The 288,358-nt window shown below is 31.9% G+C and overlaps 7 protein-coding genes across 10 annotated transcripts; 1 reads left to right on the top strand and 6 right to left on the bottom strand.

The window, feature by feature from the left end:
* Positions 1-2,558: 2,558 nt before the first annotated feature.
* On the bottom strand, positions 2,559-13,825 carry LOC140441461 (serine protease snk-like). Of its 2 annotated transcripts, none has more exons than XM_072532197.1 (6): positions 13,623-13,825; positions 9,381-9,629; positions 6,703-6,848; positions 6,238-6,347; positions 4,665-5,073; positions 2,559-2,845 (listed from the first exon to the last, which is right to left on the bottom strand). In XM_072532197.1, the coding sequence occupies exons 2-6, from the start codon at positions 9,532-9,534 to the stop codon at positions 2,654-2,656; spliced, it is 1,011 nt and encodes a 336-aa protein (XP_072388298.1). In that variant the 5' UTR covers positions 9,535-9,629; positions 13,623-13,825; the 3' UTR covers positions 2,559-2,653. The 2 variants fall into 2 exon arrangements, with proteins under 2 accessions (XP_072388298.1, XP_072388297.1); XM_072532196.1 differs by lacking the exon at positions 13,623-13,825 and adding an exon at positions 11,286-11,482.
* Positions 13,826-17,133: 3,308 nt separating this feature from the next.
* LOC140441459 (serine protease snk-like) lies at positions 17,134-33,066 on the bottom strand. The gene is made up of 6 exons (XM_072532194.1): positions 32,900-33,066; positions 26,318-26,563; positions 24,059-24,195; positions 20,089-20,198; positions 19,521-19,920; positions 17,134-17,382 (listed from the first exon to the last, which is right to left on the bottom strand). Exons 1-6 carry the CDS (start codon positions 32,970-32,972, stop codon positions 17,203-17,205), a joined length of 1,146 nt encoding a protein of 381 aa, XP_072388295.1. The 5' UTR covers positions 32,973-33,066; the 3' UTR covers positions 17,134-17,202.
* Positions 33,067-42,823: 9,757 nt separating this feature from the next.
* Positions 42,824-54,029, bottom strand: LOC140440688 (serine protease snk-like). The gene is made up of 6 exons (XM_072531047.1): positions 53,832-54,029; positions 51,104-51,349; positions 47,622-47,767; positions 44,068-44,177; positions 43,522-43,936; positions 42,824-43,074 (listed from the first exon to the last, which is right to left on the bottom strand). Exons 1-6 carry the CDS (start codon positions 53,905-53,907, stop codon positions 42,895-42,897), a joined length of 1,173 nt encoding a protein of 390 aa, XP_072387148.1. The 5' UTR covers positions 53,908-54,029; the 3' UTR covers positions 42,824-42,894.
* A 7,393-nt stretch (positions 54,030-61,422) lies between these two features.
* LOC140441458 (trypsin-1-like) lies at positions 61,423-117,405 on the bottom strand. Its single transcript, XM_072532193.1, has 6 exons — positions 117,076-117,405; positions 90,887-91,156; positions 90,156-90,310; positions 68,794-68,897; positions 63,998-64,421; positions 61,423-61,740 (listed from the first exon to the last, which is right to left on the bottom strand). Exons 1-6 carry the CDS (start codon positions 117,152-117,154, stop codon positions 61,561-61,563), a joined length of 1,212 nt encoding a protein of 403 aa, XP_072388294.1. The 5' UTR covers positions 117,155-117,405; the 3' UTR covers positions 61,423-61,560.
* Positions 117,406-136,650: 19,245 nt separating this feature from the next.
* LOC140440686 (trypsin-1-like) lies at positions 136,651-194,707 on the bottom strand. 2 transcript variants are annotated; one of them, XM_072531045.1, is made up of 7 exons: positions 194,457-194,664; positions 175,680-175,709; positions 175,508-175,620; positions 170,990-171,099; positions 157,438-157,676; positions 149,452-149,633; positions 136,651-136,974 (listed from the first exon to the last, which is right to left on the bottom strand). In XM_072531045.1, the coding sequence occupies exons 1-7, from the start codon at positions 194,524-194,526 to the stop codon at positions 136,783-136,785; spliced, it is 936 nt and encodes a 311-aa protein (XP_072387146.1). In that variant the 5' UTR covers positions 194,527-194,664; the 3' UTR covers positions 136,651-136,782. The 2 variants fall into 2 exon arrangements, with proteins under 2 accessions (XP_072387146.1, XP_072387147.1); XM_072531046.1 differs by lacking the exon at positions 136,651-136,974 and adding an exon at positions 137,046-137,277 and having other exon boundaries at positions 194,457-194,707.
* A 4,901-nt stretch (positions 194,708-199,608) lies between these two features.
* LOC140440685 (serine protease snk-like) lies at positions 199,609-266,040 on the bottom strand. Of its 2 annotated transcripts, none has more exons than XM_072531044.1 (7): positions 265,895-266,040; positions 259,689-259,718; positions 259,518-259,630; positions 243,609-243,718; positions 217,036-217,265; positions 201,327-201,511; positions 199,609-200,004 (listed from the first exon to the last, which is right to left on the bottom strand). In XM_072531044.1, the coding sequence occupies exons 1-7, from the start codon at positions 265,962-265,964 to the stop codon at positions 199,825-199,827; spliced, it is 918 nt and encodes a 305-aa protein (XP_072387145.1). In that variant the 5' UTR covers positions 265,965-266,040; the 3' UTR covers positions 199,609-199,824. The 2 variants fall into 2 exon arrangements, with proteins under 2 accessions (XP_072387145.1, XP_072387144.1); XM_072531043.1 differs by having other exon boundaries at positions 199,609-200,007; positions 265,895-266,034.
* An 8,486-nt stretch (positions 266,041-274,526) lies between these two features.
* Positions 274,527-276,593, top strand: LOC140442364 (uncharacterized). The gene is made up of 3 exons (XM_072533439.1): positions 274,527-274,637; positions 274,692-274,878; positions 275,899-276,593. The coding sequence occupies exons 1-3, from the start codon at positions 274,527-274,529 to the stop codon at positions 276,591-276,593; spliced, it is 993 nt and encodes a 330-aa protein (XP_072389540.1).
* The last annotated feature ends 11,765 nt before the right edge of the window (positions 276,594-288,358 follow it).

Below are 288,358 nucleotides of genomic sequence, written 5' to 3'. Positions count from 1 at the left end.
ATCAGAATTATATGAAAGCCTAGCCCAACTTTTCCAAAGTTACATTATCGGTGCAAAAATCCAAAGTATGGGCGTATAAAGGAAAATTAGGTTAGAAAAGTATTTAAAAAAATTATAAGAAAATTATCAAATGCGAATAACAAGAAAAAATTCAACAATAAAATGGATTTCTGAAAAAAAATTATAGTTTACAAAATATATAAACGAGATACATAAAAAAAGTCTACCTCCTTTAAATATTTTGATTTGAAACTTAACATGACGAGTAGGATTGCCAACATACAAAAAACTTTGTAGCTAGTTGGAAGTAGAAGGAAGCTAGCGTACGGGATATTAATATGGGTGGTATGCACAGAATAAATGGGAATAAACTCGAAATAACCAAAAATTTTAATTAAAGAATAATGATTAAACAGAATATTTTGTGAATAGAAAACTTTAGCGCAAACTGTTTTTAGAAGAAAAATAATAAAAAACAAACAAAACAAAAAATTAATAAATAAATAAAATCAAAAGAAATTGGAATAAAACATATATTGAAACAAAAATAACAAAAAAATTATGTCGTTTATAAAGTTAAAAAGTATTTTTTGGGTGCTAAAGTTGTATCTGCACCACATCTTAAATATGTTTCACCCATACTTTAACCAAAGTTTACTAAATCAATTTTGTTGTTACCTGCAATCTAATATTCCTATTTTTTCCATAATATTTACTTAAAAACGTTGATTTTTTCGATCAACAGTGAGTCTTTGATTAGCTAATAAATGTAAGAGATATTTTTGATTAGACTGTAAAGAACAATATTATAAATGTATATTTTTCATACTTGTATTGGGTAGAGTAATGTAGAAAATAATGTAAAGGGAGGTCTAACTGGAATAGAATATAATTTATTTATAAATAGTCTAATGAAATAAAAACGATTTATTACTAATTGCTTTTGATTTGGAGTGATGTATAACAAAGACAACCAAATACCATATAATATCCTGATATAAACATAAATCACTAAGATTTTATTCAATAACTGTGGTACTGAAATACGGAAATAAAAAAGGTATAAGAAAAATCAGGTAGAAGAAACAAGAGAACATATTCTTAATATTCGTCAAAATATCGAAAAATCCCGAAACGTATTTATGCTTTGTTAAATATTCCAAGGCCCTCGATACCGTAAAATGGGATAAAATGTGGCATATACTTAAAGAAATGGGTACGCCAGAACACCTTATCTATTTATTACAAAAAGTATATGTAAATAATACTGCTAATGTAAGAGTTAGCGTAACGTTATGCTAATGAAACTGTTATATTGGCATCATTACCAGAAGAACTGGAACAAATTATGAATACTCGAGGCACGGTCAGTACGGAATATGGTTTGAAAATAAATATGCAGAAAACCAAAGTGATGGTCATCGATATAATCAAAAACAACCAAGCAGATATATGAAACATGGCAGGTTACGAAGTGGTCAGGCATTTTAATTACTTAGGCTCCTTTATAACTAACAGTGGAGAATGCGAAGACGAGATCAGTCGACGCATCACAATGGCCAGATCGGCAACAGCCAAACTCACAAAAATTTGAAAGAAAAGTGACATCACAAAATACACAAAATTACGCCTTGTTCGGGCATTGATATTTTCTATTAGCACCTATGCTTCAGAAACTTGGACAATAAAAAAAGCCGATTCAAAGTGTATAGTGGCATTTGAAATGTAAGTCTACCGTAGAATGTTGCGTATACCTTTGCACATCGCACAAATAACTCAATTCTAGCAGAAGTTAACGTAAAAACTAAACTCATCACAGCTATCAACCAAAATATACTGATATTTTGGACATATAACTAGAAGAAGAAAAGGCATAGAGCGAATGATAGTTGAAGGTAACGTAGCGGGTGAAAAATCCAGAGGAAGATATCCAGTACTATGGTGGGACCAAATAAAGGACATGGCTGATTACTCATTCTCCGAAGCAAAACAACATGCAGAGGAGAGAGATAATTTAACAGCAATAGTCAAACAAATTACATGACGCTACTACATCCCTACGAAGGAGAAAAGATAGAGGAGGATAAGAAAACCAACTATAAATCTGGTTACTCTAGAGAGCCACCAGTAAAAAAGGAGACATTTTAACATTCTTTGACTTTTGACCTCGACTATTAACAGATGACCGTTATCTTGTGTCAGAGATGTTTCACTAACCACACTCTGTCAAATATTTGTCTTTATAGTTGATAATAGTTATATTATTTTTACTTAGTAAAGTGTAAGATTTATAAAATGGATCATCAGAAGAATATGTCACGTTAGTGATATGGTTTCGATAAATTTGAAGTTGGAGTAAAGCAACAGCCAATTATTAAAAATATTATTCTCTATACTAAAACCACCAAAACGAGGCAGATTTTCAACAAACATGTGAAGTTCTTAACTAAATAAAAAAAATCCAGAATACGAAGGAAATTTTGAAATATCTTATGTGAAAATAAAATAATCTAGAAGATTTTTATATAATACCTTTCACATAGTTTTTTTATTCTGTATACTCTATACAGAGTTTTTAAACTAAAGGAACATATTCAAAAAATATTGATAAAAGTAGTTCACAAATAATTTCCGCAAATTCTTAAGTACTGATTTATATGGTAACATTTTGCCATGCAGTATCCTCAATCCACTTGATATAATTATACACTTTGGCATATATGTTTATGCCACTTTCACCATTTTTACATTCTGTATCGTCCAATTTGACTCCTACGATGTCGTGCATGCATTTAACGTCTGTGTAAATTGGATGAAACTGCAGAAGAGGTCCACCGACATCCACCTAAAACGTAATTATGTTATAAAATGCTTTAGTTAAAAATGGGTAATATTAATTAAAAAAATAGTATTTAATAAAAAACAGCAACAGAATACTCGAAGATTGTCCACGTTTGTAACACTAACAAAGTCAGTACATGCGACAGCATGCTCCCAGTACAGAACAATTTTCTTAATAGGTCACACACTTAGATATTTCTCAAAATAGTACATGAAAGAATATACAAAAAAAAAATAAAACAATATATAGATGACACCCAATTTGGATTCAGAGGAGGACTAGGAACGAGAGAGACTCTGTCCGCTTTTAACGTTCTTGTGCAAAGACGACTAGATATAAACCATAATCTCTATGTCTGCTTTATAGATTATCAAAAAGATTTTAATAGAGTACGACATCAGAAACTCGTAAAACTGTTAAGAGAAAAGAATGTCTAGTTTATTGGTTACGTCCTATCGTGCCTTGGCATCCCTTTGCATCGCGATGCGCAGCTACCGTTCTACTGCCTGCTACGATTAATACACCAACATTTCAAAGGTAAGTGTTTTTTCTTTGCACAGATAAAAGTAATGAGTTAAACTAGCTAATTTTTGTAATATTCAAATTAATTGCTAATTTATTCACAATCAAAATATTGCATTTTTTTTTGTTATTATTCTAAATCATTTAACCAGCGACCTCTAAGTTTTAAACAAAACAGTGTGAAAGTAGCAGAACTCTTTGGTTTTCCATAAAAGTTAGCTTCTATGGAAGTCTTCTTCTTCTTCGGATTGTCTTATTATGAGTTCACCGTTTTATCCTCCACAGCACTGTATTTATCCTGTCTTCTTCTCTAAGATCTTTATCGATCGTTGCATTTTCTATGTATGTTTTTCATCTTGCAGCAGATCTTCCTCTGTGTCTTCGTTCCGGCGGGTCCCAGTGCAACATTCTTTGTAAATGCCCGTACAACTGCAGAGGTCTGTTTTGTAACTTTTTTGTAATTAAACATTAGTAAGTATCTACACCAGAAGTACAAAGAGATAATATGTGGACGGTGCAATCTGAATTTCGTCTAAAACCTGCTTGTTCGATTAAAATGGCTTTGATAATTATACTCTTAAAAATTAGTCTTTTAAGTACATAGTTCGTACGTTTTACACAACAGAGCAATCGGTCAATAGTTTTTAGGTGGTTAGCTGGATCGGCCGGTTTTAGTAGTGCTATAACTTTTCAGTGTTTAATTCCCATGGGATTCTACCGATCTGCATACCAAGAAAAGACAATATAGAGAGACAAAAGAAATAAAAGCAAAATTCGGTATCACAAATATGCATCAAAGCTAAGAGCAATCCCCGCAATGAGTAAAAAATGTTAAATACGTAAATGATGAACACAGTAATAGTAACATATTATTTATCCAACAATAAGATTGAAGGAGTACTTTAGAAAACTGTTTTAAGGTGGAAGAAATCGTATGCAGGAGATACAAGTACAAAAGACTAAAAAGAGACAGTAGACCAGTAAACATTGTAAAGAAACGAAAACTAAACTACCTGTACAACGTGAGGAGGAGGCCAAAATTTGAAGCACGGAGACTTATATTACAGAAAAAAGAGTAACAGGTTTACATTATAGTTCCCAATGAAAACCTCTTGTTAGTTATCATATTACCGAAGGGCGTCAGGAATCCAGAATCAGCTGGATTAACGTGCAGAATACATCGAATAGAAAACACTAAAAAATACATTTAAGTCAATTTATTGTTACCCATTATTCGATACTAGGAGACATGTACATTTGCATAGTTTAATAATAACCAATATAATAAAAAACTACTTACAGTGCAAATATTTCCATAATGACCATTAGTATCTGCTTTAGTACAGATCGAATTATTTTCTTTAATACCAGCAATATCGTTATCGCTGCATTTATCTTCCGGTAGAGGTTGCACGTATACCCTATTTAACTGTTGATTTTCTTTCTCACCATATTCTGTAAGCTTCCAACCTGCCGTTATGAGTTTACCCTGAGAAATGTCATTGTTAGTGTAGAGACAAGCTGGTCGTATATAACCATTTAACTTAAAATTTGTTTTGACTTTTAACAATACTAAACTTTGATTTTCGGAAAAATACAAATTGGAGGGGAATATTGTTTCAGCGATTTCCCTAATTTGCAAATAAAAACCATTTTGTTCTGTCTGCTCCACACGAAAATCACCTGCTCTCACGAATTTTGCATCTCCGCTAAAAATGATGAAATTTTAAAATGAATTATTCATCAAATAACTACTTAACGTGTTACAAAACCAATATGATACAGTTTATTAATTTTATTTTTACTATACAAATTTTGTAAAACACACAGTAGATTAATTTATCGCCCTCTTAAATATTTCTTATGCTATTATTCTATGAGCACTTGGCAAAGTTTTTTTGAAAATAAAAAAAAAAACGTTAAACAAATATTATGGACGGCCTATCATAATCCCTTTTAACCCTTTAAGGCGCAAAACTTTTTTTACGTCGTTCAAAGCTTATGTTCAGTAAAAAAATGCAAAACAGCTATAAATAGTCTAATAGACTAGTAGTATAGTAGACTTGTTAATAGAAACTGTTCTCAAAATCCTCACAGACACTTCATCTAAGGACTAGGAACTTACTTTAAACGTCATAGTTTTTAAATATCAAAGATGTAACTCAAAGTTATTCAAATTACATTTAAAGGGTTTTTACCCATATATTGAGTGGCTTCAAAAATCCAGATAGCACTAATGATGGAATAGTTATTCCGAAAACTTTCTTTGATGTAGCCTGATAGGGTTGCTATTATTATACCTTTTATAAAGGAAATTTTTTAAATAAAATTTTTAAATAAAATATGTATTAATTAACAAGGTTAACATCATTTACAGTTTTTTTACCCACATATTTATTGGCTTTACTCATGTATACCTGGTAATTGTACAGATGATAGAGTTATTAGTCCGAAAACGTTTTGTAATGTTATCCCGAAAGGGCATTTATCAAAAATGTTAATTCCCCAAGACTCAAAAATCAATTGTTCCTGAGGTATAGAGCTTCCAAGTGTCGGTTTTTAGTCCATTTTTTAAATTCATGAATTTGAAAACGTGGCATTTCATACATTTAATATACGGCATCTGAATCTTAAAATACCCAAATAAGGGATTTGAATGACTATTTTTGACATAGAAATATTAAGACATGTCATTTAGATATTATATTAGTGTAGTGGTCAAAATCGCTCGTCCTAGGATTAATTAAATAGATTTTCTAAAATTAATTTCTACAACCATCGTTGAGATGGACTCACATGTTCAAACCATTCCTTATTTGTTAATCTATTACTTACTTTAAAACGATTAATTTATATTATTCTAAAATACTTACTGTAATGGATTTCTTATGCATTTTGTTGCAGTCAGAATATAATTTTCACTGATAAGAGAACCGGCACACCCCCATTTTATATTAGAAGATAAGCCATATCCAATTTGTACCTTAAAATTTTTAAAACAATAATATGTGATGGGTAGCTTTATACGACACCAGAGTTCAAAGCAAATTCAATTTAAAAAAAACTGGTACAGTACGCGGAACAGATTTATTTGTAAAATGTAAATAATATTTTTCAAGTTGAATAAAATAATTTTAATATTATTATTTTTATAGATTTTAATAAAATTTAAAAAGTTTACATGTTGTATAATATACAATTATTGTAAAAATTCGACATTATATTTATATGAAATTATTTTAAAACGAGAATACAAAATGATAGTAATAAAATATTCACATAAGCACTAAACAACTTTTCCAAACAGTAATTATAAACAAATCTTTAATGATACTTACCATATGAGGAAATTCTTTTAGCTTTGAAAACTGTGGAGTAACAATAAGTTCATTATTGTATATTTCACAATCGAGATACTGATGAGATTCTCCAAAAGCAGTCATTAACGTTTCTTCGTAAGCATACCTACTGTATACCTTGCACACTAAAAGCAGTTAAATATAAAAATAAGATAATTTATACGTACGTTTAAATACTGGTAAAGAAAATATTTAGAAAACATGAAGAATATGTAAAAGATTTTCTGGAACAGTTGAAAACTTTTTGGAAAAGTTGTTTTTATCAATGAATAGGTGGTCAATGGGTGGTTTATTTCAGTATACTTTTATCTCTTATTATATATTCTTTGCTATTTTGCTATTGTGAATTTTTCATCTCCTATACATATTTTTATCGTTGTTATTTCTTGATCTGTTTATCAGTATAATATTATCAGAAAGAGACAAACTAAAACCAAAGCAATATGATACGAAATAACTTTCTGGAGATTAATGTAGTCACAAAACACAATGACAATTCTATCTATTATAAAAAGCATATGTGCCAAAATATATCGAAGTCCAAATGAATCTTGAAAATTTTATAATTTATAACAAGAACTGACCATTAAAATTTGATAATGTGAGATTTTACCGACAAACTCGGAAAGAAAAAGTAGTGGTAATCGGAGTTTTTGAAATCAGACTAAGAAACAAAGGAGGTGAAATTCTGACTAACTTTCCCTTGTGGCATGCAATGCACACCTTTTTTAAGAAAAAAACGGAATATAAAATCTAAATGACGAACTAAAAGTGACTAATAACAGACAAAAAACTAATAATTTAATATGTAATTGTATGCAATAAACTATCAGGAAGAAACGATCACAAACCATTCAGAGTTAGAGTAACGACCACAGTTCAGTAAAAGCTATAGCAGACAAAGCAAAGATAATAAATAGTTGCAGGCGCATAGTTTGGAATCCACCAAACCAACCATAAGCATACATAAAAAATGAATGCTTCTGGCTGGTAACGAAAATCTACAGTGTAATAATTCCAAAGATCAACGATCACAATAAACTAGTAACAGACTTGGTTAAAAAGCACAAGTCAAATTTGGCAGGAGAAGTACAAAAGCTCTAATAAAAATACAACAAAACCTAACCAATGAGGAAAAGAGAAACAAAGAAGAATATAGAAAACTAAATAACAGACCTTTAGCAGAAATTAAAAAAGATCTAAAAAAAATCGGTTGCCTGTAAAGTCGGTTTTATGGGCGAAGATTTTACGTGACAACGTCTTTTTCTCGGTAGAATATTTATTGATATGAATATTATTAAATTGCACAATAGGAACAAGGAATTGAATGAAAATAAGAATTGCACAAATTTTAACTATAGAAATATATTTTGTTTACTAAAACATTGTATATGTAAACTTAAACTTAACTAATTTCTATTTGAGTGATTTTGTTGAGGATAGGACGATGATAGGAGAAATATGAAATGAAAGGAAGTGTTTCTGCTGTAATGTGTCTTGAACGCCAAGAACGCTCGAGAAAGACAGAGACACAAGCACGGAAGCACGCACCGATTCAACGCGCCTAATTCTCTAGTGCTGCGCGCGCAGCGGACCGATCATGTTTGAGTGGGAGAGAGACGCAAGGCATTCGCCGGTCCGGCGGGCCTCTCTCTCGTTCGGTGACTCACTGTAACAGACGTGAGCGGGCGTTACACTTTTTCATGAATGACTCCGAGCCACAACCTAATTTAAGACGTTGTCACGTCAAAAAACAGAGGTTTAAAGATAATGAGAAGAGAACTCACACAAAGTAAAAAATCAAGATAATCACCAACTAGATGGACCCACGACGTAAAAAGAATAGCGGGAAACTGGATTCAAGCGGCCCAGTGTAGAGAACGTTAGAAACGTGAAATGGCACTGCATTATCTCGTACAAAGGACCGAGTACGTTCTGTAAAACAAAAAACTGACACTAGGTGCATTTTTGGATATAGTAGACCAGGGAAATAAGAATTTTTTCGTGACACTGATCCGGCCAGACAAATGACAGTTGTTTTTACTAGTGTGTACCTCTGTAATAAAAACCTATAATATGTTTCCTGCAGTCGATTTTTTGGACTAATTAGTTATTAACAAATTAATGTCAAAAAATGGTAAATTTTTAATTTTTTCGAATATTATCCAAAAGTAAAGCATTTGGAACAAATTTGAGAGTAAATGTTCCTCTAACTGTTCTTCTTTTGTGGAATTTGGTCATCAATAGGAAGATATGTGTGCGGATGGCATGATATCTTAACCCACGGCAAATTAAATAGCACAGTCAAAGATAAAATGCAACAAACTCCGACTATAATTAATTTAGAATGAGCTTTAAATGAAGTGCTTAATACAAGCCCCTAGAAGTCCAAAATCATGAAATTTACTATAAGATGGTTAATCTGGTGAGTAAAGTTATATATCCAAAATGTTTTTGGATATATATTTTTATTAGAAATAATATCTATATTATATATATATACCTAATAATATATATTAGAAATAATAAATCTGTGACTGTCCAAGTAGATGATTACTAAAGTTTATGTGGTTATAACGTTTTGTTAATTGTTAATTGACTATAGGCTTTAATTATAAAACATTTATCAAGTAAACTTTAATAGTTATTTTACCTACTTTTATTGGCTATGTCCCCAGGACGTGGTCCAATTCTTTTGTTTATGTTGTCCTTTTCTAATGGTGCAGAAATTACTTGTGGAAGGTATATAGGATCATCTAAACAACACACAATTTGTTCGAAATTTTTAGTTTGGTTACATATGTCTTCCATATCGATACCTTTAAGAATATTTTCTATTGCAAATTTACATTGATGTGAAGTAATACAAATGCCTTCATGGTCAGTTTTTGTGATACACTTCTCATCTGAAAATATTATCATTTAATATAGATTTTTGCAAAGGTTTTTATAGAGGAATTTAGAGTATTTTAAGAAAGAGAAAGTAAATGATGGACCTTTACCACCGTTTTAACACGTACATCAGTGACAAAGAAGAGATAATTAAGTGTGATTTTTAATTGCAAATATCTTATTTAAAATAACTTTTTATTTATTCTAAGGGACTTTCGTTAATAGTGTAATTTTGCATTCTGCGTTTACATTTTTCAAAAATATTTGTTACTTTCGGATACAAAAATCGGATGAAAGAATGTTTGGACAAAAACGGTCCTATTGGGTAATATACTGATGTTCCAAATCAGGGTAGATATCGGAACAACTTTTCTTGAAATGGCTGAAATATTTTCAGTGGCATATTAATGCTTCTAAAGACCATCCACTTTTTTTTGTGCTAGATAACCACACAACGCATTCAAGTCTGGCTTCCTACAATTTTCGTCCCGACACCGGAATAAATTTCCTTTCGCTGCCACCGCACACCTCCCACCGTCTCCAGCCTCTAGATATCACGTTTTTTTCGGCATTTAAAACAGCTTACTACCAAGAATGTGATATAAAACAAGTATATAAAACAAAAAAATATGAGAAAATCAATACAATAGACATTGCGAGACTTGTTAAAAATGCCTTTAATAGGGTTGCTTCTGTTGAGAAGGCTGTAAATGATTTTCGAACCACCGGGATCCTTTTCTTCAATCCCGATGTTTTGTGTGAAGAAAAATTAATATCTATACCAGTAGTTGAACAATATCAAGATAATGTGTCTTCTCTGCCCGATACCCACTAAACACCATCTTTAACAGCAGTTCCCCTAGATGAACTACCCGGGCCCAGTGGAGTCCAAAATAAAAACACTGAGACCAAAAACAGCACCTTTCAGACATTGATCTGAGCGACGTTAAGGATAAATCTGTACAGCTAAAAAATGAGAGCTTATCTCATTTATCTTTCAGTGAACTACGCCCTCTACCGGCACTACCAGTCAGTAGTTATACAAAAACTAGAAGCATACGAACTCAACACTCGACCATTTTAACATCAACACCATTAAAAGAACGATTAGAAAATAAGGAACAAAAAAGCAAAAAAAGAATAAGGTTGAGAAAGTGAAACGAACAATTGGAGCTACTAAGATAAAAACATAAAAATTAGTCAAGAAGAAGACTTATGGCGTGAAAGCACACCAAACACGGGAAAGCAAACTATGTGCAATATGTTCTGAGTTTGCATCAAAGGAATTATGGTAGAGATCTCTGTGGTCTCTGGGCTCGTGCAGACTGCACGGAAGCGGATACTGCTACTCTTTATATTTGCTCAAACTGTAAATGTAGGTAACTAAAGAAATATGTATTTTATACTTAAACTTAAGTAAACTTAACCATTGAACTTGTCTATCTGTGATCGATATTACCCATCTCCATTGTCGATATTACCCGATTGAACGATATTAACCGAATTTTTTTAAATATATACTAATATAATTTTTAACTATAAACTTTCTCAGCACAACGGAATGTTTAGGCCAAAGCTTTCATCCCTAATACAATAAAGTCGCAAATTCATAAAATGTACTATTATATATAAAGTTACAAGAAAGCTAACAAACATGTAAAAATACCTACATTCTTCTTGCCCCATTACACCAATACAGCATATCAGAACACCAACCAAAATAAAGATTCTCAGGTGAAACATTTTAGTCATAAAAGTATGTTCAGAAAACAATTATTACAAAATAGTTTAAAATAAATGTTAGTGATGCATTTTATATACTTATATGTGCTTTTTCTCTTGTTGGGAATTCTATACATTCAGCGGTTAGTCAATTTACATATTATTATTTAAAATAAGATCAAAACAAGATTATGTTATTGGAAAAACCCGTTAGATGTAAACTATACAAAAAATAATAAAACTTAGACAGGGACGGCTTGGTAAATGTCGATGAATAATAGGTTCGTTACAATAGAAACATTATTAACTGTTTAAAAATCTTATACAGTGTGTCAACTTTAAAACTTACAATGGGTTATATTTCACGAAATATTTCTAGGATAGTAAGGGGGAACTAAAATGACATAAAAGAGAACTCACCCCCATCCCCTAGGCCCCACCCATCACAATCAAAAAAGTTTAAATTGCAAACACCTACTTGTAATAAAAAATGCTATCCAGTGGTATAAATAATAATTATACAGGTTGAAATAATAATTGTAAAACTTTAGCTTAAATGGAAAACTTAATGAGGTTTTTGTTTATTCTGTAAATGACTATGTATAATTATTGTTTAATAATTATACAGGGTGTTAATATCAGCCGACTTGCTATGACTTCTGTATTTGTAATGCCCAAACTATTATTTTTAATGATAAGTGCCCGTTGGAATTTTTTTTTGTTAAATAAAAACTTAATTTGCCGTTTTTGCAAAACAAGTAGAAAACATCTGTTTTTTGGGTTCTGTCAGATTCAATAATCTTTGGTTTATTTAAGAATTTTATTAATGTCATTAGTTTTCATTATTTGTATGATCGGTATTGTCATTCATCTCCCAGAACCAATGTTATTTACGAACAGATAAAATATTTTATGAAAGGCATCCAAGCAAAAATGTAAGTCACGTGTACATTTGCGATTTAGAAAAGTTTAGAGAAACGGGATCAGTGCAAAATAAAAAAGGGATACTTCAAGATTACTGAATGAAGCATTCCAATATTGAGGTCCTTGGAAATTTTACAATAGATTCTACTGCATTAATACGTCAAATATCTGCAATGACGGTTTTCACATGATTTGGTTAGAAAGGTGTTGAAATTACATAAGCTTCACCAGTACAAAACACAACTTCTTCAAGAACTAGGCGATGATGATCAAGACCGATGAATTGAGTTTTGTAAACTCATAACTAAAAAATTCGCGTTGAGCCGAGAATGTTAAAAAAATATGTTTCACTGATGAATAGTGTTGCCCAAATGCAAGAACAAGACGAGACTTAGACAGTCCTGGTCTTGGTCTTGCGCCAATGCACCTGGTCTTGGTCTTGGTCTTGGTATTGCACTCCCGGTCTTGGTCTTGGTCTTGGTCTTGCAGCAAGAGTCTTGCAAGTCTTGCAGTTACCCATTAGCCTATTGCTATTTATTAAACGTTACTTTAGATCTTAGAACAACGTAACAGAGTAACTACATTTGAAGCTTGAATTAACATAGCCATAATAAAGACTAACCAAATTCATAAATGTCTTAAGCAACTGACACCGGGTGGGGTTTGAAGGCACGATCTAAGCTATCCGTGCCTATGCTCTAACTAACTCAGCTATCTACCAGGCCCCACGGAAGTCAATCTGTTTCTTAATAAATGTTTGCATTTACTAGGCTTACATGTGCTAAAACATGGTTAAAATACAAATAAAGTAAATTAATGACATAAACATGCCTGTATTTTAAAGAACATTATCTGCCTAGAAAAGGATTGATGGACATGATGGCCAAAAAATCCACATACATGTATTAAGGGCACAGATTTTTTAGGTGATAAGATAACAAAACTATAATCCACTTATTAAAGCAAAATAAATGTTTTTACCAATCTTATCTCTACTTTTATATAAAAAACTAACGTGAAAAAATAAAGAATAGTTAAAAAAACAGTGGTAATCAAAATAAGTTATTTTAAATTAAAGAGATCCTACTTAACACGTTCAGCTCCGTCGCTTTTTTGAAGAGAAATCAGTGGGCCACTAAGATGTATTCGTGTAAACTAATTATTTTAAAGTAACCCTTTAAAAAGTTATTTATAATAAATATTCGTACAACAAAAATTAATTTGGTCACAAGGGCAGAAAATGTGTTGGTTGAATTTAAAAAAAATAATAATCTGATTGAGAAAAAATATAATTATGAACCTAGATAACTAACATAAGTAATTATTAAATAGCAACAACATCAAGAAAACAAACTAATTACCTAATTTTCAATTTATTCATGAAAACGTCTAAAACAATTTTCTAAGCTCAATCCTGGATGTTCAGGTCACTCCGCACAATAAAACAATGAGTCCTTTCTTTCTTTTTTAGTTTGCCAGCAATATTTTCCCCGTCGTTACATTATCTGTTATTAATTTGTCTCGTTACTTTTAAATATTAGCCGTAGTCGCGTTCTTTCTGCAAATTTTGTTTAACCGAATGATCTCATCGCACACTCAGCGGAAACAATTTATAGTCCTAGGCCGATAAGATTTGTTTATTTAGATTCCTCCAGACTAAATTATAATGATAAAAAAAATTGAATTATTATCGATACGATATTACTGTCGGCGTCGCAATGCAAGATTATTTTTATGATTAGAGGGCGGCTATTCTCAAAATATGGACAATTAATTTCAGAGCGAAGAAGTCGTCTGTTGGAAAAGAATGTACAAAATATTTTATTTTTACATTGTAATTATGATCTCTGAGTTATGTATGTTTATGGTATTGTTTGTATGCGCATAAGTCCAGTTTTTCAAATTTTTATTACATATTTTTTTGCGTCTTATAGAGTCTTTAAGCATATACCCGAACTACTATACTCGCTAAAACCACACTCAGTACTAACTGCAAGACGCAAGAGTCTCGCAGGCTCAGTCTTGTTCTTGCTTAAATCTTGCACGGTCAGTCTTGGTCTTGGTCTTGCTAAAATTCGGCGGTCTTGGTCTTGGTCTTGGTCTTGCAAAAACGCAAGAACAAGACCAAGACTGCAAGACCAAGACCGATTTTGACCAACACTACTGATGAATGTACTTTTCCGCTGAATGGTAATGTTAATACACAAAACTGTCGGTACTGGAGTGATGCGAACCCGCATCGATTCAGGGAAGGTCACACTCAATGCCCTTAAAAACTGAATATTTGGACAGGAATATTAGGCGATGCTATAATTGGCCCCTTGTTCATACCAGTCAATTTAAGTGGCGACATTTATCTCGATAGGCTGGAGAACACCATCGAACCTTTAATTGTGCATGGATTAGAAAATCAAAGGGACGATCAAGGCAATCTAGCTATAGACGAAGATTTGCTGCACTTCCAACAAGATGGAGCACCTCCTCTTACCTCCACCTGATTTTTTTCTATGGGGTTACGCCAAGTCAGTTGTTTATAAAACTCAACCTGCGTCACTTGGGAAACTGAGAGAAAGAATTACGCAAGCATTTCACGCTATTAAATTATTATTATTAATACGCTTATTATTATTATACGCTTATTAAAAATAGGCTCTATTATTGTTTACAAAATAACAGAATCCACTTTGAACATTTACTTAATTGACATTTTTAACAAATTTGTAGTTCAACAAAAATCTCACTAGATTTTCCATTTAAGCCAAAGTTTCACAATTATAGCTTCACACTGTATAATTATTATGAATAATACGATTATATAGCATTATTTATAGTCTTTTTAATGAGGTATCACAAGTAGAGGTTTGCAATATCAACTTTTTGGTTATGATGGGTGAGGCCTAGGGGGTTGATGAAGATGAGTTCTATTTCAAGTCATTTTAGTTCCTTCTTACTATCCTAGAAACGGTAGTATTTTTCGATATCAGCTTTTGTTGGTGAGATATAGCCCATTGTAAGTTTTAAAATTGACACACTGTACGATAGCTGCTGTCAACAACATGCATATGTGTACTGTACAGTTTTGTGAACCAATATGACCACAGTTTTAAAAATTATTTGTTTCCTGGGAGAATATTATCCTCGAATATCATTCCAAGGGAATAGTGGGTGTGAGTTTATATTTCATTGGTTATATTAATTTGTTATATAATTTAAAAATTTTAGTTTTAATCGGACTAGGTTCATAGACATATAATACAAATAGACTGAGCGGTGCAGTACAGTGCCGTTCCCCCAGTGCGACAAAGAGATCTGACGTAAAGAAAACCCTGTAGTTTTTTCTAAATTGGTTTATCGACCTCCTGACCTAAACGACTAGTGAAAAGGTCACATGGTCGATAAACCCGGCCCATTAGAAAGAAATGCAGCTAGTGCTTTGCTTCAGTTTTCTCTGTCGCACTGGGGGAAGTAACTGTATTGCAGCAGTCAGTCTATTTGTTATTATATCTCTATGACTAGGTCAGATTAGATTAGAATAGATTAGGTTAGGTTACATTACGTTTTATTTTGTTATTAAATAGTTATAATGAGTCTTACGAAAATACTAAATGCTTTCTTGTGTCCGTGGAAACAACATTGAAGGACAACAAAAAACAATTGAAGAGCTCGAGGCAATAAAAAGGCTAAGCCACAATTTTTTCAATTTAAAGAATTTGAAGATTTAATAAAACTGGCTCTGTAAGAATGATCCTAAGCTACCAGACAAGTTTTACGGCTATTGGGCAATATATGTCGCCGCCAGGTTATAACGACCCTGTTACCGAGTTGCAAAATAAAAAAAAAAAATTTAAACAAGAACCTTATAAGCCACAATAAAATCTACATCGATACTTGATCGAAGAGTATTGAAAAAAAAAACAGGCATTTTATAAGGGAAAAAACAATAACAGAACAAAAACAGAGTATTTGGAATGTTCATTTTAATATGGAGTTACATACTACAAATAAAATAATATCTTTGAATGGTGAAATAATTGCAAAAAGTAATAGAATTGGTATTAAAGAGGAATGGTGAAATAAATGAAGATGCATACATGAAGTGGAATTAGAGCTGTAAAGATAAAATAAAAAAAATCGAGTGGTGTGCTTTGTGAGAGAAAAGTTCCAATGAGGCTGTAAGTAAAATTCTATAAAACAACCATAAGACCAATTACGATATATGAAACTGAATGTTGGATATTAAAAAGAAACAGGAATTACGATTGCATGTAGTAGAAATGAAAATGCTTAGATGGATGAGTAGAGTGACAAAAACGGATAAAATTAAGAATAAACATATTAGGGGAATTCTTGGGGTGGCACCAATTTTTGCTAAAATGAGACTGCATACGTTAAGATGGATTGGTCATGTTTAACGTCGAGACGTAAATCACCTTACACGAAGAATAGCGGATTTGTAAGTTGCTGGAAGGAGTAGGCGGGGAAGATTAAAGAAAACCTGAGGAAGACTCTTCTACAGGACATGTCGATAAAGGGGATAGATATTGGCATGATACAATATGAAAACTTATAATGTAACTAGGGCATAGGAATAAAGGCTAAGCGAATGATGATAATGCAGATCAGGGTGTAGTCGTTTGAGTGACCAACCATGTATACATAGGTATTCTTATAAACATTATTTTAACCAATATTATGTTTTTGATTATTTCTTAATGGTATTTCTATTTTATTTTAGTATACATTAAGGTGTTTGTTGTATTTTTTATGCGAACTGGCTATATCATATATGTGTATTTTAGAGAATATGTTATATAAAACTATTCAAGGGATGTTCTATCTCTTTAATTATCCAAACAAAAGAAAGAGTTCATAGACTAGGATAAAAAATTTATTAAACAAATACGTTTTACAAATATTTTAATACTGTTTTATACAATAACACTATGGCCACACTGTATCCTCAATCCATTGGATATAATTATACACTTTGGTATATACGTTGATGCCATTTTCACCACTTTCACATTCTGTATCCTCCACTTTTATTCCTACGATGTCGTGCATGCATTTAATAGCCTCTGTATCAGGGCGAAACTGAAGAAGCGGCCCGCCGATATCGACCTGCAATAGATTCATATATTACAGAATATGTTAGAAAAGAAAGTGCCACAATATACAAAATAATTATAAAAAAGAGACATAATACTTCATATAGCCTGAACCAGAATTGAAATCAAGGCTGAATCTTGAGAACTATATGCACTTCAATTCTTAAGATTTTAGACTGTTATTGATTTTATTAGGCTACATTTCACTCCAGATACGGAACAAATGATCATCTACAAGTTATTAAAACGCTAATAGAAAAGTGCACAGAATAAAAGCCATTTATTCTTGTACTCGTAGACTATAAAATGGCATTTGATACTATAGATCATCATTATATGCTTCGAGCATTGGCTGACTTCCGCATTGACTATCGATATATTTCCTTGATAAAGAGTATCTATAAAACTGGTATAGATTGTATTCGACTTCGTAAAGAGGCCAAAAAGTTGCGAATAGAATGTAAAATTAGATATTGTAATACAATCTCCCAGAAAGTTTATATAGCTGTACTCGAATATACGTTCAAGCGAAACGGAGATCTAAACCACCTAAGATCGTTTTAATGTCTGATAAAGTTGATAAAGCTACAAATATGCTGAAAAGTGTCCAAAACAATTTATCTTAAAATTAATACCTCAAAGACAAAATTTATGACCAATCTTGTAGTCAGCAATTTAATTCACATTGAAAGCCGTAACATCGAGCCAGTAATAGCTTACAAATATCTAGTGCATGCATGAGATTCGCTTAAGTCAAGATAGTCAGACAATGCATTTTACAGGTTTTTAGATATGGTGCAGAACTTTGACAAGAGGATCAATGAGTTAAATAAGAATTACACCACATGCTATAAAAAGATCAGTGTTAGGTATTACCATCAAAGATAAAGTACCAAACCTAGAAGAACAGGAATCACGAATGCAGTCAAAAAAACCAAGGCTAAATGAGCTTGAGCAAGACATGTTCGGATGTTGAGCCAGATTGACAGATAAAAGATGGACCAGAAAGATTCTGGAGTGGCGACCAAGATAAGAGACATATCAAAGTAAAGGGCGACCACCGACTAGATGAATGAATGATATAAAGCACATCAGCACAAGTTGAATGCAAGAATCTCAAGATAGAAATACATGGAAAATTTTACGGGACGCCTAGGTTCAGCAGTAGACAAATATAAGCTAACTGATGCTAATAATTTTACAGGGAATTATAGTGAATAGTCAAATACACCTAAAATATTAAAATAAGAATAGAGAAAGCCAGCCCAATATTGTTCCCCAGTTCATTCATTAATGATGGAGACAGAATCGTTAACATGTGCGAACTGGTTAACTTAAAAGTACAAAATACATTCCATCAATATAACAGAAATTATTCGTATGTATGGGAAAGACCTACCCTTAAACAAAGATGATTCATCGACTTCTTTATAACACGACAAACAATGACAGAAATGGTAAAACATGCTCTAGTCAAAAGGGGAGCAAATTGTGGATCATATCACAAATTAATGCTGTAAATTCAGCTACCCAGTAGCGCAGGGAAATGAAGGAAGACAAATTAACCTGCAAAATCAATGAAACCAGCATCTTAAGAATAACCAGTTCAGAACCGATATCGAAAAAAAAGGCAATAGCTATATATTTGCAATCTATTATGGATGAAAGAACGAAAAATAATAAAAATAGAAGCAACATCGGATGAATATAACGAATTACAAAGAAGAGGTAAACGGAAGGCCAGGGAAGACACACATGTAATGTGGAAACAGCACTGCATTAATATAGAAAATAGAAGAGGAGGTTCGCAGTCCACTGAAGTATGGACTGAGAGAGTTTTGCTGTATCCGCTTCAGAATTTTAAGAAAAAGAAGGGGCATGACTACCTGGATTTCGAAATACGAGGCGAAAACGAAAGTTAAATAATAGTAGAAAAAAATATGTTGGAAAAAACCTAATAGTAGTCGTACGTTAATCAGTAAAATGCTTTAAAAATACTTTTTATTTTTTAAGTGATTGTAGAAAAATATTTATGTATTATGAGTATAAGATAACAACATTACTAGACATTAATTACAGTCAAAAATAGCAATATTGCTCAAAAATAATAACAGAAATAACTATCATACGAAAAAATGTTGAACTACTTACGCTGCAAATATCTCCGTAGTAACCTTTAGTAGCTGCTTTAGTACAGATCGAGTTGATTTTGTTAACACCACTAAAATTATGATTACCAATATCGTTATCATTGCATTTATCTTCCGGTAGTGGTTGTACGTATACTCTTTTTAAATCTTGACCAACTTTATTAGCAAATTCTGCAAGCTTCCAACCTGCTGTTACGAATCGATGTTGAGGACTGTCATTTTTAGTGTACAGACAAGCTGGACGTATAAAGCCGTTGAACTTGAAATTTGTTTTGACTTTTAATAACACCAAACTTTGGTTTTTCATCGTTGAATAGTTGGGGGGTAATATTATTTCAGAAATTTCTTTGACTTGCAGAATAAGATCATTTTCGGATGCTCTAACGAACTTGGCATCTCCCCTAAAAAATACAATTTAAAAATGATAATAACTGGACTTTTAAAATATCTAAAACAAAACTTTTTTCTCTCTTTATATAATATAGTCATATCGTAAACCAATGCTACAATTTCCAAACACAATAATTTGGATTCAGTACTAAACCATCTTTCACTCATAAAATACTTACTTTGTCATATCTTTTATACAACGTGCTGCTGTTAGAATAAAATTTTCACTAATAAGTGATCCTGCACATCCCCATTTTGTATCAGAATCTGAACCATATCCAATTTCTACCTAAAAGTTCATAAATAAAATTTAAATAAGACAACAATGGGCTCAACGAGACTTCTTGTACTATATTTGTTTTTAGGAAAACATTTTTGTGATTTATTTATATTTGTTTATTTAGCTATACTAATACTGCTAATGAAAACAATAACTGAGACCGTGTGAATACTGTCTAAGGCTAATTGCAAAATCTCATATAAATATTTCCAATTATTGTTTAATAATAAAGAACAAGAACAAGAACGAAGAATATTAAGCTCTGACAAAACTTGTCACGCCATGTTTTTTTCCTTTTAAATCATTATATTACAAAAATCGTTATAGTGTATATACCATATCCGGTAATTATACTATATACGATAAAAAATATTATCTACTAATATTTAAGACTGCATCTTCTTCATAACTTTTAATACGGAGTTATTTGCAATTATTGTGATTTTTGACCTATTTAAAAATATACTAAATGCTACTGGATTTTCGATAATTTTTTTAGCAAAATATGGAAATATTTTATTTCCGGGAATATGTGTTTTTTTCTTTTTAGGGGCTCTTCAACGTGTTACCACGCCATGACACAACTAAAACTATTTAAACCCTATACTTCTCACTAGGAGCACGAAGGCGGAAAAATCTTTTTGGAAATTTGATCGTCTTCAACGCAACCATTCTCTCCACCATTTACTTATCTATTTGACCCGTTTATATAATATATTCCAGTTCAGTACATAGGTCACAGTGTTCGAACTGTCGTCGTGGAAACATTTGTCGACTTTTGCCCTACTGAACCTATAAAGGCAACCACAAAAGTAATCATGATCTGAAAGCAACTTTATCAGATAATAATTATCACGTCTGTGCTCACAGTCTATCCAAATTTCTGTGGATAAACTACTTGGTCTACTGCGCCACATCCAATGTATCCTCTTTAACTTTTCTCATCACAATGTTCATCTACCTCTCGTTACCATTTTTTTATGTCCAACCTTCAACGTCAAAATAGCCGTTCTCTTTTACGCACCACAACATGCAGGACAACACAACCGGATATCACCCATAGGTTCGCAGCTGATACGAACCTATATGTACATGCAGCGGAGCAATTCTGCCCACGCCCACCACAAGCCTCTTATAAGCGGGCAGTTTTACCGCCCTACACCAATCTTTAATCAACATAAAATTCTTTTCTGTTGTGTCTTTTTAGGCCCTCTGAGCTTTAGTATTACCTGCAGCAAGTTTCAAAGTATTGTCATTTATCCGATTCCAAGGTTATATCCTCTGGTTATACCAGAGGTATAACCTTCTACACCTTATAATACAGGGCAAGATCGCCAAAAGAAGAGGCCCAGACTGAAGAAGAATATTCTGGCTCCGAAATCTCCGATAGTGGTATCCAGAAACATTCTCTAATCAATTTCGAGTTAAATATAATCGCCAATGTTCGATAATCTGACAGGGTACTAAGAGAAGAAGATCCGACCCCAAAGAAAATATCTTGCCCTGCGTGTTCAATGCATGAGTTTGTACTTATCCTATGCAAGCAAGCATATTGAGGTGGTCTGCAAATTCTAAAAGAGTAATAACGTCCCCACATTCACGATTTATTTCTCCGTCATACGCCAGGTTTCACAGCGTCGGATCAAAGATTGACCCCTGAGGTATCCTAGCCGTAAAATAATATTACTTAGATACTAGGAATATTGCCTTTTTCTCAACGAACCGATCATGTAGCACCATGTGAATGTATTAAGAGGGTTTTGAATATTCATTTTACTGATGCTCGAAAAAGACAAATCAGTCTTACAAGCCACTTCGGATAGCAAAACTGAGCGCGAAGTTATTAAAGACTTCAAAAACAGTTGTGTGCAAAGCAAAACATTCAAAGGGTCCCAAAATCACGTCGTCTTTACATGTTCCATGTACTTAATCACCCTAAATGTTATCCAATTTGTATCGAAAACCTTGCATGATTCACTCGTCTCAGATTAACCGATTGAATAAAGCCTATGCTCAACTGACCGAATCTCATCCATAAGCTCGTTATTTGCTATTTTAGCTCGTATCTGACAATTTTTACAGCATACCGAATACTTTTTAATACCTCCGTCGAATTTTTTATGCTTTTTAAATAAATTTGACTAAAAAATTATGACAGTTTTGTTAAAAAATACAACTAGAGAGCGTTTCACGTTAAGAACCGAACGTTGCGTAAATTGGGCTACGTATTTCTTACGGGCGATAGAAGCTCGCCACGAAGAGCACAAGCACGATTCAGAATGTATTTGTATTTTCTTTTTCACAGAAATAAATTAAAATGAGTGTTTTCTAACGTAACTGACCATAAGTGCCCATCGGACAAAAGGGATGAAAGTAGGGAAAATGATTTTAATTAAATAAATTTTATTTACAAAAGACAAATTTATTTTATATTATTTTAATTATTTTAACGACAAGTGTTTTTCAATGAGAATACAACATGCTATTAGAATCATAGTCATTACAAATTCCAATACAAACTACAATAATGTCACCCATGCCGCAGTAGTTTATATTACACTGGTTAAAAAGACAAAGATTTAACAAACTTATCACGCACAACTTGTTTGTTTCAACCGAGGAGTAAAGTAGACCATGATGGAACTACCCGATATTCTGATATAGAGGCATCAGTATTTGAGTTTCGTTCCCAAGGATACACCGTCGTTTATTTGGAGTGAATATCGGACATAGTGCTTCCAAAGAATCGTCGTCTCAATCAGCCGTAGAGCAGTCCTAACCTAGCTTGCAGAATCATGCACAAGGTCATTTCCCTTGTGTATAAGTATTGGGCAAATCCCTTCCAAACCTGGTAAGTTATATGTCTTAAATGAGTTTATTGCGCATTTGATTTTGCCCTGGTTCATTACTTCTTTTGCTATACGGCAATTTTCCCAAGAACCATAAGTCATGGTATGCATTTAGGATATTTTACCAATTACATGTTTGTACATCTATCTTTGATTTCTACTTTTTCATTAGAATTAAAAACAACCAATACTTTTGTTTGGATGACCAGTAAGTAAATTATGTGATAGTCTGAAAATCGGCGAACACAAAGTGCCGAATCCGAAAAGTATGTAACTGATAGTCCGGCAAAAAGTAAAAATTAAGTAATAGTGCAACAAGTTTCAAGTAATATAACATTTCTTTTAAGGGGAACGTTAAATACAAGGCGTATAGGGTGTTAATAAACATGTAATGCTAAACAATAGAAACATTTAACTATTTGTATCAGACTTAAAATAATTACATACCTATATGTCTAGTAAAAAACATATTTTATAATACACTATCTGTATTCAACTATACGTATCTGCTTATTGGAGAAATTAAGTTAACTACATCTTCACATTGCTGAATACGGCGCTGATTAGGATGACTCGTATATCGGCAGTCTAGTAGCAACACGTCCCTTGGCATTTTGACAACACATATCTCCATAAGCCAAACGTTCCGTTCTTAACGTTAAATAAAGTACAGTATTTTGTCGCAGTCATATAAACCCAAACAAACAACAACAACTAGTATTTGTCAAGTGCATTAAATATTAATTAAAAGAGCGTAAAATATACGCCATAAAGTATAAAATATTCGACAAAAGTTTTAAAAAGCATGAAATATTTAAAAATGATGCTATTGTTAAGATACAACAATATGATAACCCCTTATGAACAAAAGGGATGTTCCAAACAATTAAGACTATCAAACCTGTTTAATTTTAAAGCAGAAACGATCCTAAAACATAGACTGCCTTTAACATAATATATTTAAGCTACAAATAGTTCTTTTACAAAATTAATTTTGTAAAGTGTGCAAAAAATACTTACCATATGAGGAAACTCGTGTCGTTTTGGAACCGCTGTTATTTCATTATTGTATATTCGACAATCAAGATACCGATGTGGGTTTCCAAAAAGAGATAAGTTTACAATAACGTAAGCATATGCACTGTAGACTTGGCACACTAAAATCAGTTAAACACCGCTTATAACAAATTTTTTATTATAAAATTTATTTTAATTGAAAAATATTTTAAAAAGGCAATGGAATAAAAAAGTATATAAATTTTGAATTAATTCAATCTCAGAATATTTAGAGTTTATAGAATACCTATCCCTGTAGAGTAGTGATATTGGCTATAGCCATACTAGCTGCCGTTTTTCCATACCACAGCACTGATCTTATCCTTGTCTTCTATCTGCATAGCGAGTCTCTTACAGTCCAAGCCGTTTGTCGCTTCCTTTGTACCAGCGATTTCTGTCAATTTGGTCATTTTGACCTAATTTTATTGCTGCCATTTTGTCTTGGAATTCAAACATTCGCAACGTTCCAAGTACTGTTCGCCGTCCTCGTTTCTTCGTTCCAACTTAAGCGTCAGCATATTTAAATGTTCTGTTATTGGCTGCAACATAATTCTTGACTTACGCCCATAAAAGCTTAATTGGTTTGAGCTCGCAGTGGTACGGTTGCAACCTTCAAATTATTCTATTTTTACTTCTTACCAGTTCATCTACTATATACTAATTATATCCTCATTCATGTTGTTTAACGGTTTCTAAAAGTTGCATTTTAACAGCGTTTCTGGAATGTCTTTTAAGAGAAGCCAATTTCGAATATCTGACTTTTGGAAATCGAAAGGAGCATTGTTCATAACAATTATGGCATTTTCTTCCAGTGTTAGTAAAATCTTTTTAAACCAACTTTAAAATAACTTCCCATACATCTCCTAATGGTAGGCTCCACTTTTGCTCGATTCAAAAGCCCACAGTGCATCCATTCTCACTTCCGATGTAACAGAGTTATCAGTCTTTTACCTTTTCCGAAAAGTAATATTAAAGATAAAAGTTAAAAAATTGAAGGGTTATTTTAATTTGAATTTCCTGAAGGATTTCTTAAGCCGGTCGACAGGCCACCCAAAAATAAACGTCCGCTGAAGTCACAGAAGCGTCCACCCAAACTTTTGATTTTGTATGGCCAGCATTTATCTAAGTAACAAATTGTTGTCTTTTCAACTCTATATTGTTTTCTCTTTTGCAAATAATATTTTCGCCATAGCACAATTTCATTTCTGTCGAGTAGCTATTTCTTCCACGTTTTTTAAATACAAAATATGTCATTTTCGTAAGAGTTTGTAAAACGTGGTTCTCTTAAAATTTGGTAAGTCATTATCATTATTTATATCTCATAGGACTTTGTCAATTGTAGGAAAATATTGATGAAACTTTCTTCTTATAGCTGACTTAAAAAAGTAATCTACGTCATCTATTCATTTTGAACGATTTTTTTTTGTTTTCGGTGCATATAATGTGTGAGACATTGAAAACACTTTTCGAACAAACTCCAACTTTATCTGTGACTCTTTGTTGAATGTCCGTTAACGCTAAAGTAGGATTATCTTCGGATTTGTATATATTAATAATTATTTCTTTGGTTCTTATATCTACTTTATTTTTTAAACTATTTTCCTAAAAAGACTTAGTGCTAAAAATTGCCCGTTTTTATTATCAGATTCCGTATTAGACATTTTTAATAAATGTAATTATTATACTTTTTCAACTAAAATAACAAAATATAAATTTTTAAAAGTTACCTTTATAAATACTTAATTATAAGCAGAGGAATTATTTTAAAGTAGGAAAAAATTTTGTATTGACTATAAATAAACAAAATCTTAGAAAAAGCTTGCATTATATCAAAACACGACCTAGCAATTAAAAATCAACAAACCATCAGTTTTGCACAAATAACTACTAGGACTCGTCATTCCACGGAGCGGAAAAACAAACTGCGTGGCTGTTAGCCCAACTGACACGAAAAAGATGGTTCGATAACTTGTGGCCAATAGCAAGTTTTTCATCACGTGTAGACTCCAATATCACGCAGTGACTTCTGTTTATTCTGTCGATAGCTTAAGGTAAAATATAGTTTAGGTAAGATATTTGATAGCACATACAGATGTCCCAACCAAAAGTGGTAAACAATTCACTGCAAAGTTTCTTTAATCTTAAAAAACAGCAAAATGAGGATACCTATTATCAGTAAAAAACACAATTGTAGATTTTTTTAGCTATAATTCTTTTACTTACTTTTATTAGCTTTATCTCCAGGACCTGGTCCAGTTCTCTCAGATGTATTTTCATTCTGTACTGGTGGAGAAGTTGAATATGATGTAGAATTATCTAAACAGCATATAATGGGAAAGTAATTTTTTGTAAAGCCACATAATGATAAATCTGGTATGATTCCGTTGCTAATATTCTCTATGGCAGATTTACATTCCAAATCTTTACGACACACACCTTCCAGGCCAGCTTTTGTGGTACACTTGTCATCTAAAATTATTATAATTTATAATATGTGTTATAATAAATTGCAATAAAAAAAAGATGTTACAGTAGGCAGTACAGTAGACTAGCGCGAAACTTGAGAGCGAACTGTACTGATCGTATATATTCTTGTTCTTGACCTCGCTGGCAACAATGTCACTGTTCAGACAATTAAACTTCGGGAAAATTAAAATATTCGTTAAATAAAACAAAGAATCGTTAAACGTTAGTTTATTTGAATGCCACTCATTTTAACTGCGACGTGAACATAACCCCTTAAGTTAAGAAATAATGTTTTATGATTTACCAGTAATTTTTTGGCACTAGTACCTAACCTCAACAGTTTTAAGCATTCTACTTTGCTTCTACATTTATCATTGGAAACCAAACTACATTGACAGGTTTTGTTTTTTTGATCTTATTTGTTAAGTAGGAGTTGTTCTTTTGGTATACAGTCATTACTGGTGATTATGCAGACTTTTTTTATGATTTTCTGCAAATCTTCTGATCTTTTTCTGACTATTTCAATGCTGAGGTTTCTATATAATATGTTTTCTTTTCTACTGTACAGGTCGTATTTTTGCCAAATTTTTTTGTGTATCTCCACTGATATGCACCGAAAGTCTATATTGTCTTAACGACTTTTTTTTATAAATTATTATTTTGACATACGCAAATAAAGCAGAATTTTTTATTCAATAAGCTAGTACAATTTTACGTATTTAAAAACACACCTAGCTCAACTGTATTCTTCCAACTAGAGAGCTACTTCCTTCTCGAATTTTGGACGTAACATTAGCCTTTGCCCAATAACATTAGCAGAGATAGAAAGCGACCATAAGCCAGCCTTGTACAAAATCCGAATGAAAACACTTATGTATTTCATAAATCAAATTACAGAAAACAGCGAATAGAAATTTAAAGTTGAAAATCAGTAAGATGACACAGAAGGTATTTATACTAAAAGAGAATAGCAGAAAAATGCAAAAACAAAAAAGGAACATCAAATGAAACGCATTCGCCTATGAGAAGAATTTTAATTGAGCACTGGGAATCCCTCGCAAAAAAACTGGAAAAAAAAAAGAAATATGAAGCTTTATAATAGTGCAAAGAGCAGAAGTATAGAATTTAATCGACAAGAAACATATCGAAAATAACTTGTTCGTTTTACATTCTCGCAGAATATTTAAAAAATCTTTGTTGAAATCGATTACTGGAGTGGAAATCTACACGTCTCAAACATAAGTAAAAAACGTAATTTTCCTTACAATCAGTTCTGGCTTAATCTCATATATACATATAAGCTTAGATATGCCATTAGAAAAGGCATCTTGGTTTACATTTGAGCATAGGTATGTTAATGTTGTATATAAACAAGGCTTTTTATGTTTTCAGACATTTTTTAAATCCAAATTGGTTGTCTTCAATGTCTTCCTCCAAGTTTGGTACATAATAGTCTGTAGTGTGTGATTTTCAGAAACAGTTTTAATATATAATTCATTCACCATCTGTTGCACGGGTGAGGCGTATCAGTCCAGGAAAAACTCTTTTTTGCATTAACTATTCCAGCTACGTTTCAAGGTTAATAATCTGCTATATACACATTTTTTATTAAAAAAAAGTTATATACATTTGAGATATACCGCTAAATGGACTGACATGCCCCGTCTGTTTATGTAACGTAGTTCCATCTAGCGTTTATGCACTGATATAAGATGTAAATAATTTTCCACGTAACTAAAACTGAATTCTGTTGTTAATCATTCTTTAAAAATGCATTTACAATAGTAAGAAAATTAGTACGCTCTTGTTTTCGTAACGGATGACATAGTGTTTATTTTGATAAAGTGAAATTGTTACATGTTTTTATTGGACTACTGTAGCAGAAGTACATTTTTTTTATAAAATGACTATATAAAATTTAAAAAAAAACAATTCATTTTACAATTTTCTCGAGTATTGGGAGTGTATGATTTATCGATATTTTACCTATTTTTTTGGACATATACTTAAGTTATTCAAAATAATTTTTCGTGTATAAAATCATGTTTTTTTTTTAATTTCAGAAACTGGATCAAAGACAGCGATACATGGATCCACATGAGAAAAAGTTTAAAATGTACAAAACCTATACGAGACAGTTTTAACTGGTACCGAAGAATTCTCGGAGGAAAATGATTCTAAAGGATTTTTGAAGGAATACTAAACAAAAAGATGAACAAGATGAAAATGCGCCAACTGATTAAAATCGTGTGGATCAATCAGCTGAAGATAGGCGCTTTTATTACTTGATGTAACCAAAATGAGAAAAATTCCACTTTCACGAACCATTTTTGCGATATTCTTGACATGTTTATGCGATATACAAATATGTACATAATAAAAAATGCTCCAAAATATGCAGATAAACATGATGTGAAAATAACATCCAAAGAAAAATTGCAGGCTCATTTTGGTTTGCTTTATCTATGGGGATCTAAAAAAGTAGCAAAAGGAAATTTACAAGACTATTGGACAGACGATGGAACGGGATCTGAAATCTTTGTAGCTGCTATGACCTAGCCAAGATTTAGATTCTTATCGCGTGTGATTAGATTTGATGACTCAGAGAGTAGGAAAGAAAGAAGAGCTATTAATAAAATATAAATTTACTTGTACTCCTGAAGTCTGTCTTATATTAGACAAAATGCTTTTAGCGTTTCAAAGACAAAATTTATTTAGAATGTACGTCACTAAAAAAATGGGATGAAATTATTTCTTTGATTGATTCGAGAACCTTTTACATAAACAACATGGAGAAATCTAAAAATGCCTTACTAGTATCGTCTTTGCATCGCGATATTGACAACATCGATCTGTCAACTAAAGTCGCCCAAAAGTCAGAAATAATATCTATATAATATATATCTAAATATCTAAATAATATTCAACATAACGAATAGTGGAGTTGATGTGGTAGATATAATGGCTTCGACGTGTAATATAGTCAGAACAACTCGAGAATGGACAATGGTAACATTTTATGGACTGCTAAATGTGGTGGCAATAAATGCTTTAATTATAACTAAGCACAATAATCTAACAGAGACAGAAGAATATTCCAAAAAAATTCAAGGTCATGGCTCTTGAACACAGAGCTTATAGTCAATAATGCACTTTTTGTCTTTCCGATGCGACATTTAATCTCTAGGGTATTGTCCTGAAGCTATTTTCTTGTGGCATTTTAAATTAATTACTATTTAACTGGGAATAAGCCACAATTAAAGGTTAAAATACGTTTATTGACGTTTCAATTTCCACTTCGGAAATCGTTCTGGAAATTTTCTGAAACGATTTCCGAAGTGGAAATTGAAACGTCAATAAACGTATTTTAACCTTTAATTGTGGCTTATTCCCAGTTAAATAGTAATTAACTCTAGGGTATTGTCCCACGACTCATTGAATATAGTTCCCAGGTAGTTGTACTGTGAGACACATTCAATTCTCATTTGGTTCACATACAGATTTGGTCCAGTTAGATTTTACTTACTGATGATCATTAGCTTTGTTTTGTTAGTGTTTATATCCAGTCCATATTTTCTACTTGTTTCCGTTATTTTGTTCATTAAGTTTTGCAGCCCTTCTATGGTATTGAAAAACACTATTGTATCATCTGCAAACCGCAGGTTATTGAGCTTTACTCCATTTATTGGGATGTCTTTATCAATATATTTTAGAGCCTCTTCAAAAATGTTCTCCGAGTACAGATTGAATATTAGGGATGAAATTATGCACTATTATCTCACTCCCCTTAAGATTTTGACCTGATCAGTATATTCTCCATCTATTGGGAGCACCGCTGATTGATTCCAATATAGGTTAGCTATTATTTTGAAGTCTCTTCCGTCAATCTCTGCCCTCTTCAGCACTTCCATCATTTGTTCATGCCTGACTTTATCGACAGCCTTCTTGTAGTCAATCAGGCATGCAAAAACATTACAGCTGACATTTCTACATTTCTGAAATAATACCTGCACGCTAAATAAAGCTTTCCTCGTACCAGCGGCGTTCATAAATTCAAACTGATTCGGCGCAATTTATTCTTCGCATTTCCGGTAAGGACCATAAGACCAAATTTATGATAGTATCAAGGAGTCCAATAAATAATGAACAACTAACTCTTGGTGGACAGCAAATAGAGAGAGTGACAAAATATAAATATCTGGGAGCTTACATCAACACAGAATTAGATCCAGACCAAGAGATCCGGGTACAAAGAGAAATGGCAAGGGCAGCGTTCTTAAAATTCAAACAATTGTTCTGTGACAAAAATCTGAATACTGCTCTGAGACTGAGGTTTGTTGAATGTTACGTCTGGTCGCAACTATTGTACGGGGTAGAAACATGGACACTAAAAGCGCAAATAGTTAAAAAGATTGAAGCCTTTGAACTTTGGATATACCGGAGAATGTTGAGAATTCTATGGACTGCCAGGGTCACCAATGAGGAAGTGCTGAGAAGGATGGGTCGAGACAAAAAATTGTTGAGAACGATAAAAGTACGCAAGACTGCATACCTTGGACACGTACTAAGAAATAATAAATATAGTCTTCTGCAGGTCATCATGCAGGGTAGAGTCGATGGCAAAAAGGAATAGGTAGAAAGAGGAAGTCATGGCTGCGAAATATTCGAGACTGGACAAACATGACTGTAGACGAATTATTTCACGTTGCAAAAGACAGAGAAGCTTTTAAAAATGTGGTCGCCAACCTCCGTTAATAGGGACGGCATAGGAAGAAGAAGATTTCCGGTAAATTCTTTTGTGGATCACTTTTAAAAACAGCTTCAGCAAATGGCTCATAGGGCTTATGGTCCTATAGTCTTCACAAACTTTTGCTCCTGGTTTTTTTGGGCAATGGTACAAACTCCGATTTGAGCCACTCTACTGGTATTTTTCCTACCCTGTATATTTCATTAAATATTTCAGTTATTATTTTTTATTTGTTCTGCATCTAATAGCTTCAGCAGTTCTGCAGGGATTTCATCAAGTCCCAGTGCCTTTCCATCCTTCATTTGTCTAACGGCTGCCGTTATTTCTTCTGGTAGGATTTCGGGACCTGAATTTTCTTCAATGGTGGGCTCTTGTATTGTTCTAAGATCATGGAAAAGTTTCTCCAAGTATTCTTCCCATACTTTCTTTTATCTTCTTTGGTTATGGCAAGATTGCCTTCATCATCTGTTAGTTTTCCGCTGTTGGTTTTCGGAACTTTCCAGCTATTTCCTTCACCTTTCGATTAACATTGAAGTTATCATATCGACTCTGATACTCCTCTATTTCACTTACCAAAGAAAAAAATGTACTGTAAAATTATTATTCAATCAAAAATATGATCAACGTAACCAATCCATAAATGTTTGTGAATCTATTTATCCATGATTAGTGAGAATATATCGAGAACCTACAGAGCAGCATCTGTCAGTACCGCACTAACTCGATGGTACCGCCCCACAGGCCTAATCAAATTAGCCTCATTTTACATTTCCCTCGTAAATTATGATATCCTCAAAAATAGCGTGTTTACATATGTGTTGACAGAGAACATGTTTAAGGTAATTAGTTAAAATCGCACATTTTTTTGTAGTTTTTCTGAGGCATCTAACTAATGCGACGTTGTCAACGGTTTGTTAAGCTTCTTAGATTTCAAAGAAAATTAAAATATTCAGAATCATTCGAAATTATCAATTTCGCCGGTATAGCAATTATATTAATAAAATATAGTAAAATCTAACTACCAATACTAAAAGAAAAAGTCAGAAATAAGAGTATATTAATAATAACAAATCAACATAATAATTATCATCTATAATTAACTGTAACAAGCACACAAAAATCAGAGTATGATATCAATTCGAGGGCACAACGTCTTTCTCAGATTTCACTCTAAATATGGCTAATAGCTATATAAGATGGAGAGAAGTAAGAGAAATATCAAATTGATATTACCATCCACCATCCATCGTCAAGTACAAACATTTACAGGTTAAGATCATTCATAATTTTTATTTCAAAACTTAAGAAACGTCAAAACAAAAAATATACAATTTAATTATCATATAATTGTCGTTTAATTTCATATAAAATAATAATAAACATGCCACAACAAAACAGTTTCATAACGTTTCTATATTTGAAATCAGCAGCCTCAAATTAGTTACGAAGAAGTGTTTTTCTGTTCACCAATGTGATCAAAAACATTTAAGAAGTCCTCAAAAACCGCACTACACTGCATCATATTAAACTTGACAAAGTAAATTTTATGATTTTAAAAATATTGTAGTTATAAAATATACAAAAATACGTACGTTCTCTCTGCCCCATTATACCGGAATAGCATATCAGGAAAACAACAAAAGTATCAATTCTGAGGTGAAACATTTTACCTTCAGAAGTGCATTCACCAGACAATTAAAGAGTAATATAAAATTACAAAAATGTTAGTGAAGCGTATAATATATACCTATCTTGTTTAGTGTTATTGGGAATTCTATAAATTGCGCAGTCGGTGCAAGTTTTCATATTTTGTCAAGATATAACGAAGCAAAGTTGATTAATTGAAAAATCCAGTTTGAGCAGTTTAATAATAAGCTAAAAGCAGAGGTGGACTTCGCCAATAATCAATATTTGTAATAAAAATATTTGTTCATACTTGCTATTCATGTTATTAAATCAAGTAATTAGAAGAAGTAAAAAGATTTTTCCACAACAGAAGCTACACTTTCTTCTTCTTAAGGTGCCGTCTTGTTTAGAAGATTGACGATCATCATGATTATTTGAACTGAGATTTAGGTACTCTTTTATTTTATATTTATATTGTAGTTTATTATCTAGACATAGTTTTTTTATCTAGCTTGATATATCTTTGTAAGAAAACTTCAAAACGTGCCATTAATACCTTTCTAAAAAATTTATAAAATCACCATTCTGTGGCTTTATGGCAAAAGTTGATATGTCTAAATTGCTATTTGTTGGCAAATGATAAAAACAACTTATATATAAAGTCCGGTTTATATAAACTTGTAGCACTCGAATATGTGAACCAAATGGTATTAGACAAAAATATATGGACAGCATTATTACTTAGGAGGGGGAAAATAGGAGAGGAAAAACATGTCAACTTTTGCCATTTTTTTTTACTTTTGGTATGACATATCAAAGTAAGAAGATTGATAGAAATTACAAAATTATTTGCAAACTTAAGAAAACAAATATGTATTGTATTGGTTCATCGTTCCAGGAAATAGTGTAAAAGGTAAAACTAATTAGTATAAATGTTTACAAATAATTATTTATTATTACTATCATCAGAAGATTAGCATTTCTCGATTAGACGCGGCTTTATTAGACGTTCCAAGACTTTGGTAAAACTGGTGACAGTCTTCATGCATCAATGGTAACAAACTTCGGAACAAACAAATGGAACAAATCGGCTTTCTTGTTAGTGTTAATTGGCAATGGATTGTCATAACATCCTATAGAGCGTTCCACGTTAAGAAAATCACATTGTGCTTATGGAGATTCAGTGTTGCCAACACTCTCAGGCAAGTGTTGCTATTAGATTGTCCATATATGATTCATTCTAATCAGAGCCGTATTCAGCACTGTGTAGTTGTAGTTAATTAATTTCACTAATAAAAGGATATGTATAGTTGAATACAAAATAATGCATTATAAATACTTGTTTCTTTAGTTGAAGGATACAGGTATGTAATTATTATAAGACTAATAAAAATAGTTAAATTTTACTATTGTTTAACATTACATATTTATAAACGCTTTAGATAAGATGTAACTAAAAAAAACAAGTGCAGCTTTAATTTTATTTTCATGTAAGTAATAACAACAATTACATACATAAAAATTTTTCCTTGTATACAAGGTGAATCACCACTAACGGAACGGAAGATTACAGCGAAAGAGTAAACAAATTTTAAAAATTTAAAATTATTACTTTGTAAATTGATAAAAGCTATATTTTAAAATTATTTTAAAATATACAGGGTGTCCCAATAAACTTCGGCGTATCAAACTTATATTTTTTTATCTTCTTATTCTTCTTCCCCTTTATAAGCAATCATGCTTGTTCATTGGCGGATTGATGGAAGGTTGTCACTCCATCTTTTTGCGCGGTCGGCCGATACTTCTTCTACCGATGAATGATTTATCTCTTGCTATTTTGACCACACGTGTCTCCCCCATTCTGCTTATGTGGTTATTTCATTCTTTTTTCTATTTAGTATCAATTCATATATATATATATATATATATATATATATATATATATATATATATATATGTATATATATATATATACATCTATGTATATGTATATATATATATATATATATATATATATATATATATATATATATATACATAGTCCAAAGTTCGGTCTCCTACTTGCGAGTTTAATGTCAGAGTTATATTATATAAAATTCCTCTCACTAGTACCTAATTTTCACTTTAGCCGGACTATTATTACTATGTACGATGGCACGTAGCTGCATACGAACTACTGCATCGTAAGTGAACTTTCTGTTGTTCACTCTACTTTTGGTACGTTTTCTATGGGCCTTAGTCCCCCTTCCGCAGTTTATTTGCGTATTTTAGAAATATGTAGTACTAAAACTTACTCCGGTCATAGCCCTTACTTTATCGGTTAAACTTCTAACAATTTCACCACTTCTTAAATATCGATGATAATTAAATACATTTAAAATAATTTGTTTTGCACGGATGTCCAAGATATTCCCTTGGCTTAATTTTTGAATGTCCATTTTCAATTAACATTTAACTGTAAAGTCACAATAACTACTAAAGAACCGCAAAGAATTATTATCATTATGTAATTAGAGAACGACATAAAATCGCTGACATACGCACACCGTATTATTTTAAGTTGCAATTAGTAATTAGATATACGCAAAGCGGTCCGTTTAATTGCTTATCTTTAATAGGCGGCAAAATGCATGATTTAGCTAAGAAATATTTCCTACTGATTTCCATGATTAATGGCATATGGTATTCTCACCGAAAAATAAATAAACTGTCGTTACTATAATTAAAATAATATAAAATAAAATTATCTTTTGTAAATACTATTTATTTAATTAAAATCATTTTCCCTACTTTTCATCTCTTCTTTCGAATTGGCATTTTTGGTCAATTACATTAAAAAACATTAATTTTAATCCATGTCTGTGGAAACGAAAATACAAATAATACAACCCTGATTCGTGCTTGTGTTTGTCCTGGCATCGCTGCTTTTCTATCGTCCATAAAAAATACATGGTCCAATCTCCGCAATGTTATTTTCTTAACGTGGAACGCTCTATAGTAGATTTAAATTGTTAACATTTGCTGGTCTTCCTCTTTTACTTCTTCTTAAATCCAAGGTCTTGGAGTCTTCATTTTCATATAGACTAAATTTAATTTTAATAACTCCAAATGGTTCTTCGTATCTAATCCATATTACTTTTGACCAATTGATTTTAATTCCTTCATTACTTGTAGTTTTTTTAATTAAAACGTCATATAAAAACTTAAAAAATAAAAAAAAAATCTGTTTGTGTTAATTCATGAACTCGAAACGACTTCGTACCACGTACCAACAAAATACCACTCACGAGGAATCATTATGGAAATGTCTGTTAGTTTTTTTGATCTTTTTTTTTTAGCGTGATCGACAGCATAGTAGATGCGTGTAACCTAGAAGTAGGAATTTTTGATCTATCACTTTAATATCCGGTCAGGTTGCTACTACGTAACTTATCAATATGCTCATATCAATATTGCGGTTTTGTTCGCCGCAAGTGTCAGAATAGGTTATTACATATGACACGTTAGCAGGTAAACTGTACAGTTTCTTAAATAAATAGAACGAAATATCTCCTGAGCCTCTTTTTGCAATACTTTCATGCCACAAAAAGCTGTTTTTGATTAGATCGTTTAACTCCTCCGGTGATGTAGGAGGGATGATTTCGTTTGGATTTTTGGGCCTGTCTCTTTGTCTTTCGACTCCTTCTATAAAGTTGATGTCCTCATAATTTAATGTACACTCTCTCTCAGGATTGGGAGGGATTGGCTTTCTGTCATTTCTCAGTATTCTCTAAAGCCTCTCAATATTTTGCATATTTGGTCCTTGTTCCTCCATGTCTCTTATGTGGTTTTCCCAGCTTTCATTACGGTGTTGTAATAGTGCTATTTTGACCTCTTTGTTTAACCTGTTTGCTCTATTTTTGTCCGCCTGGTTCCTTGTCCTTCTTGCTTTGTTCTTTTCCCTTATTATTAAATTTTTTATTTCTTGCGGTATATCCTTAAATCTTTCCGTGTGCATTTATACTTCCTCTTCTATAGTGATGTTGCTGTGCTCACAAGTCTTTTGAAGTTCGTCGACTTAATTTTCTTTTTAACTCTTTTGATTGTACTTAATAGTATGGAGTTGTGGTCCGTTGTGCCTTCATCTAATGTTTGTTATTCTGTTTGTAGTGCTAGATTTTTTAATACTACAATGTCTATGTGTGTAGGAAGTCCATTTCCTGGGTAGTGTGTTGGATCTGTAGGGACCATTGCCATAACGTGGTCATTGTAAGTAAGTGTTTAGTAGTCTTATATTTCTGTTCGTAGCTCTGTTATTGCAATTTGGGGATCTTGCAGTACGGTCTCCTATTATAATTGAGGGTTCGTCGTTTAGGAACGTATTTAAGTCGTCTTTGATCAGTAGATCTTGTGATCTTAAGTAGGCGGAGGTAATTCTGACTTCTCTTTGCCTCACTTGTATTCTTACTGCTGATGCTGGTATAGTATTTAGTTGTGGTGTTAGAATTCTGATGTGACCTATGCCTTTTTTCACTAATATTGCTGTGTCACCTGATCTTGCTGTGTTATTGTTCCTGTATACTGGAAACTTGATATTGATGTTATTCGTGAGCTTTGTTTCCTGTATTGCTACGACATCCATTTCATATCTATTGACCAGTTCCAGTATATTCTGCTTGGTCCTTATGCCTCCTGGGTTCAAGGAGCCTATCCTCAAGTATCCTCTATTTGCTTGCACTAGTTCAGTGCTAGCTTTATGTCTGCGATCGCCTCGTGGACAATTCTAGTGACCAGTTACTTAACTGAGTTCACTAGGCCATCTTGCTGTTGTTTTAAGATCAAGATGGTGTTTTCGGTATTTTGCGCTTTCGCTGCCTGTGCGTAGGATGGTCCGCTTGATATTTGTTGCAGCATTTTTTATGTTGTCTTTATGATTGTTTTCTTCCCCAGGTTGGACATCTGGGGCATCCTCTGAAGTTTGCCGGGTGTTGCCCATGGCAGTTGGCACATTATCGTGTAAAACCCCTCCTGAAAAAATATTATGGTATATAGCAGCTTATGTATAAAGAAAGTACCGGCAAAAGCAATCTTTACAAAATGAATAAAACGCATAAGTCAGAAGAATATTATTATTTTACTTAGTTAATTTATTATTAATAAGGTTCAACCAGTTGCTTTACAACTTGATATGCACTGCTTGAAAGGACACCTATCTCGATACGGAACAAGTTGCTCATCTAACGTTATGTTTTTTCCTGGTTAATAGTATTTCTGAAAGTTTTGGTTGACTTGATTCCACACATCGCGTATTGCTGCTAATTTGTCATTGCTTCTTCGCTCAGACCTCGTGTTCTTATCGCCAAATCGAACAAATCTTAGCAAATTTTGAATCGTTTTAATCCCATAACCTACCATATTTAACCCCTTTAAATATGATAGGTCCATAAAACTTACTCCAAAGTATATCTACATTATGGATGTTGGCACTCAGGTGCTCTGCAGTTAGTAGTAGTCGAATAAAGGCATACATCTCTGTAGAGTCGCAATATTTTCAGTTCTCTATCCCCAGGACTTTTTCGGATTCTTTATTTGTACACTACACTATTTCACCCACTAACAAACAAAAGAAATCAACAAGATTATCTACATTTTGATCAGGAGCTAACATTACTTTGTGTACTTTGCTTTTTATTATGTCGCAGGATTGCATACGTCCTGTGGGTTGTGGTTGACTCTTCCAGTTAATTCCATCGTTAGTTTCAAAAATTACACACTCTGAAATCTGGGAACTTGTAGCTACACATTTTTCTTCATTATTACTCAATACTACTTGCTGATCATGATTTTCACTTGCTTCCGAAAGATGATCTTTAATTTCAGAGTCACTTGCAGTTCTGCAGCTGATATTGGTTTTCGAGACATTTTATTCGCACGATCTACTTTCACTTTAACTCAATATAATTTTAGGATCTTAGTTGTCGACACCAAACGATTGATATCAGATGTAATATTTACTTAAAAATATGTATAGGTATATACCTACCTGACAATATTATTGCATTCCAACAATGATTATCAGTTTTTAAAATTCATTTAGAATAGATATAACACCTATTGTAAGCATTGTTTGTTATACGTTTAGACTTTATTATTGGATTTCCGGAATCATAAAAGTCATTTAGTTAATCCACAAAAACATTACCTGACTGCCAGATTAACTTCTGTAATAAATATTTCGACTTCATATACAAATAGGGTCCGACGGGCCCATGTTGCCCCTTTACGTGACAAAATTATTTCGACGCACTAATTTTAAAAATGATAATGAATATTTTAAATAGCTTATGACTATGTTGAAGGAAACGTACTTTTAAACAAATTCAGTGATGCATAAAATTCAATAAATTTTTTTTTATCAGTTTATGATAAAAGAATTGGCGTCTCGTGCCCGTTGGACCCACCTTGCCTGGATAAGGGTTAATGTGCTATAATTTAAGTAATTTTGTTGTGTTTTAGTTGTTCATTTTTTGTTTTATGTTGCTTTAGCTTGTAGTATTTAGTATAATTAAGACTAACGTACTGAGGCCTGATGATGGGGCAGATATTGTAAGCCTTGAAACTGGTAGTCTAAAATTTACGGTCATTAAATAATAAAAACTTTTTAAGATTGTGAGTATTGAGTCATTTCTCATATACTGGTATTATGGACTTACATTGGCAATATTTTAATGATTTGAATGGAAATTAATCGTTTGGGACAAATTTAGATGGCCCACAAGATATCATTGGAGGTACTGGACAGAACTTTTAAAGATATTCATGGCAACCAATACATTTTTTGGACAGCTATGATTTTATTATTAGGTGACAATAAAACTATACCATAACCGGCTGAGTAAACGAGCAATATTGGCGGCAAAAAATACAGATGTCAATGATCTTAATGTGGTCATTCAGAATTTTCTTCCAGGCAAATTGTTTTCGTTAAAATCCGTTGACACCGTTATAAATCAGAATAACGTAGTCAGCTATACTACAGAGTTTTTAAATTCATTGAAATGACCTTGACTTTCACCTCACAAGTTACAATTAAAACTAGGATCAGTTGTTATTACACTGCAAGTTATAATAATACAATGACCGCTAGGATCAAGCATATAGTATAACTCGAATTCAATAAGAGATTACCGCCTGTCAGCACCGAAGATTCTGAAATCTTAAAACACTAGTTGCGACGTACTGGAGCAGCACATTCAGAAATTGTATCTATTACAAATAACGCATCACCAGACCACCTTTTTCAGTCTGGCATCAGTCTTATATATTTGTAGTCTAAAAAATTTTATATTTTAATTGGTAACCAAAAACTTTAACATGTTAAAAAAAAGATAGAAATAAAACAAAAGTGGATTAGACAAGAATATAAAGAAGAATACAACAAATTAAGAACAGAATGTAAGAAACAAATAAGGAAAATTAAACGAACATGGTTAAATGATAAGATAAATGAAATATAAAAGGAAAACACAAACAGAAACACAAAAGCATTTTATAAGAAAATTAGCGAGCAAAACAAAACCTTTAAAGGAAAGATCAAAGGCATGAAGGATAGAAATGGAAAAGTATCAGAAAATGACAGTTTTTGAAAATGAAAGAGTTTAAAAAAATCTGGACTGATTATTTTAAAAAATTATTAACAGTACAAGAGGACCAAGACTTAAATGAAAACGTGGAAGAAGAGACCACGATGATAGAAACCGAGCTAGAAAAACCAACGAAAGATGAAGTTGAGGAAATTATAAACAGTAGTCGCAACGGTAAAGCACCAGGTATAGACGGTATAAACATGGAACTTATAAAATATGGTGGATATGAACTTAGAGAAAAGATATACCAATTAATAAAAGTCATATGGGACGAAGAAAAGATGCCAGAAGAATGGTAAAAAAGACAAATTATCACAGTCCATAAAAAAGGAGACCAACAAATGTGTAATAATTATAGAGGACTGACATTATTAAACACAGCGTATAAAATCATGTCAACCTTAATACAACGAAGACTGGCCGAAGCGACTACAAATATCATGGGACAGTATCAATGCGGATTTATTAGGGGAAAGTCAACAACAGATGCCATACATACAATAAAGCAAATTATGGAGAAAGCTTATGGATATAAAATAGAAATTGAACTGCTTTTTATAGACTCCCAACAAGCATTTGATTCAATAAAGAAAGCGAAATTACTTACAGCTATGAGAGAAATGAGAATAGACAACAAATTAAGACAATTAATAAACATGACAATGAGCAAAACTGTAGTAACTGTAAAAACACAAGAAGGAGGCACAGAAGAATTTGTTATAAATAAAGGTGTACGTCAAGGAGATTCATTATCTGCAACTCTGTTTAATCTTGCCCTGGAATATATAGTCAAAAAAACACCAAAGGTACACTTAGAACGAGAGAGGGACAAAGAATAGCATATGCCGACGATATTGTGTTAATAAAAAAGAACAGAACAGATTTGACAATAAATATGAAAACAAAAAGACTAGACTGATAGAACATATATTTGAAGAAGTAGAAAAGTTTAAGTATTTGGGAATATTATTAACAAACAATGGAGAAAGGGAAACAGAAATTAAAAAAAGGATAATTACAGCAAATAAGACATACCATACAAATAAAAAACTTCTAAAAAATAAATTACTGAGCAAGAAATCGAAAATGAAGATATATAAAACAATAATTCGACCGACTATGATGTATGCTGCCGAAACCCTAAGCATGACAAAAAGACAAGAGGAAGACCTTAGAATACTAGAAAGGAAAATACTAAGAGCAATATTAGGACCAATAAAAATGAATGAAAACAATATAGACAAAGAACGAATCATGAACTACTAAACGAAATTAAAGAGGATATAGTTTGTAAAATAAAACAGCAAAGGGCAAAATGGCTAGGAGATATATAGAGATCAGGACCATCTACGACAATATTTTCAATATTGGAATGGACACCAGCTGGTAAAAGAAGACGTGGAAGACCAAGATCTACATGGCTACAAGAAGTAACAAATGATTTCAACAGGGCGGGTGTACGGCAATGGAGAGAGATAGCAAACAGTGGAGAAAAATAATAGGAAAAATTAAATAAAGAAAATGAGTACTGATCTACCTCGTAACATAGATCTAGAGAGCTTAAGCGGCGTAACCCCGTGTGGGGTGTTTAGCCACAATATATAATATATAACTGAAATCTTTGCTAGTGTAAATAAAAGTTTTCTTTAAGTGTTTCTGCTGTTTAGAACAGCGTTTACCATAAGAACATTCATAATTTGCGTAAAATTAATCAAGCCCTACTGTAAAATGGAACGAGATTGACTGTAAAAAGGCTAATGAATAATTTCATATATTTCAACAGAGTTACATTTTGATTTTAAGCGCCTACAATTTCCCGTGCGCCTGGTTTTTCAATGACGATAAACAAATCACAAGGCCAACCATTAGGGTTTTCAGAATTAACTTATGGGTCTCCATGTTTTACGCATGGACAATTATTCGCGAAAAATCGTCATTGTATTTAAGCAGCGCATGAAAAAACAAAAATATTGTTTATCAGAAAGCATTAAATTAATTCAACTTTTTTCATACATAATATTTGTTTTATACTTACTCTATAATTTTATTTTTTGTTTTCTATTGATTTTTAGGTATTGAACTTTGACTTATTATTTCGTTAAGTCGGTTCTCTGAGTAAGTTAGTAGTATATATTATGTTCTTTTTGTATTTTTTATGCAGATTTTTGTATTATGTAGGATGTGTTTTAGACAAATAATTTCAAATAATTTGTGTAAAACGGGTCAATAAATGTTTTTTCTTTTTAATTATCCAAAGAGTGGAAAGACTCAATGATAAAAAATTTATTAAAAAAATACTTTTTACAAATATTTTAATACTGATTTATACAATAACACTATGGCCACACAGTAGCCTCAATCCATTTAATATAATTATACACTTTGGTATATACGTTGATGCCATTTTCACCACTTTTACATTCTGTATCGTCCACTTTAATTCCTACGATGTCGTGCATGCATTTTATATCATCTGTATCAGGGTGAAACTGATGAAGCGGCCCGCCGATATCAACCTGCAACATATTTATAATATAGAATATATTAGAAAAGGAAGTGAAACAGTATACAAATACAAGAAAATTTAAGAAATATACATAATATTTGAAATCAAGCTGAATACCAGCCTGAACCTTGAGAATTGAAAACAGCTCTCTCATAGACGAAAAACAAGTCAGGAGAAGAAAAGTTATTAAATGTATTGAAAAATATGTTAAATGTTTGTATATTATGTAATATGTTAGATAAAATCTAACAAGTGGTATAATCGTACGTTAATCAGGAAAATGATTTAAAATTAGTTTTTATTTTTTAAGCGATTGTCGAAAAAAGGGTATATATAAAAAACCGTACGAGTATTATACGTAACACTACTGTACATTAATTGCAGCCAATAATATCATTGTTGCGCTTAAATAATATCAGAAATAACTATTATCCGAAATGAATGTTGGACTACTTACACTGCAAATATCTCCGTAGTAACCTTTAGTAGCTGCTTTAGTACAGATCGAATTGACTTTGTTAACACCACTAAAATTATGATTAGCAATATCTTTATCGTTGCATTTATCTTCCGGTAGGGGTTGCACGTACACTCTTTTTAAATCTTGACCATCTTTATCACCAAATTCTGCAAGCCTCCAACCTGCTGTAACGAATCGATGCCGAGGACTGCTATTCTTAGTATAAAGACAAGCTGGACGTATAAAGTCGTTTAACTTGAAGTTTGTCTTAACTTTTACCAATAACAAACTTTCATTTTTAATCGTTGAATAGTTGGGAGGTAATATTATTTCACCGATTTCCCTCACTTGCAAAGTATGGCTCTCTAAATTTTTTCTAGATACTCCACCTCTAACTAATTTGGCATTTCCCCTAAAAAATCCAATTTAAAAATAATAATAATTTGACTTTTAAAACATCTAAAAGTAGGTTTTTTACCACAATTTTCAAACACATTAAGTTCGATTTAATTTTAAAGCATGTATTAGTTAAAAAGTACCTACTTTGTCGTATCTTTTATGCAACGTGCTGCTGTTAGAATATAATTTTCACTAATAAGTGTTCCTGCACATCCCCATTTTACATCAGAATCTGAACCATATCCAATTTGCACCTAAAAATTTATAAATAAAATTTAAATAAAGCACAAGGACAATAATGGCTAATTTGAGTATGATATTATTTATTTTTAGAAAAACATGCTCTGTCAGAGCAAATGAGAGCGGGTGTGATGGTCCTTTGAAGATAAGGGGATTGGGTAAAAGGTTAACGACCTCTTTCTTTAAAAAAACCTATTGTTATGAAATCACAAAGAAGAAAAGCCGGACTGTTTAATTCACGACGACCTAGCAAACTACAAAGGAATAGTAATTTACGGATCTGCACATTGAACGTACGAACCCTTTATGCTCCAGGCGCTCTTAAATTGCTAAAACACGAACTGGAAAAAATGAAAGCCGATGTAATAGCGATTCATAAGATGACATGGACTGGTTCAGAAATTATCGAGAGAAAATACTGCAATTTTAAACATTTAAACATGGCACCCAACACGAGTTTGGTACTGATTTTCTAGTCAGTAAAAAAAGCAAAACAATTGTCCTTAACTTTACGTCAACCCATAAACAACCAAATATGTCATCTACATCTTAAAGGAAAATTACTTAGAGTACACGCACCTACGGAAAAAAAAGAAGACGACGAAAACTATAATTTCTACGACACCTTAGACAAAGAATATGTTCGATGTCCACATCATGACGTGAAAATAGTTACTGGGGACCTTAATGAAAAATTGGCGAAAAGCAATTTTTCCAGCTAACTATAGGATGTGAGAGCTTGCATAAGGAGTCTAATCAAAAAGGAAAAAATCAGAGGAAGACTATCAAACCGAAAGAAGGATAAACATCTAAAAAAAGACACAAAGTTGATAATCTGCGCATTGGAACCATTGCGAGAGAGTATAGAGACAAATAGATAATGAAATAGAGAGCCTGGAATTGAAAAAAATGTGGAGAAATTGTGGACAAAATGTTAAAACATAAGAACTGAGAAGGCATCAGAAATATTTGGAAAAACCAAACCAGTTAGACAAAACGAATAGTTTGACTAGGAGTGCCAAGAAGCAACAGAGATAACGAAAATAGAGTACACCTAAAGACAAATCAAGCTAGATGCACAAGAAGAGCAAAGGGGAAATACCGGACCCTAAAAAGGGGAAGCAGAAAGATTACATAGAAGAAAAAAGGACAATTTGAAGAAAAGCTGTTAGAAAAAATAGAATAGCTAAGAAATCAAAACGAAACTCGAAAATTCTACAGAAATGTAAACAAAATGAGTAAAGAGTATGGGGATGTAAGGATGGAGAACGAACTATTCTAAGTGATACGGCCTCAAATTTTTTGACGCAAAATTTAACGTCCATTATATCGAAGCAGATCGAAATGATTGGAATCTATTCAACCTAAACGAATGGCAATCTACCACTGAAGAGGTTTCCCAAGCCATTAAAAAGCTTAAACATAATAAAGCACTAGGAACTGGTCAAATTTGTAGTAAGCTCTACAAGAATGATGGCGAAGCCCTACTACAAGCACTGCATAGACTTTTACTTCTTGTCTGGCAAAATGGGTCCAGCTCCTGTGAATGGTCTAAAGTGGAATATATCTGTTACATAAAAAAGGCGATTAGCTCCAGTATGGCAACTACAGAGGTATAACTCTGTTAGCAACTGCTTACAAAATACTAGCAAATATTCTCTACATAACGCTACAAGATTACATAGTTGGCATAGTTGCAAAATACCAGGCAAGATTCTCCCCAGTAAGAAAACATTCGAATTTAATATTAAAACGTTTGCGTGAGTTTATTATAACAGAAAAACTTATCCGATTACCGAGAATGAAAATGTCTAACTTAAAAGCCAGCGTTAGGATACAGGAAGAAAATTTCTGATCCTTTGAGATAAAAGATGGACTTAGGAAAAGGGATGCCCTGCAAAATATACATCTTAGATATATTTTCCAAGGAAAACTACCTTCACAGTCAAATCCCAAATATCACTTATACACCTCAGACAACAAAGAAAATTCTTGTTTTTCAACTCAATTTCTGACTCTTTGTATCAATTCTTTGAATAACACTAAACCTCTCGATGCACTTATTCAACGGTTTGAGAGTTTGAAAAACTCTCCGAAAGTCCCATGCTCAGTCAGGATGATATGAATAAATGATATGAATAACTAGAAGAATATTAAGCACTGATCAACTTATTTTAACTTGTTTTTTAAAGGTTTTATTTATTTTAATTTTTTTGCATAACCAAAAATTTGGCACACCATGTTTTTTTCTTGAAAACATTACCTATTAAGCTTTAGGACCCAATTTTAATACGGGGTTATTACTACTATTTTGATAGGCCCTAGTCAAAAAAATGTGAAATGCTATTATGTGGTCTTCGTCGCCCTTTCACGCCACGAAATAAATAGAACCAACTAAACCATATGCTTTTAACTGGAAGCACCAAGATATTAGGGTTTACTTGGATATTTGATAGACATTGTCTGATACCATTCTCTTCGCCATTTGCATCACAGATTCAAGCCCCATTTTGCACTCTCTTTCAAACTTATTTTTGCTACCCGCCCATCTGACACATTTCTGCATAGTATATAAGTCACAGTGTTCGAATCGTCATTGTAATTACATTAGTATGTGCTCATAGTACATCAAAATTTCCTTGGATCAACGATCCACTATGCCACATCCAATATTGCCAGAATTGCAACAATGTATAAACTCGTCAGCTTATTCCATTGCAATGTACACGTGCCTCCCGTCACGCATCCTTCTTTTATGTCCCGAGATCAACGTCAAAACAGCCGTACTTTTTTACATGCCAGAATATGCAGAGAAAGACAAGGGATACAGTCTTATAAGCACATGCAGTGGGCCAATTATGTTCACGCGCACCATAAGCATCTTGTAAGTCTGTATTTCTACTGCCCTATTTCAGTTTGGAACCATGCAGAGAAGTATGGACTGTACGGCATCATGAATTGCACGGCATCATGAATTGCACGGCATCATGAATTTGGATATGCCAATGTTGGACATTCTGTCACGACAGCCACTTACCCAGTTTACCCAGTTTAGATTCTTATGAAAAAAAAACGTCAAGTACATTACTGTTTCCTTAGGTGCAAGCTGTATACCTGCACATTTAAAAATTTAGCAAGTACCCGCAGCAAGTTTCAAATAACCCTCATGCGTCCAATCCTAAAGAAAAAATCTCGTACTGCATTTTCGATGCAAGAGCTTACACTTGTGCCTTGCGCAAAAATGGTAATTCTTTCCCCATAAAAGCTTTAAAAAGCATGAAATGATAAAACGATCCTAAAACATAGACTGCTTTAGATATATCTAAGCTACAGGAAGTTCTTCTACAAAATTTAGTTTGCATATGCCATTTAGATCGTTGAGAGAAGAAAATCCTTACCATCGCCTGTGATATTACGTTTAAATTTCAAGAGGTTTGCCAAAACAAAAAAATACTTACCATATGAGGAAACTCTTTCCGCTTTGGAAGTGTTGGACCCACAATAAGCTCATTATTGTATATTTGACAGTCGAGATACTGATGAGCCTCTCCAAAAAGAGATAATGTTTCATTAACGTAAGCATATGCGCTGTAAGCCTGGCACACTAAAATCAGTTAAACACAGCTTGTAACAAATTTTATATAATAAAATTTACTTTAATTAAACAATATTTCATAAAACGAATAAAACAGAAAAGTAAATTACATTTAGAGTAAATTAAATATTAGAATATTTAGGAGTACCTCTTCCTGCAGAGATATTAGCTATCGACATCTGAGTTGCGAGTATACAGCGAGTCTGTTATAGGCCAAGCCATTTCTTGCTCTCCTTGCGCAAGCGATTTCTGCCAATTCAGTTATTTTGACCTAATTCTGTTGCTTCCATTACTTCTTGGACTTACAAAATTCGCAACATTCCAAGTCCTCCTTGGCCGTTTTTATTTCTTCATTCCAATGAGAGATCAGGGCCACAATATTTTCACACAATAATAATAATAATCACAAAAGTTTACCTTTCGCTTGCATCCTTCGTGTAATTTAATTATTTTTTGTGTTCTAGCTTGGAGAATCTACAACTTCTAATTTAGTAATACATCTCGATACCCTTTAAGTATTTTCTTTATGTCTTAGTAGTTAGTATCCAAACTTCTGATCCATACGTAGATAGAATTAGATAAGCTATTTTCTGATTAACGTCTACATCAAAGGTTTTTAGATACTTAGATTATTTAAAATTATCACAATTTTAACCACGCCATTCTCAAGTATGTGTCGTTTCTCAGGATCAGTGATTACCATATATGCTCCGTTTTTCCTAAATGAATTTACAGGCCATATTCATCCAACTGCTCTTGTAATTTTCATATCATATAGTATGCGTCTTCCAGATCAGCTGGTAGGATAACCTGATCGTCAGCAAATAGAGGGGTATACAATGTCGTATCTCCTATTGGTATTCCCATTTCGCTATTTTCTTTTGCAGTCTGTTAAGGGACTGTTAAGGAAAAAGGTGCAGTTAATTTTGCTCCCATCTTTATATCCCCAATTTGTTATTGTCACATTAATTTGTGTGGAAGCGTGGAAGAAATAGGAAAAAAATAATAACAGAAAAAACTTGAAGAAAAATGTCTGAAAATTAAAGATCTGCAAAAGATGCACGAAGAATTTAACTTACACAAGAAGATAAAGGAGGCTGCTGGTATACGAAATAAAAGATCATACAACATTGGCGATAAGGAAGGTAATCTTATTATGAACGATATCGAGAAACTAAAATAAACTATCTAAATATTCTTGCATGTATCTTCTTCTTCTTCTCATTGCGCCGTCTCCTTTCGAAGGTTGGCGATCCAAATGGCAATTGTAGTTTTGGAAACTGCTGCGCGAAAGATCTCTGCGGATGAGCGGTCGAACTATCTCCTCAGGTCTTTCAGCCACGAGTTCTGGCGTCTTCCTACTGATCTTTTGCCCTGTACTTTTCCTTCCAGTATAACTTGAAGTAATTCATATCTCTTGCCTCTCAGCACATGACCCAAGTATTGCATTTTCCTCTCTTTGATTATTCTTAGTAATTCTTTTTGTTTACACATGCGACGAAGTACCTCAACATTAGTAACTCTTTGTACCCATGGAATCCTTGCATGTATAACCTTTAAAAATGTTTTTAATAATTGTGACATTAATTACTATTTAAATGGGAATAAGTTGCAATAATTAAAGGTTAAATTAATTTTATTGACGTTTCAATTTCCACTTCAGATATCGTTCTCAAAATACAAACATCACTAATGTTAAATTAAATTTACTATAAGGTTCAATTCTAATTTAACCTTAATAAAATTAATATTTTAATAAGGTTAAATTAGAAGTTAACCTTATAATAAAATTAATTATAAATTAAATTATAAATTATATTATTATTATAATATTATAATTAATTATAATTATTATAATAATTATAAATTATAAAAATATTATAATTAATATATATGCATAAAAAAATTTAAAAAAACTAACAAATACCAAAAAGTTAGCACACTATGGGATACTCAAAGATCATAATGGTAAACTCATAGAATGATCATAGAATGATACAAGAAGAACCACAGGAATAGACAGGAACGAAAATAATAACGTGCGAATTAGAACAGGCAATTATAAATGCAAAGACCGCAAAATCAGTAGGTCTAGATCAGATACCCACTGAGCTAATTAAATGCATTGACGAAGAAACACTGCATATACTTTTAGATTTGTTCAATAAACTCTATACAACAAGAGTAATACCCAAAGATCGGTATCTGTCGTTTGTAACACTACCAAAGTCAGTACATGCGACAGAATGCTCTCACTACAGAGCAATTTCCTTAATAAGCAAACAGTTAAGATATTTCTTAAAATAAAACATAGAAGACTATACAAAAAAGTAGAAGAAGATATAGATGACACCCAGTTTGGATTCACAGGAGAACTAGGAACGAGAGAGGCTCTGTTCGCTTTTAACGTTCCCGCGCAAAGACGACTAGATATGAACCAGGATCTCTATGTCTGCTTTATATACTATCAAAAGGCTTTTGATAAAGTACGACATCAGAAACTCGTTAAAAGTAAAGAATGTGAATATTCAAGATATACGGGTTATTGTCAATCTGTACTGGAATCAAAAAGCAAAGGTTAGAATCGAAAATGTCGATACAGAAACTATAGAAATCCAAAGAGGTGTTAGACTGGGTTGCATGATGTCCCATGATATGTGGCATGATATTCAATCTGTACAGCGAGGCTATTTTTAGAGAAGCAATATCACAGGAACAACAGGGTATATAAATAAACGGTAAAATCTTGAATCAACAACAATAAAATCAAGAGTAAAAGATCTATAGGAAGACGAAGAATTTCCTAGCTAAGAAACATAAGAGAGTAGTATAGTTGCAGCTTAGTAGATATTTCCAGAGCTGCCGCCAATAAGGTACGGATAGCTGTTATGATAGCCAACCTCCGATAGGAGAAAGAACTACAAGAAGAAGAAGCTAAAACTATGCACGATAGTTCAAAGGAAAATGATAATATTAAAAATAACGCGGAAAATGTTATTAAAGCCTTTAAACTCAACAAAAAATGTAAGTGGGGACCTTCGGGAACTCTCTCAAAATAATAATGATGTTATACAAGAGTCGGCGTCCCACACAGACGTCCAATAAAATTTCAAATGAAAACAAAACGTTTTGGATTCGAAATGTAATATTTTGTAGTTTATAATGTATTGATCATATATGTTAAAGATAAATCCCGCTTACGGCGTGACGGTGTTTGATATCTACAGAAATAAACGTTTATTTTGGGCAAAGTGTTTTTATACCAAACATTTCAGGTATAATTTTTTTTTAGTTTGAAATTTTTATATACGGTTGATAATTTGACGACTTACTTCTTTTACTTACTTTTATTAGCTTTGTCTCCAGGATCTGGTCCAGTTCTGCCAGATTTATTTTCATTTTGTACTGGTGCAGAAGTTGAAATAGGTATGCCTCTAGGACTATGCAAACAACATACAACGGGAGTTGTTGATGTAAAGCCACATATATCTGTCGGTACGATACCATTGCGAATATTCGTTATTGCTGATTTACATTCAGACACTTTAAGACACACACCTTCAAAACCAGATTTTGTCGTACACTTGTCATCTGAAAATATAATAAGTATTATATAAATATTAATAGGTTTAAAAAAAATTTAAAAATGGGAACGACCCCAAAAGCCAAACTTTGTTGTTTAACTGGCGTATATGATTACAATGAGATCTCTTTTAGACCAATTGGCTATTTTGTTCTAATTTTAAATGATGTTTTATAGTTAACTTTGTGTCGACCCGTTATTTTTTATCACTCGTAACTAACACGAAAGTTCCAAGCATTCTACTCCTCCTTCTACATCTAACACTGGAATGAAACTAAATTAAGGGGCTTCCTTATTATTAAGGTTGTATATGATTTTAAAGTCTGTTTTGATGGTTTTTTGCAAATCTTTTAATTTTTGTACTATTTTAGTACTCAGGTTTCCATGTATCTCTTCATTTCTATTCTGCCAAGTTACATTTACTATTTTTTACCACAGGTATCCACATTGGATTAAAGACTTTTTTTGTAAATTATTGTTTTATTATGTGTGGTTACAGTAGTTTTTGTTTTTTTTCAATAAGCTAGGTAGTACGATTTTTATTATTTAATAACAAACGCTTTTTCCAACTATTTACTTGTACATGTACATGTATAGAGTCATGCCAAAAGAGTTTTTGCTTCATTTGCATACGGCACAGTTTGTTGAAAGGCAAGCGATATGCCTTCCATATCGATGGAAGGCAATCATATATACGTATTTCTGACTACTGGTCGTCCTCATTACGGTACAGCCAAGTTAGCCAAGCATAATAGTAATACCCTTTTTAACAATAATAGTCTTAATACCAACAAAAATGTATGTGTCACATACAATCTATGATCAGTAGAAACTGTAAGTACATAAAAACAGTTAACATAAAAACATAAAATATACACAAAAACATACAAATTGTTAAACAGATGCCTACAAGTATTCCTCTAACGAATAGAAAGTGTTTACCAGAAGTAAGTCCTTAATTGTTCTCTTAAATACATAAATATTTGACTCTATAACATAATTAGGTAATTTATTATACAAACGAACGCATGTTGGGTAAGAACCCTTTCCCACAACGGTCAAGTAGTGAACAGGGGTCACCAAATCATTTCTGTAACGAAAATTGTAGCCACTCATTAAAGAAACATTATTTCTGCAAATAAAATTGTATCTATGTGACTTTACATAAACAACACAACTAAAAATATACAGCGAAATTACAGTTAAAATATTTAATTGTTTAAAAACTGGTCTACAGGAATCCAAGCGCCTTCTAAACGCCATGGTAAGAATATTTTTTTTTTTTTTGAAAAACAAGCACCTCATTAATTTGCGAGCAATTTCCTCAACAAACTAAGTAATATTGCAAAATTGACTGTACATGAGCAAAATAGTAAAGTTTTAAGATATCTAGGGAGGCAAAATTCCTAAGTTGCCATAGAACATATTATAACAGTGCACAGACAAGCTTTCCACTACATAATCAACGTGAGAACTCCAAGACAAATTAGAATCCAGGTAAACACCTAACTTAGTAGAGTGGCTATTTACCACTGACCCATTGTCAAGTTTTACTATGGACTCATCTGCATAGTAGAAGGTGAAAAGGTTACCATAGGTATAAGACGATGTATATATTAACTAAATTCTAGTGATAGCAACCTAAATCCAAACTTTATTAAATACAAAAATCATGAAGAATATTTTAAAATTTTAATTCATGGCAGCAAATTACCCCTAGATGAAAACATAACTACAAAAACTTAAATATTCTTTAAATAGCATAAAAAAATACCACTTCTGGCCCAGTTTATATTTTAGTACTTTAGCTAGCAGCGACTGACACACATGGAGCAGACAAATTTAAAATACGCCTCCCTCTGAATTGTAGCATATTTACTGGAGAAGCAATTTTAGAGACACAAAAAGTTTGCAGAAGATTATCCACACCTTATAACGCTTAAAGTTTTCAGCAATTATATCCATCAAATGAAATTATATTATATATAGAGAATGTAGCTCTCTCTCCTGTTGCCGACCAGAATGTAGCTTCGACTATTTTTTAAATAATTTTAAACTGTTTGTCCTTGTTTAGTGTATTATGTACAATTTTATGTTTAAGACATTCTACGATTGCAGAAATGCAATGCATTTCTGAAATACCACTCTGATTGACGAAATGTCCCTGAAGATGCTCTAGGAAGCGAAAGTACTTGGGCAAGATTTAATTAATAAAACTGTGCTCGATATCTGCCTTTATTTTATCAAAGTTTATTTATTCGAGCACTAAACCTTATATCAATTTATATCAATTTTTTATAATTATTTGAAATCACCAACTTCAAGTGTTTGTATAAATTAACCAAATTTTCTGGTCTCCAGTGTTATCAAAAACATTTTTTGATAAATCCTTAAAAAATGTACTGTACTGCATCATATCAAACTTGAGAAGGTAATTTTTGTTACTTTAAAGATATAGTACCAAGTTATAAAATATACAAAAATACGTACGTTCTTCTTGTTGACACATTCCCCCAAAACAGCATATCAGGATAACAACAAAAGTAACGATTCTGTGTTGAAACATTTTATCGGCACAAGTATATTCACCATACAATTCAGAAGTCGTTTAAAAATTCAAGAATGTTAGTAAACCGTTTATATTGTTGTTTTGTGTCATTGGGAATTCTATAAATTGCGAAGTGGGCGAATGATGACAAACTTATTTAAAATAAGATCAAGTTTTCGTATGTTTGTCAACATATTAACTAAGAAAATTTGATTAATTGTAAAATCCAGTTTAAGTATTTTTATAATGCGCCGGAAGCAGAGGTGGACTTCTCCAATAACTAATAAATTTTCGAATAATTTTCCAATAATTAATAAACTACTGCAGAAAAAAAATTAATGTTCCAGCTGGAAAGAGGGTTTGTGCAGTCAACGATGCAGATATGGAAAAACCTACAAATTCTGGCATGAATACCAATAAGCAACGAATAACTTCTGACAAATCTTCCGATGAGGAATCAAATATTCATGATTTGAATCAAATATTGTTCGCTTTAGAGCTAAAGAGATGGTATTTGATGATAATTCATCGGACGATGTAGACTTTGAAGAGCTTGCCAAGGAGAAAGAAGTTGAAAATGAATTTGTAAATTTTTTAGAAGACAAAGAAAACAAACATAATAATTTTAAAAGTGTTGTTCGAGAAGTTGGACGTTTTCTTACGAAAGCCACCTATACCCCGGGCGCATTAGGACTTTTGATGATAAAACGGTAACCATTAGCAAAATGGAAAAGTCTCTCAAACTGTGGAAGTGGCCTTCAAACAAGGATGAACTGACTTACCTATGGACTGATGTACTACGCTGTATTAATACTCCCAAACAAGTTTCTAAAAGAGAAACTTTTACAATTCATAAATTAAATTCACGTTATAATTAATACTTATTATTGTTTATTATTTTCAAATAAATAACGCTGCCTTCTTTTTTAGTTTTTTTTGCACAAATAATATTTTTGGAAGAAGGTTAATATAAGCAACCCATTAGCTTTGCTTCAACTATATGTTACTATACAAAATTTCATGCTTTTATGAGGTGGAGCAAAGTTACCCCACACTAAAGCTTACTTTGCTCCACTTTTTATTAAAAAAAATGTGTAATTAATTATTTTTAGAATCAAAAATACCATACAATAATTACATTGTATACCTTCTTCATCAGTTATTAAAAAAAAACATAATACTAGTAGAAATTTTATACACTTTTCCTTGCAATTCCTGAAATAACTTCTAAAAGTGGAGCAAAGTTACCCCAGTTTACGGTAACCCAGATTCTGATAATTTGCTAATATATTCATTGAGAACTTCAGGTTAAGTCGTTGGCGTCAAAGGTTGTATAAAACAAAATAAGCAATTGACTGTTTCCAATTCTGAAACAGTCCTCTTACCATAGTAACCGCAACGTTTTTTGCAACTAAAGACTGATTTTTTTTCTTTTCCTATATCTTGGAATCCAACAATTACCTCACGATCCAAATGGAAATGAAGATTTGACTCAAGCGCAGCTTCATCAATACAAAATATAATTTTTATCTAATTTTTTTTCAAAAAGTGGTAACTTTTGGGTCCAAAAAAGTATAATGTGAGATCGAATTATTTGTATTCCTGAGAATATCTTCTGGCCTTTGGAACTTTTTTCTGCAACAGTGCCTGAGTTTTTACAATTTCGGCCAATGATTTATTAAGAAATTTGTCACATATTTTTTTAAACTCTTGTAATTCGTGTCTTGTGCCCTTTTGTGTTTTACATATTTTTCTATCTAAAAACTGATAGAAACATGTTTAAAGGTAGCATATGATCCAGATATTGACACTGTAAATTATTTGACGCAGGTGTTATTTTATTATCTGAAAAATCATGTTATTATTATTGAAATTATTGATATTTACACAATTTTTTACCTGAGAATATTTGAACTTTCTGTTTGTTGTCATACAACAATTTTCGTACGAAGATGAGCATAAAAATTTATTTTTAAAATGCTTTTCGCAAACTTATCATTTGGTAGTCCTGCTCTAATAAACCTTGCCTTTTAGTAGCTCTTAACCATAGCTCGCTCCTATAACATAAGTTGTTTTTTTAATACAAAATTAATTTCTTATTTATTTTTTCATTTTTTAAGATTATTTTGACTATCTTTAATAACAGGGCTTTATTCATTATTACTAGTAACTAAAATCGTGTTAATTTACTGTATTTAAGACAAGATTTTTGTTCACATTAATCAAAATAATACTTGGAAAAAACTAATGAAATTATTTCTATCACACTTAGCTTGAATTAGCATTTTATGTAAAGCTCCAACATTAATATAATTAATATTATCTAATTATAAGCCGCTTGTGCGGTATGCCGCTTAATCAGTATTTAGAAAGTAAATCAATTTATTAATGACAATACACACCTTACTTCATCCTAAGGCTATCTAAACAATGATATTCCTTGACCGGTCTTAGATGAACACCCTTCACAAATAAACGTGTTTCCAACCATTTTTTAAAAAATATTGCACAACTATTTAAATTTCACACTTAAAATAGAAAAAAATTCCCGTCAATTTACCACTACGATATAAGCGCATATACTGTCTGAGTTACAGTGTGGGTATTCAAAAACTCAAATCTCCTTTGGGTAACTGAGAGTGGACGGAGTTTACCAAAACTCGGTACCCAGGGTTGACGCGACTGTTTTGCATATGTGCGTTCTCTTAATCTGTGGCGACGAAGTTCGAGACGGTATGTATTTGGAGCATATGTAGACCCACCATGGTTAGTAACAGACACCAATACTTGGTTAGTAACACTAAGAAACTTCGTATAAAACCGTCAACGGGCAGCGAAGCAAAGGAATTTATTCGGTACATGTAGTTACATGCACGAAGCGCTTTGTTGACATCTGGCGTAGAAAAATAGTTCCTAGTCGGAACTTTGGACCGCACGTCACTGCTGGAAGGTTAATAAAAGAGTTATGTTGTATTCGAATCCAGGGTTTTTTCGGTCGTGGTCAGTTTTTTTGGCACTTCTAAATGCTACTTTAAATAAAGTATTTGTTAGCTGATTCTCCTCTTAAAAGTTCAACAGCTATTTCGTTGCTATGTATTTCCAGATGACCTGCTACCGGTATGACTCATTTTAGACAAATATCTGGGTAGATTATGTCATTATCAATACTGTATCTCTAATTTTATTTATGATGTTGCTATTGTAAGGGAGGTGATAGTTAAGGTTCTGTTCAATGTGAAGTAGCTAAGGAAGAATAAAACGCATATTATTGCAAGAAGCTCCAGTTAATTTTAATTCTTAAATTCAATTCTTTAAATTAATGTAAAAGTCTCACACACACTAGCTCAATATGACCCACAGCACTCGTCCTCAGAATTAAGACACTTTATATTTAGAGTTTACGATTATAGAATTATATACCTACTTCATAATACACAATACATAACACGCAATTTTGATCTAATATAGTTTAATCGGTACGTCTTATACCAGAGATGCAGAGATGTCAACTGCGACGTATAAACATGTCTGGTTGATTACGAGAAAGCGTTTGATCGAGTACATCACGTCAAGATGATGCAAATACTAAACGAAGCAGGAATTAACAACCAAGATCTGAAAATAATTAGAAATCTTTACTGAAATCGAACAACATCAGATATACAGATGACACTATATTATTTGCGGACAACTTAGAAGACCTACAAGTTCTTATGAACAAAATCACGTATTACAGTCAACAATATGAACTTTATATAAACGTTAAAAAGACAAAGCTTATGATAATTAGCAAGAAAAGGATAATAGAAGGTTAACTCTACGTCAACTAATCTCCCAAAGAAAGAGTGACGCACTACAACTACCTCGGCACCATAATAAATGAAGAATGGATCAATAACCAGGAGATTAGTGCACGCATCGGAAAAGCTAGATCCACCTTCAATCGGATGGGGACCTTCTTCAAGAGTCACAACCTCTCTCTTGATACAAAAGTAAGAACGCTGCGATGCTATGTCTTCTCTGTCCTTTTTTATGGTGTTGAATCGTGGACCTTGAACGAAGATATGTGCAGAAAACTGGAAGTATTTGAGATGTGGCTATATTGGAGAATACTTAAGATCCCGTGAACTCACCGAGTCACAAATGAGGAGGTCTTCAGAAGAATGAATAAGAACCGAGAGGTAGTGACCACCATCAAATCTCGAAAGTTACAATTCTTCGGATATATTATACGAAATTATGCTTGCTCTCCTTTAAGCCATCCTGCAAGAAAAATATTTGGAAAACGAGGTCCAGGAAGAAGAACATCTTTGTTAAAGAACCTCAGAATCTAGTTCAATACAACATCTGTGCAGCTTCTCTGCAGATAAGATAAAGATTGCCATGATGATCGCCAACATTCGTAACGGATAGGCACATCAAGAGGAAGAATAGTTAAAAATATTAAATAATGTTTGATATAGGTACTATTTATTATTAATTAACCTTTCTAATACATATGAAGCACATATAATAATAATGTTCTAAATCCACCCTTTTAAACACTCGCTTTAGTTTCCGATCATTAGAAGGGCATTTTACTCTTATTCTAATTTTAATTCAATATAGTTTACTGTAAAAATATTATAATCGTGCATTCAGAACAATAATGGGACTTCTGGGGAGCTAGACCATAAAGGCTATCCGATAAGTACTTAGCCTCACCGCCTGGTAGCACCACTATCTCATGAAAAATCTAGTATCATGTATTACATTTTCAATGATTTGATGTTTTTGGAAGGGAAATTGCAGGGCAAAATTAAAGAGCGCTTGGATGCTGTGTACAGCGACTCTTCTTCTTCTTCGATGGCAACCGTCAAAAATTTGTTTAACGTATTTCAACGTAACCGAACTTCGGTTTTTGGTGAGCCTCGCCTGAGTACCACGAAAATTGCTACCAGGAAGGATAACGTAAGAAAAATTCACGATCTCGTATCGACAAATAGCCGACTGAAGGTGCACGACATAGCTGAGACAGTGGGTATTTTAAATTAAAAGACCGCATATGTTATATGCCGAAATTTCAACAACAAACTAAGACTCCTGTACTGAGTTTATTAGTCTAATTTATTAACTTTATTTATTATAAAAATGTTCTAACACGTACAATATAACTAGGTTATTTCACACTAATAATTATATAATTTATTTACATTTATTACAATACGTTTTTAATAGGACTCATATTTTATCGTAACACTCCTATAAGAAATGACGAGGGTAGCTGGGCTCGTAGTGCTGAACACAAAGCAAGCACTTTTGCGGAACATCTTAGGTCTGTATGCCAACCTCATCAGAAAGAAGCTTATGCATATGACAAAAAATTTTAGATATACTGGATGCCTCATATCAGACCAGTTCATCCGTTATAAAAAAAAGCACCCAGTTATGATCGTATTACGTTTTAAATACTATAAAATTTACCTGAAAAGGTATCAGGTACCTATTATAAAAACTGGTTTCTTTCCTATCATGTAAAAATAGCTAAACTAATTATGATGCCAAAACCTAGCGAAGACCTAAATGAGGTACCATCATACCATGCAATAAGTTTTCTAGCAACTCGCGCAAACCTTTTTGAAAAGACTTTCATGATAAGAATTGAACTTATATTCTTGGAGAATAACTATAGAGAAATATAATCTTGATGAAACTACCAATTTGGTTTCAGGCAAAAACATGGTACCATAGAGAAAATACATAGAGTATTCAGAACATCTATAGATGCCCTTAAATACCAGTTCTACAGGACAGCTGCCTTCCTAGACGTCTCACAGGCATTTAACACGATCTGGCATGCTGGTCTAACTTCCAAAATCATTAAGTCACAGCTACCTCATCCCATACCTAAAACTCTACAGTCACATTAAGAGATAAATCCTTTTTCATCATTGCGAACCTTGCACTCCCCTATATCCGATCGCCATAGGAGTCCCTTTACGTAGTGTACTCGGTCCTACCCTATATTTACTGTACAAGCTGACATCCCCTACCACAAATAATACTACGATTGCTATATATGCAGATGATAACGTCATAATGGCCACTCATGTGAATTCAAGATTAGCATCCAAAAATTTGCAAAAACCATTTAAACCATTTAGATAATTGGTTAAAACTATGGTTTTTCAAAGTAAATAATACTATATTGACTCACATTACCTTCACGTAAAAAAGATAGAATTGCTCTCTAGAATTTATAAGCCAAAAATTACTACCTGCTAGAAACGATGTCAAATGTACACATAGATAATCACCTAAATTTCGGAAAAAATATATGGTCCAAACAACTACAACTGGGCATTATTTATAAGAAAATGTACTGGTTTGTGAATAGAAAGTCAGGTTTAGGTATCCAAAAAAAACTTCTTCTCTATAAGGCAATACTACGACGGGTATGGTAGTGTGGGATTCAAATCTTGGGATCTGCAGTAACACAAATATGCAGAGACTGTAAAGATTCCAACCTAAAGTCCTTCGTGATATCTGCAATGCCCCGTGGTATGTGTCAAATGATTTTATTCATCATAATCTGAATGTTAAAACTGTTAAAGAAGCCCGTCACTCAGTGTACAACCGTCAGTCAGTGTACAAACTACTTTAAGAGACTATCATCTCATCGAAATCTAATTGCCAATAACCTCCTAATATCAGCACTGCTTAAAAGACTTAAATGGTTGGATCCTCTAAATCTATCCACCGCTAGTAACTAGACAGAAGTTACTCATTTGTATAAAAGTCAAAAATTTGGTGATGTAAACTAAATATAGGTAAAGGGTGCTTACCACTGGGTAAGCACCCTTTAAGTAAGGTAAGCACGGGATAACAGATTACAATAAATAACGTAAGGTAAAAAAACATAAACAGCCAAGATATCAACAAAAATGGCCAAACACATAAAAAGAAAGAAACAACACCAGCTTTTAGAACAAATAACAACTTAAGCAAATACATATATTTAGAACCACAAAAGCCAAAAGAAAAAGCCAAAAACAGTGGTGTATACAAACTTACATGTGGTGACTGCCCAAAACTTACATCGGTCAAACTAGTAGAAATTTTAACAAACATATAGCAGAATACAAAAAAGGGCTTTCGATAATAGAAAAACAGATTCTACGTACGCACTTCATTTTCTAGATTATAATTATTCTTTTAATAACCAATTTCAAATTTTTTACATTCAAAATAAAGACATAAAGCATATTTTTATTAGAATCCATGAAAATAAGCAAATTAAAAAATATAGGTACAATTCAGTTCTCATCTCCTTAACTTATCCAGTTGAAGACTACAATGTGTAAACTCATACCAAAAATAGATCACTTGAGAAAGCAACTCTACCGAAACAGCTGTAGTGATAATAAATTATAATTAATTTTGTGGTCAAAAAAGTGTTTAAAACAAAAGTTTTCAGTGTTTTTTTGGTAGATAAAATTAATTTCCACCAAGTAACGGTCGAATCCATCACATATAAATAAAATTAAAACACACTTATAAAAACTTATATCTATATTACGTATATACAACAGTCAATGCAAAAATCATTCCTTGGGTAGTTGTCCCTGTTTACTTTAAACTCAATTGATATCTTATAAAAAATATACTTAATGACTAAAAATCAGTCTGCTGCTATGACCATACATTGTCTTCTATCCACTTTATGTAATAAGAGACTCTTGTGTAAACTCCCGGCTGATTTAATCCAATGCCACAAGCAACACCAAACGAAGTAACTCCTATAATATTATACATACACTTCACATCTTTTGTATCTTCATGAACAATTTGAAGAGGGCCGCCAGAATCACCCTAAAACAATATATTGTTATGTTTCATTTTATCAATCAAAGATAGAATAATATTGTATTTTGTTATAGAACGCGGGCACATAAATTTACAACGCCCTGTATATCGATTTGTAAATATTTGTTATAAGTTAGTTTTAAGCAGTGGGTTTATCCATAATGAGTTTTATCCTGTAGGACTGAAAAACATTAGCAAATGCTTAAATGTGAATAGACAATATTTGTTTCACGGTATTTGTAGATATTATATTTTAAAAGCCTTTTGTTTTGTTTCGCTGTAAAGGCAAAAGCCACCAGGTAGTTTTTGTATTGAGAAAGTATAAGATAAAACCGTTATCATTTTCAAAGAAATTTGTTTAGAAGCGATGCTTGGGTTTTTCTGATGTACAATGAGGGGCGGGATATAGTAATTTTCTGATTGGTTAGCGAGTTTAGAATAGGGATGATAGAGAGTGAATGTTTGAATGTGAAGTTTGGATTAGAAAAGAATTATTATGTGATGGGCATGGACTAGAAAAGTGTAACATATTATTTCTTAGAGTTTGGTTGATCTTCTGCTTATATATTCTATTGAGTTTCTTTGACTAATTCATCTAACCCTAGAGTACCCTGACTCCAAGAAAATCCTGCACAGAAAGCGGCTCAAACAAGACAACATATAAGCGGAAACCAAATTTAAAATTAATAAGAACTTAAGGAAAGTCAAAGCAAATATAATAAAAGACTAACTATTGACCAAAAATGGGAAAAAATTCAACATGCCCTTAAGTAGGTTGGAAAAGAAACCTTCAAACCACTTGGAGAAGAAAAATAAATCCTTGGATTACAGTAGAAATTCTTGAATTTATGGAAGAACGAAAAAACATATTGCAAAAGACCTAAATATAAATACAGAGAAATTCAGAGAAATACCAGAAGGAAAAATCGGGAGGCAAAAGAGAGGTAGCTCTTCGACAGATAAAGGAAAAAGAAGATCTGCATAAAAAGTATGATAGTTTTAATGTACATAAAAATATCAAAGAAATAATAGGTTCTATAAAAATCACAAGAATGAATATCCTTAAAATGATAATAGAGAGTAAAAGAATGTGAATGAGAGATTGTGTCACTGAAACAATTAGATCCAAAAACTATTTAATGATGAAAGATAAAATTAGCGGACCACTAATATTACGGGAAGAAGTCATCTATGCCATCAAAAACATAAAACGCGACAAAGCTACTGGACCAGATGATGTGCCCATCGAATTATGAAAACTCATTAATGAAAATGTTATTAATGTAATGGTTAAACCCTGTACTCTAGTCACAATCAGACTGCTACAATCTGGCTGTTGGTTAATTTGATTGGACATATTTTCATAGAATTCTAGTCTTCGGTCGCGTTACCATGTAAAATTCGGTGCAAAAATTTAAATTTTTATGAATGAAATTTGTTTTTATCAACACTCGATGTACCTACTGGTCTTTGACTAATTCCACAGATAAACGCAACATGGACAGTAAAAGACAAAAGGTTTATTACAATTTTTAAGTTATATCAATTGCTTTGTCATCAATAATTGTTGCTCGACCAGAGCGTTTGTCATCTTGAACACTACCTGTTTCTTTAAACTTCCGAAGAAGCATTCTTAAATAAGTCCTCGATATAGGGCAATTGAGTACTTCTTATTAAATAGACTTTCTGCTGCATGGAAATTGTTTCTACATTCACCAATTATTAAGACAGCTGCTAGTTTGGATTCAGTGGCAGCGTACCATTCTGCGTATGTAAACATTTCAAAGTCTCGTTAAAAATTAACTAAACTTAATATTCAAGGTATAAACTCTTTTGCAAAAAACTTTTTGAGAAATAACAAGAGGCGGATATTAAAATCTTTATTACATTATTCATCAAAATCAGCTTAACCCCAAACAAAATTAGTAAGATTAAATAGTTATTTTTAACACATTTTACACGAGATATAACTTGCCATAAGATCTCATTTAAAATTATCGGTCACAGTAGTTCTGTAACGTCATCTATAACTATTACGTCACTTGTTATGACTAGTTGAGAATACTACGTCCGTTTATTTCCTCACTCCAAATTTTACTACTATAAGTATAACCGTTCAAAAGATACGAGGAAGAAGGGGACTTTTGGCTAGCAGTGTATAATATTTACAAGATAGTGTTATAACCAGTAAGCAAGCAGAATTGCTTAAAGAGAAGAAGTAAAATAATAAGAAAGTGTTAGTACTGTCCTTCTTATTACTTACCTGACAGGTGTCTTTCCTATCCTCTGAAGATCCTGCGCAAATCATAAAATCTTCAATAATTCCATTAGGCAGCTCCGTGTTAGCTGAATTTATAATTCTCCTATAAGTATTGTTACATTGTGCCGTTGTAAAATACTCCAAAATAACTTTCTGTAAATCTTCGCTTCCTTCTCCAGCGAATTCAGTTAAACCCCAACCTGTAGCTACAGCGTGTTTCACAGGGAATTCTTTTTTAGTGTAAAGACATGCTGGACGTAGAAAAGTGTTAAAATCAAAATTTCTGTCAACTTTTAAAAGAGCTATATCATGATATTTTTCAAAGGTGTAACTGGGGTGTTTTATTAGCTTAATGATATTTCTGACTTGAATGTGATGTGTGTCTGATTGGTTTGCAAGACCTCCCCTGGCAAATTTGGCATCTCCTCTAAAAATTAAAGAGGTAAATAATAATAATAATAATAAGAGTAAATAAAGTATAATTAAATTTATTTTTACCCAGTGGGCAAAGTAGTCCCCTTTTTTGAGCAGGGAAACAGTATGCTCCCTTTAGGTGAAATCTCATAACATTGATCTTGTGTCATTACTTTTATAAATATAATTATAATTGTCGTCTAATTTTAAGTTTTTTAAACCTCTTTCATTTCCTGTTTTAGCACTCGAACGAATAAGTTATGTGGCAAGTACAATTAAAATCCAGTTTACCTTATCAGTCATAATTAGTGCTTAATTTCCATTTATTACTGTGTAAAAGTGATTTCTGGACAAGTTTTGTTTGTATTGTTTTATTTATATTATTAAATTATTATAAATTTATACTTAGTTTATATAAACTGCATAACAGAGACTGGTTTCACCGATCTGCTGGTTCTTGCTGGCCATCGAACTCAATGGCTTTAAATACAATTCAGATGGCAAAACCAGTTAAAGAAGAGTTATAACATGAGGTTATTATCTGTGTCTACATGAGTACAAATATAAACAATACCTCTACAGTGGCTATCTGACCCCCAGGCTTTTCCTCCACCCCTCCTCATCGTGTGACTTACGTGAGGAGGCTTATGATCTGAAAGTTACTTAGGGGTGCCCTGGGACAGGACAGACACCCTCTGTTTTTAATGACTGTGGTTAGGCCACCTAACTGTAGGGGTAGCACACATATCGGCTTTTCTTCCTATTTACTTTACTGACTCTATTGAAGTTACTTTAATTTGACATCGGGACTTAATGTCCCTAAAGAAAAGAAAAAGCGTATGCTTCGAACAGAGAGCCACCAGCCTGGGCTGATGACTCTCTGTCCGAAAAATGTGTGTGCTCGTTCACTCAGCCGCCGAATTGGCAAAAATAAATTTGTTCTCATGCCGCACATGACCTCGGTGCTCGGATTTCGCGTTAAGATCTGCAAACGATCTGCCTGAGGGGCCTATGCCTAAGCGGCTTGTTATAAAAGGTCTGACAGACCTTTTATAACTATATAACTATTTAGTTATGTTAGAAACAGTATTCGCTTGATGTTCTCGGTTTGATAGGATTTGGTTTTAATTTACACAGTGAGCGGATTTTTTTTTGGTTTTTTTTATACTTAAACTACTACTAAATCTACCTCAATTATGGAGTGTGCATTCTCAAGTGTATACTGCTCTCACACATCCCGTGTATATGTTTTTTTGGGTTTTATTTTTTTGTCTAATCTAAACTACTACTAAGTGTGCTTGTGTTGGGGTGTGCATTCCTAGGTGTATATTGCCCTCACACACCCCGGTGTATATTGTTCTTATATACTATCGTTTTAGTTATGCCAGGCTGCGGCTGAATTGCTACAACCATCCAAACTCATCCAGCCAACCATCTCTTGATTGGTTGCAGCAATTCTGCCTCATTTTTTTTGTTCTCACTGTCTAAATGTTCTCTTTTAACTGCTCTGTGGCTATCTCATTTCTTCATCTATTCTTCTTCCCTATATCCAGTAAGTTGTTGTTTCGGCCATCTATGCACCGTTCTTGTGTTTACATTGTAATCTGTCAACTCTCTAAGTATTCTATTGGGGTGATTTCTGAGTCCATTAAAAATGTCGCGTGCTCTTTCGTCCACTGTCCTTAGTATCCTTTTCTGACCAGAGTCTCTGAATAGGTATCTCAATGGGACATGTTTAGGTACATTTAGGGCTTCTCTGATCATACAGTTTTGGGCTGTTTGGATCTTTTTTCTGTTGCTCTTGCATGTATGTCCCCATGCGGCAGATGAATATGTTAGTAAAGGTGGTATTATGCTGTTAGCTTCTCTCATTTTTGTTTTAAAACGAAGTTTGCTCTTTCTGCCTATTAGCGAAGAGAGTTGACTTCTTTAGTCACCATCTCTGGAATCTATTCAGAGCACTTTGCAGGTGGCTGGCAGCTAGGTTAGGATCTCTACTGCTACCTGCTATGGCTGTGTCGTCCGCATACAGACTAACCAGTGTTCTGGGATCTGTTGGAGTATCAGCTGTGTAAATAGTGTATAAGTACGGCGATAGCACCGCTCCCTGAGGCACATCAGCTTCCAGGGCTCCGAGCTTGGATAGGGTTGGTCCTATTCAAACTCTGAACCTTCTGTTAGCTAGGTATGATGCAAGGAGACATGTCATCGCCTGACTGTACCCTAGGTTGCTCATTTTATAGAGCAGATACTCTATCAAAAGCTTTACTCACGTCGAGGAACGCCGTTGCTGTATACAACTTTTAGTTAAAGCCTTTGGTGATGAATTCTGTCAGCCTTAGAACCTGCAGTTCGCAGGAGTGTTCGGTCCTAAATCCGAATTGAGCCTCTGGAGTAGATCCCATAGCTTGTGATTCTTCATTGATTTTAGTTAGTATGACCCTTTCTGCTATTTTGCTTAATGATGATAGTAGGCTAATAGGTCTGTAGTTTTGTGGAAAAGTACCGTTTTTTCCCGGTTTTGCTATTATAATCACGTGAGCTTCATTCCATCTGTCCGGGAAGTATCTTAACTTTAGTATACTGTTTATGATATTTGTGATGTATACTATTGCTTTCGCCGGTAGGTTTTTGAGGGCTCTGTTTGTGATGTTGTCCGGATCTGGTGCTTTTTTCGCATTTGACATCTTTATTAAGCCCTTGATTTCTTCAGGGGAGGTGTGTACGAGTCCAATTCTTCCCTTTTTTCTTTTTTAGTCTTCTGGCTATGTTTTCTACTTGTTCTGTGAAGTCCATATCTTCGTAGGGGTGTTCGTTATTTCTGCAGGTGAAGAGTCTTGTTGTATTTTTTTTTATTTTAAAAATTATAAAAACAAAGTATTATACCTTTTTACAAAGGAAGTTTTTACTTTATTGTTGAAAATTTTTACTTCATTGTAAGTATTTAAAAAAAAACTAGTTTACGAAAAGGATCTTAACAAGCCACGGCAAAAGTAAAAAAGTAATTAGACAGTTTAATAAATTTTGATGTAGCCTTAAGCAATAAATATTATTAATTGAATTTTTAGTGTCTTTTATTTTCAATTATTTTAATTTACTTACAGTGAAAAGACTGTAAGTAAATTAAAATAATTGTAAATAAAAATTTAAAATAAAACATCACAATAGGTTCAGATTTGTTCGGGCATGTTAAGGGAGTAGGAGAGTAAGATTAAATAAGACCAAGGAGGGACGCTTAAATACGACATGTCGGTTACAAGGAATTGTAGTATGATGACACAAGATAGAAATTTATGGAGTATATAATTAAGGAAGCCAACGCACCACAGAGCCAAAGGCAAAGAAAATGATACTAATACTAATAAAAAGTATTTTGGAGCTTTAAAAATTTTTATTCTCATGAAATAGTTCTTAAATTATATACTAATATATGCAGTTGTCGTTAACGGTAAGAATAAAAGACTTGTGATGGTTCGTAGGGCATAAACCTGGATAGTTAGATACTATATCTTCGAAAGAGCAGTGAGATAATACATAAATGAAGTAGAAATATTTTAAAAAAGTGTACGAAGCCGTTAATAAACAAGAAGTGTTGTGAATAAATATTAACAATAACGTAGGTGTTATTTATAAAAAATTTACCTAGTAAGAGTGTTAAAGTCAATCAGCCTAAAATAATGGATTTGTATGGTATGGTATGATCCTATGGTCGGAGCGAGGGTCGGCGCCTCGTTATGAGCGCCCACTAAGGGTACGTATCTCGTATCCTCGCCTAGAGACAGTGAACGCTCGCATTTAAATTTATCGATTATCGATCGATAGGTAAAATAAATGCATTATTTTAAACGCGAGCGTTCACTGTCAGTGCTATGGTCTAGGCGAGGATACGATGCGATGGTTTCCGTTATTAGGCATTACTAAACTAACTTTACTCAGGTATCCCAGAATGCTGCCAACACCGAATAAGATTTAGTTTTACTGACTGAATAGTACTAAACAAGTTTAAAATGAGCTGGATAACAGATAAAGGCAGATATTTGTTGCGGACTGAGTTCATCATGGACTCTTTCTAGCAGTCTGAAGTAGTAGCAGTGACAATATTTAGTACATGACGCGTCACTTCTCACACCTTACAGACCTTTTAAAGGAATATGATTTTTAATAACATTGCACATAATAATAAATGCGTAAGTTCTACGCAATCATATATGTAGATGAGTGAAAATAACGACCACAATGTCTCGATCTACCTGTGATTAAAAGTGTGATCTTTCAACATTACTTCAATGACAAAAATACTATTTTGTGGTATAAAAAACAATTTAAGGCGAACTTTGAAAAATTTTTTCTAACCCGAACTACTGAACTAAGTTTTTTATACTTACTTGCCACCGCGCAAGCAATGGGCAGCAGTTAAAATGAAATTCTCACTAATTAATGTACCTCCACAGTCCCAACTTGTATCAGGAGAGCCATAACCAATTTGGATCTAAAATAAATATAGAGGGAATGTGAATTACTATGTAAACGTTATTTCGTGATGAAGAAATTAATAGTTTGTGCTCTTTAAAACAGCTATATATATATATATATATATATATATATATATATATATATATATATATATATATATATATATATATATATATATATATTATATTTGTTTATATCGACAGTCAATAATATCCAGTATTTCTTATATATCTATATATATATATATATATATATATATATATATATATATATATATATATATATATATATATATATATATATATTATTGTGATATTTAAAGTCTTGGTGCGCCAAGCAATAATTAGCTAATTAATTTTTTTGATTAATTAAAATTATTTAAATGATATGATTATGACTCTATCACAATTTTTAATTCTTTTATCTCAGGGTTAAATTCGTGCTTCAATATCTATGCTATTACATGTGAAAGGTAAGGTCCAGAGAATACCGGAATAATAAAAAACACATATGATCTAACACTATATATTGAAATAAAAATAATGAAATAATTCACACTCAAAAGTTTTCAATAAACAAATCTCATATAAGGATTCTCAAAATTTTGTTCTCCGTACGTGAACAATCAAAATTAATGGTACAAACAATATTAATTGAAAACTCAAAATCCCAAACTATTCTAACTCTCCTAATCAAAATATTTATATCCTTTCTAAATTAAGTGTAAAAATTGTGTTATCAATAAAAGAAAAAAACTGCAGAAAACAAAAATATCTCTCTCTGATGATGAGTGGTCCAAATCCTTGTTCCTTGTAGACTGTATTATCTCCCCTCAACCGCTCCCTATGTAATCAGCAATCTTACAACAGATTGTTGCAAGTATATCGTCCTTAATGATCTCCTTCAAAAGCAACAATCATTCAAATTATGATAGCCTTTCTCCTCTCGATAAACTGAATCTCTCGTTGGCCCGAGTGAAAAATTGACTCTTGGAATATCTTCTCTTTACGATAAACTGAATCTCTCGTTGGCCTGAACAATGACTCTTGGAATATAAGTAGGAAAATATGACTTACAATATTTTGCTGCTTCAGCTTCTGTCAGATACACTAACTCCACAAAAACTCACTAACATTCAACACTACTGCTTGCTACTTCTTGGGAACCACCAGAGAACAATCCCTGTTCGTCTTACAGACTTGGAAAACCAACTGATTATCTTTTCTCTCTCCTCAATCTCGCTAAACTTTTTCCTACATACTTATCCCACCTTTTTCAATCTCCGCCAATCAAAACTCGTCACAATTCCCCCATTTTTTCATTTCGATAACAAACAAATTTTTACCTATAATTATAAAATTTCCTAAAACTTATTTACAAATAATATTTTCTATAATTCTTAAAACTAACAAAAACCTCTTTCTAAAATCTCTTCTATTTGTCTCTAATCACTGCATTAATGTGGTTCAATTGTCTTTGGATTTCACTTAAAATTATGCGGGTCACTCAAGTATAACAAAGAAATAATTTATGCAAAGCTTACATTTTGTTTAGTACAGGTAATCCAAGAATTTAATAACTTTCCTTCTTCGAAATGTTTGTTGGATATTATCCTACTTATCTGAATTATTTTAATGTTTGTGAACTTTGAAATATTTTTAAACAAACCAATATTTTTCTCGATTTTACATATCATAACAAATCCCCGCCATTTGATCTGCCGAAAACTCTTTGTTAAATTTTAAAAATGACAAAAGTTTTCTAGGATCAAATTATTTCACTATGTTATTAAAATCTATTCATGATATTGATAGATGTCGTGAATGTTAAAAATACCCCGTATATTTCCTGTCTCTATGTGCGCTAATTCATAACTATTTACCCCATTTTCCGTATTGACCCTATATGGACCTTCAAATATCGGCATCAATTTAGCACAAATCCCATTTTGTAAATTCGATACCCTCAGTGCCTTCACTAAGACTTTATCTCCTTTCTGGAATTTGATCGGCCTTCTTCTTCGGGTTCTCTCTTGTCTTTGGAGATATTTCTCTCCACTTCGTCTCAATCTTCTTTGAACCAACTCGATTACTTCTTCGTATTGTCTGGGGGCGGTGTCTTCCCACGGTCTTGTAGGCATTGTTCCTTTCATTATATATAAAGGCGTCTCTTTGGTAACCGTATTTGGAGCACAATTCAAATAGGTCTCGATCTCAAACACTTTTCTGTCCCAATGTCGATGATGTTCTTCCGCGGCAATTCGTAGAAATTTTGTGACTTCTTGTATAAAACGCTCCGATGGGTTGCTCTGTGGATGACGGATGCTTATAAATTTTGTATCGATGCCCCTCTCTCTTAATTCCCTTTTAAAACGTTCGTTCCTAAAATATGTCGCATTGTCCAATAAAATATTGTCTGGTCTTCCCACCGTTTCTATAAAATTGTCTATCTTCCTAAGTATTTCAATTCCTTTTGTGGTTCTGCATGCGTACAATTTAACATATTTTGAGAAAAGATCCACCATAACTAATATGTGTTTATTCCTTTGAGTTGTTGGTATCAAATCGCTCAACATATCAATAGCAACAATATCCAGTTTCTTCCGAGCTACGACGTTTTTTGTGACGTTTTCATTTTTAAAGTTCCTACTTTTACACTTTTGGCATGTCACACAATGTCGAGTCATCTCTTTGGCTATTGTATAGTCCTGTCGACAAATGTAGTTTTCCCTGAACATAAGCCACACCTTTCTACTTCCAATATGTCCGTTGTCACAGTGTAACTTTAAAAAAACTTCTTTTGCCATTTGCTCCGTGATTACATAGAGTTCTTTACCATCGACCCTCTTAAAATATAGGTTATTTTCTTGTTCAGCCCTTTGCTTTTCTCTTTCATTCAATTCTTCCTGATTTTTTCTGATTTTGGCCAAAGAAAATAAGCCTGCTTCTTCTCTCATTATGTTCATGCCTACGTGGAGAGTTTTGTGATCCTCTTTGCGGAATTGTTCATCTCTCGTCAACGCATCAGCCAAAATATTGTCCAATCCTTTGATATATTTAAATTCAAAATCATATTCTTGGAGTAAAAGAATGCCCCTATGAATTCTATTATTTACCAACCTATTTTTCATTATGTGTATCAACGCTGCATGGTCCGTTTCAATGGTGAATCTTGCCCCAAGTAGGTAAAAACGTAATTTGTTTACACAAAATAACACACTGGCAAACTCTAATTCAGTAACGCTGTATTTTCTCTCATACGTTTTGGTTACACGGGAAACAAAACATATTGGCACCTCTATATCGTCTTGTATCTGTGATAACACCCCTGCAAATTTTTTTATGGAAGCATCGGTCCTGAGAATGAAAGGTTGCTCATATCTTGGGTGGTGCACTCTTACAGCTGTGGAAAACGCTCCTTTTAAATTTTTGAAAGCGATTTCTTGTTCCGTTCCCCATTTCCATCTGACATTTTTCTTAAGTAATGCTATTAGCGGTATTTCTTTTGTACTGAGGTCTGGTATCAGCTTTTTGAAATAGTTTACCATTCCTAAAAATCCCCGCAAAGTTTTTAAATTGGTTGGCCTAGGGTAGTTGTTTATGACTTCAATTCTATCTTCTGCAAGACTAATCCCTTTTGTGTCTAATTTGAATCCTAAATACAATACCTCTTTTTGGAAAAACTGACACTTTTGAATATTTAATTTTAATCCGGCTTGATCAAGTTCTTCGAGAACAGTATGAATATGTCGTAGATGGCTTGTTATATCCGGTGAGAAAATTAATAAATCATCTATGTAATGTACAACAAATTCTCCATGCCTATTTAAAATTGTGTGTAATGCGCGAACCAAAGCAGCGCATGCACTTTGTAGTCCAAATGGTACTACCCTAAATCGGTACACCACTCCGTCGATAGAAAAAGCGGTATAATTTCGACACTTTTCTGCCAAAGGTATTAACCAAAAACTGTGTTTCAAATCGATTTTGGAGAAAATGTGTGATCCTGTGATTCGTCCAAAAATGGCTTCTATGTTCAAGGGCGCTTCGTATTGCGCGATTGTGTGCGAATTAATGTTTCTTGCATCTAAACATAATCGCAAATCACCATTTGATTTTTTTACGCATACTATCGGGTTGATATATGGAGAGTCACATCTTTCGATCACCTTGTCTTTGATCATATTTTCAATTTCCTGTCCGACGCTTTGCCTGTATTTATACGGGATTGGATATGTTTTCGATTTAAAATTTTCTAAGTTTTTAACTTTAAAAGAATGTTCATAATTTTTAGCCACTCGGCTTTCTTCATTAATAAGATCTCCATAATTTTCTAAAATCTTCTCTATTTCCTTCTCCATGTTTTCTCCACATATTATTTTTCTTTCATCCTCAGTTTGTTCACATGTGTTCACTGTCCGTATTACTTCTTCACAAAATTCTGGATTCTCGTCCATAATTGCCATTTCTTCTCTGTCCTCTTCCGTTATTTCTTCTTCTATTTTTTCTTTATCTTTAATTTCTATCTGGTATTCCGAGCACCATGTTTCGGCTCCTTCCATTTTTCTGCTTATAACTTCCTTTTTTTCCTGCTTTCTTTTCGAACTCTTCTTCTTTTTTTTTATTCTCTTTTCCTCTTCGGATTGATTTTTTTCTTGAGCTTTCGATTTATCCTCTACCGTCATATTGATTTCTTTATGTTTTTCTTGTCCATTTATCCTTTCAGAAAATTTTCTCCTATCTGTTTCCTTTTCTTCTTCTATGTTGTCTGGTTCTGCTCTGATTTCCAGTTGATTTTCCGAAAAATTGATGGTGATATGTTTTTCACTCAATTCATCAATTCCCGCTATCATATCATGATTTAGATCTTCGATCACCACACATTGCATAATATAGAATTGGTCTCCCACTCTGATCCGTACTCCTAAACCTTCGTTTACTGTCGTCAATTTTTTATTATTTGCACCCACTAAAGCAACCCTCGGAATCTTATACACAAATCTGTCCATATTTAATTCTTTTACTAGTTTTTTATTGATTAACGAAATTTCCGATTCAGAATCAATCAGAATTTTAATCGCTTTATGTTTTATAGATGCATCTAAAAAAATTAGACTGGAATTAGAATTTTGTTTTTCGTTTCCCGCCAACTGTATAAACTCTCTCGGGTGACAAAATATACCGGAGAGTTTTTTACTTTTGTTTAGTGGATGCCTTATTGAAAATCCTGTCTGGATTCATTGAATACTTCTTCTTCCTCCTTTTCTATTGCCACATGATTCATCTCTCTTCTGTTTTGTCGTTGGAATCTCTGATTATTTCTATCGTCCCTTTGTTCGTTCGTATTCCTATTCGGAGGATTTTGTGCATCTCTATTCCTGTTGTGATTTTCATTTGTTCTATTTTGTGTATCATTCCGGTTATCGTAATTTTGTTGTCTATTGTAATTATTGTAATTTCTCGGCCTATATTCGTTTGTTGATCTGGGATGTCGGTTTCTCTGGTCATAATTTGATGAATACCTTCTTTCCGGTCCATTATATTGGTCATGTTGTCTTCTATTTCTCATTTCTTTTCTTTTCGCTTCTTTTAATTGAAGGAATTGGCACAAACTATCAATATCTTGATAGTTTCTCAAAATCACGTGATCTTCCAACGTTTCCTCAAAATGTCTGCTGATCATTTCTACCAGCTGTTCGGTAGAATATTTGTATTCTAGATATTTTGAATTGTTATATATCTGCAAAGCATATCTTTCTTCAGATATTCCCATTTTTTCGTGATATTTTCCATTCTGTAGCTCTTGGTTGATTTCTCTCTGTTTATTTTTCCCCCAGAAATAGTTGATAAATTTATTTTCAAAATCTGTCCAATTTTCAAACTTATCTTCCTTGCTTTTATACCATAACGCTGCTCCTTCTTTCAAATGGTTTCTAATTGTTTCTTTGCAATCGTCAAAATATCTAATATGTTGTAATTTGGTTTTCAAATTTTTAACAAACGGTACTGGGTGTGTTTTCCGAATATCCCCGCCAAACTGTATTTTTATGTCACCCGGACTTTGGATGAGTACTTCTCTCCTGTCTCCCATCTCTCGTTGTTTTCTGATATCCTCAATTTGTTTTTCTATTTCTTTCTTGTCTTCTTGTAAAGCCATTTCAAATTTTGTTTCTAACTGTTCTAATTCCTTTTTCTGTACAGTCTTAATATCTTTCATTTTAGTTTCTATTTCTTCTCTCTGCATCTCTAGTTTTCTCTCTGTTTCTTCTCTGACTTTTTCTAAACAGACTTTTTCCTCATTTTCATATTTGTCCAAACGCTTTTCCATTTTTCTATCATTTTCTTCTAATTTTTGTTCATAGTTTTCCAAACGCTGCTCTATATTTCTGTTATTTAGTTCTATTGTTTGTTTTGTTTCTTGTTGATTTCTATCCATTTTTAGTGATATTTCTTGTTGGTTTCTCTCTATTGTTTGTGTCTGTATTTGCATCATTGCTAATAATTTTTCCAGCATCCCTGTTTCTTTTCTTTCCTCCATTATTGTGGCATTTTCTTCATTATCCGATCCTTCATCAATAATTGTTTCCTCTTCTATCTTATCCTCTTTCCTTTCTTGCGTTTTACTTTGACTCCTTGTGGTCGACATGTTGTTTCTTTTCGTTACTGTTTTTGTCCCCGCCAAATGTGAAATTTTACAACACTCTATATGTTTCAGAACACGACAATATTTCTCCCCAAATGTATTAAATTTTCACGACAAATATCAAATATGCAATCAGTAAAATTCAAATAATTCAAAATAAATATCAAATGTACGATTGGTAAAGAAAATAAAATCAAATAATTCAATAGCAGTAAATATCCACTAACTACGATCAAACAATAAATCAAATTTATATTCCCTGGAAAAATTGTCAAAATACTTTCAAATTCAAATTCCCTCAATGTTATATGTTTTTATCTCTGGATCACCTGTACTTATTCCAGATCTCTTTCCCTTCCTTCAAATGTAAAACTGCGATATTTTCAAGCCCCACGTTTTGGAAGCCAGTTATTGTGATATTTAAAGTCTTGGTGCGCCAAGCAATAATTAGCTAATTAATTTTTTTGATTAATTAAAATTATTTAAATGATATGATTATGACTCTATCACAATTTTTAATTCTTTTATCTCAGGGTTAAATTCGTGCTTCAATATCTATGCTATTACATGTGAAAGGTAAGGTCCAGAGAATACCGGAATAATAAAAAACACATATGATCTAACACTATATATTGAAATAAAAATAATGAAATAATTCACACTCAAAAGTTTTCAATAAACAAATCTCATATAAGGATTCTCAAAATTTTGTTCTCCGTACGTGAACAATCAAAATTAATGGTACAAACAATATTAATTGAAAACTCAAAATCCCAAACTATTCTACCTCTCCTAATCAAAATATTTATATCCTTTCTAAATTACGTGTAAAAATTGTGTTATCAATAAAAGAAAAAAACTGCAGAAAACAAAAATATCTCTCTCTGATGATGAGTGGTCCAAATCCTTGTTCCTTGTAGACTGTATTATCTCCTCTCAACCGCTCCCTATGTAATCAGCAATCTTACAACAGATTGTTGCAAGTATATCGTCCTTAATGATCTCCTTCAAAAGCAACAATCATTCAAATTATGATAGCCTTTCTCCTCTCGATAAACTGAATCTCTCGTTGGCCCGAGTGAAAAATTGACTCTTGGAATATCTTCTCTTTACGATAAACTGAATCTCTCGTTGGCCTGAACAATGACTCTTGGAATATAAGTAGGAAAATATGACTTACAATATTTTGCTGCTTCAGCTTCTGTCAGATACACTAACTCCACAAAAACTCACTAACATTCAACACTACTGCTTGCTACTTCTTGGGAACCACCAGAGAACAATCCCTGTTCGTCTTACAGACTTGGAAAACCAACTGATTATCTTTTCTCTCTCCTCAATCTCGCTAAACTTTTTCCTACATACTTATCCCACCTTTTTCAATCTCCGCCAATCAAAACTCGTCACAATTCCCCCATTTTTTCATTTCGATAACAAACAAATTTTTACCTATAATTATAAAATTTCCTAAAACTTATTTACAAATAATATTTTCTATAATTCTTAAAACTAACAAAAACCTCTTTCTAAAATCTCTTCTATTTGTCTCTAATCACTGCATTAATGTGGTTCAATTGTCTTTGGATTTCACTTAAAATTATGCGGGTCACTCAAGTATAACAAAGAAATAATTTATGCAAAGCTTACATTTTGTTTAGTACAGGTAATCCAAGAATTTAATAACTTTCCTTATTCGAAATGTTTGTTGGATATTATCCTACTTATCTGAATTATTTTAATGTTTTTGAACTTTGAAATATTTTTAAACAAACCAATATTTTTCTCGATTTTACATATCATAACAATATATATATATATATATATATATATATATATATATATATATATATATATATATATATATATATATATATATATATATATATATAGAGAGAGAGAGAGAGAGAGAGAGAAAAGGAGTACGACCTTCGATCCAAAATAAACTAAGGTACACTCGAAGAGTGGTGGGTTTTTCGGTCAAAGTGGAGAAATAAAAGACAAAGAAGGTGGCTACTTCATCTATTTATTGAAGACATTTCGCTTTCTGTTTAGAAAGCATCATATCAGTTCATCTAAAAAGAACAATGTGAAAAAACCAAACATCCGAAGAAAAGTTAAAACATGTGTGTTACCTCAAAAAGACATGTAGCAGTCAATGATATTAAATTTGTAAAAAAGCTTCCGATAATGGAACATTCAGAAATAAAGTTGTATAAACAATTAATTGAAACTAGGTACAGTTTACAAATTAACAAACTTAGCACAGCAAAAGAACATGTGATAATAATGCATTTATATAAAAAATTTGTTATAAAAAACTTAAGTAAAAAACATTAAAATTGATGTGTAAAGAACTAGAAAGATCATGAGATGCACTTCCAATAATGTATTATCAGTAAAATTTAAATTTGACTTTAGGTAACATTATTAATTAGTTGAGATTAAAATATAATATTTAAAAGTAAAATGAAGTTACCAGTGTTTAGCTTACTGAATGCAGCAGTTAAATGGATTAACAGGTGTAACACACAAGCCAACAACGTGAAAAGACAATGGCCTTGAGGTCAAAAAGTGACAGAACAGCAAGGCGAAATACCAACCTCTAATGTAGTAGAGCGGTGCATTTAAAGATTATGGTAAATTTGGGTGACAACTTGTCATTATAAGTCAAAAAGCCAAAAAATGAAAGGAAAAGGTGGTTAAAAACACCATTTTCCCCCCAGTGATTGGTTCAAAACTCAAAAACAAAGCAAGCTAGGTCAATCCAAAATATCATATATTATAATATCTACGTTGTGACTGGTTAGCCAGCGAACAGGTGAATATTGATTTAACTTCCACAGTCCAAGGTTCATAGCATTTGGAGCTGTGAATGAAAAAGATTCTATGAATCAGTTTCAATTAAACGATTTTATTAAACAAGTCAGCCAACAAAAACAATTACTTAATATATGTAAATGTGATATTGACAAAATATTTAATAAAATTGTAAGTTAATAAATCTAAGTTAATTAAAGAAAGAAAACAATTTTTTTTTTATTTATTTTTATTATTAGATATGAAAAATATGATCACAAACACTTAATGGGACAATTTAGAGTAAATATCATATTGAGCCTAATTATGTAGAATTAATGCATGATAAATTTGGCTCAAGTTACTTAAATACTCTTAATAAAAGAACCGACATTAGTCACTTTTTGACCTCAAGGCCATTGTCTTTTCACGTTGGCGTGGGTGTTACACCTGTTAATTCATTTACCTGCCGCATTCAGTAAGCTAAACACTGGTAACTTCATTTGACTTTTAAATATTATATTTTAATCTCAACTAATTAATAATGTTACCTAAAGTCAAATTAAAATTTTACTGATAATACATGTTTGGAAGTGCATCTCATGATCTTTCTAGTTCTTTACACATCAATTTTAATGTTTTTTACTTAGGTTTTTTATAACAAATTTTTTATATACATGTATTATTATCACATGTTCTTTTGCTGTGCTAAGTTTGTTAATTTGTAAACTGTACCTAGTTTCAATTAATTGTTTATACAACTTTATCTCTGAATGTTCCATTATCGGAAGCTTTTTTACAAATTTAATATCATTGACTGCTACATGTCTTTTTGAGGTAACACACATGTTTTAACTTCTCTTTGGATGTTTGGTTTTTTCACATTGTTGAACTGATGATGCTTTCTAAACAGAAAGCGAAACGTCTTCAATAAATAGATGAAGTAGCCACCTTCTTTGTCTTTTATTTCTCCACTTTGACCGAAAAACCCATCACTCTTCGAGTGTACCTCAGTATATATATATATATATATATATATATATATATATATATATATATATTACAAGAAATCTAGTACATCTATGGTACAAATTAGGTAAATCTATATTTTATAACTCATTATTTTCATACGACCAATTGTTTTTGTTAACCCAGATATTACTGAAACTTTTATTGTTAACATTTTGAATTAATTTCGAATTTTCATGGAAATTATAGCATATGGAACCAAAAAACACAATCATATATTTTTTTATGACGATACCTGTCAAGTTTTGACATGTTCTTTTAAAAGGACGGTAGTAATATACGGTACCAGATATCATATATATTTTATTAGTATCAATTTACAAAGAATAAAAGGATTTAAAACAAAATTTTGGATGTAAAGGTATTTTGCACTTTTCACACAAAAACTGGACTTTTTTGTGACAATATCCACATCGCGATTGCTTTTCTTGATAAAGAACCAAGTGGTTGATACCGTCATATCTTGAATTGGCTACCGAATTCGAATTCCGCTTAGAAGTTCTGCGTTTTGTTTTTTTTTCAAAAGTTTCCAAAATATTAGTTGCAATAGATCTACTAAATTCAAGTTGATCCAGTTTACCGTCTTGAGTTTTGTGAATCTGCCACGCATTTTGAATAGCCATATCAACGCAATGAGCAAAAAGGGGAAAATACCATTTCTTTCCTTTTATGGACACTCGATATAAACTGATATTCTGGTCACTGCGATCAACACCACCCATGAAGTTATTGTATATTCTAACAATATTTGGTTGAGGAACTTGAATATGTTTTTTCTCTGCTTGTGAAAATCTCTTTACAGAGAAGCAAGGCATTACTGGTACAAAATTGGAAGCAATAAAAACGATATTATTATCATGCCAGCGGCAAACCACTATTCCTGTATTTTTATCAAGACGATACTCGTATTTACCACGTTCAGTTTTTTTCATAATAGATGAACAGGGTAAAGGGCATTTCATGGTGCGATTTTCCCTTACAGTGCCTGTACCAAATATGCCTCTTTGTTTTAGCTCATGCAGTAAATGAATAGAAGTAAAATAATTATCAAAAATAAGATGGAATCGCCTTTGAGGCCATACTCCATTTAATCTGTCTGCATAGGATAGAACTACTGATGCACCCAATCCAAGGATTTTATATTTTTCAGGTATTGTAGTGGAATTACCTTGGTAAGGAGAAAACCAAACTATGTATCCCAGACAAAGGGCTCCTACCCACATTTTGTACCCCAACGGATTGGTTTTCCCCTGATGAATTGTTTTGTGGGATGGCGACCAAAATACGGAACCATTGCCTCATCTATGCTGTGATGTTGTTCTAAAGGGGAAAATTGTATAAATTTTTCGTTTATTACGTCGAACAGGGGTCGCATCTTGGCAAATCTATCAAATTTATCTAATGACAAGTTATTGCAAACATGCAAAACTTTCATTATGTGGGAAAATCTATCCCTAGATATAGCAGCTACCACCATTGCATTGTGCGAATCGTCACGATTTTCCCAGTACATGTACCTTTTCGGCACAACCACATAACCACTCAATACAAGAACGCCTATAAAACATCGAATCTCATTTTGAGTAATGTCGTTCAAAAGATTTCTTTGTCCTGCGTAGATGTTAGTGTATTCGGTAACCAAATTGATGACTTCATCATCAAAAAACAAATTGAAAATTTCCATCGGCGACTGAGTCATTTTCGGTCCAAATTGAGTTTTCCAGTAAGTACAATCAGGGTGTTGATACAAGTCTTCTTGAATCCAGTGTGCAGATATTCTCTTCTCTAATTGATGGGGCAGCTTTTCCTTGGAAAGAAACAAAGCCAATGGTATATTGTCATCATCCGAATCTTCTTCTGGTAGGCTGGAATTCACAGAATCTTGTGGTAATTCAGTCGCGTTGTCAAAAACAAGTCTACATCGTTTCTAAACTGACTACCCAGTAAATTATTTATTGTAGTTAGTTCTTCATCGCCGGAGTCGCAATCGGTGACATCATCATTGGCATTTTCTGGGGGAAATATGATCAAACCATCTGGAGGGACAGGGATTTCATCAGAATCAAGCTCTTCTAATAGCTCATGCAATTTGAGAGGCCTCCTGAAACAATACGCACGTTGGTAGTATTAATTACTACCGTCCTTTTAAAAGAACAAAATGAAATCCCAAGCGGCGAGCCTTTGAAACAACGTGACAACTATTCGAGCCAAGAATATACGTACATAAGTCCCTATTATACAATAATCCACATGCCAATGCCGTGAAATAACAGTTTTTTATTTCTAGACTTACCTCCAATTATAAGCATTCATTTTGTAGTCCGAAACCTGGCAATTTACACAGATAACCTTACAATTACAGCATGTGCGCGCACTAAAATCGTTAAAACTTGTCGAATGCTGGCTCTTAAAAACACTCCATCTAGAGCCATCTCTCAGTTGGTAGCTGTACTAACCTAAATTACGCATAATTTACACTGCCTTTTAAAAGGACGGTAGTAATATCTGGGTTAAAGATGTGACGTATTGACGTTACTAAATATTTGATTAGAAAATTCATGAAAAAAGTAAGCTAGTGGCGATTGGACTAGAAAACCGAAGTACATGACAGCAGTCTGTAGAGAAAAGCATTAATGTAGACACTATAACCAATACACAAAAACTAAAACCTAAGTTTCCGATCAATAAAAATTCCGACCGCATCTCATAAGTGCAAGTATATAGCGCATTGACTGCTTGACCTGAAAATATACCAATCCTTTGGAAATCCACTAAAACAATAAATTATCGAGTATAAAACGTAATGAATTTTCAGTCAGCAGTTAGTTAGAGATCTTAAATTAACTGTGATTAACCTTAACTGCCTACCGATTCGATATCTTTATTGTCCACCGAGACTATACCATTGATTTAGCTTTTTCTATCTTTGTAGTTTTATTATATTCTTTTTTTCTTTAACGTAGTAAAAACATTTTTTGAAATATATGCTATGGAAAGCAGATTATAAGACTATAATTATCTTATAATCATTATCATAATCATCATTTTGGCTTTATAACCCTCCGTGGGTCCTAGCCTCCTTAAGAATTTCTCTCCAGTCGTCCCTATCCAGCGTCTTCCTTCGCCGAGCTTGTATTCCCATATTTCTCATGTCTTGATCAATGTTATCAAGCAACCTTGTTCTGGATCTTCCTTTTCTTCTCTGACCAATGAGTTTATCAAGGGGCTTTTCCTTAGCTGGGTCATTTTGTTTCGTCCGCATTACATGCTATATTCACCTCAGACCTCCTATCTTAAGATGTGTAACGATATCTGGTTCCTGGTATATTCTATAAAGTTCGAAATTGTATCGTCTTCTCCACACTCTATCGTCATTCACTGCTCCATAGATTCGCCTTAGTACTTTTCTTTTGAAACATCCTAACATGTTTTCATTACTTTTTGTTAGAGTCCAGGTCTCTGAACCATATGTTAGGACTGGGCGTAATATTGTTTTGTAGAGTTTTATTTTTGTATTTCTTGATATAATTGTAAATTTAAGAAGAAGACTGAGCTCAAGATAGCATCTGTTGGTCGTGAAAATTCTGCGGTTTATCACTGCCTTAGTATTTTTGTCAGTATTAAGACGCGCTCCCACTTATAGAAATCCGTTTACTGCTTCGATGACGTCGTTTTCTATAACAAGTGGTCGTAGGATTTGTGTTTGTGTGCTTATTTTCATATACTTCGTTTTGTTGGTGTTTATTATTAAACCCATTTTTGTACCTGATTCTTTTAATGCTACATACCTCTCGAACAACGTTTTTCGTTCTCCAAACAATATTGATATCATCAGCATAGGCAAGAATTTGCACCGATTTATTATACATTGAACTAATGGTTGTGATTTGTGACATACGTATTACTTTTTTCAGAGCCATGTTAAACAATTTCAGAACTTTTTCAAGAGTTAGTTTTGGTAAATTTACCAACTGATTTGGTATTCCTAACTCTTTTATTGTTTTAAACATTTCTAGTCTATTCACAGAGTCGTAGGCTACTTTGTAGTAAGTTATGGGGAGGAATTTCTGTGTCCATATTTCTTTTATAAGCTGCTGTAATGCCATTATGGTATTTTTGCCTAGTTTTTTAACTGCATCTTTAACTTTAAGACTTTTAACGTACTCAAGAATAATTTAACTTATAATAGGGCTTGTAATTCTAACAAGTCGTACAAACTACGAGAAAATAAGCAGTAGAGTTAGTAACGTTATGTGAGTAATAAGCTGGCAGGATTCTGGATCATTTTGGTGACCATGCCACCGTTTTCTCTCATGTGTAGGATGTAGTTGGCCTGGTTTGACATTGGGTTGCTGAAAAAATAAAAAAAGTGATCGATAATGACCAAAGGGTTGTAAGAAGTGCCCAATTATCACTTGATCTCTTCCTTTTTTCAGAAGAACTGATCGACCATAACCAGAGGGTTGTAATAAAGGGTTGCGTACCTCTATATATCTTTCTCTTTTTCAAAGAAAAATTGTCATCTGTTTGTGTCACCTGGATGACGTATTATAGTTTTTTTGAAAAAGTAATCGACAAGGATCAGGAAGTAGCGAAAGAATAAAAGAAATGATGGATAGTGACCAGAGGATTGTAAGACGTGGTCGCTTATCACTAGATATCTTCTTCGGGAAAAATGTTAAACATCATATAGGTGACAAACAAACAGGTGCAAACCCTTCCTCGAAAAAGAAAAAGAGATCAAGCGATAAGCAGACACTTTTTACAACGTTTTGGTCATTGACGATTATTTTTTTACTTCCTCAGCTATCCAAGGTCATTCCAGGACAACTCAACCCTCTGCATCAGAGAACTCGATGGCATGGTTACCAAGGTGGTTCAAGGATTAATAATAATCAAGGGCACTTCCATATTTTCAAAAATGCTGCTCTAAACGCATGGCTATTAAAGATGTTAAACTATTAGCACCGGTTTTTTTATCAAAAATGTCTTCTTCCTTTTCATCTTCTTTTGCCTGTCTTTCATTCCATTAAGTGTCCCAGATGAAGCAGCTTGCTTTTTGAAGTAAAGCTTCTATACTGGCGTTGTATTACTTTTTTCTTTACAGTAAACTGCTAAGGCGAGCGTCACAAAACTAGCGTAGAAAAAAAATGTCGTATGAAAAAAAAAAGATAGTTTTAAATAAAAACGTTTATGAGCACTTTTTGTATAGAATTAACCGTTTCCTCAGAAACAACGCTTGAAGCGACCGTCGATTTTAAATGTAACTCACGTGCGGGAAATCAATGTTCAATAAAATTTGTGTCAGCTCGACGATAAAAATTCGACATCTATTGATCCAAGTGTCCTATCGACAAAAATCAAGATGGGTTTTAAAAGTAAAATGTGCAGCTTTCGTAAGCAGTTTTTGTATTTTGCCGCGAATATACTCAGTTTTAATAAATGTGTTAAATAAATAAACGTGGAGCGATTTTTGCCATTTCTTACGATTCTCATGAGATCAAAAAAATTGATCACTTTCATTGACCAATCGTAGTAAAATTTCCATTATTGGAGATTAATCTTTAAAACATAAGACATAAAATTTTAATTTTAAGTTATAGCAACAAAGATGAGGCATTTGAAATATAAATAAAAAACGCAGAATTTAATGCTTTGTATTTCAAACCATCGCACGTCACCGGAAATGCCTCCAAGAGGATGGTTTTAGGGGTGTTTTAAAGCAGAAGTTTGGTTCTTTCGTCCTAAGAAAACTAGTGTTTAATAGAAAAAAAAGTTTTAAACGTTTTAGATTATTTGTTATGGAAAATTTTATAACTAACGTTTTTTAAGCATACTTCAATTGTCCCACATTTGTTGCCAAAACTTAAAACTAAAATAATTTTATGTTATGGGTTTTGAAGATTAGGTTCTAGTAATCACAACTTTATAGTGGCCAGTCAATAAAAGAGCTAGATTGTATTAATCTCATGTGAGCCATACAAAATGGCAAAAATTGCGCCACGTTTATTTATTTAACACCTTTATAAAAACTAAGTTTATTTACGGCAAAATACAAAAACTGCATAAGAAAGCTGCACTCTTTGCCTTTAAAACGCATCTTGATTTTTATCGGTTTCTGTTTATTGACCATTGATTTTGCGCACGTCATTGACATTCAAGCATTGTTTCTAAGAGGACGGTTCATTTTACACAAAAAGTGTTAATAAACATTTTTTAAGAGTAGGTTTTAGGGGGAAGCCCTGCGGTAAAAGTAGTAAAGTTTTTTGTATCTTTGTTGGGATCCTAAAATTGATATTCTGGACAAAATTCAGCTTGTTCGAATAATTTTTAGAGGTTGAGTAGCATTTTCATCTCTAACGACTGGAGTAATTGTCAAAATTTAAACAACATTGAATCATCTGTTTAAATTTTTATAATAATTCTCATTTTAAAATATTTTCTTATAAATACAGTTATTATTTTTAAACATATTTTAGTCTATTATAATAATTACATTTACCATCAAATGATATTTATTTATATTTTATTATTAGTATTTGGTCTAAAGACGGGTTTTTCAGAAGTAAACAACGTATGTTTCTATACTTTGTTAATACGTTAACAGGTGGCGTTAGGAGCTAAAATCATTTATTGAACTTATAAATAATAAAATTACTTTATTTAGTTTTAAATATATTATTTAAATGTTAAAAGTACAGAAAACCTAGCATTAAGCTCCGCGCTAGTCTACAGCACCGCCTAGGTTCCACTTTTTTTAATATAACTTGGTATTTTTAAACATCTTATTTAGTTTTTATAATAATTTAATTTACTATAATAGTCGTATAAATATAATTTCATATAAATACAATTTTCATATAAAATGTTTTAAAAATTTTCATATTTATACAGTCACAAGAGTCCATTTGTGTACCTAACGAGGGAGTGGCAGTTGGGTATACAAAAATGTTAAAACTGACCAGAATTTGTTATTTTGATCTTTGCAATGTTTCATAATTTTTTTAAAATTTAAAAATACAGAAAGATACTATGAAGCTTTGCGCTGTTCTGCAGTAGGTATCGCCTATTGTACCACTTTTTTTAATAGTTAGTATAACTTTCTTCTCTTTTTTATTTATCTTGACACCTCGGTGTTTGTGATCCTTGGTGGCATTAGTAGCTCTTTGCAACCATTAAAGTCTTAATATAAGGCGATACACCCTGAGATCAAAAGTTTTTATTTTCATTACACCTTTATTTTATAGTGCTCATGATTCTTTGCCATAGTACAGCACCGATAGAACATCACCTCTAAAACCGTATTTTCACTTATAATGCTGAGATCCCGACTACAAAATACCTGCTTTTTTTTTATAAATTTTATCAGGGCTTTTTCAGTTGCTTTTTTCAAGATGTTTATTTAAAAAGAAGTTACCAGTTTTTAATAAACAAGTTATCATTAAAAAGGATTTTTAATCAATGGTATTCCATATTTTGTTACAAGCACAAATTTGGTTTTGTTTGTGTTTAGTGATAGTCTATACTTATCACTAACTTTCTCAACTGAATTAATAAGCACCCGGTGATCTTGAAGTATTCCAACAACTATCAGCACTATATCGTATGCATACCGAAGATTGTTAAATGCGCTTCTGGAAATTTTTTCTATTATATTTCTGTTAATCCAATGCTTTATTCATAATATCTTCTGTCTGAAAAGAGGTTTTTAAAAAATTTACGAAACACTCAAGAGTGATGGACTTCTTACTTAATTTATATATCTTCAGATGTCTTTGCTTATATCTGTACTACCGTCTTTAGACTATAGTAGAAATTTAAAATAATGTTACGTACCTATATACGTAAAACATACGTACCTATCTTGTTGTATATCATGATCACATAGATAGATAGAGGGCAATTACAGCTGTCACAACAGCAACGAATAAATCATCAAACGGTAGATTTCGCTGATATTTGTTCCAACTTTCTAAATGTTCTATGTCCATGTATCAATTTGAGAATGCTTTCAGTATATACTCCATCAGGTATATGGTGCAGTAATATGCGCTGAGTATATAATTTATTTTCTTTGCTAGCAATATAAACGTTGATCTCAGATTCTGGTAATATTATTTCTGATCTTTAAACGGTGTCAAACAAATCTACCAAGACATTAATCTACTTTTTTGTAAACCTGGATAGGAAAATTTGTTTCTTTGCAAGTTTTGGACCTTCATTCCTGTCTGTGTGTTTAAGGTTTTCTTATGCAAGATTTTCAAATAGTTCCTTAACATAATTTTGATTTCTCGCGTTTTTAGTTTGTCTTCTATATCTGTTAATCTTGTTTAACGTGCTAAAAATCTTCCATGTTCATCCCCTATATTCGAATATTTTTCTGCCGTTCATTCTTACAATAATTTTTTATTGTAAGAATGAACCTTGCAACTTTTATTTAAAATAATCTAAATAATAATCCCTTCAAAGATGCCGTTTATTGTCCGTAAAAATTACCGCTATTCTCCAACCACCTTAGTCTAAATTCAACTGTTGTTGAACGGCAATTCTCCAAAACTATTAATTTAAACAAGGAACTTTTTCGCTAATATAAGCATATCTACATTTTGAATCAAGTAATTTTTTCGTCTGCCGCTGAAATATGTAACGTTTGCTATCATTACTTCTGTTTGTCAAATTATTTCTTTATTAATTGGGTCAGATATCTGATAATTATCTTAAAAATATTTTTTTTATTTTTGGTTTTCTCATTTGTTCACCTGTTAGGTATCTTACTGTTCATACTAACAGCTCCCTAGTTGTGATATTAGTATTAGTAGTTACAGCAGAAAGTATCTGCTGTAAACAGATACTTTCCACCTTTTTTAGTTAGGTTAAGAAAATTAAATTACGAGTACGACACTGGACTCAATTAATTTAATAATATTTAATAGATCACCAAAGTAGAAATGCGAAGATTTCTATTGACGAAACCAACATTCAGATGTTTGCTTTAATCTGTGCCGTTAATAGATTGCAAGGTAAAACAGACGATGATAAAGTTTTAAGAGAGGTATGGGAAATCTAAAAGTTGCATTCCACAACATATCTCCTCATCTAAGCAAAAATCATTGGCGAATTATTGGTTTCTTGTATGTACTCATAAAGAGTAAACAAAAATGAAAAAAGACAGTTATTATTTGATTTCACGTATAGAGCTATCTCTCAGATGTCGCTATAGCGTCCATATTAAAGCCATTTTATTTATATAAAGCCACTTTATTGTTAAGATTTGATTTTACTTTTAGAGCTTCTGCCCCAGTCGCTCTGTTGAATCCTGGTAGGATGAAATACGCACAAGCGAATATTCAGAGGCACTATAAAAAATCACTAAATGTGATTTTCACTATAACATACTTTATATCAAATATAACAAATCACATATTGTCTCACTATACGTGAAATCAAATCTTAGCTGCCTTTTCTTTTATTTCGCTTTACTCTTTATGAGAACAAGAAACCAATTCGCCAAGGATTTTTACTTAAATGAGGAGATATGTTGTGGAATGTAACTTTTAGATTCCTCATACCTCTTTTACACCTTTATCATAGTCTCTTTTGCATTGAAATTAAAAGAAGGCACATATTAAAGCAACAATCTGAATTTTGGTTTCGTCAATAGAAATATTCGCAAAATCGGTAAGATAGTTTCGAAACAAATTCAGATTTCTGCTTTAATCTGAACCTTCTAAAAATGCAAGGTATAACAGACGTCGATAAAGATGTTAATAGAGACATGGGGAATCTAAAATTTGCATTCCACGACATGTCTATCAACTAAGCAGAAATCCTTAACGAATTTGTTTCTTGTACTCATACAGAGTAGATCCGAATAAAATGAAAAAGACAGCAAAGAGTTGATTTCACGCACAAAACGTCTATGTATCTGTTGATACGTATTTCGACTTAATAAGTCTCATCAGAACAGTTATTCATAGGCGTTCTCAACGTAAAAAATGAATCTTTTCTGTCTTTTAAGAAGCAACAATAAAATGGCTTCGTTATGGACGCAATAGCGACATCTGATAGAAAAATCGGTAAGATAGTTTCGAAACAAATTCAGATTTCTTCTTTAATCTGAACCTTCTAAAAATGCAGATCTACTCTGTATGCGTACAAGAAACAAATTCGTTAAGGATTTCTGCTTAGTTGATAGACATGTCGTGGAATGCAAATTTTAGATTCCCCATGTCTCCATTAACATCTTTATCAACGTCTGTTATAACTTGCATTTTTAGAAGGTTCAGATTAAAGCATAAATCTGAATTTGTTTCGAAACTATCTTACCGATTTTTCTATCAGATGTCGCTATTGCGTCCATAACGAAGCCACTTTATTGTTGCTTCTTAAAAGAGAAAAAAGATTCATTTTTCACGTTGAAAACGCCTATGAATAACTGTTTTGATGAGACTTATTAAGTCGAAATACGTATCAACAGATACATAGACGCTTTGTACGTGAAATCAAATCTTTGCTGTTTTTTTCATCAGAAATATTCGCATTTCTACTTTGGTGATTTATTTTCAAATGTTGCTATAGCGTCCATATTGAAGACACAAAAAGGTTATTTTACCAGTTTCATTTTACTTCTAATTTACTAGACATATTACACATATACGACATTAAAAGCAAATATTATTTTAGAGAAATTTGTTAGTAAAAAAAATTAAAATATATTTTTTATTTTCAGATGAACTAATTGAATTCTTGGGTACTTGGACCCACCTTGGCCGAATACGGGAAAAAATAAAGTGCTCAAAATAATTACCATATGTGGGAATTCTTTTCGTCCTGCTTTAGTTCCACCTACAATCAGGGGTTGCGTAGAAATTGGACATTCCAAAATAGTTGAGAAGCTTGTGAGAATTGACAATGTAGGACTCTCAATCTTTTCATACGCGTATTGGGAATACGCTTTACACACTAGAAAATAAAAACAATACTATAATTAATTTCTAAATGCTTGCAACGTACAAATATTTCAGAAACAGTTTTCGAAATTAGATTCTAAAAGAGATAGAAGTGTACTGCAATATTTAACAATTAACAAGTGGATACTTCACTAAATAAGACATGCAAAAAAGTTAAGGACTGCATAATTTCAAGGCCCCTCTCAAATCCTATATAAAGCAGTAGGATTTGCAGATTTCTTAACACGCGTAAACGTAGAAGAGCAGTGAAAATTTAACAAATCGCAAACAAGCGGCGTATCCTCTATAGCGTTCGAATACTACAAAAGCGACTAAAATTCAGGAAAAACTTTCTTAGACACGTGCAGGATAAACAATCCTAAATATTTTTTTCTTCCTCAGGTTCAATGGACCGGCCAATCTCTAGATTTTAAAAATTAGAATAAAATAAAACCATGAATAGGATAAGAATATGCACAAATGGCAAAATGGGTGAATATAGACTAATATGATGAGAACTGTGACTGTGAAGAAACACAAAATATGGAACATCTTCTTACATGCAAAAATTGATATAATTTAAACTTACTCTCATTGGCTTTGTCTCCTGGCTGATTACCAACTCGGTTTGGTGTCCTACTTGTAACTTTTTGCGTAGTGGGTTGGGTTATAATTGGCCTTCTAGGGGTAGGCGTTGCTTGTCTTTGTGGTACACAACAAACTATAACCTGTGTATCGTCATATCCGCAAATATCCGTTGGATATATGCCCTTCTTAATGTTATCTTTGGCAGTTTGGCATTGCGTGAGATATTTACAGACTCCAGCCGACCCTCCTTCTGTGAAGCACTCTTCACCCACTAAAATAATAGGTAAATACTAAAATAGTTGTAAAATCATTTAAAACGAAATAACCATACTTTGTATTTTTCTAAAGCTATTTTATTGTGGCATGTTAAAGTAATTATTATTTAAATAGAAATTAGCCACAATTCAAGGTTAAAGTACGTTTATTGACGTTTCAATTTCCACTTCGAAAATCGTTCTCAAAATACAAACATTAATAAACAATATACAAACTAATGTTTGTATTTTGAGAACGATTTCCGAAGTGGAAATTGAAATGTCAATAAACATAATTTAACCATTAATTTTGGCTTATTGCCATTTAAATAATAATTAATAGTACTTTGACATAATCTGTATATAAACATTTAATCTGATCGTTGATTAAAAAAGATCGTTGTGGAAAGATGCACTTACTATTAGAGAAATAGAAAAGGATCAGGAGCATGTTAAATTGATCTATAAAATGTAACTTTGTTGGTACGTAGTTAGTTATTGTAAGACTGATATTCAGAAATGAAATAAAATTATAATTAGAGTAACTAAAACATTAAGTGTTTGTTTTTTAATGGTTAGGATGTATCATGTCATATATGTCACCTAGAATGTTGCAGTAGTATTTCTTCAAGTGGTTAGTGTCAGTCTTATAATTGATAGTATGTTAATTCAATTTTAAGAGAACTAAAGATCAGTTTACCATCCAGCAAAATCCATCTCCATGAATTAAAGCACTTTTTTGCATGCTATGAGATGAGACACAGAAAACATGGAACGACTTAATATGCAAGGAAAGGTAGGAAAAAAAGATCTTAAACACGATAAATTGACCAAATTACAGCAATACGAGTATGCAAAGGACCAATGAATGAATTAAAATAAATGACCACAGACAGAAACTTTTGGAGACAAACCATACACGACATCAGGACGACCACTGTGCTTCCCCTGGGGGTCAAGACTAAAGAGATAGAGATAAAACCAATAATAACGTGGGATGGGTCAGAGTAAACACGACTTGGGCTACAAGGTTTGACTCAAAAGGGTCTAAAAGTGCAGAAGCGTAGGGTGCAAAAATGTACAATAGCGGTGAGAGTGTAAAGTTTTAAACACAAAATATGTCATGATCTTTAATTGCTGCTAATTTTATGGAAATTCCAATATATTCACGATTATTATGGGATCAATTTTATTATACGTCATTTTTTTAGCCACATTTCTAACAAAGAAATTATGGAAACACCGCGAAATAATGAATCATTCACAATTTAATAACGTGTATATAAAAGTTAAAGATAAAGTTGAAATACAAAAAGCGGGGGATAAAAAGCAAAAAAGTTATACCGTGGTACTAAACAATAGAATCTTTTGAATACTGAAAAGGTCAACAAAGGGCTTTTGTAGATTATCAATAACAAAGATAAAAGCAAATTATCTTTATTTTAATTTTTTTCATATTATCATCTATTATTCATTTTTTTATTCTTTATATATATGCGGGGTCCGCATTACATTATTATTACATTTCTCCAAAATTTCTGTCTTAGTTTTTAATAATATCAATCTCCTTTACCTACATGTCTTGGCCAAGGGTCTACCCAGGTCTTCTTTTGTCTTCCTCTCTTACTCTTCCAAACAACTTGCAAATCAGCCCCTCTTCGTTTTGACTAATTAACCACTCGACCTAAAACATGCTCGAACTATCTTAATCTCTGCTTAGTCATTATGGCTTTAGTTGATATCACCCCTAGACTTTTCCTAATATATACTTCTTCCTAAATTTATTTTTTTTGCCACTCCACCCATCCCTCTAAGCGTTTTTATTTGCGCTACATGCATTCTTTCTTCCTCTTTCTTTTTAACTCCACAAAATTCAGTTTAGTATATCATAGCTAGTTTTGTGAGAACTTTATAGAATTTTAGCTTCAGGTTTATTGAAATATTCCTAAAACTTAACACACCACAAGTTTTTTGCATACTAATTCTACTGCATGCAACTTCATCCATTTCACCACTACTTTGTAATAAGAATATTAGATACTTTATATCCAATATCCAATTGACAATAGTTAAACGTGAAATAGCGGCTCTAGAGATTTCGAATGATGTTTTTCCAGGCCATCGGCGTAGATACTTGAGGTTTCTGTCTTCTTCCTATTGACCTCTTGCTTTGAATTTTGCCTTCCATGATTAAACAAAGTATTTTACATCTATCCACTGGCATTAGAAGTCCGATACTTACGCTGTTTAATAGTTTGCATCAGCTCGTTGTTCTTCGACTTTTCGTCCATGACATGCAGAGTATTTTCCTACATTTCGAAAGCGTCGATGTGTTGCTCTTACGCAGGATTGATGGTCTAGCTCTCACAGTCGTAGAGGAAGATTGAAAACACAAAGCAACGTAGCATATGAATTCTAAGTTTAAGATTATTAGATTTAATCTAGGTCACGTCTAACAAAAAGTTCTTTCTGTCAATAATCGCCTGCCTGGCGTGTTCAATTCTTGACAAAATTTTTTTCGTCGAATCTCGCCTGCTGTTTAATAGTGAAACAAGGTATCGAAAGGACGTCACTTGTTCGACGATAGTGTTGTATATTAGCCACTTTCGACTGGTCACGCTAGACACGACAAGTATGCTGCAATGGCAGGTCACATAGGTGGCGTTCACAAACTTATTAATGCTAAATGTCCTTTGTATTACATGAGGTCTATCAAGCACTAAACAATAATATTTATACCGCCACTGTTATTTGTTACTATGCCAAAGCTTTTGATTGTGTAAATCACGACATTTTGATAAAAAAAAACGAAATTTCTACGGAATTCAAGGTATTTCTTTAAATTGGTTTCAATCTTACTTGAGGAATAGGCAAAAACTAGTTAGAGCAAATAATACTGACTTTAGTCACAAAAGCATTGCATGTGGAGTACCACAATGTTCAGTACTAGACCCTCTACTTTTTTTATCTTAAAAAATGTAATCACTTACTTAAAAATCGATTGAAATTTTTTTCTTTTGAAAACCTGGCGACTCTAATTTACTCTCTTTTAACGTGGATAAGACAGTAGCATTATCCTATAAAGTAGCTCTTCAACGCTTGCTTCTTAATAACAGCCAAACTAGCCTCAGCCTGCTAAGCAATATGATTTGTTTTGAAAGAAATCAATTTAGCATCTTCCAAAATAAAAATTTTTCTTTGTTCGAGTCTCATCTTCGATATGGCCTCCCTTTTTGGGGTTCTAGTACATCTGATGTTATTTTGAAATAACTTTTATTTGAATTTAACTCTCTCTTTATATATTCTAGAAGCTGTTTGCTTAATTCGTAAACACCTACATGTTTTTCCAGCAAGACTGAATCATAACTACTTCACCAGAAATTTAAGCTTTGATATGTATTTACCGATCCCGTCCACTGAGTTAGTAAAGAAACCTATATTATATTCGGCAAAAAAATTATACAACCATCTCCCTTTGCAACTTAAACCTACAACTTCTTTTTCTTAAGTTCCGGAAATTATATATGTATATATATATATATATATATATATATATATATATATATATATATATATCTGTACCTTAGTGCTAAAACAACCAATGTCAAAATTTCTTGTGTTGAGTAATTCAGGTTTAAAGATTTGTCTAAAACTTTCATATTTTTTTACTTCGCTTCAGTTATACTTGGCTCTATGTGATTTAGGCAACTTTAAGGTGATTCATACCTGATTGTTTTTCTGGGTCTTACCCTAATTTATTTTATTTGGTTAGTTAAAAAATATTGACATTGGTTGTTATTGCATAGAAATATTTACTACATGAAATAAGTAATAACCCCTTAACCGATTACATTGGTTGTTAATGTCAATGTGTTTTTTCTTCAAAATCCGCAGTGTATTGGACTCAGTAATGAAATATAAACAATCAATTATTAGAAATTTATAGAATAACAATTTTTTTATTAAAAATTAAAAAAACATTGTTTTCTCTGTTCTATAATATTAGGTATAGAAGATATATAACTGAAACATTACTTATTATTGAAATCAACGTAACATATTATAATTTACACTAGGTACATACATATTATCAACTTAAGCAAAATCATCTTCTGATTCTCCATTTTCCCTATCACCAGCAGTTTTCAGAGATTGAAAAAAAAGATGACTGGCTTGATGTATTTTAACAAACTGCATATGTCATCAATTTTTATTTATCCAGCGGTCGCTGCTCTGCGTACCTGGGCAGCAAATTCCTATTATTAGAGGACGACCTCTGTATTCTTCTGTTGATGTCAAAAATTTTAAATTCCTCCTTTTCGTCGAAACTTAATTTGTATTTTATCACCCCTGGTTCGCCTTTATTGAATTGGAGCCACTTTAATTTAAACCATGGGACTTTTTCGTTTTGTATATTTTCTTTTTTGTGGATAAAAGTGGTTTTTAACAGCTTCTTGAAATCCAGAAAGTCATTCATGGTCATTTCCACGACATTTATCTGTTTGCCCACAGATCTGATAAAATTTGCCCAATCGTGAGGCACTTTAATTTTCATGTTTGTCTTCATTTTCCCTCTCTCAATTAGAGCATGGATGGTGTCGGCTTCCATGTGGGAATGCCCAGGTTCTAAAAATTTTTGGTTTATTGTCATAAGATTGTGTGTAAAATCATTATCTTTATTTTGTGCCAATCTCATCATAAAAAAACTGAACATTACCGCAACATAAAATATTCCTATTTTGTCCTGGGCAGGTGTCGCTGAAAAAGTTTACCACTTTAGTGCAAGTTGGGAGGCTCTGTAGGTAGGCTCAAAGACAGGAGGCTATTTCCTGGCCACCACGCTCCGCAACGGATTCATTCCACATGTAACAAATTGGTGTAGCTTTTTTATTTGATACGGTGTAAAGTGTAAGGTTGTCCATAAGGATCGTTTATAAAAAGATACAGTTATTTAGAAAGGGAGTGAGTAGACACTTTTCTAAGTCAAAACTGGCAAAAGCCACTTTCTCGTCATGTAGGGACATTTCCTTATCTTTTTTTTTCTCTAGATAAGATGTTTCGGCAAGGGTAAGGTGTGTCTCACGTTGCTCGGTAATTTCCATATTAGGATTAGGCTATTGCAGCTGCAATTTAAATTTATCGCACTTTTCGCGAGTGTCGTTATAAGGGCGTTTAAATGATAAATTAAAATTTTCAACAAAAATTTTTCGATAGGCCGACTTTTTTATTGTTGAGATAACTCCTTGCTCAATGCAGTAGTCGCGGAACAGCCTAAACATTTTTAAAATGGAAAGGTCACTCGAAAGATACTTTTTACTGGTTCTCTCTCGTGAATAGTGGCTTTCCACTGCTGGGAACATTGATATATGAGCCATAACTCTCTCTTTCTCTAAGTTGCATATTTTGGGCTGCTTTCCATGTCTTCCTCTCTTATCAGGGGGGCACATATAAGTTCCTGCTTCTCTTTTTTTTACAACTATCATTCTAATTTTCATTAGACTTATATCAAGAGTATTCAAGAACATCGTCTGACATACCTCAACTCCTGCAGTTGGCGAAAGAAATAAGACATACTTTATAGAACATTTTCTTCTGCTACTTTCTCCGTGCGAACGCAATCGTTCTGTTTGTTTTTTGTGTTCTGTAACACTGGAACTCAGAAACTGGTTCTGGGCATCTACTGGTAGTTGATAAAATTCCTTAAAAATACGGTTTGTACTTTCTTCAGTAATCAGCTCTTTACATTTTTTTCTGCAATTGCATGGTGGTTTTAGAGACTTTGCTTTTATCGTTTAACCTGATGTTGTAACGTATTCTTTGCCTCTAGCCTTTGCAACTTTTCTCACATTTCTTTTCCAATCTTTTGCATTATTCTTCCTTTTTCTTGATGTCAGGTTTTGTTCTGGTCGTTTTGCAAATTCAACTGCTTCTCTAGGCAAACTTGGAGAAGCGTGATCCTCAGATTGGGAAGAGTCAGAATCGGACTTGCCTTCGAGGATGTACTCATCAGAGCTCCCGTCTGATAAATGTAAAAAATAGTTTAAACATAAATGAGTTAACTGCACAAATTTGAATAGCTTTCTACAAATGAAACAATGCAGTACAAACCATTTTTGTCTGATGGATCAGAGACCTAATTATGAAGCTGGCGCAAATAATTTGAGGGGCCAGGTGTAGGGTTTTTATAGTCTATATTCAGCGGCACAACATCGGTAACTGGTTGTAACTCAGTAAAAACTTTTGGTTCCTCCATCATTTCATCGCAGTTAATGAATTCTCCTGCAAACATGAAAAGTTGTGACAGGCCTGTTCAACTGAGCATATGCTCAATAATTTTATCTACCGAATTTATCAGATAATAAGCCCAATACTATTTTGGTACAGAAAAAACCTTTTTTGTTTAAGGAATCCAAGTCTTTCTCATGAAGGGGGTCAGAATTAATTTGCATAGGGTCAGAGTTGTTTTCTCTTCACAGCAATGCATTATCCGTTACTGGTTAAAACTCAGCAAACAATTGCTGTCCCAAGTATCCAGTTGAATTTGAGCTTTTCTGATCTGCAAAAGTAATATTTATAATAAAACGTTGAGCCTACCTTACACTTAAAAAATTGTTAACCATGATACTAAAAAGTAAATAATAGTAAAACATAATGTTTAATGAAAACAGCAAGCCAACTGAGTATAATTGAAAAATAAGTAGGAAGATAACCATTTCTACTCACCATTCTTTGTATTTGCACACAAAAGTACAAGTTGTTTTCCACGTTTCATGTTTACACAAAATAAAACACAAATTACCTGCTTAGCAAACAAATTTAAAATAAATCGCAATAAGGTAAAAGATAAACTTTAAAAAAGTATTTAAAACAAGTTTCGTTTTTCTATAAAAATTAAAAACAACAAACTGAATTGAATAACAAACAATATGAATGTTTCATCACGAATGGAATATCCAATGTCAGCTGACAAACAGTTTTGTCAATCTGACAACCAAAGTCGACATTGGTTGTTATTGCACAAAGATAAACCGATCTAAATCGAAACTAAAGAAACCAATGTACACTCTGGCTTGACATTGGTTGTTCTTGCACTAAATTGCGATAAAAGTAAATAACCAAAGTATACGTTGGATATTATAGCATTAAAAATATTTCTAGATATTAATGACATTGGTCTATCAGTTATGCTCTACCTCTGAAATGGCTCTAGTTGAGACATTGGTTGTTCGTGCACAATATAAAGGACACCGTATTGCACCCGTTGCGATGAAAAACCGAAAATCTCAATTTTTGACATTGGTTGTTTTAGCACCAAGGTACAGATATATATATATATATATATATATATATATATATATATATATATATATATATATATATATATATATATATATATATATATATATATATATATATATATATATATATATATATATAATGTGCACTCGTAAGTGAAAGGGATATTTTCGGTCAATTTGGAGATTAAAAAAGAAAAGAGTTGTGCTACTTTATCTTTTTATTGAATACGTTTCGCCCGTATTTATATATATTATATATTTATAATATATAATATATATATATATATATATTATATATATCTATATATATATATATATATATATATATATATATATATTTGGGTATCATATTTAGTAACTTAAACTTATTCGTAAACTAGTCCGTAAAATTTTATTATGCAATCTGCAATTTAGTCAAATTTTGCAATGCATCGTATATTTTATTATCTTTGATTTTGTGATATTGACGATTTATGTAATTTTTATAAATTTTAATTGTTATTGTTATTTTTTTGACTTTTTGTAAACTTTGTTCATAAAATTGTACAATTTTCAGTGACAATAAAGCATATTTCTGATCTATTCTATTCTATTCTTTTAAAAGAGTACCTTGCGGCGGATTAAAATTTCAAATATACCATTATCTCATGAAACGTGGACAGTACAGTACAAAAGCATCAAAATATTTTCTAAAAATTTTCCGACTATGTACAAGTCTTAGATAAATCTGCTCGGCTCTGCACGACAGGTCCTGACCTGGAAGTTAACCAGTATAGTAGGAAAATACCGACTCTTAAGGTAAGTTTATTAATTAAGTTAAAAAACAACAAAAGTATGTTGATGAACGTTCTGAATAGGGTTACATCATAGACTCTGTAAACCAGATTATATTATATTAATTATTACTAATAAACAAAAATATTTATTTGACAACAAACGAAGTACAATCGAATAGTTTAAATACAAACAAAAATTTCTTATCTTTTTGTTTTTTACACCGCTTAATTGCCTTGTTATAGTCTTGATACAGGACTGCATTAGATCTAATGACTACCTTCAAAGTTATTCATTTGGATAACCTTTACTTGAAATTAACTCAAGTTATGCGCTATATTTCACCACCAATACCTTAAAAAACGTACTCGTCAGTTACCAGTACTCTTAATTTTCCATACAGAAAACAAGCTATTGTATTCAGTTGATTAGAAAAGGTAAAATTGAAAGTATAAGCTTGTATCATTAGGATCAGCTATATCTTCAAAAGATATAATATTCTCCTCACGTATAGCTAAAAACAGAATTTTTATTTATTCATCTAAAGCAGAATTAGTTGACAAATTTATCAATATGTTTTAAGGAAAAATCCAAGTTAATAATCAAATAATACAAGAAAGAATATTAGATACTCCTAGTAATCGACTTTATCTATGTATGCCCAGCAATTCCACATCATATTTTAGAAACAGAACAACAAAAACTACGTGTTATACGTGAACTCTTGTTAGTTTATCATGACAATACAAACTATAGAATTTTCATGTCTCTAGACCCAACATAGCTGTTATATTCTTAAAAACATTGACCATTTAGCCTCAAAATGTTCCCCAAAAAAAATAATAACTCCAGTTAAGTACTAAATAACACAGTAACTACTACAGGCATTACAACTAACGTAACACTACATTCAGCGCAAATCCATTGTAAACTAAATTATTTCGCAAAAGACACCCAATCTAACCAAAACAAAAAAAGTTTTAAATGTAAATAAACCTAGACACCGTCGGCCGGAAACCGATAAGCCACCAACAAATAAAGGTATAAACGCTAATAAAAAAAGGACCAGAAACTAATGAATCATTCTTTATTTCACAAAATAGCGTAGAATCAACGCTACAAATACAGACCAAAAGAGCTTTCTCCGACACAGTCACACCATCTGAAACTCCTGAATGCTTTATACAGCCTGCTAAAGATACACGTTCCAATCAATACACGAATTCCTGACAACATAATTGCTAAAAAGTTAACGACAGGAACACCTATAGGAAGAAGAAGCAAAGGTCGACCGTGAATTAAGTGGTTAGATGGAGTTTAGACCAACTTAGGGATACTAGAGATCAGAAGATGGCAACACGTTATTTGTCAGTCAAACGTTATTTGTCAGTTAACAACTCTCGACTTCTGGCAGTCACACTTTAATGCTGAAGTGGGGATAATTCAACGGAAAGGGAATATTGTTCATCTATAAAAAGTTCCAGATTCAAAATTCATTTAAATATTAAGTATTTTTCTTAGGGTAAGTTACATTTAATATTTAAACAATATGATTTCAAAAATGACTTCTTTTTATACAAATTATACATAACCTCCTCCGCACATGTTATTTTAACCGCATGTATTTTAAGCTTGTAATTCGTCCAATATGAATTATTATTAAAATTTAAATAATTCGTGTAATAATAATTATATATATTTTATCCTTGCCAATTTGCTATTTGTTATTTAATATTGTAATTATTTTTAATGGCAAGGAAATATTTTAAAGTCTATAAAATTGCTAAGACATTGTTACTATTTCTAGTTTTTTTGGCCTACTTTTTGTCCATCTTTTTGGGTGACGAATTCATGGTCACCAGAACATTGTCGACAATGAAATATTAACTGCAGCTCATATTTCGAGCCCAATGGCCATCAAAAGATACAAACATAAAAGTATTTAAATTCAACTACATCTAACCACTACATTCAACTTCAACCTGTCCAGCTACATAAATACATCTGAAGCCGTACTTAAGTATCGCTTAAAGATATTTTTTGCTTATGGGTCGTTCAATGGTTACAACTATATATATATATATATATATATATATATATATATATATATATATATATATATATATATATATATATATATATATATATATATATCGACGCTTGAAAGGTAAAATGTATAATACGCCACTTTTTGCAAAATAGACTTTATACACCATAAGATTCAGTGAATTTTTCTATGTATGTACAAAGGGAATTTAGGCTGTTTGAACTACTTTTTTGGCGTATTAAACATTTTATTTTTAGGATGGTTTTGAAAGAAACTATGTCTTATGCTCCAAATTTTAGTCCAAAAATATGTTATCTGTCGTATAACACACCTAACAAGTTTACTTCTAGCAAATAAGTCAATTTTACTTTCATGTATTAGAGCCTTAAAGCCGTGTTAGTCATTTCATATGGCAGAATATATATTGCATAGTGGTGCTTAAAACAATTTTGTTTACGGCAGTTACGGGTACAGATGGCGTATTATACATTTTATCTGTTTAAAATAATATCACACGTGCTACATTATCTACTTCGAAGACGGTCCTTCCAAAGATAAAAAGCATTTTAAACAATTTACACTTTGTTTTCATGATACAAAATATGCAATGTTAACGTTCTAACGGATACTTTTGGCCAGTCTTGCATTATTCGGCTTGTAAACAACTAGTTTTTCTCTGACAGTTTATGTATGGTGTAATAAATACATTTTTTTCGTTCATGAAGGTAAGTGTTTCGTTTTAATTATAAATATTCTGTAGTTAGATTTTTATTATTTATCTTATTATACCTATTATTTTTAAAATTTCAAACATAACCTCAACACAGAAGTAAAGACATGGTTTATTAATATTTTGCAAAAAACACTTATAAAATATTAATAACATAAGTCTGATAAGTACATAACAATTGTTTCAATTCATACTTCACCTACAGAAACTCTTTTTTGGTACACAATGTGAGCCAAAATGTCCGCGGCAAATGGGAAATGTTTTATTATAAATCTCTTAGACACATTTCTTCCTTATTTGGTGCTCAAGAGAATTTCAGTCTTGGCAATAAAAACATTTAATTTTTATACATAGTATTCTCATACTAAAGTTTAAAATATTGAAAGATTTACAGCAGCTAAATTTGAGAGTGTCATAAAAGATATAAAAATGCTTTATAATTTATTTGTTTCTTGTCATTACTCTGTTCAGGCCCAATCCTCTGAATTTTTGTTACTAAAAGTGAAATTTGTGACAGTACTAATTTATATTAAGAATAAAAAAACAGTAATATTCATTAACAGATAGTATTCAAATTTAGTATCGAACATTTATTTTAGAAATATTATAAGTGTCATTTTGAAAAAATATAATAACTTAAAGAAGGTTGTTTTTACTTTCAAAGCATGTATTATTATTATGTAGTATTATGAAAATAGTTCAAAACAGAAAGAACATTATAGATCTTCAAACAAGCTGTTCTTCATCCACAAAGGTAATCCAGAAGGTCACGGGTTTATATCACGCTGCTGGTTCTTTCAATGTGATTGAACAACATAATTTAAATACTTGCAGCCGCACTTCTATGGATTATTTAGAACAAAGCCAACCTGTACCTGATTGTTCCTCTGAACTTATTTATCAGGCGTCGCCAATTTATACAGATTTACAACCAATTCAAAACAATGCATCTGCAGTAGTTGCTCCTGCTATTGTGTCTGAAGTTTTTCCTGAAAATTCACTATTGACTGATGAATGTTTACCAATAGTTTCCCAAGAAATGCAGATCCACTCCAATAATAATCAATGTTTGGATATTGACACCCCAGTTTACCAGCAAAATTACTTCAATACAAATCAAAGATTGGTACAAGATGTTCAAAATTCACCAGTTCTTGAAGAAACCGTGGGTATAGACTTGTATAGTGGTATTGCCGGAGACGTTTCAGCTGATGATACCACATCTGGACCTAGCAAGGTAGCTAACTTTCGTAGCCGTAAAAGTGTTTTGCAATCGGCCTATACAGACTTCTTAGATGAAGAAGAAAGAATTTTAGAGTACGACTGCGATTCAAGTTCTTGGGAAGGTTCGTCTGAGGAAGAAGATAGTACAGAGGAAACAGCAGCCAAAAAGAGATTGAAAAGGAAAGAGAAGAAAACAAAAGCGGTTGCTGCTGAAAATGGAACAGTGGGAGAATCAGCATATAAGAAAAATCGGCCTAATAAAGCGAGCGAAAGGCAACAATTATATCGAAGTGGCAAACAATATAAGAAGAAAAATGGCATAGAAGTTCCAGCAAAAGAAATAGGACCAAATCCATGTCAACCAAAGAAATGCACTAATCGCTGTAACGATATATCTGAGGAAAGAAGATTGAATATATTTAATTACTTTTGGTCACTATCTCCACAAAGACGTCGCGATTGGCTTGTTTCGATGTCAAAGAAAGAATCTGTTAAGAGAAAGAGAGTAAAACATGAAAGCAGAAAGTCTAATACATTTCTATATTTTATTAATGAAGGTGAAGGACAACGTCAAGTTTGTTTGAAGTTTTTATTATCTACTTTGAATGTATCACAAAGATATGTATATTACACACTCTCTAATGCTTGTTATGGTTTGGGAAAAGAGGACATGCGAGGAAAAACTATCCCTCCGAATAAAACAAAAGAAGAAGTGTTGAACTCTGTAAGAAACTTCATTACAAGTTTGCCAGCAGTGCCGTCACACTATGCAAGAAAAGACTCCACCAAACTTTATTTGCCGAATGAGTTTAAGAATATTACAAATCTTTATAATCTATATAAGAAAAGAGAAATAGAAACAGGTATCGATGTTGTGTCAGAAAGGTTATTTAGAAAAATATTTACGAACGAATTCAATATCGGAATTCATATTCCCAAGAAAGACAAATGTGTCAAGTGTGTTGGTTTCGAAAACAACCCTAGACCGGAAACTGAAGTAGAAAAGCAAGAACATGATAAAGAAAAAGTTGAAAGTAAGAAGAGATTTGAATATCACCAAAAAATTCATGAGAAAAATAGAAGTATCCTGTGTGTCTCCTTCGACTTACAGAAAGTTTTAAATACACCGTACGGGGAAAGTATGCTACTTTATTACTCCAGAAAATTGGCATTGTATAACTTTACTTTCTATGAAAGTACAACAAGGAAAGGCCACTGCTATTATTGGAATGAAAGCCAAGGAAAGAGAGGAGCTAACGAAATAGCCACATGTCTGGTATCGTTCATGAAAAAAATTGATGACCGTGGGAAAATCACGAAACTACTGCTTTATTGTGACTCATGCCCAGGTCAAAATAAGAACCGTACTGTTTTGGCCTCTCTCCACTACAACTTGATGTCCTGCAAAAATATAAATGTGATCCAGATTAATTATCTTCTGCCAGGTCACCCCTACATGCCAGTTGACAGCATGCATTCTGTCATAGAAAAAAGCATAGCTAAGCATATTATTTGGGCACCTTCACAATGGCCAACTGTTTTTGAATTAGCTCGTAACATTCCTGAACCTTATGCAGTTCACCCCATGTCTCATAAAGATTTCATTTCATGGGATGACATATCAGACAAATATTTTAAAGGAAATCTTGCAGGAAAAATAAGTAAAATAAGAGTCGCCACATTCAAGAAGTCTGAACCAACTAAGATGTATGCAAAGTTTTCAATGGCTTCAGATGCTCAAGAGGAGATCATACAAATCATCGGTAAAGTAAAAAATCCACCAAATTGCAACTTATATCCAACATCTTTGTCAATTTCCAAACAAAAATATAACGATCTGAACAAATTGTGCCACTCGAATGTAATACCCTTGCAATATCATAATGAATATTTAAATCTACCTAGAGGTAATAGTGTAAATGATGTCCTTCCAGAAACTGACGAAGAAGATGGACTTTAACTTTAATATTGCTGATGTGTTTTTTATTGTTTTTGTCAAAAAACCTCACTTGTTTTTTTTTTCGTAGTAATAAAGTATTTTCCATTAACTTGAACTATTTCTTTTCGTCTTTTGATGTAAAATGTCTAGAATATCTAATAATGATGCAATAAATATAATACAATAATATTAGAATTTAAACCGAGAATGACTTATATTCTTGTAATTTTCACAAAAGTCACTTCTAATAGCATGCATCTCATAACATAAATACATTATAAAACATTTCACCTTCTCACAAAGTTACTCATATTTGGTAAATTAGCCGTTTTCAGTTACCTGGTTATATAATGCATTATGTTTATAATACATTTCTCCTGTTTGCATTCAAGAATCACTTTGTATAATGCGCCATTAATTTTAAAACTAGATAGTATTTCTCTTAGAAATTTATAGCATAAAAAGATTCTACTATATAACATTTATTTTCCTAAGATTGGTCAAGATAGTATGCTTACAACAAAAATTATGATTTTTTTTTCAAAATTTCAAACTTTAAACGGTTCTCCTGTAAAATTCACAATTGGCGTATTAGCTGTTTTACCTTTCAAGCGTCGATATATATATATATATATATATATATATATATATATATATATATATATATATATATATATAACATGGGTGGTTACGAAGAACCGAAGAGCAATGGTTAGACAAAACGTAACAATCAATGAATACAACTTTGAAGTCGTGAAGAATTCAAGTACCTGGGAGCGATCATAACATCTAAAAATAAATATAAAAAGGACGTGGCAGCCAGGATCATTGCAGTAAACAGGGCATATTACTCGTTAATGACGGTACTTAAATCAAAAATACTTTCAATACCAGCAAAAACAGGTGTATATGAGACATTAATTCGTCCCACAATAACGTATGGAAGCGATACATGTACTCTGAAAGCAAGTACTGGAAAGCAAGATACTGCTGTCTATCTATGGGCCTTGCAGAGAAGAGACAACAGGAGAATGGAGAAGAAGACACAATGATGAACTTCAGACAGTATATGGAGACGAAAACTTAGTACGCTACATTAAAGCAAACCGAATAAGATGGGCGGGCCACGTACTAAGATCGAGTGACGCAAGACGAAACACTGTGACTGAACTCCACATTCTGGGAAAGGCCCGATGGTAGAAGGTCAGTTGGTCGCCCAAGAAAGAGATGGAAGTGTAGCCAGTGATCTACGCAAAATGGAAATACAGCAATGGGAAATAGCTGATCAGGACCGACAACAAAGGAGGCAAATAGTAAACGCGGCCAAGACTCACATAAAGTTGTAGAGCCAAATGATGATGATGATGATCATTGAACGTACATTTAGTACGTTACGTCTTCATCATGACGGGTGAAGACGTGGAATCGTTAACGATGGGAGATGCGAGGCTAAGCAGACTATACATGCCGAGTGTTTATAGGAAAATAGTTGAGGAGGATACTGAACTTACTTACAAAGTGATAAACAAATTTGGACAAAAACCTAGCCACCTTCAGTTATTATTTAAATTATAGCCCAATACATCAATACATTTCTAATCTTTTTGCCATATATAATTGATTTGGTTGTTTTGGCATGAACATGATACAGCTTGTCACTAGCATGGTCTTTACGAATTTACGACACATTGTTGCTAAAATCAGTCAAACCGTTGGGGCCCTGCCGCATACTATCGAAATGGTCATATGAAACTATATAGATACATAGCAAACATTCATACATACGTATATGCATATAAACACACACTCGAAAAGCATTACCCTCCCGCTGGTTCAGTAGATAAAAAATTTGTAATTTTCTCTATGTAATTTATTTTTGTACGAGAAGGATGTGCAATTTCTGCACCTCCTGGCACCTCGCTTCCAACGCTCGTGGATAGATAATCCTATAGGATGGTCTACAAGATAAGGTCGTTTTAAAAATGACTTAAGTCACTTTTAAACGCCTCTCCATTAGAAAACGTACGTTCCATATAAAAAACGATACCATTGATTTCCTTGAATTATCGAGGAACTTGGTTTATTCACTTCATTATTTAGTTTTATGCTTCTACTGTAAAATTACGTTTTAGTACCTTATGTCGGTGTTGAAACAAGCGATTCAATTGTTATTTTTATTTTTAAATGTGTTCTATATTAGTGTCTTTATTTCGTTTCCTAGTTGTTATCGAAATTCATTAGCGTAATTTTTAAAATTTCCTAATTCATTTATATCTAATCTTGTATTTAATATCTTTCATTAATTCTATTTAATTCAAATTAATAATAAAATATAATTTACATAAAATTTATTAAATTTTTGAAATGATAATAAAATAATAAATACATCCGATTCTTCAAACTAATAATAATAATTGTAAATGGAAAAAGCAATTAGATTATTCTTAGTATTTAGCAGATATACAAAAAATAATAGATTCTTCTGTCGTTTATATCATAAATAAATTTATATTTATTAGTCAGCATTTAAAATGTGTTTTTTTAAAGAGAATAATTAACTGAATAAAAAACCATGGTATTTTTTGAAATACAATTACAATACTCCAGTCCTCAGAGACGAAAATGCTACTTAACAACGAAAAATCATACAATCAAACTAAATTTTGCTGAAAATGTCAATCTGGGACCCCAAAATAGACGCAAAAATGTTTGCCACTCCTACCTCTGGGCATCGCCCTAAAACCCCTTCGTAAGGGGGAAAGGGAAAACATCGATTTACCGAAAGTCTGTACATTGCAAGAAAAAAAAAATGTTTCAAACAAAAAATGTAGCTGGGATAATACTAATTGAACAAAAACGTTTATTAGCACTTTTTCTGTAGAATAAATCGTTCTCTCAGAAATAACGCTTGAAGCGACTGGCGATGTCGGATGGGCGCGCGAAATCAATTTTAAACAAAATTTCTATCAACTCGACGGTAAAAATTCGATATCTTTTGATCAGAGCGTCCTATCGAGCAAAATGAAAATGTGTTTTATAGGTGAAAAGCGAATCTTTCGTATAAAGTTTTTCTTATTTTCGTCAGTTACCATAAAGCGGTTAAATAAGTAAACGTTGTATTATTTTTACCATTTTTTACGTTTCTCATAAGATTATTAAAATTTATCACTTTCATTGACCGGTCACTATGGAATTTTAATTGCTAGTCCCTTATCTTTACAATCTTTAACATGAAGTTTCAATTTTAAGTTTAAATAACAAATATGAGGCATTTGAGATAAATCTAAAAACACTGAATTTAAACTTTCAATTTACAAATGATCTAAAACGTTTAAAAATACTTTTTTTCGTTAACAATACGTAAGTAAGTACGTTTTTCGAAACTACACAACTTAAACATAAAAATTCCATTTAGTCGTCGTCGTGAAAGCGTGTTTCGTAAAGTGACATTGTTTGTAATGTGAAAGTTTAAATTCGGCGTTTTTTAGGTAAAAGTGTGTCTAGTATAAATGTCTCATATTTGTTCACAAAACTCAAAATTGAAATTCTATGTTGTAGGTTTTAAATATTAGCCTATAGCAATAAAAATTACATAGCGACCAGTCAATGGAAGTGATTAATTTTATTGATCCCATGAGATTTGTAAAGAATGGTAAAAATTGCGCAACGTTTATTTATTTTTACTAGCTGTATAGGAACTGACTTTATTTACGACAAGAAGCATTGTATACGAAAGCTGTATTTTGTACCGTTAAAACGCACTTTGATTTGTGTAGACAGAACAATGATCAAAAGATATCGAATTTTTATCATCGAGTGAATACAAATTTTATTTTGAAAATTGATTTTTCGCGCTTACATATTCAAAATTACCGGTCGCTTCAACCGCTGTTTTTGAGAGAACGGTTTATTCTACACAAAAAGTGCCAATTAATGTTTTTGTTCAAAATTATAGTTTTTAACGTTCCGATCTAACGGACATATGATGTCATGAATAAAAATGGCGGTTTTACAAAAAAAAAATCTTCTACCGGAATGTAAAAACTACCGGCATACTTTTAACAGCATAATTGCTGTTGTTTGAGAGATGTATCTTCTCATTTACACATAGTATTGTGACGAAAAAGCTAACAAAAGTAGTTAATTAAAAGCTTCTCGTTCATCAATACTTGATGAACGAGAACTAAAAGACACTCCCATATATATATTATAATATATATATATATATATATATATATATATATATATATATATATATATATATATATATATATATATATATTACATCAATGGTATTCCGGGTTTGACTCCGCGTTAAATGTTGTTGGTTTTGATAAAAACCATTTTGACGACGTTTCGGCAAGATCTCACTTGCCATTTTCAAGTCTCTCTGGATGGTCTGCTTCTTGTCGATGTTCGAGTCCACTCGAACATCGACAAGAAGCAGACCATCCAGAGAGACTTGAAAATGGCAAGTGAGATCTTGCCGAAACGTCGTCAAAATGGTTTTTATCAAAACCAACAACATTTAACGCGGAGTCAAACCCGGAATACCATTGATGTAACATACAGCTCCCGCGGAAATATCAAAACTAACATATATATATATATATATATATATATATATATATATATATATATATATATATATATATATATATATAATATATATATATACATATATATATATATATATGTATATATATATATAATATATATTAGTAGGATTTCAAATTTCTGAAAAAATAAAAAGAAAATGTTGAGACAAAAATCAAATCAGAGACCGACAAAATCGTAACACCCTGTACACAGTAATATTAAGTTTGTAAAAATATAAACCAGGTATGAGGATATTAGGTGTGTTTTTGAATTAGTGAATCATAATTGTGTAGAGACAAAGGGGACATTCACGGGGAAAAGGACGATTGCAGTTGTTCTACCATTTATGCAGATAGGAATTGTGTAAAAAAAAATTAAATAAAATGTTAAGATGCCTTTGTATTGTAAGGCGTACCAGGAACGATAAGAAAACATATAAAGCCATAGGATTAGTAAATTTGTTTTTTTTTTAATTGAACAAATGTTTAAGACGTTTTAAGATATGTTTGATTGATGGGGTTTTGGTAGCAGTGGCTTTTTGTGACAACATTCAAATTTGATTGGTAGAAAACGGCTAAAATAAAAAAGATATTTGTGCGTTCTTATTGGTTTAGAAAAGATCGAAAGAGGTTTGAGAGGTCGATGTGAGTCCTGCCAAGAGAAGAAATAGGTATTGTGGTTTGAACTCCTGGAGATGACACTACAGTTTTTCTGATACGACAGTGCTATGGTGCTAATTAGCAAAGTTTCCAAAAACTAGCAGGCAAAAGAAGTTGAAGAAATAAATGACGGTAAGTAAAAAACAGATGTATGGTTTATGTTTGACCAAGTCAATCAGCTAAGATATCCTTATGTCTAAAGAGAAGTGGTTGTTCCTAGAGTCAGGAGTTTAAGTGAGGACTTGGGAAAAGATTAATGCAGTTGTAGAATTGTTTTATCGAAAACGATAGGCAGAGGAGAGAGCTAGCGTATTTGGAGAAACTGGGAAGTAAGAGCAAGGTGAATAGGTCACAATCGAATAAGAATAGGGCGAAGTCAGCCGTTTTGAGGACAAAAGGTTAGTTTTGTCATTTACTTAATAGAAACTAACAACCACGACCATTTATTTAGATAAGAGTTATTTGTTTTTAATTGATTGTTTTTCTTAATTAAAAATTAAAGTAAATGTACAATTTTTGAGTCACTAGTAAAAAAGTAAATGAAAGAATAAAATAAGAGGTCTTTGATTTGAATATAAGTTTATTGATTTTTCATTTATAATTTTGGGTGTATGCTTGATTTTTCGTTATTCTGATTATCGTGTATGGCATATTTTTTATTTAATATTCTAAAATTATAATACTCGATTTATTTTGAAAATATATAACACTTGCTTTATAATTTCATATTTTTTTTTTGTTAAACTTATTTTTCTATTGTCTACTCTTTCCTCCAGGAGAACTATAAAAAATACTTTGAAGCCACTTTTTTTGTTAAATATAAATAGAGCTCTAAGATATCGTATTAAAATATATTTTTTTTGTAAAGGTAAGCTAAAGTAGAGATAAGATAATGTTATGTTAGCTTTGAGGGCTGTTACCCACTGTCAAAACTTGAAAGTATATATCTAATTGTTAGAACCGTAGATCAAGATTTGTGAAGATTCTTTAAGAATCTAGACATGTTTTCCTGTTTATAAGTAATAAATCACTCAATATTATAAACAAATATTTTTATATACTATCAAAACCTTGAACTTATGACATTATAAAATAAATTTGCATCATAAAGTATAAATATTGTATTATTTTATCCTTATGTTAAAATAATATGTCCAATGTAAGCAAAATATTTTTTTAGAAAATTATATAGCCATGTTGATTTTTTCATTTTTAATATGCTACAACTGACAGTCTCATTGGAATTTCCAAGAACGTAAAACTTGATAAAACAAATATAAGACAAAACAAGTGGAATTAAACGTTTAGATATAATTTATGCGAAGGTTAAAAGTATCAGTTGCACCATATTATTCTTAGTTTTTACATCAAAGTCTTTCTTCATCAACGACTCCGTTAACTTTTCTTAACATTCTCTCGTCCCATCGATGTAGCTGATCACACCTGTCAGTGTCCAGATTTCAGTCCATTGAGCACTACATGTTGTATTCGTCCTCCTTTTTTATACTGGTTATATTCGACCAGTATGGAACAATTCTATCTATTTTTGTCTTGGTTTTTCTAAATTTAACGATTTTCTACAGATATGGGCAAATAATTATCCTTGACAACACTTCTGTTGGTTATTGTATGCAGCTACATTTCAAATGCGTTTAACTGGTCGATATCTTCTTGTTTAAGTGTCCATGTTTCGCAGCCATACAAAATCAAGAACCATATTAATGTTCTTAGTCTTATTGATATGACCGCCAATTTTGAGTTGCATGTGTCTCATGTTCATGAATCCTGCTTTAGCGTAAAATGGTATTGTTATACTCTTTATTGTAAATAAAAATTATAAATATATCAAGATTAATGAAGATTAGTAACAGATTTACCAATTATTTAAAATTAAAGAAAAAGCATTCTATGATAAATTAGGATACATATTTAGAGATGTTTCAGCAGCCCAAGAGTAATATAGTAGGTAAATATACATCTTATAGTTATACATCTATTAGAATTAGATTAAATGGACGAGTAAAAGCAGATGTTTGGTTTGTTGTGTAACAAAAAGATCCTAATAAAAATTAAAATATGATTTTTTGAACCGAAGGACGATTCAACGATTTATAAACACTTATTGACATATTTGACCCAATCCTTCTTTATTTGATTACTTTACATTGAAAAAGGGTCTTATCCAGTAGAATTAAATTTTTAACTTTAATCAGGTAAAACTGAAAAGTTCAAGAATTGAAAGGTCTTTATTTGGTTATCATTTTTATTATATCAAGGTCTCTTAGAATTTGTTCCAAACTATATAAAAGACTACCTGATTTCGCTTTTTAAAGTTTACTTTGGTTAAATGATACTTTTTCAGCAGATTGTTATAGTTATAAAAATGCCAGTTACCTATCATTTAAGATTAAAAATACCATTACTTAACAATAATTAGGAAAATCAAGAGCTCTTGGATTAGTTAATAAGCAACAGATACATTTAAACTTAAAGCTATTCATCAATTACTCGATATCAAAAACTTTATCTGATAATTATTGTCAAAAACCAATAAAACATGTCATAGCAGGGTAAAGGGGAAATTCTGGAAGAAATGGAACATTCTAAAGAACTGCTGTTAAAGTCTGTGATGGATTATGGTTGTTTTGTTAGTTGCATTTGTACACATGTTTGAATAGCTTTAATAGAGCAACTGCACATGTCGTTCTGATGAGACCTAAAGAGGTTGAAATACGTATAAGAGCAACTGTAATGTCGTTCCGATGAGACCTAAAGAGGTAGAAATACGTATAGAGCAACTGCATATGTCGTTCTGATGAGACCTAAAGAGGTTCAAACACGTATAAGCAAGTACCTGAAACTTAATTCACTACGAATTTTTACCGTGATGAATGGTATGCGTGAATGTATATTGTAGATTCCCTTGCCGACTAATTCATCAATATGTCTGCTTTTCAAGTTTCAGAAAGCTCAGTGGTAAAGATTTGAATTTAGTTTTGCCAAGTAGGAAATTTTAGAATTCCCAATGTTAGCTTTAATAGCGTTATGCTTATAGAAGCCCTTTAACGATCAACTCCCCTCTAGTTTAGATTTGGTTTTAGCTTTTACAAAGCCTAGACTAAGGTTGGGAAAATAAATACACACAAAATGCATTAAGGATATAAAAATAAAGGACCACGAAAAAACAAATTATCTAAAACTACCTAGTAAATACAACGGCTTCATTACAATCAAGTAACTACTTGAAAATGCTTTAAATTTAAATGATTTGAATACCTTCTGTTGTATTCATTAGGGCTTTTTTAAATATTTCTTCTTCCAGACTTATTGTCCGATAATCCGATAATTATGTCGGATATTGGTTCCTATTAAATATGATAAATAGAAACCATAATACCAACGTATTTCAACCACAATAGAAACTGTATTTTCAAAAGGATTTTGAATTGAAATTTTTATGTTTGTTTGTTTTAAGTTATAAATATGAAAACTGAGAAAAATGTGATCATAATAAAATACGAAGCCAGAAAGAAGCAACATCGTAATTAAAGTTAAAAGAGAAGATCTTAACACTTAAACGTTTTTAATATATCTTAAAACAGAAAAGAGATATCTAAAGAGATTTTTTTTTTATAATTGGTCCCCTTCGATAATTCATAGTGACTATTGCAGTACTAGTGAAAAAAATTATTGACCCTAAAAAATTAACGAGATTCCGGACTTAAAAGACCTTTCATAGCTCTTTTAAATTAAGTACCAGATTTGCTACTACAACTCCGTGACTTCGTCTTTAAAAGCTCCTTGGGAGGCAAAAAACTGCAACCCGAACTGAAAACAGCATAAGTATTAAAAGTTCATGAAAATGGCGACGGTAGTGGCAAGGTCTGGGAAAGAGCTATGTGAAGAATTGCTAAAGACCTAAGAAAATTTGTACCGCAGCTGTGACTATTGTTAAATTTTATCTGAATTCAATACTAAAGACGATAAAGACAAACCGGATAACAATTTATATAGATAATGAACAGTTTTCCACATGCATTTGCTGAGGATCAGAAGGATATAAGGTATATGGTCAGAATATTAAGTAAACATTTTATACTTTAAGGTTTAATTATTAATAGGGAGAAACCAAGTATGTGATTGTAGTGGAATTAGATCAAAATGATCCAGAGTTGGACCACTGTGAAATTAATACTGTTGTCTTAAAAATGTACTAACACACTGGTGTTACAATTATTTAAATGACTCTAGTGAAAACGAAATAAAGTAATGTTAAAGAAAAGCACGATAAGTTACTTTCAATGGAAAATGAGTACCTATTGGAGAATTTGTTGAAGGCTAACATACCACGACAAAATACGAAGTACCAAGATGACTAAATAGACAAGAATGACCATCTTAGATCTGGAAAAATATCTTGATAATTGCGTAGGATGAGGGACGATATAGTGCTTGGAGGTTGTAGAGGACTGTCCTGCAATATGAGGAAGTATACTCCAGGGTGCTGATTTGTTGGGCAGGGATTTTTATACTCATAGATTTTTTTTGTTAAGAGTTAAGAGGTTGTAGTCCAAATATACGATACAGGTATGATGGCCAACAATTTGGGAGACCTCCGACTTTGATAAAATATTAATGGTTAGTATAACGCACGGTATACATGTCAATATCGAGAAAAACGAAATGACGGTCGTGTCAAAAATTAACAAAAATTGAGGACAATTAGTTTTTATTGGACAAGTCTTTGAGCTGGTTTAACGGTACTAGAACTGTGTTCAACGAGACCACTGGTAAGTACCATTTAAAAGAAATTCGATCACACATTGGACAAGCACGAGCTTCGTTCGTCAAAATAAAAAATTGTTAACAACACTGTATCTATCTGTAACTCTAAAAATTAGAATGGTTAGATGTTATGTGTTTTCCATACTCCTATATCGTGTGGAAAGATAATTCCTAACTTGGTTAGTTGGTTAGTCCTAACTAATCAGTGCTGACACAGGCAGTGCTGGAAAGACTGACTATTGAATCTGAAATTATAATTACTCTAACGAAGAGAAAGCTGTAATTTCTTGGTCACGCCTGTAGAAGCACAAGATATGAGTTTCTATAGTTCATAATACAAAGAGAGATCATTATATAAAGAGGCGTGGGATAAAGAAGAATTTTTTGGCTGCGAAACCTTCGTGAATGGTTTGGAATTACATTTATCGAATTGTTTCGTGCAACAGTTTTGAAAGTGCAAATAGCCACGTTGATCAGCAACCTAGACAGAAGACTCTAAATGCAAGATACAGAATAAGCAGTCCAAATATATCTAGAAAGCCGGGATTGCAACTGTTTTTGTTAATTGCAAGAGAAACGCGATAAATGACGCCTAAATTATTACAACAATGTAACTTAACAAAACAAATATTAGCCATAGGTTTTTGTTTAGGTATCAAGCGACCTTAAATATGGGTTTAAATTTGAAATATCTTTTATGACTATCTTTCTACTCATTTTATAATGCTCTAAAAAATACGGATTCTATTTTTCAAACTATATTTTTTCTATAATTCTTATTTTAAAATTTTCCTGCTTTGACATAAATTTTCAAAAAGATCGTCTTGATTGAGGTATCGGTAATGCCATCTCACTTTTCAAACAATGATGACATATTAAAAAAAAATATTGCAAATTTTTGTAGAAATAAAAAAAAAATTAAATTTGTAAAAAAATAAATATTTTTTTTTGTTTTGTATTTCGTCAGTTATAAACATATTAGTCACCATTAGGTTGGGTTAGGTTTGGTCAGGTTATGTTTTAGTCACTATGGAAAATAGACATATAATACAAGATAGACAGATCATTGCAATACCAGCCTGTTCACACGGTGCAAAAGAGCATCTTTTTCGAGTGGGCCGGGGTTATCGACCACATGACCTTCTAATTGGTCATTTAGGTCACGTGGTCAATAAACCTGGCTAAACTGCAGTCAGTATATCTTGTTAACATTGTTAATATCTTGTTTAATTTACAGTAATTAACTTGTTTATATTAGTTTCAATTACGTTGGGTTAGGTTTGGTCAGATTATGTTTAAGTCCTTTAGGAATGTTGAGAACTTTTATTAGGAAGGGAATTATTTTAAATTATTATATATTATTACTTCAAATATATTTTTTTTACATTTTCACTATATAATAAAACAGATATAAATGTGGCAACATTGTGAACTTATATAAGATTCCAACTATTACACAGATTCCGGGAGTTCTTTTTACAATTTGAATAAATTATTATTTTTTGTAATGGTTTAACAACATAAATATTGGCATTTATATTATTTATTTTAATAGATTTCATATTAGTTTGTAATGGATTTTGTTGAAATTTCCGATTTTAAAGATTTTTTGTACTTTTTTAGTTTCTGAAACAAAATTCATAAAATAGCCTGTTTTCACTTTTTGGGCCAATTCTAAAAACAAATGCAAAAATAGGCCTTTTTGGTTTGTTATATTTTAACAAAACTTAACAAAACAAATACGAGTCATATTTGCAAACAATTTTCGTTATATCTTTTCATTCTTGATAAATATTTTAATAAATTAAATTAATACGTATAAAAACGATCTAACAGCAAAGCCGGTTCTGTCCAAAATTGAATATTTTACACGACACTTACCTTCATAATCTTGTCCTTTCACATTAAAACAAAAGAATAATACGAAAACAAATAAAACACTCTGCTTCGCTTTACGCATTCTTTCGGTTATTGACGTCAAACCGTAAATATCCGCAACTATCACTATTATTATCACTATTTTAAATTGCGGTACGGCTGGTACTACCTTCTGACCTTCCGCCGATCATGGGAATTCTAAATTCTCGCTGGATTAACTTTAAGTAAATTGTTGTTGAGAATTGATAAAAATGTTCAAAACAACGTTGACGGAGTGTATCTTCATTGACATACAACCATATCAGCGGTCACGATTTTAATAAAAGAACCAGTTCGTCGGGTGATTACTTTTATTTATATTTTTGCAAGGCAGGATTGGATTTACCGAATTGATCAGCTACACAGAAGTTATCAAACAATTTTCGGAAGATTTCTTACTCACGCCAAACCGCAGCTATTAAGATGATTAGCAGGTATAAAAAATATCTGTCGGACAAAAGAAATCCCGCACATTTGAATATTTGGAACTCTTGTAACGTTAGCATTGGTTAACTGAAGTTTTAAAGTTATTATCGAGTGTAACATTGATTTAGACAAATGAAAAGGTGCTACGAATACAAATATTTGGGAAGTATTATCTGCAGTAAAGGAACAACGGAACGAGATATAGACTATAGAGTGCAACAAGGCAGGAAGAGTGTTCAAATTCTGAATTCGATACTTTGGTCCAACAAAGCTACTATGAGAACTAAAATGACTATCTACAAAGTAATTGTAGAGCCCATTCTTACATATGGAGCAGAATGTTGGCAAATGACAGTAAAAGGAAAGAAAAAAGTTGACACGGTTGAAATGGACTACCTAAGAAGAGCTTGCCGTATATCAAGAGTAGAACGTATACCTAATTCTGAAATTAGAAGAAAAACAGATAGAGTACATACAACTTCTGAAAGAATAGAAACTAGACAGTTAATATGGTATGGACACGTACAGAGGATGGACGACAACAGATGGCCAAAAAGAGCTATGGAATACAATCCAAGTAATAGAAGGAAACGAGGAAGACCAGCCAAGTCTTGGATACAAGGTGTTATGGAAACCATGAAAGATAGAGCCATTGATGAAGACACCTGGAGAGATAGAAAAAGATGGCGATCGAAATGCGGGAAGCGGCAGAAGCTGTAGGATCCCCGCTTATATATATATATACATTGATTTATGAACATTTCTATGTAACTTCCTTTAGTTGTTATTCTTGGAAATTGCAACACCACTGTTATTCCTAAAATTAAAATTTTGATTATATATATATATATATATATATATATATATATAGGTATATATATATATATATATATGTATATGTATATATATATACATATACATATATATATATATATATATATATATATATATATATATATATATATATATATATGTATATATATATATACATATATATATATATATATATATATATATATATATATATATATATATATATATATATATATAATGATATAGATTTGAATTTCTTAGCTGTGTAGCATAACAATGCCCATTGAAATGTTACGTTTTTTGGCCTTAGCAGGCAGTTTTCAGGGAACGTAATTTTATATTTTTGATGTGTTGGGGAGTAAGTATAAGCTTAAGTTCAAGTTTGTGGAGTTGCCACTTTTGTCTCTAGGCCGCCATCTTGAAAAAGGAGTACAAAGGATTTTCGCGCTGTATCCCCTAAACTATTAACCTTACAGAAGATTGTAAAAGATATTTTTTGTAGAAAATTAAATTGTCTAAAACTTTATTTGTATTACTTTTTATCGTCTACTTTATTGTAACTAAATACTTCAGTATTCAGAGGCAAAATTGCTGCTGAACCTCTAAAAATCATACGAATAAGCTGAATTTTAATGAGAATGTCAAATTTGGGACCTCAGAAGATATGCAAAAAAATTTAACACTACTACCATTGGCTTCTCCCTAATACCTACCCTCGACGGGAGGGGGGAACGAAAAAATCGATTTACCAAGAATCTGTACTCCTTATAAAACATATTTTACTGTGTTACTCTCCATCCCAATAATCTCCCCTTTCTTTAATTTTGCACCTGTCACTTCTTTAGGATTAAGTTACCTGTTTTGCCTCAAAGTTCCCACCAAATTTGTATTTTTGTTTAGCAACCTATGTGCTAATGTAACGCTAGTATAAAAATTGTCTGTGTATATAGTACGTCCAACATCTGAGTTATTAGCTAAACTAAACACAACACTATCCGGAACTGACATATTTTCAGTTTTATCATTACCACAATAAATTTGTAGATCATAAGTATAACCTCCATCCAAACAGAGTTTGTATATCTTCACCCCGAATTTATGTCTCTTGTTTTTGATATACTGCCGAAATGACAGTCGGTCCCTAAAGGGAACTACAGTTTCATCAATGCAGAGTTCTTCCTCCGGCACTACCACTCTCTGAAAATTTGATACCAATTTCTCCACTAGGGGTGATAGTTTATACAGTCGAAGCCCTTTCTCAATATTTTCATTGTCACTAAAATGTAAATTGGCAAGTAATAATTCAAACCGATTACGCGACATAAGACACGTTACTTTGCTTTCGTATAATGGATTTTTTGACCAATATGAACACAATTTTGGCAATCTTTGCAATCCCATCCAGGCAAGAATGGCCAAAAATGTCTTTATTTCTTCGGTATTTGTATCTACCCACTTATGAATTCTAGCTTTTGGAACGTGGCCACCTATATTCATCTTTTGATGTGCATATCGATTAGTTTCTTGCACAATCCAATCAAAAATGTTGTCTTCCACAAATAGTTAAAAAAAGTCAATGGGAATTTTATCATACATCTCGAAAAAGTCGGCTTTGATACCCGAGTCTTGAACACTGAATGTAATGTTTTTCAAGTTCTGACCATCTACCATATTCCATAACAAGGGCTGGTTATCATCAATCACAATGTTATCGTCTTCTGAAGAGTTTTCATTATCTGGCAGTCGATATTGGGAAATAACATTGTCAATGGTATCGTCTACTGTTCTTAAGTTTTGCGATGTTGAAGGTTAACCTTGTAAATTAGCTTGCATTTTTTGTCTCTTGCTCTCCGGAAAACCTTGATTTGACGAAGAACTACTTATTTCGTCATCAGTATCTAATTAAAAATTTTTATCACGAACACTGTCATCACTCTCCTCATCTGAAAAAAACTCTTCCACCAGCTTTTGCAAACGCTTTTGATCCATTTCATATGACATATTGAAAACTGATAATACACACTACAACCTCGCCTACCGACAACCAACTAATAACTAACACGAAATACATTTTTCTAGCGAATGTAACGTATAAAATAAACAAGTTACGATAGATTTATTCTTGCCTTATACGAGAAGCACGTGTGCATCACATGGCTCCAGGAATCCAAAAGTTATTTGTGGCCACGAGATGCACACGTGCTTCTTACTTAAAATAATTCTAAAATACAATAAAAATGTAAGTTTTTGTACTTAAACTAAAGTATAACTATTTAAAATGCATAAACTAATACTGTAAATGTATTTAATAGTTTGGCCCACATAACTTTTTTTTAATATGCATTGTGGCGTTTAAGGTGTTAAACATTTTGACATTTCCCTGATGTTACACCAGGGTTTGCCAGTAATATTGAGGCACACGGCAGAGCGTTTGAGGCCTGATTTTCGGCAACCACACATATATTCACAGATTTGCTTACATTTTGCAGCAAAATAGTATTAACAAGATTACTATAACCATAGGTTTTATATAAAAAAGATCCATCCCTAAGTAGCAGGCAAGAAATAAATAAAGCAGGTAGAGTTTCTACAATAATGGAGTAAGCAACCGACATGCACTTTCTTTGTGCTGCAAGCAACGACTTAAACGGCAACAATAATAAATCTGATAAAGTTTAAAAAATCATCTGAAGGCGGATGCTGGTTCGTTTCATAAGGCTGTGAACGGATGTCTTCCAAAATAATTGCAGCTTCATCTTTAAATTTCTGCAATTTCTCCTCAAGATCATCATTTTTGATAAGATGATTTTTTGGATGCTACTTTATAAATAATACTTTATAGTTTAAAAAGTTTATAAGCCATCTTCATTAAAAAATAAAATTTCATCTTTATACTTCGGCTTCAATCGTTCTATTATTGTACACTTAGAGGGAATGTAATCTCCTTTAACTGATTTTATTAATTTTGTCATTAGGAAATGGCACTCTTCAATGTTTTTATGTAAGTAAGAAAAAATATACTCCATATTATTTATTTTTACGTTTGTCATGTTTATTTTTCTCCTACCATTGTTTAAAGTGCAGTTGATTGCTACAATCGTTTTGATACTTAGCTCTAACATCAACCAAGCTGGTAACATTGGCTATACGATTAGCAATGCTCTTTGCCTAGTCATCAGAACTTTTGCCGTTATGGTCCATAATACTTTTTTTTACCTTCATTAAGTACTTGACAAACCCTTTTCTGGATTTAACGCAAATGACTCTAATCTTGTGATGCTTCTGAGCAAATAAAGCAATTGTCCACAAAATCAAATGAATGAGTAGATTTTAAGTGGTTAAGGTAGGTTTACAAATATTAAGGTAGATTTACAACTTAACACAACATAACATGCCCCCTTTTTTTAACCAAAAAAAACTTAACTATACAAACACGTTAAATATACTTGCAATATTACATTGCCACATTAATCTTCTAAAAATGAAAACGTTTCTGGCCTATTTACTATTCGACCACACCTAGTGCAAAATTGATTATTTACATTTTGTCTGTGTGACCTATTTAAGCATCCGTTTGAATTGTTACTACTTTGAAATGAAATTGGTGTATTGTTGTTCATATTTGGAACCTCATGCAAAGTGGAACTAGCTGCTGTATTATTTTCATGCTTAACTATCACTTTTGTATTATGTCTACCAATTGTACTGGCAGACTTTAATATGTGTTCTGACGACATAATGATCTTGCAAAAGGACCTATTTCTATCACAGTAGCTGGTAACCACGGTGTTGATGGAAACTTTTTATAAAATAGATTTTCCCCAACAAACAGACTTGGTAGGTTTCTTACTGACCTATCGTGATAGTCTTTCACTTTTCTTTCTTTTTCTAGCAAATTTGTTATATTCATCCCTATTAATTGTTTTTGGTATTAGTACATTTTCACTAACGTGTAATTTCATTCTTAAATTACGTGACAATAATAATTGAGCTGGAGAATAACCACATTCTAATGTTGTATCCCTGTATTGCAACATTCCCTGATAAGGATCAGAGCCTGACTCTATACACTTATTAAAATATTCTTGACAGTCTGAACTGTTCTTTCTAGCAAAACATTACTTTTTGGATAATAAGAACTAGAACTGTGATAAGTAATATTCCAATTTACTAAAAATGACTGAAATTCTTTTGATGAGAATGGAGGACCATTATCAGACATTAAGATCAATGGTACTCCATGTCTCGCAAATATAGACTTCATTGTACTAATTACCTCTTTTGCTGACGTATTATTAAAAGAAATTATTTTAAAATATATAGAATAGTAATCTACTAATAAAATATATGTCACTTTACTGCAATAAAAAAAATCAACACCAATTTTCTGCCAATGTAAAGTCAGTATTTCATGTGGTAATAGTGGTTCCGGACTATTTGATCTATGATATTTAATACATGCTGGACAACGTTCAACTTTACTCTTTATATCAACTGTCATTTCTGGCCAAAAACCCACTGTACGTACTTGCTGAATACATTTTTCATATCCTAAAAGACCTTCATGGATTATTACCAATATGACTGGACATAATGACTCAGGAATTATTATTTGGTTACCTTGAAAGACTAGTCCATCCACAACATGTATTTCATATTTCACGATTAAAATATTAATATGGTTTAATTTCTGTTTCCTTTTTTTTTTTTTTTTTCTCTATCCCGATAAAAGACAACTAGAAAATCTTTTGAATCCATCGAACACAGGTAATATAAGGATTGTTTTACTTTTGATAACAAATAAGTTATAATTCTTTTTTATTGGCTCAATAAACTAAGTTTGAACTCAAAATAAACAATCATAACAAATGGCCCCCAACGTGTAAGGCGTAGAAAGTATTTCTAGTTAAAATTTAAACGGATAGAGAAAGAAAGCAGATTGATTGAAAATTTATTTGCCGATTGTTAAAGTTTATAATATTTGCTTTTATGACATTACATTTCAAATTTCTCTAGGTACAAATTTTTACATGATATAATTTATGATATTTGATTGATTTTTACAACTGACAAAAGTTTTAAAATTTTATTGCATTTATGTGAATTTATTATGATGAGTGTTTCTAGCAAAACATTACTTTTTGGATAATAAGAACTAGAACTGTGATAAGTAATATTCCAATTTACTAAAAATGACTGAAATTCTTTTGATGAGAATGGAGGACCATTATCAGACATTAAGATCAATGGTACTCCATGTCTCGCAAATATAGACTTCATTGTACTAATTACCTCTTTTGCTGACGTATTATTAAAAGAAATTATTTTAAAATATATAGAATAGTAATCTACTAATCAAATATATGTCACTTTACTGCAATAAAAAAAATCAACACCAATTTTCTGCCAATGTAAAGTCAGTATTTCATGTGGTAATAGTGGTTCCGGACTATTTGATCTATGATATTTAATACATGCTGGACAACGTTCAACTTTACTCTTTATATCAACTGTCATTTCTGGCCAAAAACCCACTGTACGTACTTGCTGAATACATTTTTCATATCCTAAAAGACCTTCATGGATTATTACCAATATGACTGGACATAATGACTCAGGAACTATTATTTGGTTACCTTGAAAGACTAGTCCATCGACAACATGTATTTCACGATTAAAATATTAATATGGTTTAATTTCTGTTTCCAATTTATTTTTCGAACGTGGCCAAACTTCATTATAATATTTTATTATTGATTGTAAAACTCTACCAGTTTTGGCTGCAGCCTGGATTTCCATTAATTTCTTTAAAGACACAGCTAAATTGTTAACTAATAAACTTCCATATATACGTAACTCTTCATCTCCACTCTCAATATTTTCTGGACCTTCTAGTGGTTTCCGACTTAGTATATCTGCGATAAAAAGAAATTTTCCTGGAATATAGCTAACTTCTAAATTATAAAGCTGTCAGTTTAGCATCATTCTTTGCAAACGTGCTGGGACTTCTGATAATGGTTTCTTAAAAATACTGACTAGCCGGTCAGATAGCCAAGCGGGTCAGGCGGCCGGTTCTCATTCGCTTCACTGTCGAATGGTTAAGTGTATGTACAGACCGGTACATGTCGAACGGTTCAAGCCCTGGCTCGGTGTACAGAAAAATAAAAAAGGCTAACGCAGCAGTTTAAAAATTCTAAACCGAATCTGCGGCTTAGACTAGAATATGCTGGTGTCTGATCGGCCTATAGTGGAGCAGTATGGCAAGAGTTAGGGGCTTGCGGCTCGGTGATACTCCTCCATAGATCATTACCAGAAGGATGTGGCGCCTAAATACCGGTGGTATATAAAAAGACTGACTAATGGTTTATGATCTGTTTCAACTTGTACTTTTCTATATATATATATATATATATATATATATATATATATATATATATATATAGATATATATATATATATAGATATATATATATATATATATATATATATATATATATATAGATATATATATATATATATATATATATATATATATATATATATATATATATATATATATATATATATATCTAGTACATTCGAACTGGATTGCATATAACTCTTTCTCTATTTGTACGTAATTTGACTGAGACTGTGACAGAGATTTAGATGCATATGCTATAGGTTTTTTTTCCTTTAAGCAACTGAAATTCTGTTCACTGCTCTTTTATCCAGTGAAAACTAATATTTTCTTCAATAATAGTCTTAAATTTTTCGTACGCTCTGCTAAATTATCTATGTACTCACCTAAATAATTAATCATTCCTAAAAATCTTCGAATATCAGCTACACAATTAGGAATTGGCATTTGACAAATTGCACTTACTTTACTAGAATCTGAACATATGCCTTCTGCACTAAAAATATGACCCAAATATTTAATATCTGACAATAGAAATTTGCATTTGTTCATATTAAATTTTATATTGAATAATTTTGCCCTATCTAGTATTAGTTCTAGTATTTTATTGTAAATTAGAATATCATCTATATACAAAAAAACTCCTATGTCTCCGACTATTTTATTCATTATTTAATGAAAAATCTCAGAAAAATCTCATTAAATGTGCATAGCGTAGAACTCTCTAAATCTAATGGTATTATCCAAAACACTGATTGTTACAAAATATTTTGCTTTCGCTAATTTTGACCTAATCTCATTAAATGTTGGTATGGGATAATGACATCTTTTTATAGCATTGTTTAGATTACGGAGATCCAGACAAACTCTTAAACTTTTATTACTTTTTTCGACTAAGACTATTGAATTTACCCATTCACTTGCTTCATTAACTTTTTCTATTGCTCCCGTAGACAAGATTCTGTTCAATTCTTCTTTTAATTTATCATGTAAAGAAAAAGGTATTCTTCTTGGCGGTTCTATTATAGATTTCATATTTTTATCAATTTCTAAATGTTATACATTAGGTATACAACCTAATGTTATACATTAGGTATACAACAACCTAGACCAGTTAAAACTTCTCTATTTTTCTCTATGATAGAGTCATGAGTCACTAGACCAACTCTTTTAATTAATTTTAATTTTTGACAAGTATCTAGAAACAAAATTGTTTGACACCCCAAATTCACAATAATGAACTCAATACTTTTTAACCCATTCACAATTTCACATAAAAAATTTACTTTTCCTATGATTCCTGATGAATTTTATTAAAATTTTTTATTGACATTACATTACCTTGTGCACCTGTATCTAAATAGCATACTACATTTGTTTTATTAATTCTGGCTACAATTGACCAATTCTGATTGATACTATTCTGACTAATTGTTGTAATAACAAAATATGGATCATTTCCATTATAAGATGGTTGTACTGTACTTTCTCTTAAATTTATTTTATTTACTCTTTTAGTTTGACAACATTGACAATTTAATTTTGCATAATGACCTTGTTTTTTACAAAAATGACAAATAGCTACTAATGCTGGACATTCATTTCTATGGTTTTTACCACATCTTTGACAAACCTTTCTTACCACTTGATTATTTTCATTATTCCTACTCTCGTTTGCATATGCATTATTTCTTAAATCAAAATTAAAGTTCTGACTTGTTACCTGACTTTGACTTGTACGAATAGTCGTACCATCTATTTTCTGCTGTTGATTATCATTTCTCCAACTTGGACCTGAAACTTCACTTCTATACCTTAAATGATTTGAATTGTGACTCTTGTAACTGCTATTTTGGTAAAAATTCAAACCTGGACCATCTTTATTCTTCTGTTTTGTATACCACAGCTTCTGAATTTTTATTAAACTGTAGGGCTTGCATTTTAGTTGTAATTATATTTTGAGCAATTTGTAATACCTTTTCTATCTTCAGATCTACTTCTTGCAATAGTTTTCGGTTAATTAAATGGTGTTTAGGATTTAAACCAATAATGAACATGTCACACACCAAACTTTCTTTTAAAATTCCCAATTCACATGTTAAACTCAAATTCTTTAAATTTGTCGTGAAATCCTCAACGGTTTCACCATCTTTCTGTAGTCTAGTAAGAAAATAATGTCTTTCTACTGTTACATATTTGTTCGGGTTAAAATATTGTTTAAAACTCTCTAATACCTCTTTAATTTTTACAGTATCCATGTTAACCTTAAATGACTTGTACATATTTCTTGCATCTAGACCAATATAGTGTAATAGTAGAGCTACCTTTCTCGCATCATTTTCCTCTTCCCAACATGTCGCCCTCAAAAATATTTTAAAAGTCGTGCACCATTCTTCCCAGTTGTAAGCCAAATTTCCCTCCATAAACTAAGATTGAATTTCATTGCCGACTACGTTACTTTTTATTTTTACAACGACTGGTTGGTCCTGCTCGACAGCATCTTGTTCTTCCATGTCCATTTTATATATTGGCTGTTAATAATAATAACCTTGACTTGATAATAAATCTCTTTTTGCTTTTAACATCCCAACACGTGTCTTAGGTTATGTTTCGGCTTTTGTTACTATTATAATGACTCTTCGATATTTGACTTACTTTTTTTTACTTCTAACAACATATTTGTTCTACTCTGTGGACTTTTAGTTATAATAGATGACTCATTTCTGTATATTTTATTTATTACAAGACAAACTAATACTAATACATAATTATCTCTAAAGAGCCATAAAACCAGCCATTTATTAAAGTAAATCTGACATGACAGAAGTCAAGATTAGCCAACTGACAAAAAAAACTCGCTTGGAACAAATCATAGATATTTTTACTGCATATAACAGACTGGAGTTCAATACAAGAAATAAAACTGAAATAAACATTTGAAATGAAGAATAAAGATTTTGACAAAACATTTACGGAATAGCAAGTTGATCAAAGAATTAAGTGCCAACTGATATTAGAATACAAAAAGCAAAATAAAATAGGAAGTTAATAAATAAATAAAATCGAAAAAAATTGAAATTAAATAGTTGTTTGAAACATGCGACGTTGATAACATTATAGTATTTCTTCATTACTCCCTGCTTTTGTGCTATGTTATTTTGAACTTTCAAGTATTTAAAGATTTTTGTATATTAATATTAAGGCTTCACTTGGTATACTTCATTTCCAGTTTTCTAAGCATACAGTCTATAACACTCCAGTCTTCAGCTAGAATAGGTTGGTACTTAGCAAAGTGTATCGTAAACAATCTAAAACTTATTGAATATTTGCTCTTGTGATTATCTTTTTATTATTTAAATTAACAATTATAAGATACATTCATATTATACCTTTTTTTATTGTTTCTAAAAACTAACCATAATACCTAATATAAGTTGACGTAGACAGCCGTCATTCATCAGGACTTCCGTCAACCTACACTATGTACCAACCTATACTTAACACTCCTCCTCGATTTGAACTTCAATACATTACTTAGGAGGAAAAATCGCTTAAATCTAAACAATTAAAAAATATATATATCAATATTTTTACAATAATTTTACATCAGTTAAGAAACGCCTGACATTGACCTTAGATGGCAAAATTTTTCTTTAGATAAAGGCTTTGTCAATATATCTGCCAAATTATTTTCAGAGCAAATATAATCAATACATATCAGTTGTTTTGAAACTAAATCTTTTATATAATGCTCTTTAATGTTAATGTGCTTGGCACGTTTAGAATTTTCAGAGGAGTGACACATTGCTATTGTACTTAAATTATCAATCAAAAGTTTTGATTTACCTTGTACATTAAAGTCAGATGAAATACCTTTTAAGTAAATCAATTCTTGAGCTGAGGTAGCCGCAGCTATGTATTCAGCTTCTGCAGTTGAAAGAGCAACACAGTTTTGTTTCTGGGATAACCACGAAACTAGATTCCCACAATAAAATGCAATACATCCTGTAATACTTTTCCTGTCAATTTTATTTGATGCCCAATCTGAATCTGAATAACAAACTAGTTCCCAGGGTTTCTTTTTATATGTCAATGAAAAATTTTGTGTCTCTTTCAAATAACGCAACACTCTTTTTCCTGCTTTCCAAGTTTGTTGTGAAGGTTTATCAAGTACTCTACTAAGATATGAAACAGCAAACATAATATCCGGTCTAGATGTAGTTGCTATGTACATAAGACTACCTATAAGTTTCCTATACGGAACATCAATAATTACTTCTAAAGTGTTATCTATCTGAAAATTTGTTTCCATTGGCGATGCCGCACCTTTACAATCACTCATACCAAATGAACTCAATACCTTTGATATCATTTTCGGCTGTCCTAATGTGAGATTACCGCTTTCTCTTGATATTGTTATTCCTAAAAAGTTCTTCACTTCACCCAGATTCTTGGCACAAAAATTGTTTTTCAAAATATCTATTGTTTCTTTTATTTTCTGTTCATGTCCTGTTAATATTATATCGTCAACATAAACAATCATAAATATGTCTTCTCCAATATATAGACAAAAATCGTGTTTTGATCTACTAAATCCATTCTCTGTTACAACTCTATTAAAAGTATGATTCCAGCATTTTGGTGATTCTTTTAAACCATATAATGCTCTATTTAATTTTAAAACCTTTACCCTGTCTATTATTAGTCCTTGTGGAGGATAAATATATATCTCTGAATCAAGTTTTCCATTTAAGAAAGCTGTTGGCACATCAAGTTGATAAATTTTCCAGTCTCTTTGCAGTGCATGAGCCAGCATCATTCTTACTGTGCTCATTCTTGCCACAGTCGATTTTAGTGGATTCTCCTCTTGTACTTGAAAACCCTTTGCAACCAACCTTGCTTTATGAGTTCCATCATCTTTAATATCCATCCTGTCCCTATATTCCTTTTGTTATTTAGGTTAGGTTATCCAGGTAAATTAACTGGTGTCCATGTGTTTAGGTTTTCCAATGACTCCAGTTCTTGATTAATTGCATTATTCCACTCTCCATTTTTCTGCGCTTCTTCAAACGTCTCTGGTTCACCGTTCAATGATAGTAAGCAATAAGCTGAATATAATTCATATTCACTTAAATGTTTTGGTAAGTGTACCTCTCTTCCTCTTCTAGTATATATTAGGTCCTCTTCATTATTATCTATTTCATTTCTAATTACTTCTTTGTTTTCATCTAAACTTTCAGAATTTTCTTCATTTTGGATCCAAACTGTTTGACTTTTACTGTTATCGTTAACCTCATCGATTACATTACCTTTATATTCAACTTGTTTTTCATCAAAACATCTGTAGATGTAATTATTTTGTTCTTTTTACAATCCCATAATCTATATTCTGAATTAGAATAACCTACCATTATTGTTGTTGTTGTTCTAATATCAAATTTATTCGGTTTTGAAAGAATTACACTCCATGCTTTAGAACCAAAAACTCTAAGATTATTAATATTATTCTCACCATGCCATATTTGAGATGGTGTTTTACCACCATTAGCTGTTGTAGGACTCCTGTTCAATTCATAAGCTGAACATCTTATTGCTTCACCCCACAAATGTTTGGGCAAGTTAGTTTCTCCTAGTTTAACTCTAACTTTATTTATCAATGTACGATTCATTCTTTCAGATGTACCATTTTGCTGTGGAGTTTATGGTTGAGTATACTGTAACTCAATACCCTTTTGTCTACAAATATTTTTAAAATTTCTTGATGAGAATTCACCCCCATTATCTAGTCTGATACTTTTAGTTTTAACATTATGTTGAGTTTTAATTAAATTTATGAAATCAAGAACATTATTTTTAGCTTCACTTTTATGTTTTAATAATTTAACTACTGTAAAATGTGAGAAATCATCAACTAATACCTGAAAATATTTTTCTCCATCTAAAGTATGGTTAGCAACTGGCCCTGCTATATCTGAATGTATTAAATCACCAATAAAAGCTTCGTCTTGTACTTTTACCCTGAATACAACTTTCACATGGTTCTTTTGAAAAAGGTAATTGTAAAATTTTTAAGCCTAAATCATTCAAATGCCCCAAGCGTCTATGCCAAATGTTTCTATTAAACTCAGTTTTATCTAAAACATTTACATTTAAAGCCACACATTCTAATTCTAACTTAAAAAGATACAAATTATTTACTTTAGGACATTCAACAGTATATGTTTTTCCAATAATAAGCGCACAATCATTTTTAAATAAAACCTTATTACCCTTTTTAGTTAATTGTGAAACAGAAATTAAGTTATGTTTCAAGTTTGGAACAATTAAACCATTAATACTTACTTTTCTTCCCTCACACATTCCTCTAAGTTTACCTTTTTTAGTTAATTCCAATTTGTACCCATCTGCAATTTGTACAAAACTTGTTTTATCCAAATTTGTTACATCAATCATATAGTCCACAAGTTGATCTGACAAAAAATTTTGTGTACAACCTGAATCTAAAACAAAATGTACCTCATTAAGTGTACCACAGTTCATTGCAGGATAAACCGTCTCTTCATTTCGCACTATTTCTTCACTACTAGTAACATCACTGGACATTTTCTGGTTTTCAATATCATCATTAATGCCATTTATCGCAATAAAACCTAATTCTTCTTCTACATAACCTGCATGCTCAGAGTTACTTCTATTTGTATTGGCACCTCTATAAAATCCACGTCTTCTGGAACTACTAATTCCTCTACTCTGGTTTTTAACAATTGAAGTTCTGCTTCTACACTCATATGATTTATGGCCCATTTTACCACATTTGAAGAATTTATTATCACTTACTTTGAATGCTGCCTCATTGTTCATAGTATGTGGTTTGTTTTTATCAAATTTCTTCAGCTCCTCATCCAATAATCTAGATTTAACAAATTCCATAGTTACCTCAGTGTTTAATGTTTCTATTGCTGTAATTACTGATTCATACTCTTCATTAAGGGTTAATAGAAGATGACATACTTTGTCTGATTCATCTATCTTACTACCTACACCTTCCAGTTCTCTTATAATTCTGTCAAAATTCATAAAATGGTCTTCCAGTTTTTGATCTCTTTTACACTTCAAAGTCAATAGCTTCTTTTCTCTAATCTAAGCTTGGTGAATATACTTTTTCTTTCAAAAACGTCTTCAAGTGCTTTTATCATGTCTTTAGCGGTTTTGGCATCTTTTATAATGTCTAAATGTTTATCTGTAACACATTGAACTATAATCGATTTTGCTTTTGCATCTTCATCTGTAAAATTTTCTCTCTCTGTTGGGTCTATACTTTCAATCACTGGTAATACTTTCTTTTCATTTAATAAGGTCTTTACACGGAACTTCCAACTGTTAAAATTCTCACCTGCGAGAATCGGAAATTGTTGACCTGCAAACATCTTCCAAGGTAATCACGTTTTCTTGATTTATATTTTATTCCTTTATCAAGGAGTTATCTGGGCCCATAACCTATTGAATATTTGCTCTTGTGATTATCTCTTTATTATTTAAATTTACAATTATAAGATACATTCATATTATACCTTTTTTTATTGTTCCTAAAAACTAACCATAATACCTAATATATGTTGACGTTGACAGCCGTCATTCATCAGGACTTCCGTCAACCTACACTATGTACCAACCCATACTTAACAAAACTATACTAAATCAGTCCTAGTTTTATGTTTTCCACAACAAAATACTTAACTCCACTTTGTTCCCAATCTCCCATCCTCGACATGTTGATTACGCTATGATTGAGACCAGACGCGTAATATTTGGTTGTTTAAAACTAAATGTGCTTTCTAAAAATAAAGTGAAAAATACAGTGAACTAAGAATGTTTCAACATAAAGTAAAGTGGGAAGAAACAGAAAAGTGAAGAACTTTCACAAATATATGATTATCTAAACCCCTTTTGAACAGATGCAATCATTTTAGCTTAATGGCAGTCAATAAAAAGGCTATTCAAGTGGTGGGATATCGACAATGTTAGAGTTAACGAAGTGGTCCAGACGCAAAAAGTAAGTAAGTAATTGTATAAGTTACTATTATTTTATGTATTAAGAAGATGCTTAGTAAGTTTTTTTTTACTTTTTTATCAGTAAATTTCAATTTACTACAAGCCATAGACATTCTCTCGAGCCTTTTATTGCTGTCTGTTCTTCACTCTTGCTTCGATGTCATCCTGCCACTGTTTTTATAGTCTTTCCCTACTATTATTGTTCTCAGTTTTATTTCATTGGTAAAATTTTACTTAATAATCTTTTATCTTTTTTTTTCTTGTCCCTCTGTTTGGTAATTTTCAAACTTCTCTTATTATAATATTGACGCAGTGAGATGCAATATTTTTTTTAGTCCACACAGATTATTGTCCGAGGAGGAGGTTGTCAATCCTCTACCGGACGCGTCCCCAGGTGGCGGATAGGGGAATGCCTCCCAGATATGGGTGGTATCGGGGAAATGAAATACCCGACGCGGACCAAAACTGACAACAGTAGCGTCTGACCCAGAGTGGGCGGCTGCAAACAGCGTCTGACCCAGAGTGGGCGGCTGAACAATAGGTCCTCCAAAAGGGGGTTGTGGCGTTAGGCGTTAGCAACCTAGCACACTTAAAAAATCCAAGGGCTAACGAACAATTGGCAGAAATGAAAAATTTTAAAATTAATCCCCGGGTGGCAATCCACACCTCCGAAGGAGGGAGCCCCATCGGATACGGGGGGGGGCACTTCTGCTTTGAGTTCAGCAAACCCGGCTTCGAAACTCAACCGAAGACAAAGACAGAGAAAACTAAGAATCGGCACATGGAATGTGCAGGGCTGGAGAACAAAAGCCAGTGAAATAACATCAGAATTCGAAAAGATGAATCTCGATATCCTCGTCACAACGGAAACAAAAAAGAAAGGAAACGGCACGGAAAAAATAGGGGAACTAATCCATTGTTGGAGCGGAGTAGAAAAGAAAGACCGCGCAAAAGCTGGAGTTGGAATTCTACTAAAGAAGAAATGGGAAAAATCTATAGACGATTGGGAACCCATAAACGAGAGAATTGCCAAACTGAAAATCAAAATGTATGGCAGAGAAATTATAATACTAGCAACATACGGTCCAACGGAAGACAGTCCAGCCAATGAGAAAGAACGATTTATTGAACAACTTCAAGAACAAATGGATAAGAGAAAACCTAAACAAGAAATAATAATAGTGGGGGATCTAAATGGAAGAGTCGGAAGAAAAGACAATGACAGAACAGTTGGTCCATTTGGAGAAGACACAATTAACGACAACGGAGAAAGATTGGTAGAACTATGTGAAGTAAATGATTTGAAAATTATGAACGGATTTTACAAACATAAAAATATACATAAGTACACATGGACTCAAGAGACAAGAAAACTAAGATCCATTATTGACTACATTATCATGAACCACAAAAGCTCCATCAAAGTGAAAGACATCAGAGTGAAAAGAGGGGCAGAGTGTGGAACAGATCACAAACTTGTGGTGGCATGGATGGAATTCCCCTATATCTGGACAAAACAAAAACATACATCGATTACTACAACGGGAACGACAATAAACGAAAAGAGGCTCAAATTACATCTATTGCAGGAAGAATCAATAAAAGATTTATACAAAAGAAGACTAGACCAAAAACTAGAAGAATTCAGATATGACACGTTAGATGAAATGCATGAACACATAAAAACCTGCCTGATTTCAGCGGCCTTAGAAGCTCTTGGAGAAGACGACCAAAGGAACACCCATCAGAATATCAAATTAAGGGAAGACACATTGAAATGCATAAAAGAAAAGAAAAAACTACACATAAAATACCTAAACACCAAAAAACAGGAAGACTTAGACCTATATAGAGCGAAAAACAGAGAGGTAAAGAAAAGAGTAACAAATGAAAAGAACGAACGATGGGAACAAGCATGCACAGAGATAGAACGACATATCGGAGGAACGAGAAATTCAGAATCATGGCGAATAATAAAAGCACTTCAACGAAATAAGACAGAGAAAACCCAGATCGGCAAAATTAGTGAAAACGAGTGGCAAGAATACTACGTAGAACTACTTACAGAAAACCGTCCCCAATTTCAGGAAGAGAATATAGAACATGCAGGAAATGGGGCATACGACCAGATAGAAATAAGCCTGGCAGAAGTTAAGAGAGCAATCAAGACATTGAAGAACAAAAAAGCCAAAGGACCCGGAGGAATACCAAACGAACTAATTAAAAACGGAACGGAAAAGTTATTCCGCATGCTACATAGAATGTTCGAAAGAGGACTAAATGGAGAAGAAATACCTGCGGAATGGACACAAGCATACATCACATCCATACATAAGAAAGGAAACAGGAAAAAATGTAAAAACTATAGAGGAATTAGTATAATATCGTCGGTAGGTAGACTTTACGGGAAAATTATTAAAGAAAAACTAGAAACTGAAATAATAGGAAAAATTGGAGAAGACCAAGCAGGGTTCACAGTAGGAAAATCATGCCTAGATCATACGTACACATTAGAACAACTGATAGAGAAGAAAATGGCAAAAGGTAGACCGGTCCATCTGGCCTTTGTTGATCTAAAGAAAGCATATGACTCAATACCTAGAGTCAAATTATGGGAAGCAATGAATGATCTCGGAATCCGACAAACACTAATAAAAGCAGTTAAAGCACTATACAAAGAAAACAAAGTAGCTATTAAATGTGGAAATAAAGCCTACAATCCATTTAAGACGACAAAAGGACTTCTACAAGGCTGTGCTACGTCCCCTACTCTGTTTAAAATATTCTTGGAAAAGACACTCAAACCATGGAGGAGAAAGTGCGAAGGAATGGGCATACCAGTAAGAGACGAATATCTATACACCTTAAGTTTTGCCGACGATCAAGTAGTCATCGCACAAGATGAAGACGATCTCAGCTTTATGCTCAGAAAACTAGAAGAAGAATATAAAAACAACGGAATGGAAATAAACTTAGAGAAAACCGAATACCTAACAACAGAAAACAAGGATATGAGAAACCTAGAGATAGACGAGGGAAGACAAATAAATGGAACAGATAAATTCAAGTATTTAGGAACCATAATATCGAACCAGGGAACAACAGAAGAAGATATAAACAACAGACTGAGACAAACAAGAAACTGTATAAGACAACTAAACTCAGTGTTGTGGGATAAGAACATTACGATAAAGACAAAAAAGAGAATATATAACACCCTGACAAGAAGTATCCTGACATATGGGTCCGAAAACTGGACAATAAACAAGAGAAATAGAGGTAGAATAAGAGCAGTAGAAATGGAGTTCCTGAGAAGAAGCTGTAGACTTACAAAAAGAGACAGAATTGAAAACGCAGAGATTAAGCGGAGAATGGGAGTGCAATCAGACATAATCGACTATATAGAGGAGAAGAGACTATCCTGGTACGGCCACGTCAGAAGAGCGGACAGAGGACGCTGGATAAACAAAATCACAGAATGGAGCCCGATTGGAAGAAGAAAGAGAGGAAGACCCCGAAGGTCATTCAGAGATGAAATCGACGAGGCTATGGAGAAAAGAACCCTGCGAGATGGAGACTGGAATGACAGGGAAAATTGGAGAAAACGGTTGAGTGAAGGAAGACAGTGAAAACTGTGGAAATCCTTAGTAGTAGTAGATTATTGTAAACATAGTGAATTCAAGGACAAGGATATACAACAGCTTTTAGAATTGTTGATGAGATAACATCTCTGTCATATGTTAATGACGGAGAGAGTTATAATCTTTTATATTATAATCTTGAACATATGAGAAAATTATGAAGGTTTAATTAAAATACGAAATAAATGATTTGTTGTAAAATATTATGTTATAAGGTTATACAATATATTCTGCACAAATTTTTTTTAACAATAATATATTTGTAATAAAATAAATAGTATTATAATATAATCTTATATTTACGAATTTTATTTGGTATTAATTAAACTGTAAAAATTTCTACGCGTTTTCTTCTGGCCAGACATTATCTTCAATCCATTGAATATAATGGGACACTCTGGTAAAAACTAATGGAACTCGATCTGTACCACAAGACCCGCCGAATGATTGTATTCCTACTATATCATACATACAATGTGTGCCGTTTTTTAAATCTTTGCCATGAGTATGCAAGGGACCTCCAGCATCAACCTAAACACAGAAAATACATAACAATTATACCATAAAATTTATCAAAAAAATAAAAGTGAAATATTGTATTTTTGTTTCTTCTTTAATTGAATAAAGTCCAAAACAAATTTTTAATGGTAGATTAAGGTTAAAATTTAAGTATGCTAGTATAGTTCAGGCGGGATCTGTTTTGAATTGGACATTTTTCATAGGACTCTATTTTTTTACTGGAATCACTTCAGGATGCTCCTTTTATCAATAATCACGATATGGGCCAGTCGTTTAATTTATGGACCTTGCGTTTAATTTTTTACTTAACAAAATCTGAAAAAAATAAAATGCTTGATTTTTGCGCCCATATTTTCGTTTGTAATTCAAAAGATATTGTTCGTACAAAAAAAACTCATTAAGACTAAAAGTTTTGTTTTTGTCAATTTTACATAATATTTGACTAAATAGAATATGAAAATTTATTATTTACTGTTAAATTTAATATTTATTATAAAAAATAGCAATAATTAGTCAAAAAAAAAATGCAAAAAACGAAGTTTTTCCTTTAAATTTTTTTGACAAGTCATGAAATACAGTCTTTACAGTCCATCTAGAAGAGCTATAAAATATAAATTAACCGTGTGCTAAATTTAGTTAGGATCGGTTTAAAAGTTTTTGCAGAATAAAAAAATAAAAAAATTCAAATTTGCAAAATTATGCTGGACCCTAAATAATCACTTTTCATTCACAATTTCAAATTCATTCACAATTTCAAATATTAAAATCGGTAAACTAGGCGAGTCTATGGAATTTTTAAAAGTTATAAATAATTTTTTTTTATTATACGTCATTTTCAAATAAAAATACATTTTTAAATTTGATAAATTGAATAATTTCATTTTTCAAATTTAATAATTTAATTAATTATTATAAACTGCTGAAAATTATTTTAAAAGGGTAGAATTTTTTTCAAAATACCAAAATTTATATATAATACGTGGCAATTTAAAAACAATGGGCTATATCCCACGAACAAAAGCTGATATCGAAAAATGCTTGAAACCATTTCTAGGATACTAAGGGGGAACTAAAATACATGAAAGAGAACCTACCCCCATCAACCCCCTAGGCAACACCCACCACAACCAAAAAAGTTTAAATTGCAAACCCCTACTTGTGATACATCATTCAAAACACTATAAAAAATGCTATCCAATGGTTCAAATAATGATTATACAGGGTGAAGCATTATTTGTGAAACTTTGGCTTAAATGGAAAATTTAATGAGGTTTTGTTGATGATTCTGTATAATTATTGTTTAATAACTATTATATACATGTGTGTTCTTAACACACATGTGTTCAATTGCAAACTGTACTTAGTTTCAATTGATTGTTTATAAAACTTAACTATTCAGTGTCTAATATCTTAAGCTTCTTTACATTTTATACCATTGACTGCTACATGTCTTTTTGAGGTAACATGTTTGTATTAACCTCTCATCATCCGAAAGCATGATGATGCTTTCGGATTAAATAGCGAAACGTCTACAAATAAATAGATGAAGTAGCCACTTTGTTTGTTTTTTTGTCTCCAACCTTTTGACCGAAAAACCCACCACTCTTCGAGTGATCCTACAAAACCACCAGTCTATTAGGGCTGCAGTCAGAACGTTGGCCGAGATGTTAGAGAAACACTCTTTTGAGTTTTTGTCTTGTTTGTATCGACAGTCACTAATATCCTGTATTTCTTATATATATATATATATATATATATATATATATATATACATATAAAATAAAATAAAATATAAAAATATAAATATATATATATATATATATATATATATATATATATATATATATATATATATATATATATATATATATATATATATATATATATATATATATGTTATGATGTGTTGTTTGTTTGAATGATGAGCAATGAGTATTTTTAATAATATAATATATAGTGTTTTTATCGCGGTTCTCAAAGAATTAGCTTGTAAGTACTTTTTTAAATTATCTTTATTATAACTATTATGAAACACACATATATATATACATCTAACCTAGCCAATGTAAATTTAAAATAAACTATCTTTAAATTGATATTCTTATAAAACTAATTAAATTCTATAGACAATCTAAAATTTAAACAAAACTATCTTCAAAATTGAAATTGTTATGACACTAACTAAATTATATTAACAAAATTTTGTACCTTTCTTTCACTGAATGCCTAAATGAACTGTTTTCTACTATATAGATTCTAATCACCACTGAATGTCTTCGTACTTCAGTTATCCTTGTTTTTTGTGAAATTACTTTTTCCAATTATCAGCTTCTACCAATTTAAGATATAGTTTTCTTCACCAGCATTTATACACCACCAACCAAACCAGCAAACAGCATTTATATTTATTCTTCTTTTCAATATACCAATATCCAATTATTATAAGTTGATTTATACTAATCTCCAACCGTAATATAATTTAATTTCTTCCAATATACCTTTTTTTATCTTCAATAATTATTTGTGTATAATTATAAATGTGCATTAAATTATATGCATAATTTTTAATCTTCATTTAACTCACTATATTAAACAATTTGACTATTTGTACCTGATTCACTGACTCCAACTAACTTTCATATTTCTTACTAAACTTTTCTGACTGACTTATTGAAAATTCTGAACAATTTACTTCACTATTCACTAACTAAATGTGTCTACTAACTTTCATAATGAACTGGCCTGACTTCTGACTAAAAACTTAAAAAACTGGGCTGACTTCTGATTAAAATTTTTCATAATAAACTGGCCTGACTTCTGATTAAAAACTTAAAAAACTGGGCTGACTTCTGATTAAAATTTTTCATAATAAACTGGCCTGACTTCTGATTAAAAACTTAAAAAACTGCCATCTTGAATCCAAATCACGGGTATTTATATCCTTTGGATATTCCAGAACCATCTGGTAAGAGATCATGTTCCAATTTGTTCTATTAAATACTTGTCTGAATTTTCTGGAACAAACCATTTCGCAAACATGGCCATCTCCGGAGATCCAGAGAATTCCATTCTTTTCTATTAATAATTTTGTTTACATTTAGGCTTTTCAGATCAGAATATATAATTAAATTAGTAACTTAACATTCTAATTTAATAAAATACACATTTCAAACAATATATTATTATAACCCCACTTTATATTCGTAAATATTCTTAAACGTCACTTCAGAGTATAAATATCTGTCTATCACTCACTGTATAGTGTGTTGCCTAGTCACATGGCTCACTTAAAAATATCTACAAAATCATAACTACTAAAATACAACTTTTTACAATTATTATATGCTAATTTCTTAAAATGCCCTCACATAAATAATTTTTATAAAATTCTCTAGTATATAACTTATTTAAAACAACCAAATATCTAATATTATGTAGTATATAACTTATAAATTATTTTCTATAAACCCTAATCGTATCAATACCCCAAAATAATATTTAAAATAAATAATTTACTTATTATTTTTTTAAATATTAATCTTCTCATACCTTATTAAATTTAATAAATCAAATTTTTTTTTTTTTTTTTTAAATGTGTTAAATACATCCCTGTTCGCTGTCTATGTCAAAACAGAGAACAACGGAGCACAGTTCGGCTATTCTATGGTCAAACTGTCATGTCAAATGGAACAATGGATGCTATATCAGAGAATAAAATATAACCTTAATTAAAAATATAATCTATATTGTGTTCTGTTTATTTATAGACAAAATCTAGGAATTATTTCCATTCAAAATAACTTTCATCAATATAAATTGGTAAGTTTTACACTTTTTATAAAGACATTTACACAATCAATTCTGTATCTAACCCCAAATTATGATTTTTAGGGTACCAAACAATTTCCATATGTACAAAATTCAACAAGTATGATGTCAAATTTATTCACAACAAAGAAATCTACCATCTATCTATGAAATGGATCTATCAGTAAGTTTTTTTTTTAAATTCTTTTCTTTGTTTAGTTGACATATTGGGCATTGGGTAGTAATTTCTTTTTGAAAAAATGTACATTTTTCTTGATTTATTTTTAGTCCAACTTTGTCTAATCTATTTATTATAATTTTTAGGTGTTTCTCATGATATTCAGCAGTTTTAGAAAAAATTAATATATCATCAATGTAGTGAATTACAAAATGTTCATATTGATCCAAAATATCATGAAGACATCTACATAGAGCACTGCAAGATGATTGAAGTCCAAATGGTACTACTTTGAATTGATATACTACTCCATCTATCTGAAATCCTGTATACTGTCTACTTTTTCTTTCTAGAGGTATTAACCAGAAACTATGCTGTAAATCGATTTTAGTGAAAAATGACATTCCTGTAATTCTTCCTAATATTCCATCTATACTCATTGGTGCTTCAAATTGCTTTTCAGTAATCTTGTTAATATTCCTTGCATCCAAACATAACCTGATTTCACCTGATCTTTTTCGTACTACTACTATGGGGATAATAAAACGTGTGTCTGCCTTCTCAATGATCCCATCTTCTAACATATTATTAATTGTTTTGTTTACTTCTTCTCTGTATTTATATGGTATTGGGTATGATTTTGTTTTAAAATCTTTTTCTTCTTTAACTTTTATATTATGGATATAATTTTGTGCAATTCTATTTTCTTTATTGACAAGTCCCTTGTGTTGCTGCAATATGGAAATGACTATAGATTTATATTCTTCAGGGCAATTTAAAACTTTCATTATATCTTCTTCTTCACAAATAAAATTATTCTTCATTATGTACTCATTATTCCTTGCTTCCAATTTTACGCACTCCGCCTCGTAGGCATCCATCTGCTTAAAATTTCCATTCCTTAAATATTCACTACAATAATTATTCTTTACATTCTTTTGGGACATTTCCCTATCATCAAAATACATTTCTTCTTCATAAACATCATTATTTTCTTTTAATAATATCCTTTCAACTCTTATTCCTTCTTCTACCTCATCTTTCTGCATAAATTTAATTATTTGCCCTTCCAAAGTTACCATTTTTTTTTCAAAATCTATCTTTACTTTCTTCTTTTCCAATTCATCATTTCCCATTAATATATCAACACATAAATCCTTGACAATAAATCCTTGCATATTAATTTCTTTATTAAGAATATTAATTTTAAAATTGGCTAGTTTATCAATTTCACCCAACTTCTTATTATTTGCACCAATAATTTTAATTTTTGGAATCTTTATTATATCTGATAGTTTTAATGTATTAAAAATAAAATTCTCCGAGACTAAAGTACTTTCTGAACCAGTATCTATCATAATTTTAATCATTTTATTTTTGGCCAAAGCATTTATATAAATTAAATTAATAGATTCAATAATTTTCTCTTCATCTAAAGAAATAAATTCAGAAGGTTTTTCATAATAGCAATGGCCTAACTTGTAATTCAGAAAGTTTACTGCACAAAATTTTGATTATTAGAATTGTCAGATTGTATCTGACCACTTGGATCTGATGTCCTATGTCTTTCCCTACTATGACTTCTACTCACCTTTTCCTGACTTGTACTACTTCGTTCCCTGTCTTCGCAGCTTCTATTCCTTCGAACACAATTTACCTGTCTGTTATAGTTAGGTCGCTCTGTATTTCTTCTATTATTAAAATCTTGTCTATTATTATTAGTACTGTTATTAAAATGTTGTCTATTATAATTAGTATTATTATTAAAATTTTGTCTATTATAACTAGTATTATTATTAAAGTTCTGTCTATTTGGATTACTGTTATTATTATTAAAATTTTGTAAATTATTACCATATCTATAATTATTGTTATATGATTGTCTATATTGTTGATTATCATTTTTATTATATTGAAAGTTATTATTGTTTTTTCTGTTGTTATTATTATTTGTCATATTGCCTCTTTGTATTCTTTGAATAAAATTAATAAAACTATCTATTGTTTGAATATTTTGTACAGTTACGGTTTGCACAACATCAGCATCAAAATGTCTAGATACATTTAAGACTGTTTCATCCTCTCTAAGTGGTGGTTCTAAATATTTTGCAACTGTTATCAGTTTCAATGCATAATCTACCATATTTGATTTTAAATTGTGATTATACTTTCCAAAATATAGAATTTCTCTAAACTTGGCTTGCTCTAGTTCACCCCAATAATAATTTAAAAATTTATTTTCAAATGTTTGAAAATTATCTAAATCATTCTCAATACTAGCAAACCAAGTTGCTGCATTGTCATTTAATGTCATTCTAATATAATCTTTAATATCATTAATATTATTCACAAATCTTAATTTATGTTTTAAACTATTTATGTATACTCTAGGATGCAAATTTTTTATATTACCAGAGAACTTAATCCCAGTCTCATTTGTTAAATTTAAGTAAGGTCTCCCTATGTCTCTCATTTGTGAAATATCATCTATTCTCTGTTCCACATTTCTTATTTGATTACTATTTATTTGGATATTTTGTTGTATATCGTCTAATTTTTCTTCTGTGTTTCTCCTGTCTTCGTTAATTTTTACTTCTAAGTTACATTTCTGTAACTCTATTTTCTGTTCTATATCTATTTTATTATCTTGAATAATCCTCTTTACTTCTGTCCTCTCATTGTCTATCCTTTTCTTGTAGTCATTCCGTATACTTTTTATTTCATTTGCAACTTTTTTCTCTGCAGCTTCAAGTTTTTTATCCATTTGTTTTTCCATTTGTTTTACAATTTTATTATTATTATCTTCTATTTTCTTTTCTAATTTTCTATAATTCTCTTCCAATTTCTGTTCCATTTTTTTCATGTCTTCTTTGACTTCTTGTGAATTCTGTTCCATTTTGTGTTCTATTTTTTTCGTATTCTCTTCCATTGTCTTGTTCATCTGCATCATTAATGACATCAAAGCTGCCATATTGACATTTTCCTCTCTTTCTGGATTCATTTCTGTAGTATCTTGTGGAACTTGAACTAAACTCTCCTTTTGTATAGGTTGTGTTTCTACTTCCACATCTTCTTCATTCTTTTTGCTTCTTGTACCTTTCTTTCCTTGAGACATTTTGAGACTTTACTTGTTCAAATATAATTAAAAATAAAATCTATAATTTTTTCTTTCTACTGATAATTAATTTAATTATATGAGAGCACTTATCTTCCCAAACTAATTCTTTTAAATAGAGAGCCCCACGTTGGGCGCCAAATTGTTATGATGTGTTATTTGTTTGAATGATGAGCAATGAGTATTTTTAATAATATAATATATAGGGTTTTTATCGCGGTTCTCAAAGAATTAGCTTGTAAGTACTTTTTTAAATTATCTTTATTATAACTATTATGAAACACACATATATATATCTAACCTAGCCAATGTAAATTTAAAATAAACTATCTTTAAATTGATATTCTTATAAAACTAATTAAATTCTATAGACAATCTGAAATTTAAACAAAACTATCTTCAAAATTGAAATTGTTATGACACTAACTAAATTATATTAACAAAATTTTGTACTTTTCTTTCACTGAATGCCTAAATGAACTGTTTTCTACTATATAGATTCTAATCACCACTGAATGTCTTCGTACTTCAGTTATCCTTGTTTTTTGTGAAATTACTTTTTCCAATTATCAGCTTCTACCAATTTAAGATATAGTTTTCTTCACCAGCATTTATACACCACCAACCAAACCAGCAAACAGCATTTATATTTATTCTTCTTTTCAATATACCAATATCCAATTATTATAAGTTGATTTATACTAATCTCCAACCATAATATAATTTAATTTCTTCCAATATACCTTTTTTTATCTTCAATAATTATTTGTGTATAATTATAAATGTGCATTAAATTATATGCATAATTTTTAATCTTCATTTAACTCACTATATTAAACAATTTGACTATTTGTACCTGATTCACTGACTCCAACTAACTTTCATATTTCTTACTAAACTTTTCTAACTGACTTCTTGAAAATTCTGAACAATTTACTTCACTATTCACTAACTAAATGTGTCTACTAACTTTCATAATGAACTGGCCTGACTTCTGACTAAAAACTTAAAAAACTGGGCTGACTTCTGATTAAAATTTTTCATAATAAACTGGCCTGACTTCTGATTAAAAACTTAAAAAACTGGGCTGACTTCTGATTAAAATTTTTCATAATAAACTGGCCTGACTTCTGATTAAAAACTTAAAAAACTGCCATCTTGAATCCAAATCACGGGTATTTATATCCTTTGGATATTCCAGAACCATCTGGTAAGAGATCATGTTCCAATTTGTTCTATTAAATACTTGTCTGAATTTTCTGGAACAAACCATTTCGCAAACATGGCCATCTCCGGAGATCCAGAGAATTCCATTCTTTTCTATTAATAATTTTGTTTACATTTAGGCTTTTCAGATCAGAATATATAATTAAATTAGTAACTTAACATTCTAATTTAATAAAATACACATTTCAAACAATATATTATTATAACCCCACTTTATATTCGTAAATATTCTTAAACGTCACTTCAGAGTATAAATATCTGTCTATCACTCACTGTATAGTGTGTTGCCTAGTCACATGGCTCACTTAAAAATATCTACAAAATTATAACTACTAAAATACAACTTTTTACAATTATTATATGCTAATTTCTTAAAATGCCCTCACATAAATAATTTTTATAAAATTCTCTAGTATATAACTTATTTAAAACAACCAAATATCTAATATTATGTAGTATATAACTTATAAATTATTTTCTATAAACCCTAATCGTATCAATATATATATATATATATATATATATATATATATATATATATATATATATATATATATGTTACAGATGTGAATAATAATGCCTTTATAATTAGAATAACCGGTTATTATTAATACTATCCTAAGAGCTCTGGTAAATGTAATAAAAACGCATTTTGGGCTTCGCTACTATTTATTTATAAAACTTGGTAATAAAGTTAAACACTTAAACAGAACTTATTAATCAAAAAACCTAACTAGACATGTAATAAGTAAAAACAGACTCGAATTTGGTAATAAAGTTAAACAGCTAAACATAATTTATCAATCAAACAAACCTAACTAGACTTGTATTTGGTAACAATCTAGTAAATATAGATTTGTATAACAAATAACAAACAACATTTATCAACCAAAAAAACCTATTTAACTAGACTTGTATTTGGTAACAAAGTTAAAACACTTAAACAACATTTATCATTAAAAAAAACCTAACTAGACATGCAATGAGTAAAAACAAACTCGTACTATTACAGGATTAGCTGTAAGTACATAGTAAGGTGTAAGTACATACAGCATTAGCTTTAAGTTACCAGACTATAATTACTTGTTTTTGCAGGACAGGTTCTTGTGGCACTTAGAATTACACAGAACACTTGCTTTTTATACCTGCAGCGATTTGAGTTGCATTGGCCACTACAATTGCAGTGACGGAATCCTTGACCACCTAAATTCGAATCTTTCCCTGAGACTTATTTCTGTAGCTGGCACATCATTGACTGAAATAAGTGTTTCCTTGCAGATGGTAAATTCGTTTCTTGCATAAACTTGGTTTAAAATACCATACTTGGTGCCTAGCTTACACAGCTTTTCATCTTTAACAGAAATAATAATGGCAATAATATTTCGGCTATCGGCCTTAACTTTATCAACTTCTGGAATTTGCACTCTAACACTTTCACCTACTTTTGCAACAGGGAATCTAACATCAGAATGCTTTACCATTCGGTCAGCTTGTTTTATAAGTGACTCTTTAGCAACATCTCGAAACCCCTTGAATTTTCTTTAAAGTTTTCTCAACTTCAGTGTCATCTTCTTCATGTCCCTCATTTTCTTCAACTCCAATTGTCTTGTCTTCTCTAGTGTCTCGTCAATTGTAACATTTTTCCCAAGCGAGTAGTATTTTTGGCAATTAGACACAAACTTCTCGAAAATATTCCTTATTGGAGCCAAGCGATCCATTCTTTTACGTTCTACTCTCGTAGCTATGTCATCAAAACGTAACGCTCTCATTAAAAATAGAAATCTTCTCTAACTCATCACTGTTTTGAAATCATCCATTCTCCATAGTTCTTCAAGTTTAACTTGATTACCATGGTAAATTCCCGCCCAATAAAGCATGTGTTCAAAAGGGCTGTTATTTCTAGTTTGTCTGTATCCCTGGCATCTCTTGGACGACAATAATTAGATCTTACAGAACTTATGTACTTATTTGTGAAGTTCACGATGCTCTTAATCATAGGATCAGTTATGAGGCACTTCCAAATATCAACGAGGTCTGTGAGATTCTTAGCTGATCCAATGACCGCAGGGAGACGAAGTAATATATTGCGAGGTGGTCGCTTACTTTTTTTGTTTGGATTTTTTTGCCAAATCCATGAGTCGAAAACTTTTCCATTTTTCTTTAGATGAGCTATATAAACCTCGTTGGAACTGTCAGCTTCGTCTCCGGCATTACTTCCATCACTCAATTCGGACTCAGAATCGTCATCATGTTCCGAAACATGTTCCACTTTGTCTGTATCGCTGTCATCCATACGTATATCGCCATCCGACTCAGCAAACATCAAATTTGTAACAGCTTCTATATTAGTGGGATCATTGAGATTGAAAATCTTCTTCTTATCCGCCATTTCTAAAATAAAATAAATAAAATGGAACTAATTGTCACAAATGGTCGCGTGTATATGAGAAATACAGACCTCTTATATCAACGTAAAAAGTTTTCAACACAAAAAATGCATGAAATAGTAATATATTCTCAATATTATAATAAGAATAATGTAACTATAACAAAAAAAAACAGATGTTATAAAAACTTACTTAAAAAGTCGCGCGTATATCTGAAATACAAATGCAAAATTCTCAGCAACGTACTATCCCTTGACGGATTATTTGTGCACTGGAAGGTTGCTTTAAAAATGGAGTAGGAATAGCGAAAAGCACCCGATCGCAGCGCAGCGTAGGTAATAGATATTATACTAAATCTATTACCCGTGTATCTACCACATACGCGCGACCGCTGGAAGGTTAATAAAGATATAACGTTGTTTAGAAAGAAATAAAGGCTTTGTAATTAAATGATTTAGAGCGTGTATTCTTTTACATACTACATAACGGCAACGCTTCATTGTTCCTTTTCGTACAGGTGTCACAATGATATGTAATCAATTAAAAAAATTGATTTTACTAATTGAGATATTTTTTTTAATTTTTGTATTTTTTTTAATAACTAAACTTTTTTTGGTATTTTTTATCTTAATTATGTGTTAACATGCACTTTATTATTATTTATATTACTAACCTAACCTTAAATGTTTGTTTACAAACAACTGTACCTGGTAAAAACAGGCTGAAAACAACGAACAAAGTTTTGCAATGAAATTGGTAGTGTTTCTATATAAAATTAAATAAATATTAAATATTTGAAATAATGCAAAAATTGAGGATCACTTGGAGGTAGGGTTTTAAATATATTGACTGTAAAATAAAAGTGAGTGTTTTATGGATCATTATTATATAATTTGCTTATTCTGTCTGTCTGTCCGTAGTGAACTCCCCAGCACCGGCATTATATCATATCTAAATTGAAGTGTATGATACGTTAAATGAAAGGAGAGAGGATAAGGATTATATGAAGACAAAAAAATAAGCAAGGCGACCAAAAGAGTACTACACATTATCTTCGTTATTAATGACGTACAGCGACATACAAGATGTCACATAACAGTATCAATATATATTTGTTTAATCTGATTGTCTCTATGTCCGTAACGACAACTTTAGCGCCGACATTTCATCATATATGTGTTGTTGTTGGTTCGATTGGAGCGTGTCATGCGTTAAAAAAAAGTGGAGGGAATAAGAATTATATTAAGGTAGAAAAAAAAACAAAGGAACAACTATTAAAAAAGCACTACAACTTATTTTCGTTAAAGAAGGCATTTGGCTGAGTTAAAAATAAACAACTGATCGAATCCTAACATGCAACATAGCAAATAAAAGAGTAGGATATAGCAAATATATTCAGATAAAAAACAAACAAGACGACTACCAAAAGGACACTACATAGTATCTTTATTATTAATGAAATAATAGCGATATACGAAATATCATAGGGCACTATGAATAAAAATAGATTTGCTATAAGACAAATTTTGAATTATTGACTTAAATAAAACCTCTGGCTAAGTACAAAATAAACAACTAATCGAATCCTAACATGCAACATAGCAAATGAAAGGGGAGGAAATAACAAATATACTAAGATAGAAAAAATCAATCAGTTTTCAGTTGTTATCACCCGTCGAGAAACGATGACGACTATTAGACCAAATCATAATTAAAATCTCACTTAAATCTTGAAAGAACAAAACAATCTAGCATTATGCTTATATTTTAAGTACCTGGCAATAATCAATATTTGGATTTCCTCCAACACATACCATACTTTCTTTTGGTATACCATTTGGCAAATGAAGTGTATAGCGGTTATAGGTATTAGTACAAATTTCATTACTGATAAAGTTTACAAAAAACTTTAAAATTTGTGCTGGTTGTGATATAAAAGAAGCTATTGGACTCCATCCTGAAAACAAAAAATAATTATGATTACATGATGGCTAAATAAACAGCGCTGGATACTTTCATCAATATTAATAGACTATCACAATATATTCTGAAAATAAAACGTGGTCTTCCTTCGATCAGTCTGGGAATATAATGCAAATAAGCATCCCCTTGGTTATGTTAGGTATACTACTAACTGCTTTATCTGGTATTTCATAGCTCTGTTAGTGATTTCATCAGAACAAGGTGCTTTTCTTAGTAAAATATTTTTGATTAGTTCACTTGTTTCCTGTGCAGATATGAATGTGATTATCTCGTCTGGTTCTTCGGACAATTTTGGATTTTATTAGACTTCTTTGATAAAGCTTATGTCTTCGTCCTGGTGGTATTTAAGTGTACACACTCTCTCTTTCTCTCTCTCTCTCTCTAGATAGTCCTTTTCATCACTTTAGCTTTTTCTTCAATGGAGTAAACAATTTCATTTTCTCCATGTGTTTGGGGTATCGTTTTTCTATTTTTTCTTATTATTCTTTGGAGTCTCCAAATATTTTGCATGTTTTGACTCCGTTGCTACCTTTATTGTACATGGTCGTTCCACCTTTGGCTTCTATGTTCTGTAAGAGTCTTGCGACTTCTCTGTTTAGTCGATTTGCCGTGTTTTTACCTGTCAGTTCTTCTGGTTCTATTTTTGACTCTATTCTTTTTCCTTATCATGTCGTTTATTTCCCGGTTGATGTCTCTAAATCTTCTCAAATGTATTTTTAGTTTTACTTCAGTAGTACGACTGACCCGCCAACTAACGATTGTTGACCTATCTACTAATTAGGCTGTGCGTTTACGGTAAATTCAAACAAAGTTTCGACAAAATTGAAATTTTGCCAAAAATTCGAAAAATTTTAGAAAAGTAATATTATATCTTTTGTTTGACGGGTTATACTAAAAAAATACACCATGATCATGTTCAGCCCAATCTAAAAGATAATATAAAAAATTATTTATAAAAATTTATAATCCTTAAGTACTTATCACAAAACTCGTAAACAACGAAAGCTCTAGAAACGTGTTATACAGCAATTTTTGCGATTTGGAAACTAATTTTGTTGTTTAGTAAACGATACTTTGAAAAACATTAGGGCTTTAGAGAATTTTCCTTTAATTTTAATTATAAGATTTTTATATAGGATTAGAAGGCAGTTGATAACTTGAAGAATGACCAACTTATAAAATCTGACCAAACAAATTGAGTTAGATGGTAAAGACATACGGATTATCAATAACTTGTAATGGAACCAGTTAGTTCACATAAAATAAAATTCGGAAATATGACAAAATCATATATATTCAAATTCTCCAAAGTTAGACAGGGGTGTATACTCTTGCCACTAGTTTCAAGTTATATTCTGAATCCATTCTTTAAAAGACCTTAGAAAATATAATATAAAAATAGGAATAAATCTAAATAAAAAACCTACGAATAACATCCAATATGCTGACGATACCGTTCTCCTTGCCACTGAGAAAGAGTAACAGTTCCTAATGAACAAAGTCAATAACATAATTTTTAACTATGGTCTTAAAATAAATAGATATAAAGAAAACAAATTCCATGATCATCAGCAAACTTAATTTAGACAGTGTCATAATATTCTGAATTCATTTTTTGCAAGACCTTAGAAAATATATAGAAATAGGAATGAATCTAAATAAAAAACCTACGAATAACATCCAATATGCTGACGATACCGTCCTCCTTGATACTATAATTGATTTTGTTTAGGGATAAGTATGTTAAATGTATATCAATTCAACCCGTAATATAATCTCATCCGTATTCTTTTTTTCCCAGCACCTATTAAAAGCTATTTTAATTAGTATGGAAAAGGTTAGATATTAAAAATCTATCGCAACAAATTTACTCACTCCTAGATCCAACATGTCTGCTGATGTACATTTATTGTGTAGTAGTGAAAAACTTGTGTTCTGCGGTAAGTTACCTATTATTTTTCTGGTCTTATTATTTTTCTTATCTGCATTGAGTTCTTTTAACCCCCCATTTATGGAAGCCGTCTTTGATAAATATTTTGTTAATTCACATATTACTCCTTTTTTGCTGACTAGAAGAGGAACGAGTGAGGCTGAATAAATCAACGAACACAGAGGAATTTTAAATTTTAGGAGAGGTGCGATAGAGGTGTATTTTATCTCCTGTGCTGTTCCACCGCTATTAGCCTAAGATCCCACTGCAGGATTACTGCGTTCATAACGTAGTTAATTAAACTCACATTTTAACATACATTTAAAATTAGGAGAATACCATAATAATAGGTTGCTGACCAAAAAGTGGCCGCAAATATTTTTAATTCAATTAATAATATTAATTTTTGACAAAAATTTTATTTCGCTAATTTATTTTTTACATAAAACACGCTGCTTATGACGTATATGCATGTTTTTTATATTAAAGTAAAGCTAATTTTTTTCTAAATATGATGATATAAGTTTGTCTGAGAAAAAATTGTCGAAAATTAGGGTTCATCATCATCATTATCATCCAGCCTTCATTTATCACGTTCACTGCTGGATTTAGGCCTCCCTTAAACTCCTCCATTCTTTGCGATTTTGTGCTCTTTGTTGCCAATTTTCCATGATACGCCTGCTGTTGCCAGCACAACGTGTAGGTGGTCTTTCTCTACTACGTTTGTCTGCTCTTGGCCTCCAATCTGTAATTTTACTCGTCCATCGTGAGTCATGCAATCTCGCTACATGGCCTGCCCAATTCCATTTAAGTTCCGCTATGCGTTCTACAACATCAGCAATACTCGTCCTTCTTCGCAGATCTTCGTTTCTTATTCGGTCCCGCAACGTCACTCCTAGTATAGATCGTTCCATTGGTCTCTGTGCCTCTTAATTTCGAAGCCGTAGTCTTGGTTAGAGTCATAGTTTCCGCCCCATAGGTCATGCCCGGTAATACGCATTGGGCAAATACTTTTCTTTGATCAGATAAAAGGCATATATCGAGCACAGTTTAATTAAATCTTGCCCAAGTACTTTCGATCCCTAGATCATCTTCAGGGGCATTTCGTCAATTGTGGCCTATCCGGCAAGAAGGGCAATAGGCCACAATTGACGAAATGCCCCTGAAGATGATCTAGGGATCGAAAGTACTTGGGCAAGATTTAATTAAACTGTGCTCGATATATGCCTTTTATCTGATCAAAGTTCATTTATTCGAGCATTCAACCTTATATTTAAATACTTTTCTTTTGAGACTAATTGGTATGTTTGCCCTAAATGTGTCTCGCAGTTTTCCAAAGGCTGCCCACGCTAAAGTAATTCGTCTTTGGATTTCGCACGTTTGGTTATCCCTGCTAATTCTTATTTCGTTACCCATATACGTAAATTTCTCCACCAGTTCTACCACTTTGTTTTGAATAGTTAAATGATTATTGAGTACCATATTTGTCATAAACTTAGTTTTGGACAAATTCATTCTGAGGCCCACTTTCGAACATGCAAAGTCCAATTCATTTAACATATCTGTGGCTTCTCCTAAATTATCTGTGATAAGGACAATGTCATCCGCGAAACGGAGATGGTTAAGTTTTCCGCCTTCTATTGTTACTCCTCTGTGGTCCCAATTGACCATCTTAAAGGCATACTCTAATGCCATTATGAATAATTTGGGTGACAATGTATCTCCTTGCCTTATCCCACGTTTTATTTTTATTGGTTGGGTTTTATCGTGTATCTTAACAGTCATAGTGGCATTTTTGTTCGTGTCGAACGCTTTATGAAAATCTATGGAAGTGAGGACAGGAGGTTTGTTGTATTCCATAGATTTTTCAATGAGCGTCTTTACTGCATGAAGGTGATCATTGGTACCATAATTTGATCGGAATCCTGCCTGCTCTCTCGGTTAGTAGAAATCTAATTTTCTCTCCAATCTTGATAGTGAAGAGCTTGTATATGTGGTTCAACAGGCTAATAGGTCTATAATTCTTTAGGTTCGTTCTATCTCCTTTTTCATGTAGAAGAATGGCTATAGCATTGTTCCATTCTTTGGGCACCTCTCTTTGCTGCAAACATAGATTAAACAGTTTCCTTAATTGATTTAATAGCATATCTCCTCTATTTACGATAGCTTCTATTACAATTCCATCCTCTCCTGGTTGCTAGCTGTTAAAAACGTGAGGTATCAAAAATAAAATAAAAGACAGCTAGCGCACATTGCTACTGGTTTGAAGTGTCAGTTGAGTTTTTAAAGCATGCGTCTATAAATATACTAATAATATAGATATTATCACTTGTCAAACCAGTGTTGTTACGCTCTACCCTATTTTACTTTATCTTTGATACCTCGCGTTTTTAACAGCTGATTACGCTAATTTTCGACTATTTTTTCTCAGGCAGCCTTGTATTATCGTAATAACCTTCCGTAACCTTCCGCTGATAACGTTATGTCTTTCACACCGACTGATTCAAATTTTCGCAGTTTAAGCCTTTCTAATTTTTATTTCAATCTGCACTTCACAGTAACTTTCGAACGTGCCTGTGTCTATTCAGTCGTAGTTTAGCAAGTGGTCAGTATGTATCGTTTACTAGAAATATTTAATATTATGTACGATTCAGTCCCACAAACCGACGTTATAGTTGCTGTTACATTTTGAGGTAAGACTGATTTGTTTGATTTTTGTTTACAGTACTGATTTTTATTTTAATTTAGGGCATACATTTAAAATAAATTAGAGAGGGAACACGAATGGATGCTACAGCTTCATTAGGACGTTTTAACTGATTCAGAGGCAGAACCAGATGATAATGATTGAGTTTGATAGACAACCATATTATAAAAACTATTTAGGATATAGACTCGGAAGAGAATGGACAAAACTTACCTATTCTTAAAGAAATGTTACTGAAATAAGCTGCAAGAATACCCTGTCTTATCGGTAAAAATGAAACTACCAGGTGGCAAAAATATCCTACATCAGCACGGAATGTTCGAACACGTGCTGAGATATTTACACCCATTTACCTAGACCTAAGGGAGATATAAGGTATAAAAATTAAGCTTCAGAAATTTGGGAATGCTTCTTTTCTCCAAACATATTGGAAAAAATTGTTACTTACACCAACAAATTTATAGAAATGCAAACCTATGATATTTCGTAAAATCTTTTTTTCAGACCAACTGATTTATTAGAAATAAAAGCATTTTATTGTTTTAGTTTTTGTTAAAACATATTCGTTTCCACGATAAAGCTACCAGGCAAGAAAGAGTAAAAGTCGACAAATTAGCTCCAGTTAGGGAAATTTACGATAAGTTTGTATCCAATTTATCCCAACATTATAATATGTCAGCATATACCACGATTGACAAAAAACTAGAAGCATTTCGAGGTAAGTATCCTTTCAAAATTTATATTCAGAGGCACTCGAAGACTCTGAGTGTGGTATAAAGGTCAATGGTTATTCGATAAATAACATTCGTTACGCCGACGACATCGCTCTAATCACATACCGTGAACATGATATGCAGTTAATACTAAATAAAATAAATACCGTAGAAAAAAGTGGCTGGAGAATGTGGCTGCTATGCGGCGGTAGTTTTATAATCGTCATTTGAGTATCAAAAATAGTTTTCAAAGATGTCGGTTTGCATCGATCCATTGGGTGAGGCAGCATAGGTAGTTTCGGGAAATGCTTTTCTCTCTGGAGGCATCACTTGTGTCCATATTTGCTTCCCTTTAAATATAATCAAAAGAGAGGCTTTTTTACCTTTCGCATTGCACGCAAAAAGCACTTAGGTATGTATTTTCTCTGCCGGAAATGCTTGTCGCCCTGGTCGTCTTGGTATCTTTTTTCTTACGACTTTGGTTTTTGACGGATCGGAACAAAAACTTGTTTCGTCCAAATTACAAATTAAATGTGTTTTGTTTTCAATACCCAGATTCTTTATAGTTTTTAAAACCAAATCAAAATAATTGTTTATTATAAAAGGGTCAACACACTCTCTTTTTGCTATCTCAACATTTTCCGGCTTTTGAACGGATAGATTATGACGTTTCATAAAGGAAAAAGCCAATCTTTTTCAGGAATTCCATTTTGGAACGGAGTATTTAGTTGATTCGCTTTAACGTATTTCCCCACTAAATGCATTACTTTCATTCGTGAGAGACCAAACCCATACTTTTTCATAGTAGTTAAACAATGAACTAATATATTTTCGTACTCTGTAAAAAGTTCTGTAGCACAGCCATATGACGCTGACTTCTTAACTCTTCTTTCTTTAATGTGATCGAGTAGAGTATTTAGAGGAATTTTGTGTAATTTACTTGCCGCATATGCAGAGTATCTTCCACTTTTAACATCTTCTATAGTCTGAAGAAGAGTTTCCTTGAAATTATTCTTGCCTCTTTCAGATTTTCGAATATATTTTCGAACCATAATATTTATTCAGTCTAACCTAAAAATAAAACACACTTTACCGCCAAAATTACACTGTGGGGCAAGTGCGTACCACTCCGCACTTTCCCTAGTATACAACTACGCTCTTACCCATAACCTTTAAATAAGAAAGCAAATAAATAAATGGTTATTAAATTTTTCCCTAGTTATACCAAAAAACTAACTATTCCATTAGATTCTACGGATTTAATAGTGTATACTTACCGATTATTTTATTTAAATCAACAAAAACATCAGCTTAATTTGTCACGACAAAACGACTGAGTACAACTATGCACATCAAGGTTACAAACAATCACCCAGTAAAAAAGTTTTCGACGATCAGCCGGTAAGTCGGTCAGCGCCACTTTTTGTCAAGTAGATTAGTACACTTGTAGGTAGAATATTCTTATTTCAGAATTCTTCTATTTAATAGGCTAATACATATTCAGGCTTATGAGGCACTTGCCCCGAAAATGCTCTTGTCTTACCTGACCCTACCACCTTAAGAACCACCAAAACTAAACCCAATGTTTGTAAATCCAAATCATACCTGTTCCAAAATTAACATCAAAATGCAGTAACAGTCATCCCGCCACATAGAAACTACCGAAGGAGGCGGCGATTAATTTTCCACAAAGAGCGGGATGCTTCCTCGAGAACTGCGTCACTTCGCTAGAAAAGTACTAAAGCTGAGTACTATTTTAATTATTACCAGCGACCAACAAGCTTTGAATCGCAGCTTGTAGATTTATTTTTTTCTCTCTGACAGCATATTGTTTTTTAATATTAATTTATCGAATAAATTTATTATTATGACTTAACTTTTTATTTCCTGTACCTTTCTGGGATCAGTGTAAAGCGAAATGAGCAGAGAACAAACCCAAGGCTGGGCAGTCGGATAGAACACACAGTTCTGATGAGTAGAACGATGGACGTTTTCTTTTAAATATCCTTAGAGATATTCAGAGGATTTTACCCCTCGTGTCTCCTAGCAGTGTAGTCTTGCTTAATGAGCCTCGTGGTACGACGACTTGGACGTTATAGAGCATTAATTGAGTAATAGACAAAATGAATAAAGATATGAAACTATTGACAACAGTTAAGCAAACAGACGCAGCTAATTTTGACCGTATCTTTAGAAACGGTAAGTATGGTTTTCTACAGTTGAACGTTGAAGGAACAATAAAAATAAGACGAAGAACCGCACGAAAGAAATTTACGACAATCGTTCAATATCAGCGATCCAAGCACAATTATACCATTAGCACAAGATAGAGAAGATTTTCAGTTGATGGTCGCCAACCTTCGATAAGGAGGTTAAAGAAGAAAAGAATATTTGTTATCATAATTTACTGTACTTTGTTTTAATTTACCTGTCTGAAGACCTTTCCCATCTGGATTTTCCTCGTTGGTGTATAAACACACTGGACCTACAAACTTGTTAAATATAAAATCTTCTTTAACTTTAATTAGCGCTATGTTGTTATATTTGACAGGTATTTCCAATTTAGAATATAATTTAATAGATTCAATGTTTCTTATCTGGGCATTAGACAAATCTTTTTGATCAGTTACTCCAGCTCGTACTCTTAGTTGTGTTACATTTACTTCTCTGAAAATAAAAACATAGATTAATAAATGTAGACAATACTACCATTTATTAACACATCGTGTGGCGATGTGTAAATAAATCGCTAAGTCGAGTGGAGAACGCTTATAAACTGCTTTAGGTTTCGATAAACCCATTACTCGTTGCAAATCAGTCAAACTTGGTGATTACGAAATAATTAGTAATAAAATTCTGATCAACTTTTCTAAATAAAACTTTCTGATTGAAGTAGGGCAACAAAAAAAGCAAAATATTTGATTTTATAATTTTAATGAAATGTTATATTTATCTTACAATATCTCTTCTTCTCTTTCTGATGCACTCCATTATAGGAGGTTTGCGACTACTACATCAAAATGTTCTCTATTCTGCGCCACTCTTAGTAATTGTTGAACGTTCAGCCCGTCAAAGTTCTGATATTGCGAAGCCATGATATGGCTCTTCTACCTACTCCTTTTCGGCCCTCTATCCTTCCTTCCATGATTAATTGCAGCAAGTTTTATTTAACATTTTTCATTATGTGGCCTAGGTAAGAGGTCTTTATTTTTTTAATTTTCTATTTATGGTATTTAATTCTGTTCGATTTGTAACGTATTGTCACATTTCAAAGGCCTCTTTCCGTCTTATGGTATTTAATTTTATTGTTCAGGCGTCAACTCTATACAGAAGGACTGACCAAACGTATCGTTTAATAACTCTAATTCGGATGTCTAAGCTCAGTTTTTAGTTATAGATAATTTGCTTCCATTTGTAGATGTAGATCCCACTTATCATTTAGTACTATTCCTAAGTATCCAAATTTGTTACCTTATTTTAATTGAGTGTTATGCAAAAGTCAAAAGTTAGTCAATCCAAAAATTTTCGTCGGTTTTAATAATCACCATTACTATAGTTTTTTAAAGACGTATTGTAAGCTAGTATATTTTGTAAATTTTCCATTATTTCCATTTTTTCTGCTATTAACACTGTATCGTCTTCATACCTGATATTGTTAATATAAATACTCCGTAAAAAAAGTATAGCATCACTTATAAAATCACAAATATTTCTGACAGTATTTGGTTAATTTAAATTATTCCTTTCTGGCTCTTAAGAATATTAAGACTAGAATAAATATTAAAAGAAATTTGTGAATACAGCTTACTGTTTAAGAAAAAAAAATTTAATTGCTATTTTGTCTGGTTTTTATATTATCAGTATTTATTTTACTTTTGTAAAAAGTATAGAGTTTACGTTTAATTAAAAATTTCGTGTTAATTTAAAATTTAACGAAAGATCAAGTCGTTAGAATAATTTCCCTCATTGAAGACAGAAGGAGTCAGAGAAATGTGGCCAATTTTGTGGAAACATAAAAACACAAACACAAAAATGTGAAAACAAGTAAATCAGCCGACAGTATCACGAGTGGTAGTAAGGTACCCAGAGACTGGTCTTTATAAAAAAAGAGCTGTAACAGGTCGGCCAAGAGCAACTACGCATGTGGACAATAGATTTTTAGTCTTTCAGGCTTTGCGTCGAAGACACGTGACTGCAAGTCAACTTTAACATCACTTAGCCGAGACTCGAAATGTACGTGTGTCTTCAGAAACTGTTAGGCACATCTTAAGACAGTCTGGAATTAGGGTCAGAGTAGCTGCCACTGCCCCGAGACTTACAAGAGAACACCGTATAGCACGTCCAACATTTGCAAGAGAGCACGTAAACTGGAATATCGACGACTGGGGTAACAGACTCTTTACGGATGAGTCAAGATTTTGTTTATACACTTCGGATCAAAGAATACCAGTTTTATAGACGAGATGGCGAGCGATATTTTCAATGCAACCTAAGACCGGCGACAAACTTTGGAGGAGGATCTATTATGCCCTGGGGCGGAATATCTCTTAGGGGTCAAACCGAATTGGTACAGCTAGATGAAGGATCCTTAACTGCTGATAGGTACATTAGAGATATTTTGGAGATGCATGTTGTTCCTTACGCCCCATTTATTGGTAACGAATGGCTTTGTTTTAATGCATGACAATGCACGCCCACACGTCGCAAGAATCGTTCACCGAGTACCTTCAAGAGGTAAATTTACAAGTTTTGAATTGGGCAGCGTACAGCCTGGACTTAAATCCAATAGAACATGTTTGGGACCATCTTTACAGAAGGGTGAGATCTGGTAATGTGACGCCAGCTAATCTTCAGGACCTGCAACGGTTGTTAACCGTGGAATGGGATAATATCGATCAATATTATCTAAGAAGATTAATTGGAAGTACGCTAACGTAATGTTGTTTAGATGTTATAAGAGCTAAAGGAGGCAATACGTCTTACTAAATTATCATTACTTTTGATTTTGATTTTTTTTATTTAATGCTGTTTGTGCGCTGACTTTTAATTTATGAAATAAATTAAATTAAACCTTTGTTTTTCGTACATTCTGCATTTTTCTTTTAATAATTGTTACGTACTTAAAAAACAAAAAAAAACAACAGTAAATAATCAATGTTTTAAATTATTTTTAATACAAAATTTGCAGTTTCATCGGTGATGCGGTACTTTTTTGGCGGAGTGTATTTACCGTGTATTTTTATACCAATTTTAGCGCCGTCGAGTGCTTCTTCGAATATGTATTTATAGTAAAAGTTAAAGAGCAAAGTTAAAAAGCAATGGAGATATGACACAGTCTTAGATTATTCACGTATTTTAGGTTTCATACTGTATAAGGTTATATTGTACGTATTACTAATCAGAAGAAAAACACTTTGGTGTTTATTTTTCAATTTCCTTGAGTAAGACGCTTTCTCTTTAAATGGTGTAATTTTGTCGACAGATAATCATTCTACACGAAACATACCGCGGCACTTTATTTTTAATAGCAGGGTTGGTCATTTGTGTTGGGTTCTTCTGATAAGGTCCATCAAGTAAGCTATTATAATTTTTTTGTAGGCTTTATTCTATTGGTTCTTACTCTTAATATTACAATAATAGTTTTCCTTTTTTATTTCTTTAAGGAAGGAAAACATATACATCTTCGAATATTTCACTGCCTTGTTTGTCTAGTTAATATTCCCTTCTGGTGGACGTGGGAAATACGTGAGTCACGTGAGATCCATTCTATTGGGTAGCTAGATGCTATAAAATAATTTTGGAATTTTTTTGCACAACGATAGAGTGCCTTTAGCAAGAATGTCTAACTTAAAAAAAGGGTTAACGTAAAGGGAGCAAAATCTACAACTTTAGACTTAGACAAAGGGGGGCGCGAATTAGAGAGTCACATCTATCAAAATTTTCAGGAAACGTGAAAAACTATTACAGAGGACTCCTGTGATATTTTTAGTTTTCTAAAGTTAAATGTGTCGATAGCAATTAAAGTAAATTGTATACTCACGCTTAATCAAGCCATTAAGAGCAATGCTGGGAATATTTATATTCCACTATGCATCAACAATTTACCCATATAAATTATTATCTTTTTGCCATTTTCGTATATTTTTAGTTTTCTGTTTGATTTACTTGTATTCTAGTATAATGTTTTATTAGAAGAACACAAAATAAAAAATACTTGAGCTGCATTTCGGTATAAAATTGGTTATATTTATGGACATGGCGGGATTTGCAACAAAATTTAGCAACTTTGGATTAAAAATTTCAGAAAACTTCGGAAAAACATGTTTTTTTAAACTTCACTTAATAAATTATTATAAACATTAGATTCTTATTACTTAAAACATACTTATTTGTTTATATTTATATAATTATTGTTATAAATTAAAAATAACGTTAATTCATAAAAATGAACTTTTTTTAAGACAACAAATTTTACATCCCAGTTGTTTCTTCTGGAGAAAATTCTTTACATAACTCATTTGTCAATAGTTTTGGATCACTCTCGTCATTATTTAGAGAAAAATGTATGGCATCTTTATAAAACTTCAAATCGGAATTTTCTTGCCAATCAGTTCCATAATGCGTTTCTAATAGTTTGGCAACACTCTGGGCCTTCTTTTTGTCACTTACTCTGCCAGCTTCAAATTTGTCAGGATTAATCGAACGAATATGTTTTCCTTTCTTACAAACGCCCTTTGAAACAGCGATGGAAGTATTATAGTTAACTTCACCCTAAACTTTAATTATATTATCATTTTGCTTCAAAATCCTAAAGCGTTTGAACTGTTGAAATTGAAAGTGCCAAGCTCCTGGTGGTTTAATAACTTCTGATACTGAGGTTTATCAAACGCGAATTAGTTCAATACAGCGAATATTATTAGGCACCTTTTTATGGAGAAAAATTGCAAGCATGCCGATCATTGCAATATTTTTATTTTGACCTGGACAGCCATCTGCACAAATCAAAATTTCTTTAACATCTCTGGAAAATTTATGTTTTGATAATCTATGAAACAACGCTGAAGCTATAACACTTGAGTTTTTTTGGCAAATCTAAATCAGTCCATAGATAAGCTGAAACTGTGTCAGAGTTAAGTTTCATACTAGAAGTACCATTTATAATTGAAAAATTGTAAAGATTATATTGGGAAGAGAAGTAAGCTCTTTGATGAGGTAATTTCGGAAGAGCTAAGTTTTTTTGACAATCCATTGAAAAATCTTCTCTCTCGCTGCTGTTGGTTTTAAGAATTTTGTAAAATGCTTTTGCTTTAAGTTTATGCATTTCCTGTAAAACATTAAGTTCTTTTTTTGCTCCTTATCTTTTTCTTTCCTTATCTCTTCCTTATATCCTAAGCAAAGAGAGCATGCCTCTCTAATAGGTGTACCAAAACCTATATTATAGTGCGTTGCAAAATATGAACGAAAATAATGTTCCTTAATCATAAGACAGCTAGCTATCCACTGATGTGACGTAAAGTTTAAAGAGCTTTCTTATATTAGGATCACATGGTAGATAAGTTCTTTTCTTGATTTGACTCCTGCAGTAATGAGATTTCAGACATTTAAAACTCTCAATAAAATTACTCATAGCTAAGTTTTTTTGGTCTTTTTTTTCTAGAACGCGGTCGCTTCCTCGCTTTTCTGATGGAGTTAATCCCTTAAAAAAACCTCTTTACCACACTCTGAATTCTATCTTTTTTCACGCCCAAAGTTTGCATAAAGGCTCTTCTGCATACACTAATCCATTCGCCACCTTGCTTTGGTAATCTTTAATTTATTGATACCTGTTTTTGAGAAATTGTGTTGTCCACTTTTCTCTCTGCTCGTCTTCTTCTTCTCTGCGGTGACTTAGCCTCACAACATTTTAATATGAAAACATCTTGTTTAAGTTTTGATGGAATTTCATAAAATCTTTCATGAACAAATTGCAGATCCCTCATAGTTAATAAATTGCACTTTAAGAACTTATTTTGGTTTTTCAGGCAAACCTTTAGCCGAATATATAAAAACAAAAAAATTAATTAGTTCGATGCATAGAGATACCAATATTATCGTTATCTATTACAACAAAACAAAAGTAAATTTACGTAAACCTACTTTGAATAATATCCAAACAACACTAAAAACATTACATGGTTAGAAGCTGCCACAGGCCATTTCGCGTGAACGGCAAAGTCACATGTCAGCCCAAACATTTCGCCATTAGCAAGGCCGGACTTGGCGGTCTTTGCAACTGAATTTTTTTGGACAAGTCGGGGTTTGCAGCTTAAGCGTATTTTAAATTATGTTTGAACTTATGTATATACACATAAAGAACAAATTCCCGTATCAAACGCAGATTTCACAAAAATGTGAGTTGGCGGGTTTTGCTTCTATACCCCTCATATCTATACAAATCTTACAATATAGGCATTGACATTGTAGGGTGTAGCAAAAGAGATGTTTAGAATATTTCGTAGCTTGAAAACGGCGACAAAACTGGTCTCTCTAGTTACCAACGAAGACAAAACCAAATACACGCTAGTTACTAAGGATACTATAGCATGCGAGAAACATGAATGAAACAGTCTTTAAAAATTAAATCTTTAAATGAATTTACAGCTTTACATACCTTGTCTCGCTAACGAATAATACTAACAAAATAAGCGGAGAAATTTAAAGGCGAACAAACCTTACATATAGAGCATATTATAAACTCCAAAAACAATTCCACTCAAGAAACATACAAAGAAGAATTAAAATTATTATATACATACAAAACACTGCGGTTCTCACGTATGGGACAGAAAAATGGATCTTTTTGCAGAAGCATGCAAGACTTTTGGGAATATTCAAGCGTAAAATACTCAGCAAAATATTTGGAGCTACGAGTATAATCGACCAAGGGTAGTAAATCAAAACATATAACTTTGAGTTATACCCACTTTTATATCTGTATCTGTAGAGTAGGGAGGGCAAGTTAAGTTTCACAGCACTTAGGCCACAATTGACCCATTGTGCATCCTCCCAGGGAGCTGTCACCCTTAGCTCATTGTCCATCCTGCCATTTCTAGGAAGGTGGACAAGTCACCAGGAGACATCTCTCTTATGTGGGCAGGTGTGGGCCAGGACTCGCCGAAAGCGTACTCTCGTATTAACGATAACTCTGTGCATTCATATAGGACATGCTCTACAGTTTCGTCTTCTCGTTCACACTTCCTACATAGAGGTGTGTCTACTAGCCCCAGTGTGTGGAGGTGTTTGATTAATTGACAATGACCAGTTAAAAAACCAACTGCCAAACGTAGATTTTTCCTGGTCATTCCCAAGTACTTCTTTGATGTTGACTCTTCAAGGTTACTTAGTGTTACCCTGGCAAGTTTACATTCTTTTCCTTCTTTCCATCTTTTTACGGTTTGCGTATGGGAGGGATATTTGACAATTTCCGCGATTGTTGTAGTTGACCAACCAAGTTATACCAACTTTTTATTGTACCAGACGTCGTAACGTTCAATAAAATACACGATGATCTGGACATATAATAGGAATGCCAGACAACACGATCACTAAAAAGCTAACTAAAGGAACAACTGTAGGAAGAAGAAGCAGAGACCGATCGCGAATTAGGTAGTTGGATGGAGTTGAGAATGATTTGGTGACAAATCTTGGAGCAGACCAGGATACAGAAAGGATTGTAAAGTGAAAGGTGATCATGAGGTTCAAATCAGATTATCATCTTTCTACATCGTACTCCATATTTACCTTCTATTGTTTATTTTTATTATTAAGTGCTATAAACTAAATTTTACCATTTTAACTCCAATTTAATTAACACTTTCTACCTTTTCTGTGATCAAAAATATTGCATTAAAATTTATATCAGTCAATTATCAAATAACTGTCAAAGTGTGGATACGCATTTTTAAATACTCTCCGCATTTTAAAGTTTATTTCATTGGATTTAAAGCAATACCGCGTAATTTAAAATTAATTTTATTCGGCTAGTTTTTTTAAATTGTAGTGTTTAATAAAAACATACTCGCATAGTGCTTAAAACTTTGTTACTTTCCCCTATGGGGCCTGGCATTGACTCGAGGACACTTTTAAGTGCCTCTAACAATATTGTTAGATCGTCTGAAGTAATGGAGCCTGAAGAAAACGTGGTACCGTTAAAAAATAGAGGATTTAACATAAATTCAGATAAGTATAATCTTGAAAATATTTTTGTGTATATTGAAAGGATAGATAACACTGATCTTGGTCGCTTACATCCAATTACAATCGGTCATATTTTGTACAAAAAACTAGGAATTTCTAATATCCTTCAAGTAAAGGGAATTGGAAGGAACAGAATTAAGGTAGTAGTAGCTTCTATACATGATGCAAATAGTCTTATAAATAATACTAAACTAAACGAAGAAAATTTAAAAGCCATTATTCCGGGTCACTTGTTAGAAAGCAAGCGTTTAATTCGCGATATTGATACTCAATTTGATACTGTATATTTACAGGAAAATATTAAATCTCCTTCACGTATCTTAAATATTAAACGAATGCATAGAAAAGTTGAAAAAAAATGGTACAATTGACTATGTTGCAAAACGAACTGTTATTGTAGCTTTTGAAGATAATATACTGCCTCAGTATGTTATTATAAATAGAGTTTTTTGTCCAGTCGAACAATTTGTAGATACGGTTACTCAGTGTTATAGGTGTTTGAGATACGGTCACATTTTAAAACAGTGTAGAAGTTCTCAAAATCTATGTATTCGATGTGGAGAGAATAAAGATGAAAATCACGCTTGAAAAAATTCAGACATTAGTTGTATTTATTGTAAGAGTACTGAACACGTTTCGGTTTCAAAAAGTCATCTTCTTACCAAAAACAACAAAAAATTAAAAATATAATTACAAATAAAATTTCTTTTATAGAGGCCAAGGAAATTAATGAAAACTCATATTCGGAGGCTCTAGGCCAAAATAAGTTTTCAATTTTATCCAACTACGATAAAAAATTTCCTAATATTATACAAAATAAAATGTCCCTAACATCTGCGCAATCTACTTCTAATGTAGCTACGAGTACTTATTTTAATCCAACTTTTCGCTAAAACTCTAACAATTACTCAGTTCCTAACAAAAAGAGGAAAGCCAATTCTTCTCCTGATGTATCTTCTAACTCTGTTCAGCCACCTCCCATGTTTAATTTCAGATTTGGACCATCTCAACCTCTACCTGCTAATCCACCACGCTCCGCTTCTCACAGTGGTGAAACGGAGAACCAAGATATTGCTCGAGCTATGACTAAATTTGTAATTAGTTTTTTAAAAAATATAAGTACATTGGACGATTTGAAATCTTGATAATGAAATAATAAATCATGAAATTACTTCTGTATTAAAGGGTACAAAAAAGGAAAATGATATTGATGTTGCCTTGTTGAGTGAGGCATGGTTTAAACCCGATAAACAATATAATTTTAAGGGTTAGAAAATTGTTCGTCACGACCGATATGACGGTTACGCGGAAGTGACTATACTTATAAAATCAATTCATCGCTTTGAATTATTCTTGTAAATATATTCTTGTTTGTGGAATCACTTTAAAATATAATAACTCTGACATTAATTTTGCTTCAATTTATAGACCTCCAGATATTCGATCGACTAACACAGATTGGTGTAAAATATTGGAACAATTTAATTTTCCTTGCATTATAGGTGGTGATATGAATGCCCATAACAGCTTGTAGGGTTCACGTAAAAATTATGGCATTGGGCACCAACTTATTAATGCCATTGATACACTTGATTTAGTTGTTCTTAATAATGGTAAAGCAACCTATCTGCCCCGCCCGGATGTGACACAATCTAGTGTTAATATTACGTTGTGCTCTCCTGATTTAGCAGAAGAAATTACTTGGGACGTCTTAAATGACACATTGGGATCGAATCATTATGTAGTTCAAATGAATCTTTCTTCTGTTAATTTTCGTAATGAATACATTCTTCCAAAGTCCAAATGGAATGTTAATAAAGCTAATTGGACCCAATATTCTGATCTGATTGAACAAAATTTTCTTAACTATTCGGACAGCTTGTCTACCTTAGAGAAATATGACTTCCTAATGGAAAGTATTAATAATGCATCTTCTCAATCCATTCCGACATATAAACCCTTTAAAATTATTAAACGACCACCACCTCCGCGGTGGGACTCCGAATGTGAACAAGTTGTTTCTAACAGGAAAGATGCTTTAAAAACATATAAAACTAACTATAATTTCGCTAATTATGTACGATGTCAGGAAATAATGGCCAAAACAAAAAAAATGTCTAAAACTAAAAGCCAAAGAAAGTTGTAAAAACTGGTGTTCATCCTTAAATAAAAATATGCCTATTAAAAATGTTTGGAATGAAGCAAGGAAAATGCAAAGGAAGTATACTCCAAGTATTAATCATTTTTATGATAAATTGATTGAAGAATTTTTTAACAAAATAGCACCTCTATCAGTTAATACTGCTATAAAAATTCAAAATAATCCTACAATTTCAAGTCACTTTCTTCTAAATCCATTTACACGGGAGGAACTTGACTTTGCGCTAACTAATAGGTCTAACACCGCTCCGGGCTACGATGATATTAAATATCTATCTATCTATATAAGGATTTTTACAGCTGTCGCCGCCTTCCTTTTTTCAGCCAACGTCTCCAGTCCTTTCTGTTCTGCCATTCTCCATCTCTAAGGTCTCGTCTTTCCATGGCCTCGTCCACTTCATCCCTCCATAATCTTCGGGGTCTACCTCTTTTCCTCCTTCTTATTGGGAAATCGGAAATCCTATTGGGAAATCCGGAATCCGAAATCTTTGCTATCCACCTTGTATGATCTGTTCTTCTCATATGTCCATACCAAATTAAAAGTTTATCTTCGATGTAGCTGAGTATGTCTTGTTCTACTGCCATTCTTCGTTTTATCTCCTCATTTCTGATACGATCCATTTTTGTCACTCTGCAGCTTCTTCTCATGAACTCCATTTCAGTTGCTGTTATTTTGTACCTGTTTCGTTTATTTATTATGTTATAAATTCTCTTCTTTGTATTTCTGGTAATCTGTCTATCCCACAGTAACCCGTTCATTTGTTTAATACATGTTCTTGTCTATGACATAATACATACAAGAACATATTAAATATCCTATGCTTAAAAAACTTCCAAATATAGCAAAAAACGTATTACTTGATATTTTTAATGATATTCTTTTTAAAAATGCAGAAATTGATATATTAAGAACTGTTATTGTCATACCAATCCTTAAACCAAATAAAGATTGATGTCGTGTGTTTTGAAGACTTTGGAAAGAATTGTCAAAGTATGACTAGAGTGGTGGATAACTTATAATAAATTAGCTTGTCAAAATCAATTCTCTTTTAAAAAAGAGGTTGGTTCTCTAGATGCTCTTAGTACTCTTGTGGTAGACATAAAAAATAATTTTGGCAGAAACAATTACCTTTCTGCGCTTTTTATAGACGTAGAAAGTGCGTATGATAATATATGCCTCCCCATTTTATGAAATAAGATGTTGAAATTATTTCATATTCCAAATCAGGTAGTCAACATGATTATTAAATTCTATACTAATAGAAAAATATTTTTAAGAAATTTTGACACAAAACACAATTGTAGGTCCAAGAAATAACAACAACGGACTTCCACAAGGCTCAGTTTTAAGCCCTTTTCTCTTTAATTTGTATACTGCTGATTTACATAAATTAAGTTTTATTCACATTCTGTTTAAAATAGTACAGTATGCAGATGACCTCTGCATATATACTGAAAATAAGAAATTTAATACCACTATGGTTTTTCTCAAAGACATCTTTGGTGTTGTTCATGAATGGTTAACATTAAATGATTTTCAGATTTCTCACTCCAAGTCTGAAGTTCGTGTTTTCAGTAGACACAACATACCAAAATTAAGTCACATTGTCCTAGGTTCTTATAATTTTTCTATTAAAGGCTCCGTCAAATATCTTGGCATGGTACTTGATAGGAAATTGACATGGAAAATGGATATTAATTACATGTTAGACCGATGTATAAAAGGTTTAAATTTTAAAAAAATGGTTACTAAGACTTGGTGGGGAGCTGGCGTTGAAACTTTCTTATTATTCTATCGTGCCTATATCAGGTCCATATTGGATTATGGATGTATCTTGTACGGCTCTGCTAGTTCACAGATTTTAAACAAAATAGATATCTTGCAGAACTCAGTCCTACGTGTATGTCTTGGTGCCATGAAAACAACTCCAGTCAAACTTCTTCATGTAGAAGCTATTGAGCCTCATTTAAATTAAAGAAGGCAGTTCCATGCAGACAAATTTCTTCTTAAAATATCCAGAACTAACAGTAATCTATATTCAAATATAGTAGTGTTAAATGAACAAGACCTGACAAATAAATATTGGTCGAAGAAAAATTCTCCACTACTGTGTATAGCACTTCAATCTAATCAAGATATCCTTAGTGATTTATATAATCCAAGCTCAACTTTGTTAGATATTTATGATTACAATTCATTGTTTCTAAATATAAAGATTGTAAAACCTTCATATAGCGATAATTTTCACATTAACATTAACTTATTATACTCAATACTTGCAAGCTTCGAGGAATCTGTGGCAATATACACCGATGCTTCGAAGTGCAAGGATGGTGTGGGATTTGCTTTTTATATTTCCTCCAAAAATATTAATTATTCCTACAAACTAGATAACATATTTTCTATATTTAGTGCTGAAGCTATTGCGATCTACGAAGCGTTGACATTTTTATCACAGTCTACAATTGATTCTGCAATAATTGTATCGGACTCCCTGTCTGTTTTAAATTCCTTGGTTTTGGCTAAATACCCAAGTTACTCCTCCAATTATATCATATATGCAATTAAAAAAAGGATTTTAGAACTGCAAAAGGTTAACAAAAACATTAATTTTGTATGGGTTAAAGCACATGTCGGTCTCGAAAATAACGAGTATGTGGATATGCTGGCAAAAAAAGTGTAAAAAATGGTTTGACCAATAAACTACCTGTAAGTTTTTGTGATGCAGTAGTTTATATTAGAATGAAATATCTCAATATTTGGAACGAATGTTGGTCACAACATAGTTATACCAACCCTTCTAGATACTGCAGTATACAAAATCAAATACCGAATAAAACGTGGTTCCAGCCATATAATTATTCAAGAAAATATATCACAACTGTAACACGTCTTAGATTTGGCCACGCCTGTTATCCCACACATCTACATAAAATTCATGTTCTCGAAAATGATCTTTGTCAAAATTGTGGCAAAAAAGGTGATTTAGATAGTATTTTTTTCGAATGCCAAAAATATAATTATGAAACAGATCAATTTATTGAACAATTAGATGATCTTAATGTACAGGCCCCGTTTAATATTCTTAGTCTCTTAGCTAATGGAAATGAGAGAATTTATAATGCATTAGTAAAATTTCTGTCAAGTACCAAAATAGTCTTGTAGTATCTACTATCAAAAAAATATATGTATATGCAAAATTGTGGTGAGCAACTTGGACAGTCCATAGCAAAGCAGCTGTCGGATTGAATAGATAGCTGCTCAAGAGTTTGCTGTGGAACTCTGAGAACCTCATTATCTTGTTTGTATGTAAATATAGATAAAAAAGAGATAATACAAAAAAGTGTTTTGAATTCTATTATGTGTACCGTTTGTATCTTATTTTAATTTTAGTTCTTAAAGCATATTATTCAGCTCTTCGTTATTGATATTTTATGGACATTACGGTCATAAAATTTATATATTTAAGGTATTAGTCATGTTGTAACTGGCTGATTGACACCTAGTCTATGCCAATAAAAAAAATTATATATAGAAATATTGACATTTACTTAATATTGATATAGTAACGTAATTTACTTACCTTTGTATAGATAAAGTGCAATGAGCTGCTGTTAGTACATAATTTTTACTTATTATAGAACCACTACAAACCCATTCGGTATTATCATCGATCTTATAACCAAGTTCTACCTAAAATAGAAACAATATAAGATGATCTATCGAAAAACTGCTGTGTTAAAAACAAAGGTATAAAAAAATTGACATCTCCGATAAATATGTTGAGGGTGTAGTTCTACTAGCTGACTGTTTTCTCTGACCGATGAGATAAACGTTACGTTAAAGGCTACTGATGGAAAGTAACAGAGAAAATTTTTGTAGAACTTGTCAAGGATAGTGACAATTAGTTATAAAAATCTGCATTTTTCTGTCATTCGGGCTAGTATAGTGTTGTCAATTAAATTTCTACCTTTTATTTGTATTCTTCTGGTAAAATTACATTTTCTCTGGCTTGTTCACTTCTACTCTTATTTGATTCTGTTTTATTATCAGTATATCTTCAGCTATACTTCTACAGTATTCTTTAACTTTATCATTTTGCTCTTTAGTATTTTGTATCTCGGTTTTGATTATCTTATAACAACAATACTTTTGATTAAAAACTACATCTCTGTTAATTATTACTGTTTGTTTATTTACATTTCACAATCTGCACCCTGTATTTGTATATCCTATTAACCCTTAACCATTTTATTGTTAACAAGTTTTCTTTCTTAAAACTTAAATTTTTTAGTTTAGTTTAAGTGAGATTACATTTAACCTATTTCTGTGCCTAAAGCCTAGTTAATCAATTACATTATACAAAGATACTTGTTCCTTATCAAAAATTATTGTAAATAGGTTACGCCTTAATTTGGGTACAAACAAAACATTTTTAATAGTATATTCTACTCCATTATTTCCTACTTCAACTATCTGCATATAATCATTATTGTGGCATCTGTAACAAACTATGGGGGTTAGGTGGAAGAGCAGTTGTGTGCGGCTGTTGCACAGTGGTACACAAACTGAATCTCGCCCTACTGATATTATATTTCATTGTAAAGAAAATTTAATCTGTTGTTAATAAAGACATTTATTATTATTATTATTATTATTATGGTTTTCATGAAAACGCTGCTGGTTTTTAATACTCTGTTGTACTGAATAAAAATGCCTGATTTTTTTCCACATCTGCTCGAAGTTTCTTCCAATTCATTTGTTAAATCTTTTGGATCTAAATTTTCTAGAATTGCAATAGATGTTTCAAAGGTCGGTGCCATGGAAAGTAATAAATTACATACTGAATCTTCGTCCTTGATTTGTTCATCCGTTACATTATTGAATTCACTAAAAAACTGCTTTAGACCATCTGTCCCTTTTAATTTCATTGATATTAGATTATATCTCAAAATGATTTGTCCACATAATCCCCTTTTTATATCTTTCTTCCAAAACATGCAACATATTGATTTATTTCGAGTGACTTCTAATTGATTGTCATCTACACATTATATAATTATTAATGTACAAGCTCTATCTTTCTATTCAGCTGTTAACTTTTATATCTCATCTGTATAATTTGTAAATAACTCAATTCACTCATTCGTTTATTTTTTATTGTACTTATATTTTGTATCTACAGGGTGTTTCAAAAAAAGGTAACCCCGTCTCTAGGGTAAGTAAAAAACTGAAAAATAATTGGGGTTTGCTTAGTAAAAAATTTTTGTAACGCCATCCGTTTTCAAGATACAGGGCGTTGAAGAAAAAAAATTGTACCTTTTTTGTGTAAAATTGAATGATGTTTAAGTTTACTTGAAATTTTGATTAATAATTATACTCTTAAAAAATTTATATTGACTAATTCTTAGTACGATCCGTGTAACTAGCGCCCTCTAGGAGAATCAGATATAAAAACAAATTCATGGGATGTATCAGCTTCCAAAACATATTCGTATAAAATTTCATTACAATGTTGCCAGTAGTTTCGGCAAAATCGTAAAAAAGCGTAAATTTTTTTTTCTTCAACGCCCTGTATCTTAAATACGGTTGGGTTACAAAAATTTTTTACGAAGCAAACCCCAACAAATTATTTTTCAGTGTTTTACCTACCCTAAAGACGGGGTTACCTTTTTTTGAAACACCCTGTATAAAAAGTTGCCTGGGCCCAAAACCTGTAGTTTTGAGATTTACACACTTTTCTATATATATATATATATATATATATATATATATATATATATATATATATATATAATCTATCATGTCATCTTATTCTTCTCTTCATTACCGCCACAGCGCTCCACAGCACACCACAATTATTATTTTAGTAAAATTGCGTTGAAATAAAAATATATTTATTAACAGGCGCATTTTCTTTGTAACCAAAATGTAATACCTTATAAAAGTTAAATTAATAAATTCGGTTTAAACTGGAAAATATTTTCTGGTTCCACAAGGCAATTAAAAATTTCAGTTAAGAAAAATATGCTCCAACAGTTTTTTATAACAAAATAGCCCAACTCTTCCTACTGTCTCCCTGATGTCACCAACGTTTTTTTAATACTGAAATAAAAATAAAAATAAAAAAACTATAAATTTAAAATGGTGTATTAGAGAAATATTACAAAAATATGATAAAACAATTTTATTTGAAGATGTATTCTGATTTAGTGTTAAAGTAAGGCATAGTTTTTCTGGAATCAATTCGCGTTTTTATACATCCATCCCTTGAATCCGCTCCACAAACTGCTTGAGAAGCTTCTATTAAAAGCTTGACACATCGTTCTACACATTGTGTGTGGCAGCGATATTTCTCAATGTTAAAAGGGTCTAAGTCCGGATTTTTGGTAAAATCTCGCAGATCGTCATTCGAAACTCTATAGAAGATAGGTGGTTCTGTAAGGTTACACTCTTGCCAATTAATTAACTCAAAGTAGTCGTTTGCATCAAAATTTATAGGAAAGATTTTGAAGACCCTCACGTTTTTTGATTTTGTCGCTGGAAACCTTCTTGCTTTTAAGATGCGGCGCAGTCCAAGTTCCCGAATATGGAGTCGGTAATCCGATATCAGCTTAAATGTATATTTTCACATTGACCGAAATATATGCAGCTCGTTGAATTACAGCGTCGACTACAGCTCTTAATTCGCTATTTAAGTACCGAGAAAATTGAATGGTTTTAAAAAGATGTTTTGCACCATATTTACATGTCGGTTGGGATTTTACGTTAAACCACATTGGAGTGTATACTGTCATAATGTATTCTGTGAGTGAGATTAAGTTCAACGGTGCCATGATACTCGACACATAGAACCGACGAATGCGATTGGCAGTTGTTACCCACCTTGAATGTGCCAGGGGTCCGGGTTTTCGATCTGTTACACTGGTAGTACACTGGCCACTGGATACTACGCAGCACATTTCATACAAATACTTTTGATCTGTACTAAGCTCCTTTAAAATACTTTTGGGAATCGTGGGTAAATTACCTTTAATTGGTTTGAACGCAACTATTGGCAGTTGGTCACATTGTAATAATTGCTTACCAATAGGACCTGAAAATCCTCTAGGTCCAGAAGTATCTCCATCAAGATGGTGAAAAAGACGTCGAAGGGGTGGCTTATTTACATGTAGCAGACACACAAACCTCTGAAGTGGTTTTTGAAGATGTTCTTCTAACAATCGCATTATATTTCTGTTCCGTCACATCCAATAGCTTCAACTTCTTGTAATGCGATTGAATTTTCTATTAGGAGTTGAATAATGGAAAATTTGATATTTTCGGATGTACCGGACATCGGAGAAACATGTCCCAAATATTTGCATCCTGGCTCCTGCACAAGTGTTATGTGTTCGTCCATGATCGGTTAACGATAAACTTTTGCATCTTTTCTTACTTGAGCTAAGGTTTTGTCTTTGCGTTCATCAAAGTAAAGCCCTCGTAGGTTAATTGTCGAATGTTCTTGTAGTCTCTGAATATTGGAACGAGATTTCTTTTTCTTCTAACTTTATTTTTGTCGATAACGTTAGAAGAGTCCGCTGATGTTATTATTACTTTATCGGGTAAAATGACAGATGGTAGAAAATTCGTGTAGAAAAAAAAAATAAAAATACCAATATGATAAAAAATAACACTAGCAACTTTTTCACACTTTTACATAAAACATTTCCAACTAATTTTTTCGATGCACCCTACCGTACAGGTCAAGAATCTTGCTTGGAGTTGGGGTTTGCCAGCAGTGTATACAAAAGTATACAAAAGTATACAATGGAAATTTATAAAATTACAGTCATGAATTCTATTTACACAGTTATAGAGTAGAAGCCTGATGTTCATTCCTTGGCTTCTGAAATAGGAATGATTTTAAATTTTTGTAAAGTACAGGCGAGTCTTATTTATTTTTAGTATGTCAATAAATATGGTAAATTAATTCTCTTTTATATAATTTTTTTGTTTTGCATCGTATATTAAAATAAAGACGTATCTTGTTGTGCTATTGAATTTCAAGATATACTTAATATTTGGGTATTACTAAGAAACATTTTTGAAATATATTTACCATATGAGGAAATTCTCCAGATTCTGCAAATACTGCTCGAGATATTGAGGGGTTAAAATTCGAAAGAGGACAAATATTATTTTTCTTCGCATTATCTGTGTAGATTTTACACACTGAAAAATGGTAAATAAGTTACTGCTTCTAAGTATTTTTTAGGTTTCTGTATACTTACTTACATTCGCTATAGCACCTGGAGATGAATCTGAAATTAAAGAAATAGATACCTATATTAAGAATAATTTTTGGAAGAAACTTTTGGATAAGTACTATATATACTGCTCCGACGTTTATAATTCCTAAATACAATCACTTGCTAATTATTGGTGTAAACTATATATTTCTGCTTCACACACTAATTTAAAGATGTTTTATGTATTTTATAGTAATTAAATATATTTCGGTATGCCTTTTACCATTATCAGTGATAGCTAAAAAGTTTATGATAAGTTACATTATACAGGGTGTCCAGAAACTCTCCTGACAAATGAAGACTGGAGATTCCTTGGATAATTTAACCCAATTTACCTAGTCCAAAAATACTTCCTAAGGGAGCTAGAGCTATTTGAAGATGGTACGATTATTGATCATCTCGAGTCTAGAGTTACATCGATTCCATTAATTGCGAATGTCTAGTACCGGTCATAGGGGCCGGTTTTGGCTAGGTTAACGGTTATTTTAAACCATAACTTTTGTCTTTAACTTTTAAGCATTTGTTCTACTAGATTAATATATTTTCAGGTATTCTAGTACTAAAAGGTACCCTTACATTAAGTCGGTAGGATACACCGTTTTCTAGAAATATCAATTTAAAAATTTTTCGTTTTTTCATCATGACAGTTAAATTAATAGGTACCCTAATTAATTTTATAAATTATCTATTGTTTCAAAAAATGCGGCATACAATTCGTTTAAAAAAGTTTGGGAAAAGAAACAAAAAATCCAATTGACACAAAATTTTATATAAAGGGTTTTAAAAACAACCTATTTATTACAATGGAACAAAACTAAAACAAAAGAATAAGTATCAAAAGTAGATAGTTACAGAAGATGCTCAATATTAATGACCATTAGTCTGTATGCATAAATTTACTATTTTGCTTAGAGAATTTACTATTTTACTAAATTTACTATTTTGCTTGTATCCTTAGCTAGAGTTGTGCACGATTTCGTATCGAAACGCAATAAACAAATGCTTTTATGTATCCCCAAACACAATAATCGTAAGGATTAAACTCCAGAGACCTTGCTGGCCAAGCAACTGGACTGCCTCTTCCAATCCAGTGTTCTTCGTAGTTATTATTATATAGATAGTAAGTCTCGCACATTCCTGCTAAAGTGGAACGGAGATGTCGTCATGTAATACCATGAGTTTTGCCGAATATTAGGCACATCATGTAACGAATCAGGTAAGACAGTTTTTAGAAATCTGTAAGTATTTAGCACCATTTAAATGAGCAGGCAATTCCACAGGCCCAATTAGATAATCGTTAACTACTTATATCCAGACGTTTATGCTAAACCTATACTGATGCTATAGTTCTTGAACAACGTGGGGATTTTCACCAACGTGCAAATATAATTGTGAATTATGCACATTAAAAATTCCATTTTTGTGAATGTAGCTTTATCGCATAACAAAATGTATCTGAAAATAATCTTTATTTTGATTTTTCTGATTTTGTAACCCTCTATCGAATTCCTAACGAGTAGGAAAATCTCCTTGTAGCAGTGCTTGTACCTTTGTAAAAAGAAAATAATATAAATTTTCGTTGTGTAAGATATTTTCTACGGAAGATTTTGAAATTGTAAGATACATGGCTGATAGTCTTCCAACGTTTATTTCTGGATTTTCCTCAACTTTCATTAAAATAACATCTTCATGTGCTGCTGTTACATTATCTCATCCCTACTTTTATTATTTTTGGGACCACTTAACCTGTTTCTCTTAACCGTTTATAAAAAGCTGTAAAAGTTAAGTAAGCAGGATCACGATTGGGAAATTTTTCAGGGTATCTGCGTTGAGCTGCTCGAGCGTTACACCTCATTTCGCTATAAACTAAAGCATAAAAATTGTTATATTTGAATGCCATAAAGTAAAAAACTAAAAGATAAACTTCCCGAACTGACCATAACTTAACAATGAAAAACGTAGGTTATACTTCTGTTGACAGGTCACGGATAACTAGTGCAAAAAATATTAATTTAAGATTCATGACGAAAAAACGAAAAATTTTTACATCGATTTTTCTAGAAAATGGTGTATCCTATCGACTTGGAGTAAAAGCACCTTTTAGTACTACATTAACTAAAAATTTAATAATCTATTATAACGAATGCTTAAAAGTAAAAGACAAAAAAGTTATGCGTTAAAATAACCATAGGTCTACCCAAAACCGACGCCTATGATCGGTACTAGAAATTTAAAATTAATGAAATCGATTCAGCTCTGGAGGACCAATAATCATACCAATTTTCGTTTTTCTAAATAGAATCTTTCTAGGGAGCTCTAGCTCCCTTAGGATTTTCAGACTAGGTTAATTGGGTTCAATTGTCTTAAAATTATCTCAGGAATCTCCTATCTTCGTTTGTCAGGCGGGTTTCTGGACACCCTGTATACGAGACCTTCTTCATAACAACTACAAAGACTACTGGATTAAAAGAGGCGGTCCAGTTACTTCGCCAGCAAGGTCGCGATAATGGTATTTGAGCATATATAAAAGCATCTGTTTATTCCGTTCGGATACAAAATTGTGCAAAACTCTGGCTTAGGATATAATATGCTTGCAATGAATTTAAAATAACTTTGGAATTTTTGCGTTCGAAGAATTTGGCGTCCTCTAAGCAAAATGGAAAATTTATGCATAGAGACTAATGGTCACTGAGCATCTTTTGTTTCTATTAACCTTTGATACTTGTTCTTTTGTGTTACTCGTAGTCTCGTTCTATCGTAATAAATATTTTGTTTTTAAAAACCTTTGAATAAAATTTTGTTTCAAATTTGTTTTTTGGTTCTTTTCCCAAACTTTTTTTACGAATTGTGTACTGCATTTATTAAAACAAAAGGTAATTTATAAAGGTAATTAAGGTACCTATTAATTTAAGTTTTATGACAAAAAAACGAAAAATTTTAAAATCGATTTTTCTAGAAAACGGTGTATCCTATATCTGGAAGTATTAAAAAAAAACTACGTCCAAGACCTCATCTTCAAAGAGCTCTAGCTCCCTTAGGAAGTATTTTCGGACTAGGTAAATTGGGTTAAATCGTCTTAAAATTATCTCAGGAATCTCCGGTTTTCGTTTGTTAGGAGATTATCTGGACATCCTGTATATAAGCAAAAGTTTAACTTGCAAATTTGAGGTTGCGGCCATTAGATTGAGACAAAGATATCACCAAGTTTAGTGGAGTTACAATTTCTTTAAAAAAAAACGGGTGTGGCAGTCCAGTGGGACTGTCGGTAGAAGTAATACTTCTATACACGCGTTCGCCGTTACACATTTATCTGGGAGTCAATCTACACAATCATTACATTATGTTATGCTATAGGTAAGAGAGAGCAGAAAGAGAAACATAATTAGTTATATAAGTATATGGTGCATCATTTGCTGTATATAAACTACATTTGACCTGTGATAGGAGTATAGTAAAGGAAGGATTGAATCAATATTTTGATGGAAATGTATATTTTTATTTTCATATATGTACGAAACGAGTTGAATGGCAAAAAAATTTTTTTACACCTACTCTGCAGTAAAATTCATTGTTTATTTTGTTATTAATATAAAAATACAATACAATACACTGCAACATAATTCAATATAATAATACAATACAAATTAAAATGCAATATTCATAAGTATTTAAAAATGAAAATATACATAACCTACTTACGCATATGTTTAATTTACCATGATAATAATATTAATAAAAAAATTGTTATAATATTAATAAATATTAAATATATTTACAAAAGAAACATGTTTATTCTCGAGAGAGAAAGAGAAAGAAAATATATCTCCTGTCTCTCTCTTACCTATATCTTACATATGTAATGATTTTGCCGATTCACTCCCGTACATATTTGCAACGTCGAACGGGCGTATAGAAGTATAACTTCAAAAAATGTTTGTGGAAGTTAAAAATAAAAAACCAACAACTCGGATTATGTTGTAAATTTTAATTTTATTTTAAAATTTCGCATTTTTGCGTATATTACATATATTTTATAAGATTAACTTGGGGTTTTTAAATATTTCAAAAATTAAAAAGGAAATTCGTATTGGGATTCGAACTCACATATACCAGCGTATGAACAAAACACGCAAACAATTTGCCAATTAGACATAACAGTAATGTATTTCAAAATTGACAGTTTTTGGTCATACATTCTCGAAGGAGAAAGAGAGAGAAAATATATCTTCTGTCTCTCTCTTACCTATATCTTACATATGTAATGATTTTGCCGATTCACTCCCGTACAAATTTCCAACGTCGAACGCGCGTATAGAAGTCTAACTTCAAAAACAAACATTAGTTTAAGGAATGAATAGCAATACCATTATCAGAGCACGCTCACAAAAAACTTTATAATATTATGTTAAAAACTTTGAAAGCTTCATTGCTAGGCACAATGTGAAACTTTTTTTACAGAACATTTTTTTTTTTCGGTAAAAGAAAAATTGACAGTATTGAATTGGCGACGGAAGATATGTGTTCCACGATACAACAAGTGAAAATTGCCAATGACTTAATGAGATAGTTTGTTTTGTGTTAATTTATAGTTGGACTGGGAGTTTTTATATTTATAGTTGGACTTATCTCATGGTACAATGAATACACAAGGTATGATATTGCGCATGACATTTGACAGCTGGCCCAGGAGTTAAGATCGCCTGAACCTCCTCGAACCCATTATTACAGCTTAACGTACACATTAATTTTGAAATTATGGTTAAAAAGTGATCTAATTTTTTATTAAATGTTTTGTTTTGGTTATAATTGAATAAAAAATATATTTTCAGTAACGTAAAACCTTTACTTCTCCTAGAGATTCAGGCGAAATATTTATTTTTGTTTTCATACATATACTAATAATATAAGTACTCTTTTTGTATGCAAATCCCTTGAAATTTAAAAAATTTCTGCAGAGGAAATACTGTGAATAGGTAAATAGTAGTAGATTTGCTTATTCTCATTTACTGTCACTCACTTCCAAGCAGTTTTACTGAAATAAAAACAAAATAGAGTACAATAAAGAAAAATCTGTTTTACAATTCAATATGGTATTTTAGATGAGTTATAATCAAATTTAGTAAAATAAAAAATATACACATTACTATAACCTACCGATTATTATATGCAAAATTTACATATCAAACAATATAATAATATGAAAATCAGACACAAATTAGTTCAAACGCAAAACACAATAAATATCGACTTCAGACGACTTTACACCGGCAAGACAGAAAGCTTGTATAAAAACAAAAGTTCAACAATAATATCGGTTATCAATGGTGACTATTGCAAATTGCAAGTTATGAGATAATAAATATATTTTAAAGTAACTCAATAGTGACTGAGTCATCTATTTTATAATAGAAAAATAATTTAGATATATGCTTACATATGTGTCTTTATACAAATGGTGTTTAGTTACTATTTATTTATACTGTATAGTATTTTTTTGTAAAACTGAAAGTTTTTATTTGCCATTGTATATCTGGTTTTGTACCTTTTTCAAAGTATGCTATGCAATTGCTTGTTGCAATAGTGACAATGAAGATAAAATCTTTAGGTTTCATACATTTCCTAAAGATAGTGTGACCAGAAAACTGTGGATTATATCTTGTTGTAGATAGGATAATTTTAATTGTACTCGTAATACTGCAAGAATTTGTTCTACACATTTTAAAACTGAAGATTACCAAAGAAATCTACAACAAGAACTTGTAAATTACGTTCCTAAAAAGGGTCTAAAACTGAAACCTGAGGCAGTACCTAGTCTTTATTTGCCTAAATCAACATCGGCTACCCTTTTAACCAACCAAAAGTAACGCGTACCTACAAGGAGGCGAACACAGAGAGACAAAAAGTATGTTGAGCAGCTTCTTACTACTTCTAGGTCAACGACGTAAGTCTAAATCTTTATTTTTATTAATTATTAGTCATGAAACCTTAAATGGTTTTTTCATATCGATTTGTTAAGTAAGAAACTAGCCTCAGCCTGCTATGCAATTTGCAATAAGAACTGTTTCGGAGGAAATAAATTTAGCATCTTCCAAAATAACATATTTTTCTTTGTTAAATCATGTTATCATTATTAAAATATACAATGTTATCATTATTATAAACAATACCAAGATAATTTTATGTGTGCAAATTAAATGTTGTGCAATATTGTGTGCCCTCACTACACTCATATTCGATGGCCAGCTAGCTCATTCGATATAAATAAAGTTGACTTTGGCATTATTTATTTTGATTTTGTGTTTAGTTCAGTAGGTATATATACGTACAAATTTTGTATACCTCCATTACCACTTTTCTGTATCTTTTTAAACATCTGAAATATCGAACTCTGGAGTATAAGTTAATTAACCTGTACCTACGTGTAATAAAAGATAATTAAAACTTGTCTTATAAAGGATATCTATGTTTTATAAAGGATAAATATTATAATAACATAATTTTATCATCTCTTTATAATTACTATAATTAAATTAGCCAAATTATATAAAAAAACGTAAAATTAAAAGTCTCTAATATACAACTACATTCAAATGTTGCGGGAATAAGCGTTCTTGACTACGTCATGCGCGAAAGCGAACCGATTTTGGAACATTATATATCATACCTTGTGTATTCATTGTACCATGGACTTATCTATACTCGGAGTGACGTTGCGGGACCGAATAAGAAACGAAGATCTGCCAAGAAGGACGAGTATTGCTGATGTTGAGGAACGCATAGCGCAACTTAAATGGAATTGGGCGGCCCATGTAGCGAGAATGCATGACTCACGATGGACGAGTAAAATTACAAATTGGAGGCCAAGAGCAGAAAAACCTAGTAGAGCAAGACCACCTACACGTTGGGCTGACAACATCAGGCGTATCACGAAAAATTGGCAACAAAGAGCACAAAGTCGCAAATAATGGAGGAGTTTAAGGGAGGCCTATGTCCAGCAGTGGACGTAATAAATGAAGGCTGGATGATGATGATGATGATAGTTGGACTCTAACTTTTGTTATTAATTAGATGAATCATCATCATCATGAATAATCTATTTTAAAAAAGCCATAACATCACTTAAGTCGAAATAATTATAACCACTGAACGGCTAAGCCGGATAAGCGAAGAATTCGTACTTCAGATCAACACCGACGAAATCTATCGCACACACACCGAGTGGCGAATTTCGAAGTGGTAGACAGATTTGTACACTTGGGCTCCCTGATAACCAACAATGGCGATTACTCCTCAGAACTTAAGCGTAGACTAGAAACAGCCCAAACCGCAACAGCTAAACTCATTAAATAATGGAAAGACAACAATAACAAGGAATACGAAGCTCAGGTTGGCCAATTCCCTTATTTTTACCATTGCTACATACGCAGCTGAAACATGGACTCTCAAAAAAATGGATAGAAATAAGATCAAAGCCTTCGAAATACGGGTCTATAGAAGAATTCTACGCGTGTCCTAGACATAACGTAGAACCAACATGTCAATTCTGGAAGAGCTTTATATAAAAGATAGTCTATTAAAAAAAGTAAACCGATCATGCTTAATATTTACTTCCGCCACATAGCTAGAAGAACGGGGACCATGGAACTATTGGTAGTAGAAAAAAGATAGAAGAGAAAGATGTTCAACACGATGGGAAGACCAAATAAAGACTCTAGTGGGAAAATCCCTACCGTCCATATGGCACAGGATCGCATCCAATGGAAGAAGCAAGCCAATAATATTTAGAGTATCACCACGCCCTGACAAGGGCTTAAGAAATGAGGAGGAGGAGGATAACATCATCACTTAACCATGTCTTTTTGGAAGAATCTCGAGAGCCTACCCACTATTCATTCGAAAAAAGCTTCTGGCCTAGAAACATATGGTTTAATTTAAAAGCATTCTAAAAAACAAAAAAATTTAATCTTCCGGCTAAGATTTTTGTCAACACCAATTTTTTTTGAATTTTTCTTTGACGAGTGGGTACCCATCTTAGGTACCGTACTGGTTGGGATCTAATAAGCGACTTTTTATAAATATAATAAAGTTTACTTTATCTAGTAATAAAAAATTTGTTTTACACTCCCAGTAAACATACAGAATAAACAGCATATCCGTTTGATGCAATATGGTTTCTTCAGGTAATTCTTCTTTCACTGCAGTGTCTTATACAATCTGTATCTTGACGATCATCAATATTCTTATAGTTTTGTTGTCGTAGGTTTTTTCTAACCAGAAAATACCACTGCGTCCTGGTCCTGTTTTGCCAAATACTTTACGCTGCATGATGAGTTAAAGAATTCGATATCTTTCTTCATTGCGCATTACGGGGCTTACGTTGTTTCACTAAGTTAAGTATTAATTTTTCTTTTCTCATGCGGTGAAAGACTTTGACGTTGGTAACATGGTCAACATAAGATATCTTCAATATCCTCCTAAAGATCCACATCCCGAAGGTTTTGATCTTTATTTCCGTGGCTTGTGTATAGTATGGTAGAAATAAAAGAAGTCTTATTAAAAATTTGTACGTAGTTCAAGAAATACAGAAAGGCCCAAATAATTGTAAAAACGGACAAAATTAACACATGTCCAGAGGTTTAACTGTCAGATTTTGGTCAAAATGTATGTAAAAAACTTTAAAAAATGTAGTAGGTAAATAGTGTGTGAACTAGAAAAAAAAACACAAAGAATTGGAAAAAGTAGACAAAATACACACGTCCGGTGTTTTTACAGGGTTAATCCCCTTTTTTACACTCTTAACGTTTTTTAACAGGTTTTCCAGATTTCCATTTTTTTACCATTCTAATCTAACCAAACATAGCAATTTAAGCCAAAGTCACGGTCTAACCCAACCAATTTTTCTAACTCAACATAGCTCTCTAAAGATTATAATGTTAAATTACAATGTATAGAGTAAAATATTCAAACGTTGGCACTCGACCATCGATTGGCACACTAACGCCCAGTTCCTCCAACGAGATTTAAGTGAAAATTTGATCTTAGGAAATAATTTTCACTTAAGTCCGTTGAGTTTCTTTCCATCAACTCAAAATATTTACTTTAAGTACAAATATTTTTGCTTAAGCTTAAGTCACCTACTATGACGACTTAAGCAAAAATTTTAACTTGGAGCATGCATTGAAATTCATCTTCTGTCATATATTGACTCATAAGTGAGGTTAAATTTCTTCTGTTGATCGTCGATGTTAGGTTAACTCGCATTTTTTCGGTCTAATTTGATTTTTTATTTTTATATTCTTATTTAATAATCTATAGTATAGTATATCGTAATATCGTAGTATAGTAATCTATAGTATAAAAGTAGTATATAGTATATAATAGTTTATAGTGTATACTGTATATATAGCGTACGTAGATGTTTTGGTGTTGATAGGATTTTATTTTTATATTCTTTTTTATTATAAATTTCACCGAAGTGTATAGTTTATCGTATGTGTATATACAGAATATAGTGTGTACTATAGTTTAAACTATTATATTTATTTTACACTAACTACAAAATAAAATATCAAAATACACAAGAACACAGGTCACCATTTACATTTACAATAAATATTGAAATGACATTGAATTAAAGACAGCATCAAAAATGACACAAATGTTTTTCTTTTTCTTCTTTGTTTGTTGTTTCTGCACTAATAACGAGTCAACAATTTAAGATTTTCTGACAATTTTGCAAAGTTGGTATTTCTAAGAACTTAAGTATTTTCTTGGATAAGTTAAGTAAAAACTTGTATGGTGGAACGCAAATTACAACTAAGAAATTTTTTTGACTAAGCAAAACTTAGATAAGATTTTATTTAGATCAGGTTGGTGGAACCGGACGTAACTTTTAAACTGTATTAATAAAGACCTAATTACCTGAAAAAATTATACATATTTCAAATCTGGCAACATTTCCCTTGATAGTAAATAGCCCAGTCTGGTTAAAAAAAAGGTGGAAAAATGTTTCGCAGATATCTGAAGCTTTTAAGACATAGGTGGGGGTTACTAGATGATGAATAGATGAAAAGATACTCCTAGTTTTACCTTGCGTTTTTTTTAAGCAATAATTTATGGTCACAATTTGATTTTTTGTCTATAAATTTTTTCCCTTATACTTTAAATAAACAATATTTATGTCATTTTTTATATCAAGAATATCTTTATTTTTCCGTTTTTTTAATTAAAATTGATAAATAATTTACAGAGATATTTGCAAAAAAGCAGTTTTTTTGCACTAATTTATAAATTTTATTAATACATTTAACCATCAAGGAATTATCATCTTTTAGATTTGTGCGAAATTTCCCCCCAATCAGTCAAATATTTTATAAGTTATTTAATTTGTTTATCCCTGAGGCTAATTATTTAAACTATTGAGCTTGCCCTATGCATGATGCTAGACACATTCAGCAAATTTCATAGGATTCTTTAAGACTTAGACTATCTCAGAAGTTTAATGCATAATGAGTTTTCATCGAAATTATTTACAAAATAAACGTTTGAAAAAGGGATACGTTTTTTACTTATAAAAAATTGTAATAACTTCTATATTTTTCAAGCTAAAAAATTTCAAAAGCTCACATTATAAAATGAAAAACCTTCTATGACCAATAAGAACGAAGTTAGTGACTATTTTTAAAAAAATTTTAAATTTTTTAAAAATAGTTTAAATTTTTCGAAACGACGGTATTTTCGAAAGATCGACATAGGAAAGTGGAAAGAATATCTGTTTCAGGTCTGTTTTTTTTTTTCGGCATCGGAACTTCAAACTGCAACACGTAGGAAAAATTTACATTATCTCGGCTTCCTTTGCAGCTGCAAGCTTCTTTTTTTTATTCTGGGGTAGCTCGTCGAAATATGAATAACTACATGGTTTTCACTGGCCGGAAAATATGGGAAAACTCGGAAAAATTGAGTCCATTTAAAATTCCCCCTAAATACTTACTTTTTTTTTTAGTTTGCTCGAATAGTCTGTCGCAGTATTAATAACGATGACATAATTTTCGCCCCCCATAAATCTCGGTAAATCCCGGAAAATCAACATATGTTTTTTCATTTTATATCAATGATGTAATAATACTTATATATTTTATAAATTAAATTTCAGGTAATTTTTTACACATTATATTATTATATTTCTTATATTAATTATAATTGTTTGTATTTTTATAATTAACAATATTGATTTTTATTCTATTTTTCTTACAAATATGATATACAATATTAATCTAATCTGCCTTACTGCTTTGATAAAATAAGTCGATTTTTTCATCACTTGCCTTATTAAATTTTGCAATGTTTATTGAACTTTACTTTTTTATTCTCTTTACATACATTGGTTTAAAAGTTAAAATTTGGTTCATTTATTCGACTTCACTGTCAGGTCTGAACCTTTTTGTTGCAGGTTGTTTGTTTTCACTTATTAAGTCAGTATTTCCATACATTAACATATTAATGGGCGATCTTAATGCCAAGGTGGGTCAAGGTAAGGTAGGAGAACAAATAGGAAAATATGGGCTTCGTAATAACAAATACCTTTTTCAAATTACTTCCTCGACGGTTATATACATGGACATCTCCACAACATACCAAAGAAAAAATAGTGAGAAATCAAGTAGACTACATTATGATAGCAAGGAGGTATCATAATGCTGTTAAATGTACTAAGACGTACCCAGGAGCTGATAAGGGCTCAGATCATAACCCGGTAGTTACTGTGATAGAGGCGAGACCAAAAAAGATTAGAAGACCAAACAGAAACGCACTAGATTTAAATAAACTTAGAAACAAAAATATACGACAAGAAACAGGAGAAGAAATAAATGAAAACTTCCGTTCAGTGCAGCAACAAATTAACGATACAAACAACGTTAACCAAAAATTAAAATACATAAATACAGCTATACAAATAGCAGGAAAGAAATATCTTACAAAAACAACAACAAAGAATAAGGGGTGGATGACACAAGATATACTAGACTTATGGAACAACGAAAAAAGATGAAAAATTACCCAGACAAATACAAATAAATAAATAAACACATAAAAAAGAGAATAAAAGAAGCCAAAGAGGAGTGGATTAAAGTACAATGTAAAGAAATGGAAACCTATGAGAAAAAGTACGATGCGTTCAATATGCACAAAAAAGTAAAAGAGATAAGAGGAAGCATAAAGAAATGCCAAATAGGTAAAGAAAAGACAAAGATGGAAATCTTATTGTAGATCTAGAGAATAAAATAAAAGGATGGACAGAATACCTGAATTAAATATTTGAACACGATAGAAACAACTTAACTCAGATAATCAATGCAACTGGGCCAGACATATTGAAAGAAGAAGTAGAATACGAAATAAGAAACGCTAAAAATGGAAAAGCAAATGGACCTGATGAGATTCCTACAGAACTGTTGAAGCTTTTGAATGATAAATCCGTAACCATAATATTAAATTTTGCAGCGAGGAGCTAAAACAGTTTCCCCTCCACTTTCCTATGTCGATCTTTCGTAAGTAACTTCGTTTCGCACGGTTTTAAGTTTCGAAAAATTGGATAAATTTTGTAGCTATAAAATTCAATATAAAGTTTAGATTTTCATTCAAAATTTGTGCAAATTTTACTTCTTAATGTTTATAAACAATGGAGATATAATTAACAAAAAAATTATCGCTAACTTCGTTCCTATTATTTATAGAAGGTTTATTTTTTTTTTGTTTAATGTGAGCTTTTTTACCAGCTATCTAATGGTTGTACGTACAAGTCTGTATCTTAAAAAATGTAGAAGTTATTACAATTGTTTATAAGTAAAAAACATACCCCTTTTTCAAACGTTTATTTTGTAAATAATTTTGATGAAAACTCAATATTCATTTAACTTCTGAGATAGTATAAGTCTTAAAGAATCCTATGAAATTTGTTAAATGTGTCTAGCATCATTCATAGGGCAAGTTCAATGGTTTAAATAATTAGTCCCAGGGATAAACAAATTGAATAACTTTTAAACTATTTGACCGATAGGGGGGAAATTTCGCACAAATTTAAAGGACGGTAATTCCTCAATGTTGAAATGTATTAATAATATTTTATTTTGTTAATAAAAAAATTAATTAAATTTATAAATTAGTGCAAAAAAACTGCTTTTTTGCAAATATCTCCGTAAATTATTTATCAATTTTAATTGAAAAAACGGGAAAATAAAGATATTCTTGATATAAAAAAATTGTAGAAATATTGTTTATTTAAATTATAAGGAAAAAAACTTAGTAGATAAAAAATCAAATTCTGACCATAAATTATTGTTTAAAAATAACGCAAGGTAAAACTAGGAGTATCTTTTCACCTATTCATCATCTAGTATCCCCCACCTATGTCTTAAAAGCTTCAGATATCTGCGAAACATTTTGCCGTGAAATCGATGATTTTTGTATAACCAGACTGGGCTAAAAAGACTGCTCGTACTTGTTGAAATCAGTGTGACTTGTGTTTTATATGATTGTTGTGGTGAACCAAAAAACGTAAGATTTTAAGATTTTCGTAAGGATAGTGCAATGTTAAACTGCTTTGTAAATCAGGTTAATTTTTGTAATATACAACACAAATTTTTACACACATTTACGGATCTTATTGGTTTGATTTTAGCATAATTTTATCTTAATAAAAATGTCTATTTACGCCAATTTGGTGGGTGCCAACATTTGGAAAGTACAATTTAACATAATCTAATTATTCGCATAGGTGCCGATATATAGAATTAGACTTATTTTTGTTATTTCTAATATTGGCAATCCAACGGTAAACGTTAATTACCACCTCTTTTGAATTCGAGATTGATAATAATTGTGCGCGAAAAAAATATAAATCAGTCAAATCACTAGTCAATTTTTTTTTATTATACTATTCTAGATGCCAAAAGTAAAGAAACATGCAAGGTATACAAAATCATACAGCGAGGAATTGCTTCAGACAGCATTAACTGATGTGAGGAATAGTGAACAGAAGAAGACCGTTGCTATGACCGTCGTATGGCATTACAAGGCAAACACTTCAATATCGTTTGGGTCCTAAATTTTCAAAACCAGAACTTGGAAGAAATACATATCTAACAAGAGATGAAAAAAACAAAGTGCTCTATTGGATTTAAGATAGCCATAAAAAAGGCTTCCCACGAAGAAAGGTTGATATTCAGGCTTCTGTAAAAAGTTTTTTGGATGTAGATAATAGAACCACTCCATTTAAAAACAACATTCCAGGCAAACACGGGTATAACCTATTTTTAAAAAGGCATCCAATACTCACGGAACGGACACCTGAAGGAGTAACTGCGACTTCAGCAAAGGTGTCTGAAGAAAATATACGAGGTTGGTTTTCCGAAATAGAAAGCTATCTTAAGGAAAAAACCACTTTTCTGTTTTGAATGTATCAAGCAGACTATACAACGGTGATGAAACGTGTGTCCAGTTTTGTCCCAAAAATGGATAAAGTTATTGCACCAAAAGGTTTCCGCAATGTATACGAGGTTGACCAAGGAGAAGTGCAAAAAAAACTGACAGTAATCTTTACGTTTTCGGACGAAGGCAATACTACTCCACTTTTAAGAACTTACCCAAACAAGAGTCTGTCAAAATCAGTTATTAATAGTGTTCCAGACACATGGGGAATCGGATTAAGCGATAACGACTGTCATGCTCTTTGTAGACAGCCATACAACTAATCATAGCTATCAACTTAGTACTCTTTGTACAAATCTTGGTATTGTTCTCATAGGTCTTTACCCTAACTCTACCATATTATAGCCTGTAGATGTCTCGAAATTTAGACCACTTAAGGCAATGTGGAAAAAATCGCTGTTAGATTGGCATCGTAAAAATCAATTTTGTAAATTTTGCAACGAACATTTTGCACAAATCCTAAAAGAAGCTGTATATTTTTTAAAGCCCGAAGTTGCCTCTAACGGATTTAAAGCTTGTGGATTATATCCGTGGAATCCAAATTCAATTGACTATGGCACATGTTTGTAAAACACATAAAGATAGGACGTCTAAGGTGGGTAGGCCATGTTATGCGGATGGAGCAAACCGACCCAGCTAGAAAAACGCTCCTTGATAGACCTATTGGTCAAAGAAGAAGAGGAAGACCCAGAACAAGATTCCTAGATAACATCGATGAAGACATGAGAAATATGGAAATACGTGCTTGGCGGAGGAAGGCGATGGATAGGGACGACTGGAGAAAAATTCTTGGGGAGGCTAGGACCCACACAGGGTTGTAAAGCCAAAATGATGATGATGATGGCACATGTTTAGTCAAACACTACCCAAAAATAACCGGTTCCAATGTTGCAAACGCTGACAAGCGTAACACTGATAATAATAGGGTTTTAACTTATCAAAAGTTTATTAAAATCGTTGGAAAAGGTCATTAGAATTTGATAATTTTGGCGCTTTATTTACTGGATGTGATGAAAGCTGTAAAAATTTTCTATTATTACAAAAATTGAAAACCTACTTTAAATCTGAAACGGAATCTAAAAAAGATAACCATACAATAGAGATACAAATAGAAGATCTAAATGATAGCGTAGTACATTACAACGATGAAATATTTTTAAACGAAGATAATATAGAAGATACACCTATTGTTTTTTTGCGATAAACAACCCGCTGATGGGTATATGCAAGCCTAAATTAACCCAATTACCTGATACATCGCTAAATATTGGAATTTTAAGAAGAATCCATAAAAGTTGATGACAACGTAGCTTCTATTGGAACAAAGTGCCAACAGTATGTAAAACAAAACAATTCGATGAGGACACAAGAAGAAGTTACCTCTAAAGAAAATAATAAAAACGAAAACAACAATCAATCAAATATCCTCATTAATTTTTGATCTATCCGAAAACCTCAGAATGAACGGGTAAACGACAAACTGAGAAAAGAAGAAAAAGAGAAAAGAAAGCAGAGAATAAACAAAAAAGATTAGAGAAGCAACTGATAAAGAAGGATAAAGAGACATTTCAAAAGAAGAAACCCCTAATAACCTTAAAAAACAAGCCAAATAGTCAAGTTGTTCACAACCATTCTTTAAATAAATCTGTCACACCTCATAAAACGTTCGGTCTTCCAAATCTGGTTGCAGTCCTTCTAGAAGCTGTGGTACTAGCAACAATAACCATGACTTACAAAATTCAATAGACCTAAATTTTCGCAGACCGCAAGTATCAGACGCTGTTACTCTATATTTAAAAACTAAAGTCTCCCATGTAAAAAAATCTGTTTCAAGAAAGTCCAGAATGGCCGTCTCCACAATCTTTACCAGAAAACAATACGATTGTTCCGCGAGGACTATGTTTTATTTGTACGCACAATATTTACAGGACAAACATAGGAATAAAATGTCAAAACAGCACTAGGACTTTTCATGTTAGCTACTTAACTAAATACAAATTATATAAAAAAAATATTTGTAGCACTTGCTTTGCTAAGAAAAATCCTAAGAATACCTGAATGTAAACACAGTATAAGATTTCTTTTACTTTAGTTGTTTACTTAAAATTATTTTTTAGTTGGTTTTTAAAAAAATTTTATTTGTGTTTTAAAGAAGATAGCATTTTTATTTTTAGTTTGGTAACTTAAAAAATTTTATATTTTGTAACTAACAGAATTAAAATATATTTTTTATTTTGATGTTTTGTTTTATTTGTGTAGGTGATCGTTTAAAATTACCTAGGTAGGTACCTAGGTATCTATGTACCTTCCACAAAATAATTGGTGCCAATAATTGGAAAATATATGGTGCCAGTGAATAGCATACGAGTGCCAATAATTAGAAAACTTCGATTTTCAATAAAATTAAATAAAATTTAACTATAGCAATCAAAATGTGATTACAAAATATTCAAATAAGTGGCCCCAAAAGTAATAAATATTCATAAAAAAATACTTATCGATCATATGGAAAGCACTTGATTATTTTAGAGGTAATTTTATTAATTCGATCTCCTTAGAGCGCCAATCATTGGGTAGTTTACCCTAACTGATTTCAGTAGGTTAGCGGTTTTGTTAGGTTGGCGGATTTCGTTAGGATAACCAATTTCGTTATGTTACCAACAACTATTTCCAGTAAATTTGCCAACAAAGAGTTCAAAAAATGTTGCCAACAAATGTTTAAAATTTTTGATAAAGTATTGGTAACGAATGTTGCAAACAATTGTAGCCAATCATTGTTTCCGATAGGTGTATCCGAAATGTTTCCAACAATGGAATTTTGCAGCTCATTGTTTTAAATAATTGTGTTAACAATCGTTTTCAACAATGAAATATTTACAACAATAATGGCAAACATGTGTGTTTACAACATTGCATTATTGTTCTGTTGGAAACAATGTTAGTAAGGATTGTTGGAAACTATTGTTAACGATTGTTGAAAATAATTCTTGGAAACGATCTTTGAAAACAATTCTTGAAAAGGATTGTTGGAAAAAAATTCTTGGAAACGATTGAAATCTTGGAAACGACTATTGGAAAAACTGTTGAAAACAATTGTTAAAAACAGTGGTGTTCGATGTGGTATCAAGATAAGTGGCGTTAATGTCAATATTCTGAAATCCCTTAGCAATGGACTTCTGGCAAAATATCTGCCAAAAAATACATATACGACAAAATATGAGTGGCCCAACACCGAGAATTGCAGGAGTTAAACGCAGACAACAAGGTATATATTGGGAATGACTATGGCCAAAAATCATGGACTGGCAAAATATCATAGACTGATAGAATTACAAATAAAAAAGTACTGGAGAGGGTTGATAAAGAAACAGAACTAATCACCACTATACAAACCAGAAAACTGGAATACCTAGGCCACGTGATGAGGAGACCAAAATATGAAATTTTGAGACTCATTATACAGGGAAGGATTCAAGGAAGATCTGTTGGCCGAAGGCAGAACTCATAGTGAAGAATCTACGTGATTGGTATCAATGGAGATCCATTGATTTGTTTAGAGCAGCAAGTTCAAAAATAAAAATAGCCATTATGATTGCCAACCTCCGTAGGGAGACGGCACTCTAAGAAGAAGATGGCCAAAAAATGCATGATAGATGACTTCCTAATTAAATAAAACATAAGTAACAGTTGAAAAAAAAAGGGGAAGACCAAAACAAATATGAATGATTAGAAGCTATTTAAAGCACAATGTCGGAGAAGAATCTTTAGGCTGGAAATAAGAATGATATGCGAAAGTGGAAACAAGGAACAGGTAGACGTAAGACGCCATGAAAACAGGATGAAAAAAATATGGTAAATCACCTAACGGTTTTAATCAGCCAATATTTCAATCTTACCTCTTCGTTTGAATAAAAGGTTTACGATTTATTTATTACCTTTATTAGTCTTTCAAAAGTGCGAATTCTGATAATAATTTGTACCATTCTGTGGTATTATGATGATACACCCACATAAACACATATAAACAGATTATTCAGACAGATTATTATACACAATACTGGCCAGAAAAATATACGATTGATCGTTAAAAAGGCAAATTAACAAATTAACTTATTCAAAAAAGTGAACTGCTACCTATCTAATATTTATTAAATTATACTTAGATACTTATACCTACATAATTAAAAAAAGTGTTACTTGTCTGTCAAGCATCAGTGGTTTTTATAGTAAATAATAATTACCCACAAATAATATTTTTTTAGGTTGACTTACCATGTGATTGTCCCTTTTCAAGATTTAAATAAAAGAATAATAACCAAACCAAAAAATTGGCAGTGTACATTTTCACTCCAAATTTATATTTAATAAAATGGCAAAATTCGTGAGTGCTATTGTTCACCACTATATTATTTAGTTATAGGATATATTCTTGGGAAATCCGATAATCGCGTGATAGTGTGTGTTAATACTTGGGAATTCTTAAATGCTGCCAGTAGCACTTAATATTATAATTTTATTCAAAATCAATCACAAACAACTTAAACATTCTTTTTATTTAAGAGTTATGTATTTTTTTGTATATTAACGTTATTTTTATTTAAAACACTTATACCACATCAACCACGCAGGGTTATTAGTGGGATGACAAACAAAATAGTTTTAATACGATTATGTACACTAAATAGTATAATACAATTTTATATCTTTTAAATAACTTAATACATTTAAATTTTTATCTGTCAAGATGGATTTGAGGTCGTCTGGAATTCCATGCAATCTTCTTTGATTTTGGAAACATGGGCAATCAAGCAGGAAGTGTTTCACTGTCAATGAAGTGGAGCAGATATTGCGAATTGGCAGTGGATCTTTAGTGATTAAACATTTGTGTGTGACAGCAGTATAACCAATTCTTAAACGGTTTATAATTACTTGATCTCGCCTACTTGTGGGGTTATTCAAAGAGCTGTTCACCTTTGGGCATATTGGGTTTAATTTGGTTACTGAATTTTCCCAGTAATTTTGTCAAATGTTATTGCAATAATCTTTAATTAAATGTTTCATGTCACAATAAGGATATTTTGTCATTTTTGTAGTATCTTTTAAGTTGATACGGCTTGTAGTTGCTAGTTGATCTGCTTTTTAATTTCCCCAGATTCCAGTATGCGATGGTACCCAAATGAAAGCTATGTCGTTTCCCATGGAATGAAGTGTTTCTAATTCATTTTTTATTGCTTGTATAATGGGATTTGTTGTATAAATTTGCTTTAATTTCAATACCGCATTAAGTGAATCTGAAATGATGACGCACTTCATATTGTTACTCGTTTTGAGAAAAGTTAAGGCTTTTAATATACCTGTGGTTTCACCTGTAAGTATATTCTAATTTGTTGGTAAGTGTATGCTGTAGGAGATTTCTTCATCAGAATAGTAAGCACCAGCAGTCGGTAAAGATTTGTAAGTAGTTGGAGTAATTTGATATGATTTCTGCAAAAAGATGTTTAATTATCGAGAAGTTTGTATATGATTTGGGATACTTTCTTAGTGTTAGGTCAATGGTAAGTAGGCGGGTTGTCCATGGAGGAGAGATTGCATTTGTATATAGCAATAGACTAAGTTGATCTATGTTAAAATTTGTGACTTTTATTCTTTCTATTAAAGGAATACAGTTTGTTGTCTTTTTAAAAGAGAGGATGCCAGGGTGGAAAATTTGAGAGAAAAGAGGATGTTGTTTTTGAATTTAAATTTTGGCAATATAGTTTAGTGATATTATTTATATTTATAAATACGTGTTAATAAATTTTTTTTAAAAATAAAATTATTTTAAATAGAATAATTTTGATAAACACAAATAAACAGCTAAATACAAAAATTTTAATATAAACACAAATAAACAGGCTAAATATTTACTGAAAGAGTTGACCGACACATGTTAACACGTCCACACCTACTGATGTCGCTCGACTTCCTTTGATCCGTACCGACTTGATTCGGATTGCGACATGGTTCAACAAAGCCGGGCGACATGTCCATACTTGTTCGACAGTGTCGGTCGACCGAGTCGAACGACATCATTCGACATAGTCTGGACGTAGCTTTACGGACAAACTGTAGTGAACTTAGTGACCCACCCGTGTATCTCTCCGGCTTGAACGTACAAATCTTGGAAAATCCTAAAGCCAGCTAGACAGGACAGCCTCTAGATTATCGCAGTAGAGTAGAATTTTCCGCCAGAATTCTTGGGTTACAGTATTAAAATCCTGAATTCTTGAAAAAAGTATAGTTTTCAGACAAAGCATATTTTTATTTATCGGGCCATCGAAATCGTCCACAAATCGATTTATGGGCTTTGCCAGGCTAGGTGAAGTTCAAGAAGCTCCTTTACATAGCGCAAAAGTGAGTGTCTGGTGTGCAGTTTGGGGACACGGATTCATTGGTCCATACTTTGTCGAAGTAAATGGTAGGCAACTCACACTTAACCAATAGAGGTATATACAAAATTTTAACACACTTTATCCCTAATCTACGTCAATTCTGCCGTACATTACCAGACAAAAACTATTTGTGAAGCTATTTCTTTACAAAGGTATGGCAACTTTACTGTTGTAAATACAACCTTGTGAGTTTAGCTTTTCAATACTTAAATAAAAGAATAATAACCAAACCAAAAAACGAGCAATGTCATTTTACTCCAAACTTATATTTACTGAAATAAGCGAACTTCGTAAGTGGTTTTGTTCACCACTATACTATTTATTTATAAGATATTCTTGGGAAACACGATGATCGCGTGACCGTGTGTAAAAAATTGGGAATTCTTAAAGGCTGCCAGTGACGCTTAACATTTTAATCTTATTTAAAATAAATCATAAAAAACTTTTTTTATATATTAAGCTATTTTTTGTATATTATGCAACGCCCTTCATGGTTATTATCTAAAAGTTCATAACCGCGCTTAACTTCCTTTTCTATATTTGTATCCTGCTCTTCCTTTTCTATATTTGTGCAGAAACGAACAAACTGACGTACTTAAATATTAAAACATCCATTTAAAAAACGTGAAATTTGGGTTATTTGAAAAACACTAATTTTAATAATTATAATTAATCAATTGGGGCTACACCCAATCTTGAGAGACAGATGAATCAAATGGCCAACCAAATGTAGGATAATGTCAAAAGTCTAAGGATATAGTCAAGGAAAATTATCAAACTAAAAATTCATATGGATATCTCTTGCACATCTCTATCATAGCTGCAGTTTAAGGGTAAAGACTACTTGTTGTGTGTATTAGAGATGTAAAAAACCATTGGGCCCCTAAGGACCATGAAAGCAATTTTCACAATAAAGTCCATAAAATAGAGAGATTGAATATCAATATAATGGGCATCAGTAAAATGCGATCGTCTAACGACGGAAAATGTTAAATCACCGAGCATCAATTATATTACTCCGAACATACAGGTCAACATAAGCACTGCATAGAATTAAATATTTTAAATAAACAAATTAATCACCACGTTATAAATTTTGTTCCTATATCCGAGAGAATCATGCTGATGCAATTAAATTAAAAGTAATAGAGCCTTTTTATTAGTATTTAAAAAAGTCTTAAATAAGTTAAAAACTCATGAGGTACCTTTAGTTATGGGGTGTAACGCCAAAATAAGCAAGGGTCGTTATGGTAATGTAGTTATTTCATAGGAAGCGTAATGAAATGTATTATAACAGAAACGATCCTAATGGAACCAAACCGAACGGAAATAAACCGACTTCAAAGGAACTAAACTTAACATTAGGGATCTGTAACAAATCGCAGCAAGCAAAACGGAAACAAACCGAACAGAACGAAACTAAACTGAACCGAAAGAATCCAAACTGTTTCAAACTAAACCAAAAGCAAAGAAACCAAACGTAATAAAACCAAACGGAACCGAAACAAACAAAATCTAAGACAACGGGACGAAGTTGAACGAAGCAGATCGAAAAATCGGAGCTAAATTGGATCTAACATAGCGGAAGCAAAACGAAATGTGTCTAATAGAATGAAATAAAGAAAACCAAAATCGAAAGGAACGCAACCAAATTGAAAGAATAATCGAAAGATACTAAATTAAATCGAAAAAACCTAGCCTAACCAAACTGACTCGAATGACATCAGATCGAACAGAACGACATATAACGAAGCTGATCTGTACGTAAAGAAACTGAAACGAAAGGAAACGAATCAAGCATAGCGGAACCAAACAGAACAGGCCGAAAAGTAACGAAACCGAATCTAATAAAACAGAACCTTTAAGACGTCCGCCGTAAGGGGTAAGATGTAAACCGTAACATAAGATGTAAGCTGTTTGTAGCAAGGCCTATGTCTGGGAACGTAGTCTGTAAACTGCGAGACCAGGGCCATAGCATATCTAATCCGTTAGATATAAGGCGTAAGACGTAAGCCATAAGATCTAAGCCGTACGACAAAACGAAAGCTGTACGACATAAGCTATAAGCAGTAAGACGTAATGAAACGGAACATAACCGAATTAAATCGAACGGACAAAAACTAAACCGAACAAAGCTATACGGAACCTAACATGGGGGAACGTTACCGGGCTAAATGAAACAAAATCAAATGAATCGAAATGGAACCAAATTGAAACTAACGGAAGGGGTCTTAGTGGCAGTGCATCGAAGTAAACCGAAACGGAACGGAAACCAACAGAACGATACGGAAGATTTAAGCCCTAATATGTAAGTTGTAAGGCGTAAAGAGTAAGACGTAAGCTGTAGAACATTAGAAGTCATAAGATGTAACCTAACGAATCGGAATAGCGGAAGCGGTACCGAATCGAACGGAAAGTAACAGAATCCAACAGAACTCAATCAACTAAGACAATCCAATGATTTATTCGTTCTTATAAACTTTTAGGTGTCAGTTTAAAGATGGTGTTTAACAAGTTCTTACCTCCATAATTTTCCTGCTGTTTTTATTACTTTTATTGAATACAAAAATTACTTCACTAGGTTTTGGTTATTTCGGTATTTTATTGTATTTTTTAATTGAGATGCTTATTACTTTTAATTTTTCCGTCATTGCGCTTCCACTTTAGCTGCGTTCTCAGCTTTTTTATAAAGTATCCAATTTTCTTTTGTAAGCAACAAGAATGATGCTCAATTTCTTTTAAAAAACATTTTCAATGTTGAGTTTGTTTCCTCTTACAATCGCAGGCGTGTCGTATGGTAGACAAATATTGCAGGTAAGCTTTTTTTCATTCTTTATATAATTGTTTCTTTACTGTTTTGTAGAACCACTTAGTAGGTATTTCGTAATGGCATTAATTTATTTTTATTGCCCTTACTTTCTTAAAAAAATATATTTTGCCAAAAAAATTAATAACCACTTTAACCCGTTGATATAGGAATACAAATAAAAAAATGTTTTTTAAAACCGCTCTATTTATGCGTTGACATGTTTACATAGTTTGTGTAACTTAAGATAGTTTGTGTCTTAAAAAAAGTTTTACTTTGTGTATTCCCAAGATTTTAAAATATTATAGATATTAAATACATACTATTCTCTAATCAAACATTTGTTTTAAGTTTATTTTATGTATGCTTGTTTTTATCGCTCAGATAATAAAAGTTCCTTGGTCTATTTTTGAGGCCAGACATTTTTTTCGATCCATAAGATATAATGGGAGATTCTGGTAAATACTGAAGGATCTTTAGTAATTCCGCAAGCTACTCCAAATGAGGAAATTCCGACAGCGTCGTACATACAATTCATTCCGCTTTCATCTCTACGGAAAATTTGCAAAGGACCTCCAGATTCCTGCTAAAAGTAAAAGAAAAAAAATATAAATATTTGAGAACTTTTAGCAGTTTGTTTAACCAGCCGTTACACGCGCTATGAGCTAAACATTCACACTATTATTTATTTACAAGTAATGAAATTGCCTTATCTACTACGATAACCTTGGCCACTAAGCATTGTTTATAAGAGGAGATGACAACTAAGTCACTATGCTGTGGTACTTCTTACTCCATGTTGTGAGACTGCTCCGGTAGAAAAAATGTTTCTGATTCCGTTTCTTTGCGAATTTTTGTTTAAAAATGTCCCCTTTAACCCCAATCCGGGCAACACATTTTACTTGAGTAATCGGGCAACTCGGGTCCGTTGGACCCACCACTGTTCTTAAATGTACTATTTATATTAACTCTTATATTTGTAACATTATTTTTTTATTTTTTATTAAAGTGAAATTTAAATTGTCTAGATTAAAAAAAGGTGCTACTACAGTAAGTGGTCTACCTTTAAGGTGTGATCTACCTAAAAGATTTACACAAAATAATGAAATGCAAGAAAACTTTTGTAGAAAACATATTTATTCACAAGCAATAAACCCAAGCAATAATTTGGAGCCAAATAAAGAGTTAGTATAAAAACTTTTGTAAATCTTTTAGGTAATTTTATTTGAAAAGAGGGGTTGATATTTACACATAACCTGTAAAAAGATTACAATGTTGTCTCCTTTCATTATTGTGTGATTCTGAGAAAAGATTATGGAAGTTAGCAGCTCATGTATAAATTACTGACAAAAACAATCTTTACAAAATGAATAACACGCGTATTGTCATATCAATTTACTATTTTAGTTGGGACTAAGCCACAAGCTATTAGCTTATTTCCAACTAGAATAGCAAATTGATATGACAAATTAAATTATTATTAAATATTAGATTAAAAAAAAAACAAGAAAAATAAAAAACCATAGCTTAGTCATTTATTTTTCTTTATTGCAGTACTTATAAAATTTTTTAATTAAACAGTGATCGTTACATACATTTCTACTGCATTTCACAAATTTGTTTTTATTTCCTGTACTGTCCTGTCCTGTCCTAACGGAATAAGGAACAAGAGCACATAATTTGAATAAAGGTAAACAGCAAGCTGAGTAAACAGCCTATGAACCTAAAATTTATTCAAATATCTGTAGTATCGCCAATTATTTTGTATGTTTATTGACAACCGGCTTTTTTAAATATCTATTTTAACATTAAGTCTACTGGTGTCGTAAAATTCGAACTACAATAGGACACATATTATACTTATCCAAGAATAAAACTAAAGCATTACGCCTCTACTGCCAGTACCTGACATCCATCAGTTGTGTTTCCTCCAGCACACACCAGTTTATTTTTTATTATGCCTTGTGGTAAAAAATTTTGTGAATGTCTACGGGTATAGGTCTTATTGCAACTTTCGTTACTGTCAAAGTTTACTAAAATCTTTACCATGTGAGTTGGTCTGTCTTCTAAATATCTTGTTGGACCCCATCCTAAAAAAACAAGAAGTTAATTCTGCTTAAAGCTTAGAAATCGATATTTTCAAATCAAATTTGTATTTTTTTATTTAAAGAAAAAAATAATTAAATTAAATTAAATTTATAAGGTGGTTAGAGTTATGCCACGAAGCCGAAAAATCACTTGAAAAATCGAAAATTTACTGGGCGCTATTTTTTAAATGGAATATCATTTTTCATTCATTTCAATGTTGTGAAAAAAACTACGCATTCTTGTTCCAAACTGTCAACAGACGACGTTCAAAAAATACTTGCTCTTTACAATGAGATTTTCTAAATTAAAAAATGTTAAAACTTAAACCCGAAAGCAAGCATGTTTTTTAATTGTTTATAATTATTATAATTGTTTATAATTATTATAATTGTTTATAATTATTATAATTATTAAACAATAATAGTTTTTGTTCCGAAAGTGATATCAAAGAATATAGACGCTTAAGCGTCTATATTCTTTGGTGATATTTTACGAGACGAGTAGGAAGTTTCCAGGGCGAGTCGTAGGCGAGTCCCGGAATCCTGTGAGTCTAGCAAAATTACTTTGGATCGTATTACGTACAATATTCTTTCTGCAGCCGTTTTGTATGTTAAAAAAATATATGGATAAACTTTCCTTATGAACTTTTATTAAACACTTTAAAGTTACGCTCGTGAATTCAACATTAGGAAAATCTACTTGTGAATATTAATAACACAATTATAATAATTATTTACATTAATATTGTTAGTAATATAACAAGAAGTGACAGTATTGAAATTAGTGTTAGACGTGTCTTCATACCTCTTCCTTGACTTAACCAGCAATAATTCATAACTAGCGGCTTTAGCAGTTTCCCTAATCTCATCTGGAATCATTTCGGCTTCACTTTCACTGCTGATTTCCATTTCTTGGAATTGAAAAACGAAAAACTGAGCGAAAACACACCAATCTTAAATGACAAGCGTTATCATAATAAAATACAAAGTTGATGTTATTGTCAAAGCCATTACCTAGCTACCCAAAATCGCCCCGAAAGTGAAAAAATTTGTCCCGAAAGTAGCTACTTTCGGTAAGAGTTGGGTAAAATGATACTTTCGATTTAATAAACCATACCGAAAGATTTATTTTTGGGACGGCTGCAGAAAAAAACATATAAATCACGTTTCAACATGTGAGTTTTTATGTAGTTACTACAGTTGCGAAAGATGGGCCCAATCGGTCAAATAGTTTTTAAACAATTAGATTTGTCCGTAAACTAATTTTCGAAACCAAATTCAGATTTTTGCTTTAATCTGTGCCTTCTAAGAATTGCAATGCAAAACAGACGTTGATTAAGATGTTATTAGAGACATGGGGAATCTAAAAATTGCATTCCACAACATATCTCCTCAACTAAGCAAAAATTCTTAGCGAATTGGTTCCTAGTACTCGTATACAGTATATCGAAATAAAAGGGAAAAGACAGTTAAGATTTGATTTCACTAAGCTATTTTTTGGGTTTTAAATATGCCATACCTAAATAACAATAAATATTTACTTCTTTTATGCACGATTTTGATGGCACAGCTAATATGATGCAAACTTGAAAACAAGAAAATATAAAATGTATTTTGTAAATCCTCCTTCATTATCAATTACAGCCTGTAGTCGTCTAAGCGTTGATTCGACCAACTTTCTAATGTACTCTGGGGAACTTGTTTCCCAAGCTTCAGTAATTTTTACTTGCAATTTATTTCTATTTGATATTGCGATATTATGTACTTTATTTCTTAAATACAACCACACATTTTCAACACACTTTAAATCTGGTGACTGGGCTGGTGTTTTAATGACATTTCGGCAATTATAAAGCAACCAAGTATGAACCTGATATGACGTGTGTTTTGGATCTTTGTCTTCATATAACCGGTAATTGTTATTGATACCTTATTTTTAAGCACTACTTGCGAGATGCTGCCTTAGTATATCCAAGTACTGGTTCATATTTCCTTCAATAAAATGCTTGTTACCTACTCCTACGAACGACATACACCGCCATGTTATGACCCCACCTTTACAGGTAGCTTTTATATTTTTTAAATTTAGTTCTTTATTTAGCTTTTTTTCACACCGATATATTTCTATCGGGACCAAATAAGTTTATTTTGATTTCATCAGCAAAAATTACTGAATTCTAAAAGCTGAAATCTTGTTAATATCGTCCCTGGCGAACTACTATCGAATACGCTAATTTCTTTGGCTAATATAAGGTTTATTTCTAACAGTTCAACCATAAAGATTATTTTTTGTAATATCCGTCTAATTGTTTTGGGGTTACATCTTTTTCCAAACTGTCTTTTCACCTCATCTCACAATTTTGGTACACTTTTTTAAGGATTATTTGCTATTTCTCTGGCAATTCATCTATCTTCACGTTGTAAAAATCTTATTTGGAATTAACCTTGATTTATTGTCAATTCTACTTTCATTTCGGTAACGTTCAACAATGTGCTCAACTCTTGAGGAACAGGTATTTACCATTTTGATTATCTCTTTAGCTATATTCATTTCTATGGTGAGTAATTATTAAATTACTTTCACTAATCATAGGTCGTCGACTCATTCATAAATAATTTTGTTATAATACTTTTAAATGTCAAATTAAACATAAAATGAACTGCAATATGAATTTAATGCAACGCCTATGTCGCAAATTTTAAATTGATAACTTGTGTAGTGCTTCATCTTATTTGCATCATTTTAGCTGTGACATCAAAATCATACATAAAATAATTAAATATTTATTATTATTTAAGTCTGGTACATTTGAAACTCAAAAAAATAGCTAACGCTATTTTAGAAGACTCATAGTTATTTAATTTTAGTCTGTAATTTTTTTCTAATAAATATTGAGGCACTGACACAAGGTAGTTCCATTGATTAGCGACTGCATCATTTAAGCTGTGAGCCACTGTATATATATATATATATATATATATATATATATATATATATATATATATATATATATATATATATAAATTAAGGATCACTCAGAAGAGTGGTGGGTTTTTTCGGTCAAAAGGTGGAGAAAAAAGACAAAGTTGATGGCTACTTCATCTATTTATTGAAGACGTTTCGCTTTCTTAATCAGAAAGCATCATCAGTTCATCTAAAAAGAACAATATGAAAAAACCACACAAGCATGGAAAAGTTGTTACATGTGTTACCTTAAAAAGATATGTAGCAGTCAGTGATAGACTTATCTTTTTAAGGTAACACATGTAACAACTTTTCCATGCTTGTGTGGTTTTTTCATATTGTTCTTTTTAGATGAACTGATGATGCTTTCTGATTAAGAAAGCGAAACGTCTTCAATAAATAGATGAAGTAGCCATCAACTTTGTCTTTTTTCTCCACCTTTTGACCGAAAAAACCCACCACTCTTCTGAGTGATCCTTAATTTATATTGGATTGACGGTCGTACTCCTTTTCTCGATATATATATATATATATATATATATATATATATATATATATATATATATATATATATATATATATGTATATATATATATATATGTATATGTATATGTATATATATATATATATATATATATATATATATATATATATATATATGTATATATACATGTATATATACACTACGTAATACATACCCAATCTTTTGTTGTGATTTATTTCCCTTACCAATATTTTTACTTGGTTACATAGTTTGGAGTATGTATATACTGCTACTGTACCACTGTATATATGTATATATATATATATATATATATATATATATACATATATATATATATATATATATATATATATATATATATATATATATATAACGTGATTATTTCGACCAAAAAACAATTTATAAATCTGTTGGAAATATCGGGTATGTGGTTTATATTATATAAAAAATCTTTGTTTTTTCTAAAGCTCAATATTTGCCATTTATTTAATAGCTTCATAGGGAGTAACTGTAAAAAACAAACATTTCAAAACACTGACGTACACTTAGATTTACAATACTTACAGAAATTAAAAGATTATACACATAAATAAAATTGAATATTAAAATAACATTATTGTTGATGAAACTGTACATTTAATAAAATGCATGTTAAAATTTAAAATATCTTTGAGCATGTTCGTTAAGAATAAATAAGATGGAACAAGTAAAAATTATTTCAAAATGCAAAAAATAACAATGTAAGAAAACATTAGAGGAATAGTATTTCTTAAATTAATTATTAAGGCTAGTTAGTATGATTAATCATTAAGGTGAGTCTAGTTTTAAATTTTGTTTAATATATTGCAATATATGTTGCTTAATTGCCCCGTGTCTGTTTTATAATTTAAAGTTTGTTTATTTTTGTTAATGTGGTACATCTCCAAAAATAACCTACTTTTGTAATTTTCAGTCTGTGCCAAAATATGAGCATTGTTGTAGTCTAACAGATGACCGGAGTTTTTGTAGTGATCGACAACTGCGCAAGAGCTTTTTCCTAAGCGGCAATCACTTTTATGCTGTGTGATACGTTGTTTTAGCCACTGCGATGTATGGCCAATGTAGCTTTTTTCACATCCTAGGCACGGTATTTCATATACCACATTACTCCTATATAAGGTTGGTACTGGGTCTTTAATTTTAGAAAAAAGTTGTTTGCTATTTATGGTATTGTATTTAGCTATATTAATATTGGAAACATCTTTAAATATGGATACGACAGACTGGGTTAGACCGTTAATAAAGGGGGAGTTTTTTGTATTTGATTGACTCATTAGGACAGGACCATCATAGAAATTACTGCTGTAAATGAGTTTTTTTAAAATATGTTTAGGATAGCCGTTGTTTCGAAAAATTTTGTATAATATTTTGTATAAAATTTTGTATAATTTTGTAACAAATTATCATCAACAATGGACATTACCCTGTTTTTCATACCCAATACTGTATTATATTTTTGACGAGTGGTGTGGTTTGAAAAGTAATTCATATACCTTCCCGATGCTGTTGGCTTTTAGTACCAATCCAATGTCAGAATATTGTCATTTGTTCTTATTACCTTTGTGTCTAAGAATGGTATACTAAGATCTGTCTCGGTTTCAATTGTGAACTGAATGTTCATTAAATGAATTAAAAATGTTTAATGTGGTCTTGATGTGATAAGATGGAACTGCACATATGATGTCATCGACATATTTATATATAAATGGTAATTCGAAAGGTAATTGTGTGATATCCATTTTGATATTAAGTCAAAACGGCAGATCAAACAGAGGTCTTAACTGACAATCAACAAATGGTGTACCACTTTATACCATATATTCCAGGCTTAACAAATGAATTTTTAAATACGTTTAGAGAAGTACGAAATTATAAAATAAGTTCAAAATTATAACTAGAAATATAAAAACGGTATCTTAGTTACACATTAAACTAAAAACACACTTTACGTTAAAAACATTAAAGAAAGCTGTTGTGTACTCTCTACTCTGTAATAATTGCAACAAAGTTTATATTGGAGAAACATCCAGGAACATGTTGGGAAGATTAACATCACCCAAGAGTGACATTAATCTGAACATAGTACAAGCCTGCGTATAAAGTGAACATTCAGTCACGAGATGTCATACTTTAAACTATGACGAAGTAAAAATATTGGCAAGGGAAAGAAATCACCACAAAGGAACATTTTTAGAAATATACTTAATAACAACCACACAGAACAACTTGAATAAAACAGCGGACATTGAGAATCTAAATGCTATATATAGTATTCTTCTTCCAATGAAAGAAACATCATATAAGGTAAGTGAGCTAATTATTGTCATGCTAAGACTTATTATTTTTTATTTAATACAAATTTATTTGAAATAACCTGTAAATTTATTAAACAAGTAACAAACATGTTTATAGTCTAATTTCTAAACAATTATAAAAATAAAACAATAAAAAAATGTATATTCTTCTTTTTTTTTAAACAATTGCCAACTGGCAATATTTGGAACCTATGCCCTTAATATTGGCACAGCACTGGCAATAAAAAGAACATGTATTATGTTAATAAAAATAAGTAATAATTTTGAACATTAACATTTAAAAAACTAATGTGAGACATTTACTATTTTTGAGAACAATTGGGGCATATGAATTTATCCTTATCATGTTTAGTAAGACCCACACACTCTTCATGTACGTATTGGCCACATGCAAGACATAATATCTACTGATTCACGACTTTTTAAATTCTTGTTTATTTTCTTTACTTTATTTTCTTTGTTCAGTTTGTCTTGTTCTTTTTGATGTTTGTTTATTTTCTTTTCTTCCTGTTCTTTGTTTTTGTCCTCTGATTTTTCTTGTTGTTTGGAAGGTTCTTTGTTACTTTTACCTTTGGGTGGTTTTTCTATCGCTGTGAAAAATAAATCCTTCGTAACTTCTTGAGCTTTGCTATAAATTGCTGGTTTTCGATTTGTAGCAGTTATCTTGATTTGGGGCGAAATTAGTAAGCCCATACCTTTAAAAGAAGTGTCTGGTTCTGGAACTTTTTCGGGAGTGAATGGTACCATATTTTTATCTTCACTATTTATATCATCAGATGTACTATCATTAACACTGAAATCTGATTCAGAATGAGACGACTCGCTATATAAACGAAGACGTTTTGTTGATTTTTTTTATTACTTATTCCACTTATGCAGGGACCGTTTTCATCAACTGTAGTAGTTGATGGCTTATTTACGTTGTTATCGTCGACGTCTAGTGGTTCTAATACATTTTCTTCAATATGCGTTATAAGAATGGGCGCAAATGCTGATTCAGGTATGATGTCTGGGTTAAAAGGAAATATTCCAGTTGCTTTGAACCCAGAGATGATGTTAGCTGGTGTCATCGCTTTTAACCAAACTTTACTAAATATTTCACCAAATCGCATTTTGGTTAAATTTTTCCCTGGTTGAGTTATCAAAAAATTTAAAACCTCCTGATCCCAAAAACACTCATAACTTTTGAAGACTGCTTTATCCATAGGCTGCAGTTCATGCGTGATGTTACTTGAAAGACAAAATAAAGTAACACCATAATTTTCTGCAGCTTCAACAATACTTATGTCCAGATGCGATTTTGCACCATCGAATATCAGGAGTGTGGGCCCTGTATTCTTATACTTTGCAAAATGTCCTAGCCATGAAATAAACGCCTCATTTGTCATGCTCCCTTTCTGTGTCATCATTACAGTTGATCCTGGTGGTAGATATCATTCCATTCGGGCTTCAATCTCTTCCCTTTGAAAATAATGAACGGTGGGATGGCTTGTCCCAGGGCATTTCCACAACCCACAATACTAACATTTTCACCGTGTTCAGGCGCTGTCAAGTGGATACTTTTAGCACCTTTCTTAGCCAATACGGTTTGTTTTTTATGGATCGTTAGACGGCAACCTTTCTCGTCCATATTGTACACGTTTCCAGGTTTATCACACAATTCCAATTAAATAAATACTTCCTTCAATTTCTTAAAATAATCCTTTACAATAAATAGGTTCATTTTCTGTGCTCTTGCTGAGCCTTCCTTCTAGCTACATCGGGATGTCTTGCAAAGAATAATTTCAGCCATTTATCTCCTGCTAATTTAGATGTATCAGAAAAAGGATTAGGAATGTTCATTATCATCGCATACGAAAATACACTTCTTCTTACTATTTTACTAGTTATTGGCATGCCCACCTCTGCTAGTTTATGAATTCTGCAAACTAGGTCTCTTTCTTGTTCAAAACACTTTTCCTTCCAAGTCGTTTAACCGAATTTTGGCTGCGATAATGTAGTCCAAGTGTTGTTCGAGGTATTTTATATCGAAGTGAAGCTTGGCTTGTACTGCGTCCAGCTTTTATTGCTTCTTACGCTGCAACGAGATTCGCCTCAGACCACAGGGCTCTCTTTCTATTCGGCATTCTGTTGAAAAGAAAGTTTTTATTAATAAAAAGTAAATTTTCTTGTTAGGTTCCAAATATTGTCATGGCAATATTAGGAACTATCTCATGTGGCAATATTAGGATCATTACTACTGCGGAACAAAAATGGCGATTTATGTTTTATTCTCTTTTATATTAATTACACACAATATGGATTAATAAAGTACTTGAATGTACCTACCTGATAACGTTCTCGCCTTTCTATAGTCAGTATCAGCTAGCTTATAACAATCATTACGGTTTTCCTACGTTTTTATAAACAAATAGCACGAAATACACGCTTTGCCGTGAACACCAATACTAACTGGTTCCACCTATAACGTTATTAGAGTGGTTGTTTTAATTCGATAATTGAGCTTACATGACCATCTATATCTATTTTTATATTTTTATGTTTCTGTAATTATTATCTTAATATGTTTACTTATTATATTAGGTAATTTACTAAGATACCACAGATTTAAGGTTTGTTTATATCAACTGGTGGTGGCTTATATGTTGCTTGAGTCTCTTTGATTTTAGTTTTGGGTCAATACTCCGAAAAAATAAGTAAAGTAAAATTTCCATATTTGGTTTTCATAGTCTATATAGTGTTCTATATTTTTTAATTTTGTACTTTATTTTGTTGCAGTTCTTCTTTCTCTACCCCCTATTTTAGTGCTTATTGTACTGCCAGAGCGTGATCTAATAATATCGGTTCTTCCTATTAGGGTGCCGTGCATTTGTAAGTAGGCTTCCACTGTACATTGTCGTGTTAGGTGACATGTTGTATAGTCAGGATTACACGATAAAATTTTTCAATTTTTAGCAGCATTGCAAACTATTTCATAACTGTAGATTCCTGTCCACTGGCGAATATTACAAAGCCATAATATCTTTTTAACTTCTAGATTCTCTTACCTTCTATCTTGCCTTTTAGTACTAGTTGTTCAGAAGAAGGTTATTCTTATCGTAATATGTGCCCTCTTTCCTATCCTGATAGCCTGCTCTTCTTACTTAGAAATACTTCCGTATTTCTGACTCTCTCCTTTCATAACATTTCAAGCATTCGATTTAAGCACCACATTTCAAAAATAAGTTTGTTAATAGATCTGGCCTTTAACGTCCATGCTTTAGCATCTTGTATCTCAAGTTAAAATCCGACTTAGCGTCAGTCAGAAAAAAAAACCAAGTTTCAAAACAGCATTTTTGGTTTGTTCTACTCTGCTGTTTATTTTGGGCTCAGGGTCCCAGTTCTCATTTATCAGACAACCCAAGTATTTAAATCGTCTGACTTGCTTGATTTCTTCTCCTATAATTATTGTTTTTGTCTTGATATTTATTTTTAAACCAAAAATACACTTTAGATTTAGCGATGACTCTTTTATTCTTCGCCTTCAACCCAAACTCTTGCCGATATTTTATCACTAGTTCGTGGTTTACGTTATCGAATGCTTTCTTTAATTATTCAAACAGATAAAAGTATTATCTATTTGATCTAAACAATTCTGTATTAATGTTTGCATTCTAATTATCGCAATTTTCTTTATAAACTCAATTTTTGAAACCAAACTGACTTCAGCCACTGCCCTCTTTACATTTCTTAAATAATCTTGTGTATACTATTCTCATGAAAAGTTTTTAAAAAGTGGCTCACTGGGCAATCTGGCCCGTATCGTAAATAACGTTAAAGAGCATCACAATAATGTCTAGATTTTGTTCATTAAATAACCTCATTGTTTCTGCATACATATCGACTGGTCCTGGGACTTTGTTACTTCTTAACAGTTTGATAGCGTGTATACCCACAGATTTAAAATTATTTGGATCATTCAAATGGTGTCCCAATTATGGTGGATTTTGTGTTATATGATCGTTAAACAAATTAGCTGTATACATTTTCCAGGTATTAAGTATATGGCGAGGGTCCAATATTAATAATTCATCTTATTCATTATGTATACCAGTGACTTATTTTTTGTCGAAGATCACAGCAATTTACTTAATTTTCTTGTAGAGATTAAAGTTGTCGCCGAGTTTATATAGGTTTTCAACTTCGGTTCAAAGTGTAGTCATCCAGATCTCCTTCGCCGCTAGAATTTCTTTACAAATTTTGCTGTGTACATTTCGGTACTCTAATTGGTCCTGCCTGATCTTACACAGCCTGCCTTGTTTTATGATCTCTAATATTTCTTCTACCATCCAGTCATTTTCAGTAGTTGTTTTATTTTGGAGAAGAAAAGTTTGTTCAAATCATCAAATGATTTTTTAATGGTGGTAAAAGACTTCCGCAGTTGCTATATTGAACTTATTGTTTATCTCTTTTGCATATGCTTATCTCGTATTTTCATTTTCCTTTTCCTTCTTTCTTTTAGATGTAACATGCCTTAGTTTAATACAGTAAAACTTCTGTTACCGGACACCTTCCTACAACGGAAACCTCTGCTGAACGGACAGTTTTAGGTCACCGAATATTTCATATGTGAGTAAATAGGAAGACATCTCCAAACAACGGACCCTCTTCACAACGACTCCGGACAAAATTAGCCTTCAGTTTTTCTAAGAAATTATTGTAATTTTACCTGCCAATAATGGATAATCAGGTAAAGGCGATTAAAAGATTAAAATTGGGGCTCCGGAAATCTAAATATCTACATAACTTATTATAGACATTAAACTAATTATATAAGTAGGTACTTATGGTCATAAACCTAGTCACTTCCAGTGACTATCTAGTTTGACTTGGAAAAATCCATTTTAGAATTTATTTATTCTTTATATACATTTCTAATCTAGTTGCAATATTCTAATCTAAGGGTAACAATATCTTCGACTAAAAGTAAGTTTTTAAGTTCGGAAGAAAAAATATCAGTTATAGAAGCATCTGAAAAAAATAATTATAGTGTTCGAGATTTGGCGGAAAAGTTTGAAATAGGAAAAACTTAAGTTGGTGATATTTTAAAGAAAAAGTCCGGTTTAACAAAGTGAATGCATAGTAAAAGTAAAAATGTTCAATAAAAAAAAGAGGATTAAAACTAAAGGTGTTGCCATCGATGCTATAGTGTAGAATTGGTTTTGTAAAGTGAGAAGTAAGAATATTCCATTGTCTGGAACGATAATAAAAGAAAGAGCTTTAGAGGCTTCGAAAGAACTCAGTTTGAATTTAAAAACTTTTAATGGTTGGCTCGACAAGTTTTGCTCAAGACATAACATTAAGTTTAGAGCAATTACTGGAGAAGCTGCAAATGTTAACCTTGATGAAGTTTCAAAATGGCAAAGAAAACTGCCAGATTTACTAAGTGGCTATTTACCTAAAGAGATTTATAACGCTGGTGGGACTGGTCTGTATTATCGAACCTTACAAAGTAAAACTTTTACGTTTAGTAAGGAAAACTGCACTGGAGGGTAAATCTGCTAAGGAAAGGCTGACCATATTATTGTGCACAAATTTAAATAAAGAAAAGGAAAAACCTTGGTAAAAGTAAAAATCCTTGATGTTTTAAAATTTTTATGTCGATAAACTCCAAATCAACTGGTACTACAACAAGAAGGCCTGGATGACTGTTACGTTCCAAATGTTAAGTAGAAAGTCCAACCTCTATTTTATCAAAATTTAAATAATTCTAGACGTGTAAGAGCGGTTGCCTATAATATATTATAAGCAAGGTAGCGAAAATAAAATTAGTAGTTTTCAAATAGGGGCAATGTCTGGCAAATTGTGCTGAAGTTAAGGGAAAACGTCCTCTTTTTGTGAAGAAACTAATTTAGATCGTTCTTTCTAGAGTCATCTTGGAAGAATTGGGATCATAAAATTTAAATGTTTGAATCTCGGTATTATTCGGTGGCCTCCGTGTGTGAAGTTGTCAAGTGTTCGAAAAGACGACGGAAAGGGAGTGATTCTAGGTGATTCTAGGTTTGACGGTGGTACTGAAAAGTTCGGGCTAGATTAAAAACGGCATTTTGTTTTTTTTTGCTGCTGTTCCATGTGGGATCTGGACTAGTACGAACCGTGTGGATATTCAAGGGGATTTGCTGCCTTCGTGGAAGGGTTTTTTTTGGGAATATCCACAATTTCGCTAAAAAAGCGGATCTACAGTACACGTGTCTACCGGGAGTCGCATTTAGATCAAGAAATTAGCCTTAATGACGAGTCCAAATAGCCGACTACGTTTCGGTCCAATTTGGGATATTTTAAACCCCTAATCTGGCTAAGAAGGGGTTTTTCTTCTTCTTCGTCTTTTTCTGTCTGGCTGAAATTTTCAACTTTTTAACATTGTCATACAAGTCTATGTACATCGGCAATTATATGGGATTTTTGGATTGGAGACACGATGAACTTTAACTAGGATTCCACGCGGGGAAGTATATGAATGTGATTGAAAATTCGAGGTATGGATCGATAATTAATTTTCGACGGCAGATTTAAGCGCCGTCTAATTTGTTTACGGAATACAATAGTTTTTTTTAAGATTTTTGTGGTTGGTTTTTATTTTAATATTTACAAATACTTTAGAGTTTTTTTAAAGATTATTTGTGGTTTATTTTATTAATTAAATATTTACACATACCTATTATAATTTTGTAAACTGCGTCTAAAGGGGGGTTAAATATTTGAGATTTATTTTTTTTATATTATTTTCTGCGCACGCACTTGAGCTCTCGTGGTGTCCTATTTAGGTTAATTATTTTTTTGGTTGGTATTGAACCGCACACCCCTTAGCGTCCGGTACTTTTGATACGTCTTACCTTTTATTTTGTACTGTTAAATAGAAATAACTTATGAATTTTTGTTTGGCAAGTAGAAGCCGCATTTTTATATTCTTTTTATTAAGCCTATGGTAAAGTTAAATAATATTGTAATATATATTTGTTTTCAACTATCTTGGGAATCTATTTATTAAAATTGACTAAATCCTAATCTCAGACAATTTCATTTATTTTTTTTTTTATTTATTCAGGTAGTATACTGTACTTAATATTTTAGTAGTAAACCTATTGGTAAGTTGGCGGTTTAGTGAATAGTAACGTAGGGAAGGCTGTGGGCCAATTTACCTGGCGCCCCTGATATAATTTCGGATTTTTTTTTGTTTTGTAGACCGCACGACCATCTCCACTGTTTTGTCTAGCCACCAGCCATTCCCAGAGTGTCACCGTATAGTACTTTTCTTTCCGGGTGTACGTCTAATTTATATGTGGTACATTTTGTAACTTTTTTTATATGGATTCAATTCTGTACGCCACATGACCAGAGATATTATGGCAGATTAGCTGCACAAATTTGACAGAAAAATACAACGTGAAAAAAGAAAAATTCTCTTATTCGTAGATAACGCAACATCTCATCTGTATATTCAATTATCTAACATATCGATAATATTTTTGGCAGCTACTACTATGCCAAATTGCCAACAGTTAGACCAAGGAATATTTAAAAACTTTAAATTCCCGTATAGAAAGTTTTTGATAGAATGTTCTTCGGCTGAACTGAAGAAATCCATAACGATTGTTAACGCCTTAATTTAGACTGTGGCAGAATGAAGAGACATTTCAAACAAAACAATTGAAAAGTGTTTCATTAGGTGATATTTAAAAAAAAACGGTAGTATTGGAGAAGAGATTGTGGAAAATCGGGAGCTACAAGACTTGGAAGATGATTTGCCATGTCAACTTTTTGCGAAAGTGATGGAGTTAAAAATTTTTTGAACTACCTAGAGATTGATGCAGACGTATTAAAGGAAAATCGTGAAGTTAACATTGTAACGATAAGACTACCAAAGAGAATTGAAGTACTATTATAAAAATAATACCTCAATTAACCATGGGAGCTTATTCTCTATGCCTTGCTTAGCTCAGTATCTCAAGTGTGAGTTCGTCTTGTCTTAAATTAGGGATTGAACCTGAACTCTTAGCTGATAGCAAAGAAGACAAATTTTAACTAAACATATTTATTAAAAAGAATAAAAAACAAACAATAATTCACCCTGCCAAAGCTTAACAATAATTATTGATACTTATGACTTCAATGGGCTGCTTGTGTGTTGTAGATGTTAGGTCCTCCAATGGTTAATAAATTTCCATATTTTGTTAATAATTCAGGTTAGGTCCTCCAATGGTTAATAAATATTCATGATTTGGTTAATCCAACCAATAAACTCGGACGTGGTCAATAAATTTTCAAACTGGCCAATAAAATTGGAATGTTCTTAATAAACCCAAGAGAATTTTGTAGACCATAAAATGAGGCTTATAATAATGTTTGCCTTCTTTTATAAATTTTAAAAAGAGGCAAAAAATTATATTCTCACTACGTTAGAAAAGTTGACAGACAGAAACTAAGTGGGAAATTGAAATGAAGTTAGCACAGATGACATAGGACGTAAGCCTATGATAGAAATAGCTTTTGTCAACATGGAACAAATTATCTAGTTTACCGGACAGAAATAGAGAGGGCGAATATTTTTTCTACGGGACAGAAAGAGAGAATAAAGAAAGACAGAGGAAGAAAAGAAATCAGAGGGCGCCAACTACTTTTTAAATAAAAAATAGTAAAAAGAGAAATGAAGTTAAAGTAATTAATAAATTAATAAAGAAATTAAAATAAAATAATTATTTAAATATAAATTAATAGAGATGTGACATTTATAACGTTACAACATAGCTAGTTGTGTTAGTGATTTTAAAGAAAACGAACAGGTGTCCAAGGTTTCCGTCAATGAGAGTGACGATGAAGTAAATTTATAAGATTTAAATGATGCTTACTAAAATTAAGATAGAATAATTTTTTATATATATTAAGGTGATGCAAAAGTGGGTCAAAAAATATCTGATGCAATTCTAAATTTGGAGTTGGAAATTGTGAAAAATAATGTTCAAAACAGAAAACAAACCAGAATTGATGATTTTTTTTAAGAAGTTGTATCTACCTTTTTTACATTAGCATTTTATTATTTGTACTTGTGTATATATGCTAATGCAAATATGTAAATATGTACAAAAATGTATAATTATATTAAAGGTCAAGCAAATTAAAACCTCCTTTTTATTTCAATTGATTAAGCAATAACTCTACACAACGGACAATTATTTCCCCGTTGGTGTCCGCTATGGAAAAGATTCACTGTATTTGCAATTAAGGAATTGTGGTCAGAACCTATATCTGCTCCAAGTAATACAGAAACATTCGTAAATAAAATATTAAACTTTGAAAAGACTCGTTGAAATGCCTTGATGTCCGTCTAGAGACGACTTTCATGTGTAAAGCTTTCTAGGCGATAACTTATACTAATTCTCGTTTTTTTTTGCTTTGTCAAAAGGACTGTTTTGTCGTTAACATTTTTTTATTTAAATATTCATTATAGCTTAAGTCTTACTATGATCCTGCATAGATGAGTCACTTATCAGTCAACTGATTGGACATTGGCTTTTTGTTGGTACACTTGATATACTACAATTCTGTTTTTGGTTTTTTTGGTACTAGTTTGAAAATAGGTAATTAATAAATCCACATAATGGATGATGGTAAAAATACTAATAACTTCATAGTAACAATCATAGCGTAAGTTTATATAGTGACTTACCCGAGTGAATACCTTTTACATCTGGATTTTCTTCGCTGGTATATAAACATATTGGGCTAACAAATCTATTAAATATAAAATCCTCTTTAACTTTAATAAGAGCTATGTCGTTGTATTTTATTGGTGGTTTATACTCAGGATGAACTATGATAGACTCAATTGTTCTTATCTGCGCTTTTGACAGATCCGCTTGATCTGTTACTCCAGCTCTTACTATTATAGGTGATTGACTAAAAAATAAATTAGTTACCATTTGGTTCAAAATTTCTCTTCCATGACAAATTAGATGAACTGCGACTCCAAGCTTCTTGAAAGCTATTGGACGATGGAAGTATTAATCTTTCATTTCCATAGTATATGTACAATTTTTAAAATACCAACTTTTGTGCATTCTTTACGTAGAAAGAAGACAATGAAAGTAAACGATTGCATTTTTTTTTAATTCAGCTTCACTATTACTCTACACGTATTTCAAGGTTTCCCTTCTCATCAGGAAGACTAACGGATGCTCGATTTGAAAAGCAATGTAATTTCCTAATTTTATTTGATTGTATTTTATCTGCGTAATGAGTGCAAAAGATGTAGTTTTACAAGGGTAAATTGTAGATATATTGTCGGAATAAAAGGTTATTCCTAATATCACTCAATAGCTTTTAGCAAGCTTGTATTCGCAGTTCACCTAATTTGCTATCGAAGACAAATCTCCTGACTTCGTTTTGCTTAATATGTAATTTCATTTTAATTCGAACTGATGAGTAGTGAAATCTCGAAACAGAACGGTGGTGCTGTAAGAAAACTATTTTTTAATTACTGGAGCTTACAATTGTGGTTACATTTATTTTCAAAAGCTACAATCAAAATTATCTGATAAAGTGGAACAGATATTTGCAAAAAAGTAGTAAACTCACCAGATAAAATTAGGTTTGTTAATGAAATTGCTGCAAAAACGAATTTAAAAAACATTATAAGAAATAAAATTTTTTTGATTTAATAAATGTTTCTGCTTCTTTGTGAGTTTTTAAACAAATATTTTAAAAAATTAAATAAATGCCAATCTCGAGAGAAAATTAGTTTATAGTGTAATTTGTTTTTGCCAATTATATTATTGTTTTAAGTTATAAAACATCTGACATATATATGAAAAATAAAACTACGATTGTATTCTTTGGTGGTTTTGATAGTTTTATGAATAAATTTTCAAAAAATATTTTATTTATAACTTTTACTTTTAATTTTAATAATGTTTTTTAAATTCGTGTTGCAGCAATTTCATGAACAAACCTAATTTTATCTAGTAAGATACTACTTTTTTGCAATATAATTTGTTCCACTTTATCAGATAATTGTGATTGTAGCTCTTAAAAATAAATGTAATCACAATAGAAAGTGATTCACATTTTTTTTTCTTAGTTCCGCGTCGATTATCATTGCGCCGAGCTTTCGACATTCTCTTCGATGTCTTCTTCAGGGCTTCCAAGGTCTCATTCCCCCGAGCCCCCAGACACTACTACACTAATCACTAACCATGCATTACTGGTGCTGAGAATAGAGGACGGGTCATTTAAACCGTCGATGGTGAGGTGACTTGGGTGGAGGTGGGAGTGGGGGCCAGCGAGGGGATTGGCGCGAGGATTGGCGCGGGCATTGGCATAAATATTTCTGACAGTAGGATTTTGATTGATGGGGGGATAGGACGGTATTTTCTTTATGAGAGGTCATCTTTTTTATTGAGATAATTTGTTCTTTTTTTAATTTCTATTGCTTCTCGGATAATTCTTGGTTTATAGAAGCGGATGAGAGCTACGGTTCTGGAGTTTTCAAAATAAATTTTGTGAAAATGAAAATCATAAAGATTGTGTTGAGCTAGAGAGCTGAAAGTGAATTGGAATTGCGAACAAAAACGGAATGGTCATTAATCCTATTTTGAATTCTACGATTTGTTTATCTTATATAGGATCGGGGGCAGTCTGCACAAGAAATTTCATAAACTCCGTGTTTATTTGGAAAGTTGTCTTTGATTGATCTGATAAGGGATGAAAGTTTTAATTGGGGGTAAATATTCTTCTGTCTTTATTCCTCATGATTTTAGAATTTTGTCGATTTTGTCAGTGACACCTATGATGTAAGGAAGAAAAGCTTTTAAATCATGAGGGTCTAAGTCTTTGGGTTGAGACTGAGTGGGAGATTGTTGTCTGTGGATGCTCCTATTATTGTGATTTTTGCGGTAACCATTTTGAATGAGGGCTTTTTTTAAAATAGAGAGCTCAGTGGGTCTACTTTCATCAGCGCAAAGGCGTATTGATCTGAAAACAAGTCTATTAATGACTGAATTAATTTGTGAAGAGGGATGATGAGAGTTGGAATGCAAGTAACGATTGATATGATTAGTCTTTATGATAGTGTCGAGAAACGGTAGGAATGAATCAATTTTCATCTCCATCGTGAACTGGATACTAGGATGTATACCATTTAGATTGGTTTGAAAAGACACCAAAGCATCCCCGTCATGGGACCAAATCACGAATATATCGTCAACATATCGCAGCCAACATGAGGGTTTCAGCATTGATGTGGATAGTGATCGTGTCTCGAAGTGTTTCATAAATATATTGGTAATTACTGGAGATAGTGAGAAGCCTATTGGGGCACCATTTATTTGTCTGAAGAATTGATTTTAAAAGATGAAATAAGTATTGGACATACAATGTTTATTGAGAGATAAGTGGTCTTGCCGGATACTGTATTTAGTTTTCAGAATGTTCAGAGTTTCGTCTATAGGAATGATTTTAAAAAATAAAACCATATCAAAACTTACTAGAATGTCTGACGGTGAGAGATAGGGTATTGCTTAACTAGTTCAATAAAATAAAAAGAATTTTTGACAAAGATGAAGCATTCTCGGCGATAGGTTGTAGAGTTTTGGCCAAGTACTTGGCCAATAGTTGTATAGGATATGCACTGACAACGGGACGTAGAGGAATATCGGGTTTGTGAATTTTGGATAGGCCATATATTTGAGGTGTTCTAGAAGACTTTTCACGAGGAACTAGAGCTTGTCTTATGATTAAAAACAACGGTCAGTCGAACGAAAAAAACATATTTATCTAAATAGTGAGATTAAATATCCAAATGTCCCATTCTGATTGCTCTAAATATTTTTGAAAATCTTCCATTTAAAGGTTTCAAAACATATGCCAACGAGCCACGCCGAGATGTCACAAGACAAGGAATTCAAACTACTTAAGTCAAAGAAAAACCAAAAGAAACGGCAAAAAGAAAGGATCGAGGATATTATCGATGATGACACCCTAAAAAGGATGACATCAAAGAGACACGCCTACTCCAGAGCAGCGAGGACGGAAAGTCCGAACTGGCAAATCTGTAGAAACTGATACAAAAAAAAGATAAAGAACCCTCAAAGCTGAGATAAAATATTTTATAACTTACAGGATACAATTATAAAGTCACAAGACAAAAGATATAATAGGGCACATCAACGAAAAGTTTGAAGAATCGAATGCTCCGAAAGAGAGCCATACAGAACAGACTTCGGTTTCAGAATCGAAACTAATAGTTTCGACTTCGTTAACCAAGTCTACGGGACATATCCTAAAAACAAAGATAACACAGCCTTCCAAACCGGTTAAAGAAAAGCCAAAAAATTGCAGAAAAATGCCCTCCCAAGCAAAAAAACAAAAAACAAAAGAAAACTTTTCAGCTCTACAAAAAATGGAAGCTCACGTGAAGCAGTAAGATAATTTGTGCGCTTTGCCACTTTCTTCAAATGATCACATGGACACTGGCGAAAACGCCAGTAGTCAGATACCTGAATAGCCTAAAGTCAACCAAAAAAATCTTAAATAACAAAGGTAATACAAACCACCTGTAATTAAATTGCAGAGTGTAAATGAAACCATAGCGATCCTAGAGATAGCCCAGACGCAGCAAATCATCACTACCAACAAAATAGCCAGAAATGACAAAGAAACACTCATGCAGGCCAAAAATCTTTATGACTAAAGAAAGATGACCAAAATAATTAAGAAGTACAACGAAACAACGAAAATCTCTTTTCCCTTGGAGTGGGTCTCTTTCCCATTGGAGAAAGACTTGAAACCAAAGCTAGTTTTAAAAGCCATAGAACTACTATCTGTATCCAACGTGCAGTCAAGAAAGACAAACAGGATGTTTGTACTAACCCTAGAATAGGAGGATGCGGTTAAAGCAAAACCTATTACCAACCTATTGCTCATGAAAATAGTAATTTAAGATCTAAGAAAAGCACAAGGTCCTACACAATTTTTCAACTGTCACGTTGAATGCATTTAAATTCGTTTTATACATGGATATCACCATGCACAAAACGCATGTCACAAAGAGGCAAGATACGTCAAATGTGGTGAGAATATTGATTTCTAAAAAGCACCAGGATGGGCTAATCAACACAGTGAAAGAACTGGTCACTAGAATCATTTATGAAGCGATTGACGATATCGAGTTAGCGCTGAACTAAGACAAGCTAACAGGCGATACTTGAGAATGGGCTCCTGGAATCCAGGCGGTATAAAAACCAACCAAAATATATTGGACACACTGATAAATAGGTAAGAAATAGATATCGTAGTAATATAGAAAACTACATCAACGAACATCATAAACTTAAAGTTTCCTGACTACGATATCTACAGGAACAACAACACAGGAAGATCAGGATGCACATCTATCCTAGTAAGAAAAGGGTTAATCCATACTAGAATCTAACCCCACCATCAACTACTATGGAAATAACAACAATCACAGTGCAAATAAGGCATGTAAAAGTCAGGATGACTTCCGCCTATGTAAAACCACAGGATTCACTCATAGATGATAGAAGACCTTAATGCTTTCCTAAGTATAACCGAACCATTAATAATTATAGAAGACCTAAATACAAGATCCACAAATTGGAATGATGAAGCTACAAACAGAAGCGGAGGATTACTAAACAATTACATTGATAACAACGACGTCATCATGACAATGGGACCCATCAAATCAACACACTTTCCAGAAAATGGACTTCCCACTATATTAGTTGCTAGCAACCTATGACTACAAACAGACATTTAAACACTAAATGAAGAAACAGCAGACGACAACTCCATACTACTGGAGTTGGGCACCTGGGAGAGAAGTACCACTGAAAAAAGGACAAGAAAGAAAACAAAGTGGACCACCTACAAAAGCTTTGTGAGCACTGAAATACATAATGTTACAGTGATAAACAATAGTTCCAGAAACAGCACTACAGAAGAGGAAACAGAAATATATAATATAATATTTGTAAGCTACAAAAATATTTAAAAACAACAAAAAACCAATCCCCTAATACACTTTAAGAATAGAATTGTCTACTTCATTGAGCAAAAAGCCGAGATGATGAGAATGACTCTCAAGAGAGAGTGCACACTTAATTATTACCCAGACGAAGTTATAGACTTTATAGAAGAAGTCCAAGAACAACAAGAAAGGCTTAAGGAACCAAACGAGATGATCTCTACATCAGCCGAGGACATAAATGAACTAATTAAAAACAGTTTGCCAATGAAAGCACATGGACCAGATCAAGTAAGCAATCTTCTTCTTTACGTACCATCTCCGCGAAAGAGTTTGGCATTCATCATTTCTATTCTGATCCTAAATGCTGCCGCTCTGAATGGTTCGATTGATGTGCATCCGTATCATTCGCTCAAGTTCGCATCCGTACCATTCGCAACCATGAGATTTTTCTCCTTCCTACACTTCTCTTGCGCTAGATTTTCACTTGTATAATTAATTAAAGTATGTTGTATCTTTCGTAACATGCCCCAGGTATTGCAGCTTTCGTGTCTTGTTTGTTGTCAACTTTTTAGTAGCCAACGCGTTAAGTGTCCATGCTTCTATCCCTTAAAGCAGAGTCGAGAAAATATAACATCTTGCCAGCCTAACTCTTGAGTCTAATTTCAGTTCTCTTGCACAAAGTACCTTTCTCATTTTATTAAAGTTTGTTCGTGCTTTCTCTATTAGAACTTTGATTTCTTTGTTTTCGAATCGTTTGTGTGATTAATTATTGTGCCGATAATTAACCAATAGAGCTCCAAAATACTTACCGGCGAGATCTCTAGTATTTTTAATCAACATAGTAAATGGAATTATAAGATATAGGCGCTTCCCAAATCGACAGAAGAAGACCCATGTCACCCTAATTCTGAAACGATAAAAGGACAGCAAATTTCTGCAAAACTACAGGCCGATAAGCTTACTTCTAGCAATCAGTAATATTGTGGAAAGAGTCATGCTTAGCATACTTCAAGCAGAAACAGACAGGCTGGGGATAATTGCAAAAGCACAGTTTGGATTCCGATCAGAACATTCTAGCGGGCTACAAGTACTGCAGCTGGCTTTAATGACAAACAATATACAGGAGCAGCCTTCCTGGACATAATATACTCCGAAAAGAATGAAAGCAACGCTCTTCAAAAAAAGACATTAACAGTCAGAGGAACAATTGACATTGCGAAATAATCATATCGAATGGAAAAGCAAAGCTCAATATCTGTGAGTAATAGTGGACAAAGGATTAACCTTTAAACAACACGTAGACGCCACAATACAAATATCCATCATAGCAAACGCGTCAATAAGTGAACCCGCAGGTAGAAGAAGCAAACTAAAAACGAAAATAAAGATGAAAATAATAAATAGCATCATATTCCCGATACTCACATATCTCTCGCATGGGGACAGGTCTGTGAAACAACTAAGAAACAGGTCCAAGATCACAAGAGTAGCCAAGATACAAGAAAAGCAGTCAACGTACCGAGATATATCGCTAAACGTTTTCTATTCAGAGAACTGTAACAAGTCAGGGTAACCGATAGGATGACAGAAAAAGCAAGAATAAAATTTGCGGAGCTGGAGAAGCACAAAGTCTCATACTACGATGGATAATGAGATATGATGCATGTCACTGATGGAAGCACAAGCATTCGAAGCAAGAAATACTGGAATAAAAATAAATATATACCCAGAGAGAAAGTAAAAAGGAAAACCAGAGAATAGTTCGTAGCTATATTAATGCAGACAGTCACAACCACTATGTAGGCTCACTAATAAGATTTTTCTTAAGAACATCCTACAAAAAAATATATACAAACAACATAAAAAACGGCTTCGGCCACCAAAAAAAGATACAAAATACTAACAAAACCGGCGCAACCCACCAAAAAAATTAACAGAAACCAAAAAAAATCCGGGCACGTAGGGCCCAAAATCTAAAGCACCAAGTCTCCGAACTGGGCGTATTCCACAAGGGCGACGGGGAGACTTGAGGCCTGAGCAAGCAATTTTAAATTCGTCATAAGTCACAAGAGAATAGCAGGAATAAAGCGTCTAACGCTAGCCTGCATTATTTGATTCGGTTAGGGAACCATGTTACAGGGTCACCATGAAAAACATTTGGCTAATGGTGACTTAAAGCAACGTGTATTTAACAGTTGTATTTTACCAGTTATGAATTATGGAATGAAGGCCGTGGAACTTACGGAGTTACCAGCTAATCAATTAAGAACAACACAGAGAGCTATCGAACGAGCTATGTGAGGAGTTTCTCTGAGTGAAAATATACGAAATCAGACTGTGCGAAGCAGAACGAAGGCAGAAAATATAATTGGAAGTTGCGTAAATATAATGGAGCTGGATAGGATACGTGATACGACAAAACAACGAAAGATGGACGAAAATCATTGTAGATTTGAGAGCATATGACTATGAGAGCATATTCATAGTAGAGGAAGACCACAAAAACATAAATAGGCGATATCAAAGAAAAAGTAGGAAGAAACTGGCACCAAAAGGTACCAAACAGAGAACAGTGGAGAACTCATGGCGAGAAGCCTTTGTCCAGGAGTGGGTGCAAACAGAAATAAAACTTAGATTAATATTATTACAATTAATATCAAATTTACAGGACTTCCGGGTTGAACCGCCTCGATTATCTCTACACCGAGCTTTCGACATCTTCCCGATGTCTTCATTAGGTTTTCCGGAGTATCAGTCTCCTGATCGCCAGATCTCTTTACTGCACTATTTAGGAGTGAGTCTGGAGCCTGGTGAACCTTTTCGAATTTTCGAATCAACATCTAGTAGGTCTGGAGAGCTACATATATATATATATATATATATATATATATATATATATATATATATATATATATATATATATATATTATAATAATATATATATAGGGTTTTTATAGCGGTTCTCAAAGAATTAGTTTGTAAGCACTTTTTGGAATTATCTTTATTGTATCTATTATGAAACACACATATATATATCTAACATAGCCAATATAAATTTAAAATAAACTATCTTTAAATTGAAATTCTTATGAAACTAATTCAATTATATAGACAATGTAAAATTTAAACAAACTATCTTTAAAATTGAAATTGTTATAACACTAACTAAATTATATTAACAAAATTTTGTACCTTTCTGTCACTGAATGCCTAAATGAAATTGTTCTTCAAAATAAAGATTTTAATCACCACTCAATGTCTTCGTTCTCAGCGTCGGTTATCCTTGTTTTTGTGAAATAACTTTTTCCAATTATCAGCTTTCCCCAATTTAAAATATTTTTCTTCTTAATAGCATTTATATTTATTCTTCTTTTTAATATACCAATATCCAATCACCAAATATATTATATAATTTTAATTTTCAATTAATACTTTGTTCCATTATCCAATCACCATTTATACATTACACAATTTTTAATCTTCAATAATATTATCTTTATACTGTTTCTTAATCTTCATTGAAATTAATATATTGAACATCTGGACCTTCTGACTGACTATCTTGAACTTACTGAACAACTGACTTAACTAAATGTGTCTGTCTTCTAACTAACTTTCTTACTAACTGACTGCCTTCTTGAATCCAAATCACCGAGTATTTATACCCTTTCAATGTTCCAGAACCATCTGGCAAGAAATCCTATTCGATTTGTTCCATTTCCTACATATCTGAATTTTCTGGAATAATCTATTTCGCAAACAGGTTATCTACGGTGATCTAGAGAATTCCTTACTCTTCTATCGAGAATTTTATCGACATGTAGGCTTTTCAGATCAGAATATAAACTTAAATTCAGTAACTATATGTAAACTAAACATTTTAAACTAACATATTATTATCATCATCAATCAGCCAATCCCGTCCACTTCTGGACATAGGCCTCCCTCAGTTCTTTCCAGTGTTCTCTACACTGGGCCGCTTGTAGCCAGTTTCCCGCTACTCTTTTTATGTCGTCGGTCCATCTAGTCGGTGGTCGTCCTCGGCTTCTTTTATAATTTCTGGGCCTCCATTCCATAATTCGTCTTGTCCATCGTCCATCTTGTGTTCTGGCTAAGTGTCCTGCCCAGTTCCACTTAAGTCTCGTGGTTCTTTCGATGACGTCTTGAACTCCTGATCTTTGCCTGATTTGTCGGTTTGTTATAATGTGGTCTCGGAGGCTCACATTCAGCATTGGAACGTGCAATGCTGAACATATTATTATAACCCCACTTATATTCGTAATTATTATTTAAAATGTCACTTTCAGAGTATGTATATCTGGTTGCCTATGCACATGGCTCACTTAACTATATTTACAATATTATAATTATTAAGAAAAAACCTTTTACACTTATTATATGCTAATTTCTTAAGAATACCCCCATATAAATAATTTTTATAAAATTCTCTAGTATATAACTTATTAAAATAACCAAATACTTTTTATATCTAATATTATCTAGTATATAACTTATAAATTATTTTTAATCACTATTTTTCTTTCTCCTATATTCTATATCATTTCAATACCCCAAAAATTAATTTTAAAATAAATAATTTACTTATTATTTTTTTAAATATTAATTTTCTTATCCACATACCTTTGTAAATATAATAAATTAATAATTCAATTTTTTTTTTATTTTTAAAATTATTCTATTTAATACATCCCTGTTAGTTGTCTATGTCAAACTGTCATGTCAAATGGAAGTTTGTGTGTTGTGTGTTTACATTTTACAATGAATATAGATAATCTAAGCGTCTATATTGTGTTATGGACAAAATCTAGGAATTCCTTCAATTTATTTTCCATCTTTCCGTTCAAAATAACTTTCATCAATATAAATTGGTAAGTTTTACACTTTTCATAAAGACATTTACACAATCAATTCTGTATCTAACCCCAAATTATAATTTTTAGTGCACAAACAATTTCCATTTGGATGATGTCCAATTGATTCACAACAATAAAATCTAAGATCTATCTATGAAATGGATCTATCAGTAAGCTGTTAGTGTTGTTATTATTAGTGTTAAAAGTATAGAAAACATTATTCATTCTCTTCATAATATTTAAAATGTCATTGATATGAAACATGCCTCTTAGTCTATTCTCTGCATCTATCAACACATAACTATTTAGTCCATTCTGATTTTCAATTCTGTATGGACCTTCAAACATTGGTTGTAATTTCTTACAACGGTTTTCTTCAGCATTACTCTTTCTAAGTGAACGAATTAACACTTGGTCTCCTTTTTGAAATGTGATTGGTTTTTTTTATTTTTTGATTTTGTCTTCTGATATATGTTTCAGCTTTCCTCCTAATTCGGTTATTCACTTTCTGCATTACTTGTTCTAACATATCCTGATTATATTCACTAATCCATTTTCTGTTTCCTATATGGCCAAACATTAAATATTCTGGTACTTCCTCTGTATTTAAATTATGTGTATTATTTAAAAAATATTCTATTTGTGGTATATGTTGCTGCCATGTTTCATGTTGATCTTGACGTATTATCCTTAAATATGTTATAACTTCTTTAATATATCTTTCTGCAGGATTTGCCTGAGGATATCTGATACTTGTAAAATGAATGTTGATTCCGTTTTTCTCACAAAATGCCCGAAATTTTTGGCTGTTAAAATATGTAGCATTATCTATTATGCAATTTCTAAATGGTCCTACTTCTTCGAAAAATTGATTAATATATAATTTCAATGTTTTAACATTTGTTCTGGAGTAGGGATATAGTTTAATAAATTTTGTATACAAATCAACTATCACTAGTATATGTTTTTTTCCTGTTGGACTTGGAACTAAATTTGAGATGAAATCCATGGAAACTGTATTTAGTTTTTCATATACAACATTAGATCTATATGTGTTCTGGTTTTTGAAATTCTTTTCTTTGTTTATTTGACATATTTGGCATTGGGTAGTAATTTCTTTTGCTATACTTATGTCATTCTTTGCAAAATAATTGTCCCTAAATAGCATCCATAGCTTTCTTGAACCAATATGCATGTAATTGTTATGTAAATTTTTCAATATTTTCCTTGCCAAAGTTGTAGTTATTACATACACTTCTATGCCATTTATTATTTTATAATAAACTCCATATTTCTTAAGGACTTTTTGTTTTTCACTTAAATTGATCTGATCTCTTATAATTTCTTCTTTGGAATATAATCCAGTGCTTTCTACTAACTGATTTAATCCAATTTTTATTGTTCACTGCCCTTTTTGTGATGTATTTTCTAACCTTGATAAAGCATCTGCCACTATGTTGGATTTTCCAGAAATGTATTTGATTTCAAAGCAGTATTCACTAAGTATTAGACTCCACCGATGTATTCTACTGTTTCCATATTCGTTATTTAATATAGATGTTAAAGCTTGGTGATCTGTTTCTATAGTAAATTCATTACCCAACAAATAAAATCTTAATTTTGTGACACAGTGTATGATACTTGCTAGTTCTAATTCTGAAACTGAGTAACACTTTTCATGTGGCTTTGTAATTCTTGAAATGAATTGTATTGGGTATTCGACCCCATCATGTATTTGTAATAATACCCCTAATAATCTCTCTATGAATGCATCTGTTCTTAATATGAATGGTTTTGTGTAGTCAAGATGGTATATTTTTAAATTTGACAGAAAAATATTTTTGATTTCTTGGAATGCTAGTTCTCTTCTCTGATCCCATCTCCATTTTACACCTTTCCTCATCAGTTCAAGTAATGGAATTTCTTTTATACTTAGATCTGGTATCATCCTTTTACAATAATTAATTCTGTATGCCAGAGGTAAAGGGCACTATGTCCATTTTTGTCAATATTGGGATTATACTGCAGTTATAATGAACTTTTAATTCTCCACACAGAGGTATAAAGCACTATGTCCTAAGTTATAAAATAACGAAGATAAGCACTTTAAAAAAAGTATCATGTCACATTTTGTTTAGAGGCAGAGGGCACCATGTGGACATGAAACCCTATACCTCTGTGTACATTGCTAACATTGCAGTATCATCTAGACACAGTGCCTTGAACCACATATTGTAGACTAGTAATTGATTGTTTACATTTTCAGATTTTGTTTAGTTATATGCAGTAAATAAGTGATTATAATAAGTGAATACAACTGATTATGGTGGCGAAAAGCATTCACGTGTTGCCAAAGTATTGAATTTAGCAACAAAATGAAAATAATACAGTTAAGATAATATCATTATATTTTAGAGGTTATGTTTCGAGCTAAACAAAAAAGACATTTTATTAGTCTAAAGACAAATGTTTGAGTAAACTTAAGATACAGTTTGTAAATTCAAGAAAAAATACACAAAAGTTAAAGTCCTGTGGAATCTTAGTTTTCATTAATAAATATTGTATGCATTTACGGACTATGTAGAATAGTGTAAAATATTTTAACATAAAGTGGTTGTAAACGTTTTACGAAAGACAGAACAAGGAGGTCTGGTACAACCAGACCTAAGAGAGAAGCACCCTCCTAGTAATAAAACGTTACCTGAAATTATTGAAAATATTAAGAAACATATTTTATCATTCCCTACCTATGAGAGCCATTATACCAGAGAAAAAAACCGCCGAAAAATATTTAGGATCAGAATTAAATATCAAGAATATGTACAGCCTTTATACAACCTATTGTGCTGAAAATAATGTTGATTCAAAATTGGTTGCTAAACACTGGTTGTATTCTGATGTGTTTAACAAACAATTTAATATTTCCTTTAAATTTCCTGCTACAGACACTTGTGACGTTTGTGATTCATTTAGTGCTAAGCTCACGAATAAACTAAATCTAGAGCAAAGAAATAATATAACAGTTATTAAAGAGGCGCATCTTGCAGAGTCAAAGAAGAGATATGATTTATAAAATCGAGATATTAAACTTTGCATAGATAATCCGAGATATAAAGTTTTGACTTGTGATCTCCAGAAGTACACCTTTGATTACAAACAGCATCAGTTTTTATAAGAGAAAATTGTGGACATTTAATATTACCATTTATGATTCCTTTGACTTTTCAGTACACTGCATGATGTGGGATGAAAGTAAAGCAGCTTGTGGTGGAAAAGAAATGGCTTCATGTTTATTAAAATGGGCAAATAGGGTAATACCTAACTCTACTAATCAACAAATAACCATATGGACGGACAAATGTTATGGTCAAAATAAAAATACGTTTATTGTAATGGCATATTTCTGGATTTTGAAGACCTTCCCACAAATTCAGCAAATAGATCACAAGTTTTTGTTAAAGGGCCATACTCATATGGAATCAGACACTGTTCATGGTCACATTGAAAGGAAAAGGAAAAGAGTGCCAAACATCACAATACTGACTCCCTGGGATTGGCAACAACTTGTATGCCAAACATCTTTGGCAATATACTATACACAATATGGAATGTGAGGACTTCAAGCAATTCAACTCATTATCTGTCGGAAAAGAAGCTCCTTGTGTCTTAAGAAAACTTGACACTGAGAAACAACGTGTATTAATGTCTGCCTGTGTTCATCTTCAAGTTTCATCATTCACGTATTACCGATTTCTCGCCACAAGTTCGATGACTAGATGTCACTGCTACCATATTTACCATCTGTATGTCATCAATTTTATAAAAATTTACCTACATCTAACAACGCTAGTGATTACCCAGAAGATAATGAAGAGGAAGTTTTTGATGCACGAGGGATATACATTATGTTTCTTTTAGTATTCTAACAGTATCCCGGTCATTAAATGTAAACAAATATTAAGTTTTACACTTTAACCTGTAATGTTTGTCATGAAGGAAAAACAAATTAAAGTTTAACATTGTATAATGCGTTTTTAGTATACATCTAGTATTATGACCCAAAAGATCTTGAAGAGGTAAACAGCACTATGTCCACTACATTGTGTTTTAACTTTTTTTATTAAAAATAAATCAAGTTTATTATCGCAGTATGTGTTTTAAATAATACAATTTTGAAAATTAATAATCTGAAGAATAAATTAGACAAGGGTTTGTGACATAATGTGTATTAACTTACATCCTGTGAATAAACAAACACAAAAATAAACTTTAAACGCTTCTCCTGTAAAATTACAAATTTGTGACATAGTGCCCTTTACCTCCGGCATACAGAATTATTCCAATAAATCCTCTTAAAGTTCTTAAATTGTGGGGTGTTTTATATTCCTGAATGACCTGTGTCCGTTCTGGATCCATTTCGATTCCCTTAGTATTAAGTTTATAACCTAGATATATTACTTCTTTTTGAAAAAATGTACATTTTTCTTGATTTATTTTTAGTCCAACTTTGTCTAATCTGTTGATTATAATTTTTAGGTGTTTCTCATGATCTTCAGCTGTTTTGGAAAAAATTAATATATCATCAATGTAGTGAATTACAAAATGTTCATATTGATCCAAAATATCATGAAGACATCTACATAGAGCACTGCAAGATGATTGAAGTCCAAATGGTACTACTTTGAATTGATATACTACTCCATCTATCTGAAATCCTGTATACTGTCTACTTTTTCTTTCTAGAGGTATTAACCAAAAGCTATGCTGTAAATCGATTTTAGTGAAAAATGACATTCCTGTAATTCTTCCTAGTATTCCATCTATACTCATTGGTGCTTCAAATTGCTTTTCAGTGATCTTGTTAATATTCCTTGCATCCAAACATAACCTGATTTCACCTGATCTTTTACGTACTACTACTATAGGGTTTATGAAACGTGTATCTGCCTTCTCAATGATTCCATCTTCTAACATATTATTAACCGTTCTGTTTACTTCTTCTCTGTATTTATATGGTATTGGGTATGATTTTGTTTTAAAATCTTTTTCTTCTTAACTTTTATACTATGGATATAATTTTGTGCAATTCCATTTTCTTTATTGACAAGTCCCTTGTGTTGCTGCAATATGGAAACGACTATTGATTTAAATTCTTCAGGGCAATTTAAAACTTTTATCATATCTACTTCTTTACAAATAAAATTATTGTTCATTATGTACTCATTATTCCTTGCTTCCAATTATACGCACTTCACCTCGTAGGCATCCATCTGCTTAAAATTTCCATTCCTTAAATATTCACTACAATTATTCTTTACATTCTTTTGGGACATTTCCCTATCATCAAAATACATTTCTTCTTCATAAACATCTTTATTTTCTTTTAATAATATCCTAATAAATTTAATTATTTGCCCTTCCAAAGTTACCATTTTTTCTTGAAAATCTATCTTTACTTTCTTCTTTTCCAATTCATCATTTCCCATTAATATATCAACACATAAATCCTTGAAAATAAATCCTTGCATATTAATTTCTTTATTAAGAATATTAATTTTAAAATTGGCTAGTTTATTAATTTCACCCAACTTCTTATTATTTGCACCAACAATTTTAATTTTTGGAATCTTTATTATAGGTGATAGTTTTAATGTATTAAAAATAAAATTCTCCGAGACTAAAGTACTTTCTAAACCAGTATCTATCATAATTTTAATCATTTTATTTTTGGCCAAAGTATTTATATAAATTAAATTAATAGATTCAATAATTTTATCTTCATCTAAAGAAATAAATTCAGAAGGTTTTTCATAATAGCAATGGCCTAACTTGTAATTCAGAAAGTTTACTGAACAAAATTTTGATTGTTATCATTTTCAGATTGTATCTGACCACTTGGATCTGATGTCCTATGTCTTTCCCTACTATGACTTCTACTCACATTTTCTTGCCTTGTACTATTTCGTTCCCTGTCTTCGCAGCTTCTATTCCTTTGTACACAATTTACCTGTCTGTTATAGTTAGGTCGCTCTGTATTTCTTCTATTGTTAAAATCTTGTCTATTATTATTAGTACTGTTATTAAAATGTTGTCTATTATAACTAGTATTGTTATTAAAATTCTGTCTATTTTGATTACTGTTATTATTATTAAAATTTTGTAAATTATTACCATATCTAGTATTATTGTATGATTGACTATATTGTTGATAATTATTCTTATTATATTGTAAGTTATTATTGTTTTTCTTGTTATTATTATTACTTGTCATATTACCTCTTTGTATTCTTCGAATAAAATTAATAAAACTCTTTATTGTTTGAATATTTAGTACAGTTACTGTTTGCACAACATCAGCATCAAAATGTCTAGATATTTAAGACTGTTTTATCCTCTCTAAGTGGTGGTTCTAAATATTTTGCAACCGTTATCAGTTTTAATGCATAATCTACCATATTTGATCTTAAATTGTGATTATACTTTCCAAAATATAGAATTTCTCTAAACTTGGCTTGCTCTAGTTCACCCCAATAATAATTTAAAAATTTATTTTCAAATGTTTGAAGATTATCTAAATCATTTTCAATACTGGCAAACCAAATTGCAGCATTATTACTTAGTGTCATTCTAATATAATCTTTAATATCATTAATATTATTCACTAATCTTAATTTATGTTTTAAACTATTTATGTATACTCTAGGATGCAGATTTTTTATATTACCAGAGAATTTAATCCCAGTCTCATTTGTTAAATTTAAGTAAGGTCTCCCTATGTCTCTCATTTGTGAAATATCATCTATTCTCTGTTCCACATTTCTTATTTGATTACTATTTATTTGGATATTTTGTTGTATATCGTCTAATTTTTCTTCTGTGTTTCTCCTGTCTTCGTTAAGTTTTACTTCTAAGTTACATTTCTGCAACTCTATTTTCTGTTCTATATCTATCTTATTATCTTGAATAATCCTCTTTACTTCTGTCCTCTCATTTTCTATCCTTTTCTTGTAGTCATGCCGTCCATTTTTTATTTCATTTGCTACTTTTTTCTCTGCAGCTTCAAGTTTTTTTCCATTTGTTTTTCTATTTGTTTTACAATTTTATTATTATTATCTTCTATTTTCTTTTCTAATTTTCTATAATTTTCTATAATTCTCTTCCAATTTCTGTTCCATTTTTTTCATGTCTTCTTTGACTTCTTTTGAATTCTCTTCCAATTTTTTTATGTCTTTTTTGATTTCTTTTGAGTTCTCTTCCATTTTTTTCATGTCTTTTTTGATTTGTTTTGAATTCTCTTCCATTGTCTTGTTCATCTGCATCATTAATGACATCAAAGCTGCCATATTGACATTTTCCTTTGTTTCTGGATTCATTTCTGCAGTATCTTGTGGAACTTGAACTAAACTCTCCTCTTGTATAGGTTGTGTTTCTACTTCCACATCTTCTTCATTCTTTTTGCTTTTTGTACCTTTCTTTCCTTGAGACATTTTGAGACTTTATTTGTTCAAATATAACTAAAATAAAATCTATAATTTTTTTCTTTCTAATGAAAATTAATTTAATTATATGAGAGCACTTATCTTCCCAAACTAATACTTTTAAATAGAGAGCCCCAAATTGTTATGATGTATTATTTGTGAATGATGAGCAATGAGTGTTTTTTAATAATATATATATATATATATATATATATATATATATATATATATATATATATATATATATATATATATATATATATATATATATATATATATATATATATATATATATATATATATATATATATATATATATATATATATATATATAGGGTTTTTATCGCGGTTCTTAAAGAATTAGTTTTTTAAGCACTTTTTGGAATTATCTTTATTGTATCTATTATGAAACACACATATATATCTAACATAGCCAATATAAATTTAAAATAAACTATCTTTAAATTGAAATTCTTATGAAACTAATTCAATTATATAGACAATGTAAAATTTAAACAAACTATCTTTAAAATTGAAATTGTTATAACACTAACTAAATTATATTAACAAAATTTTGTACCTTTCTGTCACCGATTGCCTAAATGAAATTGTTCTCCAAAATAAAGATTTTAATCACCACTCAATGTCTTCGTTCTCAGCTTCGGTTATCCTTGTTTTTGTGAAATTACTTTTTCCCATTATCAGCTTCCCCCAATTTAAAATATTTTTCTTTTTAATAGCATTTATATTTATTCTTCTTTTTCATATACCAATATCCAATCACCAAATATATTATATAATTTTAATTATCAATTAATACTTTGTTCCATTATCCAATCACCATTTATACATAACACAATTTTTAATCTTCAATAATATTATCTTTATACTGTTTCTTAATCTTCATTGAACTTAATATATTGAACATCTGGACCTTCTGACTGACTATCTTGAACTTACTGAACAACTGACTTAACTAAATGTGTCTGTCTTCTAACTAACTTTCTTACTAACTGACTGCCTTCTTGAATCCAAATCACCGAGTATTTATACCCTTTCAATGTTCCAGAACCATCTGGCAAGAAATCCTATTCGATTTGTTCCATTTCCTACATATCTGAATTTTCTGGAATAATCTATTTCGCAAACAGGTTATCTTCGGTGATCTAGAGAATTCCTTACTCTTCTATCGAGAATTTTATCGACATGTAGGCTTTTCAGATCAGAATATAAACTTAAATTCAGTAACTATATGTAAACTAAACATTTTAAACTAACATATTATTATAACCCCACTTATATGCGTAATTATTATTTAAAATGTCACTTTCAGAGTATGTATATCTGGTTGCCTATGCACATGGCTCACTTAACTATATTTACAATATTATAATTATTAAGAAAAAACCTTTTACACTTATTATATGCTAATTTCTTAAGAATACCCTCATATAAATAATTTTTATAAAATTCTCTAGTATATAACTTATAAATTATTTTTAATCACTATTTTTCTTTCTCCTATATTCTATATCATTTCAATATATATATATATATATATATATATATATATATATATATTCAATATATTCTATATATATATATATATATATATATATATATATATATATTCAATATATTCTATATATATATATATATATATATATTGTTACACTTCTTGAAAATTAAATTTATTCAACACTAACAATATGACAATACCATATAACTAACTGACAAGTATATAATAATTTTTTGACGTTTCAAACTTCACTATCTTTTTCGTCAATGGACTTTTCCTATATGGGATAAATCTTTCGTAACACTGCTTCCTCTTTTATAGTTATTCGCCTCGAATAACTGGACTATTGGGAATCGATTGAAGCCAACGAGGTGGATCAGTTCCATGGTATGGAGCTAGTCTCTCGATATGAACTACCTTGGGTTTACTTCTAGCGGAAAACTGGATGCGATAGATTAGATCATTTATTTTCTGCAGGACGGTGTATGGGCCTTCCCAGTTTCGTTGAAGTTTCGGACAAAGTCCTTTCTTACGTGTGGGATTGTATAACCATACTGGGTCACCTCTTGCGAAAGTTGTACCAGTAGCATGTATGTCGAGCCTGGCCTTGGCTTTATCACTTTGAAGTTTCAAACTTTTACGAGCAAATTCGTAGACTTTTTCTAATTTTTCTTTCAAATTTTCAATGTAGGTCGGGAATGAACGTTCTTCTTCGCAGGGGGGCAATCTTCCGAAAATAAGATCTTGAGGAAGCTTCATTTCTCTTCCGGTGATCATCATTGATGGAGAATAACCAGTTGCTTCATGTTCGGAACTTCTATAGGCTAACAGGAATAGAGGAATTAAACTATCCCAATCTTTTTGATTATCAGAGACAAACATTGAAAGGTATTGACAAACAGTTCTATTATGTCTTTCGACCATTCCGTCTGATTGAGGATGGAGTGGCGTAGTGCGAGTTTTCTTAATACCCAAGATTTTCATTAATTCTTGCCATAATTCTGATTCAAAATTTCGTCCTTGATCAGAATGTAACTCTAAAGGAACTCCATGTCTTGATACGACGTGTGTTATAAATGCTTCTGCTACTGTAGTCGCTTCTTGATTAGGAAGGGGTACAATTTCAGGCCATTTTGAAAAATAATCCATTGCTACCATTAAGTACTTGTTCCCTCTCTCTGTCATCGGAAGTGGACCAAGAATATCCACTGCAAGTCGTTCAAAAGGCTCTCCGGAACGATATTGTGCCATTTTACCACGACTTCTTGTTCTAGGACCTTTTTTACCATTACATAAATCGCATTTCCTACACCAATCTTCTACATCTCGGCGACAATTGATCCAGTAAAATCTGTTTCGAACTCTGGACAGTGTTCTTTTGACTCCAAAATGTCCTCCAGAAAGGCTGCTATGAAGTTGTTGCAACACACTTTTAATGTGTGATTTCGGCAGTACCACTTGTTGAACTATACGTACTCCATCGGGACTTTCCCACTTCCGATATAATAGACCATTGGAAAGATACAGAGATTCCCATTGAGCCCAGTACGCTTTTATAGTTCCACTGTATTTGGTTATTTCCTGCCAAATAGGTCTTACTCCATTTTTAAGCCATTCTCGTATGACTTTTAAGTCATTATCTTTCTTTTGACTCTTTTTAAGGTTTTCCAGGGAAGTCTGATTATTATCTTCTTCTTGTATAACTGTGGTTACCTGGAGACTTACTTCTTCGGTTATGTTCTCTTTCTCTTCAAGTCTTTTACAGTACTGGCATTGTCGTTCCAAACAGGGTCGCCTAGAAAGAATATCGGCATTGTTATGGAGACGCCCTTTTCTATGTACTACGTCGAAGTTATACTGTTTGAGTCTCTCTAACCACCGAGCCACTTGTCCCTCTGGCTTCTTAAAATTCATTAGCCACTGTAAAGCGCTATGGTCAGTTCTAACTATAAAATTTCTGTTATAAAGAAAAGTATGAAAATGTTCTAGGGCTTTTATAATAGCTAGGAGCTCTTTTCTGGTAACACAATAATTCTTTTCAGCCTTTCCCATTGTTTTACTAAAATATGCAATAACTTTTTCTTCGCCTTCCTGTTCTTGTGATAATACTGCGCCAATACCATGCTGAGATGCGTCACAATCCAACAGAAATTAACCATCTTCTCGTGGATATGCTAGAATTGGTGCTGTTGTAAGTCGTTTTTTTTAAATCTATGAAAGCATTTTGACAATCCGGTGTCCAGTCAAATTCAATGTTGTTTTCGGTTAGTCGATAAAGGGGCTTAGCTATGCGGCCAAAATCTTTAATAAATTTTCGGTAATATGAACAGAGTCCAAGAAAACTTCTAATTTCCTTTTTATTTCCTGGTTTAGGCCAATCTTTAATAACCGAAATCTTCTCTGGATCAGTTTTAATTCCTTCTATTGAAACGATATGTCCTAAATAGTATGCCTCTCTTTGAAATAGTGAACATTTCTTATAATTTAACTTTAAATTGGCATTTCTCAATCTATCAAATACCTCGCTTAAGTTTTTCAGATGTTCGTCAAACGTTTTGGACATAATCATCATATCATCAAGATATACTAGACACGTTTTCCAGGTAAGTCCTCTTAAAACCATCTCCATTAGACGTTCAAACGTAGCTGGAGCATTACACAGACCAAATGGTAGAACCTGAAACCTGTAGAGACCACAGCCACTTAAAAAAGCAGTTTTGTCTCTTCTAATTTCCTTTTTATTTCCTGGTTTAGGCCAATCTTTAATAACTGAAATCTTCTCTGGATCAGTTTTAATTCCTTCTATTGAAACGATATGTCCTAAATAGTATGCCTCTCTTTGAAATAGTGAACATTTCTTATAATTTAACTTTAAATTGGCATTTCTCAATCTATCAAATACCTCGCTTAAGTTTTTCAGATGTTCGTCAAACGTTTTGGACATAATCAATATATCATCAAGATATACTAGACACGTTTTCCAGGTAAGTCCTCTTAAAACCATCTCCATTAGACGTTCAAACGTAGCTGGAGCATTACACAGACCAAATGGTAGAACCTGAAACCTGTAGAAACCACAGCCACTTGAAAAAGCAGTTTTGTCTCGATCATCAGGATGTACTTCTACTTGCCAGTAGCCACTTTTTAAATCTAGGGTAGAAAACCATTTAGCACCTAATAGAGTGTTTAGTGTATCATCTATTCGTGGCAACGGATAACTATCTTTTTGTGTAACCTGGTTTAATCTTCTGTAGTCTACACAAAAGCGAGTAGATCCATCTTTCTTAGTTACTAAGACTACTGGTGAACACCAGGGGCCCGAAGCTTCTTCGATAATATCAGCATTTATCATGTCTTGTATTATGTTTTCAACTTCTTTTTGTCTAGCAAATGGCAATCTCCGTGGCGCTTGACGAATTGGTCTTGCATCTCCAGTATAAATTCTATGTTGAACTAAACTAGTACGCCCTGTAGATTTCTCGGATTCAAAAATGTCGTAGTTTTCATTAATAAATTCGTTAATTTTGTTTAATTCTTTAGTTGTTAAGTGGTCAACATTTTTGATTAGTTGTTTCACTAGGCTAGCGTCAACTGGGTTACTGGAAGCTGTATTCTTTTTTAAATATTTTTCGCACTTGCTTATTTTTTCTATTGGTGTACAGAATGCTATTTGTTGTTCTTTCTTCAATTTAAAAGGCTTTTTAGACAAATTAGCAACCCTTACTGGAATCATCTCATCTACATTAATAAGGCATCTGGCTATCAAAATTCCATCACTAACTAGTTCATCGCTTTCCACAACGCCGAAATGTAGACCTTCAGGTTTTTGATTCAGTCTCGCCAGGATGATACTTTCAGAATTTTGAGGAATTTCGGTATCCTCGCTTACTATAACTCTTACTTGAGGTACCGATTCTTCCAAATTTAGGACAATTTCTTCATTTTCAATTAACAAAATTTTATTTTGAAGATCTATAATAAATTTGTTCTGCATAATATCCATCCCAAGAACGCATTCGTCTTTAATATCGGCTACAAGGAAAATGTGTTTTATCAAGGTGTTACCAATCTGTATGGTTGCCGTTATCTCTCCATGAATCGGAATAGTGTGGCCTGAAGCTGTTTCAAGAACTAAGTTTGTTTTAGTGGGTTGTAGTTTCTCATTCAGAAATCCGGTTCGAATAAAGGATCTGGTTGCACCGGTATCAATAATAAAGGTGCATTTTTGATTCTCAACGTAGCCCTTAAGTAATAAATTCTGTTCATTTTTATGTAAAGTATAAGTGTGAATTTGGGGGCTTTTATTAGATACAGCCGACGCCCGCCCCTTAGTGTCGACTTTTATTCGTTTCCCTGGCTATTGTTTGCGTATCTGTGCTCAGTTGTGGGAGATCGATTTCTAAGAGACCTATCTCTACTAGTATTTCTAATAGGACTATGTGATGGGCTTCTGGATGTCGATCTAGGCGACCTTCTAGCCTCATACTTTGGATGTTCTCGCCTTGTTTGGGATCGGCTTCTGCAATTGTTTTGAAAATGTCCTATTCTCCCGCAATTAAAACATCTTCTATTTTCATTTCGAGGTTTTTGTTGAAGATTTTGCAGTATGTTTAAAATTTGGGATAAAATAGGTTCTTGTTTATCTGCGGTTATGATTTCTTCATTTTCTTGAAATCTTATTTCTCTTAATTTTGGGCGAGATTTGGAAATGCTTTTTGCCGCTTCATACTCCTGGGCTGAGACTAGTGCTCCATTTAGCGATTTGTGATGTTGTAATCGGAGAGCTTGTTGCATTTCAACATCCTGTAGTCCATCTATGAATGCCTGTATTCCAATTTGTTCCAGAAAATCTTTAGGTGCCTGGGGGTATGCCAAGTGCAATAGTCTTTTAATGTCGTGTTCAAATTCTTGCAGGCTTTCGTTATGTTTTTGATATCGAATTTTTAGCTGACTTTGGAAAACCTGCTTTAGATGCTGTTGGCCATATCTTGTCTCCACCACCGACACAAGCCACCACAAGCGACACCACCAAAGAAGCTGCCATTTCTTTTTCATTCCAGCCATTTGCTCTAGCTGCAGCTTCAAATTGAAAACGATAAGTTTCCCATGCTGTCTGACCATCGAATGTGGGTGGTTTTAAAAATTTACTAGTTCCAATTGTACCTGGTTCAATTATGGAAGGTGATGAAGCTGTTTGTTTAGATTCGACGTTAGTTACTGAAACATTAGGTAAAGAAGCTTGTGTATTAATCTTGTTTTCTAACTCAACTATTTGTATTTGTAAATTAGATTTCAAATCATTTTGTTGTTGTTCTATTTTATTTTCAAAATTATTTTGTTTTTCTTCTAACTTATCTATTCTACTAGTGATTTGACTTATCTCTAACTGAAAATTTTCGTGAATTTTGGATAAACCATCTATGATTTCTACCTCTATTTTTTTACGCCTCTCCTTCTCCTCTTCCTTTTCTTGCCTACGCTTCTCATTTTCCGCTTTCTCTTCTTGTCTACGCTACTCTTCATCTTCTTTCATTTTTAAAATCCATGCAGGGGGTCCGGACGTATCCATTCCTTTGTCAAACTCAGTGGATCTTGTATTTACCATTAACAACTGCTAAATATTTCTTTATCCCACCGCTGTCACCAATGTTACACTTCTTGAAAATTAAATTTATTCAACACCAACAATATGACAATACCATATAACTAACTGACAAGTATATAATAATTTTTTGACGTTTCAAACTTCACTATCTTTTTCGTCAATGGACTTTTACTATATGGGATAAATCTTTCGTAACAATATATATCTGATAGTTTTACTAGATCCTTCATTTCATACAAAAAACCTACAAATCCTACAGAAACTTTTTATTTCAAACGCTTATCCAACACCATTAGTGAATAAGATTTTGTTTAATACTATCCATAACGAAGATACTTCACCTTCCTTCGCACTAACACTGCTGATCCTGATGTCTTAAGTGGGAACCTAGTCTCGGATACTCCTATCAACAAATATTTGTCATTACCATATTTCAGAGATATCACTCCGAGGTTAACAAGGATTCTGAAAAGTGTTGAAAATAGCTTTGGTAATATTAATAACATTAAACTTAATGTGGCTTGTAGATCAGCCCTAACAATGAATAATCTTTATTCTAAGATAAAAGATAAGACTCCCATAGATAGGCTTAGTAACATTGTCTACAACATTCCATGCCTCTCTTGCAGCAATTCCTACATCGGCCAAACATCTCAATTATTGAAATCACGTATTACACTACACAAAAGTGATTCTCGACTTCACCCTGACCGCTGTGCATTAGCCAAACATATCCATTTCACTGGTCATCTCATGGACTATACTAACACTACAATTCTCCACCGTGAGAACAATAAATCTAAAAGAGAGTTCATTGAAATGTCTTATATTTTCCTTAACGATTTCTCCATCAATGTTAAGAGTGACATTAAGAATCTAAGCGATATATACCACTTCTTAAATCTTAATTCTTAAATCAGATACTAAGAACAATACAACATCACAGATAACTAACTTGACTGACATATCCATTAACAATTAACCTACTTTAATAATTAATTTTCATTAACTAAAAAAGACAACATTCCCTTACTTTTCTTAGATACATCTCAATAAGATATTATTATAATAATACATGAACAATATAATATAATTAAATAAAAAAAAATTTTCAAATAAGAAAATCTAAAATAATATTTCCCTATACTGGAATTTAACTTCATTCGGTTTTACCAATGAACTTTAACGACATAAAGATTCAAAAGAACTACTTGAATTGTCAGCACATTCGTTCTGGTAAAACAGAACCTCACATTTAAACTTTCTAACAATTAAAAATTAGGTATTGCCGACATTTCAAAGAATTACCTCCTTTTAAATGTAGTTACATTGGGTTTTTCGATTAACCTTGGGTAAACCTTTGCGTTTTAAGTTTAAAGCTACCATACATTTTCAACGTTAAAAAAAACCTTTTTTTGCACATAGTAACAAAAAACACCAGTATGTTGTTACTAGCTAAGTTTTTTAACATTCTAACTTTACAATTCTAAGTTACGGTAAGATCAATAATGTTTTTAATAAATAATATATGGTAGCTAATTATAATTTATTCTCTTTTAGCCCTGAAGAAGCCAAATTAATTCTCTTTGGCGAAAACGTTCGGCGAAACAATTGATACTCATTAGAGTCTTTCTTGCAGATTTCCCCAATATTTAAGAGTTTACTATATATATATATATATATATATATATATATATATATATATATATATATATATATATATATATATATATATATGTTTGTTAATAATTATTTAAATAATATGATGTACTTACCTCCCATGGAGTCCAGCACGATGAGCTACACTAAGAACGTAATTTTTACTAATTATAAATCCACTAACAAACCACCCAGTTTCATTCTCGCTCTTGAATCCGACTTCTACCTAAAATATTTAAATAAAAAATATATATTTATAGAGTTAGTAAAAAACAATGTACCAAATAAAATTAAGAGTGGAAGAAGATCAGAAAATATGTTAAAAAAAATGTCAAAACAAAATGTTATAATATTTGTAATCAATAAATTTGTTATTGTTCCGAAATGTTTTCTCGTGACATCTTAAAAACATGCGATTTTAGTTAAACCGTGCAGCGAAAAGACGCGCTGTTTTATGTTTATTGTGTCCAATATCAAATAAACAACTTGTGGTTTTTACATTTTACCGGTTAGTTTGTGCTTTTAGTTAAAAATATTACTTCTAAAGCAAAACAAAGTGGCGCAACAAGTAAATTTCATCAAAAGTGGGAGAGGAAGTAAGTCTTTATACAAAAATATTGATAAGTTGCTATGTTTTTAGTAATATTCTTTATTTATTTTATCAGTTAGATCAGGGTAGGCCAGCTTAATCGGACTCGAGATCTACTGTCTGTCTTTTTAATTCTTTGCGATCTACCGACTAGGAATTTTTAACCGACTAGCAATAAAACTTTTAATCCAGAATTTTAACGTGAAATGTGAGCTGAATATCTCAGAGTCGCTCACTCTATCTCAGAAAATCAATCACTGATTCTGAAAGACTATTTTATCAGCTGTCGAGATCTAAAATAATTTTGAATGTAATTAAAACCAATTCGGCTTTGAACGCTAATATTCTGGATGGATTAGTTTTATTGCTCGCCAGTGGGTATTAGTAATACGCAAATAAAACAAAAGTAGTAATTCTTATTCCTATAGTATATTATTTATTTTTCCAACTATATTAAATAAAAAAAATTAAAGTGAAACTTGCGTTTGAATAGTTTTTGCTAGGTTCTTGAGGTCTGGCCTGAAGTTGGAAATGGCCAACCTTAAAGAATCCAACGTATGAGCATTAGCCAAGCTGGAACTTTATTTACTCTTCGTTTGTTTTGAGTGTGAAAACGCTGATTTACATAAATAGGTTGAACCAAAACATGACTGCAGTTGTTCAGCACATTTTTTAAATTTGGATATTTGTCATTGCACACCAATGGCCAGAAATCTAGATGTGAACCTGACCTCAATTTAAAAAATACAACGCAGCGCATAACAATTATTTCATTTTCAAGAAAAAGTTGGTCCATTTGGAATATCTCTGCAAATTGTTTGATATTTTAAGGGTGTCGTGAATAGTATCATTGAATGGATAATTGATAAACTCAACCAACTTTTCAATTTTATTGAAATCTCTTAAACGGATTTCAAAGCCTGATCCTGATAACACTGACTAAAATTCTGCTGTATACGTCTGTAGCTTAAAAACATAGGCAGAATGTTATTCCATGTGATATTTAATGTTCGTAAATCTTAGAAACCTTTTCTTTACAATATCAACTATCAAAGATACTGCTTGTAGTTTGAATGATGCAGTTTCTGATAATGTTTTGTTCTTGCCTTGCAGTTCCAGATTCAATGTGCTTAGTTTAGCAGTCAAATCTGCTAGAAATGCCAAATCCCATTATCACTCTAAGTCACGTAATTGCTAATGATTGCTTACGTCCACCTTACGTTGCTGTGTAAGATTAAATCTGGTTCTTTGCCATCCAGTTGTTGCTTAAACAGCCGTCTTTGCAGAGATTTGCCTCTTATTGAATTGCCAAATTTAAACGCAATATCCACCACGTCTTTTATGTTAAAACTGATATTGGTCAAAACCTGTTGATAAATAAGGCAGTGGTAATTAATGAATTCCAGAAAATCTTCATCTTTGTGACATAGTGATATAAATCCATTACTAACACCAATCATTGCCGGAGCCCTTTCTGTCATTATTGAAACAAGCTTAAATAAAGGTAAATTAATCTTACCGACAAAATGTTTGAATTCCGTGAATAAATCAATGCCACGTGTTTTAAGGATATCATTTTTTGCAACTTTTTTCTTGTTGAGAAATCATCAAAGACCATCCGAATGAAAATAAGTAATTGTGCAGTATCCATGATATCCGCCGACTCATCAAGCTGTAACGAAAAAGCAGCGCACCAGAGTAGATCTCTCTGCAGTTATTCATAAAGATTTTTACTCCACAATTCTATTCGACGCATCACAGTATTTCTTGGCACTGCAGATACTGTATACTTTTTTTATTTCTGTTAAAATCCCTTATAAAAGGTATATAAAATCATAAAGGATTTTATAAAGGATTTTAACAAAAAAATTTTGTGATACATGGTATACAGCCGGCTACAGGAACTTAGTTTCCTTGTGGATTTTTTTATTTCATTTTTATTTTTGAAATTAACTAACAGTAAAGCTGATAAATCTTCGAATATTTCTTTGACATATTCTTCATCAGAAAACGGCTTACACTTTTGTGCAATTTCATAACAAACTAAGAATGAAGCTTCAGTTACAGCCTTAGACTGTTCATTCGACTTGCAGAACATATTTACTGGGCAGTCAAAACAGATTTTAATGCTAGAAAGTTTATTTTTCTCACTTCACTCTTAGGCGGAAACTCTGATTGGTATTTACCGTGCATTGTGTTGAAGTGACGCTCTAAATTTCCTTTTTTCGAAAAGAAAAAAAAAGAAAGCGGCTACCCATTTATAGTCATTGTATAGAACATATTCTATAACATTTATAGTATCATGTACAGAGTGAATACTTAATAAGTCGCTCGCGATGATCGATGCAAGATTGCTAGTACTCCAATAATTTTCGTAATAATTATTTTATTTTTGGAATATTTTTTTCCTTGTCCGCGATCGACTGACCTAGGGCTAATAGTGTATCCGATAGTGACGATGAACTTGCCGGTGCATAATTAATAGAACACCCTGAAAACGACGGAGACATGGATGTCAATCAAGCTCCAGAGGAAGAAAATTTGGTGAATACTATAGCATGAATTTATTGGGCCTTGGTTTACTAGCAGAAAGCCCTCAGGTGAGAATAATTACACACGACCGTGAAAGAATTAAATGGAATTTGGAACTCTCAACTGCTAAAAAAAAAGAACAGGTTTATGAGCAAAAAACATAACAAAGCCCAAAAAATTTAAAGTCGAAAAAACAAGACTTTCGTGGAAACCCTTACATTTTGAAGAAGAGCGGATTCTAATTTGAAAACAAAAAATAAACTTCAAAATCGACCACAAATCATATAATCATATAAGTGATACGATCGAGTCGGGAGGCCGTGCAATATTTTTTGTTTTGTTCCAATAGCAGCGATGATTTTGTCACCAAAAACAACAACTTTTTAACGTTACAGTTATATTCATAAACAAAGGGTAGCTGTTCTGCAGCCATCTTTGATTCAGGAATTCGAAAATAAAAGTCGAAAATTTAATTGGCCAATATTCAGATTTTGCCTCAATGCATCGATAGTAAACTCCTGGGTCTTATTCAGAAATATCGAGCCAAAGATCAAACAAATATTCAGATTTCATTCGACATATAGTAATTTAAATATTATCAACACCTAAACCTCGTACTCTTATACCTCAAAGAACCTCAAATGTCCTTAATGCAGTTCGATGTAACAGACTTAATCATTGGCCGATCAAAAATCAAACAGACGTTGCGTTGTGCAAGATGCCATACATGCGTAACTTTTATTTGCAATAAATGTAATGTTGGACTTCACATTAACTGCTTTAGATTGTACCACCTGAGATAAATTAGTTTGTTTATAATTTTAAGTTTTCTTTGTACAAATTTATTAGTTCATTAGTTTTGTTCCTATTATTGTATAATTTTTAATAAAAAAACATGGTTTTGTGAAAACCTAGCATATGAATATTTAGACAGCTATTTACGGCAGCTTAGCTATATTTGAAATAAAAATGCTTGAAGTATATTGTATCTTAACACATTTTATAGCTAAATTGAAAAGAAAAACATTTTTGAATAAGTTTTAAGGGGGTCAGGTTTTGGGAGGTTAATACAATTTAGTATTTTTAGTGGTAAGCCGCAATATTACTTTAAGATAATTTTATTTTGACGTTTCGATTATTTCCGACTTATTCATATTCAGACATAGGTATATAATATATTTTAAAGTAAATGACTTTATTAAAAGGTAGTTCATTCGGTTACATGAAATCAACTTTAACTTAATAGTAAGTTAATATCCGTCAGAAAAATCATAGCATGTGATTTGTCTATAAAAAGACAACCACATGAAATGATGTAAGTAAAATTCTCCTGTTTTTGATGCCATATTAAATCATGATGATAAACAGGAAAAAGTCTCATGATACTATCCCGATATGGTTTATAAATACATTTTTTGAATCTTTCTTATTCACTGTTAGGTTTAGTTTTAAATAAAATAGATCTCTATGTGCTTGTTGTTTTGAATGTTGTTGAAATGTTAAATTTATTTCATATCTTATTAAGGTTTTCCGGTAATCCTTTTATGTATGGTATTGTTATTTTGTTCATATTATTTTTTGTGAATGTTATAGGAGCCCGTTCTAAGTTATTCTGTTCTATTCGATATATTCCCCAAAATTCCTTATTTATAAAGTAAAATTTTCTCATCTAAGAAAAAATTTTTGTCGGAACAGGTAATTTTGGTTCTGTCGTATAAGGATTTAATGATTCTCTTTTTAGTATTGATGTTGCGATTTGATTTGTAATTTAGGAATCTGTTGGTGTGTGTGCTGGTTTTCTATATTCCTGAGTCTCAAATTTACTATGTCTCTACTATAGTCTTATATATATATATATATATATATATATATATATATATATATATATATATATATATATATATATATATATATAGTGTGTAAATTTTAAAACTTACAATGGGCTATATCTCACGAACAAAAGCTGATATCGCAAAATGCTTGAAACCGTTTCTATGGTAGTAAGGGGAACTAAAATTACATGAAAGAACTCACCCCAATCAACCCCCTAGGCCCCACCCACCACAACCAAAAAAGTTTAAATTGCAAACCTCTACTTGTGATACATCATTAAAAAGACTATAAAAAATGCTATCGAATGGTATAAATAATAATTATAAAGGGTGAATCAATAATTGTGAAACTTTGGCTTAAATGGAAAATTTAATGAGGTTTTTGTTGATTCTGTTGACGAATTTGTATAATTATCGGTTAGAAATTACACAGGGTGTTAATATCAGCTGGCTAACTCTGACTTTTGTATTTGTAATGCTATCTCCTGGAGTATTATTTTTAAGGGTATGTGACATAAAGCGTGGAGACCATTTTCATATTTGCCTTCCAGAACCAGTTTTATTTACAAACAGCTCAAATATTTTATAAAAGGCATCCGGATAAAAATGTCACTCACGTATACGTCCGCGATTTAGTTGAACAGTTTAGAGAAACGGGACCAGTGCAAAATAAAAAAGGGATGCCCAAGATTACTTACTGAATAAAGCATCCCAAATTGAGGTCCTTGGAAATTTTCCAATAGAGCCTACTGCATCAACATGTCAAGTATCTGCAATGACAGGATTTTCACATAAGTCGGTGAAAAAGGTGTTAAAATTATATAAGTTTTACCCTTACAAAACACAAATTCTTCAAGAACTAGGCGATGATGATCCAGACCGATGAATTGAGTTTTGTGAACTCATGTGAAAGAATTCGCGTTGAACGGAGAATGGTACAAAGTATTTGTTTCACTGATGAATGTACTTATATACTGAATGGTAATGTAAATAAACAAAACTGTCGGTATTGGAGTGATGCGAACCCGCATCAATTTAGAGAAGGTCACACTCAATATCCTGAAAAACTGAACGTTTGGGCAGGAATATTAGGCGATGCTATAATTGGCCCCTTGTCCATACCAGGTAATTTAAGTGGCAACATTTATCTCGATATGGTGGAAAACACCATCAAACCTTTATGCATGAATTAGAGAACCAAAGGGACGATCAAGGCAACCTAGCTCTAGACAAGGATTTGTTGCACTTCCAACAAGATGGAGCACCTCCTCACTATGCAGCTCCAGTTAGGCACTGGTTGGATACTAATTATCCGGTAATATAACAAATGGATTAGAAGGAGAGGTCCTATTGAGTGACCACCGAGGTCACCAGACTTACCGCCACCTGATTATTTTCAATGGGGTTACCTCAAGTCAGTTGTTTATAAAACTTAACCTGCGTCACTTGGGGAATTGCGAGAAAAAATTGCGCAAGCATGTCGCACTATTACTAGAACCACATTTGCCGAAGTTCTTGCAGAATTTGAAAATAGGCTGTATTATTGTTTACAAAACAACGGAGCCCACTTTGGACATTTACATTTAAATTTTCATTACTTAAATGAAAATTTTTCATTCAAGCCAAAGTTTTACAATTATTGCTTCACCCTGTATAATTATTATTTATACCATTGGATAGCATTTTTTATAGTCTTTTCAATGATGTATCACAATTAGGAGTTTGCAATTTAAACTTTTTTAGTTGTTGTGAGTAGTTGTGGGTTGATGGAGGTGAGTTCTCTTTCATGTCATTGTAGTTGCCCCTTACTGTGCTAGAAACGGTTTCAAACATTTTTGGATATCAGATTTTGTTCGTGAGATATAGCCCATTTTAAGTTTTAAAATTGACACACTGTATATATATATTACATATATATATATATATATATATATATATATATATATATATATATATATATATATATATATATATATATATATATATATATATATATATATATATATATATATATATATATATATATATACAAACAACACAGTTTATTAGGGTTGCAGTCAGAAAATTTGCCGGGATGTTAATGAAACACTCTTTTGACTTTGTGTCTAGCTTTCGGAATGGGTTTATTCCTTTTTCAAGACTCAATTCCTTTTTCATAAGAAAAATATGTAAATATTTATAAAATATCACAATTCTTCAGTGCAACTTACTAGTCGTTGATATTATTTATAAAGGCATTGACACTCAACATTAATAACACACATATAAAATATAAAATAATGGACAAAATAAATTCTAAATGTTTTTAAAATTTAGGTAAAGATAGTAAAACTTAGTTTATGGTACCTTTTATTGTTGTGTTTTAACTCTTACACATAGATGACAGAAAGAAAAAACCCTATAATTAAAAAGTAATTAGGTGTACTTAATATTGATAATAGTCAATATATTAGGATGAATAATAATAATAACAGAAAAAACAATAATAACTTACAATATAATAAGAATAATTATCAACAATATAGACAATCATACAATAATACTAGATATGGTAATAATTTACAAAATTTGAATAATAATAACAATAATCAAAATAGACAGAATTTTGATAACAATACTAGTTATAATAGACAACATTTTAATAACAATACTAATAATAATAGACAAGATTTTAACAATAGAAGAAATACAGAACGACCTAATTACAACAGACAGGTAAATTATGTACGAAGAAATAGAAGCTGCGAAGATAGTGAACGAAATAGTACAAGGCAAGAAAATATGAGAAGTCATAGTAGGGAAAGACATAGGACATTTTAGATATAAGTGGTCAGACACAATCTGACAATTCTAACAATCAAAATTTTGTTCAGTAAACTTTCTGAATTACAAGTTGGGCCATTGCTATTATGAAAAACCTTCTGAATTTATTTCTTTAGATGAAGATAAAATTATTGAATCTATTAATTTAATTTATATTAATGCTATGGCCAAAAATAAAATGATTAAGGTTATGATAGGAACTGGTTCAGAAAGTACTTTAGTCTCGGAGAATTTTATTTTTAATACATTAAAACTATCACCTATAATAAAGATTCCAAAAATTAAAATTGTTGGTGCAAATAATAAGAAGTTGGGTGAAATTAATAAACTAGCCAATTTTAAAATTAATATTCTTAATAAAGAAATTAATATGCAAGGATTTGTTGTCAAGGATTTATATGTTGATATATTATTGGGAAATGACGAATTGGAAAAGAAGAAAGTAAAGATAGATTCTGAAGAAAAAATGGTAACTTTGGAAGGGCAAATAATTGAGTTTATGCAGAAAGATGAGGTGGAAGAAGGAATAAGAGTTGATAGGATATTATTTAAAGAAAGTAATGATGTTTATGAAGAAGAAATGTATTTTGATGATGGGGAAATGTCCCAAAAGAATGTAAAAAATAATTGTAGTGAATATTTAAGGAATGGAAATTTTAAGCAGATGGATGCCTACGAGGTGGAGTGCGTAAAATTGGAAAAAAGGAATAATGAGTACATAATGAAGAATAATTTTATTTGTAAAGAAGAAGATGTGATAAAAGTGAATTGTCCTGAAGAATATAAATCAATAGTCGTTTCCATATTGCAGCAACACAAGTGAATTGTCAATAAAGAAAATAGAATTGCACAAAATTATATCCATAGTATAAAAGTTAAAGAAGAAAAAGATTTTAAAACAAAATCATACCAAATACCATATAAATACAGAGGAAGTACCAGAATATTTAATGTTTGGCCATATAGGAAACAGAAAATGGATTAGTGAATATAATCAGGATATGTTAGAACAAGTAATGCAGAAAGTGAATAACCGAATTAGGAGGAAAGCTGAAAAATATATCAGAAGACAAAATCGAAAAATAAAAAAACCAATCACATTTCAAAAAGGAGACAAAGTGTAAATTCGTTCACTTAGAAAGAGTAATGTTAGAGAAAACCGTTGTAAGAAATTACAACCAATGTTTGAAGGTCCATACAGAATCGAAAATCAGAATGGACTAAACAGTTATGTGTTGATAGATACAGATAATAAACTTAGAGGCATATTTCATAATGTAAATGATATTTTCAAATATCATGAGGAGATTGAATAATGTTTTCTATACTTTTAAAAACTGGTATCACTAAATAATAACTACTAACAGTTCACTGATAGATCCATTTCATTAGATAGACTTGATTTGTTGAGATAGATAGATGGTAGATTTCATTGTAATGTATCAATTTGACATCATTTTGGTATTTCTGAGGAGGTGTTGATCTTGTTTATATGGAAATTGTTTGTGCCCTAAAAATCATAATTTGGGGTTAAATACTAAATTGATTATAAAAATATCTTTCTAAAAATAATATGAAAAGTGTAAAACTTACCATTCATATTGATAAGAGCTTTGTGAACGGAAAGAAGGAAAATAAATGTTTACCTAGATCTTGTCTATAAATAAACAGAACACAATGATTAGATTAGGTTATATTGTTATATTTATTCATTGTTAAAATAGCCTCCATTGCTCCATTTGACATGACAGTTGTGAGTTGACATAGACAGACAACAGGGATGTATTTAATAGAACAATTTTAAATAAAAAATTGAATTATTTAATTTATTATATTTACTAAGGTATGTGGATAAGAAAATTAATATTTAAAAAAATAATAAGTGAATTATTTCTTTTAAAATTAATTTTGGGGTATTGAGATGATATTAAATATAGGAGAAACAAAGATAGTGTTTAAAGAAATAATTTAGTTATATACTAGAAAATATTATAAAAAGTATTTATATGAGGACATTCTTAAGAAATTAACATTATAATAAGTTTAAAAAGTGCTTACAAACTCTCTTTGAGGACCGCGATAAAAACCCTATATATATATATATATATATATATATATATATATATATATATATATATATATATATATATATATATATATATATATATATATATATATATATATATATATATATATATATATATATATATATATTAAAAACACTCATTGCTCATAAAAATATTCACAAACAAAACATCATCACAATATATATATATATATATATATATATATATATATATATATATATATATATATATATATATATATATATATATATATATATAGATTTTTTTTCTATCGATTCCAGTCGCCAAGTAGGTGTAACGAAAATGCGTTCCTAGTTGGCACCCAGGAGAAGGGCGTGGCCCTGATATTACGATGTTTCGTTCCCAGAAATAATACATAGTAGCGGTTGCCCAAAAATAAAGGAAATATGTAATAGGTACCAGTTCCCAGAAATAAAGGAAATATAATATAATATGTAATAGCAGTTCTCCAGATGGATCCATCCTTTTAAAACCCAGCAGTTTCACAAACAACAGTTCCAGAGACAACAAATGAAAACTACCAACTGACGCCTCACGAAGAAGATCTTGAGCTGGAAATAACCCAGGACAGCACCGGAAGAAGCCCGCAGACCACAAGCTAAGTTTTTTTTTTAATAGAATTTTGTACTTGCCTGTCAACAAGGACAGATTATTTTGTATACAGTAACTTCAATGAATACTAAAATGTAGATCCTTATTGTTACTAATAAAATGAGAGAATAAAGCATTTATACCGAAGTTCATTTCTTTTACTGATAGTGTACCGTATGCATAGGGAATGCAGAGGAGTGGAATAAAAGGACCCACAAAAGTCTCATGCTCGCCGCGTTGATGTTGGCGATGTTATCTTGAATTTGTTTCTTGGTCAGTGTTGGCATTATGAAATAAGTTCAATATTTCATCATCAACATGAATACGACAAAATTGGCTAGTATATATATATATATATATATATATATATATATATATATATATATATATATATATATATATATATATATACTAGCGGGTAGCGGGTAGGAACTCCTCTGGATAGTCCTATCAGGGAAAATGAATCAATCCCTGCCCTCCGCAGATTTCAGGGGTTTCCTGACCCGGGAAACTAGTACCTGCTTAGGGTCCCTTATCCAGGGTCATGGATGAAGTCCACAACGGCAGACACGGCGGAGAAGAATACCTTCGGTACGGCGTGGATGGCGGAAGTGGCAATCCTCTGATTTTAGGGATTGTATAGAATCACTCGCCAACCCGCTCGGCAAGCGTGGCGTTTTAAAAATGCTAAAACCTCCCAAGTTAAAGATGTCGACTATCAATATGAAATTACCCCAGGTGAGTAGAGTTAAACACTCAGAATCTCACACTGAACAATCAGTCAGCCGTATGGATTCTGAAGGAGGCAAATATTCGACTGAATCAAATAAGAAAAACTACCCATCATTGCTTCGTATAGCCACTTACAATATAAGAACTATGAGGACCCAAGAACATCTTAACGAACTAGAACAAGAGCTCTCAAATATCAAATGGGATATAATTGGACTGTGTGAAACTCGCTTACCAGGAGAAATATGTACCATCTTAAAATATGGTCACCACCTATATCAGAAAAACTCCGTAGAAAATCATCACATAGGCGGTGTAGCGTTCCTGATAAACAAACGAGCTCCCTATAAAGTAACGAAGTTCTGTGCAGTATCAAACAGAGTCATATATCTTGTCATCGCTTTGAACAGCAGATACAGCTTACAGATAATACATGGATATGCACCGACAGGAAACTCAACGGACGAGGAAGCTGAATCATTTTACGAGGATCTGACAACAGCAAGTAACCAAGAAAAATCACACTTCGTAATAATCACAGGAGATTTTAATGCAAAAATTGTAACAAAAGAAGAGGGCGACACACAATATATCGGACGCTTTGGGCTGGACAACAGGAACGAAAGGGGTGAGATGTTGTATAAGTACTTAAACAACGAAAATTTATTTTGTCTCAACACTTTCTTTAAAAAATCTAAACAACGTAAATGGACATGAATCAGCCCAGACAAGAAAACTAAGAACGAAATAGACTATATCCTCTCCAATAACAAAAACATATGCACCGACGTGACAGTACTAAACAAATTCTATACCGGAAGTGACCATATATTGGTTAGAGCGAATATTAAAATACAGACGAGAGTAGAACGAAACAAACTTATTACACGCAAACGATATCCAACCACCGATGTCCTATTTCAAAAACAAACGGAATACCAAAAAGAGCTAAGCACAAGACTAAAATCAGTAGAGACACTGAGACAAATTACAGTCGAAATGTTAAAAATCGGTGGAAGAAAAATAGAACAGGTATTAAATATTTTATTTAATAAAGTAATTGATGAAGGAAAGATTTCTCAAGAATGGTACAACTCCGAAGTCATTTTACTATTCAAGAAAGGAGACAAAGCAAACATCGAGAATTACCGACCAATATCCTTGCTCTCACATCTGTATAAATTACTAACTAAAATCATAACCAACCGCCTAACACATAAGCTCGATTTCTATCAACCTATCGAGCAGGCTGGATTCAGAAAACATTTTAGTACCATAGACCACTTGCAGACCGTAAGAACACTGATAGAAAAATGCACCGAGTATAATGTTCCAATTCATATGGCGTTCGTCGATTTCCATAAAGCATTCGATTCCATCGAATTATAGGCAGTGCTTGAATCTCTAGAAAATGCACGTATAGATTCAAGTTACACTAACATAATTAAAAACATATATGAAAATGCCACCATGCAGATAAAGCTGGACGAAAGCACAAAAACTAATCCCATAAGACTACAACGGGGAGTAAGACAAGGAGACACCATCTCTCCCAAACTATTTACCCTTGCTCTAGAAGACATTTTTAAGAAACTAGAATGGAACAATAAGGGTATCAACGTCGACGGATCATACTTAAACCACTTGCGATTCGCAGATGACATAGTTTTAATAGCCGATAATATCCAAGAACTAAATGATATGTTACAACAATTAAATGCAGTTTCAGGAGCGGTAGGCTTAAAAATGAACTACAGCAAACAAAAATACTGAACCGAGACCAGACAAATATAACAATACAAAATCATACCATAGAAAATGTTGAACATTATGTATATCTAGGTCATGTTATCAAACTAGGAAAACTAAATCAAGATGCTGAAATTAAACGAAGAACACAACTGACATGGGGCGCTTTCGGCAAATTAGCATATATCTTAAAAAACACCTCCATTTCTGTAAACTTAAAGAAAAACGTGTATAACACATGCATACTACCAGTATGTACTTACGGCTTGGAGACAGTAGCCCTTACCAAAAAATCTGCTAAAAAATTAGAAACAACGCAAAGGGCAATGGAACGAATCATGCTTGGAATATCACTAAGAGACAAGATTAAAAAAACCGAGATAAGATGTAGAACGAAGATTAGGGATATTGTGGAAGAAATTGCAAAAATGCAATGGCGCTGGGCAGGTCACGTAGCCCGATATAATGACAACGGGTGGATACGTAGAATTCTAGAATGGAGACCAAGAACGACAACAAGAAGCATGGGAAGACCTCAAAAAAGATGGGTAGATGACATAAGAACAGTGGCAGGCAAACAGTGGATTAGATTGGCGCAAGATAGAGAAAGATGGAAGCAATTGGGAGAGATCTACATTCAGGAGTGGATGGAAAATGGTTGACAAAGAAGATATATAAATATATATATATATATATATATATATATATATATATATATATATATATATATATATATATATATATATATATATATATATATATATTGTGACGATTGGGGTTTATAGAAAATAATTTATAAGTTATATACTACATAATATTAGATATAAAAAAGTATTTGATTATTTTAAATAAGTTATATATTAGAGAATTTTATAAAAATATATTTATGTGAGGGCATTTTAAGAAATTAGCATATAATAATTGTAAAAAGTTGTATTTTAAATGTTGTAAATATGTTTAAGTGAGCCATGTGCCTAGGCAACCAACTATACAGTAAGTAATTGACAGATAGAAATTAATCATAAGGGAATATAAAGTGGGGTTATAATAATATATTGTTTGAATTGTGTATTTTATTAAATTAGAGTGTTAGTTACTAATTTGTATGTTTATTCTGATCTGAAAAGCCTAAATGTCAACAAAATTATCAATGGAACATTAACGAATTCTCCAGAGTGCAGAGTGTGACCATTGTTTACGGTCGAACATTCTGGAATAATGATTATGTCGGTGGATAGAACAGATATTTTTTTCGAGAACATCGATATCGAAGAAATAGAACAAATTGGAACATGATCTCTTACCAGATGGTTCTAGAATATCCAAAAAAGATATAAATACCCGTGATTTGGATTCAAGATGGCAGTTTTTAGTCAGAAGTCAAGCAGTTTATTATGAAAGTTAGTAGATTAGTTAGTGAAGTCAATTGTTCACAGTTTTAGTAAGTCAGTCAAGCAGTTTAATAAGAAATATGAAAGTTAGTTGGAGATAGTCCAATTGTTTAATATAGTGAGTTAAATGAAGATTAAAAATTATGCATATATTTAATGCACATTTATAATTATGCACAAATAATTATTGAAGATTATAAAAGTATATTAGAAGAATATTGGATGGACATTGGAAGGAATTAAAATTATATTAGGATTGGAGATTAGTATAAATCAACTTATAATAATTGGATATTGGTATATTGAAAAGAAGAATAAATATAAATGGTGTTTGCTGGTGGTTTATAAATGCTGGTGAAGAAAACTATATCTTAAATTGGTAGAAGCTGATAATTGGAAAAAGTAATTTCACAAAAAACAAGGATAACTGAAGTACGAAGACATTCAGTGGTGATTAGAATCTATATAGTGGAAAACAGTTCATTTAGGCATTCAGTGAAAGAAAGGTACAAAATTTTGTTAATATAATTTAGTTAATGTCATAACAATTTCAATTTTGAAGATAGTTTGTTTAAATTTTACATTGTCTATAGAATTTAATTAGTTTTATAAGAGTATCAATTTAAAGATAGTTTATTTTAAATTTACATTGGCTAGGTTAGATATATATGTGTGTTCCATAATAGTTATAATAAAGATAATTTAAAAAAGTACTTACAAACTAATTCTTTGAGAACCGCGATAAAAACCCTATATTATTAAAAATACTCATTGCTCATCATTCAAACAAAAAACACATCATAACAATATATATATATATATATATATATATATATATATATATATATATATATATATATATATATATTTATAGATATATATATATATCTATATATATATATATAGATATATATACATTATATATATATATATATATATATATATATATATATATATATATATATATATATATATATATATATATATATATATATATATATATACATAAGACAGTCTAACCTGCCACATCCGGACCTGTCACATCGGGACCTCCCCATATCAGGACAGTTCGCGAAACAAATTTTTCAAAGATATGAACGGCTCCAAAAACTTGGTTATTTCCCTACATTTTTTGCTTTTGATAATTGAAAGTCAACCTAAATTTGGACTATGTTTGCATTACTAAACAGAATATGTTTACATAAAAGATGTTTTATAAATATTTAAATATGTGAATTTAATCATAACTTAAAATTCGACGAGACCCTAAACAAGATCCTGCCTTCTTTTTATTATTATAATTAATATATATTAAACATATGTTTTCGTTAACTTGTAGCGTTGCTTTAACTGGTCAAACACCAAAGCAATTTTTTTAAATTTTTTTTTGTCGTGGTGTATTGTATAGTATTTTATTTTATTTTATTTTTTTTTCATTCTATTCTGTTCTATATTTTATTTTAGTTTTTATTCCATTCAAGAATAAACATATCATACAGAACGTTTTATATAAGAAAACGATGAAAAATATTATCGTATTATTTCAAATCAAGTGATTGAAAAAAAAACTTAAAGATACGAAGAGCATTTAATACTGTTTTAATATATCTTTAAGAATATTTAACAGAGATTTATCTCCTAAAATATATGAAAAAAACAATTTTATAAATATACTTACCATATGTGGAAATTCTGCAGTTTCCGCGAATATACCCTTTTCAATAGACATTAAGGGAGGTGAAATAGGACAATTGTTATTCTTCATAGCATTCTCAGTGTAGATTTTACACACTGAAAAATAAAAAATGGTTTACTATGAAAACCTTTTTTAAAAGTTCTGTATACTTACTCTCGTTAGCTATAGCTCCTGGAGATGAGTCTAAAATTAGAAAAAATTTATTTAACATATTGACTAAATTATATTTAAATATATGCATTAAAAATCAATAAAATGCTTAAAATTACGTGGGTTTTAAAAAGTGAGTACTCACAAAAAATTAAAAAGAGATTGGTACACTATTCCATGCACTGTACCATAATGCTCTTGCTAGATACTAGTACTAAATAGGTCAAAAATAAAATAAATATTTGTATGCAAAATACCACGAGAACATAAATTTTCAAGACATGTGTGGGTTAAAAAGTTGTAAATATAATGATTTAGAATTAAAAAGTGGTTTTGCAGAAGAGTGGACTTTTATAGTGATTTAGTTTCTGAGAACAATTTATCTAGAAAAACATTTCAAGTTATTTAGAAAGATACCAAATACTGTTTAAAATCTTAAAAATAGGTACAATAGAGAGGAGAATAATAGATGATCGATGAAAATTTCGAGCATTGTGTATTTACCAGCCAGCAGTACGAAGAACGAGCAGTCCAGTTTGAAAAGAGTGTATTAAAAGATAAGTACAAATTGTGTTGTTTTGTGGGTAAAGTTAGTGATTGCAGAATAGTGGAAGGCAAACCGAGACCAAGTTGAGAATTCCAAACTCCTTGTGTTCGAAGAGATTCCAAATTCTGTAAGTTAAGAAAAGAAAAATTAAATAAGATTTGCACGAGGCGAAAAAACTTTTGGGTCGAAAGAGTGGCATTATTATTTTGAAACGAGTCGGAGATTTGATTTGTGGAGATAATCTGAACAACTGCTGTTTTTCGGAAGCAAGGAAGCAGAGAAACACGTGTTGGACAATTTGGACAGCGTTGTGGGAACACAATCAGGAAAATCAATGTCCATCGGAAAACATCGAGAAGATTTTACATTAAAGGTCAGTCAAATTATTTGTGACAAGTTTTTTTTTGTACCATATATGTTTTGAAACCCATATCAAGTCGCAGTTATTGCGACACAAATTCTTTATCCATAAATTCTTAGAGTTATAAATTAATTAATTTAAAGAGTAGAGTTTCACAGGTAAAAATAAAATCAGTTGACAGTAAAATTAAAATCAGACAATTGACACAGAATTAAATTTGTTTTCTTTTTAGAAATAATAATTGGAGCAATTTTCACATTAAATTTAATACATTTGGTTAAAAAGAAGATAACTAAATTTAGGTTTTTTTTGTTTAAAATTTATTTTGTTTCAGGTTTAAGGTTCCTTTTGTTTAAAGATGAGATAAGAAATTGTGCACCGTCTTTATATGTTTTATATGGTATAATAAATAAATGGTATTTGAAATTTTATAAAATTTGTGGTGGTTATACTTATTCTCATTGTCTATCCTAAAGAAAGCAAGCAACAAAGAAATACTAGAAGTCACCAATTAAAGGTAAATTTTATGCAGTAAAGTAACCCTGAGAAATTTGATTCAAGCAGATCATAATAACATTGCAATTTTGAAAGGAAAGACAAAGGAAAAACAGGTGATTGAAAATTTATTGATCGAATGGTCAAATTTGATATATTTAAATGTTATGACATATTATTTTTCTGTAGGCATAATTTCTCATAATTTATTTTATTTTTGATTTCATGCTTGAATTTTAACGTTTTTTTTTTTTTCATATTTGACAATTTATTACATTTGGGTGAGAGAAAAATTTTCGTAGTTGCAACATATAGCAACATATTGCAAACAAAACAAGCAATAGTAGAAAATCAAAAACAAACACAACAAAAAATGGATGAAACAAGGCAGGCAATAGAACAAACAACAAAAATAAAGAGCAGCGTCTGGAAAATTATGAACAGGAAATTAAAGGATGTGTAAAGGGGATAAAGAGAGAAATGGTACAATAGATGGGATAATTCAAGAAAAGAATGAAGAAGATAAAGAATGACCAGAAAAAGGAACTAGAGAATTTGGAAACCAAGTTGTAGAACGCTATTCAAGAAGACATGGAAGAAGTGGAAAAAGAATTAAAGAGAGTGTGGAAATCTAAGTGACGAAAAGAATCAAACAAATAGAAAAACAAGTAACAGAAAACAAAAATCAACAAAATTTTGAAGACAGAAGAGAAATACTTATCCATAGTACAGATCATATGAAAATACAGTTTGGCGGGGATGTAAAAAAATTACACCTAGTGCCGTTCATTTAAAAAATAAAGTAAAATAGATTGGAAATTTTGAAACAGCTAAAGAAACGATCAGAAATCATCTCAAAGATAAGGCTAGTCTATGGTTTGACAGCAAAGAGAAAGAGTTGGACAGTTGGCACCAGTTTGAACAAAAATTTTTGAACTACTTCTGGGAAAAAATCCAGCTATTAGAAATTAATAAAGAATTGCAAAATGGGAAATACAATAAGAGGATGGGTATCTCAGAAAAAACATACGCATTACAAGTGTATAATAATGCAAAACACTTGCAGTATAATTATTCATCAGAACAATTAGTCGAACTGACTGCAAGACATTTTGAATAAATGCTAGAAGATCATATTACTCTGCAAAATTACGAAGGTAAAGATTGCTTGTGCCACTTCCTACAAATAAGAGAATCGCGCTTTCAAGAAAGAAAGGCGAAGAGATCGCACGAAAATTACAGACCCAGAGAAACCCATGAATACAGAGATAGAGGACAACATTATAGGAGGGAGGGATATAATAAATCATGAGACCTCAAAAAAGAAATATCTTAAAACTTAAAAAAAAATAGCGAAACTTTGCAGAAAAATATCTATATATTTAAGACTGAAGTAATTGGTCAAGTTGACCACCACCAAAAACTTTGTATTTTTAAAATACAATCTGAATAAGTTACAATATGAAATGTAAAGCTAATATGCCTTAATATTTTTAAATTTTATTAACTGAGTGTTTGGTAACAATGACAGTATCTCTTTGTTGAATATATACGGTGATTGTCATGTCATTGTATTTTAAATAATTATACTATTGTCAAACATACTAAATTTTCTTAATTTTTAAACGCCTTGTATAATTTCTTTGTGTTTTCATACGTTATTTCTGTATTAAGACCTAATAATATGCCTTATTAATTTAGCAACAAAGAATATGCGAATATGGTATATAGGTATATTTTGCTTCAATGCATTTTGTAAGGTAAAATTTAAGAAAAAAGGGCCCAAGGACGAAGAAGAATATCATGGCTTGCTAACCTGAGAGCATGGTATAGAAAGACCTCAACACAGCTATTCCGTATAGCAACCAACAAAGTCATCATAGCCAGAATGATCGCCAACATTCGGAACGGACATGGTGTGATAGTAACGGCAGAGCTGCTACAGGAGTGTATGAAATGCGGTTTCCTCAACAAAGAATACCAAGTTATCCAACTTTTAAAATGGTATATGATTATTCCAGAAGACACGGTCGATTTCGAACCGTAAGACTACAAGAAGGTAATGAAAGATAAAAAGTTAAAAAGAATAACCTACATCCTTACCATATAGAGGAAGGACAAAGGTTGTTACCTGGAGCTAAAATACTCAGAATTGATTTTATTAGGTAAATTACCCAAAATCCAAGAATTGTAAACATTAGTTGTATTCACGGATGAGGCAAAATTCACAAGAGCTAGAGTATACAATCTCTGGAACTCACACGTTTGGCCAAAATAAAATCCATTTGCCACAAGGCAAAGTCACTCGCAGAATAAATTTTCAGTTAATGTATGGTACGACATATTTGATAACAAATTAATAGGACCATATATTTTACCTCCCACCTTAACCGGTGATACAACCCATAATTATGATAAAACGCAATGCAATGTATGGTCATTGGAAATACAGTAAGACTTGAAGACTCAATAAAATAAACAAATGAATCTAATTGCTTGAGTAAACTTTACCAAATAAAATAAAGAAAGGAAAGACAATAACACAACAATTATACTTAAATATATAAAGCGACGATATTACATGCAAAATAAACACAAAATATTTAGGTTAGCAACGGAAAGCTGCTCACTTTATGACTCTGAGACGTTTGTGAAAAATAAAAGAAAGGAAAACATGAGAATAAAATAAAAATATTTCAATGGAAATATTATTTGGAGAGTATGCTGAAGATTATTGGTAATAGAAAAAGTAAAAAGTGAACGATATAGAGAACTTATGAATGTACGATGACGAAATAAAAGATGACGAAAACTAAATAGCGAAATATAATGTTACGCTAAATATGACTCATCTTTAACCTGTAAACAGTCTCCGTCCAGTCGAGGGGACTCCAGAATAACGGCTGTTATATATATATATATATATATATATATATATATATATATATATATATATATATATATAGAGGATCTTTTTATTAAAAACAGTTAGTCTGGATAATGGTATCGAGTCGTTCGTCGAATTGTAACGCGGAAATAAATAATAAGCAATGCAGCCTCCTCCCATACGGAAATTCGCAGAAGAATAGGGATGGCCAAGAACGCGATGAGTCGACTGTCAAAAATATGGAAGGACCGCTCTTTATCCAAAAAACTCAAAATGAGACTGGTACGGACACTCATTTTTTCAATCTTCAGTTACGGTGCCGAAACATGGACAATAAAATCAGAGGATAGGAAAAGGATTGACGCATTCGAAATGTGGTGCTGGAGACGAATGCTACGCGTCTCGTGGACAGAGCACAGATTCAATCAGTCAATTCTCGAAGAGCTAAACATTCAGACCAGACTCTCCTCTCAGTGTCTTGCAAATGTTTTAAAGTTATTTGGCCACATTGCGAGAAGAGACAACGACAACTTAGAAAGACTAATTGTATGCGGAAACGTAGAAGGACGTAGAGGCAGAAGACGCTCACCTATCCGATGGTCAGATCAAGTACAGAAAGCCACTGGAGAGACGTTTTCCGAGTCCATGAGAGCAGCCCAAAATCGCAAGAGATGGAGAGAATTGACAGCCCGCATTGTAGGAAATCACGATCCTCAGCAATGAGGAAACGACAAGAGAGATATATATATATATAAATTTAATAAAGACTTTAATAAACTAAGTGTTAGAACATTTTATAATAAATAAAGTTAATAAATTAGACTAATAAAAATAGTTTAATAAAAACAAAAATTACTCTGGCACGGAGACATGTGAAGGATGGACGTGACAAGAATACCGCTGAGAACTTGGAAATGGAAAGCAAATAAAATGAGGAAAATAAGACGTACTAGATTATAGTGGAACGGACAAATAAAAAAAAGATGATACAGTAGGCGGCACAGTAGACTAGCGCGAAACTTCATACCATGTATTCTGTATTTTTAAAATTGAATAAATTAATTTTATTATTTATTTATTATTTATATTTAAAAAAAAATATATTATATTAAAATAATTCGATAAATTAATATGTTTGCTCCTAACATCACCTATTAACATATTAACAAAGCATAAGAAGTTTATTTCTGACAGACCTGTTAAATTCTGACCAAATATTAAATTAATAGTAAAATATAAATAAATATCATTTGATAGGTAATTTTTTTAATATATAAACTAAATAGGAGGTTTAAAAATAAAAATTATATTTATATGACATTTATAAGACAAGCTTAAACACATGAATAAATATTTTTATTAATTGGATGATATTTATGGCTCTTCAATTTTGACAATCGTTGACGAATCGAATTTTACATTAATAGATATTTATTAATTTTTATTCGCAGTTTTTAATTTAAATCTGATTAGATTAAGTTAACGACTGAAACAGAATAAGAGGCAGACAAACAGGAGTAATCCTAGTCGCACAAAGAAGAAGAAGAAGATTAAGTATATGGCAATTAGGAACGAAATAATCGAGAGTAGTTAATCGATGTGAAGGACCGCAATTTCGTGACGCTAAATGTGACGTCTTCTCGTAACGCTAGTTCTGTGACGCTCGTCTCAGCATTTTACTATAGGGAAAAAATAATACAACGTCAGTTTAGAAGCATTACTTCAAAAATAGCTATGGAAGAAAGATGCCTCCCTGAAGGATATATAAATGACAAAAAAAATGTCGATTAGGATGTGGTAAACCGCTAATAAAATATGTTGTGTAAAGCCACGAATAAGTAAGTAAATCTTTTATTATTGTTATCATTATACAATACACAAGCTTACACATAATTAAACAATTTTTAAAATCGACTTACCATGAAAATTTCCCTTTGCAATATTTAAGCAAAAACATAATAAGCAGATCAAGAAATTTGCAGTCTTCATTATCACTAACGATCTTATTTCACCTAAGATGATCAACTTACTTTATGGTCTCCTTCGGTGACATAATCATATACATATATGTTCTGCTAGATGATCAGGTGACTATAATAAGTTAACCATTGCGAACTTTAAAATGTTGCTTATATAATTAGGATTATAATATTATTATAATAAATTTTAAATAAATTTTTATTTTTGTTTTTTCAGGTCATGGCGGCAAACCAGTTTAGCTAACGAAAAAAATCATATCTAATCGCTAATCACTAAAATAACAAATGATGTATTCTGTACACCAATGACTAAAAATGCAAACAAAAGCCACAACTAGGTATTTCTAATACATAATATATTGTACAAAAAAAACATAGGTATATATTTAAAAAATTACTTAACATTAAAAATGGTATATAATAAACATACAACGATTAGCAACAAATGTAAGAACAAAAATTCAAACACTTCTTTTTCTCTAAAAAAACTTCTTGGACATGACCATATTTGAGAATAGGTGTGCTTATAACTTTCTTTTTCTTCCTCGTTTGTGTCTACTAAATTACAATTTGAATAAATTGCGACAGAATGCTCTTTACAAATCATTTTATTACATTTGATGCAAGATATTGTTGTAACTCTATTTTGGCTCTTTGTACAACAATAGCACATTTGTACGTCTTGTACGTTTTTGTTTTTCTTTAAGAATATTTTTAAATCCAGAAGTAAACTCTGTATTTCAGTCCTCTCAGAAAGATGAGGTCTTTTCAATGACAATGATAATTCTTTGAGAAAAACTCTTCTATATTTTTGAGGTCACATAAAAGGTCTTCGTGTCACATAATAGAAACACATTTTTGAGCGATAATTTGCAGGTCAACCTTTCTTTTGGAGAGATTTCTATGCCTCCTTCTTACATTCAAACAAGAAGTTCATTAAACCTCTGTCCAAGAGTTTAGTTTGTCGATTAACAACTTCTCTTTTTGTGAAAATTCTTTTGCCGTGTGAGATACCGTCCAGACGCCTAAAGCAACCTTTTCTCTTGATGAAAGACTTTTAGTGTCAAACAGTTTCCGATCTTCTCCTAATAGTTTTACTGTTTTAACTGATTTGTATACATCGATGTAGGTTTCTTTGTGGATGATAGTTGGCTGTTTACGCAACAATTTTTCCACTCGTCCAAATACTCGGTCGGTAGAAAGAAAGCTGTGTCCTCTCACCGGAACTGTAATTGTGATGTCTGAACTTTGGACTTAGTTTTTTAGGTAGATCAAGGCTTTGAAGGTGTTGGAAATGAGCTGAAGAGACTTCAGTAGAACCCTTTCCAGCTTCATCTTCTGTCCACATATGTCCACTGTCCACATGTCGGGTGCTTTCCGTCAATTCCAACAATACAGAAACAGTTTAATCCAATTTGCCTAGAGTAATATGCTTCTTAAATCGGTGATTTTGGTAACGGTTGAATCTGCTATAAGTCGAAGCACATAGTGAGTAGCCTTATAAAATACTGCCGCACGAATCGCGTGAACTCGCTTGTTGGTCATGTACTCAATCTTCTTAGCTGGATCCTTTGTGGTTTTGATGAAATGTCTCATTTTGTAGCAGTGACTACACACATCAGACGCTGGGGAGCGAAATCCAATATTAAAGGTTTGAAACATTCTTCGAAACATCGTTTTGGATACTTTGTTCGAAATTTTATCTTGTAAATTATTATATATTTTCTATATTTTTGTGATGCTCATGTCCTGATCTAAGCAGATGCGCTTTGATTTATTCCTAGAATAATGTAATTCTTCACCTCTTAACTTTTTTATGAATTCTCTTACACGCGCCTTTTTGCCAACTGTCTTCGCTGATTTGCGGTCACCCCCTATTCTCATTTAGATGTTCCCCCTTACGAATACATTTTATAATGTTGCTTAATCTGGTAGGTTTGACTATTATCACTGATATAAAAAACTTCTTACATACCTTGATAATTTTTGTGTTTTGCTTAATCAAAGTATACTCAACAGAACAAAAGTTAGGCCGTGCCTCGTTGCTTGTATTTCGTGGCCTTCTTCTTTTGATGTTTTGAAGGGACAAATGACTTGAAATGAAGTTGTCTTGAGCAGTTTTATTGGACACAGATATCAAGTTTTTCCTCACATGAGAACAATCTCTGGGAATAAAGCTTTTACACGAAAAGCTTTTAGAGAAATGTGAGCACGGGTTGAAGGTATGTAACTTTTAGGTTGGGTTAGTGTTCTTTTCTTTGCCAATTTTCTCTTTCGTGGATTTATAGTGCTCTTCCTAGAGCCATCATTTTAATCTTCCACACTTACAAAAGAGTCATCAATAGTCATCACTCATCCTAATTAATATTATATTAAACACTACTACCTCTACGAAACGGTAATAATGAATCTGAACAAACCATTGGGAATACTACTAACCTCAAACAACAGAGCATCATGGGTAGGGCGAATGCTGTCCTGTGATTGGCTTGTTGTGACTGAACCTTTTCTGATTTACTACTTATGGTGGACAAAACTTGTTTTGTTCCACTACCTATATTTCAAATGTGAAAAACCATCCGACAAAATTCGTTTTGATCAAACTTTTATTTACTAACATGTGGGATTCAAAATAAGTTTTCAAATGACACCAATAAATCTCAACATGTGATTTATTGTGACAAATCCTTTTTTTGAACGCCACCTCCTCAGTTATTTGTTCTTCCAAAGATTAGTTGTTGCTACAGCTTTTCATAAACGTATCAAGAGTAAACCTAATAGTCTGATTTTCGGTCGGAAAACCGATCAACGCTCATACAAACTCGAAAGATTTCTAAGCCGATACCATCCTTTGTCCATAATGCGAGCAACTTTGTATGATTTTGTTTTTTAGTCCCTGCAAGAAATAATAATGCTAATATTGCTGTGATTTCCTGTTTAGTGGTATCTTTAGCTCGTCTTAGCCGTTTTTTAATATATTCGCATCTTTGTAATCTGCAAATTTCTATATTCAACTATATTTTCTATGATTTCATTCGTAAAAAGTTTTTCAAAAGCACTTAGTTCCATAGTAACATGTCTCGTATACACTTGTGGCCCAGGAAATATCTTGACAATATTTTTTGAAGGAGTTTTGCTGAATTTGCTAACAAGAGATTTTTTGTGCCATTTAGTTTTTCAGTCTTTTCCTATAAAGTAATTATTTTCTTCATCATAATCTAAACTGTTTCCAATGTGACTGTTTGTGTCCGAGTCTGTGTCCGAGTCAAACGTAGATTGATATTCGGCATTCAGATCAACTTCCGATTCACTGTCGTGCTCCGTTTTTTCTATTATCACGTCGTCTGAGTTTACATGCGAGTACGGAAGGAGCCTCCTCGCAAATTATGCTATAAGAGCAAAATAAAATGTCACTGGCGCTCTCTGAAAACGTCCTTCAGACTGACAATCCTACCACCACTAGATTCAAATAATAAAACGACAAATTAAGTCAACGGCTCTTCTCTGAGCCTACATTGACAATGATGACCATAAAAATCGATGGATTTACTTGCAATAAGCAGAAAATTTTATATGATATGTGCAAAATTCACGAACGTCATACACCACGTATTTATAGTTCTCAAATACAAAGGCAGCCGACTAACCCCGTTCTGAGTACAAACCTTTAAGTGAAATACAGACTGGAAAAAGTAAGTAAGATAAGTAATAGTTTATAAAAAATTTTTAATAAAATCCTTTATAAAAAGGTATATAAAAAACCCAGTCGGGCTATGTTAAATAGACAAAACGTTTTCGGAATAAATATTCCATCATTAGTGTCAGGTTAATACATGAATGTAGCCACTAAATATGGGGGTAAAAACCATTTAAAAATTACTGATTGAAATTTAGTTTACATTATTTCTTGTATAAAATTAAGATGGTAAAGTTACCGTTGGATTGGTAACATGGCGACATATGACTCTACATTAAGTTGCAAGTCCTGAGACGGTATGTATACGGGGACTTTATGAAAGCAACTCTCGCGCCGGTTTGAAGGATCCTAAACTTGCTGGAGGAAAGAAGAAAAGGGATCTTCCTTCCTAGAAAGTAAACACACAAAAAAGGTTAGGAGATTTTTCTAAACTAAAATAAACAAAATAGTTGGAGCAATAAATTAACATTTATTTGTGTCTCTAACAAACAGTTACAAAAATACAGGTTGCACCAAAAATTATTAAAAGTTGCAAAATACAAAATTACAAAAAAACTTACATGTGTCCGTTTACAAACTTCGTTTACAAAGGGGTTGGAGATACTAGAAAAACTTACAAATGTTACCGCACAGAGATTAACCTTTTTTTAAAACAAACAAACCAAATAAATATCGAAAAAAATAAAGCTAGCTGTTATATGTTAACATTAAATTAAAAAAAAAAAACAATTAAAATGACAGCTAAGTTAAATCATAAAATTTACAATTTATTATTTATTACAAATCCTTTTAAATTTTAATGAAAGCAATTATTGTTTATCAAAAATAATGTCTGTCTTTACTTTAAAATTAATATGTTAAATGTTACCTTGATTTCACTGTTTCGCACTTAACTTTCAAAAAAAAATTGTTAACATCTATGGAACATCTATCTGGACATATTCTCCAACAGGGACAAAGCAACCATTTTCATACTCAGGGACGAACAATCAAGAGATGTAGAATTAGGTTCGGTGGAGAAAGCAAGCTGACGACGAGGATATCCTATATATATTATTATTATATATTTTCAAAATTTCTTCAGTGCCGGTGTATTGCCAAATCTTATGATGATTACTCTGTTCTAAACTGCCATATTGCAAAGAGTATTATCACCTTAACCGGTCTTAAGACATTACACAAAAAAATTGAATCGACTTGCGATTCAAAATTGCCCAAACATCTATCTACTCTGAAATTTCTTGCTTGACTCCTCTGCGTTAGATTTTACAAATTCAACCAAAATAAATTTCCCTTTACGTCTCACAGTTAGTTTTTGTGGTCTATAAACCTAAACAAATAATCTACCTCTCTTGACCTCATTCTTAGCAACGAACCGACAAAAAAACATTGAAATATTCGCAGTTTTATTACGTATTAGAAAAATTGTATCACCTGACTTGCAATATTATATTAGGGGACTCGAATGTAAACAAATGACAAAAACAACTGAGTACCAAAACTTGATACTTAGAATCTCAACTTAAAATGCCATAACATATTGATCGTTTTAAAATTTATTTGCAAACAGAAAAACGAAAATATTCCACCGACGGGGGCGTCTTTAGAAATTTTTAACATATAAAAAAAATTTGAAACGCTACAGTTTAAACCAGGCGTTTGCGATCATAAGATTTTCTTCTTGGCAAAATTGGACCAGTAATTCTCCTCTATCATTTCTTTGGCCCAAACCAAAGTTTCCTACTACGTCTTCAGTCCGCCCTTCACCTACTTTGGAATTAAAATCTCCCATAATAATGTTTACAGCATTTTTCTTTATAATCTTCATTAGCTGTTTGATCTTTTGGTAGAATTCCCGTACTTCTCTTTCTTGTTTTTTACTGCTATAGGAGCATATACTTGAATAAAGTTAATATTATGAGGAGTGATATTAATTTGTAGCATAGCTACTCTATCAGATATATGTATAAAGTTCTTTATACATTTACTGCTTTTCTGGGCAACTATAAATGCCACTCCGTTGTAATGATGAGGATCGTCATTACCAGCATAGTATATTACATGGTTATCGATGTTTGTCCGTAAAAATCTAGGCCATCTAACTTCACTGACTCCGAGAAAGTTGACCTCCATTCTTTTCATTTCTCTCACGATGTTATGAGATTTTCTTGGCATAAAGAGAGATTTTGTATTCCAGGTTCCAATATTTAACTTGTAATTTTTGTTTTCACTTTCGGGTGGTTCCTAGCATTTGTCGTGGGGATTCTTAGCACCCCTTGACCATCTAAGGTCTGCCACGGACAAGGGGCCTTTTGTTTTCCGTAACTTGCCATAGTTATAATATCTTAAGAATATTTAGTAGTGGTTTCTTCTTGTCTTACACACCGCAGTATTATAACCGATTAAACCAATATCTGATTGTCGCCCATAAGTATCTGATTTCAAGCCTATTAAGAAGTCATTCTTTCCCAGCCTTGGAGGTAGTAATGACATAGCTGATGCCCTATACCATGTCCTCAGTTGATCTGCGAGTGCTTATTTGGCGAACCTTATTCGCACCTATCCTGTATAATATACAGGACGTCCCCTATCAGCCATATGGGACGCGCCGTGTCGGGGTTCAGAACTCGTCCTCCACAAAAGCTGAGACCGGCCACGGAGCCACAATCTTTTAATAGATTTCAGTAAATATTTGGAGCATAGACTAGTATTACAGTCGCATACCTTTTAGAGATTTGGTTTTATATGAATATTCGTTAAGTACGTAGCATTTAACCAAATAGAAATCTAACGGATCACTCGTCAATACTAAGAATAACTTTTGAAATTTTTTGCATCGAGCAGAGAGCAGACAGAGAAGGTAATTAAAGAGAAATAGATGGATAAACGCTGGCATTGGACTACTTAATTTTTAAACGTGGGTTACAGCTCGAATTTATTTCTCTGACTAAGACAATTTCTGGTAATTTTGCTGCATCAAGTGTTTAAAACTCAATAATGCAAAAACAGAGTAACTGTAATTTTCATTTAAAGATACAATTACTACTACAATTAAAACGTTACTATAAACGTTACTTCTATATTATTAGGAGAAAATTTACTACAACTGAAATGATGAAATTATTGTGAAAAGTAATAGTTTTTTGTACGTAGGATCAGTTACGGAGGAATGGATGAAGATGCATTTACTTAGTATAATTGAAGCGAGATCGATAAGGACTCGGAATTAAGCGGAGAAGAAATAAATAAGGCAATTAAATCTACGAACCGAAGTAAAAAAAAACAGTAAAAATAACAAAAGTGGCAGTTAGAGGGAAAACAGATTACTAAACGTTACTCTAAAATAAATGTTGGCTTAAAGAAAAAAAACGCAATATTGGAATAGCATAGCTCTATATCAGAAAAAAACGCAATAATCGGCTACCTTTCGGTAGCCGGATCGGATAATTTAAATTATTATATTACAAAATACAATGAATACCAACTAGAACTACACTTAAGATTGGTTTACTAGGAAAAAGATTGCGGTAGTATAAAATCATAAACTCTACTAAATTGTTGCATAAGTTAATTTTCATGATAGTAATCCATAATTTATACCAGAATGCCGCTAAAAAAAATCTGCTGAATATAAAATAAAAAAACTTAGCTGAATAAATGAAGAATACCTATAATCAGTTCACAATTTGTCGATAGCTCACTACAAGTTTAACCCTAATTGGAGAACTGAAATACAGAGAGGATAGGTAATACGATATAATAGTGAAAACCAACCTGAAACTGACGGTTTCAGACCTTGTATCTGAAGGAATACAATACAGCAGGCAACCTTATAATCCGATTACGAAGGTATTTTGAATGGTTACAGATGACCGACCAGTGTCGTAGAGAATATGATTGAAACATTTATTTGAACTAAATAAATATATTTTTTAAATTGTGCTTATGTAAATTGTATTTTTGTTTTAATAAAACTTCTTTATTTTATTCAAAAATAAAGTTTCTTGCCATTTGTAAAAGATACATTGATTTAATTAAGGGGAAAGACGCCAAATGTCGCCTGGCAAAATTATCAATGTGTTTTATGTATCCATTATTTTCGAATCCGGAGAAAACTAATAAATATTTTTGAAAAATTTAAAGGCAGAATGAAAGATTACATTATTACTGAGGGTAGAAAGTTTCTGAAAACTTCTACAATGTTTATTTTAATATGTTATGTAACAAGGGTGAAAATAAAAGAGATAATATAGTATAATTTTTAATTGAAAATATTGCATGCAAAAAAAACTTTTTATTTATTTTAATAAATATTTCATTCTGCCTTTAAATTTTTCAAAAATGCTTTTTAGTTTCCTCAGGATTTGAAAAAAAAATGGATACATTTAAAACACATTGAAAATTTTGACAGGCGACATTTTGCGCCTTTCCCCTTTAATACCTTACGATAACAACTACTAAAGTACATCCCAGAGGTACTTTTCAGTGCGTCACAGTTTTTCGATTTCTTTCTAATGCATTAAGTTGGATGTGACGGAGAAAGCGGTAGTTCCGTGATTAAACAGAACTATATTGCAGCGTTAGAATAAGCTTACATACATAAGCGGCTCTTTCCTAACCTACGTTTGATTCGTTGATATTTAGATGTGCGCTTTCTCTAGCCAATCAAATACGCCTTTTACTGACAGTTGACGTAAAACTTCGTCCATGCTGGCCATTCTTTCGAAGTGTTCGAACAGCTAGTGACGGCTGTCGTTCAGGTCAGTATTTGTTTTGTATAATTATAATTTTATCAAAGAATATAGATGCTAAATTTTATTTTGTATTTTGTTTTACATAGTATTGTGATTGTGGTTTTATTTGTATTTGTACAAGATGACAAGATATACTGAAAAAGAACAAGTACTAATATTAAAATTGCTGAAATATTTTCAATTAGAAAAGGAAGCTGGACAAACATTATTACCAATTTCTGCTGTTCGTGAAGTAAGTTGAAAATTACCCTGAAAATAAAGTTGTTTTATTTACTGTTTATTTCAGCGTGTTGCTGAGGCGTTAGAAATTTCTTTGCCAACCATAAGGCGATTAGCAAATGAAGGAATACAAAAAGATTCTGATTATACCAATAAAGTAAGCGAATCAGTAGCCACTAGTTGTGAACCTAACTTGATTTTAAATAAATACGAGCATACCATTAGGACTCGTATATACGGAATGTTTAGTAAAGGTAAGTATATATATATATATATATATATATATATATATATATATATATATATATAATGTGGCTTGGAATAAAAAGGGCTGGTGTCACAACATGTAAACTCCAGTAATCTGCCATTGTTTGTATTTGGCCACATTGTAACCACTTTTGATTGTAGTTTAAAAGCTTATGACTCAATACGTATCAATATACTTATAAAAGTTAATATTGGAATATCCCTATGTTTGAAACAATTTGTATGCTAGAAATATTATAAATAACATAAAATAAAATGACACTTAATGCTGCTCGTCCACCCATTGTAGAAGAACCATATGATTGTTGTATTTGTGTTTATTAATAGTAATTAAACTATTTATCCTTATTTTATCTATTTACACCTTTATGTTTTGCAAAAGGTAAAAACCTAAAAGATACAGACATCTGATTTTTTTAAATGAAACTATCTCATGTCCTTACTATAGAAATGATATTAACCTAAAATCCAGAAAAATGGACATCCGCCCTTTTTATTCCAAGTCACAGATAATATATAATTAATAATAATATATGTAGTTAAAATATTTTATCATATTTCTGTTATGTAGAAAGGCAGGAGCAACTAACTTTTCAGATACATTTTTTTTTTAAAAATTGTTACTGACAACTAGTTACATAATATATAAAATATATGGAAGTGAAAAGTGATTATAAAAAGAATACTACTGATATAAGTACCAAACTTCTGTGGTAAATTGGTAAACTTACTTACAATATTGTAATAAAGATTTAAGAGTCCTGTTTGCCTTTTTGCTGAAGTTTGTTCATTTACATCATACATTTTAGGAAAATATATAGATATGTTTTTATAACTCTTACACTTTGAATTATTCAAATATGCTTACTATGATTTATGAACGGAATACTGTTTGTTGCATATACCATTTAAATAGATAAATTCCAAATGTTACAATTAATATGTTACTTTACATTCCAAATATTGTTTCTAGAGGTGTCTTATTAATTTTACTTTGTTCGTTTTAGGTGAGCATGTAACTCTCTATACACTAAAACAAAAGCTCGAGGAAGTGGATGAGGTTAAAATTTCGATTTCTGCACTTCAGCGAGTTTTAAAAGTATTAAAATTCAGACGGGTGAATTGTAATATTTCAAACAGGAAGTATTTAATGGAGCAAACACATGTTACATTAAAGAGACTCCAGTTATTAAAAGCGTACAAAGAGAATGAAATGGATGGATACCCCTTTAAACCAGTTTTCCTGGATGAGACGTGGATATTTAGTAAAGGAGGATTCCGGAAGAGCTGGCAGGATGGCAGTAGTTATGCAGTCCGAAAGAAGAGTGGAGAAGGTGTACGATACATTGTCCTTCATGCAGGTTCTGAAAATGGGTTTATTAATAACTGTGAACTCATTTTCAAAAGTGGAAGTAAATCTGGTGACTACCATGATTCGATGAATTCAGATAATTTTGAAAAATGGTTTGTGCATCAGCTTTTACCAAACTTAGAAGAACCTTCGTTGATTATAATGGACAATGCATCGTACCATTCAACTTTACTTGAAAAAATTCCAAATGCAAGTTGGACCAAACATTCTTTAATAGAATGGTTGACAAACCGAAATATCAAATATTCAATGTCTATGATGAAGTTTGAGTTAATGGCTATTGTAAAGAAGCATTTACCAGAAAAATGCTCTCGTCAGGTTCACGTCTGAGGTTATTATTGCAGTATTATCTGCAAATGTAGCTGTATCATATAGAGATAAAGTATTTAAGTACACATTAGAATTTATTTATTAAATGGCATTTTTATGTATTTTGTTTTACAGGTTAGATAGACTTGCCCTTCAATATGGCCATCGGGTCTTGGGACTCCCTCCATACCATTGTCAATTTAATCCGATAGAGAATGTTTGGTCTGATTGCAAAAGGTATTACGATGCGAATATAACTACTGCTGGCGTTACAAATGAAGCCACAGTTTTAAATATTTGGAAACAATCTTTACAACAGGTAAATTAATTTTTTTTTTAATTCTTAGGTAATAACTTTGCTTAATTTTAGGTTACACCAGAAAAATGAAGGAACTATGTAAAACATGCGGAGAAACTTATTAATGAGTATTGGGAGACTGCCAAAAGAATTGGCATAAACCCCATAGCTCCAGTAATTGTCGATTTAAATGAATCGGCTTCTGACTATTCAGATAACGATTTTGTTGGCTGATACTCAACCGTTTTTCGTTTGATTCGCCAATTTTGACGTTTGGGTTACATTTATTATTATGTTCAAAAAAAATATTTTTTTTTTTCAAAAACATTTTGAAATACAAGGGCGTCCTGTAATGGGGACATTAGGTATGTGTATGTTATTTTTCAAAACACCATTCAATACACATAGTTTTTTCACCATAGAACACTATTGTCATACCATTTCACACACAAAATTTCATTAGTTTTGTCAAATCTATAATCATATGCATTTTTCTTCATTAGCTTTTTCGATTACTGGACATTTTACAGTTCCTGTTGCCTTTACATTTTTTTGTTTCAGATATATCATTAGTTGATATGTCATGAAATGTTTATCGAAAAAATTTCATTTGTAGATGGTTCAGGCAACTATTTCAAAATATCAATTACTACTTTAGCTCCAAGTGGTCTTTTTTAATAGTACCATTTGCTTTTTTCGGCAACAAACGTGAAAACCATAATCATATCCAGTGGAACCAGTTATCACCCAATTCTTATATTCACATCTGACTGGCTTCTCTCTAATTAACTGTTTAGCTAGGTTATGACCAAAATATTTGACCATGGATTTGTCTAAGAAATAACTTTATGGAAACATCCCCACTGGCAGTATTTTTCTATAATTTTATCTGCTAAAAGTCTAATTTTGTACATACAAATTGTAGAATCGCCTATTTTGACATTATCCGCTAGATAAACAAACTTTGTTATTTATAAATACTTGTCTCTGCTCAAAACGTTGTAAACACAGGAAACTCCTAAGTCCTCATCCAATGACCTGATCTAATTTAATTTCTAGATGGTTCAGGCCGGTATTTCAATAGATCAATTACTACTTTAGCTCCAAGTGGTATTTTTTTATTATCTTCAATATCATTCGTTTTTTTTTTCGCAACAAACGTGAAAACCATAATCATATCCAGTGGAACCAGTTATCATCCAATTCTTATATCCAAATCTGACTGGCACCTCTCTAATTAATGTTTTGTTAGGTTATGACCGAAATATTTCACCATGAATTGGTCTAAGGATATATCTTTAAGGAAACTCTCCACTGGCAGTATTTTTCTATAATTTTCTATTACACTGATATTCAAATTCTACTTTTCAGTGTTTTCAATAAACTATTATTATTACGCATTAGTGAGTAAATAGTTTTTATGATTAGAATTACATTTTATTTATGTAATTAATTTTTAAGTTACCTAATAAATTTTTGAAAACAGTCTTTTTTGTATTACTTATACTATGGCCAAAAAGCAGTAGTGAGAATAGAAGAAATAACATCAGAAGAAATAGAAGTACAAAGAGTTATTCCACAAGGGTGTATACATACACCAGTATTATTTAATATATATACTTGGAAGACATATTAAGTAAGGCAATGGATTACCGAAACGTAGACATTAGAATTAATGACATAATCATTAATAACCTGAGATACGATGATGATACAGTTCTTTTAGCCGAATCACATGAAGACCTACAGATACTTCTTAATTAGGTGACCGCAGTAAGCGAAGAAGAATATGGACCATCACTCAACAGAGCAAAAAATATATGATAATAACAAAGACAACTCAGGACATTCGTGAGATATATGTACAGAATCAGCCTATTGAAATAGTAAGAGAATTCAAATACCTAGATACAACTATTAATGAAAACAATGACAGCTCTCAACAAATACGAATCAGAATCAAACAGGCCAGAAGCGCATTTACAAGAATACAGAGGCTTTTCTGCTGTAGAAACTTAAACCTTAAGTTAAAAATACGACTGCTGAGATGCAACGTGCTATCCGTATTATAATACGGGATGGAAGCGTGGACACTGAAGAAAATTGATGTGAGGAGACTGAAGACAAAATCCGGAAAAAAAGATCCATAGGAAGGAGACGTAACTCATGTAATAACGACTTATTTAGAGCCGCTGTCTCAAAATTAAAAATCGCTGTGATGATTGCTAACTTTCGACGCGCAGACAGCTCCTTGAGAAGAAGAAGATACAAAAATTCAATAAAATTGTGTCGTCAATTTTAAATGTTTCCATATTTATAAATTTAATAAATAACATTGTTTACTTTTTATTTATATACGGGATTAACCCCTGTGGCTAAGTACGATCCTGGCATCTGTCAGATTCTTCAATAATTATATGAAATAATTCTCGACACACCTAATTTATTCTATGACGTCATAATTAATGACGCACTGAAAAGTACCTCTGGGATGTTCTATATTACTTACCTTATATAATTACGATTAGAAAACTATTCAAATTAAAAATAAATAGGATCAACTTCGGAACCCGAGTCGTCTTGAGTGTTAATAATTAGCGGTTGTGTCTCTACGGTCGCATCAATTATGTTATCAAGATCCCACATTTTTTGTTCTTCTATTACATGTCTTACTGCATTTTTCCAGTTTTGTTCTGTAATATGTTGTAAAGACTCAAATAACAATTCACGTACAGCTTGTATTATACATGACGTATTTTTTCTAGCCACATAAATTTTCATTTGTGCCTAAATGAGTTCAATTGGATTTATTTCGCAGTGGTAGGGTGGAAGCCTAAGGACTGTGATGTTTCGCCTTTCCGCCATTTTGTTAACTATGTATTTCTTGAACTTAGATTTGTGTTGCCGGGCAATTTTTAAAAGTTCTGCTCTTACCATTCCATCTTCGTAATGCAGATACTTATTCCGCAGCCAGTCAAGAATATCCTGTTTCTTCCACGCAGTCGTTGGAAGTCTTTCTACTAGTCGTGAATGATAAGGTGCATTATCTTATATTATAATTGAATTTGGTGGTATGTGTTCAATCATCTGCTCAAAATACTCTTCAAAAACATCAACTGTCATCTCTTCGTGCTAGTCTTTTGTGCTTTTGGACTGAAATTCCAACAAACCATGCTTAACAAATCCTCTTTTACTGCCAATGTGAAAAACTATTAATACACTGCCTTTACAGAAGGTGGGGAGATACCAGTAGATCAACCTTCCATAAAGGCTTGTCTGGAGCTTAATATATTTTAATCTTACCAATTTTTTTTTAGAGTATGACCTGATTTTACCTACGTTTCATTCTGGTAGAAGATTGGCCTTCCTTCAGCCCAGAATTTTCGTATGGATCTTAGATAATTTCTTCGCCAACATTGTATCTCCTTCCGGTCAATCAAAAGTGATTTTCGGTTTGATTTCTCCCACCGAAAAAAATGAAATTCTTTTAAAACTTGCCACAATTTAGTTCGTCCGATATGAGGCAAATCTGGGTCGTCTCTAACTTCTTGTAAAATTTTGTTTAGGATTGGTATTTCTTTGTTGAAAAAAAATCCATGAATTTTCCTTCGAATACCATTTTTGCCAAATTCATCAATTTCAATAGGCTTTTTCTCTATTTTTAAGTGTTCGTTTGTGTTTGGGTTAGCTATACCGTGTTTTTTCTTTCTGATAGGAACCTATATATAGTTGACTCCCCTACGCCATTCATGTTGGCACAACTTTCGACTATGTTGCAAACAGTGTTTGTGGGATTCTGAGAAACCAGAGCATAGTGAACATTCAGGACAATAGTCTTCTCTCTTAGTGAATAGACAGACTTACTGACTGTACCCAATAGTACCGGTGTAAAACTTGATGATGTTGATGATGAAGCCAATCACAAACAGTCCAACAAAACGAGCACGAGCGAAAGGTACGTATATGTTCGTAGGTATATGGAATAAAAACTTACTCACACACTGCATATAATTCGCAAAAGAAATATTCGAGACGCTAATTACTGCCATAGACGCGGAAACACCGACGAGCCGTAGATTACATGCGATCTTTTTCTTCTTGCAGTACCATCTCCTATCGGAGGTTGGCTACCATCACAGCAATCTTTACTTTGTTGCCTGAAGCTCTGAACAACTGTATTGAACTGCACCCATACCACTTCCTTAAATTTCGCAACCAGGAAATCCTCCTACGCCCCATATTTCTCTTTCTCGAGATTTTTCCTTGGATTATGAGTCTAAGCCGAGAGTACTTTTCTCCTCTCATTATGTGTCCCAGATATTCCAGTTTTTTCGTTTGTATGGTTTTTATGACTTCGCATTCCTTTCCCATCTTCAGCAGAACATCTTAATTTGTTACTCTTTTTGTCCATGGTATTTTCCACATTCTCCTGTAACACCACAACTCAAATGCCTCAATGTTTTTGATGTTAATCTTTTTCAGTGTCTAGGCTTCCATGCCGTACAGCAGAAGCACACATAGCACCTTAACATTCTCGTTCTTAAGTTTATATTTATGTATATCATATATCTTAATGGATACACATGTAACACCAAGGTTTATACAGGAAAACAAACAGTAACAACAAATAATGAAATTGGCCATACTCAGCAAATTACTATCGATCTACTTGACGGACTTCTAGACCAAGGACATGTTCTCGATACAGATAATTTTTATAGTAGTTTACCTTTAGTAGAAAATCTTCTTGAACTTAAGACATTTTTTTGTGGTACGCTTCGATCAAACAGAATGAAATTGCCCAAAGATTTTTTGAACCAGAAACAAAAACGCGGCGAGGTTTCGGGCGTCAATAATAGATCTGAAGCAAAGATTATAAAATGGATCGATAGAAGACAAGTTTTAATTATGACCTTTTAAACCATTTTGAACCAAAGAATCATAAAGGTAAAATGATTGAAACAGGCAAAAATACTCGTGCTAGAGATCCAATAAAAAAACCAGATTGCATAATAATATAATGCTGCCAAAAAGGGTGTAGACATGTCAGACCAGCTAAGTTCCTATTACAGCATAATAAGAAAAATAGTTAAGTGGTATCGAAAATTAGTTATGGAATTGCTTTTTGGTACAATTATGGTAAGTTCATGGGTAATACAGAAAGATTTTTGCCATAATAGATCAAATTTAGGGAAAGTATCATCGACGCATTGGTCAATGATGTTCAAAGTTCTCGGCTTTCCAATACACCTTCCAGAAAAAAAACACAAACTGTCTAGAGCTCGTGGATCTCTAAGAACCAGTCGAAGAAGATGCCGACAGTATTACAAGCGAATTCTTCAAAGTCATGGAAAACTCCAAACAGATCGAAAAACAAAACAAGTACCAACATTTTGTAATACTTGTGAAAACAAACCTTATTTATTTTTAGACTGTTAGATATTATCCATAATTAATAATAATTTTAAAGTATTTTCAATTTTTTTATGGTATCTAATATAAAATTGTAATAAAATTTCATTCAAACTGGTTTGTTGTATTTTTGTGAAATAATTAATTCTGTATTGAAAAACTGTGCTAGCAGTATCTATAGCAATAGCTAGCAACTTTCAATTTTTAAAATAGATATATATTTGAAATTTTCGTCATAATTATTTTTATTATACGATTCTCGCGACCCATCGCATCGTCTTTAGAAGCTAAAAATCTGTCGACCCACCGGTGGGTGTCTCCGCTGTTACGGACAAACTGTAGTGAACTTAGTGTACTGCTCCGGCTTGAACGTACAAATCTTGGAAAATCTTAAAGCCAGCTAGAGAAGACAGCCTCTAGATTATCGCAGTAGAGTGGAATATTCCGCCAGATTTCTTGGGTTACAGTATTAAAATCCTGAATTCTTGAAAAAAGTATGGTTTTCAGACGAAGCATATTTTTATTTATCGGGCCATCAAAATCGTCCACAAATCGATTTATGGGCTTTGCCAGGCCAGGTGAAGTTCAAAAAGCTCTTTTACATAGCGCAAAAGTGAGTGTCTGGTGTGCAGTTTCGGGACACGGAATCATTGTTCCGTACTTTCTCGAAGTAAATGGTAGGCAACTCACACTTAACCAATAGAGGTATATCCCTTAACCACTGACATGCGGTATGCCATACCGAGCCGAAAATATATTTTGTTGTAAAACGTGTTTTATAAAAGATTCTTAGAACACCATCTGTGTACATTCAAGTGGGGTTTAATTGTACCTGCTCTCAACTGCTGCAGTTTTAGTACACGTTTAGTCTTTGAGCTACGTTGACATAAGGTTTTCTTGCGGTATCAAGTACCGCATGTCAGTATTTACGTTTCTATAGTTAAAAGCAGTGTAGTGTATTCTTTTGCTGTTAGTATGGCAGCAAGTTCATCCAGTAATTCTAAATTTAGCCGCAAAACTGTAAAGCTTTCAGATGATGATTTTGAGGCTGTTTTATCTCAATGGGCTGACGAAGTACCTAGTGATTTAGAATATTTTAGTGATAGTGATGTTGACGATGCAAGCGAAGAAGTATGTATTGAAAGTTCACACGACACCGGAAGTGAGCAGTCGGAAAGTTCTGAAGACGAATATCATTTAAATGATAATGGTAAGTTATATTTTTATGGCAAAAATCGTTTTAAGTGGTCTACTACAGCACCCTCGAAAAATGTAAGAACTCCGTTACACAACCTTGTAACAAAAGTACCAGCTGTGCGGTCCAGAGATGTAAGAAACGAAACTTCATCATTTTTTTTTAAATTTTCTTATTTCTGAGGATATAATACAAGAAATATGTAAATGGACAAATAATAAATTACGTGCAATTCGTGAAAACTATAAAAGAATGAATAGACCAGAACTAAATCAAATTGATGAAATAGAACTAAAAGCCTTTTTGGGATTGCTTTTATACTCATCAGCTTTCAAATCCAATGACGAAGATATAAATTCTATATTTGCTACAGATGGCACTGGTAGAGATATATTCAGATGTGTTATGTCAAAAGAAAGATTTGCAATATTTCTAAAATGTTTACGTTTTGATAACCCTCTGGATATAGAAGAAAGAAAAAAGATAGATCCAACAGCAGCCATTAGTAACATTTAATATATTCATATCAAATTGTCAAAAACTGTATTCCGTAGGCACATGTGTTTGTATTGATAAAATGTTGGTCGGCTTTAGGGGAAGGTGTAGGTTTAAAATGTATATGCCCAATAAGCCTGTGAAATATGGTATTAAAATAATGTGCCTGACTGATGCACGAACAAGTTACTTATACAATGCCTATATATATATATATATATATATATATATATATATATATATATATATATATATATATATATATATATATATATATATATATATATGGAGGCAAGGACACTGACGGAACTGGGTTATCTCAGGAAGAAAAGAAGATGAATAAACCAACTCAATCTGTTCTTCGGCTTGCTAAACCTATTTATGGAACTAACCGTAATATCACAGCTGATAATTGGTTTAGTTCTATAGAATTAGTAAAGCAGTTAGAAGTAAAGAAGTTAACGTATGTGGAAACCCCCAAGAAAAATAAACGCGAAATCCCTCCGGAATTCCAGCCACATCGATGTAGGCAAGTAAATTCAACTACTTACGGATTTACGAAAAGTTTGTCCCTAATTTCCCATGTGCCAAAAAAATCGAGGGCTGTTTTCCTTATTTCTTCGATGCACCATTCAATAGGCACGGATCAGATTACTGGAAAACCAAGAATTATTATAGCTCATTATAATCGTACGAAAGGAGGTGTCGATACTTTAGATGCCAAGTGTGCCAAATATTCTGTAAAACGTCGTTCTCGCCGATGGCCACTTACTATTTTTTACCGCATCATTGATATAGCTGCTGTTAATTCGCATGTTGTGTACCAATCACTATAAGAAGATAATATGGAAAGGCTAAACTACACAAAGGAGTTGTCGAAACAATTAGTTTTACCTCATCTACAAAGAAGACTCGAAAATCCCAGAATCCCGAGAGAATTATTATGTGGTATTGAACGAATACTAGGACAAAAACGCCAAAAAGAAGCAGATTTTGAAGAAAGGCTTGAGAAAAAGAAGACGTGTTACTTATGCCCAAGTGCATTAAAGCGGAAGACTTTTTATGTGTGCTTTTCTTGTGGAAAACCAGTGTGCTTACAGTGTACAAAGAAAAATTGCGGACCTTGCGCGCAAAATGACTAGTTATTTTATTGTAATTTGTGGTTATTGTCAGAATTTTGTATTTTAGTTTCTCATTAAATTTAAATCATTAGTTTGTTTCTTTTAACATTATTTTACCATTTGTTAGTCACAAGTAATCAATTTTTCTTGTAATTTAGTTTATGAACGATTTTGTAGTAACGTCCACCATTTTTTTTTAAATATTATGCATGCATTCATAATATTCTTGAAAAAGTAAAGTTTATTTTACTTGTAGCAGTATATTATGCTACAGCAATGTGAAGAATCATTCCGTAGTTGATATAAAAAACAAATACAGTAATATAAGATAAATTCATATTAAAAACAAAGGAGAATAGGCAACGGTATGACATACCGCATGTCAGAGTCTACGTCCTGAAACATCCACGTCAGTAGTTAAGGGATATACAAAATTTTAAGACGCTTTATCCCTAATCTACGTCAATTCTGTCGTGCATGTAATTTTTTTAGTAGGACGGGACAACTTGACATACTGCTTTCGCAATTTGTCAATTTCTTCAGGGATATTTCCAAGCAAATGTGTGTAAAATAAATTACCAGACAAAAACTATATTTGTAAAGCTATTTTTTTTACAAAGGTATGGCAACTTTACTGTTGTGAATACAACCTTGTGAGTTTAGCTTTTCAATATTTAAATAAAAGAATAATAACCAAACCAAAAAACGAGCAATGTCATTTTACTCCAAACTTATTTTTACTGAAATGGGCGAACTTCGTAAGTGGTTTTGTTCACCACTATACTATTTATTTATAAGATATTCTTGGGAAACACGATGATCGCGTGATCGTGTGTAAAAAATTGGGAAATCTGAAAGGCTGCCAGTGACGCTTAACATTTAATCTTATTTAAAATAAATCATAAAAAACTTTTTTTTATGATTTATTATATTATAAAAAGCATTTTTTTATTTAAGAATTACCTATTTTTTGTATATTATGCAACGCCCTTCATGGTTATTATCTAAAAGTTTATAACCGCGCTTAACTAGTATTCTCTTCCTTTTCTATACTTGTGCAGAAACGAACAAACTTATGTACTTGAATTTTAAAACATCCACTTAAAAAACGTGAAATTTAGATTATTTGAAAAACACTAATTTTAATAATTATAATTAATCAATTGGGGCGACACTAAATCTTTAGAGACAGATGATCAAAATGGAAAACCAAATGTAGGATAATGTCAAAAGCCTAAGGATATAGTCAAGGACAATTATCAAACTAAACATTCATATAGATATCTCTTGCACATCTATCATAGCTGCACTTTAAGGGTGAAGACTACTCGTTATGTGTATTAGACATGTAAAAAACCATTGGGCCCCTAAGGACCATGCAAGCAATTTTCACAATAAAGTCCATAAAATAGAGAGATTGAATATCAATATAATGGGTATCAATAAAGTGCGATCGTCTAACGACGGAAAATGTTAAATCATCGAGCATCAATTATATTACTCCGAACATACAGGTCAACATAAGCATTGCATAGAATTAATTATTTTAAATAAACAAATTAATCACCACGTTATAAATTTTGTTCCTATATCCAAGAGAATCATGCTGATGCAATTAAATTAAAAGTAATAGAGCCTTTTAATTAGTATTTAAAAAAGTCTTAAATAAGTTAAAAACTCATGAGGTACCTTTATTTATGGGTGACTGTAACGCCAAAATAAGCAAGGGTCGTTATGGTGATTTAGTTATTTCATAGGAAGCGTAATGAAATGTAATATAACAGAAACGATCCTAATGGAACCAAACCGAACGGAAATAAACCGACTTCAAAGGAACTAAACTTAACATTAGGAACCTGTAACAAATCGCAGCAAGCAAAACGGAAACAAACCGAACAGAACGAAACTAAACTGAACCGAAAGAAACCGAACTGTTTCGAACTAAACCAAAAGCAAAGAAACCAAATGTAATAAAACCAAACGGAACCGAAACAAACAAAATCTAAGACAAAAGGACGAAGTTGAACGAAGCAGATCGAAAAATCGGAGCTAAATTGGATCTAACATAGCTGAAGCAAAACGAACTGTGTCTAATGGAATGGAATAAAGAAATCCAAAATCGAAAGGAACGCAACCCAACTGAAAGAATAATCGAAAGATACTAAATTAAATCGAAAAAACCTAGCCTAACCGAACTGACTCGAATGACATCAGATCGAACAGAACGACATATAACGAAGCTGATCTGTACGTAAAGAAACTGAAACGAAAGTAAACGAATCAAGCATAGCGGAACCAAACAGAACAGGCCGAAAAGTAACGAAATCGAATCTAATAAAACAGAACCTTTAAGACGTCCGCCGTAAGGGGTAAGATGTAAACCGTAACATAAGATGTAAGCTGTTTGTAGCAAGCCCTATGTCTGGGAACGTAGTCTGTAAACTGCGAGACCAGGGCCATAGCATATCTAATCCGCTAGATATAAGGCGTAAGACGTAAGCCGTAAGATCTAAGCCGTACGACAAAACGAAAGCTGTACGACATAAGCTATAAGCAGTAAGACGTAATGAAACGGAACATAACCGAATTAAATCGAACGGACAAAAACTAAACCGAACAAAGCTATACGGAACCTAACATGGGGGAACGTTACCGGGCTAAATGAAACAAAATCGAACGAATCGAAATGGAACCAAATTGAAACTAACGGAAACCGACTAACAAACTAACGATGCACTAAGGGGTCTTAGTGCATCGAAGTAAACCGAAACGGAACGGAAACCAACAGAACGATACCGAAGATTTAAGCCCTAATATGTAAGTTGTAAGGCGTAAAGAGTAACGTAAGCTGTAGAACATTAGAAGTCATAAGATGTAACCTAACGAATCGGAATGTAGCGGTACCGAACCGAACGAAAAGTAACAGAATCTAACAGAACTCAATCAACTAAGACAATCCAATGATTTATTCGTTCTTATAAACTTTTAGGTGTCAGTTTAAAGATGGCGTTTAACAAGTTGGTACCTCCATAATTTTCCTGCTGTTTTTATTACTTTTATTGAATACAAATATTACTTCACTAGGTTTTGGTTATTTCGGTATTTTATTGTATTTTTTAATTGAGATGCTTATTACTTTTAATTTTTCCGTCCTTGCGCTTCCACTTTAGCTGCGTTCTCAGCTTTTTTATGAAGTGTCCTATTTTTTTTTGTAAGCAACAACAATGATGCTCAATTTCTTTTAAAAAACATTTTCAATGTTAAG

Source organism: Diabrotica undecimpunctata, chromosome 5, assembly GCF_040954645.1.
Source record: "Diabrotica undecimpunctata isolate CICGRU chromosome 5, icDiaUnde3, whole genome shotgun sequence".
NCBI lineage: Eukaryota > Metazoa > Arthropoda > Insecta > Coleoptera > Chrysomelidae > Diabrotica > Diabrotica undecimpunctata.
This window is presented reverse-complemented; position numbering and strand designations above follow the sequence as displayed.

What these genes read in the sequence shown, in the direction of transcription:
- LOC140441461 (XM_072532196.1), bottom strand. Translation starts at nt 11,367, where the DNA reads ATGACTAAAATGTTTCACCTGAGAATCTTTATTTTGGTTGGTGTTCTG. An exon ending in TGGGGACATAGCCAATAAAA is followed by an intron (nt 6,849 to 9,380) that starts GTAGGTAAAATA and finishes AACTGCTTTTAG; the next exon opens with TGTGCAAGGTATACAGTAGG. An exon ending in TGCATAAGAAATCCATTACA is followed by an intron (nt 5,074 to 6,237) that starts GTAAGTATTTTA and finishes CATCATTTTTAG; the next exon opens with CGGAGATGCAAAATTCGTGA.
- LOC140441459 (XM_072532194.1), bottom strand. Translation starts at nt 32,972, where the DNA reads ATGTTTCACCTCAGAATTGATACTTTTGTTGTTTTCCTGATATGCTAT. An exon ending in TGGAGATAAAGCTAATAAAA is followed by an intron (nt 24,196 to 26,317) that starts GTAAGTAAAAGA and finishes AACTGATTTTAG; the next exon opens with TGTGCCAAGTCTACAGTGCA. An exon ending in ACTACGGAGATATTTGCAGC is followed by an intron (nt 17,383 to 19,520) that starts GTAAGTAGTTCA and finishes AATCTATTGCAG; the next exon opens with GTCGATATCGGCGGGCCGCT.
- LOC140440688 (XM_072531047.1), bottom strand. Translation starts at nt 53,907, where the DNA reads ATGTTTCAACACAGAATCGTTACTTTTGTTGTTATCCTGATATGCTGT. An exon ending in GGAAAGAGTTTCCTCATATG is followed by an intron (nt 44,178 to 47,621) that starts GTAAGTATTTTT and finishes ATAAATTTTTAG; the next exon opens with GTGCAAATTGGATATGGTTC. An exon ending in ACTACGGAGATATTTGCAGT is followed by an intron (nt 43,075 to 43,521) that starts GTAAGTAGTCCA and finishes AATATGTTGCAG; the next exon opens with GTTGATATCGGCGGGCCGCT.
- LOC140441458 (XM_072532193.1), bottom strand. Translation starts at nt 117,154, where the DNA reads ATGCGTAAAGCGAAGCAGAGTGTTTTATTTGTTTTCGTATTATTCTTT. An exon ending in GAAAGGACAAGATTATGAAG is followed by an intron (nt 91,157 to 117,075) that starts GTAAGTGTCGTG and finishes CTATTATTTTAG; the next exon opens with TGGGTGAAGAGTGCTTCACA. An exon ending in GAAAAGAATTCCCACATATG is followed by an intron (nt 68,898 to 90,155) that starts GTAATTATTTTG and finishes TATTTATTTTAG; the next exon opens with ATCCAAATTGGTTATGGCTC.
- LOC140440686 (XM_072531045.1), bottom strand. Translation starts at nt 194,526, where the DNA reads ATGTACACTGCCAATTTTTTGGTTTGGTTATTATTCTTTTATTTAAAT. An exon ending in TGAAAAGGGACAATCACATG is followed by an intron (nt 175,710 to 194,456) that starts GTAAGTCAACCT and finishes CTTTAATTTCAG; the next exon opens with ATTCATCTCCAGGTGCTATA. An exon ending in TGGGAAAGGTCTTCAGACAG is followed by an intron (nt 149,634 to 157,437) that starts GTAAATTAAAAC and finishes TTTTGTTTTCAG; the next exon opens with GATGGAGTCCAATAGCTTCT.
- LOC140440685 (XM_072531043.1), bottom strand. Translation starts at nt 265,964, where the DNA reads ATGAAGACTGCAAATTTCTTGATCTGCTTATTATGTTTTTGCTTAAAT. An exon ending in TGCAAAGGGAAATTTTCATG is followed by an intron (nt 259,719 to 265,894) that starts GTAAGTCGATTT and finishes TTCTAATTTTAG; the next exon opens with ACTCATCTCCAGGAGCTATA. An exon ending in CGTGCTGGACTCCATGGGAG is followed by an intron (nt 217,266 to 243,608) that starts GTAAGTACATCA and finishes TTTATTTTTTAG; the next exon opens with TCAATCACCTATAATAGTAA.
- LOC140442364 (XM_072533439.1), top strand. Translation starts at nt 274,527, where the DNA reads ATGACAAGATATACTGAAAAAGAACAAGTACTAATATTAAAATTGCTG. An exon ending in CAATTTCTGCTGTTCGTGAA is followed by an intron (nt 274,638 to 274,691) that starts GTAAGTTGAAAA and finishes TGTTTATTTCAG; the next exon opens with CGTGTTGCTGAGGCGTTAGA. An exon ending in ATACGGAATGTTTAGTAAAG is followed by an intron (nt 274,879 to 275,898) that starts GTAAGTATATAT and finishes TGTTCGTTTTAG; the next exon opens with GTGAGCATGTAACTCTCTAT.